At 41.3% G+C, this 288358-nt stretch overlaps 2 long non-coding RNA genes across 2 annotated transcripts; one reads left to right on the top strand and one right to left on the bottom strand.

Annotated features, from left to right (window-relative positions):
• Positions 1-74891: 74891 nt before the first annotated feature.
• On the bottom strand, positions 74892-283295 carry LOC142073180 (uncharacterized). The gene is made up of 6 exons (XR_012669891.1): positions 283107-283295; positions 241941-242025; positions 214161-214261; positions 169645-169757; positions 149260-149449; positions 74892-76662 (listed from the first exon to the last, which is right to left on the bottom strand). It is a non-coding gene; the product is annotated as an uncharacterized LOC142073180 (long non-coding RNA).
• On the top strand, positions 171570-225079 carry LOC125643069 (uncharacterized). Its single transcript, XR_007358570.2, has 4 exons — positions 171570-171692; positions 206885-207008; positions 207105-207159; positions 224721-225079. It is a non-coding gene; the product is annotated as an uncharacterized LOC125643069 (long non-coding RNA).
• Positions 283296-288358: the final 5063 nt, after the last annotated feature.

Raw genomic sequence — 288358 nt, 5'->3', positions numbered from 1 at the left:
CCCTCTTGCAACTGCTTCATATGCAGAAGTCCCATTGATTTTAATGAGATTCCACAGCATGGAGCTCTTACAAGACTGGGCCCTAAAGATGGAAGACCACGAGACAATATCGCAGTGCAAACGTTCAGATGTTTCCTAAAACTAAACTGAGCAAGGAGTTGGAAATATATTCTCTTCTCACACTTGAAGAGGGTATTCCTTGTACATATTTCACCTGGAAAAATTCTGGGCCTGATAGATGGTGTAAATTGGCATAGGTTCATTAACTTCCATGAGATTATATTGACTTACTCCATGGTAGGCTCTGGCCCACAGGCCTTCTTAACAAAACAAGGTGCTTTGCTTTTGAGCAACTCCATTTGGTAAAAGCCACAATGAGCTGAATTCAGTGCTTGCTTACACTCTGTGCTACTCCATTAGTTTCAGAGGAATTCATTGGGATTTTGGTGCTGGAATTGGCCAAATGCTTTTCTTTTTAAAATATTTTAAAGTGGTATTGTTAGTTATTATGATTATTTATTTAAGCAAGCCTCCAATCCTGTAAACTCTTATTCCCTTAAGAAGTCCTACTTGTGCATGTTGGAGTTTGCAGGATTAAGGCCATTAATATTAACATAATTTCAAATTTTTCACCCCTCTCTCTCTGTTGCATCATAATTGAACATACTAAAACATTCCAGTGAACAATGTGGCTACATTTATCACTAGAGAAAATCATTTTCAAAATCCAGTTTGACATTTTTAAGAGCCATGCCACTCAGAACTACATACTGCATGGAGTCTAAAAAGGTGATTATTGTTAATTGACCAAGTGCCTGATACGCTGCTGTCATTGTGAGGAAGCTCTGTGGAGTGAGTTTTCATTTACACTAGTGTGAGAGGAGAATCCGTTCCAAAGATGCTCATAATGGGCTTCAGTGGATCTAGCAACCAATGTCCATAGTGCTGTTATTCTGTTGTAAGACTGTAATATCATCCACAATCTTAAATCAGCTAGCTAGCTAGCTAGATAGATCTATTTCTGTACATGTTAGATTTTGTTTAAGCAACTGTATTCATTTTGTAGTTGCTGTGAATTTATTGTATGTTCTTGCCCAATCAACATCGTAAAAGATATTTAGTCTAAACACTTAATGAAAGTTTATAATCTGTACAGCAAACTTAAAACAAAAGCAGATTTATGGTTTTAATAACATGACACACTTGTGAAGGTGTCAAGGGGACAAAGACAGGATTAGTGTCAAAACAAGAGTAGAGCTCTAAGGCTCTTTTACTGATGTGAAAACTGCTTATGCATAGCACTGGAGGATTATGGAACTGTAGACTTCAGATAGTATCCATATTGGGGGCGGGGGCTGTTTGTATACATAGAATTTAGTGTTCACAAGAGTGAGGCATTGATAACTAGCTAATTTTCCCCATAAAATGGGATTGCTTTATAACTGTACACTTTTTTTCAGAAATACCAAGGTGGGAGCTTCTCTTTAAAAAACTCTGCTCTTTTATATCCCTCCTGAAATTCTAAAGCTTGGCTACTATTTTGAGACGGGACTGCTAGTTGTGTCAAATGGTGATGTAGATCAATAAGGACTAAAGCTGTTGTTAATAAACTCATTTCAAGTGGGATCTAAGGTCTGAATTGAACTGAGATCGCCACAGGTGAAAGGCAAGTGCCCTAATCCACTGCCATCTATTCTACCTTTTTACTATTCTCCTCTTAGAATTTTCACATTGAACAGTAGTCGTTTTGCACCAAAAAAAAAAAAAAAAGGTTTGGAGCCTGTCTTTATATTGAGAATGGACAGAATACATCAGGAAATAAGTTCAATGTTAGCTTTTTCATGTGAATAAGAATAGTGTAAAGCATACAGTTATAAAACAAATTAATTCTTCCAAGAAAAATTACAAGAGTGATAGGACATAACCTACTCTCTAGAACATCACAGGAAAAGAAAGTTACTGTTTCTTAACAGTAAGATCATGAAGTATAACAGTGCCAGTTTCAAAAGAATTTTATGATTATTGACACATTATTGTAACTTATAAGCTACAGCACTTATGATCACTTTTATTTTCTTCATAGTGTGATGATCTAGAGATTTAATGACATTGGTACACAACCATGCTATATGTTTTTTCAATCCCACCTCAGCTGAGTCTGCTCAACTGAAGCTAGCCTTGCAAGTTTCGATTTGGCAAGGTCTGTATTCTTGAAGCTAATCCCCAGAGTATCCCCAGGGCTGGCCATTTTCCCATAGATGGTCAAGAGAAATGTGAACTCCAGAATCTCACTCCTAGAGCAAAATGGCAGGAAGGAGGATGGAATGGCCCAGCTGTAGGGCACCATTCCTGGAGCACAGATAAAAATAGGAGGCCATGGTTGGACTTTTTCAAGTTTGTATTGGCACTGGGTATGTCACCAGAACCTACTGGGCTCAGATATGTTAAAAATGGAATTTGTCAAACAATTACAACTAATGAATGACGAACCGATGAGAGCCAAAAAGTATTCTTAGTATCAGCTGCACCATAATAAGTGGCAGGAGAAGATCAGAAATAAGGATGTTTGAAGCTGAACCCAGCAATTGCCTCTATCGCCACTGGTTCAACTTCAGCAGCTTCCTTGGGATGGACATAGAATGGAAGGTCAACAAATTCCAACGCGTGTTTCCCAGGAAATGCCACGGCCTGGCCAGCAATCACATGGGCTCCAAAAGATTTGGTGGCACAATAAGATGGTTAGAGATGGACACAGACTGAATATCCAGCCAGATCACCTGAAGGACCTACCCAGAGACCAAGCCAGGTGGTGCTTGATCTTCAAAAGTCCTTTGGCGATTTGCCATCATCCTTATGATGGTGATTAACTAACACATTCAAAAACTTTGATCAGTTCCTGGGCAACTTGTGAACAGAAAAAAAGGACAGAATCAGACCTTTTTTATTGGGAAGATTCCTCCCACCTCTGGGCATTCCCAGAAACTTGTAAATATTCTTCCCTAATAGTTTGAACAGTCTGATGGCTGTGTGGCTTTTTCTTTAAAAAAAAGCCTTAAAATTTCCCAAGGGATTTCTTCTTGGGGGTTGATAATGCTCCCATGGGAGTGCTGTGTCCATCACAACTTCCATTGAAATGGAGGACAATGGGATTTTGGGTGCTCAGCACCTTATGGTATCTGGCCCTCAGTGAAGGCTGAAAGTCAAAGAATCTATAAATAGATCTTGTATGTGTTTGAAATATTAGCATAATGGTTAACTCCAAGAATAGCACATAATAGATTATTAAAATGTGGTTTCTTCTCTTAACTAACAGTCTTAAGAGATTCCCCTCACACTGGTGTAAATCATGAGCAATGCCATTGAAGCCAATGGAGTTAAGAGATTGTAAAATTGGTGTAGGGGGAAATCAGCCCTCGGTAGTTAGCTATCATAGGAACCGACTCCATGGGTGCTCCAGGGCTGGAGCACCCATGAGGGAAAAATGCTGCAGCCTCCCTCAGCTCCCACCGATCCCCCCGGCTCCTCCCGCACTCCGGCAGCCCCGTGGATCAGCGCCTCCCCTTCGCTCCCCATGTTCCTGCCCGCCGCGAACAGCTGTTTGGCAGCATTCAGGGGGGCTGGGAGGGAGGGGGCAGGAGTGGGATGCGGCGCGGTCAGGGGAGGAACTGGTGGGGGGAAGAGGTGGGGGAGTGGAGCCTTGGAGGAAGGGGTGGAGTGGGGGCGGGGCCTGGGGCAGAGCCGGGGGCCAAGCACCCCCCAGTAGTGGGCGCCAGTGCTAGCTGTGACGACATTCAAAAATGGGTCCAGCTGTGCAGTGTCATTAAATCAACAGGATCCCTGCCACTAAACCCCTGGCTCTCAAGCTGTGCCTGTGGGCCACCGGCGGCCCGAGCAGCACAGAGCTGCGGCCCAGGTGACATCCTCAGGGCCATACAGATAGTATTGGATGCGTCTCACATAACACACTGTGGGCCACATATGGTAAATAGGTTGAAAACCACTGTACTAAACTGTAAGCAGTGGCATGCCGTGAGAGTTCTATTAAGGCACGCATCAACTCGCTTGCATGCCTTGATCATGCAAAATGACATCCTCCCTGTGGTGTGACCTCACACGTAGTGTGTGCAAGGCCACTCACGCTGTGCACAAAATAGCAGCATCCTTCCTGGGGGCCGGATGAATCCAGCTTGCAGGCTACCAGCTGAACAACACACAGCCAGTGAGGCATGCAAGGCATGAAACTCATACCTTGCATAAATAGATGGCATGCTACTGACTGTAAAATTATACCAATTATATTACAAGTATTTGAAATTTAAGATTATGACATTCTGATGTAAACCTCTATGACTCAAAGAATAAATTTAGTTTTTTTCTATTGCAAACCATTACTAGCCTTATGGTGAATTACGAAAATATCATCAGCCAGGCCCTGATTAAGAAAAGCAAAACTATTCTACATGCTTAAATGCTTTTCTGAATTGTTGCCCAAAGGAATTGCAGATATTTTTCCAGTGTCTCCCCAAAATGTCTAGTTGATATCTTATAATTTTAAATACATTTTTGTAAATTTTAAAACTATTATCTAATTTTTCAAAATAAAGATTTAAAGATCTATTGGTTCATTACTCAACAACCCACAGAAACAATCTGTATATCAGAGGTTATGTGATAGCGTCACAGAAGCCACTGACTAACACTTGCTCATGAATCCCAGCTACCCGCTGCCCAGAGAAAGAGAACTATGGTAAATTTGTGAAACTCTTCTAAAGTTTGCATCAGGCTCATCTAGATGGAGAGGTAGTATGTGCCAAGCTGGGGCATAAATCTACAGCTCACTAGCGTTCTGTATGCAGTCAGGCCATATGGACCCTGTTGTACTAAAAATTTCCATTTCAAATGGGAGGAGGTCAAAGCCCACTAAGGAGCTTTCAGTGTGTGGCAGCAGGGTTAGTGCATGGCACTCTAGTGCACTGTAGCTTTACATCTCAGCTTGCCGTCCACTGACTCCCTGTCTAGCTAATTGTTAAATATGATGGGGTAGATTCTTCTGCTGGTACCTGATCAGCGGAATTACTCCAGCCATATAGGGGAGGAGAATTTTAATCTGTTTCTGTCAATTAAATCAATGTTGACAAATGGCATCATTACCCTGGGGCAGGGAGGAATGATTTTTGTCTGAAATCAGAAGAGCAAAAGCTTTTCTTTGCTGGAGATGTGCTGACATGATTACTTCTTTTCAAAAACCTGTCAGGGTAAATAAAACATTTGAAAGGAGGTAGTGGTAATGTGTTAATTTTCTAAAGAAGATGTAGGATATAAAATTTTTGCACAAAATCAATATTCATCTCTTATTGGTCAGTAGTAAAACTGCTAATTCTTTGAAGACAGTTGTAATTTATCATTCCCTAGGTCATGACTTCTAATCTGTAAGTGAAATTTTTGAGGTTATACTTATATGCTATCAGTTTAAGTGACTAATTTACATGCAAATTCAGGAAGCTGCTTTTTATTTTTACTGGTGTAAATTCAAAGTAGCACCAATGAATTCATCAGCCTCCAAGCAGAAGCTCCAGGAAGTATAGAGATCATGGCCATTGTGCAGTGTAGGAACAGGAAGCTGTCTGCTCCTTTCTGTGCCTGGAGATGAGCTGTCTATGCTGCAATTAAAAACAAGTGGCCAGCCTGTGCCCACTGAATTGGGCTCGCGGGGTTGGGCTAAGGGGCTGTTTAATTGTGATATAGACACTTGGGCTCGGGATGGAGCTCAGGCTCTAGGACACTGCGAGATGGGAGGGTCCCAGAGCTTGGGCTGCAGTCCAAGCCCGAATGTTGAAACTGCAATTAAACAGCCCTTAGCTTGAGCCCCACAACCCTGAGCCAGCTGCCATGGGCCAGCCTCGGGTGTCTAATTGCAGTGTAGACATATTCTCAGCGTACCTTATCCTGAAGCAGTCCATGTGTAATCCACATTAGGAAAGTGAATCTGTCTCTTTAAAATATTTGAGTCTGCTACTGCTTCTAGGTAGAATACAGGCTCAGGTGCACAAAGGATTGATTTCAATGGAAGTTTGGAGCCTAAATACCTTTGTGAATCTGGGCCGTAGTCTTTTAGCAGCATAGATGGACTCATGCTTTTAGCTCTGAAGGTTCTGGGTTCAGACTCCACACTTGGCCCAGGGAGTGCTGATTGTATATGCACTCCTTGAATGCAAGGATTGACATTGTGTCCAGCCTCTGTCTGGAGGACCACTTGTGCACTAGCATTGTGCGCAACTGGGTTCATCGTTTTTGGTTTCTTTTCTTCACATTCCTATTTTGGAAAAATGGATTAGAGAAAGACAAATATTTCAAGTCCTCAGAATGGAGAGGAAGAAAAGCATTAACTAGTTACTCTGATTTCAATAGCAGGTAGAATCTTGCAGTGAATAATAAGGAAACCTACAGTTCATAAGGAATAGTGGGAAAAGATACTGAGAGAAGACATTTGCATTCATGAAACAGATCATATAATATAAACATGGTAGAAGTCTTCTGAAGAAATTTCAGATTTGAAAGCTAAAGAAAATATAACAAGTGTAATTTTTATTGGACTTGAGTAGGCCAGAGGGTGGTGGATTCCTTGAGAGCACTGTGTGGGACGCAGAAGACTTACAAGCAGTTTGCATGTTTAGCATCATTGGCAGAGACTGAAATTGCTATGTTTTCGTTCTGGAGGGAGAAGCCTTTCCAACTAGATAGCTACTGGTCATCTGTATTTCTTTAGCAGTTAAGTTGTCTTTAAAAGTTAGATGGGTTTGTCAGTAATTGATAGCCCCTGGGGATAACTAGTGCCTTTGGCTCACTGCCAGAGTAACCATGTCATTAAACTTTAATCAGCCCACAATAATTTAGTGACAGTAAAAGAGCACATTGAGGTCAGGAATAAGCTTTCAGTCTGGACAGCTGGAGTCCAGCTCTGCTAGCAGAACTAGAGATAATTCAGAGATTATTTTAAAGAAGTATCTTGTTACATCCTGGTGTATTAGTTTCTAAAAGTATGTAGTTTTGTGTAGTTTGGACCTGACATAAAGTATTGCTTAATTGTATTGACATTAGCTTCTTAAACAGATTATATTTCAAAGTGGCTATAACAGGATATTATTTATTTTTACTAAATTCAGTGAGGTTTTGTCTTTTTTTCCCAAATAGGTGAAACAAATTATTTATTCTTGATTATTGTGGAATAAGAACAATAGCAATAGCTCTGTCATGTTGCTAATAAACCGTGAAGTGTAACTGTTCACCTTTTTGTTCTTGAAATGATAATAGTATTGTATGTGGACAGGACTCTAGTTCAAGAACTGGAATCAAGATTGTAAATATTATTCTATTTGCATGTATTAACTCTGTCAATAAAATATATGTATTTTAAAATATCCGAAAGTGGAGAGGTTTTTTGATGCTTCTATACAAATTAGTTTTAAATGACAGTTGGCAACTCTTATTCTCTTACAACTGTCAAATTACATTAATGATGTGTGTTTTCTCTGCACTGGCATATTGAAGCTGAGACAAGTTATTCTCATAACTTTTGAGAAAATAACAGTTTGAAATTTGAGAGCAGTCCAAGCCTGTTTTTTTAATGTTGTCTTTGGGCACAGATCCATGAAATAGACATTACTGGCCTTTCCTTTGGCAATTTATTTAATTTATACCTCTGTTTGACAGACATGCTCCCAATGTCCTTTTTCTTACATTTCCAGTATATGCTTGTCTTTGGACTGGATGGGTAGGCCTTCTAAAGTGGGATTTTCAAAACGGATCAGCCTGTTGACTTCCATAGGGGCATAATTGAGCCAATGCTGAACAACTTTCTAAACTTTGCTCTATCTGTCTTGTGTTTTCCTTGTAACCAACCAGCCACATTTCTGCCCAGAGAATTCAATAAAAGTTTTTTTTATGTTTAATTTTTCCCCATGGGAATTTTTTTCTTTGTGATTTCCTGTACCACTTCTTCCACTACTTGCTTACTGAATGACTTGCATTTTTCTTTAGCTCAGTCGCCATGCCAGTTGCGAATTGCCTGTTCCAAAGTGAGCTCAGACAGTAATTGTAACTCTTCTGAAAGGTACTTGTTTAAAATGTCAACTACTGGATGATCCCTTATGTGTTCATTCTTACTGATGGCAAAGTCACAATACATTGAATGATAATTGGGGATTGTTTAAGAATGCTTTACTAGATGCCCAAAAAGCCATACTTGAGGAAGGAGTCTGTATTGATAAAAACACCAAGCTGGTTTAGAGGGGAAGCGAAGGCAGCCATTACATATATAACAAATGGAATATATAACACCCAGTGTAGACACAGCTAGGTGGATGTAAGAAAGCTTCTGTCCACCTAGCTACTGTCACTCAGGTGGAGTTCCTACAGTGATGGAAAAACCCCTTCCATCACAGTGGTATGTGTCTACTCTATGGGGTTACAGTACCATAGCTATGCCACTGTAGCACCCATAGTGCAGACATGGCTTCAGTTCTATGTCTGCAAAATTAGCACCTGTGCAATCAAATGCTTGCGTTTAAATGGCGTTTGAAAGTGACAAAGGAATAGCTGGAAGATGGCCCAATTTACACTCATAAATATGGGGTTTGACCTTTTCAACAGGACAATAAATTAATTTCTTTGTTAGCAGCAAGACTTTCTGTTGCACATTATTAGAAAAATCTGACTTTTCCTAATGAAGTGTGGTATAGTAACATATGGACTCCCCTGGTAATGAAAAAGCTGTCACACCAAGTATGTACACAAAAGGAGAGCCAAAAAGAGGATAGGTACTTATAAAATTGGTTACCCTTTTTAGCATTCTCAGAGGAGGAGGGCTCTCTAGCAGCCAAGTCAGAATCTTTAGCCAGGTTCTTTGAATATTAATCTGTTTCTGAATAAGTAATATATGATGTCATACGTTAAGGTAAAGTTGCAATAAAATGTTAATAAAGTTTTTTTTAAACGTGGATTTTGTGCATGTAAATTATTCATAAAAAGACAATTATGGAACTTCATTTTGAAACTGTAAATCCCAAGAGACCTTCTGAAGCAAAATGTGATTTACAGTCATTGATGGTCTTGCATAGGTTGATATGGGCTGTGTCATATGAAGCCTTCTGTTATTCACCTTTATCCTGGAAAAGCCTATCTGGAATTCTTTCAGAATTATTGACAAAGTACTGAAGATTACAATAACGTTCTTAAATCTTGTAGCACATGCACCTTTGCAGTAATTCTGGGCCAGATTTTCCAAAGTGCTTAGCTCCCAGAATTGAGGCCAGATTTTCAGAAGAACTCAACTCCCTTTCATTCACTTAAATTAATTGGTCACATTGATGTAAAAAAGTTAACAGATTTTCATAACTGCTGCTGGTGGGGACCTTTGAAAATCTGCCTGCTTCATTTTAGCTGCCTACCTGGGAGCTGTTAACAGAAACCTTTCCAGGAATTAAGACCCCAATTCAGTAAATTACTTAATCATGTGTTTAATTTTAATCATATGTTTGTATCCCATTGACTTCAATGGGACCTAAGCACACGCTTAAGTGTTCAGCTGAATATGGAAGGATTTAAGCACATACTTAAAATTAAACCGGTAATTCTAAATTATTAAAACAGACATGTGGGCCTGATTCAGATTTCACTTACCCTTGCAAACTAAAATAACTCCACTGCATGGTAGCAACAGGGTTTGGAGAGGACTGACCAATGTCCACATGGCAGAATAGCCAGCTTACCTGAATGATATATAAAAGTGATCTTAGCTGGGCACAAGCCATGGATTAGTGACTTGCACGATTGGGACCTCTAATCCATTTAGAGGGGGAAATAGGTTTGGGATTGGCTTCAAGCATTGGGGTGCAGAAGACTAGCTGCAGTGGCTTGCTTCTGCACCCACTGAAGTCAGTGGGAGTATTGCTGCTGAGTTCAACAAGAGGAGGATCAGGCCCCTTGTCCTTAAGACCAAGTGACATTTAGGTCCAATCCTGCAACACTCATACAAATAGCAACGTTGCTGTCTTTCTTTGGGTTTGTGCATTTTGTGTGTTGATACCATCTCTTACTGGTAAAACAAATGTTATGTAAGTCCTCATATGAATCATTGTTTTAGCAGCTCTCCCACCACCATGTTTTCTTCTTCCAACTGTTCACAAGAAGTCTTACAGGTGAATGGAATCTATCCATTTAAACTGAAGGATTTCATTCCAGAGCCAAGTGGGATCAAGATCCTACTCCTCTTGATGATTCTCTTTACTCTGCTAAAATACAAACACTACAGAAGCTAATTTCTGAAGTCATTTCAGCTGACAAGCAGATTAAGCAAAGACTGGCACATCCTTTTATCTTCTGGCAAGTAATGGGTGGAGGGATGGGACTTTATTACTTTCCAGCATGGACTCCTGTCCTCAACATTTGCCGTGATTTCTTAGTTGCTTAATCTCATACATATGGTAACCCTTTCACAATTTGTTCAGCTAATTTGATTAGGCCAGGAGAGACAGACAGACTGTGGCCATGGTGATCTCAACTCAAAACACGCTGGCATTAAGCAATAAATCTGATTTTTTAAAAGCAAACAGAGGCTACAATGGAATGGAATTCTGTGGAGCCTGGATTTACGTGTCCTGACTCTGGTTTATGTTGACAACATTATTACTCTGCCTTAAATACAGAGCAATTTGAAAATATTTACATTGATTTTTTTTGTTTATTTTCCTGCAAATCCAATCACAGCTGCTTCTACAAGTGATGAGATGCTGATTACACCAGTGTCTTACTTTCCCTGAGCAGCAGGATAATTTTAATTCTAGTACTTCTTTCCAGTACTCAGCAGGTTAACCCAGCTGCACCTCTGCTTTCTGATGATGGGAGGTTATATTCTTGATTTTATATGTTTCTAGGACTATCTTTAAAGAAAGAAATTTTCATTAAAACAGCTCTCTCAACTTTGCTATTTCCCAGGGTTTTGCAGAACCTATGCTGTTAGCTGCCTTTGTTCCTCAGGCAAACAATTCAGTAATAGGGTCTAGAGTTAAGAGAGACGTTTCCATTTGGCAATACTGACATATCAGAGTGAAAATGAGCATTTTATTTTATTTTCTATTAGTTAATTTTATGCAGATGGTGACTGATATAAAAACTGGCATAAACTGGTATAAACTGGCACAACTCCACTCATTTCAGTGTAGTTACAAACGTACAACAGCTGAGCATCTGATCCATCAGTTCTAAATCCAAGAGATTCTCTTTGGGAAATTTTTGTTTTCTTTATAATTGTTTGGGGTTTTTTTTGTTTTTTTTGGTATTTTTTTGCTACAGTGATCTTGACAGTAAACTTTAGTTGCAACACAAGAGTTTCTGATTCTCTCTTTTTTTTAAAAGCAAAAACAGCCCATTCTTCCAACTAGAACCACAATTTTTAATATCGTTATTTATTATTGGTTTAGTACCACGAGCATGCTTGATTATGTACAATATGCAAAAACAGAGAATTCTTTCGCCAAAGACCATTTCATCTCATTCTGAAATGACTGTCCTGTATGCTGTAGTCTGATACTACGAAATGTAGAAGAAGAAATCTCTCAAAGCAGTTACAGTGGATGAAGGTGGAAGGACTAGGTCATGGGTTATAAAAAAAAAAAATCACACACCATTACCTTTCAAAATGGCAAGGTACAATTTTCTTGTAATTATAGAATCATCCACCAGCTCTGCTGTAGTTAAGGAACAGCCAGTGTTTCAAGTCCATTTTTAGTGCTCTATAATTACTCATCTATAATACGTAAATCTGAACTGATCAAAGTTTCAGAAGACTTTTCCCCAGTGTGGCTAATTTTGTTTGTAAGTAATAGTGAGAGAGAAAGATCTCCTAGAGATTGTATGGCTCTAGAATGCCATTTTAGGCTCTTCTAGCTTCCCAAACTGCTTCACATGTACAACGTAGTTGTCATATATTTGTAAAGGCTACTTGTTCACAAATTTAAAACTACCCCTTCCCGATTTTTTTGGTAATAAAGAGTAAAAAAAAAAACACAAAAAGATTGGTTTGTTTAGAAAAGCAAGTTACGCACTCATGGCTTTCACTTAACCAGTCAAACAAGCTCAGCACCCAAGAGCTCCCAGGTAGGTAGCTAAAATGAAGCAGGCAGGTTTTCAAAGGTCCCCACCAGCAGCAATTATGAAAATCTGTTAACTTTTTTCCATCAATGTCATTTTAGATGAATTTGGTACTTCTCAAAACAAAAATAGATATTCAGAATACTTACATTTTTAAAGAAAAAGCCAAGATGGAACACCAATTCAGCCATATAAAAACAGCCTTGTTAAAACAGTCAGCTGTTTAAATGGTCAAATTAAACAAAGTTAAAATTAGATTCAGCTGATCCTCTCTCCCCATTTCAGAGCTCCCATGGGTAATTTAATGAAAGTAAGGAAGGGGCCAAGTTAGCTGTACTTATGTCTTATTTAGGTTATTTGAATGTCTAAACTTTTAGTACTACCACAGCTAATTGAATCATTTTTTTAACGTATGAAATATACATTTATACACAAACCTCTATGGAGATACATACACACAGTTCAAATACCTGTTAAAGGAACTCTCTCCCCAGCAAACCTGCATGCAATCATTCCTATTATTCCTCTATACTGCTGTCTACTAGGTAACATTATAAGGACAGAACTCCGCTTGTGGATAATTGCAAATCTTGCAGGGATTATTTTCCTGTTGTTGGATGTAAGGGCCCAGTTCTGTTCTGATCGAAGTCATAGTTGAACTCCCATTAGCTTCAATGGAAGAAGGACCAGACCCTTTGAAAGAAGACACTACATTCAAGAACTAGTAAGCAACAGCTTTATTAATTGACAAGGACATGCACACCATTTTTACTTCAGAGGCTGCAAGCAAGTACATTGAACTAGGAAGGGGAAAATGGTTTGCATAAGAACAAATTTGAATCTGCAACCCAAATTAGAACCGGAAACCAAATATTTTTAATACTGTAGTTATCTTTCACTTTGTGAATTTCTACACTTCTTGGTTCGTAATGAGATTGGAAGCAGAAGTGTCAAATATGTCACACACAAAAGCATATTTCACATTCTTTCCAGCACAATTTTGTAGGTTCAAGATGCTCAGCTAAGCAATGAGGCATCTAATTTCTGGGTTCTTAAAAAAATAAAATAAAGTGTGTTTCCATCTATGCACAGACATGTGTGAACACACATCCCGCATATATGGAGGTAATAGCGCTTTGATTATTTGCAGGCTTCTGGTAGGGGAGATATTGGATCTGATTTCTGTCCAGTAATCCATTTAACTGGGACTCAGTTTAGCACTTTCAAACAGCTGCTCTTAATTGATTATTTTTAATCAGCCACAGAAGTGTTTGCTACTTTCTCCAATATTTTTTTAAACTCTAAGACTTTCTGTCAATAGCTTTTATATATATCATATGTTGTATACACAATATATGTGTGGCATTTTTTTTAATTTTACATGATTTTGTTCCTCAAGGAATTAAAATGTATTTTACTCCAGGCATCCTATGCTCTTCTATGGCATATGATTCAGAACTAGGTATATTGCTAGGCATAGAATCATTTCTTAGAATTGTGGGAAACTGAAATGTCCATTTGAAAGGCGTCTGATACTCTGGGGTGTGTTTCGGTTTTTGAGTTTCACTTCTGAGTTTGGGAGGCTGGGAAAAAGAGAGATTACCATAAAACCCACAGAAGCTACCAAGTTTCACATGATTTTGAATGAACCCTTGTTTTCCTCCCTAGACTCCATGAAGACAGGTCAGGTTCACTCAAAACTCTCTGAACCTATTGTTGAACTTAGGCCAATTTTGGGTTGGCAACAAAGCTCAAAGCCAGCTGGGATTTTTAGGGTTTGCACAGCCCTAATCACTTCCCATGTCAGCCTAATTTCTTTAGTATTTCCAAATCCCATCCACCCATAAGGAGCTAAAAAGGAAAAATAATAGAAAGGAGCAGAAATGAAGCATGCAACTGCCTTCCTCCAACTTTTGTCTCTGGAAATATCATATAGCTTATCCCAGACTTTTAAGAAAATTGGACCAGAATTACAGTTTCAATAGGATTCTTAGCATAATTGTCATTTTGTCTGTCACCAGAAGCAAACTCTAAATGTTCAGCTTCTTATGACATCATGAACGCTGTTATTCTCATTAGAAAACATTTACTAAGAGGCACATTCTACAACAAGAAAAAAATTACACTGTGTGGGCTTATAACATACCATAAGTATATGTAAATTACACCATTTATCAAACACTCCTTTATACCAGTCAGATTAGAACATTTGTTTTACTAAAAAGAAAAGGAGTACTTGTGGCACCTTAGAGACTAACCAATTTATTTGAGCATAAGCTTTCGTGAGCTACAGCTCACTTCATCGGATGCATAAAGTGGAAAATACAGTGAGGAGATTTATATACACACAGACCATGAAAAAATACGTAAGGAGAGTGATCACTTAAGATGAGCTATTACCGGTAGGAGAGTGGGGTGGGGGGAGAGAAAACCTTTTGAAGTGATAATCAAGGTGGGCCATTTCCAGCACATTTCCAGGAGTTAACAAGAAAGTCTGAGGAACAGTGGTGGGGGGGAGGTGGGGTGGGAAGGGGGGAGGAATAAACAAGGGGAAATAGTTTTACTTAGTATAATGACTCAACCACTCCCAGTCTCTATTCAAGCCTAAGTTAATTGTATCCAATTTTCAAATTAATTCCAATTCAGCAGTCTCTCGTTGGAGTCTGTTTTCGAAGTTTTTTGTTGAAGAATAGTCACTCTGAGATCAGAAATCGCGTGACCAGAGAGATTGAAGTGTTCTCCGACTGGTTTATGAATGTTATAATTCTTGACATCTGATTTGTGTCCATTTATTCTTTTACGTAGAGACTGTCCAGTTTGCCCAAGGTACATGGCAGAGGGGCATTGCTGGCACATGATGGCATATATCACATTGGTAGATATGCAGGTGAACGACCGTCTGATAGTGTGCTGATGTGATTAGGCCCAATGATGGTGTCCCCTGAATAGATATGTAGACACAGTTGGCAACGGGCTTTGTTGCAAGGATAGGTTCCTGGGCTAGTGGTTCTGTTGTGTGGTGTGTGGTTGCTGGTGAGTATTTGCTTCAGGTTGGGGGGCTGTCTGTAGGCAATGACTGGCCTGTCTCCCAAGATTTGTGAGAGTGATGGGTCGTCCTTCAGGGTAGGTTGTAGATCCTTGATAATGCATTGGAGAGGTTTTCGTTGAGGGCTGAAGGTGATGGCTAGTGGCGTTCTGTTATTTTCTTTGTTGGGCCTGTCCTGTAGTAGGTGAGTTCTGCGTACTCTTCTGGCTCTGTCAATCTGTTTCTTCACTTCAGCGGGTGAGTATTGTAGTTGTAAGAACGCTTGATAGAGATCTTGTAGGTGTTTGTCTCTGTCTGAGAGGTTGGAGCAAATGCGGTTGTATCATAGAGCTTGGCTGTAGACAATGGATTGTATGGTGTGGTCTGGGTGAAAGCTGGAGGCATGTAGGTAGGAATAGCGGTCAGCAGGTTTCCGGTATAGGGTGGTGTTTATGTGACCATCGCTTATTAGCACTGTAGTGTCCAGGAAGTGGATCTCTTGTGTGGACTGGTCCAGGCTGAGGTTGATGGTGGGATGGAAATTGTTGAAACCATGGTGGCATTCCTCAAGGGCTTCTTTTCCATGGGTCCAGATGATGAAGATGTCATCAATATAGTGCAAGTAGAGTAGGGGCATTAGGGGACGAGAGCTGAGGAAGCGTTGTTTTAAGTCAGCCATAAAAATGTTGGCATACTGTGGGACCATGCGGGTACCCATAGCAGTGTCGCTGATTTGAAGGTATACATTGTCCCCAAATGTGAAATAGTTATGGGTGAGGACAAAGTCACAAAGTTTGGCCACCAGGTTTGCCGTGACATTATCAGGGATAGTGTTCCTGACGGCTTGTAGTCCATCTTTGTGTGGAATGTTGGTGTAGAGGGCTTCTACATCCATAGTGGCCAGGACGGTGTTTTCAGGAAGGTCACCAATGGATTGTAGTTTCCTCAGGAAGTCAGTGGTGTCTCGAAGATAGCTGGGAGTGCTGGGAGTGTAGGGCCTGAGGAGGGAGTCTACATAGCCAGACAATCCTGCTGTCAGGGTGCCAATGCCTGAGATGATGGGGCGCCGAGGATTTCCAGGTTTATGGATCTTGGGTAGCAGATAGAATACCCCAGGTTGGGGTTTCAGGGGTGTGTCTGTGTGGATTTGTTCTTGTGCTTTTTCAGGGAGTTTCTTGAGCAAATGCTGTAGTTTCTTTTGGTAACTCTCAGTGGGATCAGAGGGTAATGGCTCGTAGAAAGTGGTGTTGGAGAGCTGCCGAGCAGCCTCTTGTTCATATTCCGACCTATTCATGATGACAACAGCACCTCCTTTGTCAGCCTTTTTGATTATGATGTCAGAGTTGTTTCTGAGGCTGTGGATGGCATTGTGTTCTGCATGGTTGAGGTTATGGGGCAAGTGATGCTGCTTTTCCACAATTTCAGCCTGTGCACGTCGGCAGAAGCACTCTATGTAGAAGTCCAGTCTGTTGTTTCGACCTTCAGGAGGAGTCCACCTAGAATCCTTCCTTTTGTAGTGTTGGTAGGAAGGTCTCTGTGGATTAGTGTTATTCAGAGGTGTGTTGGAAATATTCCTTGAGTCGGAGACGTTGAAAATAGGACTCTAGGTCACCACAGAACTGTATCATGTTCGTGGGAGTGGAGGGGCAGAAGGAGAGGCCCCGAGATAGGACAGATTTTTCTGCTGGGTTAAGAATATAGTTGGATAGATTAACAATATTGCTGGGTGGGTTAAGGGAACCATTGCTGTGGCTCTTTGTGGCATGTAGTAGTTTAGATAATTTAGTGTCCTTTTTCTTTTGTAGAGAAGCAAAGTGTGTGTTGTAAATGGCTTGTCTAGTTTTAGTAAATTCCAGCCATGAGGAAGTTTGTGTTGAAGGTTGGTTTTTTATGAGAGTATCCAGTTTTGAGAGCTCATTCTTAATCTTTCCCCGTTTGCTGATCAGGTGATCAACTACAGTATCCTCTAGTTGGTCCTTGGAAAGCCATCATGATCACAAAGGCTATGATCCTACAACCCCTTACATTTATGCAGGTAGCTGTTACTTCTACAGGACAAGTAATTTCAGTAGTCTTTTTAAGAGTCCTTAGTACAACTTCAGTAGTCCTTTTCTTTAATAGGACTACTTACATGACAAGTACTATTTGTGTGACTAAATGTATGCCTATCTTTTTGTAGCCATAGGCTAAATCAGTGTTTAGAATCCTAACAGACCTTTGCATAGTCACCTTCCATAGAGAATATAGGAACAAAAAGTCACTCTGACCCAACATGTCTTTCCTTTTTGGTTTATTTATATGAAATTCAATATTATGTCTTGAGAAAGAAATCGTCTGCTGATTCATTTGAAGTCATTTGTACTCTTTGATTTTCCTTGGTGATTAATTGATAACACAAAAAATTGATAATGACTACACTCATAGAACATCCAAACAGACCAAAGCACTGTATAAAGTGTGTGTGTGTGTATGCTGAGTGTGGAGAGCAAGAGATCACTTCACCTGCCACTGAAAAGCTGTTACCCTTGGGTAAAAGGCATTGGCAGTTTAATAATACAAAGGGGCACTACTCAATAGTTCAAGACTAAGTGAAGAATACTTTTACCCAGTTGCAACTACAGGGGAGATTTAGGTAGGCAGAACGTAATTATCCTTAACAGCTTTTATTATCAGGTACAAGAAATAATCCTGTTTGTGTTCCCTAAAAACCTTAAGGTAGGTTTTGTTGTTTATACTTTTGTTGGAACTATTTTCATTATACTGTATATGAGTCATGATCTGGTATTTAGATGGTGGAATGTTTCAACTGGAATTGTCTAAATCAAGTTTTATTGATGGATAATGAAAAACATAGACAAGGCTTGAGTGATAAACAACTACATGAATTCTCTTTCTCTAATTGTCTAAGTATACATCAAAGCAAGTGCTTTAGGAAAGGGAATTGTGTAGAGTTGCATGGACTGTTTGCATCCACCCTAATGCCCAGTCTTGGGTTCAAGCTGTGTGGTGTTCAAATCTCAGTCCATTCTTGTGACAGTTACGTAACCATGAGCTAAGATAGTTATACAACTGAGAATCCAGCAAACTCCACACAGACATGCATCTAACTTAAGATAAGAAGATGACTATTCTGTGGGTTGCTAGACTGAAGGAAAGCTGGGAGAATATTCCTGTGGAGGTTTGAATTTGTCTAGCTTAAATTTGCAAGTGAACCAGCTAAGAGATGGTTTGATTCCAACCATCACAAATAAAACTGCAGGGTTCAGAACATTAACCTCCTCTACAAACAAGCTTTGCAAAGTCCTAGAAATGTGTGCCTTTATTTACACTCTGTGCTAAGTCCTGCATGTTCTATAAGAGGATAGCATTTTTCATCATAATGAATCAAACTTTCTCATTTCCACAGTGGAGTGAAATCCTGTTAGGTGGGCAGTGCACAAAACACTGTATGAGAAGCACTCCTCTTCGGTCTGAAGATTATTTGTGTAATGACCTTGATACAGGCATGAGACTCTTGGCAAAATACACACACTGCTATGTTTCTTACAGCACTGCTGGGTTATGTTGTTTCCCTCAAGTCCCACCTATTTTCCTGGGTTTTCTTATTCCCCATCCACCAAGACCCTATTTGCACCTGTTGAGGTTGTACCTGTATAAAAGGAATAACAATTGCTCATCTTGTACCGCGACTTGTAACTCAATTGTTGTCCCTTTATTGTAAGAAGAGACATGGTCAAATGGTGTCATTCCTGGAAAATCTCGAAGCAAGTGCTAATAATTTGCTGCACGAAATCCTATTTAGGTCAGATCATTTCTCCTGATCCACACAAAGGAGATGTGGGGGGAGGGATCACTCAGTGGTTTGAGCATTGGCCTGCTAAACCCAAGGTTGTGAGTTCAATCCTTGAGGGGGCCGTTTAGGGATCTGGGGCAAAAATTGGGGATTAGTCCTGCTTTGAGCAGGGGGTTGGACTAGATGGCCTCCTGAGGTCCCTTCCAACCCTGATATTCTATGATTCTATGTCCTCTGCACACAGATATCACCCCTCCTGCCTTAAAGTGAGGGGTCAGCTAAGTCCATGGCACTATTGCCCTTTCTTCCCCTAACCTCATGAGAGCTCTCCACAGGAGTGGGATCTGTGCATGGGGAGGGCGACAAGGTGTGGGCAGACCAGTACTGGGTGGCAGAAGGCTTGGAGCAGGAACAAGGGGTTGTACATCAATTCCTTCTCCCAGCCCTAGCTGTTCTCTCAAAGAAAGATAATACAGATTGGGGCTGTATTATCTTTTCTGTAGGGCTCCCATGCAAGCACTGAGGCTTGGGGACCTGTCCTATAGCTCGTTCTGCAGAGGTCACACCCAGCCCCCATTCCTGACAATGTGGACAAAACTCCATCATGGGATCCTTGTGGAGTTTTCCTCTTTTAACCCACTCCGGTAAGTTTCAGTGCTGGAAGAAATTATCTATATGAGATTTTTCAGCTGTTTATAACTTAGCAAAATTTGGGTGGATTTTCACAGTAACAGAAAAAGGTACATCCCTGACATGAAGGCCACCCTCAGACCTTGCCCCAGAGCATGGTGACAGTAGAACTCAAAGAAAATTCTTAATAGAATACTTTTAATATTGGCAAAATAATGTATTTTCCCCACACCTCCTTCTCAGAAATGACAGAACTGTTTTGCCTAAAATTTTCTTACACACACACACACCCCATGGAAAATTTCAGTCCAAACAGTTTAAAGTTTGGCAAAGTTATAAGCAACTAAGAACAGAGTCCTGTAATGGGAAGTGTTGGGCAACCTTAATAATAGGTGGAGCTATTTGCTGTGCCTATACCTTATCATACTGGATTCTCTAATCTTTAAATTCTGAGCAGCCATTAAGGAGAAACAATCTGTTGCATTTTTCTTCTAATCAGCTCCTTACCCTTATGTCAAGGTCCCTTCCCCACTCTGAACTCTAGGGTACAGATGTGGGGACCTGCATGAAAAACCCCCTAAGCTTATTTTTACCAGCTTAGGTTAAAACTTCCCCAAGGTACAAACTATTTTCCCTTTTTCCCTGGGACTTTATTCCTGCCATCACCAAGCATCTAACAAATATATAACAGGGAAAGAGCCCGCTTAGAAACGTCTTTCCCCCCCAAAAATCCTCCCAAACCCTACACCCCTTTCCTGGGGAAGGCTTGATAAAAATCCTCACCAATTTGCATAGGTGAACACAGACCCAAACCCTTGGATCTTAAGAACCATGAAAAAGCAATCAGGTTCTTAAAAGAAGAATTTTAATTGAAGGAAAAGTAAAAGGATCACCTCTGTAAAATCAGGATGGTAAATATTTTACAGGGTAATCAGATTCAAAACATAGAGAATCCCTCTAGGCAAAACCTTAAGTTACAAAAAGACACAAAAACAGGAATATACATTCCATTCAGCACAACTTATTTTATCAGCCATTGAAACAAAACAGAATCTAACGCATATCTAACTAGATTGCTTATTAACTCTTTACAGGAGTTCTGACCTGCATTCCTGCTCTGGTCCCAGAAAAAGCAACACACAGACAGAGAGAGCCTTTGTTTCTCCCCCCCTCCAGCTTTGAAAGTATCTTGTCTCCTCATTGGTCATTTTGGTCAGGTGCCAGCAAGGTTATCCTAGCTTCTTAACCCTTTACAGGTGAAAGGGTTTTTCCTCTAGCCCAGATGGATTTAAAGGTGTTTACCCTTCCCTTTATATTTATGACATCTTATCACCCCGTTTATTTTTAGAGTACAGGATAAACAGAGGGCAAAATCCTTTCCATACTAGCAAGAGCCATACGTGAGTGTGGGAACCAGAACAGCACTGTTGGCTAGGTGTATGGCCCAAGAGGCTTCCTACTGGCTCACAGCCAACAACAGGATGAGACACAGTGCCAGGAGCACCTTACTGCTACCTTGAAAGAGAGCAGCTTGCTCTGCAGGTTGTGATGTGTGCCATCAAATGCAGTCTTTGTGTGCTAGCAGTCACAGAATCACAGAAGATTAGGGTTGGAAGAGATCTCAGAAGGTCATCTAGTCCAACCCCCTGCTCAAAGCAGGACCAATCCCCAACTACATCATCCCAGCCAGGGCTTTGTCAAGCTGGGCCTTAAAAACCTCTAAGGATGGAGATTCCACCACCTCCCTAGGTAACCCATTCCAGTCCTTCAGCACCCACCTAGTGAAATACTGTTTCCTAATATCTAACCTAGACCTCCCAAAATGCAACTTGAGACCATTGCTTCTTGTTCTGTCATCTGCAACCACTGAGACCAGCCAAGCTCCATCCTCTTTGGAACCCCCCTTCAGGTAGTTGAAGGCTGCTATCAAATCCCCCTTCACTCTTCTGTTCTGCAGACTAAACAAGCCCAGTTCCCTCAGCCTCTCCTCATAAGTCATGTGTTCCAGTCCCCTAATCATTTTTGTTGCCCTCTGCTGGACTCTCTCCAATTTGTCCACATCCTTTCTGTAGTGGGGGGACCAAAACTGGATGCAGTACTCCAGATGTGGCCTCACCAATGCCGAATAGAGGGGAATAATCACTTCCCTCAATCTGTTGGCAATGCACCTACTAATGCAGCCCAATATTCCATTAGCCTTCTTGGCAACAAGAGCACACTGTTGACTCATATCCAGCTTCTCATCCACTGTAACCCCAGGTCCTTTTCTGCAGAACTGCTGCTTAGCCAGTCGGTCTCCAGCCTGCAGCGGTGCATGGGATTCTTTCATCCTATGTGCAGGATGCTGCACTTGTCGTTGTTGAACCTCACTAGATTTCTTTTGGCCCAATCCTCCAATTTTTCTAGGTCATTCTGGACCCTATCCCTACCTTCCAGTGTATCTACCTGTCCCCCCAGCTTAGTGTCATCTGCAAACTTACTGAGGGTGCAATCCACCCCATCCTCCAGATCATTAATAAAGATGTTGAACAAAACTGGCCCCAGGACCGACCCCTGGGATACTCCGCTTAATACAGGCTGCCAACTAGACATTGAGTCGTTGATCTCTACCCGTTGAGCCCAACAACCTAGCCAACTTTCTGTCCACCTTATAGTCCATTCATCCAATCCATACTTTTCTAATTTGCTGGCAAGAATACTGTGGGAGACCATATCAAAAGCTTTGCTAAAGTCAAGATATATCACGTCCTGTACTATCCCCATATCACAGAGCCAGTTATCTCATCATAGAAGGCAATCAGGTTGGTTAGGCATGACTTGCCCTTGGTGAATCCATGTTGACTGATCCTGATCACCTTCCTCTCCTCCAAGTGCTTCAAAATGGTTTTCTTGAGGATCTGCTCAACGATTTTTCCATGGGGCCATGCTTGCATGGTTGTGCCACTCTGCTCCTGGCTTGTTTGGTGGGCGGGGAGTGGAAAGTTCTCTTCAGCAAATGCATGCCTCACAGGTCAGGATTTGATTCCACACTTGTATTTTAATATTAAATGATATATCAGACTCATCTGACCTAATGCAAATTAGAGCTGAACCTGGATTCTTTTGATACATTTGAAATTTGCTGCAGTGGGGCCTATCCATACGGAGGGTTCCCATGTAACCTGTGGGGCTCAGGGACCAGCCCATTCTTCATGGGAAACCCCTTGCCCCCATTCCCTGGGGGAATCCTTAGGGAGTTTTCTTCTCTCTCTTAACCCACTGCAGTAGGTTTCATTTCTGGAGGAGGCAATCTACCTACATGAGCTTACTTTGCTGTAGAAAAGTCCACTGGCCTGCGTTTACACGTGTCCTATAGAAACAGCTGTAGAGCAGTAAATCCTATTATGGGCTTTTAAAAGCCAGAGCAGGGAACTGACAAAAAGATGGCTCTGTTCAACTAATTGGCTTTTTATAGCAAGTATTAACATCTCATCCAGCTAAGATGACCTAGAATGATAAGCTGTCTAACAGTGTTCCACAGAAAATGAAGAGACGTGCCTGCAGGAGAGTGGAGTTCTTTCAGTGGAACAATGTTCCCATCCGCATCTCAGAATGCAATGATTGTACAACTCATGTACATGGATACACTCACATCTTACTACATATTGTGATTGAAATGTACATGCTTCCCGCACAGGGTTTTGCCCAGAAATCTTCCTGCAGAGGTTGTGTATGCAAAATGACCAATAGAAATATCAGTTGTTGACAGCTGAATAGCTGCTGCTTTAACTGTGATAAGTACAGCAAAAGTATTTAGCTGCTATTATGCTCTCTGGGCTGGTTTTAATATAAGCTAATAGCTATTGGTACTTTAACCACTGTGTCATCTAGACCTGCTCTTAGCAAGGTGGGGTGACATAGTCGCTGATCCCACAAAGATTTACGCGTGCTTAATTTTACGCATGATGAGTAATCCCATTGAAGTCACAGTGTGTAAAGTTCGTGTGTGCATAAGTCTTTGAAGTATTGGGGCTTTTGTGGTTAAAGAACAGGTGACCTGATTCCCAGTCTCCCACTTTAATATCTGGAGCACACCGCCTACCCAAGTTGCTGCCCTCAAATTAAAACGTTGATTTATTGGGTCAGCTGGGCCAAAAATAAAATGAAAACACCAATGTAAACTAAAGAAGGTAAATATGTCCTCTGTCCTTAGGTAAAGAGGAGAAGTAAGGGTTAATGAAAAAAGGCTGTTTCTTAAAAGCAGTAGGTGTTTTGTAGCTGTACCATGCTAGTCATTAGAGAGAGAAATTTCCCAGGGGCTTAAATTGGCCTGCTGCGGGGGGGATGATTTACTAGTTCAGAGAAAGCAAGAGGTACTGCTGTTAATGTAAACAGAGAGCTTCCAAAGGAATTCTGAGTGCATAGTGAAGTGGTTGCATATTATTTGTATATTGCCAAGAAAGTACTCGGGTTTTACATCCATGGTCTTTGTCCCATTATCGAAAGCAATTCAAAAACCTGACAAAACCACAAGGCAAAGTTGAATGGGAGAAGGTGACAAGCAGTGACCAAGTAAAGCTGAGAATGAATCATGTGAGTCACACAATTTTTTAAAAGAAGTTTCATGCTGCTTTTTTCCTTGGTGGATGAGGTGATTACACTTTACTTAGGTATTTTTAATTTGTCATGCTTTGTATTTTGGACTTCAAACAGTTGATGCCTCCCACTGCAGTAGGTCTCTGTTTAATAAGTATTTTGGAAGAGGGATGCCTTAAAGGTGGCCTGGGTAGAGAGGCACAGTACACAAGACCAGGTAGGGAATTCCAAAGCCATGTTGGGAAAAGGCATTGGGCTAGGTTCACAAAAGGATTTGGTGTTCACCTTCCAGAGTCAGACCCCACTGGGATTCACAAAACCCCTGCTCAGCTGCAATCTCTAGGTGCCGAAGCTCGCTTGGTGCATAAATGTTTGCAATAAAAATTCCATAGGCCCCTGTGTTTCTGCCTCTGAGCATGCATGCTCCGGTGCCCCACATCAGGCATCCGGATTGATGCCAGCCCCAGAATGATGCATGAACCAGGGGAAGGTAGGCATTCATCCTCCAAACTCACCTGCAGGTAAGCATGCTCAGAACTGAGCGAGTGTGATCTGGTAAGCATGTTCAGAGGTCTCCCGCTGGATCAACCCTCTATAGGTGAGCTTATGCAAAACTGCTGGGGGGGAGGAGGATGCCCCTTATAACTTTTAGCTCAGAGGGTAGGCTGCTCAGGAAGGATTTGGGAGACCCCTCCTTCAAGACATTCCATGCACCCCCCTCCATAAAGGGGAGAAGGGATTTGAACAGGGCTGTGTCTTCTCTCAGATGAGGGCCATAACCACTGGGCTCTAGGATATTCTAATGTGAGGCTCCCTCAGTTTCTGCTGTTGAATTAAAAAAAAAGAAGGAATCGTTGGATGAGAGAGAGTGCACACAAGCATGAGAATGACTCTGTATCTTGGTGGTTAGAGCACTCACCTGGGAGGTGAGAGACTAAGGAAATGAATTCTTAAAATTATTCATTCACAGTGGAACAGCTTCAAAAGGAGAAACTGAAGGAGTCTTGTGTCAGAATATTCCATAGGCAAGTGGTTAGGGCTCTCACTTGACAGCTAGTAGATACCTGTTCAAATCGCTTCTCCCCCTTTGGCAGAGGGGGGACCTGAATTGGGGTTTGTCCCACATCCAGGGTGAGTACCTAATCCCCTAGGCTAAAAGTTATAACCCACCCCATCTTGCCAAAATGGCACAGGCACCCTGATGCTAAGAGAGAATTTTGCAGGTGAGAATTGCAAACAGAGGGAGGCACCTCTCTCCTGCCTAGACTTAGGTATCTATCTCAAAGAGAGGTAGGGATGAGCACACACCCCTGGGCTTGGCATTTCCTATTGGCTAGTTTAGGTGGGGCATGGCTAGTGAGTCCCATTCTGAAGCAGCTATCTTTCCCTATTCATTGTATAGAGATCTTAGGCACTAAACTCAGGCTTTATGAATCCCAGTGATTTTCTAGGCAAAGTTAGGTGTGGCAATGCTCAGTGTCACCGCACCTGAGTTCCTTTGTGAATCTAGCCCACTGAGATGAGTGAAGGGCATAAATGGAGTGATTCCAGGTATGGTGCTCTGTAATAGCTGGTTTCTGTGCTGCTTGGACAGGGGACTGAAAGGGGGCTAAAGCAGAGAAGAAAGGGAAGCTACTAATTATGCAGGGCTTTGTAGATTAGCAAAGAACAAGGTTAGGCACTCCACCAAACCCATTTTAAGATCAATAATTACAGAGCTCTGTGTTTGGGGAAAACCTGCTGAAGGATTGATATTTCTATGGTCAGTAGGAAAAAGTTTCCTTCTGTAGGAGAAGCTTGGTTATAGTTGGAATGGGTAATGTGCTCACTGAAGAGAATGAATGGCAGCCGTATTTGACAAGGTGAATACTAGCAGGAAAATATGAACCTACTGGAAAAAAAAGGGGGATGCATATAGGTCAAAATGAGATTACAGGCAGAGCAACATATTTTTCCTCTAATCTCATTTCCAGAAATGGCTGAACTGTTTTTGCTTGAACTTGCTAAATGGAAAAAAAAATCCGCCTGAAGCAGTCGCCTAGCATGGAATATTGTAGCCCAAATGGTTTAAGTGTAACAAAGTTATAAGCAACTGAAACTGGGTCTCATAATGGGAAGTATCAGGCAACCTTAACTGCAAGTGGCACTAACAGCTCTGCCTATAGAGTGTGTGTGTGCGTTTTTACCACCAATCTATTTCTGTTACAAGTTTGCCTGAATATTTCTCAAGTAACCCACCCTGTGAATATACATAATTTCATCCTTTACTTGGCAGCATTGTTCCTTATTGACAAGGCTACTTGTACTGGAGTGGAAAGACTAGCAGTCAGCATTTACATACAGCATATGAGATGGGCTGAACACTGCTGGAACATAAATGTTGCAGGGCAGTACTTCATCATGGCTTGGTAAGATCTATTTAAATATATGATTCTATTTAGATACGTGCTCGTTAGGAACTGTTTGCTTACTGTCAATAGGGGTCTCAAGAGACTATTTCTAAGAGGACTGTTCCTGATTTACATGTTTAGAATCACAAACTTTGGTAACAGTGAATACCGTCATGTTCCATCTTAGATTTCTGTGGAATTAAATTTCTTTGTGTATATTACTGTATGGCAGCTTATTTGGTGAAGGGAAAATTAGATTTGTTTAATGTTCCCATGAACATTAGGGTAAAAATAACCAATATGTGACTGTGTGTGGAGTCTTGTTTTGTTTGTCTTTTATGACAAGCTGTTGTTTTTGGCAAGTTAAGGAAATTGCCTCATGAACTCACTTTGGGGGAACTGCTGACGTCTGTCTGACATCTGCAATGATCAAAAGTATTAGAACGTCTGAAACTGAATGAAACTCTGAATCTTCTAAGGCATGGTCATCAGCTATACCAAGCATGTGTAACTGTATTATTTTCAGTTTTGTTGGAACAGGTCTGCATTAGAATTCTTAGGTGCATAGTTCATTATTGTCCCAAACGTTTAAAAAGCCTGATTTCAGCCCACAAAACTCATGAGGCTGTCTTAAAAATCATGAGACTTTTAAAATTTGGAGTTCTCTTTATATTTGCCCTCTGATTTTAGAGTCTTTCGGGTTCACACACTCAAGCTTTCTCCACTACTATGGGGGCTAGAAACTTCTTTTTCTATTTTATTTTATTTTTAAATGATGGCTGAGATTTTCAGATAGACACCTGACTTCAGGAGCTGCAGCTTCAGAAAAATGTCCAATATCATGAGACTTGTGATTCAAATCATGAGAGTTGATAACACTTTAATGATTCAAGAAAAAGTCTGGAAAATGTTGTATTATCCTTTCCTCATTATTTATTACTAGGAACATTTGGATGGAAACAGGATATTTGTTTCTTAAGAGTTCATCTGCTCATAATATTTCTCCCCAAGTCACAAAAATCTTATTTGCCTCAAACAATTCTGCCACAAACACAGTATTACAAAATGAGATGGGGAAGGAACAGCAGAAATAGAGAAACTTTTAAGAAACAAAGATGCTGCTTTCATGTACCGGCTCTCTTTAATAAGAAGAATGAGATGACGAGGCATGCATACACACAGGCAGAATTATTATTAAATAGAATATGGTTTTTCTAGGCTTGAAAATTGGCATCCCTTTAAGACTGTATATTATTCAGTAGCTGTACTTGGTATTTTCTCAGCTACTTAATCTTGGTTTTATGTCATTCCCACCTACGTAGAGACTGTGTAGTGCAAACCTGGGTACTCCTGCTTTTCAGGGGCTTGCAGAGCATTTTCAATCTGTGTGAGTATTTGTCTTCTAGTTTCATGCTGAATTTGAGCGTCCTCCAACGTCATGAAAAATCTTATTTGATGCTCAGTGGAAACCATCAAGTTTTATGTCTGTATCATGAACCCAGAAACATCATGTGATTTCAACACATGACCATAAATATTTCTAGTTAATCTTTCTAGGATCCTGGTCTGAGTCTTGAGCTTTCAGCTGAGCCTGATCCTACCTAACTTTTCACCTGGTCTTACGCTTATTGCAAATATTTCTGAGAATTGTAAGGATTAATATCGGTACTCATTGAAGCTAATGGCAAAGGTTTCACTGGCCAGCCTCAGTTCTGCAAAATCAGGCCCTAGAAGTGTCCATATGTGCAAAAGCTTTAACTTTCCTGAAAACCACATGGGGCTGAGAATGGGATAAAACAGCCCTTAGCTGAATGCGAGAAACTGTCATTTGTCTGTTAACTAAGCAATTCTATTTACCTAGGGCCAAATGTGACTCTCCCAAACCCTCTGGATGGGCGAGACGTGAAACCAGCATGGGTCTGCCCTGGGAGGGGCAGGATGTGCTGGGGAAACTTGTATCCTGGTGGCAAGTTGCCTGAATGCTTCAAGAGGCTGCCTGGGTTTCTTCTTCTTTGTCTTCCCCAGGGCCCATTTTAAGGTCTGTGTGACCATAGCCAATACATGCACCTGGGAAATTGGTGTCTGTTACCAAGGGCTACTAATGCCTGGGAACTAAGCAAGTTTCAGCTGCAACAATTTAACCTAGTCATTCAACAGACACCTATATAAGGAGGAAAACAGAAGTCTTGGGGATTTAGCCCCTGAGGACTGTCCTAGACAAGGCTGTACAGACTGTTGTTGACAATGAGGCATATGTCTTTGTATTGCTTATCTGCTCACTGGAGCATTTGTATAACTACATATGAAACAGTCTACTTGTTTCCCTTTGTACCATGGTCATACAGAGTGATCAAGATGTGGTCAATGAAGTCTGTGAAATGTATATGGATTATCAGTCCAAAGCTCCACATGTGTGCCAGGACCATAGCTGTAGATGTCTGAACCTCTATCACTGGTCTGGAAGATTCTTCCTTTCCCACTCCGCCACTACAAGCCACGCTTTCCCCCTAAATTAGGCCTGTTTACTTGTGCTTTGCAGGGGGGACCAGTCTTTAGGATTAGATAGAAATTAGAAGCGAAAAAGGGGTTGGAAACATTTTACTGCTGCAGCTGTGTGCATCATGCATACTCTTTTTAAAAAAAGAAAAAAAATACAGCTTTGTCCCATTATCAGTGAGGTGTCTTTGAAGCATTCTGCCCACATAGTGCTCAAGCCAGCACTCTGACAGTTCACATGCTGAGATGTGCTTCTTAGCAAGTATGGACTGTGAAATGTATTTTCAAAGAGATTTCAATTAAAATGATCATTTCAGGGCCTACTGCTGGTTGGACCCCTCTGGTGCTGAAGACAAAATAATTACTACAACAATTTCCAGATCTGATGCAGGGAACGTATCATATGTTCCTACTTATAGTCTGGACCTGTAAAGAGTAGTACTGTATTACAATATGATAAAGATAATATTTGCTAAAATAAATGAATATACTGGTTCACTAATGGATAAACCTAATGCTCCCAGCAGTCGTGTTCTGGGTGTTCTACATAAAGCATGTTCCTTTTTCCATACTCTTTCCTCAGAAGTTTCTTAAAGCAGGAACAGGTATTCCCCATCAGCATCCTAAAGCAATGGAGGGAGCTGGTCCTGCTCTCACTGATGTCAATGGGGGTTATTAATCACTTATTTCACTGGAAGCAAAACTGGGCCCTAAAGTAGAATTTATTTATTTATTTAAAAATTAGACTTAAAAAGATATTTCAAGAATAAAGTACACGTGGGACATAAATATACTATTCTTGGATTAAGTGAAGAGATGTAAAAAATCACACATCTATGTAGACTACTCTTTATCTTTTGCAAGACAATCAGATACCATGGTGATGGGCATGGTGCAAAGCCCCAGACTGGCAGCGGGCAGCAGAAAACGTCTGAAGTTACACAGTAGTTCCCATGATTCTGTTGTGTTATTGCTGCACATGGCTACCTTCCAATACTTCAGTGCATAAAGTTCTAGTACTCTATTTAGCCATAAATTCTATTCCCATTTACATTGGCTTTACCCAGTGTATCTTTACTGACTTGAAAGGAATTAGCCCAAGGTAGGTGAGAGGAGAATCTAGCCTAATTTTTTTTTTAACTTATACATATCTGGGCATCTCCATAACTGCATCTGCTCTTGAATTCTAATTTTCACTGAAGAAGACAGATCCAAGCTTCATCATTTAATTAGTGGTGTCACAGAAATGGAGATGCTATTTTTTGTGACCTCTAGAATTTCATATGTACTGGTAAGATTAAGAAATCTTAAAAGGAGAAATACCAATGCTGTTCTTCCATATAGTCAATAGGATTTAAGTATGCTGCTACACAGTATGATATGGTTTATGGGTATGTCTCTGTCTAGTATATCACAGAGTAGAGGTACCCTGGCATATGGAGCACAGTACCTTACTACAATATTTTTGGAGCAAAATCATGCAATACCTCTAATCATAATCAAATTATTTGGACAAAAATTGCTGAGGTAATATAGGAAGTATGAATACCAGTAAAAACCAAGTCTTAAACAACTGCAAGAGGTGATTATAATCTAGGCAGCAGCCTCCTATGGAGAATTCACAGTACAAGGGAAGACAAATAAATAGCCTTTTCTGTTCATTATCAAGGTAAACAGAGCACGTCAACTGGAGATTTAGAAATGTGTCAAGCAGTGGACTGAGAAATTTGGAACAGAATTAGGCTAAAAATGACAGCATTGACCTGTACCTCTTACAGACTGTCATATATGTTCTCTTCTTTAACAACCATGAAGGCACTAATGGCAAAAGCAATTTAAAATTTGGGTAGAGAAGATTATTTGGAGATTTTGTTTTTACAGTGGCTGAATTGTGTAGTGTGGTACACGCCAAAAGTTCCCAATTCTCCACCCCAGTGCCACTTTCATTTGCACTTCCTACCCTGACTGCGACCACTTATTTTGCTTGTTGGCCTTACCTCATTGAGGTCTCCAACCTCTGTATTGGATTACTGTGGTGTGCTCTGCAGTCAGCTACCCGTAGAGAGTACATGGAAACCTCAGCTGGAGCCTGGCTGCTTGGGGAGATTGGCTGTTGAAACCCACATCACACAGGGGCCCCATAGTCTGTAGTGATGCTCCCATGTGAAACTAAAGGCTGTCTTATTATTCTTTAGAAGCTGGATCTGACTCGTATTGAACTCAGTGGGAGTTTTGCCAATGAGCAGCATGGGATCTTGCATATAGCTGATTGAGAGTCAGATGAAGAAAATCTTTTTACAAAAACAAAATAAAACCTTTTTTTCTACATTTTTTTGGTAAAATGTTGTAGTTTTTCCTCCTTTCTTTTATGTTTGCCCAACCCCCACCCCCCAACCTCCTCCATGGAAAAGGAGGTTCTATTTGAGCCTTGCAACCAGCTGGGATGCAACTACAAATGTTGGTTTTGGGTCAGGTCTGAAAATAACCTGACCCTCTTGGGTTTGGGCCATCTCTGATCACCTTCTCCTGCTGTGGGGTTGGCTCGGTGGCGGCTGCGTGGCCTGCCATCATTGGCTGCCGCCATCTCAAGACGCTGTGTGTTTAATGAGGAGTGAGTGTGCAAATGAGTCATGGCACTTCATAGTGCACACAGCAGAATGAGGAGGTGGCAGCCAGCAGGAGGGCGGCATGTAGCTGCTGCCATGCCAACCCCACAGGCAGGAGGTGGCTGGAGATGGTTCACAGGCATGGAGGAATGAGAAGCCCCCACCAAGCTGAGACTCAAGGGTGAGGTGGAGACAGCTGAGTTGTGGGGGGGAGAGGAGGGGAGGAGAGGAGTCGAGTATTAGGTCAGGTCTGAAAACAAGTTGACTCAGGTCAGGTTCAGGTCAGCTGTGCTGGAGTCAGGCTTGTGTCCCACTGGGCTTTAAGATTAGCCCTCTAGGTTCTATTACCCATGTATTTGTCATTGGTGCAACTGCTACTGGAATACAGTGTCTGGAGGGGGAAGGGGTTTGAGGGAAGAGCGAAAAACAGAGAAAACAGGGAGGGAAAAACCCCTGAATTTCAAAACAAAACAAATCTTAATTTTATCATGAATGTTTTCAATGACAAAATTACTGAAGTTTCAAATAAAACAAAATTTCACTTTCAAAAGTTTTCACGTAGATGATGATAATCTTTGACCAGCTATATTCTTGTCTATATATGTAACTTGAATTGTGCCTATGGGAACAACTACCTCTCCCACCGAGAGCCACAGAGTGTGAAGTCAGCTAGTGACCTCTTCTTAGCAGGGCCTGGTACTGAAATTCTTGGGGCTGATCGCAGGGCATTCTTGGTGGAGGGTCCTTCACTCTGGAGCTCACTTCCTTCACGAGAACAGTGATAGTGTTTGTGGTATGATGCAAAGCCCATCTGCTTAAGCTCGGGCTTGTCTTGAGGATGGAGAAGGGTTTATTTGCATTTCTTTATGGTTTTGTAGGTGAGCCTACCATTTAACTTTTATATTATCCTATGTATCTGCACCCAGGGACTCCGTGGTCATGGGTGCATTTTAAAAGTTAAGAATTGATTGTCCTCCTACATGTGGGTCTTGCAGTTGCTTTGAGATAGTTCAGGAGACAAAAGTGGATTGGTAGGACAGTGAGCAGTTCTGTACTCTCTGATTTCACAAAAATGAGATCAGACACTTATAAATACATAACAAAAGGGATATATTCTTTCTTTATCTTTAAAAAATGTATTGTTTATACTAGTCTGGGCTATATTTATAAAGTATCTTACTATTCATAGCTTTTGATTCTGAGAATATCTACAAACTCTTCTTTTATTTCAAGAGTGTCCTTGCTTTGTTTCTTTGAAAATGTCTGTGTTTGGTTTTAAAGTCACCTGTTTCAGAGTAACAGCCGTGTTAGTCTGTATTCGCAAAAAGAAAAGGAGTACTTGTGGCACCTTAGAGACTAACCAATTTATTTGAGCATGAGCTTTCGTGAGCTACAGCTCACTTCATCGGATGCATACCGTGGAAACTGCAGCAGACTTTATATACACACAGGGAATATGAAACAATACCTCCTCCCAGCCCACTGTCCTGCTGGTAATAGCTTATCTAAAGTGATCATCAGGTTGGGCCATTTCCAGCACAAATCCAGGTTTTCTCACCCTCCACCCCCCCACACAAATTCACTCTCCTGCTGGTGATAGCCCATCCAAAGTGACAACTCTTTACACAATGTGCATGATAATCAAGTTGGGCCATTTCCTGTCAGGAAATTTCAGGAATTCCTGTCAGGAAATGGCCCAACTTGATTATCATGCACATTGTGTAAAGAGTTGTCACTTTGGATGGGCTATCACCAGCAGGAGAGTGAATTTGTGTGGGGGGGTGGAGGGTGAGAAAACCTGGATTTGTGCTGGAAATGGCCCAACCTGATGATCACTTTAGATAAGCTATTACCAGCAGGACAGTGGGCTGGGAGGAGGTATTGTTTCATATTCCCTGTGTGTATATAAAGTCTGCTGCAGTTTCCACGGTATGCATCCGATGAAGTGAGCTGTAGCTCACGAAAGCTCATGCTCAAATAAATTGGTTAGTCTCTAAGGTGCCACAAAGTCACCTGTGTGACTTGCCTACCAATTTCCCTTAGAAACTTGGAATGAAATCTGCTCACACTCTAGTGGGTCACAAATGTGTTCGGTGTGTAGGTAAAAGCCTTCCTTTACAGAAGAGCTTTTAGAAATAATGATTAGCTCTGTTAATTACAAGGCTAAAAGCCATGTGGGTGTTTTGTAAATAGTCTTTGCTTATGTGTAACGCTGCATTATAAGGACTGGTTTAAAGTCTGTAGGGCTTTACCATCTTAAGGAACATAGATGAAAATAAATGCATTAAAATGGATGTCAATAAGCAGATTTTAATATGCTACTCTTCTCTGGTACAATGAACTTGAAAATAGCAGTGTAATTAAGTAATAGCAAGAAAACAACTATGGTAGGTTACTCAGCAGCTGATAATACACAGTAGGAAAAATGAAGACATTCATTTAGCAATTAGCTATGGCCCAGCATATCCCGTATCACAGGAATACCTATCTGAGAGTGCCTATGGGAAGGAAATCTCTGCAGATCAGTGTGGAATTTCTCTCAAACCATTGCTAGGAGTTGGGGGCTGGATCTCCATCTCCCAAAATGAGCCATAGTTGTGCCCTTATAATCACAGGTAGGAAGAGCTGTCCACATTGAATCTTATGCCTTTCAACTGCCTCTGGGGGCCCTTGACTATCCACCCAGCTTTACAGCAGGGCAGCACATGTCCAGAAACACAGGAACAATTGAGTTGGCTGATAAATCAGCCTCAGAGACTAAGGATATGATCCTGCCAAGTCACTTGCATCCTTAAGTCCCATGGGAATTGTGGGTGCATGGTGCATTGTAGGAAGCACTTCTCACCTTGAAGATTAGGCCCTATGGAGTTGTATTTACAGGTTCAGTGACCTGCAGAATCATCAGTAAACTGGTCAGCTACTCATAACGTATGGTTATATTTGCAGGTGTGGAATGTTGACTACATTTCAAGCTTACACACTTTTGTAAATTATTATTAGCATGAGGACCGCATTTCTGAAGGCAGGAGAGGCCTATACAAGAGTAACGTTAAAGATAAAATCGTTTTCTGTTATTGGAGGCTTTGCTGATACCATGCAGTAGAAGGTGCTGTTATTTAGTAGAGTATAGAAGCAGGATCACTTCCCCTAATGACAAGTAGGAACTCCTAGAGCTTCATTTTCCAGTTTGGTTTCTGCATTCGAGCAAGGGTCACTTGCACCAGCTCCTTGGTTCTGCGTGTGCTCCATGCAAGCTGTTCAAGTAAACCTTGGTGCTGATCAGGAGCCTGGAGCCTGCTTATCACTGCCATGCTTATGTAGCCATTCTGTAAACATCAATCTATCACAGATATTCACCATCTGTTCTCAATTCTCACAAAGTAACCATTTTAATAACTTTGTTATCGTGGCTTTTCATACTTTTTTTTCTTAAGTCACTTAATTCCTTGGCCTAACGTCTCATTTATTAGCAACCCAGATCTCTTAGTAATCTCTCCTTCCTCTTCTGACAAATTCATACCTAGTTCTTTTCTACCCCCATTTGCTCACTACTCTTTAAATTCCTTTAATATTTTAAACCAAATTCTTTATGGGGCGAAAAAACAATGAACAGAGAAGCATTATTCTTTCAGGGTAGTGCACTTGCTCTTTTTTTTTTTTTAAAAATGCTGAAGGTTTTTTCCTGTCTTTTAAGAATACAGTTGTAATAACAATGCCACCTGTTGAATGGCCTCTTGAGCACTCAATTAATTGTAGGTGGATTTACTCCATAGACCTTCCTTACTTTACAGGAGGGGAGTAGCTCATTAAAATGTTACCTTCCCTACAACCCCTTTAAAACAGAAATGTTACAATTTTATTCTGACTGTATTTTGTATGTGATTTAAAATAAAATATAAAACTTGTTTTTTCTTCTTCTTCTGATAGTTGTGTTCTGTTTTGCAAACAACTTTTTGGAAATACTGCACTCAGATGCGGCTGGACATATTATATTAAATGTTTTATTAAGGCTTTTTATGGGATGTAAAATTAAGGATTTTTATGGGATACCCTTACTCACAGTGAGTAATAACTTATTCTATAAAAAGTAGGTGTATTGGAGACCAGTTGACCAGGACACATCTTAGTCTTATTCTGGAGCACTAGCATAAGGTAGCAGGTTGCATCTGAAATCCCTATTTAGTTTCTGTTATGCTGCATAACTCAAAACATATTGTTCACTACTATTATTCTGTTCAGCTAGAAAGTCCAGTGAGCCCCTCTGCCTGCAGAAGGGATCCCTCTTTAGTAGTAACATTCATGACTTACCTTACTGTAAACTGTAGATCGGTCTCTGTACTATTGCACTCTAGCTAGAATGCTTCCAGCCCGTTGCTGAGATGAAAATCTCTTTCCTTGCCACAGATAGACACTGTATCTGTATTACTGAGGGAGCCCCCACTGCGAATGAAACAAGCTAATTGTATTCCAGAATGCTTAAATGAAATAATCAAACTGCATGTTGGAAGAAATTGTATTAAGGATATATCTCAGAAAATATTATTGGACTCGTGTGTGCAGTTCTGGTCACCTTTCTAGAAAATAGACTTGCTAGGTAAGGAGAGACAGCAGCAACCTAATGCAACCAAAACAAGAGGGATTGAACATATTTGCAAAGGCTGGCCAAGCCATGGGTCATCTATATTTATTTAGAAAGGAGGTGGCTTAGAGGGACTTTTACTGGTATCCAAAATGCTGAAGTGCTGTTGTGAGGCTCTTTCAGGAGGTGGAGCAACTACTGTGAATGCTTCTTAAACTAGAAGTTTAACAACAATTGATACGTGAAGGGAAGATGATGAAACTACTAATTCAGAGGAGGAAGAGGCTAGACCTCAGTAAAAACTAATAATTTTCACTCTTTATGAAATGCATGGTAAGATCATAATGTATTTCCCAGCAATTTCATTTCTTTATCCTGTATGAATGAACAGACTGAAATATTCAGGTTGAAGAATGCACTGTAGAGGTACATTGTTAAATTATCTGTCCCAAAAAGAAAACTGAGTAGGGCAAAAGGTTTCAGCATGAACTTTTAGTGAGTGGTGTGATCAGGTCTCTGGTTATCCAACAGGAATAATTCATGTGAGAATGGCACCCCCTCAAAAATGTCTGTCACTCCCTGAATTTTCGCATGAGTTTGGACTGTAGACTCTCTGGCAGCAACGGGAGGACTGCTGGGGAGGTAATTTTCCCAAGCACATAAAGCAGCTTTTGATGCTAAATCAGCATGGTATTTTAAAGAGATTTGACAGGCGGTCTTGTAAGGGGTACACTCAGACTTGCACTCTTTGCTTGGAAAGAACTTGCAAACAGAGGAAACCATAAAGAAGTCCTTGGTGCCTCTCACTAGAGGAAGAAGCATGTAAACTCCTCAGGTGGAAATCAGGCTATGGTTTAAGGATGAATGACTATTTTTATTAAGCTTCTCTCCATCTTTCTTCTCCAATAATATAGCATGGAGCGTTAAGCTTTGCGTACCTGTTATTTAGTTATTTTTGAGAATCCGTTTCTCAAGTGAAGCTGTGAAAATCATGGATCAGGACTGAACTACTGATTTCACTTCAGTATTATCTGATTTACAGCCCAGAGCTGCTGTTAGGTGAATCATAAGGAAAACAAATTTTCCTTAATGTCTCAAATTGTTTTGTTCTGGTTTTGCAAATAAAAATTAGAATGGGCCAAATTAGGCCCTGTTGTCACTCCCCTGGCTTCAGCATAGTTATGCCAGGCAAGAATCTTCCTTAGTTTTATTTTTTTTTAAACACAGATAAACTCTCTTAGCTAATCAGCACACCCAATAATTCTCAGATTATAATACTTGGCTTTCAATATGAATCATGTTTCTTCTGATTATTACTTGGAAATTAGTCTGTATGTGACTTTGTGTGTCAGCTTTAGATATTTCCTTGTAAAGCAACAAGTCCACAGAGTGTTTAATTTTTGCCAGAGTGCAACAAGTAATGTAACTTGTGACACCTTTAATATCAAATCACTACTCTGGCATTTTAATATTATCAAATTTTACTGAATGGCACAATACAATTTCTAACAAGAATAATTAGAATAATTGGCTTATGTTAGGCCAAAAGGCAACACACATTATGTCTACCTCTGTCAGCTGTAGGGGGACTTAGGTACAGCTCCATAAGGTCAACTCAAAGATTACATATTCCCTCCATTTCAAGAAGGCTCTTCCTCAACTGTTTAAAGTCCCTTTTCTATCGAATGTTAAGACCCAAGTTCTCATCTTGTTTAGATGCATCAAACTCCTCCTGACTGAGTTCAAACAACACAGTTTGCTGCAAGTTGAAGCTAGTTGAATCCAGGCTAGAAAGAAGGTGTACATTTTCAGTAGTGGGAGTAATTAACTGTGGAACAATTTACCAACGGTTGTAGTGGATTCTCCATCCCTGACAATTTTTAAGTCAAGATTGGATGCTTTTCTGAGATATGCTGTAGGAATATTTTGGGGAAGTTCTGTGGCCTATGTTCTAGGGGGGAGGAGGGGGCAGTCAAACTAAATGACCACGGGAGGTCCCTTCTGGCCTTAGAATCTGTGAAATACTGTTATTGAACCTCAAATGTGCAGTAGGGAGGAGATATTCCGAAGTGACTCTGTTCACACATTATCTGTCTCTCACGGATGTCTCTTGTACTGTTCAAAAAAAACTTGTAGCAATGCATCAGAAAGATTAAGTCTGCAATTTTTAAACATAAGTGTTTAAATGTACTCACCCAAATCTGTATTTAGATTGTTGTTAGAGGCCTTTCCCTTCACCCTCTCCCCTGGTTCTTGTTATGCAGACAGAAAGCAGAAGACCAGAAGTCTGAAGTGCAGGCAAAGCAATGTTTATTGGGGTTAGTTTTCAGCAAACATGTATACCGTAACTAAGATGCCGCAGCCCCTTGTTTCCCAATGTCCTATCCCCTCCCCCCACCCCTTCAGCAGGCCTAATTGTACCTGCAATGCACACTCACAGGCCCACGCCTTAACTTATGGTCATGTTCTGTTTTTGGGTGTCGTGGATCTGGGGTCTTCGTCCCACCTCTTTTGTACTCCATGGGAGGGGTGAGAAGTGAGGTTGTGTTATGGTCAGGGGCAAGCATTTCTCTGGCCTTTTAGTGTTTTGCCTTTCGTCCCTGCCCCCAAGTCCTCCTTGCCTTTCCTGACTGGTTGCTTGACCTTGCCTTGAGATAGGACTTCAGGCAGCCTTTCAGTGTATGCTCATATATTACACTCCCGTAATGCTTTAACTGCTTTATTCCTTATCTCTTCCCATTATACTAACAAACCCATCTTGCCGGGCAGAAGCAACACACAGTGTCTTTGACCTTTGTTCATACTCTTATATCTTATACTAATATGTATCAAAAAGTCAAACCCAAAATTCTCTCTCAGGCTGACAAACAAGACTATATACTAACAATTTTAAGCTCTGCAGAGTCATCTTTTATATGTGGGAAACATCTAGCAAGGGGTGGGTGATGCTGGAAATAAATAATAAATTACCTGATTTTTTCCACAGTTGGGGAGAAACCACTGCTTTCCACTGACTTCACTTAAACACCCAGGTGTAGAGTTAGGCACCCAGGCTTGAAAACTTTGTTCAAATTCATACCAGAAGCCAGTGGAGGAGTCAGTCATAGAAAAACAATGGCTCTAGTCCTATGCCTTAACCATTAGACTAGGTACAAGCCAATGGTTCTATTGCTCTGGTCTAATTACAGAATATAACACAGAGCTTTAGGAGTAACTTGTGTATGCCCCACCTGAGCAGAGGGAGGCTGAGAATGTGCTAAATGCCTTGGAATGCAGGGGCCTACAGGTGGGCAAGGGTAGCCTATGGGAGGGGCATACAGGCATGTTTCATAGGAAAGGAGAGGTAGAAGTACTGCACATTGTGTTTTTTACAGTGGAAACATTTGTACATTTAAAAGCCTGCCAAAAGGACTTTGCATATGCAGATTATTTTTTATTTAAATGCATCAAGTAGTGTTTGTTACTATAGGGGGAGGACACGTCTGCCTTTTCTGTTGATAACAACTGGTCATCTTACATTTTTTTTTTAGGCAAGCCTGTTGACCCCCCCCCCTGCCATGAATCCCAAAGCCTTCGCAATGAATTTGTGTTTCTTGGGAACTTGGCTCAGCCCATTTCTGTCCCCACAGCTCCATGCTGGAGAGGCTCTATTTTGTCCATCTCTAGAGCAATAATCACCCCTTTCCCTCCAGCTGGAGCAGAAAGTGTGTGGGAAGTTATCTTGTTCTTATCTTGTAGAGTAGGTGGTGTTCCCTCCATCCCTATTCCAAGCAGTAGGCTGTCTGTCTCTTAGCTTAGCCAGTTTACGTGGCCAATTGGGGTTAGTGTATCCCAACCAGCTGTGCAAATTGGGCTCAGGATCTGGTCCTTAATAACTAAATGCTAGGTAAAGTTGGTTTGGTTCCCTGAGTCTCTGATCATTATTGAATACAGATTTGTTCTGAACTTGCATCTAAATTGCCCTGCTCATTAAATTCCTGATGTATTTTTATGTTTGGGAGCTTGTCTCCTTTACACATTGCCAGTGGTACTATTCCAAAGGTTGGGCATAAAGGGGCACATGCAGCTGTTAACTTCCTGCTGATTGAGTTTTCTATTTGAAATAGAATTTTATTTCATAACCTACTTTCCATCTCTGCTAATTGAAAGCACCATTATACCAAGAGAGAGACAAACTGGCCAGAAATGTAAGTGGGTACTAGTATCAAATGATAAAAAGGAAAAAATAACTTACCAGCTAATGAACTTTATCTAGCAAGTCTTTGAAAACTTCTCTCACTTTTGCCTTTCATTCTGACATCGTGTGATGTTGCTTAGCCAGATGACTTGAACACAGACTAGTCATGTCTATGGGAATCCAGAAAATAGCATCACACTGAAGTTGATGTTGTTAGTCTAAATTAAATCAAGAGAGAAAACTGTAATACTGCATTGCGATACATATTTTGGACCAGAAGTCAGTGGAGTTACAGATTCACATCAGCTGAAGTTCTGGTTCTTTGTTTCTGGTAAACCAGAGGATCTTTGGAAACTGCAAGATCTCTAAATTATTCTTACAAATGATTGGGTAAGCTATGTCAGCTGTAAAACTCCAGTTTTACATTACTGGGGCAGAGACTCCTGGCTGACTCTAGTTTTAAAAATAACTTTCAGTTGAATAAAGAAGCCACAACAGTGTGTGTTAGTTTCTCAGCTTCTAGTCCTTTAGGATTTTACAGTATGTGCTATACTGCAGTATAACCCTAGTCAAATCACTTAAAATGCTTTGCCCTCATTCCTCCCTTGCTCCACCACTGAAGAAAGGTGGGGGAAGGGGTGTTTTTACATAAAGTTCAATCTGAGCAGATTTTCTCCTGTTAATTTATTTAAAAAAAAATCACTGAAAGATGACCTGCCTCTGCCACTGAAACATCTCACTTGCCTGCACTGCAACCTATGACTTCAGTGACGTTTAAAGGAAGGCTGGGGAAAGAATCATAGAATCATAGAATATCAGGGTTGGAAGGGACCCCAGAAGGTCATCTAGTCCAACCCCCTGCTCAAAGCAGGACCAAAAAGAAGGAAAATTCTGTTCATTTACACTGGCATAAATCCAGATTTAGTCAATAGAGAGAATGAATGTAAAGAGTTAAACAAAGATCTGATGAAACACTGATAGAAAACGTGATAGAGGAATCATGGCCCAATGGGTAGGGCACTAAGTGGGACTTGAGACCTGGGTTCTGTACCTTACTCTGCTGCTGATCTGTGACCTTGGGGACGTCACTTCATCTTTGTGCCCCTGTTTCCCTGCCCTCTCTTTTCTATTTAGAAGGCAGGCCCTTTAGAAGGGACTGTCTCTCACTATGCATTTCTCTAGTGCCTAGTGCAATGGAGCTCCTCCATTGTTACAGTCCTAAAGAAAAACTGATCAGAGCTCTGCATTACTTCAGACTTACTCCAATTTTACACTGGTTTGGAGTAACACAGTGGTGAATCAGGCCTAATGAACAGCTACTGCAGCTACACCCAAACCCATATTGTTGAGTGCTGATCTCATGTGGGCTATGCTTTGCATCAGAGACGAGAAGGATAAATAGTCCCCTCTTTCTCCCTCCCCTCCTACACAGATCTTGTAGTTTCTTCATTTGGCATTCTTTGGAAGTCTCAGCTGAAAGACTTGTGAATGATGGAGATTATCCACAGAAAGTTTGCTGGATGGGCAAATAGGATGCTCTCTAGTAGAGCCGTTTTTTTCAGTTTAGTGGCCTAACCAAAAGTCTACAAAATTTCAAATTTGAGTCAAACAAAATATCTTGTTTAACCCAAAGTGTTGGTTTTTTTGCCTGCTTAAAATTTAATAAAACTGAAGTAAAATTTGAATGAGTCATTTCAAATCAGTCAAAATATTTTGTTTCAGCTTCTACAAATTTGGGCGGGGGTGGGCGAAAATGCTTAGGCAAATTTGTAATATGTTTTGGTTGACCTGCATCTGCATTTTTCAGCAAACCCTCCTCCCCAACCCAACCCCCCCCCATCTTTGTGTGAAGAATCTTGCCCGGCTCTGTTATCAAGTGCTGTCAGTACAGCAGCTTTCACCAGCATTTGTGAAGTAAGGATTGCATCTGCACAAGGCTATTTAAGTTATCTTGGTGCTTTGTCTCTGTAACTAAGCTGAAAAGGCCTTATCTAGTTTAGCTTACATGAAGTGTAACTCTAGATCTGCAGAGCCTTCTAGTTCTTTTTTAAATTCCATTTGCTCTTTTTAATATTTGTTGCTGATTACTATTTTCTTGGCAGAAAGCCCAAAGAAAGCAGAATCACAACTTCTAAAGAGACGTGCTGAAGGGTAAAGTTTCTCCAATCCACATCCCCCTCCCCCCAACTCAGTCCCCATCAAAGGGCCTTGGACAAAAATGTCCCCGCACAGTGAGGAGGAGTCATTTGGAGGAGGTGGGGGAGCCAAAAGATCAAGGAGGAGATGAGTGGGTATGCCACTGTATTCCTTAACCCTTTTCCTACTTAATATGGCTAATCTGATTCTTATCATTTGCCAGAGATCCTCCCAGTCTGGGCTGAACCCTTATATAAAACTTCCATCCATTCCTGCACAATGGAATTACAATGGAAACTCTGCTGCCCTCTTATAGCATCGCAGGTAGGTTTCTCTCTCAGAAATCCTTTAAAAAATTCTTTTACTTAATGTAATAAATAACCTTTTGAAGGACTGTTAAGCAAGGTGGTCACAATTTTCTTAATTTCTTTCTTATAAAGATTTGTTTATTGTTCAGCAGTTCTGAGCTTCTGCAGTGTTTTGTACCTTGGGTTGACAAGGAGCACTCTTATGGCTTTGCACTGACCCTGCCACCAGTGTTAGGAATGACAGTGGAAGAATGTGTTTCTCCAAGTCGGCAATTAGCTAGTAGTGAAGATGATGGCAGTGAAACATCACTACAGATATACCTCTTACTAGCCTGTTCTGAAATATTCCCTTGGGAGAAATCCAGTGACAGCCATTTCAATAATAATACCACGTGTAAGCATCCATTGTGGATTTTTCCCCTCCCTGGGGTCTCTGTATTTAAAAGAAGTGGGTTGCTTTGAAAATATTCATTGTGCCAGATACTCTCCTGCATTTTGGCCCCTCTGCACTGCTCTGATGGCACTAACAAAGCTGGCAAATGGTTGGGTCCTTCTCCAGATTTTCCTTGGCAAGAGGGGGGCCCCTCAGCTGGTGCAGAGCCAACATAGCTGCATCATGTATCGCTTTCCCCTTTTCTACCCAGCCCTAAGGGAGAAAGGGGTCATGGCTGAATAAGCAAATGGTCCCTTTAGGTCTGTTGCCAACTTGTGTAGATTAGTGTCACTCCCAGACTGCTCTAACCTATGCTGGGGCTGCGAGTGGTTAAGATCTACTATGTGAATGGTGATCCATAGCAGGCTCTTATGTTCTCCCATCCTCTGCTGCACCAATATGGGCTACAGTGGTGGTGGCCTTTCTGTCACCACTTAGTGTATGTAAGAATGGGTCGTGTCTGAATCAGAGGGGTAGCCGTGTTAGTCTGTAACCACAATAACAGTAAGGAGTCCAGTGGCATCTTGAAGACTAACAGATTTATTTGGGCATAAGGTTCTTCAGAAGCATGGAGATGCTAGAGTAGATATGGGGACAGAGTAGCAACAGGGTTTGTTACAGGGATTGGTTCCTGGGTAAGTGTTTCTGTGGTATGGTGTGTAGTTGCTGGTGAGTATTTGCTTCAGGTTGGGGAGCCGTCTGTAAGTGAAGACTAGCCTGCCTCCCAAGGTCTGGGAGAGTGAGGGATTGTTTTCCAGGATAGTTTGTAGATCATTGATAATGTGCTGGAGAGGTTTTAGTTGGGGGCTGTACGTGATGGCCAGTAGTGTTCTGTTATTTTCCTCCTTGGGCCTGTCCTGGAGTAGGTGACTTCTGGGTACCCATCTTGCTCTGTCAATCTGTTTCCTCACTTCCCCAGGTGGGCATTGTAGTTTTAAGAATGCTTGATAAAGATCTTGTAGGTGCCTAGATCTTGTAGGTAAGATCTTATAGGTGCTCAGACTGTGGTGTGGTGTGTAGTTGCTGGTGAGTATTTGCTTCAGGTTGGGGGGCTGTCTGTAAGGGACCACTGTCCTGTAGTAGGTGACTTCTGGGTACCTACAAGATCCTACCTACAAGCCAGATCAAACCCCGTTGCCTACTCTGTCCCCATATCTATTCAAGCAACACCATCAAAGGACCCAACCACATGAGCCACACCATCAGGGGCTCATTCACCTGCACATCTACTAATGACAGGTTTCAGAGTAACAGCCATGTTAGTCTGTCTTTGCAAAAAGAAAAGGAGTACTTGTGGCACCTTAGAGACTAACCAATTTATTTGAGCATGAGCTTTCGTGAGCTACAGCTCACTTCATCGGATGCATACCGTGGAAACTGCAGAAGACATTATATACACACAGAGACCATGAAACAATACCCCCTCCCACTCCACTGTCCTGCTGGTAATAGCTTATCTAAAGTGATCATCAAGTTGGGCCATTTCCAGCACAAATCCAGGTTTTCTCACCCTCCGCCCCCCCCCCCCCCCACACACACAAACTCACTCTCCTGCTGGTAATAGCCCATCCAAAGTGACCACTCTCTTCACAATGTGTATGATAATCAAGGTGGGTCATTTCCAGCACAAATCCAGGTTCTCTCACTCCCTCACCCCCCTCCAAAAACCACACACACAAACTCACTCTCCTGCTTGTAATAGTTTATCAAAAGTGACCACTCTCCCTACAATGTGCATGATAATCAAGGTGGGCCATTTCCAGCACAAATCCAGGTTTTCTCGCCCCCCCACCCCCATACACACACAAACTCACTCTCCTGCTGGTAATAGCCCATCCAAAGTGACCACTCTCTTCACAATGTGTATGATAATCAAGGTGGGCCATTTCCTGCACAAATCCAGGTTCTCTCACCCCCTCACCCCCCTCCAAAGACCACACACACAAACTCAATCTCCTGCTGGTAATAGCTTATCCAAAGTGACCACTCTCCCTACAATGTGCATGGTAATCAAGGTGGGTCATTTCCAGCACAGATCCAGGCTTTCTCAACCCCCCCCCCGCCGGGGGGAACACACACACACACAAACTCGCTCTCCTGCTGGCAATAGCTCATCCAAACTGACCACTCTCCAAGTTTAAATCCAAGTTTAACCAGAACGTCTGGGTGGGGGAGTAGGAAAAAGCAAGGGGAAATAGGCTACCTTGCATAATGACTTAGCCACTCCCAGTCTCTATTTAAGCCTAAATTAATAGTATCCAATTTGCAAATGAATTCCAATTCAGCAGTTTCTCGCTGGAGTCTGGATTTGAAGTTTTTTTGTTGTAAGATAGTGACCTTCATGTCGGTGATTGCGTGACCAGAGAGATTGAAGTGTTCTCCGACTGGTTTATGAATGTTATAATTCTTGACATCTGATTTGTGTCCATTTATTCTTTTACGTAGAGACTGTCCAGTTTGACCAATGTAAATGGCAGAGGGGCATTGCTGGCACATGATGGCATATATCACATTGGTGGATGTGCAGGTGAACGAGCCTCTGATAGTGTGGCTGATGTTATTAGGCCCTGTGATGGTGTCCCCTGAATAGATATGTGGGCACAGTTGGCAACGGGCTTTGTTGCAAGGATAGGTTCCTGGGCTAGTGGTTCTGTTGTGTGGTATGTGGTTGTTGGTGAGTATTTGCTTCAGGTTGCGGGGCTGTCTATAGGCAAGGACTGGCCTGTCTCCCAAGATTTGTGAGAGTGTTGGGTCATCCTTCAGGATAGGTTGTAGATCCTTAATAATGCGTTGGAGGGGTTTTAGTTGGGGGCTGAAGGTGACGGCTAGTGGCGTTCTGTTATTTTCTTTGTTAGGCCTGTCCTGTAGTAGGTGACTTCTGGGAACTCTTCTGGCTCTATCAATCTGTTTCTTCACTTCCGCAGGTGGGTATTGTAGTTGTAAGAAAGCTTGATAGAGATCTTGTAGGTGTTTGTCTCTGGCTGAGAGGTTGGAGCAAATGCGGTTGTATCGCAGAGCTTGGCTGTAGACGATGGATCGTGTGGTGTGGTCAGGGTGAAAGCTGGAGGCATGTAGGTAGGAATAGCGGTCAGTAGGTTTCCGGTATAGGGTGGTGTTTATGTGACCATCGCTTATTAGCACTCTAGTGTCCAGGAAGTGGATCTCTTGTGTGGACTGGACCAGGCTGAGGTTGATGGTGGGATGGAAATTGTTGAAGTCATGGTGGAATTCCTCAAGGGCTTCTTTTCCATGGGTCCAGATGATGAAGATGTCATCAATATAGCGCAAGTAGAGTAGGGGCTTTAGGGGACGAGAGCTGAGGAAGCGTTGTTCTAAATCAGCCATAAAAATGTTGGCATACTGTGGGGCATGCGGGTACCCATAGCAGTGCCGCTGATCTGAAGGTATACATTGTCCCCAAATGTAAAATAGTTACGGGTAAGGACAAAGTCACAAAGTTCAGCCACCAGGTTAGCTGTGACATTATCGGGGATAGTGTTCCTGACGGCTTGTAGTCCATCTTTATGTGGAATGTTGGTGTAGAGGGCTTCTACATCCATAGTGGCTAGGATGGTGTTATCAGGAAGATCGCCAATGGATTGAAGTTTCCTCAGGAAGTCAGTGGTGTCTCGAAGGTAGCTGGGAGTGCTGGTAGCATAGGGCCTGAGGAGGGAGTCTACATAGCCAGACAATCCTGCTGTCAGGGTGCCAATGCCTGAGATGATGGGGCGCCCAGGATTTCCAGGTTTATGGATCTGGGGTAGTAGATAGAATATCCCAGGTCGGGGTTCCAGGGGTGTGTCTGTGCGGATTTGATCTTGTGCTGGAAATGGCCCAACTTGATGATCACTTTAGATCAGACATCAGGAATGGTAACATACTGGCTTTTGGTAGGAGAACACTTCAGTCTCCCTGGACATTCTATAACAAAAAAAACTTCAAAAACAGATTTCAAAGAGAAACTGTAGCACTTCAATTCATTTGCAAACTTAACACCGTTAATTTGGACTTGAATAGGGACTGGGAGTGGCTGGCTCACTACAAAAGCAATTTTCCCTCTCTTGGTATTGAGACCTCCTCATCAATTATTGGGAGTGGACCACATCCACCCTAACTGAATTGGTCCTGTCAATGCTGGTTCTCTCTTACCTCTTGTAAGGTAACTCCCTTCTCTTCATGTGTCAGTATATTTATGCCTGCGTCTGTAATTTTCACTCCACGCATCTGAAATGGATTTTTTACCCACAAAAGCTTATGCCCAAATAAATCTGTTAGTTTTTAAGGTGGCACCAGACTCCTTGTTGTTTTCATGTCTGAATGTCTTCCATACTTCTTTCCCCCCCCCCCCCTTAAATTTGTAAACTCCTGGCTTTTTAGTCAGAGCTAAGAACCAGACACGTACTGGTAGGTTTGATCATAACAAAGATGAGACCTTGGAGAGACTGCATAGTGTGAGTGGAACTAAGTCATTGCTCAACATTGGAAGCAATAAAGAGTGTATGTCTGTAATAGGGAATAGCTACAGAGCACTTCATTAGCAGGAAAAAAAGAAAGAGACGAGCATAAATGGAAAGACTTTGGGAAAGGGCAAACTAATGTGACAGTTTTCAACAGCATAGATTTACATTGAGAGACACTAGGCAGGAGAAATAAATCAAGCAAATCCATCTTTAGATATAGTACAGTACTGCTTTCTTACACTGTACCAAAATGGGTAGTAGAATGGGGGCAGATCTTGATTTAGGACCAAATGCTGCCCTCAGATATTCCCATCATACTGTTAAGAAATGGATTCCACTTGCACCACTGGCTTTTAATATCCAATAAATAAGACTGCTTCATAAATATCGTAATTGAATTTAAATCCCTGTAACCGGGTGCAGACTCATCTGCTGGCACCTCCTGCTGGTCGTCCTTGGGAATTAGCCCACCAGCCTCCAGAGCGCCCTCTGCCTTCTGGTGATCCGCCTGTCACTGGCCCCCATGTCCCTCCCGGACCCGGTGCCCCTTTGTCTGGGGTGCTGCCCCTCTGGCAGTAACCCCTCAGTCTCAGGGTCTCCCCACCCAGGGGAACCCCCCACCCACTATCCCCACTTCATCTCAATCTTGGCTACTGTCAGTCCTTGCTTAGCCCCGCTCCCTGGGCAGACTGCAGTGTATCAGCCACTCATCACAGGCAAAGGGGTTTGGACCTGCTGCCTCTGCCTACCCGTGGGCTGCCCCCTGCAACCCCAGGACCTATTTGGCCTTACTCTAGGCTTGCAGCCTGGGGGGTTTCTAGGCCAGAGCTCCCCAGCCCCTCTGGCCTTCCCCCAGCCCTGCTCCACCTCAGGTACTCTCTCAAGCTCCCCAGCAGCCAGGCCGTTCTCCCTCTAAAGGCAGAGAGAGAGTGTACTCCTGGCTGCCCTGGCCTTCTTATACAGGCCAGCTGGGCCCTGACTGGGGCATGGCCCAGATGTGGCTACTTCCCCAATCAGCCCAGCAGAGTGCAGCAGACAGCAGAATTTGGACCCTAAAGCAGGGGGCCCCCCAAAATGCAGGACAAAGATCTGACAACCTGCCCCTGAGTCCCGGCCGGTGGCGCAGCAGGGCTCAGGCAGGCAGGCTACCTGCATGCCATGGCCAGTGGACCCACGCCGCTCCCGGAAGCAGCTGGCTGCTGGCACATCTCTGTGGGGGGCAGGCAGCTCTGCGCTCTGCCCCCACGGTGAACAGAGACCCACTGCCCCCCTCTCCCCAAGGGGTGTGCAGAGATGTGCCTGCAGCAGGGCTAAGGCACTCCCTGCCTGTTCTGCCTCCCTTGCTTCGCTCCCGGAAGCAGCTGGCATGTCCCTGCTGCCCCTGGGTGTGTGTGTGTGTGTCTCTGCACACTGTTCCTGCCCCAAGTGCTGATTCTGCAGCTCCCATTGGCTGGAAACTGTGGCCAATGGGAGCAGAGGTGCACAGAGATGCCTTCCCCCCGCCCCGCCTAGGAGCCGCTGCCGGAGGGGTGTGTGTGCTTTGGGAGCTGCGCTGCCTGAGGTAAGCCCCGCCCCCCTATTCCCCTCCTGCACCCCAACCTCTTGCCTCAGCCCAGAGCCTGCACCCTGCACCCAAACTTCCTCCCAGAGCCCGCACACCTCCCACACCCCAACCCCCTGCCCCAGTCCAGAGCCCGCACCCAAACTCCCTCCCAGAGCCCTCACCCCTCCTCCCACACCCCAACCCCCTGCCCCAGCCCAGAGCCCACACCCAGCACCCAAACTTCCTCCAAGAGTCCACCCTGCACACTCCCTCTTGCACCCCTGCCCGAATCAAGGTACCTCACTTTATTTTCACTTACTTCCCATTACTTATAAGAGGAGGATGAAGAAAAAAAAGAATAAAAAATGGGGAGGAGATAAGAAAGAATGTTCTTTTTCTTGTCTGGGTCAAGAGGAGGGGGCTCAAAAATGAAGCTGTGCACAGGGCCCCACTAACTCTAAATCCACCACTGTCCTAAGGTCTATCTCTTTTTCTTGTAGGGAAAATAAGGCTTTTGAAAGAAATTCTGTTGGAGTCCAAATTTTGTTTGAAAGAAATTCTGTTGGGAGTATGTTAAGTTGCCATTATAGAATATATGTGAGTCTAGTTTTAGACCACAACTCAGGTCCTGGGATGGTGGAGGAAACACAGAGGATGAAACATTCTGTCCCCAGAGAGAACGACTTACACTATTGTGCCACAGTGTGTTCTAACATTTTAACAAGAACATAAAATTAACATTTTAATTTAACATTAAATTTTCCAACTTGGAAAATTCCAATTTTGCAACATTTCTTTGGTAAAGTGCTATTCCTTTCTTCCCCCCCAAACCCAAATTCCCTGCTTTCCCTCTCTTCCAAAAAACTATTAATGTCCTTCAAAAATGTATTGGTTCCAAACCACTCCCTTCAAGACTTATCCCAGCTGGTGTGGGGAGTTGTGGGTAAGACGGTATCCCTTGGTTGGTGGAGGGTTGATGTGAAATAGCTGCCCCATGGCTGTTGGGTACTGGATGAACAAAGTGAGTGTGGGAAGTGATCCTAGGTTATTCCTCAGCCTCCTGCTGCACAAGTGGAGCCCTGCTGCTTATTCTTTTCAACCCTACCCACGTGTTTGTTTTCAAGCTGATCTTCACAATGAAAAGCACCAGAAACTTCATTTTAAAACAAATGAAAGCTGAGATTCTCCTCTGTGGGGCCTGGCCACCTCTGTTAATAAGGGGTTTATGCAACGTCCCTTTGGCTCATCAGTGCATTCTTCAGTGTTGCCTTTTTTGGGTGGCACTCTTCTTCACCGTGTTTGAGTCTTGTTTTTTATATTGATTTTCACAGGTAACTGAGCTGGTAGTAAGATTTTTGTTATTGCACTCTAAATTGTATAGCATGTAGAGTGGATTAGGTTAACTGGAGCAACAAGAAGACAGACAAAACCTATTCTATAACTTTTTATGTGAAAGCATAATTTAAAACTAGGTTTTCCCATTTCAGTGACTTGTGATAACTGCCATCAAGATACCCTTTGTGAGCATACAATTTAAAATGTGCCAGCACCTACACGCATAGACACTTGCAGGCTTGTAAAATCTATGACTCTAGACTTACCCCATCTTTCTGAATTGAGTGGTACTATACAACCAATTTTAAGTATCCTTTACTTATGAATGATTCATATCAACGTAATAAAAATGCAAAGAGAATACCGCATTGACATCTCCATAAGGAATACTCCATGTTCTTAATACTCAGACTTTCAACACTGGCCTTGGCAACCCACCTCATCTCTGTAGTTATGTGTTTCTACTGTGAGTAATCCAACCATGCTAAACTTGTTATAATGAATGATTTATCGCAGGTGTGACGTGATTGCTGTGATTTTTTTTCTAAATAAATTTTGGTTACTGACCTGTGAACATTCATCTTAAGCTGGAAGAAATGTTGCACTTGTTGCATTGGGGAAGTAGGTGCATTTTTTAAAAAAGGAGACAAATTAATGAAGTATTTGAGGTGAGGGAGGAGGGAAGAGAGAGTTACCTGAGCCTTGTTCAAATGAAATCTCTTTTCCATGCTATTAATTGACCTACACTCTATGTGGAACAGCAGGATACGTTGTCAAGGAAATAATTTTCACTATCAAGATTTTATGAATAAAGTGCATGTGGATGTTGGCATTTAAATACATTTCAGAACCTGTAAGAGGAGGGTATTTTTTCCACCAGTAAAGAAACAAATTGGTGGATTAAAACATATTCAAGGGCACATTTGACAATCCGTTCTGATAGAATGCTGTTATAATGTTTTGTATAAATAAAGTGGCTTAGAGGTCCCTGGCTGAGCTGGCTTTCAGTGTTTAAGTGGACAAAAGTTCACTTTGAACCAAAGAATATTAGACTATTTAATGAATGCAAATCAAAATTCATGTTTCCGGAGAGTGGACATCAAAGTGATTGCTAACAGTTTTGTTCAATGAACCCAGTCTGAAGAGAATGAACATGTCACACAGCCATTATTTTAAAATAACGAAATAAATGTTAGTCTTTGTTCATATGTTTATATTCTGCCAAAATTTACTTAACTTATTTAGATGTGGCAGTATAAATCCCCTAGTAGAATTTTCTATCTACTTTGTTCAAAATATGCCGTTTGCTTATTTGCAAATTTGCAGCCTGGTCCTGAAGCGTCTGTTCAGGAAAACTCCCATTAATGATTTTCCTGGAATATAGTTAAGCACCTAGATAAATTTAAGTGCATGAGTAGTTGCTTTGATTGCAATGGGCCTATTCATCTGCTGAAGTGTCTTCCTGAAAAGGGAACTGTTAGACTTTAGTTCCTGGGTGTATGGAGGTGGTGTCTATGCTGTTTGGAGTTATTTATCTATTTATACTACATATAGTGCCTTTTACCTTCAAAGCACAGACATTATCTACTTCCCATTGTAGATTGAACTATGATATAAGAGTATATACATAAAGGATCCAAACCTGTGGGGGTATAGTTAGGGATATTCCTTGGGTATCTTCTGTAACACTTTGCTTGTGCACAACTTCCTGTGCACCAGCTGGCTACCCATGGGCAGCCATAGCTATGGACTGTCATAGATGTAGTCAAGCTTCCCCTGTCAGACTCTCATCAGACTACTATGAGGAAGATCTGAATGCTGAATCCCACATGCCCTTAGCTTTCTGGAGCTGCAAAGAGTTTAGGCACCTTCCTAAGCCTAAGCCTCTAGGCATGCATTTCAGATGCAGACCTCATGTCTGCTGCACTGGTGATTTAGATAAGATATTATGAGGAACTTTCTAAAGATAAGGATACTTTAAGCCCTGGAATAGGCTTCTGAGGGTGGTAGTCGAATCACCATCACTGGAGGTTTTTTAGAACATGTTGGACAAACATCTATCAGGGATGGTCTAGATTTACTTGGTCCTGCCTCAGAGTTGATGAGCTCTCGATCACATCCAGCCCTACGTGTCTATGATTCTATGACACACACCTTCCCCCTCCTCACCCCGGTCCTGAGACTATTACAAACTCCCCCAAGACTCTCTAGCAGCTCTTACACATTCCCAGAATCCCACTGAAAGCGAGTGTCTCCTGGCTTAGATTGACCTCTTTGGGGCACATGATAGTGAGAGCCAAAAGAGACACAGACTACACAGGATTTTAAAATATTATGCTTTACTTAGTATCATGAAAAATGCACAGATTGATACAAAATAATAAATGCACCTATATGCATTTTGCTGCCTCAGTTCCTAAAGCCTCTGGAGAGTTCTCTGGGCTTGGGAAGAGCCCGTAGGAGGGTATCAAGGATCCTTCCCCTTTCAGCTCATGATTACGCTTCAGAATCATGGAGCCTTTCTAGCTGAGCTATCTTGCTTTGACCTTGGATGACCCTACAATCAAACCAGGCACACACCTCTGGGCTATGGAAGCATACCTGTTTATTTCACTCTCTTGTCCAAAGCTTCCTGTCCTTCCATAACCCTTCCCCTTTCTTTCTCCTGTGAGTCCTTTTAAAACCCCTGCTTTGTCACCTCTGTCTCCTGGTTCTGTTTCCTGTCTGGGAATTTTCTATTCTCCGCTTCCCCCTCCCAGCAGACAAGCTGGAGAAAGTAGGTTTTCCCAGCTGCAGCCAACCTCCTTATTATATCCATTTTTCAGGCAGATTACAGTTGTTAAGCTTAATTCTTCTCTGTCTTTTACATGGTATATATATGCTTCAGGCCCTGACAGCAAATAGTGGATTCCACAGGCACATAGAGGCATTTCTTGATATAAGAATTTCATAACATGGGCCAGAATTCATTATTTGTATATAGATTCCCCAAATCATCATCTACCCATTCTGCACTGAGTTGCACAAGGAGTAAAAAAGAGCAGAAAAAAGAGACCACACACAGGTTTTGATAGCTATTATTTCTATAAATATATTTTTAATTATAGCTCAGCAAATAATTCATTAGTTTAAAGCCCCTTTTTCTCTCAGATATTTGCAAGTAGATTGTATTTTCTACATAAGAACATAACATAAGAATGGCCCTACTGGGTCAGACCAAAGGTCCATCTAGCCCAGTATCCTGTGTTCCAACAGTGGTCAGTGCCAGGTGCCCCAGAGGGAATAAGCAGAAAAGGTAATCATCAAGAGATCCACCCCCTGTCGCTCATTCCCAGCTTCTGACAAACAGAGGCTAGGGACACTATCTCTGCCCATCCTGGCTAATAGCCATTCATGGACCTATCCTCCATCTGTGAACTTATCTAGTTCTTTTTTGAACCCTGCTATAGTCTTGGCCTTCACAACATCCTCTGGCAAGGAATTCCACAGGTCGACTGTGCGTTGTGTGAAGAAATACGTCCTTTCATTTCTTTTAAACCTGCTGCCTATTAATTTCATTTGGTGACCCCTACTTCTTGTGTTATGAGAAGTAATAAATAACACTTCCTTATCTACTTTCTCTACACCAGTCATGATTTTATAGACCTCAATCATATCTCCCCTTAGCCATCTCTTTTCCAAGCTGAAAAGTCCCAGTCTTATTAATCTCTCCTCATGCAGAAGCCGTTCCATACCCCTAATAATTTTTGTTGCCCTTTTCTGAACCTTTTCCAATTCCAGTATATCTTTTTTGAGATGGGGTGACCACCTGTGCACACAGTATTCAAGATGTGGGCGTACCATGGATTTATATAGAGGCAACATGATATTTTCTGTCCTATTATCTATCCCTTTCTTAATTATTCCCAGCATTTTGTTAGCTTTTTTGACTGTCACTGCACATTGAGTGGGTGTTTTCAGAGAACTGTTCACAATGACTCCAAGATCTCTTTCTTGAGTGGTAACAGCTAATTTAGACCCTATCATTTTATATGCATTGTTGGGATCATACTTTCCAATGTGCATTATTTTGCATTTATCAACATTAAGTTTCATTTGCCATTTTGTTGCCCAGTCACCCAGTTCTGAGAGATCCGTTTGTAGCTCTTTGCAGTCTGCCTGGGTCTTAACTATCTTTAGTAAGGGATATTCCTTGGGTATCTTCTGTAACACTTTGCTTGTGCACAACTTCCTGTGCACCAGCTGGCTACCCATGGGCAGCCATAGCTATGGACTGTCATAGATGTAGTCAAGCTTCCCCTGTCAGACTCTCATCAGACTACTATGAGGAAGATCTGAATGCTGAATCCCACATGCCCTTAGCTTTCTGGAGCTGCAAAGAGTTTAGGCACCTTCCTAAGCCTAAGCCTCTAGGCATGCATTTCAGATGCAGACCTCATGTCTGCTGCACTGGTGATTTAGATAAGATATTATGAGGAACTTTCTAAAGATAAGGATACTTTAAGCCCTGGAATAGGCTTCTGAGGGTGGTAGTCGAATCACCATCACTGGAGGTTTTTTAGAACATGTTGGACAAACATCTATCAGGGATGGTCTAGATTTACTTGGTCCTGCCTCAGAGTTGATGAGCTCTCGATCACATCCAGCCCTACGTGTCTATGATTCTATGACACACACCTTCCCCCTCCTCACCCCGGTCCTGAGACTATTACAAACTCCCCCAAGACTCTCTAGCAGCTCTTACACATTCCCAGAATCCCACTGAAAGCGAGTGTCTCCTGGCTTAGATTGACCTCTTTGGGGCACATGATAGTGAGAGCCAAAAGAGACACAGACTACACAGGATTTTAAAATATTATGCTTTACTTAGTATCATGAAAAATGCACAGATTGATACAAAATAATAAATGCACCTATATGCATTTTGCTGCCTCAGTTCCTAAAGCCTCTGGAGAGTTCTCTGGGCTTGGGAAGAGCCCGTAGGAGGGTATCAAGGATCCTTCCCCTTTCAGCTCATGATTACGCTTCAGAATCATGGAGCCTTTCTAGCTGAGCTATCTTGCTTTGACCTTGGATGACCCTACAATCAAACCAGGCACACACCTCTGGGCTATGGAAGCATACCTGTTTATTTCACTCTCTTGTCCAAAGCTTCCTGTCCTTCCATAACCCTTCCCCTTTCTTTCTCCTGTGAGTCCTTTTAAAACCCCTGCTTTGTCACCTCTGTCTCCTGGTTCTGTTTCCTGTCTGGGAATTTTCTATTCTCCGCTTCCCCCTCCCAGCAGACAAGCTGGAGAAAGTAGGTTTTCCCAGCTGCAGCCAACCTCCTTATTATATCCATTTTTCAGGCAGATTACAGTTGTTAAGCTTAATTCTTCTCTGTCTTTTACATGGTATATATATGCTTCAGGCCCTGACAGCAAATAGTGGATTCCACAGGCACATAGAGGCATTTCTTGATATAAGAATTTCATAACATGGGCCAGAATTCATTATTTGTATATAGATTCCCCAAATCATCATCTACCCATTCTGCACTGAGTTGCACAAGGAGTAAAAAAGAGCAGAAAAAAGAGACCACACACAGGTTTTGATAGCTATTATTTCTATAAATATATTTTTAATTATAGCTCAGCAAATAATTCATTAGTTTAAAGCCCCTTTTTCTCTCAGATATTTGCAAGTAGATTGTATTTTCTACATAAGAACATAACATAAGAATGGCCCTACTGGGTCAGACCAAAGGTCCATCTAGCCCAGTATCCTGTGTTCCAACAGTGGTCAGTGCCAGGTGCCCCAGAGGGAATAAGCAGAAAAGGTAATCATCAAGAGATCCACCCCCTGTCGCTCATTCCCAGCTTCTGACAAACAGAGGCTAGGGACACTATCTCTGCCCATCCTGGCTAATAGCCATTCATGGACCTATCCTCCATCTGTGAACTTATCTAGTTCTTTTTTGAACCCTGCTATAGTCTTGGCCTTCACAACATCCTCTGGCAAGGAATTCCACAGGTCGACTGTGCGTTGTGTGAAGAAATACGTCCTTTCATTTCTTTTAAACCTGCTGCCTATTAATTTCATTTGGTGACCCCTACTTCTTGTGTTATGAGAAGTAATAAATAACACTTCCTTATCTACTTTCTCTACACCAGTCATGATTTTATAGACCTCAATCATATCTCCCCTTAGCCATCTCTTTTCCAAGCTGAAAAGTCCCAGTCTTATTAATCTCTCCTCATGCAGAAGCCGTTCCATACCCCTAATAATTTTTGTTGCCCTTTTCTGAACCTTTTCCAATTCCAGTATATCTTTTTTGAGATGGGGTGACCACCTGTGCACACAGTATTCAAGATGTGGGCGTACCATGGATTTATATAGAGGCAACATGATATTTTCTGTCCTATTATCTATCCCTTTCTTAATTATTCCCAGCATTTTGTTAGCTTTTTTGACTGTCACTGCACATTGAGTGGGTGTTTTCAGAGAACTGTTCACAATGACTCCAAGATCTCTTTCTTGAGTGGTAACAGCTAATTTAGACCCTATCATTTTATATGCATTGTTGGGATCATACTTTCCAATGTGCATTATTTTGCATTTATCAACATTAAGTTTCATTTGCCATTTTGTTGCCCAGTCACCCAGTTCTGAGAGATCCGTTTGTAGCTCTTTGCAGTCTGCCTGGGTCTTAACTATCTTTAGTAATTTTGTATCATCTGCAGATTTTGCCACCTCACTGTTTACCCCTTTTTCCAGATCATTTATGAATATGTTGAAAAGGACTGGTCATTATTCAAATTTAGTCAATTAACAGTTCTTCCCCCCCCCCACTCCCTTTTACTCTAGGAACTAACTAATATTTGACTGGTCAGACAAGTCACATGGTATTGTTTCTCCTCTCTCATTAAACACTTCTGGTGCAGATACTTGTGAATGCACATTTTTTAAAATGGATTTCCACAGTCTCTTGCATGCAACTTTGAAATGTACTTCCCATCAATTTTTTTTGCCAATAACACCTGAAGTACCAGAATATTAGTGGGACTTAAACATGCAAGGTGTGAGCACACAAAGCAAATACTCCTAGAAATGTGTATAAACACTTATGAAATATTTTACAGTGTTCGTTTAGGTCTCATTTTCATTGAGATTTTCTGTTAGCAATTATTCTAATGTAGGAAATAAGATCTACTGGAGAAGAATTAGTCGGGTCAGAAATAAGGAGCTGTCTGCAAATCAGTGCTGAAACTGACTTTTCCTCCAATTAAATATTCTATACGACCACAAGAGAACCTTTTAGCGGAACTCTATTGTCTATTCACTTGCTAACCTACACAACTAGGTTTTGATGACTGACTTTAGTGGTACTAGATATGTGCTTTAAATGTTGAACACATGCTTATATGCTTTACTGGATCAGGAGCAAAATATTCAAAACCTTCCAGCACTGAAATGATTAAGAAATGGGACAAAATGTATCCATTTCTTTTATTGAAATTAAAAATGTTGTCAACATTTTTTAACCAGCTCTCCCCTAGAGAAAGCTTCATAAAAATCCCCATTCAGTCATGACATACAGTGTATGCATCTTCAGTGTTCTTACACCTGAGGCTTGAACCTGAAATACGATCAGATATAAAAGGAAGTTTTATGTTCTGCTATTGTCTCAGCTGTGTGTCACTTTTCTCATATCACAGGGAGCACAATAAATAAATGCTCTTGTAGAATGAGAAGTTATATCTCCAGTGGAAGCCTCTATCCTACACACGTCTGCTGCTCATAGCAAATGTAATGTGATCTATAGCTTATGAATAAGAATTCCCAGTTAACCCTTTGAGGGTAGACAGGTTCTTGTCCCAAAATCAGGCCCAGTTTTATGAAAATTATTGTATAGTTGGGAACCCCGATGTGCACAGGTGCCCACATTCACACTATGGGAACTCTTTTATATTTACAAATAAATAATTTATTAATACATTTATCAATGTCGCACACACTCTAACACAGTAAGGTAGATAGAAATCATATAGAAAGTATATCTGAACATCCATACTTTCACCATCCCTTGCAGAACAACCTGAAATGTTAGCCATTATCTTCCTCATCACCGTCACCTGCCTCATCATTCTAGTCCCTGCCAAGGGCTACATCTCTCTCTCCTACTGCCCACAGGCTGGGATGCCACTTTTATAATATGTTACGCTGATGTTACCATGTCTAATGCATATTCAGTAAGGGTTTCTCCACTCTTCCTTATTTGTATTTCCTCCCCTTACTAATGTTAAGATATCCTTTTTCGATAGGTTAGTATATTTATGATTTTACCTCATTATCATATATATCAATTCATTGCCATGGTACTCTTGTGGTTGGATGTTCCATCCAAAACCTTCCAGAAGCTGGCATGTGTTCATGTTTCTGTGGTTGGCGGATGTCATTATGGACAAAATTCCCCCTTACATTCTACTTTCAGTTCCTCAAAACTTATGGGTTACCTAAGTTTATCTATGCCAAAATTTGTAGGCCTCAAGCCTCATGCTAACTGCTGAAGCCAGTGTTTTACAGGATACAAGCCGGTAGGTTCCTTGCATTACTGCTGAATACAATAAGGCAGAATATAATGCAAAGCACAGACTGCAATGGAGGTAAGTTAGCCCACTGGGCTACGCAAAAGTTTGATATACAATCCACCTGTAATAAGAGTATCTAAAATATAAGTTGGGGGATGGATTTTTCCCTGGCACCTTCTTACCTCCCCCCCCCAGAAAGCCTGGTTATGCACACTTTGTGCAGGTGAAGTGACTTGCACTCTGTGTGAACTTTGGGGATGGGCCCAGGAAATTGATAACATTTGTCTTCCTTCTGAGGTCATAATACAGGTCTTAAATTGTGAACAACAATTCTTACTTGCTGATAAGCTATCAAAAACAGATATCAAATATCAAATCTCTAGTTCCTGAGAAAGGTCAAGTTGGTCAGCGTTCTGAGTTAGAGACTTTTAAAAAAACTAGTTAGAATGAGATTCTTTGATTAAGGACTTTCTAGCTATAGATTTTGGGCTATTCAAATAAACAGTGTTTTGAAGTAGATTTACTCTCTAAATAGCATCAGAACCTTAACATTGACCCTCCTCTGAATGGCACTTTCTATGCCAATACTCGACTCACTCAGAAAGCAATGTGTCTTACCTAGTTTAAGATAGCTTGGGTTAGCAAATGTATCTGTGGGCCTCTAAATTGAGCAACCCAGTCTCAGCCTTGGGTAACTTACATGGTACCATAGCTTGGGCAAATTCCACAATAAAACCAGGACATCATAATAGAGAACATAGTCCCTTTTGCCATGGCAGAGTCTTTTCAAGTGTTATCAATCTCTTTTGTTTTTCCATACATAAAGAGCAACTATATATTTCCAGTCAGAATGACCTTTACTTTAAGTAAACAACAAAACAAGAAAGAACCAAAGTAAAATCTCCATGAGGGAGTACACAGTATGCGTCTCACCTCTGTTAGGCTGCAGTGCACATAAAATAGCGGCTGCCTGCAGCCAAGAGGGAGGTGGACTTCTCTGCATTTAATCGTGAAGTACGTAGAAAAAGTCAGGACAAACACAAGATATGGGTATCATGTCACATGCTTAGATTGTAATTTTGTTGGTGTTTTCATGATGCATGCCTCACACAATAATGCCCCAAGCCCTGACTGAGGCCTCTAAACACTACTGCAATATAAATAGCTTAAGTAACCTCTACTGCAGAGGACTGTGCTGACTTCAGATACATCAATGGATATGTGTTCCTTTAAAAAAAAAATCAGACAAAAATTAATTTAAAATTCTTGTGTTCTGAAAGGTTCTGAGTTGCTATGAGAAATCTGTTGTGATCAGAGCAGTTTCCAGCAGTGTCAATAACATAGACTTTTCAAAGCTATTTGTAATTCAGTAAAAAAGTAATTCAGTTTGACATCTGATGAAAAGACCTACTAAGCGTTTCTTTCGAGTGTAAAGATGCTTCCTATTTTGAAGAGCACAGATGATGAAATGCCTTTTCAATTGTTTGCTTCCCCCTTGTTGACTTGGAGCCAGTCTGCTCAGTCAGCACAGAGCCTGTTTGGGAGACCTGGACCTGCAATTATAAAGCAGTGGTGTACACTGCTGTCCCTTTAAACCAGGGTCAGGTGGTGCTTTTCTTACGCAATGACCTGTCACAGTCTGTTCTCCAACCTCCTTGCAGAGCACAAACTGGAATGACAAATTCACCTCCACACTTACATCAGAGCTGTCCTCCATTGTCATATTTGATTCCATCATTTTAAGGCCCTGAAATAGGAGGGGCGCTTTATGTATTCTAAGGCTTGAAGGGCGAAATGCTGCACAGATGCTGAAATAATTGGGAGGGTAACAGATTTGCTAGGCCAGAATGACAAAAATAGGTATTCCATTCATTCCGCTTTTAATCTTGGATTATCCTATGCTGTGTAGTTATTTGTAAATTTGAAATTAACATAACTGCCAATCTGTGTTTTTAAAAATACTTTTACCAATGAAAGGTGGTATAACAGGCAAAAAATATTAAAGGGACATGGGAACTCTAAGTGCAAAAAATAAAAGCTTCCGTGGTACTATTAATATCTGCTCAGGCCACATTTTGATCTCATTTGAGCTGGTATAGGCAAGATTAGAAAATGAACTCTGAGACTACTACTGATAAAAAGATTGTCATACCAGATAGACCATTAGTTAATCTAGTTAAGTGTCCTGTCTCTGACAGTGGCCATTACCAGATACTAAAACCCCACAAGATGGGAAATTAGGTGAGTTTCTTACTAATGGCAGGCAAATAGTGATTGTCTCTGATCTGATGAGGGTTGATGTGCTTCATACAGCTTTCTCTTAGCTAGTATAACTGCAAACATTCTTATTCAGATACATTTCTAAATATTTTTTGAATCCTACTGTTGTCTGTGAATCATCACATGGCAGTGAGTTTCCTAGGTTGATTGTGTGTGTCAATGCCTCACGGGAAAGAATCTCTCCTGGTTTGCTTTCATAGAACCTGACCCTATGAGATGCTAAGCAATGGAAGATCAATAGGAGTTGGAAGCACTCCCACCTTGTGGGATCCCTTGGGTTGTGTTTTCACATGGATGGCGAAAGAGGATTACTATTTTGGATTTTTTTTTTTTTTGATGAATTTCAAGGGTTTTAGTTAATTGAAGCAAGATGCTCAACTAAGTTTTTCTTTATAGCTTTAATGGTACGATTACAACATCCTCTATTTTAGTGCTGTAGAATCAGGGCTCAGCTCGCTCCTTACTGTTTTACCAGGTGTGTGTTTTGTGTGTGTGTTTGCTAGACTCTGACAGCTGGATGTGAGTAGTAATGTGTTGGATAACACCCACAAAAATATTCTAAATGCCGAGGGAGCTGGAGCCTGTTGTAAGGGAGTGGGATTATTTGGGAAGAGGAGGAATGTTATGAAATCTGAGGTGTCTGTTTCATGTGGGGGGGGGGTGGTGGTGGTATATAAGGTTTGGATAACATGAATGAGCTTCAGGAAGCTTCTGTGAATGGAACACCAACAAACATAGCTGTACTCCGCAAGCTGTGCATTACATTGTCCTCTCTTACCTGTATGATGTATTTTTATGTGGTGTACGCACTTCTCATGCAACCTTTATTTTAAGGTGCTGCTTTCTGACACTGACACACGTCTGACAAGGCGGTTGCAGCAACCATTTTTGGCTCCATGTACCAGTGGTTCATTGATATCTACGTTGTTTCCATCAAAGGTTGGCCTTTGTCCCCCTGCAGGATGATGATTCTTCGCTGTTTCTGTTCGATAATGTACAAAACCAAGAGGATAACTAAGCACTTTAATATTTGTATTACCATGGTGCCTAGAGTCCCCGACCGAGATTGGAGACCGACTGTGCTAGGAGCAGTACTTCTATCTAATAAGAAATAATTCAAGCCCTGACAGACTTACAAAATAAATAAACAAGACAAAATGTGGAGAAGAGGAAGTACTACTAGTCCCATTTTACAGATAGGAGAATGTAAACACAACGGTTAAGCAATTTTCCTGATGTCATGCAGGAAATGTGGAACAGAGCTGGGAAAGGAATCCACATCTTTGAATCTCAGGCCTGTGTTTTAACCAAGGACCATCTTCCCCTCAATTTAACTTCTCAGGTATTGTGGTTCCTGCTGCAAGATACTGTAAGAGCACAACTGCGGCTGCATACCAATATCGGAGTGAAAACGTTGTCCTGTGAAGCAGATTTTTTTTGTTAGCGTTTGCAGAACAGCAATTTTTAAAACCTCCCTTTTCACAGGTTCACTTTCACACAACCCTCCCTCCTTCCCCCCAGTCTGTGACATGTACTGCAGTTTTTGCCAATGAAAACTGTGTTTCAAAACGATAAAATATTGGGAAAATGACTGTGGATCGTGACAAACTATTCTAACTAGATGTGTTCAACAGAAATAGGTTAGGCTGGCTAGTGTAATTATTCTCATATGAAAATATTTGGATACTCCAGAGAAATATATGAAGGAATTAATGTTCAGTTTCTGTTTTTATAAAGCAGCATATTTTAACTATATGAACTTGAAGTGGAGATGTCACACCAGATGGAAACTTTACAGGGAGAAACTATCATACAAATACTTCTATCAGCACCACCAGCTGTCATTATAATTGTGATGCTCGTTTTGGATCAATTTCCAGAATTTACAGTCCCAATGAAGAGTAAAATAAAATATAGCCCACTACAAACTTTGCCTGTATTTAAAAAAAGAAACCACAAACAAAAACCCCAAGGCTCAAAATTTCTTTTTACATCAGTAGAACTACTGATGTCAGTGGCTTTGCCTGGATGTAACTGAGTGTAGGATTTGACCTCTCTGGCCTTGTCTATGCTAAAGAGACTTATTTTAGTAGGACCCATTTGTTTCCCTTAGAAGGGTTATAAAACACCACACGTTTCCACACAAGTAATTCATACAGTCTTTATGAATTCTGAGAATTGCTTTCTATAGGTCTAAAAAACATTTGGTTCTCAATTGGTTTAACATCCGCATCTATTCCTCAGCATAGCCTACCTCTATTGCTACGGACACCCTAACTTTTCTTTGCTTTGCACAACGCCACGGAGCATACTATCAGCGCTCAATAAATTCTAATAATGAATCCTAAGAATGTCCAGTGCCTCAATCCATTACTACTATGAGAGGGGATTAAATATATATTCCATGGACAACACAAAATCTAACTATTGTAAAGCAATGGGTCTTAAACAACCCTGGCTCTTTTCATGTCATTTTGTGTATATTTTGTATTTGGTGAGACAAGAACTCCTTGGCTTCCTTTCATGCTCTTTTATTTTGCCCCAAATGCACCCAGCTAACCATCAACAATCTAATATGGAAAAAAGCCAGTATTTTGGAACAGTTACTAACAGAGATGGAAAATAAAAGAGCAATAAACACAAACAGACAACAGGTTCAACAACACTTTCCCCCCCCCCCAAATACGGAGGAAGGGTGCGAGTGAGGGGGTGGGAGAGAGCGTGCAAAGGAATATTTTTGTTTTCTTACTAATTCAGACATCTAGAGCAACTCTTCCACAGCTGTCAATATTTGGCCAGAGTATAGACCTTGGGGACTGATGCTTTATTCAGATGCACTCTCTTGAATTTAGCCTGTATAAGAGTGCCTGGGTCTTCATAGGTCTGTCCCTGGGGGAAATTGAGGGTCAGAACTACCAGCGTTTCCTTAAACCAGGGTTTCCTGTATGGTAATGTCTAATGCTGCTGCTGCTTCACTAGAAGATGGATTCTCCTGTGGATTCCTTGCAACTTTTGTGCTCACCTGATGGTTCCCATGAGTACATTTGGGGCTGAATGGGACACTAAAATCCAATTCAGAACACGTTACCTGTTGAAAGCAACAAAACTCATTTCAGTAAAAAAAAAAAACAACAACAATAAATATTCTGTTAAACAGTGGTACAGAGGGAATCTGTCATAGTCTAGTGATGACTGAGGTAAGATTCAGAGTAATCTATTTTAAGTTACAAATAAATAATTTATTAAGTAAACACAGTGCTGCTGCTGTCTAGACTGGCTTAGATAGTCTGTCTTTCTCTGCCTCTGCAGATGGTCTCTCGCTTTCTCTGTGAGGCAATAGGAAGCATGGCAACTTTAAACTTGAGTCCTAACCTTCTATTGCACAGGATACAGTAGCCCTTATTTTCCTGAATCCTTACCTTGTGCTATTTGTTCCATTCTTAATCGGTCGCTCCCTGTCCTGTGCCCCTATAGTATGTTTTATATCCCTCAGCAGTGCTTCCCCAGATCATGCGATACATTTTAGGTACTGCTGAGTAAGAAAGGCACATTCTGTTCCCAGTGAAATCAATGGGATTTTTGCCAGTGATTTCAGTGGGCACAGGACCCAGCTCCAGAGTGTGGATAGCAATGCAGAGGACAAAGGCAGATACTATAGTGACAGCCTGGAGCTGAAATCTAACCATATCATAGTATTGATACTTTTTCTTTCCAGAACACCTCAAAAATTTCTACTGGAAAAGAATCATAAGACATGGCTGTTGGACTCTCCAAGTATGGGGGAGGAAAGATCTTAGAGTGGAGTAGTGCAGCAACGGGGTGGCAAGAAGATTAACTAGGTAACTATTACTAGAAAGATTTAAATTTGGGCATGACAGCTCGGTGGGTTTTCAAGAACTGACCTAAGGGTTTAGGAATTGAGGAAAGAGAGTCAGAGTAAAGACAATAAAACTCATCTACTTCTGATATTATACTTGAAGTGATCCCCCTGATCTAAGGGTTGTTGAATTTCGGTGTTCCGGAAATCCAAACAGACTCAGCACTTATGGTTTTAACCCACAAGACGAGAGAAAAGTTACAAGGGTGGGAGGATATGTGAATCTGAGGATCTTCTGATGTTAATCCATTTCTAATTGCCACATCAGCTTAAGCTACAACATGTGGGAAACTTTCCAACAATTTCCACACCCCCATTAGATAACATGCAGCAAATACTTTGGGCGAGTTCTTTTTTCTGATGAGAAGCATTAAAGACTAGTATCCTCTATTGTAACAGAATCATCATGATTGATTAGATTGAGTACCAGGAACCTCCCTGTCAATGACTTTCTGTGTGACCTTGGGACAATCCCTTTCCCAGTTGACGAATGGCAATAATGTATATTGTAAGACCACACAGAAATGTTGTGGGGATTAATGTTTGTAACACACTCTGAAGATATAAAGTGCTAAATATTACTGTGCTGCATATTGACACTGTCAGCTATTCTCAACTTTCCTTTTTGCATAAGAAGTCCTTTCTCAATAGTCAAGTCAAGGGTTGTGTTAACATTGTGGAGTGTGATTTACAAAGTAGCATTAAAGCTGTTGAATTTAAGGTGCTGTTGGTATTGTCATAATCACTTCACTTCAGTATTCAGCTTCCTGTATTTCTGCACTAGAGATGATCCCTCATTTTTCTAGATTATATTGGGTATCCTGGTTTGTGGAAAAAACAAACTCCAAACAGAGACTGGTTTCAGAGTAACAGCCGTGTTAGTCTGTATTCGCAAAAAGAAAAGGAGTACTTGTGGCACCTTAGAGACTAACCAATTTATTTGAGCATGAGCTTTCGTGAGCTACAGCTCACTTCATCGGATGCATACTGTTTTTGCGTCCGATGAAGTGAGCTGTAGCTCACGAAAGCTCATGCTCAAATAAATTGGTTAGTCTCTAAGGTGCCACAAGTACTCCTTTTCTTTTTGCAAACAGAGACTGTAGCCTTGTAATAAGCTAAAGCCACCAACCTGCAAAGACTTGCGCACTTGCTTAAATCTAAGCATGTGAGCATTCCTACTGAAGAGGATATTTTCCACCATCATAGCTGTTTGGGCAGTCAGGAACAATGAGGAATCCAGAAGAACCCTGGCTTCATGGTCTGAGGGCATCTGTCCTCAATGGGTGGTGTTATAGAGAAGGTGAATGAGTTAAAATTACAGCTGGTCAGAATGTTTTACATGAAATTTAAATTTTGTCAAAAGTATTGTTAGTGCTGGGATGATAAACTTGGCTCTGATTAGGTAGAGCAGGGACTAGAACCTGGGTCTCCCACATCCTAGGTGAGTTTGCTAACCACTAAACATGGATGTATTTCCACTCACTCTCAAAGCTCAGTTTTTGATCTGAAAAAGGATATTTTGACAACTCTGTTTCAATAAAAACATTTGAAAGGTTTTGTTTTTGCTCTCATGAAAAATGAAAACAAATTTAGAAACCTCACAAGTTGCTGTGAAATTGAATTGTTGTCCTCCAATCAGCTCTAATTAAAATTTTAAGGCCTGTGATATACAGGAGGTCAGATCAGATGATGATAAAATGGTTCATTCTGGCCTTAAAAAAATCTACAGGAGTAGGTATAAATCCATGAAAAGATGGGAGTATTCATGTATTTATACCTGCTCCTGTATTTTCCACTCCATGCATCTGATGAAGTGGGTTCTAGCCCACAAAAGCTTTTGCCCAAATAAATTTGTTAGTCTCTAAGGTGCCACAAGGACTCCTAGTTGTTTTTGCTGATACAGACTTACACAACTACCACTCTGAAACCTGTCACCAAAGGTACATAGTAATCAGGCAGGTGTTTAAGACAATAAAGGCCTATATGCCTGTGTTCTGTTTTGTTCTTTCCTTGCCAGTGTTGGGTAAGTCCACTGAGCCCTGATGTCCCTTCTCTGGGCTAAGAATGACAGACTCCTACAATATCTTTTGTGTTTCTTGGTCAGAGATTCCTCTCTAGCCACTACTGCCCTCACAAACCTTTCCTGCCTTAGCCAGTCTCTCAAAAGTTTTCCCTTTTGATCCTAGGATTTGGGCCTGGGAAGAATAAACACTGCCAGCCTACCTGGAGCTAGGCAGGGGCTAGGGGACATTCCCCAATGTAATAGCTTCCCTGTTTCCTTACGGGACCCTTGACTTTCTTATCTTTACCATTGTTTTGTTTCCTGTTGGTTTCTCCCAAAAGCCTCCTTTCACTTAACTCTGGGCAGTCAGGCTGGGTAACATCAAGTAGGAAAACTGAAGTACACATATTTATTGGAGGGTGGGGTGGGGGAGATTGTCCTCATCTCTACATCTGTTATGCACCTATAGCCATACCAAATGGCAAAATATTCTTGTCGAAACTAGTGACTCCCAAAACGACCAGGTTGTTTTAAAATGTCCAAAAGATAAACTTATATTAAAAATCCATACACCCCTTTCATCAGGAGATCTGTTATTTAAAAGGAAAGGTAATATCTGCATATACTCAGAAACATTCTAGCTATTATGCAGCCTCAACGACTTCAGTGTGGGAAATATCTTAGAATATAATTTTGTTTACATGTTTGTCTTAAGCTCTGAATGTTAAGGTAGAGAGTATTGCAGAACTACATAATTTATGCCCCCCATCACTGCAATACCTGAGTCTTCTCAGAGCCTTAATGTTACTGTGGATTGTTATCAGCAAAGAGGAAGAGTTGTAAGAGGCACATGGTCAGGGGGCTTTGGGCTGAAAGTCATTGTAAACCCCTTTATTATTGGAGTAAGGAGCCATTTGGGCAGGCATGATTGTAATGAAAATGCAGTTATCTTTCAAGCCAACATGAATTAATATGCTCCTAGGGCATCCACCTGTTTCTGTTTTTCAATTCAATTTTTTTAGTGAACTGTCTGCTATTTCTAACTAAGCAGCAAATGTCCAGTTCTCCTGATTCTCTTCCAATGTTCTGTCTCGTGTTCCAGTCCCAGCAGGTCATCTTATCTGTCACAGTGCTTTAATCCCTCACCATGCTAAAGTGGTTTTGTTAGAAGCATGACTTCTTGTTAGTTACTGAAAAGAATAGCTGCCCCCAGAAGGTTATGGTACATGGTCGTGCAGGAGAGGTAAAAGAACTGGGAGTAGGACAGCTCAGTTCTGGAAGGTGCACTTTAAAATGCACTTTAAAAATAGACTGAGTCAAGGAGAGGAGAAGAGAGGGGAGAGTGTGGTGTAAGATGGGAAGCAGCCCCTTCTTCCCTGATGTAAATCTCATACCAGGTCAAGATGAAAAATTTAAAAACAGGCACTCCTTTATGTTCTATTTTGTAATTTACTTACAATACACACTACCTTTTCTATTAATTCCTAGGATCAGTAGTGCAAATTACACACTCTGGAGTCTGTTTCAGGTATTTATAAACTGAAATATTCAGAGAAGTCTTGGGGCCTCTGTTCCCACCTCCTGAAATGTCTAACACACTTATTTTCCTCTTCGCTAAATCTTGTACACATGAATTTGAGCTTCAGGCTTCAGTGATGGGCTCTGCTGGAAGAGGGCTAGGCTGTTTACTTGGTTGGTGGGTCAAGTTACCTTAACTGTGCATGTCTTAATGGAAGTTGACTGGTGTACACAGGCTCTTCCTAGGACTGCAGGTTTTGTAATGTGAGCTTCCAAGTCCAATACTGAGCATCTGTCTTCTCTAAAGCTACCAGACTTCAGCAGAGGCAGAATTTGTGTTTGGGACACTGCTACTGTGTGGTACTGCAGACAAATATGTCAACAAACTCACCTAGTTTCCAAATATTCTCTGATCTTCCCCACTTCTAGTTTGACAGTTATTCCATACTCACTACCTAACAATCCACAACTTTACATTGCAGCTGCCCCATCCTCTTGAAACTATCCCCAAGTAAACAGCCCCCTCCCCTCTTACCAGCTCTAAGGCAGACAACTTGTGGGGCTGTTCCCTCGTCATAGAGAGCCAAATCCTGCTGGTGATTATTTTTTTCATGCAAACTCTCATGCTGTTTGTCCCAAGTAATGTTTATGTGGCTGATTTTCACTTTTAACCTAATTTTGGAACTCTGGTTGTTTGTGCATTGAAACAAGGGAAAATGTAACAAGCCACTTCAACTCATTGCACATGGGAGTGATTTCTGTTGTTCAGTGGAATTTCTGATGAGGTAAGAGTGACTGAGTTCACTGCAGTACAAAACTGAGTACGCTGCAGGGCTGGATTCAGGTATAGATACAGCAGGCCCATGCTCATGGCCCAGCTGCTGGAGCCATTTTGGTTACATCCTAATAACTGCTTACTCATCCCATCCCCCCAACATCCCAAGGACTTGTCTAAACAGGCTGTAACTATAACTGTTTAAATTCACACTCAGCTGATATCAGTATGACTTTTCCATGTAGACAAGCCCTAAATGAAAATTCCTAGACCTTGGGCTTGCAGAAAAAGCTTGAGACCAGAGTGTTCCCAGTGCAGTGGTGTCTGCCTAAGTCTAAAGAGAGCCTGAAACGATAGATTTTGAGGGTGTAAACTCCTCTGCATCTCAATGGGAGTTAACTCCAAGATCCCTTTGCCCTGTGAATACCATTCCAACAGACGTCTGTGGCAGACAGGGAAGAGCACAGTGGGTCTGCCAAGTATTGCACCCTGCCTCTCTATAGGCAAGGGGAAGAGGGCCCCGCTACCACTCCTGAGATGGAGGAGGAGGCCTGTTTCATTACCCTGCTGCTTGGGGAGTGGAGGGTGGACCTCACTGTAAATGGAAGCAGGGTCACAGTGTAGGGTGGTGATAGGGAGTCACAGTGTGCCGAGGCCCCCAGGCTGCCTTTATTTAGCTGTGCTACAGAAAGCTAGTGGTATATGTTACATTGGCCATTAACCTGGGACCAGGGGGAAGCTGGTCACCTACTCATCTATTGACTGTCCTCTCTTAGTATGTGTAAAAATATATATGTATTTTTGAGACTACCCAGGTAGAATGTGGCATCCGCCTGCAGGCTGCTTCTGCAGCTTGGTGCCACCTCCCCTATTCCTGACAAACATTTGCCATCAACATGAGCCTGCTGGGTGGGCACGCACGTAATGTCAGCGGTCTAACTAGTCCTTGTGTCTGCCATGACTACAAGAAATCCCCACCCAAACCTCCCAAAAGTCAAAAGGGACCATTGTATGCCACCATTCTTGCCAGCGTGGCATTAACCAAGAGGGTTGTGAGCTTAGATACGCTGGAATTCATGGCAGGCAGGCAGGACACAGATCAACAGCACAGTCTGCAGCTGTGCCCAAAGAGCAGGCAGAGTTTAGAAGAGAATGTCTATGCGCAATTGCGCACACAGACTCCAGCCTTTGTTCCCACACAAAATCATACTGTATCAGTCTGAATCTGACCTGTCCCTGCCAATGCCCTGTCATCGTACAATGGGGTATAGCGGGTTCCCCTCGCGCACACAAACAACTCCTGGCCACACTGTGTTATCACACCTTACCTTTACTCTCCCACTCCTTGTCTCACCATTATCACTCAAGCTCCATGGTAGCCTGTCAGCTATACCTCCACTTGAATTGACACATCATAAGATTCCTTCTCTCCAAATTTACTGACATCAGCAGCAATCTGTCTGCCTCCCTGGCCCTAATTTTGATAAGTACCTTGTCAGTTGCTTGCATCTCCCAGATATATCAGACTTAAATGTTGTAGTTAGCCAGTTGCTAAGAATTGTCTGGGGAGGTAGGTCAAAAATGAGAGAGCTATTCTGTTACTCAAAGGCCTGCTTCCCACACGCCTCTTCCTAATGACTAGTTAGGGCCACTTGATAATGGGGCCTCTTTAAGAGCAATACGCTTTTCTTTTGGGAATGTAGAACAGCATCTCCTGCTCCCAGTGCCCGTAAATTCTTCTTGTGAGGAATACCTTTCGGGCTGCAACATTGAAGTACTCTGAAGTTTCTCCCGAGTTAAATGGTGTTTACTGATAAGTGTGAAGTTTATTTAGTATCTCTAATATGGAGAAAATAACATGCTAGAATCCCAAATGTGCCCACATTTATGAAGGTGCAAGTGGCATGGGAATCACAATCCCCAAGTAAATAAGGGCAGCAAATGAATTCCATGTTTTTTCTCTGAATACTGCAAAGGCAGAATGTTCTCCCGCTGAGAGAAGGAGTCCCCAAAGGTTTCTGTTGAGCCTCCTGAGCACATTCATTGATTCAAGGCCAGAATGGACCATAGTGATCATCTAGTCTGACCCCCTGTATGTCACACTTCAGGATTGATGGAAGCTTCCTAAAAGTGGGGGGGCCACCAGCGCTGGAGCCATGGCCCCATCCCTCATGCTGCCCCTTCTTCCCGAGGCCCCGCCCTTGCACTGCCTCTTCCCCCTAAGACTCTGCCCCCTGCTTGCTCCTCTCTGCCACCTCCCTGCCTTCACTTACCCTTATGGCTGGTAAAAAGTGCGGCCATGGCCTCCTGGCTCCCCCCATTCCAGCATCCTGACACAGGCCATAGCATTTCCCCCCAAAATAATCCCTAGATTATACTTTTTAGAAAGTAGAGCTACTACTTCAGAATGCCTCTTCCCGTCCCCACCCCCAACATGCAAATTGAATCTCATTTGTACATCAGAAACTCTACTTTTGTGATGTTATAAGCATGAAAAATGGATTATGGTTTCAGAACAATGTTTAAAAAAAGAGATAGAGGGGGAAACTTCTGCTTTGTCCATAGTCCTTTTTGAAAAATAAATTCTCTCAAGAGGAAAATTCTAAACAGGAGAATATGATCTGACAAGTTTTTTTCAGTTCATGTATGACTTTCTGATGAGTGCCTGGTGGGAATAAACAGATACATAGATAGGAATGCCTATTTTATGACTTAACAAATGAAAGTACTGTATTTCTTATATTGCAATCACCAGAAGAATGGCAATATGCTTTATTAGGCAGATCACAGGACTAGGAGTGAGTGAGAAATTCCTGGGTTCTTTGTCGTGTAATCTGTCTCAGTTTCCCATCGGTAACAGGATAAGAGTAATACTAACCTACCTCTCACGGGAACTATATGGTTTCATTAAGCTGCATTGAGTCAGCATACTGCAAGTCACTCAAACTGTTTGGATTTGCAAAGCTACCTGCAGTGTGAATGTGCAATGCTTTAATCACTTGTCATTCAACATAAAAACAGACATGTTTTTCTAGCTAAAAGGAATCCTCTGCTTGAGTTAAAAAAATGCCAGTGATGGAGAATCCACCAATACTCTTCATAAATTGTTCCAATGGCTAATTATAATGGTTAACATTGGTTAGGCTCAACCAATGAGAGGTCAAGACTTAAGTGTATGATAAATCTGAAGTAAGTTTGCTTGATATTTGAGTGCTGACCTCTAGCTAGTCCAAATAAATTTCATGCACAACCTTCAATTTTTTGAAACCCAAAATTTGCTGGAAAGAAACACTGTTTTCATTAAGCACCACAGACTTTAAAAGGGGGCATATTTTTAGTATGTTCAGCTTGGAGACAAATATTTTGCATAGCTCTAATCATCCTTCTTTGAGTTCCTTTTCATTTAATTCACATCTCTTTTAATAAAATAAGGACTACAAAACTACACAGTACTATATTCTGGATCCTTGTCTGTACCATTTCTCCTTAATATGCAGTTCCAAGGTGAGTAGGGAATTGAATGGGTAAACTGTAAATAAAGTATAGAGTTGCCAGACTCTTTCCTTCTTTTTTCCTGTGCAAGACTTGAGAGTTCAAAAATGCTGGAGACTGCTCTCCTTGCTCTACAGTAGCAGAATTTTAATTATATTTATTTCTACCACTCATTGACTGTTATGCAATCTTTTATCTTCACTCCTACTTCTAGTGTTAGTTGCAGCTTTTACAAGTAGATTAGAATAAATTTCAGAAAGTTTGAATTGCTTTGAACTCTGTGAGGCTAAAGCTAAGGTATCACATTTTTTGAGGATTTCCCCATCATGCTATTAAATGTTCTTGTGTTGAGAAGAGATGAAAGAGCTCTCTTACTGAAACTCACTAACAGGCTGCAATTGTTGAGTAACAGCACAGTTGATAACGAGAGGAGCTTTCTGCAAAAGGGATGGATTGACTCAAGTTTGCAGCTCAGGAGTTTGTAACATTTTAAATAAATTAGTTCCGTGCAGAGCTAAATTGCAAATCAGTAGTATTGCCTCAATAGTTATGTCACTATTTGCAAGTAAAATAAGTAAATAAATAACCTGGGTCCAAAACTAGCTTTTTATCCCAATTCTCTGGGAGAGGTTAAATTGGTGGGACTGGATTCTCATCTGCTTTATGCTGGTGTAAATCAGGAATAACTTCATTGGCTTCAGTGGAGTTACTTCAGCATAAAACTGGTGTTAGACCAGAATCAGGCCCAGAGGATTTTATTTTCAATTTCTTGCATAAGGGGAGCTTCTGCTTTGATAACAGGCAACATAAAGATTGTAATGCTTCTAGTAGAATATAAGCATGGGAGAATTCTGATTCCTAGGGGTTAAGACAGCAAGTAAAAGCATGGCAATACAAATCGAAATTAATGGCCCAATCCTACTGTCCCTGAAATCAATGGGAATTTTGCCATTTTGTTCATCAGGTGCAGTATTAAGCCCTAAGTTCAATGCAATTAACTTTAAAATTACCTGTTCATTTTTTGTCTATTTCAATAAAATATGAGGTAGCATTTAAAACATTTTTATGCTTTGTTAAGAATAATAGTGCAATAATCTTGACAAAAGCTAACACCAGAAGCCAAGCTCAGGAAAGCATGAAATTGAATAGGATGGAAAATAATGGCATTCCATATGTGGAGTTATTAGTCTTTTAGCAGCCTGGATCATGTATACAGTAAACCTGTCTAGCTGATTTATCAACCCTTCTATATATCTCTAGTAGCAGGGGAGGGACAAAAAACACAGAGCAGATTCCACCAGAAAAGCCCTGCTTTATGTTAGGATGTGTGATAGGTTGGATCACAGAAACCCCCTGGGGGTTGCCAACTGATTTGCCAAGACTACTTCTGCCCCTGCTTTCCCTGCCAGCTTGGGACTCCAGCACCCTGTCTTGCTGAGCCAGACATGCCAGTCTGCTCCACACAGACCCAGGGTCTGAACCATGTGCCCCAAAGCTGCAGACTTAACTGAAAGCAACTTAAGAAGTGTTCCTGTCTTTAACACTGAGATGCCCAACTCCCAATGGGGTCCAAACCCCAAATAAATCTGTTTTACCCTGTATAAAGCTTACATAAATTGTTCGCCCTCTATAACACTGAGAGAGAGAGATATGCACAGCTACTTGTCCCCACCCCCAGGTATTAATACATACTCTGGGTTAATTAATAAGTAAAAAGTGATTTTATTAAATACAGAAAGTAGGATTTAAGTGGTTCCAAGTAATAGCAGACAGAACAAAGTGAATTACCAAACAAAATAAAATAGAACATGCAAGTCTATGTCTAAGAAAACTGAATACAGATAAAAACCTCACCCTTAGAGGAATTCCAGTAAGCTTTCTTTTCAGACTAGTTTCCTTCTAGTCTGGGTCCTGCAATCATTCACACCCCCTGTAGTTACTGTCCTTTGTTCCAGTTTCTTTCAGGTATCCCTTGGGGGTGGAGAGGCTCTATCTTTAGCCAGCTGAAGACAAAATGGAGGGGGTCTCCCACGGGCTTACATAGACTTTCTCCTGTGGGTGGAGACCCCCTCCTCTCTCCTATGCAACGTCCAGCTAAAGGATGAGGTTTTGGAGTTACATGGGCAAGTCACATGTCTATGCATGACTCAGAACTTACAAGTAGCATCCATTGCTTACATGGTATCTTGAATGTCTCCAGGAAGACTTCTTATGTGGATTGGAGTCTTCCAACATCCATTGTTCCTTAAGTGCTTCTTGATTGGGCACTTAATTTGCACATTCCTTTCTCAAGAAGCTGACCAAATGCTTTACAAAGGCTACTTAAAAATCAAGCTAGTACACAGCCAATATTCATAACTTCAAATACAAAAATGATACATGCATACAAATAGGATTAATAGATTCAGTAGATCATAACCTTTACAGAGATATGTTACATGGCATAAGTAGCATAAAATATTCTAGTTATGTCATATATACGTTCATAAGCATATTTCCATAAAGCCTTATGGGGGGCACCGTCACAGGATGCTTTTTCAGAAGAGACATATATAATCAAGTAAATATATACAGTAGAAGTATCCTGGATGCAAAATACTTATCTAGAAAAATAGGCTTTTATCCTACAATCCTTACTCACACTAGTAGTCTCATTGTAGCTTATGCTTAAATAAATTGGTTAGTCTCTAAGGTGCCACAAGCACTCCTTTTCTTTTTGCGAATACAGACTGACACGGCTGCTACTCTGCAACCATTGTAGAGAATGTGACTGATCACGAACCACTTGCCTGAGTAAGGTTTGCAGTGTTTAATTTGCCACCATCTTACCTATTATATTTCATATATAATGTATCAAAACTCAGACCAAGCTTGTTCAGACAGGACCATGTTATTTTCTGCAAAAACTGAAATAGGAAAAATGTCCTGAAAAGTACAGTTTTTGACACTTTGCAGAATAGCATGTCTGGATTTTTACAGTTTTTTATCTTTGATTGAAGGGTAACTGTAGTGCTCAAGACAGCTAGTGGATTGACATCCTGGCGATGGGGTCTTCAATCTACCCACAAAGCCCATCCTCCATTTTATGCATTTCCCAGACTTGGGTACAGAGAAACTGACATTGTATAGAAAGAGACTAGATTCTCTCTAGGCAGAATGCAAAGATGATTGTTCTTGAAATCCTGAGCTGTACTGTTGTGTGACTTGACCTGAAGCAGGATATATTATTTTCTGGTGAAAAGAGAAATTAAAATCTGATGTGTTTTTTCCCACATAAGAGGTGATTGGAAGATAGCATAGAGGATTTCAGTTTCCCATTGGACGTAGGCTTGCCTCCATTTCAAGACAGACCAGTGTTCAGAGGCTTGTGTTATCGCTGCCTGTGCTGAATGTGTTCTGTATATAATAGAGTAAGATTTGCTAGTGAAATGAACGCAGTCTCTCTCTTCTTGTTGGATATTATTTAGAGTGATATTCAATATGGGTTTCTTCTTTTCATGCGGTGCTGGTGGATGCTTTTTTAAAAAACAAACACAAATTAATAGTCCTATATTTATCAGACAACACAAGGAGAGATTATAATTGTAATTCCGTCTAGACAGCAGAGATATATCTCATACAGGCACATTAGTTTGTATATAATGTAGCTGTAGTAAACCCAGTAGTTACTCCTTAAGAAATTAATAGAAAAGTGGAACACAGTAAACAAAGAAAATCATCATGCTGAATTCTGTGCCCTGGTAGTTTATTTCTGAGCAATATTTGTTCATTAGCTGGAAGGTATGCATTCAGCTTTCATCAAAGTCAGGCCGTTGCTACAAGGATGTTTGCAAATGCGTGAAAAGCTGATGTGTAAAGAGGTCAACTTCTGCATTGCCTTTAAGCTATAGCCTCCGTCGTTGGGTAAAGCAGATGCCTTTTAATACTTATCTGCAATGATGATTTGTTCATTACAATGTAATTATGCTTGCACTGTATATTTATACTGTATGTGTGAATGATAGTACAATATGTATGTATGTACTGCCAGCTCACCTCCCATCTGCTCTGATTTTTATAGTAAAGCTTCCACTGCTCTGTACTCAAGGTTCAGAATAGATTCCTTCCCTACTGGGTGATTGGTATTAAAAAACCAAACCAAACAAAAGCCAACCAAACAAGACCAAAAGAACACTTCAGTAAGGTGGATTAGCACTTGCTGGTCTACGGACATTTGTCTGTCTTAAGTTAAATTTAGTTCCCTTTTCTAGTCAAATAGAAAGATGGGTGTGTGTGAACATCAGAGGCTGTGCTAGCCCATTTGGGGCCCTAAGCAGGAATATTTCCCTGCCCCCCTCGCAATTAGGGGCCCCGTTGAGCTGTTCAGGACCCTAAGCAATTGCTTATGCCTAGCACTGGCTCTGGTGAACATCTTCCAACAGCTCATAGCATTTCTCAAAAGAATGTATATCTTCTATTTTAGTAGATGTTTCAAGGAGTTTACAGCATTCTCTATTGAAATCTCAGGCAGCCATCTTTGACCTTGTGCAGAGGTTTTTGAAGGAGATCCTGGCAAAGGCAACATACTAAGGTAAGGTTTCAGAGAAGCAGCCGCGTTAGTCTGTATTCACAAAAAGAAAAGGAGTACTTGTGGCACCTTAGAGACTAACACATTTATTTGAGCATAAGCTTTCATGAGCTACAGCTCACTTCATCGGATGCATAAAGTGGAAAATACAGTGGGGAGATTTATATACATAGAGAACATGGAACAATGGGTGTTACCATACGCACTGTAACCAGAGTGATCACTTAAGGTGAGGTATTACCAGCAGGAGAGCGGGGGGGGGGGAAGAGGGGGCGTTTGTAGTGATAATCAGGGTGGGCCATTTCCAGCAGTTGACAGTAAAACTTCCTGCTATAGATTCTAGCACCAAAGTTTTCAGAATGATTTTTGCTTGCCTTTTTTGTGTGTTGGGTGGTGGTGGTTTTTGTTTTTCCAGTGTCCAGTTCAAGACCATTTAAAAGGGCCTGATTTTTAAACCATGGCTGCTCACTGTTTTCTGAATACCAGGCTGCTTTAATGTGCACCTAAAAATTGAGGAACCTCAAATCACTAGTCACTTTTGAAAATCTTGCCCTAATCCTATGTGATCTGCATCAGTTCCTTCCCTGGCTCCTTTTTTGTCTTCCACTGAGTTAAACTCTGCTCTAGAAATTCAGCAGAACTTGAATTTCAATCTCACTGAGTTCCTATTCTGTTTAGGAGAGACTGTGGGAAGAAAAAGAGCAGAGAGAACAGAGGATTGAATTTGTTTTCAGTTTTCTCTCTCTCTACTTCTTTTTTCTCATTCTAAGAGACTGAGAAACAGGCCTAATAAAAATAAATAAAAAGTATACACCATGTATCATATACAGTGCTGTAGCAGACAGGAGTTGGGTGTAGTTTCTTCAGATAATTTGTGAGCCTTCCCGTAGTATTCACTGTGTTCTATGTTTTCAAAACCAGCTAGAAAAGCGGTGGATATATTAGCACTGGTTGGGAATTTTCCATTTGAATGATTTTCTGATGGAAAATGCCCTGTTTGCAAAATTGAAATTTTTCCCCATGGAAAATTTTAGTTTTGCCAGAAAACTTGGAAAAAAAAAATGGAGAAAATTGAAATGGCAGCTCCCTGGCTGTCCACCTGAACAACTCTTGTCAATTTACCTGCAGGCAGGAAGTAAAACTGACAGGTGCCCAGTCCTGAAGAAAGAGCTCTGTGTAAGCTTGAAAGCTTGTCTCTCTGACTGACAGAAGCTGGTCCAATAAAAGATATTACCTCACCCACCTTGTCTTTCTAAGTGACTTCCAGGTGGGCATACAGCAATCTAAAACATTCTGTTTTGGTTCTCTTGAAATGGAATTCTTCTGAAAAAAATTAGCATTCTTGCCTTTTTATCCTGAGTTGAGATGATTTTTTTTCTTCAAAAAAATTAAAATTATTTCTGCAGGAAGGGACTTCCATTTTCTGGCTAGCTAGTCTATTTGTAAGTAAGTTATGCATGTAATATACACTGTTGTTTGGATCCCACTGTGCCCCTGTCATTTCTTCATAATACTATTGTTGTATATAAGGCAAAAGATACAACAGATGCCCCCTTGTTCTATTGTATGGTGGATTATTCTTTCCTTTTTTACCTAGCAGAGGATTCCTTTTAGCTAGAAAAATATGTCTGGTTTCAGAGTAGCAGCCGTGTTAGTCTGTATTTGCAAAAAGAAAAAGGAGGACTTGTGGCACCTTAGAAATGAACAAATTTATCTGAGCATACACTTTCATGAGCTACAGCTCACTTCATCGGTAGTCTCTAAGGTACCACAAGTACTCCTTTTCTTTTTTAAAAACATGTCTGTTTTTGTGTTGAATGACAAGTGATGAAAGCATTGCACATTCACACTGCAGGTAGCTTTGCAAATCCAAACAGTTTGAGTGACTTGCAGTATGCTGACTCAATACAGCTTAATGAAATCATATAGTTCCCGTGAGAGGTATTACTCTTATCCTATTACTGATGGGGAAACTGAGACAGATTACATGACAAAGAACCCAGAAATTTCTCACTCACTCCTAGTCCTGTGATCTGCCTAACAGAGCATACTGCCATTCTGGTGGTGATAGTAATATAAGAAACACTTTCATTTGTTAAGTCATGAAAATAATCATTCCTATCTATGTATCTGTTTATCCGCACTCATCAGAAAGTCACCGATGAACTGAAAAAAACTTGTCAGTTCATATTCCCCAGATTAGAATATTCCTCTTGAGAATTTACTTTTCAAAAAGGAGTCTGGACAAAAGTAGAAGTTTCCCCCTCTATCTCCCTTTTATAAACATTGTTTTGAAACCATAATCCATTTTTCATGCTCATAACATCACGAAAGTACAGTTTCTGATGTACAAATCAGATTCAGTGTATGCATGTGGGGGCGGGGAAGAAAAGAGGCATTCTGAAGTAGTAGCTCTAATCAGTGCTTAGCATTCCAACTCTATATGATGCTGCACTTGCATAGAGCAAAAGCTTCATTAAACATTTTAAGTATATGCTTCAGTGGGCTTATCCGAGGAGAGAGAAGAATGATCTCCCACAGTGACTTGCACTGTAACAGAGGAGTGTGTGAAGCATTGCTTTTGGACAAGGTATACATAGCTCACATATCTCAGGGTGTCGTCGTCTTTTTCAGACTGCTGACAGCAGGCGCAGAACTGTAGTTAAACTGGTCTCACTGCTTTTACAAAATGAAAGTGATAATTTCCCAAACTGATTTCTGTACCCACCTTCCTGAAGAGAATTGACAAAAAATTTACCTCGTAGTTAGAGATCCAAGTAGGAGGCTGAAACATTAAGAAGTCAGATGACTCCCCCCAATCCTCCATCACCAGATAGAAACAACACACAAGCAAGTGAAAGTGTTTCCAGCCTGTTTCCCTAGTTAACTCATGGTTCATTCAGCCTGATGCATCTCAAGCCACAAACTGCAATCCAGGAGTTGCAGCCTTTCTTATTCAGTTGTTGAGAATGGAAAGGATGATTGTCACTATGAATTTAAGGGATGGGAAGCACAGGGGGCCTCACTGAGAGACCTCTGAAGACTCCAGATAGTAAGAATGGGACATTCTGCTCCCCTCCATTTACTTCAGGTTGTCAGATGAAGGCACTGGGCATTCCCAGGTGGATTTGGTGTAAGGGTACAGTCTCTACTAAGTAATGTGTTTTCTGAAAAACTTCAGTGTGCACCTGTATATTCGCCAACTGCAGCCAGCACATACCGAGAGCTCCTATACAAAACAGAGTCTGGTTAAATTCCAGTCCAACTGTCCAAGTTGAAATACCATTCCAGCTTGCTCAGAGTTTAACTATTTTCCAACACACAAAAAGAATCCCCACTTGTGCTATATGTCTATGTGCTCTCGACATAGATCAAAGTTGGTGAATACTGTTCCACTATACCTTAAATCATCTTAATGCATAAAACTGATTCTCCCAAATCTCTAAGTACCTGCTGATAGCCCCCTTTCAGCTTGGATCTTTTTGCAAAACAGTTTCAATCTTAATTATCCTAATTGCTTACTCTTGAGTTCACTTGGATAGTGAATAGGCACTTGAATGGCACTCAGGAGACCTGGGTTCTATTCCCACCTCTGTCGCTGGCCTGTTTGATGATCTTAAAAGCAAATCAAGTCCCCTGCCTGTGCCTCAGTTTCCCCATCCATAAAATGAGGATAATGTTACTGAGCTCCTATTGTAAAGTATTTTGAGATGTGTGGATGGAAAGTGCCTTGTAAGAGCTGGGTATTTTTATTTACTTTATTTTTAGTTGGCTGTTTGCAATGCTAGGGAAGCTTCTTCCTATGATAGGTGCAATTTTATTTAAAGCCGATATTTCTTATGACTTCTAACAACTCTTCATTTGAATGATGTTTGCAAACTTGTTGAACTAGATATTCAGTGTAACTTGTGCACTGCATTTTTAAAAGTGACGTCTGCTTTATTATGGAGCCTGGAAATGTTTAGAATGTGTAAATGGAAATGCTCTGAGAATAACTTTCAGGATGTTTGTGGAAATTATTCACTTGGCCCTCTGCCAGTTCTGTAGAAAGGTGTGAGTTCTACAAGCTGGAAGGGGATGTTTTAATTTCTAATTTAGTGTGTGCATCCCAAGGGGTTCCAGCAATGTCCTAAGCTCAAAAATCAATTCACAATTTTTGTGTGTAGTTATTTCACAGCATGTGTTGCTGTAGCTGTCCATATTTAACTATTAATGGCACCTCAGTCTGTGTGACATGCATTACTGCTAGAGGATACATAGTGCAAAGAAACAAAGCAGGAAAGTTGTTCTAAGCTTGTCCTGGTAGGTCTCAGGACAAAGAGTGATTTAAAAACAAGCCCTGAGAGAGAGAGAAAGAGAGAGAGTGTAACAGGAGCCCAAAATTCAGCTGAAGACATCATGGAAACAAGCCCCCTCCAATTTATTTGGAACTGCCTCGGGAAGCTTTTAAATCATGCAGGTTTTTTTGTTAAATGTTGTTGGGATATGTCTGAAAGGCAGCATGCCCTCTGTGTGGCAACATGACAAAGTTTGTGAGTTTCCTCAGTTTGGTTTTCTACCAGGTTAGACCACAAAGACTTGTTAAGGAAACAGATTTTACATATTAGCTTCCTCCAGAGAGAAAGCATGTGGGTGTCGCTTTTCTTTTTTAAGGAAGTGTTCTGCCCATTCTGAAGCAATATGGTTTGGCTTTGAGCTCCTAAGGGGAGTGGAGGTGTTTGTGGGCATTTGCAAGCCTTTCTAGGAGCAAGAGGACTTGCTGTCAGAAGTGGCATGTCCCCAGGCTGAGCTGAATCTAATATTGTTGATGAATGCAAACTGTTCTAAGCCAATGGAGATCAGACTCAGAACAAAGTACAAAGAGAATGGATTATGTCATTCACTCTTATTACCTTAACTGATTATACATGGGGACCATTCCTGCCTTATGTCTAACAGGTAGAGTTTCTCCTTTTTGCTACTAAGGTAAAGTAAGTGTTATTTTTGCTCCTCTTGCACCCACTACTTCTTTCTTTTCTTACATTTTATGTATGTTTTATTAAAAAAATCCAGTAGAAGAAATACTTTCCTTACAATTGGTAATAGACAGTGATCAATGCCAATAGTAATAATAATCCCAGGAAGTGCAATTCTTAGTTACAATTGTGTCTTCCTTTCACAGAAGTTGTAATCACTTTCCATTCTCTCTGTGAGGCGTGGGGGTGCTCTTTGTAACTGCTCTGCCTCCTTTTCTGGATGAGCAAAACACGAATCATGATACTTAACTTTTTTAAAGCGCTGTAGGATCTCTGTAGAATATGCCGTATGTACGTTAATTCCAAGGTTTGCTGACATAGCCTTGCAGTAAGATACGGAAATGGATGTACTGCAATGTGAGATCCATACTGTATACTAGAAAAGCTGGCTGAAAAGTGATAGTCTTGTAATTCTAGACTGGATACTGCATTGCAAAACTCATATGACTCGCATATTATGTATAGTTACTATAATATTAGTAAACCAAAACAGCCTTCCTGTATCTCTCTGCTTCACCAACTCCATTTCTTTTCATATCACTCCCGGATACCTATCTTGTTTCCCTTGGGCATGTCTCTAAATTCCTTTCTTCCTTTGCTACTTGGTAACTGTACTGTACACAGATGTTTATTTTACATAGAACCATAGAAATGCGAGGCTAGAAGGGATCTCAAGAGGTTATCTAGTCCATCCATTTGCACTGAGGCAAGAGCAAGTAAACCTAGACAATCCCTGACTGGCTTTGTCTAACCTGTCTTAAAAATCTCCAGTGACATGGATTGTTCAATCTCTTTAGGCAACCTTTTCCACTAAAGTATCCTCATAGTGTGAGGGGCTTTTTCCTAATATCTCACCTGAATATCTAACCTGAATCTGCCTTGTATTTCCATTTATTTCTTAATGCTGTGACAAATTGTATAGAATAAAAGGTACTACTTGAATATATATTATTTATGGTAATTGGATGGATGGAAGCTTCAGGTTTGAAAGGTCTATGGCTTAATCCTCCCCTGCTCCTGAGCTTTGCTTTATGGAAGAGCCATGGAGCCAGGCCGGATTCAGACAGCTGTGGCTCCTTGGTTCTGTGCTAGCCTAAGGATTGTTTTAACTAGCAACATTTTTTATGGGTCCTATAGGAGCTTTGTAGGAATAAATAATAGACTCATAGACTTTAAGGTCAGAAGGGACCATTATGATCATCTAGTCTGACCTCCTGCATCATGCAGGCCACAGAATCTCACCCACTCCTATAACAAACCCCTGACCTATATCTGAACTACTGAAGTCCTCAACTTGTGGTTTAAAACCTTCAAGGTGCAGAGAATCCTCCAGCAAGTGACCCATGCCCCACGCTGCAGAGGAAGACGAAAAAACCCCCAGGGCCTCTGCCAATCTGCCCTGGAGGAAAATTCCTTCCCGACCCCAAATATGGAAATCGGCTAACCCCTGAGCATGTGGGCAAGACTCACCAGGCAGACGCCCAGGAAAGAATTCTCTGTAGTAACTCAGATCTCACCCTATCTAGTGTCCCATCACAGGCCATTGAGCATATTTACCGCTAATAGTCAAAGATCAATTATTTGCCAGAATTAGGCTATCCCATCATACCATCCCCTCCATAAACTTATCAAGCTTAGTCTTGAAGCCAGATATGTCTTTTGGCTCCACTGCTCCCCTTTGAGGGCTATTCCAGAACTTCACTCCTCTGATAGTAAGAAACCTTCATCTAATTTCAAGTCTAAACTTCCTGATGGCCAGTTTATATCCATTTGTTCTTGTGTCCACATTGGTACTGAGCTTAAATAATTCCTCTCCCTCTCCGGTATTTATCCCTCTGATATATTTATAGAGAGCAATCATATCTCCCGTCAGCCTTCTTTTGGTTAGGCTAAAGAAGCCAAGCTCATTGAGTCTCCTTTCATAAGACCGGTTTTCCATTCCTTGGATCATCCTAGTAGCCCTTCTCTGTACCTGTTCCAGTTTGAATTCATCCTTCTTAAACATGGGAGACCAGAATTGCACCCAATATTCCAGATGAGGTCTCACCAGTGCCTTGTATAATGGTACTAACACCTCCTATCTCTACTGGAAATACCTCGCCTGATGCATCCCAAGACTGCATTAGCTGTTTTCACATCCATATCACATTGGCAGTTCACAGTCATACTGTGGTCAACCAATACTCCAAGGTCCTTCTCCTCCTCTGTTACTTCCAAGTGATGCGTCCCCAGTTTATAACAAAAATTCTTATTATTAATCCCTAAATCCATGACTGTGCATTTTTCACTATTAAATTTCATCCTATTACTATTACTCCAGTTTACAAGGTCATCCAGATCTTCCTGTATGATATCCCGGTCCCTCTATATATTGGCAATACCTCCCAGCTTTGTGTCATCTGCAGACTTTATTAGCACATTCCCACTTTTTGTGCCAAGGTCAGTAATAAAAAGATTAAATAAGATTGGTCCCAAAACCGATCCCCGAGGAACTCCACTAGTAACCTCCTTCCAGCTTGACAGTTCACCTTTCAGTGTGACCCGTTGTAGTCTCCCCTTTAACCAGTTCCTTATCCACCTTTCAATTTTCATATTGATCCCCATCTTTTCCAATTTAACTAATAATTCCCCATGTGGAACTGTATCAAATGCCTTACTGAAATCGAGGTAAATTAGATCCACTGCGTTTCCTTTGTCTAAAAAATCTGTTACCTTCTCAAAGAAGGAGATCAGGTTGGTTTGGCATGATCTACCTTTTGTAAAACCATGTTGTATTTTGTCCCAATTACCATTGACCTCAAAGTCCTTTACTACTTTCTCCTTCAATATTTTTTCCAAGACCTTGCATACTACAGATGTCAAACTAACAGGCCTGTAGTTACCCAGATCACATTTTTTTCCTTTCTTAAAAATAGGAACTATGTTAGCAATTCTCCAGTCATACAGTACAACCCCTGAGTTTACAGATTCATTGAAAATTCTTGCTAATGGGCTTGCAATTTCATGTGCCAGTTCCTTTAATATGCTTGGATAAAGATTATCTGGAGCCCCTGATTTAGTCCCATTAAGCTGTTCAAGTTTGGCTTCTACCTCGGATGTGGTAATAGCTACCTCCATATCCCCATTCTCATTTGTCATCCTACAAATGGACAACACTGATGGGAGCCTGTCCCTTCCTCTTCCTGCACTGAATATACTGTTAAAAAACCAAGAACAGCTGCTGTAGAGGCAAGATCTTAACAAAACATTCATGGTAGCTGTAATAATAACCACTTCATAACATGGAGCCCACTTAGAACTATTGGCAAAAATGCCTAAAATGGAATCTGCATCTAATAATATGTAGAATATCTTATACTTTCTCCTACATCCCAGGGTATCTATTTTATTTGAAATGTTTATAGTATGGATTTCTAGTATCTTTTGATGATCATTTCCCTCCTTTATCTCTGACTCTTATAATACAGCTTTTCTGTGTCATCAAAATTCCCTTTTGTTTTTCCTATTCTTTCTTTTAGTAATTTATTATATTCATTTCTGTGCAGAATGGTCATGTACACACATGCGTGCGCGCACACACTCTAATTGTTACATTATAGAAAAGTCAGAAGTGACTGTGTGATTTAAATTGGTTTCCATTGTCTCCATTTTATTGTGCTTTTGTTCCGATTTAAACCAGCTCACTCTACTTTTGAAAATCAACCAATTACTAACAGTGTTCTGTTTACCCAAAGTAGAGTAGGTGATGTAAAGCTACTACATAAAGATATGATATAATATGTGCTCAATCCTTCCCCTATTTAGATCTTGTTTTTTGAGCTTCCACAAACAAAAAGGAAATATGCAGTTGTTCGATCAACATTCTCTGTCCCATATTGTTCACTCACCCCCTCCATCATCCAAAAAAAAGTGACTAGGGGATTTTAGATTTGCAATGCTGAAGTCTTGTTGAATGTTACTATCTCTTCTCCAGTGGAGATCACCCCTTATTTGAACTGGAGGCATCATGCTTCCATGTAACTGTGGTCTATTTCTTTGCATCTGGTTTTCTTTTAATTAGCCTTTGAGTACCCTAGTTTATCGATCAACCAGGGCAAAAGGAAATGAATCTCTCTGTAGATATCCTTGAGTTCTGCAGTGTGAATGTGGGTTTTGTAAATATTTTTCTTTTTTTCCTGAGTTATTCTGACCTTAGCTAGGACACATCCATTTCCAATTACAAAGTGTTCCTTTCCATGCTGTGGTGACCTGAAAGCACACTTCCCCCAGGATTCTGCACTAGCATAAGCAGGAATTATAGTGATGTCATCCTGAACAATTAGGGAAGAAAATTAGACTTGAAATTTATTTTTTATTAACCAATCAAAATAAATATAACCATGCAAATCCTGGCTGTTCTGCCAAAGCCACAGGGGAAGGTTCTATTTTAAGAACCTGAACAAATTTAGCAGATTCATTGGAAGTACTGCAACTGGAAGTGACTCAAGTGAACTTTTATAGGAAAAGTAATTTCAGCTGCCTGAAATCGACACACACACTTTCTTGTTAGTTTCCATTGCAAATCAAGGGATGGTGAAAAATGAAACTGAAGTTGGGAAGTGACTGAGGGTCACAGTGATTCCCCTTTCTGTGCTAAACAGTAAGCTCTGCTGATATTAATCCTACTCTGTAGCTTCAGTAAACAGGTATGCCGGGTTCATTCTATACTAGCATCTAACAGAAAACAGAAGCGAGCTGCAGAAGTCAGCCTGCTAGCAAACTGACACTCATTAATGCCAGTTCTTCCAGCCATTCATGTGCTTCTATGCAGCTTTAGTATCATTATTGTGCATACACTTCAGTGATTATAGTTATCAATGCATACTCTTTTGTTTAAAAAAGTGTCCCGCTTCCCCCAGGAGACTGGACATGTCTGTGTTTTGCAAATTTTACAATACACTTCCCAAGATCCTAAACAAAGAGACTAAGTTTGCTGATGGAGGCACACAGAGGGCCAAATGTTTAATTTGGCATTAATCAGGCCTCTGCTTTCCCTCATGCTAATTGCAGGGGCAATTTGGCTCTCTCAAGTATCCAGGTACCTGACTTGCAGAGGTAATGAGGACTGGGTGACAATAACTGCTCCTGCAGTAACTCAGGGCCCATAGGTGGAGGAAACTGTTTAAAAAACAACCCAATAACAAAAGAAAAAGACAACGTGCCTCATAGTCAATTTGGAAGTACATCCCCCAAAATAAATGGAACAATACTGATGGCAGCTTTATAAAAGGATATCCCACTTTAGAAAATATCAGCTGTTGCTGTGAAGCAATGGAAAAATCGATAATGGATCCAAGCAGCATGGAAAATTAACTTTTCTATTTAGATTGTAACCTGTCTTCATTCTGCAGTATAAACAGGAGAGGAGTCTAGCCAGATGTTCTTTGTCAAGGCCCCACAGCTTTATTATTTGCTTCCCCCTATGGTGCACCAGAGCCTCGTCTGTTAACCTTCTAGAAACCTTGCAAAAGGCCATCTTGTCCCCCACACAACACATTCTGAGGCAGAGGCTTGGAAGGGTTGTATTAATTTGCCTGCTGTGTAGGCAGATACTGTTAATATCAAGTCTGCTGGGGGGAATCTGTGTGTTTTCTGACATTATGAAACTTTCAAATTCTTAAAAGCAGCCAGAGCATGGGGGAAGATGTCTCAATGACTCTAAGCATCCAAAATAATAAATCCATATCTGTCTGCCAAGCAGATGGCTGGCTTTTAATAAAAACAAGGTCCTGACAGCCAGCTAGCTATTCAAAACATATTAACTTTGAAGATAGCTGTCCATACTGTTGAAAGCTATGGCCTAGATTCTGAGTAGGGCTGTGTCCCCATGCACTGTTGTACGGGACTCAACTCTCCCCATGCACCAGTACGGCCTTCCCAGACCTTGAGTCTTCAGGGAGAATTGTGTACTGCACACCTGCTACTTTCCCATGGAGCGAGTGAGCAGAAGCATGGCTCTTCCTTCCCCACAATGTGCCATGTTCAGCAGAGCCAGCACAGGGATCAGGGGATAGTGATTTTGCTGCTGGTAGTAGGCTAGTAGCAAAATTATATCCCCTAGACTCTACTTTAAGCTAAATGGGTATTTCAAGGATCACCATAAGCTTATTACTGAGATTGCAATATACAGTGATCAATTAAACATCATATGGGAAGCAGAGGTGAAACTGGGACCTGCATAAGGTAAGTGATCTTTTTTTTGCAGATGTCTGAGAAGTTGCAGAAACCTAGCCCAGTGTTGACCCCAGTGTTTATAAATCATCTCTATTAAATAACCAGTTATTAAATTAATGTTACTGGCTTTCTGTGTGTCTTTCTCATTTGAGATTTGAAATAAAACCTTGTCATCTTTTTTTCCCTCATGCTCTTAGAACATTTCAAGATGGGAGGATTGTTAAACAAAAATAGACTAATATGCAACAAAATTTAGCCACTCAAGCATTGCGCTGTGATGTGATTTCATCCTTCAGTTTTTTTTGCTTTAGTAGACTGAACTTGAGAGGAAAATGTGTTCGAAGGCTCTGAACCTGTAAAGACGTAAATACATGTTTAACTTTAACTATGTGAGTAGCTCTGTTAAATGAGGACTCGTCCTGTGATTAAAGTTTAGCACTTTGTAGGCTCTGGCCCCAAATGACTGAAATGCAAGTTTTGATCATATTTTCCTTTTGGCTAAATGGACATCTGAAATGGCAGGTCAGGATAATTTGTGGAAGGATGTCTGGCTAAATCAAGCTCTCTGCAGGGTATTCCAAATACGTTTTCAGGTGACAAGAAGCACTTCTGTAGTATTAACATGAAATGTGTTAGCACCTCACCAAAGCTTTTGACTTCCTACAGAGTTGAGTACTGAATTAACAGAGCCAATGTTGTATTATTTAACTGAAGCTGACTTGTGCTTGTGATTTATGAGGATCTCATTTCCATCTGTGACACAATCAAAATAAATGGATCAATTAAAGTAATCTTGAGGTGTATAAAGAGCAATTTGTGTTATCGATGCAGAATTTTATTTATTTATTTTTTACTATTTGTGTCATGCTTAGTATGAACTAAAAGGTAAAATAAATCAGGGTAATAATAAATAGTCTAAATATTTTTTAAGACAGCCCATTACGGCTGTTGTTTGGTTTCTCTTTGTTTCTGTTTCTTTATACCTACTTTACTGTAAGAGCTTTAAATGTCTTAAAGGTACAAATCACTGGAAATGATCAACAGCAAGATGTGAGATTAGTTCCAGTTATGATTGGTTTAATAGTTTTAGCTGGGGGTTTGTTATACCTGGAGTCACTGAGGGATGAAATTGTTCTTACCTCAGTAGTTTCAAAAGATTAAACCAGAATTTCCTTTACTTTAAGATAGTCTCTGGATCTCTCTGGTAACTGTGTACAGCAAAAGATGGGTATAAACACAAGTCCCAGATCTGAACTTTGAGAAAGTTTTGTTCCAGATCCAGATTTTGTGTGTTTGTCCCATTTCTATGGAATCAATAAAAACTATAATGGCTGTCCACTATATAGCTCTATGGCAGAAGAGATGTAAAAACTAGTACCGTAACTGTAAGACATGCAAGGAAGTGATACACAAATAACTCACTTTTTTAGTTTGGTGGCTGAAGAGAAATCTCTAAATAAAAATTTTGTTTAGTGGCTTCAAATGATGTTTTTAAAAACACTTTTAAATAAAATTCAGGGAAATTCCAAAACAAAATGTCTTTCTGAAACGTAAAACTGAAATGTTCCATTTTAGAAATGCTGAAATGAACAGTTCTGACAGTTCTGAAAATATTTTGAGACATAACCATTTGCCCAAAACAATCCAAATTCAGATTATTTTGGTAGATCCAGATCTGGATTTTTCAGTGAAGAAAGGTTTTGCACCAAATGTTTGTTCCAGGTCTATTGAAAACTGACTATCAGCCGAGTCAAGTTTAGCTTAGCAGCTAAACTGTTCCATAGATTTCCTGTGTGAAAGGCAGGAAAATAACTTAATTTTAGAGTATCACCTTTTCTTTGTCAAATAGGGAGAATAATGCTTATTTCACATTAGGGCTTTGAGGGCAAATTAATTAATGTAAAGAATGTTGAGATCTTCCAATTAGAGTTTCAATAGCAAAGTACCATGCTATTCTAATAACAATTTTTTATTTCCATTTTGCAACCACATATTGGTTTAATGCAAATATGTATCCACATTAAAATGATCCTTTATATTTTTGCAGTTGTATAATGGCAACTTCATAATCGCAGCAAGAGACAGTATTAGATATGTATCCCGCTCCTACAGTATGTTGCCACTTCATAGTTTTGGCCCTCTCCCTAAGAATCCACAGAGGTATGGTGCTAATTCCAGCAAAACATGCTGTCCACCTTGTTATCTTTTATTGCTTAAATAATCTTGCAACTTTCTAGGGTGGCCCTCTGGATTTCATGACTGATGAATTTTTTTTATAATCCTGAATTTCAAATTTGTATGGCATTGATTTGGAGTAAGACTTTCAAAAATGTCCAAGGCACTGGGGGTCAGATTTTGAAAGTATTTAAGCACCTGAAGATGCAGATTGGTGCCTAACCTGCTTAATTGTTTTAGAGAAAAACAATAGGTATCTAATTCTCGCTGAAATCAGGAATGTCAGCATGACTAAATGTAGAATACCCGTGTTCCACTACTTTCCACCTACAGCAACCCCTGGCACTGAAGTGAATCTCAGTTTGAGGTATCCTGGAGTGAAAATTAGAATAAAGATCCAAACAAATATTAGTGTTATCTTTTATTGAAGCCCTTCATGGTGTAGAGTAATGAGATGTACTAAAGAAAGTGAATCTGCCCGTGAGATTCCTATAGAAATCCCCAGCCGATTGTTTGATTTTTCTTTTTATACTCAAGCGTATTAATGTATATGTGGGAGCCACATAATACTCATTGCTGTGTCATCTTCTTTATTCATATTCCAACAACTACCTCCGAAGAAACATGTCTTTGGAAAAAGATCTTTCTTCCCATGAATCTCTAGGCTTATAGTCACTAAATGACAGTCCAAACATATTTGCTGCTGTTTAAGATTTTAACCTGTTAACTGTGTGACAGTACATACTGATCAGCAACCTTCTTTTAGCTTAAATACATATGAAAGATTGGGAATGATGCGAGTAATTCTTTGCACTCCCTGATTTTTAGACCCCTTGAATAATTTAGACCAAATCCTAATAGTAGTTCAAAATAGAAATATAATCCCCATACTTAATTGGACTGGAGACAGAAGTATGAAAAACTATTTAATTGTGAAATGCATACTGCACACAATTAAATTTTATATTATAAAAATGCATGTTTTGAACAATGTTCAATTTTAGAGAGGGAGCTGCCTGGACAAATGACTAGAGCATGATTTTAGAGAGAGAAGGTGGGTGAGAAAAAATCTTTTATTGGACCAACTTCTCACAAGCTTACACAGAGCTTACAACAAGCTTACACAGAGCTCTCACCACCATAACAGAAGTTGGTCCAATAAAAGATTTTGTCTCACCACCGTGTCTCTCTAATATGCTGGGGACAACATGGCTACAACTACACTGCATACAGCATGATTTGTCATACAATGAAATGTGTCTAAAGAGCTCAGTCACTAGATGATCACCTTCCATATCTGAGCCAAACATATCCCTAGGTTGCTGCACATTTACTGGGTAATCATCTGCCCAGCAACTCCCTTAGGAAACCATCTCCTCACTGAATGCTGTTTGCCATGCAATGGTCCTGGCACCTGCACTCTCCTCTCAGTGATTAGCTGGCTACAGAAACCATAGCCCCTACAAGGACGCAAATAGATTAGCAATGTTGGAGATTAGCACAGTAATGAACTGTGTTGGAGATGGCTGTATGAGACACACAATTGATTTTATGGACTCTCGGTAAAGAAAAAGATCTTGAGGAGGACCTGAAAATGGATGAGTTTCAAAGGATGGAAATACGCACATGTTCACTCACTATGCGGTCTTTGTACCTTATTCTGGTGAAAGTTTTACACTTACCCTAGATATAAATGACTGAGGTCTGACAACTTTCAGGGTTGTGTTGGTTATAAACCATGTGACACTTTTCCCCAGTGTGGATGAGACTAGTCTTTTCAGAAGCTGGATCAGAACAAATGTTTCATTTCATGGGAAAGAATCAAAGGAATGAATTGCACCAAGGGGAGGAGAAAAAGAAAAGCCACTTGACAAGGGCAAGGCACTTCTCCCTCCCCACTGTTTTAGAAGCCACACCACCTGCAATCTACAAAACTAATCAGAAGGCATAGTGACATCATGACTATTTTAATTCACATAGCAAGTTCTCAATCAAGGAACAAGTAGGCAAAAGCAGAAGGTTGTGCTGTTTTTAGACAATGCACCTGCACGCCCACAGATCCCTTTGAAAGACATTTATCTGTAGTTCTTCCCATCTAATACAATCTCCATACTGCAGCCAGTGGCTCAAGGTTTCTTTCAAACAACATACTTACAGCAGCGGAAAAGATAGCTGTGGTATCTAATGACATGCAGAGATGCTGACAAGAATGTTTTAACGGCTTATTTTAAAAAATGAAGCAATCTATTGGATTAATGGGTTTGGGAGAGGAGTGCAAGAAGAAACCATAAAAAATCCTTTGCTCATGCTGTTTTATCTTTAAATTTAATTTTTCAGGCCTAGTGGTACATGATGTACTGAATGGCTTTTATATTGGTGTGTCTGCATGTTCAGCAAGCAGCAGAGAATATTTCAGTCCATCTTTCAAGATGTCGTATCTACTGATTTAAAAAAATGCACGAAACACAAATGGACGGAAGAACCTGCTTCAAATGGTTGGAACTCCCAGCCCTCCTCCCCCCGTCCACTCTCCAGTGATGGCAAAATGATAATGAAGAGGAAAAATCATGCATACTTTGTAAAATATCTCTAAAGAAAACAATGGCCTTCTAAGGACCTCTATTTTCTGTACAAAAAGAATATTTGCTGGGATAAGTGACTGAAAATAAGACACCTTGTCAGAAACACTAGATTACAAAACTGATTATATTGATGGGCCATTGTAGCCCCACTGACTTTTCAAACAATTTCCACCATCATTTTCACTAGTAATTACTATTTTCACTACATTTTAACAAAACATTCTAGTTCTAAAACCATTGCTACACGTTTATAACAAAAGACAACTAAAAACCTGGCACTCTTGTTCAATTTTCTGGTCACCATGGGCCTGATCGAAAGCACACTGACATCAGTGGCAGTCTTTCAATTCACTAGGTTTTGGACCAGACCCAAGGTGCATCTTGGCTTCAGTTGGAATGGTTTATTTAAGCTCTGAACTCCTTGGGGTAGGCACTGTCTTTCCTCTGTGTGTGTGTGTGTGTGTGTGTGTGTGTGTGTGTATCTATATTTTACAGTGCCAAACAAGCCTTTGACACAGAACAAATAACTGTTTGCTGTTCACCCCCATTCTAGTGGATACAAATTGTGAGGCAGAAGAAGGTAAAAAATTAATTATAGCTCAAGGCACACTGCATGTTTGACTCAGAATTACCATATGATTATGAACAATTGTATGAATCAACCTGTCACTCTTGGGAAATATTGTGTATTCAGAAATTCATTTGAAATTACAATGTTTTATATAAAGTAGCATTGAAACTGGCTGAAGAGATTCAGTCTGCAAGGAGTTATGTTCACACAGATGTTTGGAGCTCCAGTTACTCACTTTGACCAGGTTCTGAGCTGGTGAATTTCCTAATCTTGAATGACAAAGTTGGGTGAGGCAATATCTTTTACTGGACCAACTTCTGTTGATGAGAGGGAGAGAGAGAGAGAGAAGTTGGTCCAATAAGAGATATTGCCTCCCCCACTTTGTCTCTTCAATATCCTGGGAATAACACGGCTACCACAACACTGAGTACAACTAAGCTTGGATGGACAGCCTGAGAAGTGGTTACCCCATGACTTCTCAAAAATAGCTTCATTGGAGACCTGGTCAAATAATACAAGAATAGATTGGTCAGTATTTTTGTGGCTAAACTTAGTGGCTTCACTGTTTTTATTCCTCTATTATTTTCCATATTAAAGGCAGTGGGGGTAATGCTGCCTATAGTTAGGTTTGCCCAACATTTTCCAGTGAAGACCATGTTTTCAGTTGGCTATAACTCTGCCAAAATTGAATAATTTCGGCTGAAATTTTCCATGCCAGGAGTCTGCCTCAGGCATTTTTTTGAGTTTCATTTTAATGGCTCAGCTGTTTCAGAATGATATTATGGACAAATGTTGTTTAAAAAGTCTTCCCACTGTTGATAGGTACACTAGAAATTTGGCAGGGATGTTGACCTGATGTCAGGGGTGTGCCTTTTGCTATCCCTGGGAAAATCTACCCAAATTTGGCCAAGTTGTAAGCTTCCAAAATTCACTGTTTGCACCTGTCTGGTAGAGACTTAGAATTTGGCAGCTAAATTCTCTGAAGATTCTGCCCGCACTGAGCGTGCTCCAGCCCCGGGTAGCAAGGGCTCAACAGGATTTTTCTTGTAATTGCTCATCCGGGCAGCCACGGGCTGCTTTAGCACTGGGCACCAAAACTGAGAACAAGGAAACTATCTCCTGTGCACAGGGTGCTCCTCTTACTAGCACTCACTATGTGATCATAATCCATGAACACAAGGGGGATGAATTATGATTGGTGGGGGCAACCTAAATGCTGGTACAGTATTTCCTTTTTCTCCTAGCTTTTCAGTGATTTACAATGCAACCTTAATGCTCTATTTTGTGTGTGGACATAATATGTGTTACATTAACCTAGGAAACTCAATTGAGGATCAGGACCCCATTGTGGTAGAAGCTGTACAGACAAATAAGAGGACAATCCCTGACCCATAGCGCTTATGACTGTAAGGTGTCAGGCAGGATGAGATGGGGGATGAAACAGAAAACTGATTAGGGAACATGGAAAGATGAGATAAGGATTATTAATCTGCAGAATTTCCAAACTGGAAGTACACTATTTGCTGTTTGGCATTTGTTGTTTTCTCATTTTATAAAACATTGTTATTCAGTCACTGAGCAAAAAGAATACCAAGTTACTTAACTGATCAGGGTTCCTTGCCTCTCCCATCTCTTGAGCTGCTACCTTCCAGGACTTTAAGTCCATCAGAACAATTTCTTCTCTTTCACTCTGAGACACCACCTCCACTGCTTGTTTTTGAATCTCTCCATGACTGTGCCCCTTCTCCATTCAGTCTGCTGCACTGAGTTCCTCTCCTCCAACTATGGCCTCCATCCTCTTTAATCTGGTTCTGCCTTTTTCCGAAACTGCTGAAATCACTCTTATTGAAGTCTCCAGTGACAATGACCTGACTAAATCCTCACACCTCTATATTCATCCTCCCCAGCTTCTCTGCAACCTTCGACCTGGTTGATTACCTCCATACATCATGTCATCCAGTGGCGTTCATGATTCCTCATCTTTTTCCAACCTCTCTGATCACTTCAGTATCTAATTTGATGGGTCTTCTTCACATTTCTGCTTTCTACTCCCTCTGTACACCCTGTTTTTAGGTGATCTTATCCACACTCATAACTTTTAATGTTGTTTTTATACCAGTGTCTCTCTCAAATCTACCTTCAGATATTTTTATGGTTCTTATCCCTTTAGTATCTGACAAGGGAGTTGTGAACGACAATTTTTCTTTCTTTCTTTCTTTCTTTCTTTCTTTCTTTCTTTCTTTCTTTCTTTCTTTCTTTCAACAGATGGGGAATTAAGACACAGAGATACTAAGTGACTTGCCCCAGGTCCCATTCATGGTAGAATGAGAAATTGAACCCAGCCCTCCAGGGTCCTACGCCAGTGCTGTAACAGCAAGGCTTGCCTATTCCTGATCTGTCGCCTCCATTCAGCACAACATCTTGGTCTTTCTGATATCACCTTGCAGTTGTCCTATCAAGAGCTCAGACTAAACATGACCAAAACTTTGTTCCTTGCAAGTTTTCCTCCGTTCTTCCAATTTCAGCCACAACTGGTAATACCAGTATCCTTCCCCTTGCTCAGGCCTATCATCTGGGCATAAATTTTGACTCTGCTCTCTTCCTGTTCAGGATGTAGCCGAATCTTGCGACTTTCTCCATCATAACATCTCCAAAATCATGACTCCTCTCTTTGCCCAGATCGCCAAAGCTCTAAACTGAGCCTTTATTATTTCACAGCTTGACTACGCTAATCTTTTCCTCTCCTGCCTTAACTACTGCAACTTTGCCCATTCAGGTCCATTTCAAATGCTGCTGCCAGTGACATCTTCCTAGCTTCCTGCTTTGATCATGTCACTCCCCCCCCCACCACTCCGTGTCTTACCATCTCCCTGTTCTCCGCCCCACCCCCAGGCAATGGAGCATTACTGGTATGGCCTCTCTACAGCCAGCTTGTCAACTAAACCACTGCCTTCCCACTTTGGGAATTATTTGCTTGAGTCAGTCAGTAGAATTTAGTCATGTATGTCTGTGAACATCTATACTGTTATGTTAAGAAAATATTAATAAAAAAATCCAGGCACTGTAAGGAGGTAAACTTGAGTCACTTGTTTATATGAACAGATTTGATCATTATCAGATCATTTAAGAATCTAATAATAGGTCACTGAGAAACTTAGAAAATCCCTTAGCTATAAATGATCTAATCTGTATTAGATTTCTTGATGTTTGTTTGTTTACAATCTTTTCCTTGCATGGTATATGGAAAACCCAAAGACCTATTTATGAAACTCAGAAAAGGCTTTGGTTTCTTTCTTCTAGTTTCTTACATTGTTCTCAGGGATTTCCTGCTTTTGTGCTATTTTTTCCTCTCTGGAAAATTCATAACTTATTATCTGTCCCTTCTCTTTATAGCTTTGGGAGGATTCCAAGCTATATTAAAAAAAAAGAGTAGAATTATGAATTATTTCTGCAAAGTTGGCATTCTTTCCTTTAAAATGATTATAAATCTCCACCTATGGGATTTAATAGTCTTCCAGGATGGCTTGGTGTCTAAAATTATTAAAAGTAATTTGGATGATAGCAAAATGAGATCAAAGTTAGGCTGGTAATTTATCCTCATGTCTCAGAAGTCTGCTGCCAAACAACCTGAACAATAGATGTGGAAAATATATTTCTAACTTAATATTCCATAACACCTAACTTATTTTCCCCTGGACAGTGACCCCTGCCATAATTAACATGCAACATTTGTTTTGATGCTGTGGTTAAGGGCCATGAAAACTCCCATGATCCAGATCCAATCCTGCCCTTTCTATCCTCCTACCTTTAGCGGGATTGTCTTTCCCATTTTGTGACTGGGTGGAACTCACCACTTTGGCGCCTCCTGCTGGCTGTCATGGGAATTAGCTGTTCCCGCCAGTGTACCCTCTTTTGGTGGTGCCTCGCCGCTGTCACTTCTGCTTTGGGACCCATGTCACTCCCAGGACTGCAGTGTCCTCTTCAGTGACACAGCCCTCTGGCTGTGCCGCACTCTGTGCTCCCCCCTTCCTGGGGAATGTCGCAGTCCCTTAGTCCAGCCACTTCCTCAGTGGTGAGTGGGGGCAGGGTGGGACCCTGGCCCACCCACTACTCTGGATCCCGACCCAGGGATGCTGTAGATGGCCACTGCTTGTGGTGCCCCCATAGAATCCTCAGTAGATTTCCCTGGGCCACTTCCCTGTGGCCCCAGCACCTTCTCTGTCATTGCCTCAGGGCCTCAGCCTGCAAATACTTGCAGCCCACCAGGTTGCCGTGAGCTCCCCAGGTCGCTGCCTGCTGTACTGTTCTGTCCTGGGTGCTTGCTGCCTGTGACTGTACCAACCTGGCTAAGACAAGAGTGGTTCCCTTACTTTCTTTGCTTCTCCTCCTGGCCAGCCTTAAACTTCCACAGGTGCCCAGTCTTCTCACTCAGGACTCAGGGCTAACGGTCTATATCCCAGCCTGAACACACTGCAGCTCAAGGCTTGGTACCTAGATGGTTCTCGGGGTTAGAACTCTCCTGTTCAGCAGGACTTCTTGAACTTCTCCGGAAGAGTAGGAAAGATTCCACCAGAAACACCTACCTTCAGATATGGAAGAAGAGACTTGCGAGGCTACTACACTGGCTTCAGTCCATACCCTCTCAACACACTATTCCAGAGTTGACACTTTTCAGGCAGATGCTGCCTTTGTCTCTGCAGTTTTACAGTTAGTTCTAGACCAAGTTCCAAAGCTCCAATCCTTCAGAAGATCCTGCTCGGGAGCCACTTCAAGTGGACCAACTTGCAGGGACACTACTTGAAGAAGAGATGATTTATCTTGAACTCCAGTTACTGTACAAAATGTATGTCACTCAGGGTGCTCCAGTACCTGCCCTTCTTCCCCTCTGCTTCAGAGACTCATCTCCTTGGTGTTTGTCATGGAGAAGGAACTGAGGGTAGTCCATTCGTCACAGCCCTATACATCCTTGTACCCCACACTGAGGAGAGCTAGGGCACATGTGCAAATCAAATGAGCACTACTGACAAAAAAAATCTCTGATTGAAGGTGTATGCGCACCTCAAGTGGAGCACCCAGAGGGGGACACATCTCAAACTCCTGTTTACTGTACAGAGCAAGTAACCTCAGCTTTCATTCAGTGACCTGTTCTACTTGAGCCTCTAACAACTATTGGCAATTATATTTTTGATTGAATTTCAAATCAAAGTTAAGCACAAGCAGAGCAAACTTCAGATAAATCTCTGGTTTGAGAGCTGAGCTGAAGGAAACTACAGAACCAATCAGCCAGCATGAAATGCTTTTTATTTAGAAACTCCTGGCTACAAAATAAAAAGGAAAGTGAAGGGAAAGTTGGGCTTTTGCTGTTTAAAAATTGGTGCAGTTCTTTCTATATGTTTGTAATGTCCAGCATTCTGAATGTTGAAAAAAGGAGTTAAAAATTCCTGTCAGTCAATCACTCAGTCTCTTTATTTATATTTATAAATATCTTTAGGTAATTGTAGGGAGTCAGGGTGGCTCCCCTCCGAACCAGAGGGTAAAGAGTCACCACTCTCACCCCACCTGAGTGGGCGGGGCCAGGCCAAGCTTCCACCAATCCCCGGAAGGGGAGGGGTGGGACAGGAAGTACAAAGGGCGGGGCCCTTTGCCCAGTGAAGAGAGCACCAGGGAGGGAGATCCTGCTGCTGACCCAGGTGAGGCCCTGGGCAAGGAGAAACCTGACTGGGAGGAAGGCCTGTGGCAACCAGGACTGCCAGCCGCTGAGTACCCGGAGGACCTGGAGGGGCCCGGCTGCAGCCCGGGCCAGCGTGAGTCCGACACAGAGCGGGAGCTGCCAGCAGCGGAATACCCGGACGAGCTGGAGGGACTGGAGAGACCGGCCGGAGAGACCGGGTAGGAAGTAGCCCAGGGGCAGAATGGCACCGTGGGGTGGGTGTGTTTGGTCAGCGGGCACGGACGGCCCTGCTGACCCAGCGACAGGACCTTCGCCTCCCGCCACTGACCGGGCCCTGGGCTGGAACGCAGTGGAGTCGGTGCCTTGGGTAGCAGAACTGTGCGCCGCAGACTCGGGCCGGCGCTCCCCCCGCCTGAGGGGCGCGCCGCAGACTCGGGCCGGCGCTCCCCCCGCCTGAGGGGCGCGCCGCAGACTCGGGCCGGCGCTCCCCCCGCTAATTCCCCAGCACCTGAGAGGTGTGACTGAGGCCGGCCAGTGGGATCATAGCTCTCCATCGCCCCTAGGGGCTCGGAGGACCGAATGAAACCTGTCACAGTAATATATTAATTACAGAAGGAAGAAAAACATGAATCATTTCCCCTGATCTCTCTAGTACATGGAGATCCATATTAAAGACTTGAAGTAAAGGATAGATACCTAAATACCTAGATAGAGGCCCAAATCAAAACCCCTGATCTGAAATTTGGATCTGGGTCTGGTGCAGTATTTAGTGTGAAGCCCACCTTTTAGATATTACATTTTCCAGGGTGTATGTTTCACAGGTAACAAAGTGGTTGCTTCCTCTTGTTTTAAGCATAATTCCTCTTGGTTTTAAGCTTTTAAAGTGCAGTTGCAACTTGTTTGTTCTACCAAGGCTTTCAAGTTGCTCACTAAAGTATGAAATGAATAAAAGTAATAATGAAGAAACAAGCCTTTTGGCTTTTACTGTGTCCTACTGACATAAAAGAAACTTCAGTTCCTCTTTAATTGCTGTGCATAATCATAAAAATGAGGTTTCACTGCTTGCTTTAGTTACCCCCGCTTCAATTTTTTAAAAACTATTGTGTGTTAATTTGATGTAAATGTACTGTGGGCGAGATTCTCTGGCACTCGGTGCTGCACTGTGCGGTTAGGGAGGGCAAAGGTGACTTTTAGCCATCTTTGCAGCTCCCCAGTCCTCCAGGTGCTGCAAGAGACAGGACCCGGATAGTTTCTGGCATAAGTCTGGTCCTTAGGTTCTGCTCCATGTTAGCACATTCTAACAGATGACGATCCACCAGGCGAAGGCGACTGTGGGGGGAGGGGGGAAGTGTAGAGTAGGAGCTACTGTGCTGGCTATATGTCATCCAGGGATTCCTATGTAAGAGAATCCTTAGATGGATGGTTAAGCCAGCTTTCTGTCTACTTGGTGCCACCATAACAGCACAAAGCAACCAGAATGGAACAGAGGGTCAGGCTTTTTAATTTTGTAATACACCTAGGAGAAGTAAAAGCTATTGTTAGTAATATTCTTTTCCGTTCCCTTTCTTATACAACAAGGAACAACTGAAGTACCTCATAGCAGCTAATATCCAAGGCATGCTAAAGTTTAAGCCTCATAACATACTCTTGTGAGGGTCATATTACTGTTTTCATTTTGCAGATGGAAAAAAATGGGGCATGGAGATGTTAAGTGATTTGCTCGAGATCATACAGAGAAAGTACAAGATCCAGGAGTAGAACGCAGAATTCCTAACGCCTATTCTGTGCTCAGATCCCTCAAAAATGTTCCCTTATTCTGCAGACTGTTGACTAGGAGAGTCATGCAATTATTTCATTTTACTGCATTAAATCTTTCAGTGTCTCAAGGGACCCAGTTCATCTTGGTGTAGTGACTGCAAAGGAATTAAACCATTAGGAATCAATTAGGCCACAAAGTATGTGAATAGCTTCATTTATTTCACATTAGTATTCTTGTTTCCATTAGTTGCTCAGTTCTTGTTTTATTTAAACTATTCTAGAACATGATCCATAATAATCTGTGTGCATCATATTTCTCTCAGATTGCACGGTGGGTTTACTGCATAGTAAATTCTGTAATCATTTTTTTAAAAGAGTGCACTAAAGAGAAATTGTTTTTTTCCTGAAACATACAAAATGATCAGTAAAAGGGGCTGAAATATAAAGTGCAGTTGGCTTTTGGGTCCATTCATTCATTTGTGTGTGTTTGTGTGCACATGTGTACATGCGCTCTCTCTCTCGCTCGCACATACACACACATGCACACACATATATATAATGAGGAAATGCTGGGACAGAGAGATTAAATGGTTTGCCCAAAGTCACACTGTGATCAGTGGCAGGGCTAGGAATTGAAACTGGGTCTCCTGCCTGTCTGGTGTTATTGTCACTTCATCATGCTGCCTCCCAGATATTTGGTCAGAGGATCTATGATTGAGCAACATGAGGCTCTACATGAGCTGAATATTCCATCTCTTCCAAACTTCCAGCCTCTCTTAGGCCCGGGAACTAAGAGACCATAACTAAAGAACAAACCAAGTACTGGTGCACACATTTGTTCTGTAAGCGTTTCACCACCTATGAAAATCAGCCCCATGTATCTCAAGTAGAGCATCCAAAAATTGAGGTGTACAAGGAAGGTGTACTTAGGCTGAGGCGTGTTTGATTAATCTCTCTCTCTATGTGTGTGTCCACATGTACACACAATATAGACACACAGAATATAAACGAATGATAAATTGTAGGATGCTGTTGATAATATACCTTATATTTTCCCCAGGATTGTTCATTTTTTTTAGTGCTCCAGTATCGCGTTTAAAATCCACCCTAAACAGTGTGGTATGCTAGTGTGCCACCACCTTCACCATTCATATATGTTACACACAGTGGCATGAGTCCATGGTGCATTGTTAGCACTAATCCAATCTTTTCTTCTGCTAGTTTTTCATACCATTTGTTTGTGATGTAGTATGGATTCATGTACGTGGAAAGAGTCCAGCGAAGGGCAACAAAAATGATTAGGGGTCTGGAACACATGACTTATGAGGAGAGGCTGAGGGAACTGGGATTGGTTAGTCTGCAGAAGAGAAGAATGAGGGGGGATTTGATAGCTGCTTTCAACTACCTGAGAGGTGGTTCCAGAGAGGATGGTTCTAGACTATTCTCAGTGGTAGAAGAGGACAGGACAAGGAGTAATGGTCTCAAGTTGCAGTGGGGGAGGTTTAGGTTGGATATTAGGAAAAGCTTTTTCACTAGGAGGGTGGTGAAACACTGGAATGGGTTACCTAGGGAGGTGGTAGAATCTCCTTCCTTAGAAGTTTTTAAGGTCAGGCTTGACAAAGCCCTGGCTGGGATGATTTAATTGGGGATTGGTCCTGCTTTTGAGCAGGGGGTTGGACTAGATGACCTCCTGAGGTCCCTTCCAACCCTGATATTCTATGATTCTGTGACATGCATGTATGTACACACTGACATGCTGTGATAAATTGGTGTTTGATTCTTTTCCCTCCTACAATTTCATTATTCATATGTATATACAGGAAGGGCACTGCAATAATCTTGCAATCGTTTTGGAAAACAAACTTTTGTGGGCCTGTCTACACATACAGCACTGATGCAGCTGTGCCATTGTACCACTTAGTGAAGACACTACCTATGCCGATGGGAGAAGGTAGGTACTCCACTTCCCGTCAACATAGCGCTTTCTTCACCAGGAGTTTGGTCAGTATAACTGTGTAGCTTAGGGGTTGTTAAATCCTGAGTGACATAGTTATACCAACATAAGACTGTAATGTAGATCAAGCTTGTGCCAAAATTCTGACAAAATCAGGTAGCTGACCTAAGTTAGCAAAAGCCTTTAGTTACTTTGTAAATTGCAGTAAACTTTGTGCTGGGTACTGGAAAATAAGATTGGACACCCCTCTTGGCTATGTGATTTGAAATTGGTTCTGCTTGGATGGCAGGGAATTTGAAAATGAACAAAGGAATTCAGCAAAATTAATCTTTCAATTATTAAACTATAACTGAAATATTGACTAAATCTAGGTTCTTGTAACATGAATAAAATGTCGTCTCTCTCAGAACTATTTTTCTAAAATCACATTTAAAACAAAGTTCTTTTAAATATTCTTTGGTTGTAGCAGTTTCCTCTTGAAAAGTTAGTTTCTTTGTGGTTGAGTGAAGTTCTAGCAACAGCAGTGAGGTTCAGTTACTGATATTGCCTAACAATACTTTGCACTTGTCCATATAGAAGGCTCCGTACATCTCAAACATTTTGCAGACATTAAGCCTCACAAAACTCCTGTGAAAGAATTAGGGAGGGATTATTGTCCCCATGTTACCAGTGAGGAAACTGAAGCTGAGGTAAGAACACAGAGACAAAACAAAGTGTGACAGCTGTTAGTCACATCACTTAACGAGCTGCACTACACTCACTCAGCTGCAAGGGGGTGCAAGAATCTATGTAGGCTAGACTACATGAGAGTTGTTGAGTGACTTGCTATAGGTTCCATAACAAGACAGAACTAGAACCCAGAACTTCTGACTCTAGGCGTGTATTTTAAACACCAGACAATATTACTTCAGCAGTCCTGGTCTCTACTCAGATTGGCTAGACCAATCCAGGCATGGAGCTCTGAAGTCACTCCCAAGGTTTGCAATTTAGTTTCTGGTTTTTATTACATTGTATTAGGGAGGGCAGTCATGAGGAGTCCATAGACAATCAGGATGTCAGTTAGTCTTGATAGTCTTGACCTTCTTTACATAAAAAGCCTGGAAAGTAAAACTTCCCAGGCAATATGTGAAATGTTTGGATCCCTGTCTTAACTGTTGTGGACACATTTTACTGTCATTAATTCACATCAGTACTGTGTACAGCAATGACCCTGACATCCTCCTATGTTATGCACTTAAACTCTGGATGCATTCGGCACAGTATTGTCATACATGTAACAGAGAGGGGATTTCTTTTAACAGAGCAAGCGAGCAAGTCTCTGTGGTAAGATATCCCATTTATGTTAAGTTATTCAAGCTATTAATGCACAATGTGTCACATATTGTGGAAGACTTCAATTCTGCTTATGCATGTGGTTAGTGGAGCAGAACTATCCTATCTCACTAATTCACATTTAACGAGTAGAAGGAGCACAATGATAAGCCATGCTCTTAAACACTTTTTTTCCCTTTGACTTTCATGAAGGTCTTTATTTTTTGAGACCAAACAGATTTATTTTATTAATTTAGATATCTTAAAAATATTTCCATTCCTTGTTCCGGGTGCATGTATAAGAATTACAAAATACATTCAAAGTCCTCATTCTCAACTGACATAAAATGATATAGTGACACTGGGCTACACCAGCTAAATATCTGGTCCAAAATGTATGATCTGGAATGCAGATTTACACACCAGATTAGCCCAACCTTATTTGACCTTAATTGATATTTCCCTGCATAATGTTTTCAGCAGAAAACTCCTGCACTGAAATGTTTAGAGGGCATTTTTTCCCCATCCAAAACATATGAGTGGGTCACTTGCAATGGTTGCAGTTTTAAGTACTGTATTATGAGACTTTTAACATGGTGCTGCACACTGAAGACTCATCTTTCAGCTGTATTTGGCACTGCTGTGCTCCATAGGCCAAATTACTGTCTGTTTATTGTAAAAGATGATGCACAATACATTTCAGCAAAGTAGGCCCTTCTGATCTGAAATGCACATGCTGGTGCTCAATATAAAGCGAAATTCATTCCTGGTATAACTTCACTGACACCCTGGAGTTAAATCAGAGATGAATATGGCTCAAAGCCCTTAAAGCCAACTCTATGCCAAGCCCAAATAGCCAAGCTTGGTGCAGAGAGGTTTGGGGGATTGAGGGTAAGGAATTCTGCCCCCACAGGCACTCCATGGTAGTTATTACAATAACAACCTCTGCTCTTGTTCTCCAGTCCACCAATCCACTAATTTTGCCCGCTCTGCTCCTGCCTTATCCTTATCTCACCCACCAATCTTCCCTGTGTAGTGATGTGCAGACAGCCCCTATGTTTTTTGTTCTATAGGATGCAGGGAGTTCAGCACTCTTGGACAGGCCCCCGAAATTCTCATATTACCCTTCTAGCAGAACCACACTGTGTCCAGGAGACTCTGCAGTTGCCAAAGAGGAGGCAGGATCTGCTCTATAAAGAGATTCAAAGCTTCCTCAGTTATAAGTTCAACACAATAGCTCAAACAGAGGTTCAGGGTTCTGAAATAGAGGCCTAGAAACTAGAGCTGGGTGAATAACTGATTTTTTTGGTTTGGTTTGGTGATTGAACCAAAAACTGAAAGGGGAAAAGAAAGTTTTGTGTCGAACTGAAATGACCATTTTTCAGTTTTTCTCACAGAAACAGAAATCCAAAAAATTCAGGTGGAACTAAATGTTTTTGTTATGTTTTCAGGTGTTTTTACCCTTATGGGGGCTTCTTAGTTTAATCTAGCCAAGTTTCTGAACAAAACGTTTAATATTTTTAGGATTTTTCCCACATTTGTTTTCAGATCAATTTGTTGAATTCAACCGAGATTCACAAATGGTTTCAGTCAACACAAAATTGCATTTTTTAATGAATAATTTTAGTTGAAAAAAGTTTGCCTGAATTAAGTGCCTAACTCAGGCACTTTTGAAAATCCCACTAGGTGCCTATCTGCATCTTCAGGCACCTAAATACCTTTAAAAATCTGTGCCTCCATTCCCCATCTGTAAAATGGGGATAATAGGACTTTCCTACCTCACACTGTTGTTATAAGGATAAATAGATTAAAGATTGCGTTCAGATACCACAGTGATAAGAGTCATAAGCAGATAGATAATGTCTTACAATTATTTGGGTTGCAAAGGGTATTCTCAGAGCATAGCATTTACTTATTGCACTTGAGTTTTTCACAGATTAGCTTTATAAATAATATGTACCATTTCATAATAGCGTGTATCGATGTGATGGGGTATACAAACACTACATTGGAGAAGAAAGGATTAAGAAGCTGCTCTGGGCCTAGGCTGCCCTGCCCCACCACACGTACAAAGCCTTCACTAACTGGAAGTGCAGCTTGAAAAGGGAAGGAGAATAGCTCTGTGGCTCGCAGATGGCATTTTGGGCTGTATAAGTAGGAGCTTTGCCAGCAGATTGGGGGACGTGATCATTCACCTCTATTCGGCATTGGTGAGGCCTCATCTGGAGTACTGTGTCCAGTTTTGGGCCCCACACTACAAGAAGGATGTGGAAAAATTGAAGAGAGTCCAGCGGAGGGCAACAAAAATGATTAGGGGGCTGGACCACATGACTTATGAGGAGAAGCTGAGGGAACTGGGATTATTTAGTCTGCAGCAGAGAATAATGAGGAGAGATTTGATAACCGCTTTCAACTACCTGAAAGGGGGTTCCAAAGAGAATGGATCTAGACTGTTCTCAGTGGTGGTAGATGACAGAACAAGGAGTAATGGTCTCAAGCTGGAGTGTGGGAGGTTTAGGTTGGATATTAGGAAAACCTTTTCACTAGGAGGGTGGTGAAGCACCAGAATGGGTTACCTAGGGAGGTGGTGGAATCTCCTTCCTTAGAGGTTTTTAAGGTCAGGCTTGATGAAGCCCTGGCTGGGATGATTTAGTTGGGAATTGGCCCTGCTTTGAGCAGGGGGTTGGACTAGATGACCTCCAGAGGTCCATTCCAACCCTATGATTCTAAGATTCTACAGGGGAAGTGAACTGAGCTCTGAACTCCTGGGAAGGAGTACCACAGATGCTCTTGCTGCCTGAGGTCTGGTGATATTGACCTGACCCAGCCTGCAAAGGAGGGACTGGTGACATTTTGAAGGTCATAAACTTTATTTCTGTGTTCAGTTATTTACTTTATGTTGGGAGAAGAGAGGGCACTGATAGGAAGTGATCCAGAGAGTCAGCTACGTAGCACCCCAAGGTGCAGGGCTTAGCTGCCAACCATTGGGTCCTGGATCAGAGTCTGGTGGACAGCATGGGCCCAGGCTTCCCTGCCAGTCCCTAAAGAGGGGACAACAATAGCAGTCTATCCCATGGTGGGGAACCTAGTTGGGGAAGATTCTGAAGGTATAATGGTCCATATCCCACTACTCCCACCCATCAGGGAAACTCTGAAACCCTTGCTGATTTCTGAAGACCTCCTCATCATTGAACTCATTGTGTACCCCAAAGAGTACACAGAGCAGAGCTACAGTGGATCAGGGAGGACCTGGGAGTTATAGTGAGACAGGCATCACCTGGGAGGAGGACAACATCCCACACCCCTGCCTGACACAAGGCAGCACCGGTGATGAGTGTTCCCATTCACAATTGAACATATGCTCCCATGTTTTTTAAAAGACAAAACAGCCCAGGGTTCTGTTTCATTACCATGACTAGTATGGAGTTCTTATTGCCGATCTTGGTTGATGTACTAATGTTAGATGCCCCTTCAATATTAATGGTTTTGCACAACCTTCTGAAGGTGCACTCTCTTACTGCAATTTTGATTGTTTAGCTCTTCATGGCCGAACACATTTTGCCCTAGTATCTACAGTATAATATGTATGCAAATATTGTCTCTTGCTTATGGACGACAAGCAATAATAGAGCTCAGCAAAAGCAGTGCAATTGATTTTGATTTTGGTGAGCTGCTTAATGAAACTCAATGGAATCTGGAGGCTATGAACATGAAAATGTCATCTTTGACAGCGATTTGTTTTGTCAGCAGACATATATAAAACACCTCTTGTTCAAGGAAGTAGGATTAAAGTGTGCAATAAAATAACAAGTATAATGGAAGATATTTTTAAAGGACAGATCAGCAGAAAGGAGAGAGATAAATTTGAGTGTTGCCCTAACCCATCTCCATGAGCTCCTGCTATTTAAAAGAGAAAAAAAAGTCATTATCATGACAAAGATGAATCATGAATACTGAACTTGATTTGTTGCATTGATAGTTCAGTATATTAGGGTATATTATATAGCTTTCCTCATTACTTGTTCAATAACTTTTGTGAAGGTTGTAATGCAACCTTTCCAAACTACAAAAATAATACAGCTGTTGAAGGAAATGTTGTGCATAGCATTTTCTTGTCCTTGGTACTTAAAATGATTTCTCATGTGTATGTGTGGGCAGTGCCTGGCACAATGTGGGTGCCAGCAGAAATATAAATACTGATTAAATTCACTGATGACACTATTAACATTCCATGCATCCACTCTCTCAGGTCATGACTCAAGTGGTCATGAGTGAAGTTCCTTCACTTCAACAACTGGTCCCAGGGCTTTTGAATAGGGATAGCTGAAAATTTTTTGTCAAAACTGTTTTCAACAGAAAATTTGGATTTTTGTACAAAAGAATTTTTTAGTGGAAAAGTATCTGCTTCCACTGGAAACTGGTTTTGTTTTTGTCTTTTTGACAAAAAATAAAGAACCCCATAAAACTGAAACAGTTCAGCTGAAAATGAAAATATTTTGATTCAGATGTGCCACCACAGTGCCTCATAGGATTTGTAGTTCAGGGGCCTCATGCTCCCATTTTTTATGAACTTGGCTCCTCAGCTGGACTTCATCTCCCATGAGGATGTACTGCAGCCACATGAGAACCAAGAGGGAAAACTGCAGTGCATCCTCATGAGACATGTAGTCCAGCCAGGAAGCCCAGTCTCCAAAGAATGAGAGCATGAGGCACCATGGTGGCATTTCCAAATCAAATCATTTTTGGCTGAAAACTTTTTAGCTTTTGATATTTTTTGAATTGAAAACTTAATTTTTCTTGGAGGGTGTGCATGGGCAGGCATGCAAATTCCCATTTTCTGACTATTTTTCTACTTTTGAAGCCATCTAAAGGAAGGGGGAGGTGTTTTATGAATGGACTTCTCATTGCACAAGAAACTCTTTACATGCACTACCGCAGGCTGGGAACTTGGTGCTTTATTCAACTACATAACAAAACAGAGAGGGAAAACACCTACTACCTACATGGGAAGTAAGAGAGGGGTGGAGAATGACACCCCCTTAATACTCTGAGTAATCGAGTTAACCCTTGATGATCACTTTACTGAGTGTGTGTTTGGTTCCTGATCATCTTGTGGGGAAGGAAAGGGAAATGGGAGACTAGGGGCTCTCTCTGTGGGAGGCAGTGCTCACTTCAAATTCATCAAAATAAAATCTTTGTTAGTGATACTCAAACCGTTGGAGCTGGATCATCAGTGGACTGAGGAGCCCTTCTTTACAGTCTGCAGAATGAAACATTTCAAAAACTAAGCAGTGGAAGTGTTTAGGGAACTGGGATGGGAGCTTGATGTGGAGATAGGCTGCAGTTTTGTTGTAGCCATGCTGGTTCCAGGATGTTAGAAACAAGGTTGGTGAGTTAATATCTTTTATTGGACCAACTTCTGTTGGTGAGAAAGACAAGACGTATCATCAAACAATTACAACCCATACTTGATGGGGATCACATCCTGAAACACATCTTTCCTCAACCCTCTCTTCTGGCCTTTAGACAATTACCCCCTAAGATCATCATCAGAGGCAAGCTCCTCACAGACCAGGACACATCAACTCAAAGCTGCATCAGATCCTGCCAGAACAACAGATACAAAACCTGTTGACATCTCCACTGTTATTATGATGCTCAATACCCGAATGACTTACCTTTCATGATCCATGGGTCCTACACATGCCTATCACAACCTGTGGTGTGCCTCATCCAGTGCACTAAATGCCCCAATAACATTTGGGTGAAATGAGGGTGAACATGTGGGTGAAATGAGACAATCACTATACTCTTGAATGAATCCACATAGAAAAATGATAAAAGACAAAACCACCATATCACCTGTGGGCGAACACTTTTCACAAAGTGATCACCGCATATTTAACCTCTCAGTCCTCATCCTCAAAGAGAAACCTGCACAACAGCATTAAAAAATGAGCCAAGGAGCTTAAATCCATAATTTTGCTAGATTCTAAAAATCATGGGCTAAAGAGAGACACTGGGTGTATGGTTTATTATAACAATCTAAAACCCACTAACCAGCTTCCCCTCTGTGACTGGAGAGATCTTAACAGATCACTTCACCTTGATTGGTCTCTTGTAATACGTTAACTACTCATGCTAAACAATCTGTTTGACCTCGTATTTAGCTGTGACACTGAATACCGGTTGCAGACCAGAAGAGCTGTGTGTACATTTGAAATCTCTCTCCAACAGAAGTTGGTCCAATAAATGATATTACCTCACCCACCTTGTTTCTTATAAGGTGGTCTGTCTTTCATGGCATGATCTACAGTGTGACAAGGCTGGAGAATGCCTGTTGTGAGTCAACCTGCAGGAGTTGGGTCATTTCCATCCCCTGTGAACATAACTGCAGGGTTCAGTTTACTTATTCACATATCAAACCCAGCCGGGTTCTCAAATAAGATTTCTTCCAAATGATGGTATAGACGACTCTCCTTTTGCAACTCTTATCAGAGCACTTGTGGTATTGATTCCCTATATTTAGGATTGGGAATACTATGATAATATTAATTAGGCAAATGACAATCATGAACATCAGTATCATTTGGCTACCTTAATAGGAGGCCATTTTTCCAAAACTTCCCATCACAATACCCTGAGAATTGACAACATGCTTTAGAAGTGAAAGCCAGTTTTTAAAAATTTGATAATTTGATGAATGTTTGGCCTTTTTAATGATCATTAAGACTGCTTCTTACTTCAGAAATTAAGCCCACCCACCTTTTTCCCTCTTCAAGCCACATAGCTCCCACCTTGCAGCTTCTAAAATTGGGAACTATTTTATACATCAGTGAAACAGTCACTCTTCTGGAACACAGTGTTAATTGAATAGGAAACAATTAACTGCAATGTTCAGTGTTCTTAATCATCTTGCATGAAGCATGGCAGAGTAAATGGGAGATATCTTCAGTCACTGAAAAATGAAATAATTACTTAGGTATGCAAAAACTGAACTATTTTCAAAAAGGATGAGTCTGAATTCATACTACTAATTACACCTCAGAGCTCCCCATAATTACAGTACAATGTTCTCCATATCAGATTGCTCCAGAAAGTAATGTAGTGTCTGAGACAGTAATGACTTTCTTCCTGAATAAAATGGAATTATCTACAGTCTGTGTAATTCATTCAATAAATATGAAATCTGAGGGTGCTAAAACAACGCTGAAAGGCACAAGGTCAACATTAAAGAACTTATTTCAGGAAACCCACTCTTCAAACTCCTTGTATTTGGATAGGCTTCCTGGCTTAAAACACATACAAAATTATATAAAGCTGATTTTCTATGAATTAGAATTTGACTCTTCTAACGTATTAAGAGTGAGTGGGCTCCAAGACTACTATTAATTACTCTCTTGCATGATGAGATCTCAAAGCACTTTACAAACATAAAATAATTTATAGAATTGGATGAAAAATGCAGAAATGCCCCAGAAATATTATTTTGAATTTCTTATTGAATTCACTTTGGCCATGTGCTTACTTTTTTTTTTTTTAAATGAGCATAGGGTAAAATGTACAGATGCCCATGCGATTGTTTGAGGAAATCATAGTTTAAATTCATTTATGCAAGTGTTTGCATCAGAAGTTGTGTCCATCCAGTCAGGGAACAGAAATAACACCTTGTTGAGTATCCAAACAGCCTATCTAAGCAATTTAAATGTTTGTGATCAAACCATAAACCAAGTAAACAATGTAAAAAGGTTTATTATGATGTATTCAATAAATTTGTATAATGAATGTTTGAGGAGATCATGATCTGTTCACAGATACTGCAGAAAGATACTAACTTGATTAACTGCTTTGAATTATTCAATTTAATGAGCTCAGTTAATCACTTAAACCTTAGAACACTCATACAGGGTAAATAAGCATGATAGCCATTTCATAGATAGAGAGGATCTATGTTTACTCATCTTTGATAAGATGATGTAATGTAAGAAATTGGTTAATAGCATTTTCCTTGTCTATCTGGTCTTTAACAAAGCATTTGATATAGAACCACATAAAATGGGGGATTAGTTCAGGAATTGTAAGGTGAGTAAGAAACTGGCTAAGGGGAGACAATGGGTTGTGCTTAAAGGAGAATTATCAGGCTGTAGGAAGGTTACTAGAAGAATTGCTCAGGGATAGGTCTTGGGAATGATCTATTAAATATTTTCATTAATGACTAGCACAAAAAGTAAGAATGTGCTAATGAAATATGCTCATGACACAAAGTTGGGAGGTATTGTCAAGATAGAGGAGGGGTTAGAGTCTTATGTAGGAAGAATTGGATGGCCTCTAGATGATTGTAGTTGTAGGAACAGGGATGAAATTTAATAGCACAAAGTGCAAGGTCTTGCACTTAGAAGGTCTTATTAGTCCCTGCTATAAGATGGGAGCTGATCAGTTGGAAACACCAGAGGAGGACAAAGATCTGGGTGTATTAGTTAATTTCAGGATGACTATGAGCTCCTATGTAACCTGGCTGCTTGTTTTATTTTTTGTTTTTTAAAAAGGGCAGAAAATGTGATCCTAAGATGTATCAGGTGACATATTTCCAGTAGAGAGAGGGAAGCACTAAATGTCCCTGATAACACTTCATCTAAAATACTGAGGTCAACTCTGGTCACTCATGTTCAAAGTGGAACAGAGGCAGAAAAGGGCTACTAGGATGATCAGGGGAATGGAGAAACTATCTTCCAAGAGGAGACTAAAAGAACTTGGCTTGTTTAGCCTAGAAAAGGGGATAAGAGAGAGGATATGATTGCTCTCTATAAAATACATGAGGGGCTAAACACCATTGAAGGAGAAAAACTAAAGGACAATGTTGGCACAAGAACAAATGGGTATAAACTGGCCTGAATAAATATAGTCTGGAAATCAGAAGAATGTTCCTAACCATAAGAGGGCTGAGGCTATGGAACAGCCTCCCAATAGGTATAGTGGGGGCAAACAACCTGACTAGTTTTAAGATGCAACTTGATAAATTGATGAATAGGATTATATGTCAGAGATGCCTGTGATAGCAGGGACTATACTTTATGACCCAAGAGGTCGCTTCCAATCCTGTGTCCTGTTTTCGTAAAGGACTCCCAAAGTCACCCAGTGCGTTCATGGCAGAGCCGGGAATAGTATTCACATGTCTTGGCTCCCTGTGGCTTTCTCTAACCATTAACACAACTGCTTCCTGAAGTACAGTGATGCCTCGATTCTTGCAAACATGTAGCTCAGGTCTTGTTACTTGTATGATCTGTGCTCTCTTTTTTTCTATTATTCAAGGACGTTCTGATGCTCAGCAGCTGACTGCTGAAGAGGGCTTTGAAGCAGTGACTGGATTAAGCTTGAAAATAGGGCTGGGTGAAATATTTTGCCCCAAACCCTTTTTTGACAAAAATGCAGATTCAAATTCACCAAAACAGTTTGAGTTCATGTAGCTTTTAGTGAACAGGTTTAGTTAGAAAAACTCTTAATAAAACCCACAAAGTCAAAACATTCAGTTGTGACCCTTTCAAAATGAAAAGCTTTGATATTTTTTGGGTTGAAACAAATTGGTTCAGAATTTCCTTTAATTTCATTAAAAATGCAAAAACATAAAACGGTTTTGTTTGACCTGAAATAACTTTTTACTTTTTTGATTTGCCAGATATTCTGAAAAAATATGTTTCAAAGTTGACCCAAAATGAATTTTGCCCCCCAACCTTTTTAACAGCCAACAACCCAAGAAATCCATTATTCACAGAGCTCTATCTGTAGTATCAATACTAGAAACACCTTAGGCCTGAATCCTGAAACTATATATACCCATGCTTAACTTTAAGCATTTGAATAGCTCCATTGACTTCAGTGGAAATACTCACATGTTTAAAGTTAGCCACATGCATAAGTGTTGGTAGGATCAAGGCTTTGTAGAAGTACATTAAAAATCAAGATGGGGCTTTTCTCAGTAGAGCTAGTCAGATATTTTGGGAATATTGCCATAGACAATTGCAGATACTGGTTATTTTGTATGTATGTCAGTTTCCTAGATATTAGAAATGATGTTTTCCATTTCATTTTATGGCTAAATCTGTCCCAGATGGGATCTTTGACAAATGCAAATTTATATACAGTGAAGATTTTAGACACTAGAAAAATAACATCTTGATTAAAATCTACTTATTCTCTCTCACACATTCAAAGACATGATTTGAATCATTCTTGGCACCCTCTCTGTTCTAATATTGAAGTCTAGCTTTTGGACTAGACATAAATCCAATAAGATTTATAACCAATAAGATTATAACATTATAACATAACCAATAAGATTGCGAACTGTAGTTGTTTAATTTGACAAGGTAAGTTCAAACAAAAACTGTAGGGTGCAATCTCAGAAAATCTGTAATGAAACAATAACAATGGGTCCTGAGGAGTAATCTAATTCTTCAAAATTGTCAAAAAAGCCCATCCTTCTGTAGCCTTAGAGGTGTGGATATGTGTGTCTTTGTCTTGGCCAGCAGGATCAAGGAATACCATGGACCTCTTTAAGGACTGCACCCTCCCTCCTCCCCACCCCCCACATTCTTTGTGTACTGGAGCAGTTCTGTGACTCACTGCTTGAACAGAAGTATGCCCACTGCTTCCTGCACACCCAGTGGGAGGCCTTAAAGCTCTTCCCCTTGCCCGAGGTCACTATGTTGTAATGGGAAGAAAAGCACCACACTTTTCACCTTTGGGATTAGAATGGGGCCTAGTTTGGGGGTCTTGCTGTGGGACATAATGCTAGTTATCTTTTTGGGGCCAGAAAGGAATTTTTCCATTATTGACTGGTTGGCTTGGGCAGGGTGAGTTTTTTCACCTTTCTCTCAGCAGCCCAGGGACCCAGTGGATAGGTTAGGTTGTAAAACTCATTTTGTAACAACTTGGCAGGTGGCCGGGGGTCTGGTTCCCTGATAAAGTAGAATTGCAAGGTGGGTTAGGAGAAAGCATCTCCTATAGAAGGTGCGGAATGGGGTTGGGGCTCCTAACATCTGGTAGAGCAAGCAAACAACCTCTCTTCCTCATCCCTTTAACCCACAACCTACAAGGGGTGGATGGTGGATTCCCAGCATTGGCCTGGGACCAAATTAACAGGGTTGGGGCTGACAGCAGCCCTCCACTGGGGGAGTGGATTACAAAGGATAGGTGACCTGCACTGGGTGAGTTACTGCTGGATAGTTCCCAGATATTAATTAATAAAGTTGGAGCCTAGTTGAACCACCTTCCCAGGGCCATGTGTGTCTTCCTGCACAGTTCAGGACAGTAGGAATTTACAGAGTGCTGTTCTTTCAAGAGTAAAATGATATTGCTTACTGTACACGTAATTGTATAGCATAAATATTGGGGACGGTACTTCACCTGGATATAGCTTTAAAGATATGGCAGTAGCTGCCATCCATTTTTAGTAGCTTGATATTGCCTGACACAGACGCTTTTCTGACCAGATAGCAATCATGAGGTATCTCCTCTTCTGAGAGCTCTGGCATAAGCCCTAACAGGGCAAGGGATAATGTGGATCTAAGCAACACAATGAAAAATGTAGCATTTCTGGTCATTCCTCCTTGAGCAGCATGTTTGGCGGTAACTAGCTTCACATTTTTATTTTAAGTTTCTTGAGGTCAGAAATCATCCTCTCCTCCCCTTCCCCGTGACTCGCACTGAAACCTGAATGACGTGAAGTCATTGCCACTGTTAGCCAGAAGATCTTGAAAATACTCCAAAATAATGGACCAAATGCTCCCTACCCAATTAACAGGAGAACTTAATCATCCACTGAACCAGAGGACCAGCAGATGTGCCACATCATGCCATGGTTCTGTGTACCAACCAAAAAGGCAACAGTCATTCACAGGCCCCACTACAGTAATGAGGTTAGAATGGCAAAATCTAATGCAACACTATCTTCCATGCTTAGCCACAGCACTGTACACCTCTGCCCAGCACACTTGCTCCCTGGCAATGCCACCATAAGTTCCCCCAATAGCAGCTGCCCAGACTGGTGCTCCCTCCCGAGACGTTCATAGATTGCTTAGAGTCAAAGGGTGTATGTTGCAAGAACCTGACTCTGCTCATGACTGTATACTTGTTTAGGTAACGTGCTTTGCTCCCACAGTGCTTTAGGCTCTCTGCTGATGGTAGAAAATAAACTGCAGAGGAGATTTGTTTTCACTTGCTACAAAAATAGGCTGCAAAGTGTTGCCCTTCGCACCACATAATGGTGGGGAGAGTACGAGCCAGTATTATTGATGCTGTATTGACACAGTGAGTGAGCACACAAGGTTGGTTTTGGTCTTTTTTTTGGTACTTTCTGACAAATTCTACATGTTAGTGAGAGATTCCTTATACACATAACGGGAAAACTGCTGGAACTGATAGAAAGTATTGAGAAAGAGAGTATAAGTTTGCACATCATATTAGAAGTGGACTGTGTGAAACGTTTGCTGATACTTTTCTTCTTGCCTTGCATTTTTGGGGTTATTCTAATTTACAAAAGTGAATACAATGAAAATTAAAAATGGGATGATAAAATATCTCTGTTCATCAACTGCTTTACTCGGGAAGAAAGAAGTATTCATCTTCGTTATGCTTATGTTAGGACTGTTGTGTTAAACATGCAAATTATAGTTCAAGTCCTTGTCAGAGTTCCTGAGTCAAAAGTTTAACAGATTTGTGGAAGAAAATATTAAAGATCTGATCTTTCAGTTGTCAACTCATACTGCTAGCAAGGTCACAGAATCCTCAGCAAGTATTATTGTTCTCCTCCAAATCCTGATTTTAAATTAGAATGTGAGCTATTCATATACATACACGATGTCTTCTAGCTACTTGCAGTGAAGCTGAGAACAACAGGGTTTAATGAAATATAAGGAACTAAATTCAGAAGTAGTGTAAATGGAACTTCAGAGGATTTGCCCTCACTAGCAGCATGGGTGAATTTGGCCAGAGGAGTTTAGCTCTCAAAATATTGGATGGTACTATCTTCCTCATATAATATTTTATATATATATATATATATATATGAGGAAGATAGTACCATCCAAAATATATATATCTAGAAAGGTATATTAGAATTACACCTAATAGAGGTATATGAGAGTTATATATCTATATATCTAGACAGGTATATTAGAGTTACACTGCTTGATTCAGAAACAGGTTCATGAAACTGAAGTTTTGAACAAGAATTTTTTTTTAAAATAGTCCATAATTGAGACATCACAAAATAGAAAGATCGGGAATTCTTTGTGTTCTGCCTATACCTGAAAATCGGTAAATTCCATTTGGAAATTCAGTATTTGGTAATACATACCATAGAATGGTATGTTTAGAATAGGGAAATACTCTGGTATCCTAGTTACTATTCTATGGCACTTGTGGCCAAATGTTAACTTTTTAATGACAAATCAAGGTATATTTTCAAATAAATTATGTTTCCTAAGGATATAAAGCCAATAATATGTTTTTCTTCCAACAAACAATATACTGTATTATGATACCCATATGGGGAGGGAGGAAAATTGCTCTCACCTTGTTAGGAAATCATGCACATATTACACCTCTACTACTCCTGTAACTCTACCTCATGTGAGAAGTGCCACTGAAATCAACTGAATTATTTACAGGAGTAAATGTTTAGAATTTGAGCCTATAGCAGCACTGAAAAGTAAACACTTTTTTTTCCCCTAAAGAAGATAAATGAGACTGTATAGTTCCTGTACTTACTTTCTTTGGTAGTAGCATTATGTAGACAAGTAGCTATCTTTGACAGCAGGTGAAAGAGACTGGTGAATGTAGACACATAGCAAGCATAATTGTAAAGCCAAATTTAAATAACATTATAGAAAAACTTTTAATATGGAAAGTAGCGTACATCTTGACATTACTTAAAGCATTTTCCCTAAAGAAACTAAATAAGCTCTGCACTTTATATGTGCTGCTGTCAGTTCATTTCAGGTGTCATTTAGGAAATATTGGCAGATAATTGGTCCTTTAAAATCATCCTTTTGGGAAGCATTCACTTTACTACACATTTGCAGCAATGTGAAACAAAGATGTCATCCTGGTATTTTCCCCCCTTTTACCTCACTGAAACACATACACATCAACCTGCAAAAAGGATAAATTAGTAATTCAAGAAAATGAAAGTGATTCCTTTAATAATCTGTTAATGTACAAATGTGTGATATATCAAATGTCATTTAGTGCTGGCTCTGGCCTGGCAGTGGTCTGAGGCCCGTGTCAAATGCTTTATACAAATCTGCGAGCTGTTGCAGAGGCAGATTGTCGAATGGCTCAGGGGATGAGACCCCATAAATCAAAGTTGTGGAGAAGGAGTGGACTCTCCAAACCTTGCAGCAGCCAAGATGTTGAGGAGTCGAGTAGCTGAAAACCTAAGCAGGGTCTACTCTAGGGACAGTACTCTCCCCTTATACAAGGCCTCTTGACTTGAATTTTGTGATCCTGAATCAAAGTCCACTGAAAGACTCCTGTAGATTTCAGTTGACTTTGGATCAGGGCCTGTGTCAGGATCAAGATTTGGACCCCAACAAATTGGGTATATATTATTGATTCAGCATTAACCTAGATTAAGTAACAAGCCTTTGTAATTCACGTTAATTTCTTGACTTCCTCATAACTGTATTGAATGAACAATGTATCACTTTTTATAGTATTCTTTTACAGTTTATTGATGTATCTAATTTGTGCAGTGTTTTTGGTTTTTTTTGGTAACTTCTGTAAAATATCCCCAGTACTTTCATGCTGGATTTGTGGGGAAGAAATAAACCATGTGAATTTGATCTTTCAGAAGACAATATAATTCGGATAACCTACTTAGAACCTATTTTGAAACAAAGCCTAGAAAATATTCAACCTTCTCTCATCTTAATTGTGCTAGTTTTAATGATGGATTGTCAAGAAAGACACCTGGAAGAAGAAAAATTATTGCTTGGTCGAAGCACATTGGCTGAAGCTATGTCATGTCCCTAGACAGACTGTGAGAGTTTTTGCTCCTGGGGAACAAAAACCATGAGCCCTATCAGGGATTGAAGAATTCACCAGAAACCTAGTCATATGACAGCCAGTCAGCCAAGGGCCATATGAAAGGTCAGAAAAGCCAATCAGTGATGTCCAGGGACAGCATTCTGATAAGAAACTGAGCCTCAAAACTTTAGGTAGGGGGAGAGTACTGTCCCTAGAGTAGACCCTGCTTAGGTTTTCAGCTACTCGACTCCTCAACATTTTGGCTGCTGCAAGGTTTGGAGAGTCCACTCCTTCTCCACAACTTTGATTTATGGGGTCTCATCCCCTGAGCCATTCGACAATCTGCCTCTGCAACAGCTCACAGATTTCTCAAGCGGCAGCAGGTTAAAATTGACATGATTCTTGTTGGTACTGCTGCTTCTCCCAAAGAAAGCATTGAACAGCAGCAAAGACACTGAAGCTGTCTGCCTGTGCTCAGGAAGATAACACTGCATCCGTTCGCATTCAGAAGCTTAACTGTGAAACCACGAGGCTTAGAAACTATTTTAAAAAACAAGATATTACATTCTGCACTGACTGTTCACTCTTCTTCCCAGCCCATCAGGGAAAGCTACTTATTTACCACAGATGAGTGGGAAAGTGCATTTTTCTAGCTTTCAACCCAATCCTTCATTCTTCACTCAAGCAAAATGCACATTGAAGTATGCATGGAATGCAGAACTTGGCCTGGTCATTGGCCAATGATTTCACTGTATATAATATTCACACCTTTATGACTTCATCTTTATCCTAACTCACTCTTCTGAGGCTATTGTATGATATGATAGAATGAAAATTATGAAAATATATTATACATATACAGGGCCAGATTTGCAGCTGCTGTAAATCAACACCGACTTCAATGGAGTTATGCCAATTTGCAGTGGCTGAGGATCTGGCCAATTGCTCCTGTTGTTGAATACTTTATTGAATATGTTTTTATCAATTGCTGTGTAAATATTCATGGATAACTGATGTCATTATTCAACTACTCTAGTTGTGGGTAGTAAAAGTACCTTGAAGGTCAAAGAAAATTAGACTATTATTTGTCTGGGCAACTTGACAGGTAAATAAAGTTATAGATAGAGCCTTCTTAGAAACCGCGTGTACGATTTAGTTTCTGCTATAAATACTATCCTGCTGGTGGATGTAAACACATACAGTGGGCTAAATTGTTCTCTAATTTACACCATTGTAAACCCAGAGTAGCTCCATTGACTTCAGAAAACTCCTCTGCAGGCTCACTTGTGTCACAACAAGCAGAGCTTCATCCAGTAGTGTAACTTGAGGGTAGAAAAATCTCTTTATGTGACTAGTTAATGAATGGCTCTGCAAGAGATTGGTGAGAAAAATAAGTCATTATCCAGATGTAGCTGCTGACAGATGCCAAGTTCTAATTAATTTTCATGCTCCATTAGGGCTCTTTTGTTTCTTTAAATGCAATAGATACTATGGGGATGGGAGGGGGGCTAGAGAATCTCCAAACCAGCAGCAGGTCTTAGAGGCATTCTGGTTGCCTCCGTGCTGAAAGAGGCAGAGGGCTATATACACAAAAGGGACTTGGGCATTGCAATACTGAGCACCACAACATTTAATTTGTAAGTGCCTAGGTAACAACACTGTGATCCACAAAGCTGAGTTAAGCACCTAGGCTCCTGTACAATGCAATGGTGGCGGGGGGTGGTGGTGGTGGGGGGAGATTGAGATATACAATGCCAGCATGCTGGTGTGGGTGGGGGACTGCCTAAGCTAGCCAATGGATGATGCTGGTGAGTGGGATGTGTGTTTCTCCCTGCTCCTCTCTGAGTTTGGTGCCTCTGCTTGTGTTCACAGAGTGGGTGAAGACAGACATTCAGAACCCTAAGTCACATGCAGGACCCAATCAGAGGGCACTTAACGCCACACAAAATGGCTGGGGGAAGGCGACATGTGAGGAAGAGGAGGAAGACTTCCTGTTCAACCTTGAGCCTAGTGGTGAGGGTACTCACCTGGGATTTGAGAGATCCCTCCGTTCAAGTCCCTCCTCTACCCAATGAGAAGGGATTTGAACAGGGAGCTGCCTCCTCTCCAGTGAGTGCCCCAACCACTAGACTGTAAAGTCGTTCAAACTCTTCCTCTGGACCAATTAATATTTAATTAAAGTGGAATAACTTCAACAGGAGAGATTGAGGAACCACCCACATCACAATATCCCGTAGCCCAGTGGTTAGAGTACTCACCTGAGAGGTGGCAGATCCCTGTTCACATTCCCTCTCTTCGGGCAGAGGGGGGACTTGAACTGGACATCTCCCACATTATAGGTGAGTACCCTAACCCTAGGGTAAAGGTTATAAGAGAGAGCTTCTTTCCCTCCCCAAGTTGCTTTGTGTGGCGTTAGGCAGCCTCTGATCATGCCTACAGGATTGTGCCCCACGCACCTCTCTCTTTTTCCTGATTCCTGAATCACTCAGGGGCTAAGGTGGGAGATAGACAGACAGCTGGGCCCCAAGAGTGAGGCAGCACAGTCAGAAGTGGATTCCACCCAGAATGCCACCGACAGCGCTAAGGGAATGCACTGCCACTGCTATGGCTGTTGTCTTAAAAAGTCAACCTTTGCCAATAGGTACCACAGTTACTCCCCACTAGCAGTTACTAGCCTCGGAAGAAATTGTGGTGTTTCAAATACTACTGCGTGGAACTGGGGGAAATTCTGACATTTTAATGGGGATTGCGGTACACTTTTAATGACAATAATGTCCTGGGTTCTGCCTCCCCCTGACCACAGTGCTAGCTTCATGGCAACAGCCACTGCACAAGTGGTTGGGGCCACAGCCCCATCTTCACCCTACCTCCTTCACTAGTTTGGCTAGCTGCTAGTTTGCTAGTTCTGCTAGTGAGGTTGTCATTTCCTGCCGTCCCTCCCTCCTGCTTGCACTCTAGGATGGCACATTCTCCTTGCACACTTGAGAAGGACAGGAGCGGCTCCTTGTACCTTTCACCCTCTTGTTCTCCTGTGCAGGGCCAGCCACAATCAGTAGCACAGCTACTGTGTCTGAGCTCTAATAATACTAAATAATAGCAGCAAAATATGGTATAATTGAACAGTAAGGCAGAAATTGTGATAATGATTCAAACTAATCTCATGGCAAGAAACTAAAGTTATCACAATAACAGCAGTTTGTGGGATCCTAAAACATAAATTTAATTTCTAGTCAGGATAATGATATAAACACCAGTAAGTGGTATGAGAAGTCACATGATACCTCAGTACAAAAATTCAATTTATCTAAGAAACTCCCAGAACTTACTGTGTTGTACTTCATAATCGGTTATTAAAAGTCCAATTAACTAAAATACATTGATGCTGACTCTGCAGTGGCTTTAACAAGCTAAATGCAAATGGATAGCAAATATCTAAAGGATATGGGCCAGATCCCTAGCTGGTGTATATCAGGGATTCTGAATGGAAGTTGATGGGGCTACACTGATTTATAAAAGCTGAGGATGTAGCCTACTACCTATGTTTAGATGGAATCTTCAGCTAACGTGTGGCTGCAAATAAGCATTTGGAACCCTTGGCTTAAGAAATTGAAAGACTGTACCCAGTGAACTGAAGGAGTAACTCCATTAGCTCAGCTACAAAAGGGCCCCTATATGCACTTGAGCAAGTCTGGGCAAATACCTCACGTTTTTTCAGTTACTAGTCTTTATATTCCTTTGAATTTTTACACTAATTCACTTTGGCAGAGTTTATATCCCTTTTTATATTCCCTTCCTCCAAACATTTGTATGATTGTGGAGACCAAATGATAAGCATACCAAACTTTTGCCTCAGGGAAGGAATGGGGAGTCAGGCAAATGACTGGAAGCAGTTAAATCAAGACCCTGATCACACCCTGAGAACTGTGTGGGCAGACCACTGTGCCTATGTGATTCTCAGTGCATGATCAGGACTTAATATGGCAGCACAGGGCCTGATCCAAAGCCAGTTGAAGTCAGCGGAAGGACTCTCATTGAAATAGACTCATAATTTCACCCCTGTAACAGATGAGCCAGGGAAAAGTCAGGCTGACAATAGGGAAAGTTTCAGGATAGTAGGGAAAAAATCAAGGACCAGAGAAATCAAAGGCCATGTCTGGTAGGGTAGAAAACCTCTGTGCCCAGTCATGGATTTGGGACAAGTTTTCAGGGTTGACTTTATATGTAGGTTGTATGATATGTGTAAAAGTCTGATTCCACTGAAGTCAAGGGCAAATCTCGCATTGAATTTAGTAGGGCTAGGATTTTACCCTATATATTTGGAAGTTTATAGTGTGTGTGTGTGTGTGTGTGTACTATAAGTATGTATATTATGACTTGCATTTTACCATACTGAAATAAGGAGGGTATATGCACTTATGGTAACTCATTGAACTAACAGTCTAAAGGTCAATATATAATCAAAATATGTCAAGCTTTTAGATCAAAATTCTTCCTATTCAGATTTATAGTATCATTGACTGTGTAGGTCTCTATAGAACACTTGCTTTAAAAGATTTTCTATTTTCAGATCCTGTTTTGTTAGAAATCTAGGTCAGCTTGCTTGGCATACTGCTAGGAGAGTTTTGCTCGAAGACTAGAAAGTGTCTCTTACAACTGATAAAGACATTCACATTCTCAAAGGGGAACTAACACTTTGATTTTTGCACGGAGAGAATTCTGAACGCTATGGGGACCTATACATTATTGTTAGACAGCCTTTAGAATTTGGTGATGTTCTGTGAAAGTTCTAAAGATTTATCTTAAAATTAGGCAAAAGCCCATAGTTAGCTTCCTAAATTGCTCTGTTGGCCAACTTAACATTCAATTAAAGTTATCTTTCTGGAAAAGTTATTTTCAAAAACATTTAAGGTGTCAAATTAGATATATTTCAGAGGAACAGCCGTGTTAGTCTGTATTCGCAAAAAGAAAAGGAGTACTTGTGGCACCTTAGAGACTAACCAATTTATTTGAGCATGAGCTTTCGTGAGCCACAGCTCACTTGAGCTGTAGCTCACGAAAGCTTATGCTCAAATAAATTGGTTAGTCTCTAAGGTGCCACAAGTACTCCTTTTCTTTTTGCAAACACAGACTAACACGGCTGTTACTCTGAAACAAGGCATATGAGTTTGCAAGGAGATGTGAACATGGGGAAAACTGGGTTAATTTTCCAATGACAAGGCTTGTGAAGCTCTGTAAATTGCTTCTGACACATAATATTCCCAAACCAGATTTGAATGGAACTTGGAGGGCTCTCCAATAATTCTAGTTTAGACATTCCAAACAGATAATATTGATTGTTTTGCACAGGTTTGGCCACCTTCCAATTATTTCCTTTCAGCTACTGCTTTTCTTCACTTCCTATCCAGAATTCAGTCTGCCTCTGTCATACTTTCCTTTGTTTTTCCTGCTTTGGGGTTTTTATGGGTTGGCAAATGTTCATGAAAACAGGATATTTTCTTTTGAAGTGTTTTCTGTGCTCCTGCTATTCCCCACTTGAAGTCAACATCTTCCTTTTATAGCGTCACAGTAATCTCCAGAAACCAACTGTGACTTCAAATAAGGCATAAACAGGAAGAACAGATGAGCACTTAAGAAGCATAGATCACATTTTCATGCAAATATCACAGTAATAAAACTGAAGGTACAGAAGATATTGAGTAGGCAGAATAAGTGTCTATATAAAACATTTCTCTTAAGTTTTCTGGAAGATATCAGTGTATCTTCAATTCTACCCAGCTTTGCACAGTTAAACTTGTTTCAGCTCCTGTTACCAGCATGACGGATCTACAGTTTTTCCAACATTATAATCTTAAAATATATCTGCCAACATAATTACTGCTAACTACAATTGCTATTTTATACACAGTGTGGACTCTGGAGTCCCTCTTCCATCACTTATCAAACATTTATCCCCATGTGTAACTTAAACTTCAACTAGCTCAAAACTAATTTCACAGTCATTAGATACGGGAGTTCTTTTATATCACATTCTTTAAATTATGTGAAAGTCATAATCCTGCAGGGTACCAATTTGGAGAGCAGGTCCAATCCTGCACTCATAATGCACACACAAAACCCCCAATGACCTTTACTTTGGTAAGAAGAATAGGATCAGGGCACAAAATAGGGTCCAGAAAAAAGCTAGGACATGACCAACCCTATGTGATCATAAAACTGGTCACAAACTGGTTCAGTGATTCCTTGTTCAGTGATTCCTTCAAGAAAATGTATGACTAGGGGCCTGGTCCAAATTCTTTTGAAATCAGTGGAAAGATTTCCACTGATTTCATGGGCTTTGAATCAGACCTCAAATCATCTATCTATTTATTTATCTTGTGAGTTAATTGTACAATTATGTGGAAGGAAGGCATTTGAATGCTGGGATGGTGGTGGTGAGGGGCATAAGAAAATAAAAGAGAGATGGTAGAGAGAGGCTGGGGCAAAGGGCAAATCTCGCATTGAATTTAGTAGGGCTAGGATTTTACCCTATATATTTGGAAGTTTATAGTGTGTGTGTGTGTGTGTGTGTACTATAAGTATGTATATTATGACTTGCATTTTACCATACTGAAATAAGGAGGGTATATGCACTTATGGTAACTCATTGAACTAACAGTCTAAAGGTCAATATATAATCAAAATATGTCAAGCTTTTAGATCAAAATTCTTCCTATTCAGATTTATAGTATCATTGACTGTGTAGGTCTCTATAGAACACTTGCTTTAAAAGATTTTCTATTTTCAGATCCTGTTTTGTTAGAAATCTAGGTCAGCTTGCTTGGCATACTGCTAGGAGAGTTTTGCTCGAAGACTAGAAAGTGTCTCTTACAACTGATAAAGACATTCACATTCTCAAAGGGGAACTAACACTTTGATTTTTGCACGGAGAGAATTCTGAACGCTATGGGGACCTATACATTATTGTTAGACAGCCTTTAGAATTTGGTGATGTTCTGTGAAAGTTCTAAAGATTTATCTTAAAATTAGGCAAAAGCCCATAGTTAGCTTCCTAAATTGCTCTGTTGGCCAACTTAACATTCAATTAAAGTTATCTTTCTGGAAAAGTTATTTTCAAAAACATTTAAGGTGTCAAATTAGATATATTTCAGAGGAACAGCCGTGTTAGTCTGTATTCGCAAAAAGAAAAGGAGTACTTGTGGCACCTTAGAGACTAACCAATTTATTTGAGCATGAGCTTTCGTGAGCCACAGCTCACTTGAGCTGTAGCTCACGAAAGCTTATGCTCAAATAAATTGGTTAGTCTCTAAGGTGCCACAAGTACTCCTTTTCTTTTTGCAAACACAGACTAACACGGCTGTTACTCTGAAACAAGGCATATGAGTTTGCAAGGAGATGTGAACATGGGGAAAACTGGGTTAATTTTCCAATGACAAGGCTTGTGAAGCTCTGTAAATTGCTTCTGACACATAATATTCCCAAACCAGATTTGAATGGAACTTGGAGGGCTCTCCAATAATTCTAGTTTAGACATTCCAAACAGATAATATTGATTGTTTTGCACAGGTTTGGCCACCTTCCAATTATTTCCTTTCAGCTACTGCTTTTCTTCACTTCCTATCCAGAATTCAGTCTGCCTCTGTCATACTTTCCTTTGTTTTTCCTGCTTTGGGGTTTTTATGGGTTGGCAAATGTTCATGAAAACAGGATATTTTCTTTTGAAGTGTTTTCTGTGCTCCTGCTATTCCCCACTTGAAGTCAACATCTTCCTTTTATAGCGTCACAGTAATCTCCAGAAACCAACTGTGACTTCAAATAAGGCATAAACAGGAAGAACAGATGAGCACTTAAGAAGCATAGATCACATTTTCATGCAAATATCACAGTAATAAAACTGAAGGTACAGAAGATATTGAGTAGGCAGAATAAGTGTCTATATAAAACATTTCTCTTAAGTTTTCTGGAAGATATCAGTGTATCTTCAATTCTACCCAGCTTTGCACAGTTAAACTTGTTTCAGCTCCTGTTACCAGCATGACGGATCTACAGTTTTTCCAACATTATAATCTTAAAATATATCTGCCAACATAATTACTGCTAACTACAATTGCTATTTTATACACAGTGTGGACTCTGGAGTCCCTCTTCCATCACTTATCAAACATTTATCCCCATGTGTAACTTAAACTTCAACTAGCTCAAAACTAATTTCACAGTCATTAGATACGGGAGTTCTTTTATATCACATTCTTTAAATTATGTGAAAGTCATAATCCTGCAGGGTACCAATTTGGAGAGCAGGTCCAATCCTGCACTCATAATGCACACACAAAACCCCCAATGACCTTTACTTTGGTAAGAAGAATAGGATCAGGGCACAAAATAGGGTCCAGAAAAAAGCTAGGACATGACCAACCCTATGTGATCATAAAACTGGTCATGTGATTCCTTGTTCAGTGATTCCTTCAAGAAAATGTATGACTAGGGGCCTGGTCCAAATTCTTTTGAACTCAGTGGAAAGATTTCCACTGATTTAATGGGCTTTGAATCAGACCTCAAATCATCTATCTATTTATTTATCTTGTGAGTTAATTGTACAATTATGTGGAAGGAAGGCATTTGAATGCTGGGATGGTGGTGGTGAGGGGCATAAGAAAATAAAAGAGAGATGGTAGAGAGAGGATGGGGAACTTATGTGTTTAATTTAAATGCCACCACCAACAGCAGCCAAACTTAACTAGTAAGTTGTGTGCCAGTCATCACCTCATCCCCACCCTGCTTACCTTGACTAAAATTTACATGGTGAGTAGTGCTGTTAATTTCAGTGGAATTATTTAAGGATTTAGGCATTCTTATTCACCTTGGGTAGTATCAGAAACAGGCCTTTTTCTTATATTCTCCATCCCAATTCTCCACTCCTCCTTTCTTTGTCTTTTTAGATCTTGCAGTCCCTCCCCCAAAGAATGTATCTTCTTCTGCATTAGGAAAGCATCTAGCACCTTTAGGAAGTGAGTATCACAATCTAATAATTAAGAAGGAACCGGTTATTTTATTTGAGACAGCAATTTTTTCAGTCTCTACAGAAAAAAAAAGTAAGAAGTGGAACAGGGATTTGAATGTCTGCCCTCGTTAAAAAGACCAATGAAACTCACAGGAGGAAAGGCAAGTGAGGATGCACACTTGCAGACTTGGCTAGTGAGCTCATGCTAGCACTCTAAAAATAACCATACAGTGCTTTGAAGTTGCAGCTTTGGGCTGGAGCTCAGGCTCTGAAGACTATTCCCCTCCCCAGGGGGAGCCTGACCTACAAGCCTGAGCCACAGCTTCAAAGCGCTGTCTGTACAGCTATTTTTAAAGCAGTAGCATGAGGCCTGCGAGCCCAAGTCTGGCGACTTGGCCAGCCTGGGAGGCTCACTCCAGCTTGCTCCAAATGCGGTGCAGATGCACCCCTCACTGACACCTGCCTAAGGTGTCATGTTCCACCTTTACCAATCAAATATACATGAAAGTCCCTCTGAATAGTCTTTGAAGATAGAACTCAAGCAATTGATATATTCATCTCACCCCCATGAGAGTGACCTTTAGAGGAGCTGAGATATTTCCATCACTGGATATTGGGATATGAAAGTAATTTTTTTTTTAAAAGCAGCTTCTCATGTTATGTGCTTTGAAGTTCAGGTTAGAAATTAAAATGAGTTTTCTTTCAACATGAGCTTTCTGAAAATGGGCTCAAAATCCTGTGTGTAGCTAATGCACAGTGCCTGCCGTGCACCATTGCTAACAAACGGTCTGCATTTCTTGGAACTCCCCTGTGGTGCCCAAAGGATCTGACTTCAGCCCCTGAATATGCTATTTTAAATATTCTTTTTCTGAGAAGTTATAAGGTGGTGATACAAGATTTATATGTGAGCTATTTCACTGTTTCCTTGTATCATGGGCATTGGGGGGGGGCTGCAAAAGTGGGGGGCCAAGCAACCAAAATGTCTCAAGCCCCCACCCCACCGCCACCAGCTGGTCCCTCCCCGCTTTTTAATTCACCCTCCCTTCTGGTGAGGCCCTAGCCCTCAGGTGATGAGTCCATCCCACTTCACAGACCCGGCCGGTCCCCAGTACCAAAAGGAGCCACTGCCAGAGTTTTGCCAGCTGACAGGTAAGGGCCCAGCAAGTGGCACAATGCAGCGCAGGACCCGGCTGGCACATGGAATGGTGCAGAGTGGGACCTGGCTGGCACGCTGCATATGGCATAATGCAGAGCAGGTCCTGGGTGCCAGCTGGGCTGTGGTGCATGCCCTCCCTGCTGTGAACAGGGACGCCATTTCAGATTTCAATAGGAGAGGGCAAATTTTAGTGGGGTCTAGGGGCTGAAGCTCTTGGATTTTTTTTAAGGTTAAAATGTAAATGTCAGTCTATCTGGGAGTATTTCTTGTGATTATTTTCTACACCACCCAGCAGTGGCACTCATCCCGATGATGCCCCCAAATCACCTGGCAGCATTCCCAACCCCCCATAGTCACCCCGAACCCCAGCTGGCAGCACCCTCCCAACCCACTGTACTGCCCCCAGATCAGCTGACAGCACTCTACTCGGCAGCTTCCACTCTTAATTACACATCCATGGCCCCCACCTGCAGAAAGAGGAATTGGGGGGGAGGGCACATGGCGGGAATTCCCCTGGGGGGGGGGGCTTCCCTATTCTTCAGCGTGGCCCCTGCGCCAGGCATTGCCCTCTCCATTCACCTGGGTCAGCACTCCCTGATGCATGCACACAGGGTTCAAAGGGAGGAGTCCCCTCCTACCTAGAGCTGCACTGACTGACAGTGCCATGGGCCAGTCATGGTTCTCTGGTGAGAGCTGGGCTCTGAAGCAACAGTGGTGTCGGTTGGGCCGGCTCACAGTTTATTTGCAACCCAGGAAAGTGGAACTGCAGCTTGGCCTTCAGCTCAGCCAGTGCTCCCTGGGGTCATGGTGTTGCTCTCCTCCAGGAGCCCGGAACAAAAAGCCACTCTGTTATCTCGCTGTTAGCAGTAAAGAGACTGTGAAGCAATGTTGAACAGATTTTAATTTTACCAAGTAGTGGACATATACTGACTAGTTCATTCAAATACAATTACACAGCTGTATAAAAATGTATGTGCCCCTATATATATAATGTATAAACAGCAAGCTTCTCATTGTGGAAAACTAGTTGTTTTTCAAGGTGTTGAGCAGGATGGACTCCTCTAGACCACAGTTTATGGAGCTGCAGTGTATCCTCTTCGCAGCTTGGAATAGTAGCCACAGCCCCTCAACTCCTTCTGTTGGGGTTTAGAGCAACTGGATCAATATATGTGTGTATAAATCCATTAGGCTTTTTACTCCAGCCACATCCCCAGTGACTCAATTCTGAATGCTTTTAGGCAGTCTAGAGGACACCATGTCCCTCCCCATCTCCTCAGCTGATTTCTCTGGTTATTGGACTTTGTTGTTGAATTTGTATTTCAATTATGTACATTCTGAAGTTTTTATACCCAGAGGTGAGTGGCTTATCAATCAATCCAATAATCAATGAATAAACCAATTATTTGTGACAACTCTTGTAAGCTGCAAATACTAAGTTTTTTGTTGATGATGAAGTATTTTTATAATATAGTCCTAAATGAGTTAGGTCTGATCCAAACTCCATTGAAGTTAATAAGAGTCTTTCTATTGACTTCTGTGAACCTTGGATCAGGCTGTCAGCAAAACAACATTTCTTGCATCTGGTAGGTCAGAATCAGCTCTTGGATACCTCTCTGCAATATCTGAGAGAAGAAACTGACCTGGTAACTTTAATTTTCTTACAGCCTTAATTCTTTTCTACTATTAATTCATCTCTTAATTTCAATATTGTATAGCATTCAAGGCTCAAGGTATTTTTCTTTTTTTATCAGGAATCTTATGTATGAATAGAGAATGGCAGGATCTGGAATTCATATAATGTAAATGAGGGTGGTTTTAATGCAAATCATAATATTTAGCTCAAATATATCCCAATATTCATCCATAACTCTCAAAGATGAATAGGCATTATCCTTGTTTTACACATGGGAACACTGAGGCACAGAAAAGTAATGGATGAGCTTTTTCAAAAACTCCTAAGTCACTTAGAAGCAAAAGTCTCACTGAAATAGGATTTATAAGTCTAAACAACTTAGGTGCTTTAAAAAAAATCCCACCCCCATTGACTTAGGGTATGTCTATACTACCTGCCGTATCGGCGGGTAGTGATCAATCTAGAGGGGGTCGATTTATTGTGTCTGGTCTAGATGCGATAAGTCGATCCCTAAGTGCTCTCCCGTCGGCTCCTGTACTCCACTGCCGCGAGAGGCGCAGGCAGAGTTGACTCACTGTACTGAAGACACCGCGATGAGTAGGTCTAAGTACATTGACTTCAGCTACGTTATTCACGTAGCTGAAGTGGTGTGACTTAGATCAATCCCCCCACCTAGTTAAGACCACGGCTTGGTGTATGTCACTCAGCAAGTCACTGGCAGAGTGGGGACCAGAATCTAAGATTGTTGATCTGCAGACCAGTACTCTTATCAACTGCTCTATACTGTTTCCTGATTGCTTGATGCATATCCAGGGGCAGACGCAGCTCCAGACAACCTGCTTTTTCACTCATGAGTTCACTCATATAAGCAGAGCTGGGTGAATAACTGATTTTTCAGATCACTGGCAATTTTAAAAAATTGAAAAATCCTTTGTTTTGGGTAGAACTGAAATGAAAATGTCCACAATTTTTGGTGAATCAAAAAGTTGGGGGGAAAATAATTCTGAATCAACCAAAAGATTTAATTAAACCAAAAATGAAACATTTCATTTTGATTTTAAGCATTTTTATCTTAATTTTAAATAAAATTAAATGATATCTCAAAACAAAAAAATCATATTAAATCAAAACATTTTGTTTTGAAAATTTAGAAACTAAATGTTTAATCTTTTTCAGAATTTTTAAAAATGTTTTGGTTTTTTTGGACCAGAACAATCTGGCATAATTGCAGGAATTTGCCAACTGTTTCAGTCTTGCCAAAAACAGTTTTGATAATTTTTTTTTGCTTAGCTCTATCAGTGAGGGAGTCCTCTAATTTAATGTTAAAAAGTGAACTCTGGGAGGTAGCATTCATTATAATAATTCCTGAAGTTTTATATCAAAATTTTGTATGTACCCTTCTAGGTACTGTTTCTCATCTACCTTACAGCACCCAGATTCTTCAGTGTTCAAGGTCTTTCACGGGCAGACATGGCCTATAGGATACTCTGCCAGGAGAATCTTGTGTGCTAAAAATGAGTTTATTTTCATTAGTCCGAGGATAAGTTTGATCAGTGTACTTTAAGAAAGTTAGCATAGATATTCAATTGGTTCAGAACCAAAAAAAAAAAAGGAAAAAAAAAAAGAGACAACTACCTAAAAAGCCAGCATTGTTTCTTGTAGCTTTTTGGACACACCTTCCCCCCCCCCCTCCTCGTAACCTTGAAATTCCTTTTGGATGATGACCCTGATTTCTCTGTTTAAGAGCCGAGATGTTAATTTCTTTGGGAGGTGAATTCTTTTGCTATAAAAACTTAATGGGCTTTGTGCAAAATTGCTTGAATAAATGTTCTCACAAAGAAATAGACTTTGATCTTTATCTTCACATTTAGGTTTGTAGCGCCCTTAGCAATACACAGATACAAGCAATTTTCATTTGTTGCTTTAAAATTGTTAATTTCAATGGTAATTCTTTGAGTCTACAATGCATTCCTTGAACAACACCTTGCAAAGCTCAATTCTCCTGCTGTCTTATGACTCCCAGAGCTTAGTCAGTCCTTATGCTAACCTGAAACAAAGTTTAAAAAAAAAACCGCTCAGATTCTATTTTTAACAATGAATTGACAGTAGCTACTTAGTAGTAGACTGCCAATTGCATAGACTCAGCTCAAGGACATCTACTGTACTATATCAGGTCTGTATGCAAATAAAATATAAAGTTGTTAGGTACATTTGGAGTCTTAAAAAAGATGAACTGCGCCCCTGAATTTCAGTGAGAGCAGAGTTAGGTCAATGCTGAGCAGGATTGAAAATCCCACCCAGAGTATTGTGATGGGGGTTTACTCCATACAGGCAGAGAAAGAGTTAACTAGAGCCAGACAGCAATGAGTACCCCTGATTTCACCTAGAGGGTGAGCTAGGCCCACCCTAGGATTTGACTTAAAGTTGGGGGAGAGCTGGGTGACTGAAATGAGGATGAGTCCCTGTTGAGAGGAGTGGGGTGACTAATAAAGGAAGGACTTTGGGGCTGTAGAAGGGAGGCCGGAGACTCACGAGGGAAGAGTAGGCCTTTGGATCTTCTCCAGAGAAGGGAGCTCTGGCAAAGGGCCAGGAGTGCAGTGAGCTTCTGTGGTGAGCTCTGACAAACGGACCAGACACCAGGGAGACAGCCCTGGTTTGGAGATTCTGAGAGATTGAGAGAGAGATGGACACAGAGAGGCAAACAGGAGCCAGACCTCCAGGGAAAAAGCCCTAGGAAGCATTATTTCATACAGGAGCTGAGGAGAACTCTGCAGTGCCCTGGAAGGGGCAGAGTCTGGTGGAGTGAGCCCAGGAAGAGCTGAGGCAGGAAGTAGTCCAGAGAAGAAGTGAGGAGGCCGATCTTAGCTAAAATAGGGCTTGGGTTCCTCTACTGACCACCAAGAAAGGTGGAGTGAAAACCCCTGATGTAAAGGATGTAATGACCACTGAGTCCAGAGTTGGGCAGAATATCTGGCATAAAGCCATTGGACTGCTGTTTTGTGGGACTCTTTCTTACCCCCAAATGGGCGGAAGTGAATGTAATCTGGCTGAGTTATGAAAAGTAGATCACGCCTGGGATAGGATGGCAGTCAGCTAAGGGTGCCAGATTGATATGCCAGAGCTGGGTATGACAGCAGGTGAGTCACTCTTCTATAGTATATATTCTAGTGAGCAATTGGATGAGAAATATTTTCACCCATAAGGATGACTTGTCTCTCTGTAGGTTTCTGATGTATATATCTGTCACTCTCTGGCTTTAGATTATCAGTGTAATGCCAGAGCCTCTCACACCTCAGCACTTGCGTAGAATGAAGTCCCATGCAACTATTTCTCCCTCTTCCGCTGCTGGCATCAGTAACTGTTTGGGTTTGGATTTTTTATTTTAGGGTGGAGGATTGCACACAACTCTCCCTCTTCTTCCTGCTCCTGTTTTGTTTGTTTCTTGTGGGAAACCTAGGCTAAGAATAGAGTTATACACGACGTTGTGAGAGGCAGCGAGATGGAAAAGGGAGTCACATTGTCTGGGTCCAGTTGCTGACAAAGATCTCCCCATCCTCCATCATCCCCAGCATTCTCTCAGATTTAACCCTTGAGACTGACAATTTCTTAGTTGTTGTGGAACAGCTGTTGATGGACGTTAGGGCTTTTGTATCTTGCATGCCTTGAGTCGATGCCATGGAGTAATTATATATTTAAAATTAAAAAAAGGAGGGAGAGGGGAAACAAAGATCTTGAATTTAACCCCATAATCTCCAGGGAACCAGTGTAGTGAGTGGAGCACTAGGATTGTGTGTTTTGAATTATTAACTGCTGTGAAGGTGCTGCTGAATTCTTGATTGGTTGAAGCTTTTACGACATTTTCTTTTATTTCATTGTTTTATTATTGAAATTCTCTGGCCTGTGACACAGAGGAGACTAGACTAGATCATCTAATGGCCCCTTCTGGCCTGAACATCTGTGAAACATAGCTCACAAAGATACTGTTCATATCACACCATCCACACATAGTTACCCCTATATTGTAAACATCTCCTTTATTTATTTATATACATAAATTCTCTCTTGTATTTGTATTCCATTTTCAGGTTCATTATTACTGTCATTATGATCACAGCTCAGACACTGCTGTGTGGTGAGAGTGGATTAGTAATGACTGTGCAGTGGTGGCTATTGTAAATTTACTGAATTTCAACATACATATTTTTAAAAATGCATAGTGGAGTTACAGCTTTCCTACCACATCTTTGCCCTACAGGAAGCTGAGAATGCTCACTGCTGTTACTACTCAGCCTTAGTCTTAGCAAAGTCAGAAAAAGCAATCAATAAAGAGACATTTAAAGAGCGTCTATAAAATCCCCAGTGCAACTGACATAAGTTGAAAGTCCCACATCACATGTTTATATAGGTCACTACTCTTCCGGTGTCATGTTTTTCATAAAGAACTGCAGTGTATATTTTTTTCCCCATGAGAACACAGTCCTCCTGCAATTTATTTCCCCCCCCTTACTTTGTTCATGCACAAAGCTAGCACCCCTTGACTATCCTACCAGGGCCAAATCTCGCCATTTCTCAAGGAAACCAGAGAAGGGGCTAGTAGAAAACAGTTGGCTGCACTTCTGGCACAGGAGGCATGCTGCTTCATAGGGTGGGCGACTGCAGTGCAGTCATGGATGATATTCACTGCCCCCGCTGGATTGAAGGATTGACACACAGTTTCCTTTGTTGGTTTCTATTGGCAGGGGTGCTGGAGCAATTTGTATAGTGGGGGTGTTGAGAGCCACTGAATCAAACTTTAAACCCTATATATGTTGGAAACCACTTCAAGCCAGGTAGTGCAGCAGCACCCATAGTTCCAGTCGTTATAGCTATTGGCAAGATATGTATTTGTCAGTTAAGGGGCTCAACGCCCCTTAGGATATGATCTGCACTCGAGCAGGTTAGCCAGTGTGTGCTTCTAGTGTTGAGGGATTCTGCCAGACTGCATGCATGCAGAGAAAAAGTCCCTCTTCTTTTAGGGTCAATCAAAATGTTTCATTCCAATAAAATTTAAACTTGGTTTCAGTTTGGACTTTTTAAATATTTCTTTCTAATTTAAAATTAAAGTTTAGTACATATTTTAAAACTACAAAATATGTAATGTGATTGCTATTCTAACTGGTACTTGGCAATTACTGCTGAAACTGGAAAAGTAACTGGTAGCATTGATGACTGGTTTGGCAATTGGTATTGAAATTAGTATAATATAAAAATGAAATGAAATATAATTTTTTGAAACTTCAGGTCACTTTGAAACAAAAAATCAAAATGTTTACTTTTGAGAAGGTCAATAAAGATGTTCAAACTTATCAAAGCTCTTTGTTTCAATTTTTTTCACAATAACATTTTGTTGAAATCATCACCTTCCTGCAGAACATGTTGATTTTGACAAATTGGCATTTTCCACGACAAATTCTTCTGTCAGAAAATTTTCAACCAGCTGTATTCTCAGTTTCCTAGGCCTAAACACTAGATTGTCAAGATTTTTTCAGCAGCTGCAATACTCTGTCGTCCGTTATGTAGGTGTTAAACAAGAAACACAGTCTAACAGCCATCTTTTACATGTGGATAAGAAGTACGAGGTTGGGGGAGGGAAATGAGTACTTAGTACCCTCCCCAAAAATCATTTTCTTCCCCAGCGCTATGGTTGGCCTGGGTAACTCCAAAACAGGCGTAAAGTAACTCTGGGACGTCACACATTAATAATGTAGTTAATTGATCTTGCATGAGTCCACATTTACTTCAGACTCCTGTGCAAATTCTACATTAATGGAGCACTGTCCATTTAGAATGAAGCGTTGGTTCAGAGCAGCAGCAGCAGTCTAGCATATTCTGATACTCTACATGGCACATATAATTATAATGTTGGGTCAGGCAACCTAAGCATTTGACTTCTGTGTGAAGAAATAGTCCTAGCATGTTTGGTAAGTATAGTGGAAAACATTCCCTTTTATTGTACTCTGCCAAAGATGTGCCAGAATAGTTTCAGACATTTCCAAACATAAGAGCAGGTCCACTATGAGGAAATAATTTTCCTACCTAAATTGACCTTACTTCTGAAAGTGATGCAAACACATGGCAGCCGCATGTATGGCTGGTGTTCTGGCAGTGGAGGGTGTACTCAGGCAGTGGTGAAATCTTGTTTCACAGTGCCATACCTGTCTGTGGCATTTTACAAATAAATAAAAATAAATGATCCACACCTTGATCACAGTTACACCATGTAAATCTAGAATAACTTCATTGACTTCACTGGAGTACAGTGGAGTAGAAGGCTGAAGTGACAAAATTTAAGCTTTCTTGAAGACTAGTTTGCCAGACACCTGCTGTTTACTTTCTGTTTCATGAAAATAGGTCATGAAGCAGCTAATGGACGTGTCAGTGTGCTTGTGATTTGTTATTTTTAGTCATTTTTGTCCCCTTTACTGACAGGTTTTACAAACGAATGGTGTTGAAAACTGTCCTCAAGATATCTGCATTTGAATCAATCAAAATGCCTCATCTCTGCTACTCCTGAGGAGGCTAGGTCATATAAAAGTCAAGACATCTGCTCACTTCCACTTCTGACTGCTTAAAAATAACTCATTTAGTTGACAGATTAAAATGACAGATAAAATACTCAAGGCACAGTCATATTGCACGAGTTCAACATGTTGCAGAAATAAACAGTCCTTCTGTCTACCTAGGTATACCCTCAGGATGCGTTGGTTCTTTCAAGCTATTAAGGCTGAGGGAACAGTCCTTTATGCACCATTAATTCCAAAGCAGAGGTGAAGACTCTCATGAAGGAGTTTGCACATGCAGCACTAACACTGCAAAGATGATGGCTGACCTGTTCAGGTATGAATCTTACAAAATGACTGAACAAACATGACATGTGAGCCAATGCAGGGAAAAGGGACTGAAAGAGAGAATCAAGCGATTGTAGTATATTAGCTGCCCCATGAGACGGAGCATAATTGATACGAGATTAGACAATGGATTGTTTCATAAGAATGTCCAAACATTTTGGTTTAGGTTTGTGCTGTAGTACTGCTCTGAAATAGATGTGAGGTGGATGTGCATTCTGGGTACTGTCAAAAAAATGAGCAACTATGCATGCAACTTTGAGCCAGAATTTTTGGGTGAAATGCTGACCCCATTAACTTAAATGGGGTTTCACCAGGATTTCACCCTTTATGTTTAGTTCATCCCCAAAGAGTACTTATTGTTGTCTTAGTATATATGAGAATGGGATAACAACCTATTCTGGTATAGATTAAACTGAGTATCCAATATATCCCACATTCAATGGTTGAAATGCTAAGATTGGGGCACATCTTTTATAATTTGGCTTGAAAAGCACAAAGGGAAGAATTCAGTGTATCTAAAAGCCCAGCTAAGGTTTTCAGTTCATGCTTGCAGCTTTGACACCAGCACTTTTGTGCAGATATATTGCTCTCTGGGGAATTACATATGTAACTTCCATAAGAGTTAGTACAAGTGATAAAATGTTGGGTATGCCAGGTGTTTTTGCTGTACCCATGCTCCCTCCCTCTGACCCTGAATAAGCTGCCCCTCGCCTGGAGGCACAGACAATATCATCCATTCCACTCACTGTCATTTCCATGAAAATGTATTTGTAAAACAAAAACATAGCTGAAATTAAAGATGGGACCCTAGAGAGAGAGTTATTTTGAACCTCTTCTTTGTTCAGGAGTTGTTCACATTCTGGACCTGAACCTTGATCCAAATGTTGTTGGCCAATCTCTAGCTGAAATCACGTTTAGGTCTTTTGTTTTGTATTCAAACTTAGAATCTCAGAAAAAATTAGGCAGTGTTGAGCATTGAGACAATGGTAACAATCCTGTCAGGATTTGCACTGGCTTCAACAACTTTGGAACCCAGAAGGGTCACACAGAATCAGTGATCCAGAAGCAGTCAACCCAGGCTTATAGCAACATAACTGGATAGCACAGTATGAAGTGAGCTGTAGCTCACGAAGGCTTATGCTCAAATAAATTGGTTAGTCTCTAAGGTGCCACAAGTACTCCTTTTCTTTTCACAGTATCTATATATGTGATAAAAATATAGGAAGAATACTCTTTAAATATAAGGAGGGAACATGGTGTTGTGTGTCAGGCACTGGACTGGGACTCAGGAGATCATGGTTCAATACGTAGTTCTGCCACAAACTTCCTGTGTGGCTTTGGGCAAGTCACTTAACCTCTCCATGCTTTGGTAAAATGAAGACAATACTGCTTCCCAAGCTCCCATGCATGTAATGAAGAAAAATCCATAAATATCTAGGACATGGCCAAGGAATATGGTTATTTGGCAGGGGTCGTGGGGAACAAGTGCAGCTAAGTATCTATACATAGAATATTCATCATATTTCTGGTTTGAGAGAGAGGCTACAAGTGTCTATCAGTGAAAACTGATTGGTTGTTCATGGTTGTTTGTTTCACATAAGGTAGATACATTTATGTATCTTATTCATACTCTGATATGTTAAGAAAATGTTTGATTTTACCCAAATAATCCAACTGAAGCAACACTGGTTGATGGTAACCCCAGGAGATGTTCAATCATCTTCAATCTTTCTGAAAACAATTACTTACATTCTGCTGGAGGGGAAAAAACAGACCATTATAGGAAATTTCTGGCTATTCTCAAGCAAAGAACATTTCTTCGGCCATTTTTAATAGCACTACTATGTATTCCACAGTGTATATCATCTCCTTTTGTTATGGAAAGGAGGTTGCTACAGAAATGCTTTCTGAAAAATGATTTTAATATTAGAGTGGAAAAAGAACCTAGCTTCTCTAGAGGAGGCTAAAGTTTGATTATACATTTAAATTATTATTTTAAAAGTGTTTTGACCTTTATTGAAATTAAAAGGATGGGACATTTTGGTAGCTGAGAGTAATGAAGCAAATTCATATTACGAGTCTGATCTTGCAAAGTCCTGAGTTCCCTCAATTTCCATTGATGTCATTTTGTACAACATTAATATCATTAATGGACTTGTGGGCCTTCTGCACTTCAAAGAGGGCACTCAGCACCTGGCAGGATTAGGCCTTTAAATTTTGAAGCCATATATTTATTTGGCATTGGAGTAGTTTTGAGAAGCCTTTGGCCAATCCCATGAAGAATCATTGGATAGTTACATGGATGAGTGTCTGAATTTCTTGAATGTTCTCTCCATGGGTAGTTTGTAGAAAAAATAAGAGAAATAAAGTCTGGGAGATCATAAAATCCTTCCTTTAAAATCCAGTTATTTGGGGGAAACAAGAAATAACTGAGCAATAATTCAATGTGGCTGTACAGAAAATCTGTGTTTGTACACCATTGAGGTCAGGGGATATTTCAGCTGCCTGGCTCTTATGTGAGCATTATTACTTATCTGTTAATAACTTCATACTGAAATGATCACCATTTGTTACCACAGCCTATTGTCAGTCATTTATCTTTTGAGGACACAGCATCACTCCTACCTCAATTGTTTTACTCCAAGATTGTAAAAACAACCATAAACAACCATAAACTGTCCTATAAAGATTCTGTGTTCCCAGAATTTAAAATATATTTGAAGAAGGAATCTTTTTTACTTTCCATCTCAGAACTTCCCTCTCAGATTGGTAAAATCAGACCTTTGAATGTCAGCTTCTTTTAGAACCGCAAGGTATTAAGTGAGTATAAAAATATGTGCTAGCCAGACAAAATGTCAGGGCCTGCTCCTGTGTGGGAGGTCTGGGAGAGGAGAGAGCTCAAGGAGACAGTGCACTCAGTGCAGCCACAAGTGCGTGAGTGCAAACAGTAGGATCAGCTAGCATGGTGGACAGTGCTCAACGTCGCAAAGTGGACATGTCACACTGGTCTGAAGGCATGGCCAACCTTTATTCTCCCCAACACCCCTTTGTAATTTGTAGTGTCTGGTGCTCAGGGGAGCACCTTTTGTGTAGTTGTGCCTCCTCTTTTCAGCATGGCCCCCTTAGGGTCCTCAAAGCCCTGATTCTGTGACTCGGTGAACACCATCTTGTTGGACCAGGCTTTTCCGTAGGAAAAGTCTTCCAGTGAATTTAATAGTGTCAGTTTGGGGAATAATCCACTTGTTTATCTGGACTATAAGAGGAATGCTTTTCCAGCCACAAATGTGTATAGCAAATTCTAAGCAAATACATGCGAGACATACAGGTTTGGAATGACTTTTGCAGCTCTTGACAACAATTCTGATACAATGGAACTCTTTATAGTGAGCTCGTTCTTTGCAAAGAGCAGCTTAATGATGGGTAATATTCAATACATGACTTAGCCCAGTTGTGGAGCTGAAGGTAGACCAGCCATGCAATTTCATCTCCACATGTCCTTTGTGCTGAGTGGGTGTTTGTGGTGCCTCTGAATATATCGGTTGCAAAGCGGAGAAGCTAGATAATACGAATCCAGGGAATCTAAATCCTGCACAGGGGCTGCAGGGTGTCAGCGGCTGCTATACTAGCCATTCACTCAGTTGTGAGCTGGCGCCCCACATCCACCCCCCCACCTCCCCTCCTCTGAGTGAGCTACCTCTGCCTGCATTATAGATCAGATCACAGAAAGAAGAGAACTCCCTTCTGTGCATGTGGGTGGGGAGTGGATGGGATTCTGACCCCACCCCAGTGTACCAGCCATTGTAGCTAAGTCCGTGCAGAGGACGGAGTAGCAAGTACCTAGTATCGATGCACATTATGTCTACCTGGAACAAAGTGTGAACAGGGATGAAAATGTGTTACAACCTTGTCCAAAGTCTGCTTTTGGAACAGCGCAACTACATGCTGCCCCTCACTCAGAATAGTCTTCACAGTGTAAAGCTAGCTGTAAAAATGGGTTTCCTTATGTTTTGCAAAACCTATTGCAGAGTATATTCTACAAAGCAGTACAAATACTCTCACTGTAGATTTGAAATATTCAGCTGTTTTTATAGATTATATATGTAAGGTAAAGTATTGCTGTGTGCTAATGGTTGGCAAAGGATGACTTTTCAATAGCAACCACTGTATATGTTATCCTGTATTACCATGCCACTTGTTAGGGCTGGATGGAAAAATCGAGGTGCGGGAGATCATGAATATTTTCAGCATAATTATTTTTTTATTGAAATGTTCTAACTGGCCTGACCAGTGCTGCTACTTACATATGAGTACATGTGACAGAGTGCAGGGGATGAACAGGTGAGCCTGCATGCTGATCACTAGGACACCAGTTAGCTTCCCCCCAGAGAAAGCTGATTGAGGTAATTAGATAATCAGGCTGGTGGGCCCAGTGACACAGCTTCAACACTTCAAAGTAGGCACTTCCAGGCGGTTGGGAGGGGTTCTCCTGTCAGTGGTGGGGAAACCACCTCCACAACACACAGTAACGAGGTCAATGGAAGAATTCTGTCTACCTAGCACTGTCTATGCTGAGCATTAGGTCGGCTTAACTATGTCACTCATGGCATGGATTTTTCACACCCCTGAGCGACATAGCCAATGATCTTACAGGAATCAGTAAAGCTTATAGAAGTGTTTATGGACATGGAGTCTCCCAGGAAAGTATTCCAACTGTTTCAGGGACTGGACTTGGGGAAGTAGCAGGGAGGGCATTTTGCCACACCTAGGACAATTGAAAAGAGAAAAGAGGAGATGAGGAGAACTCGTTCAGGGAGCCAGGGAGTGTTTTGCTACCTGTGTGAGACCAAAACAAGGCCTATAAAGTAGGACTGCCCACTTGTGGAATGAGGGTTGACAGAACTCTCTGGGTGGACTACGACTATCAGAGACAGGCAGAAAAGGCATCAGTAGGGACTGGTGAACACTGCCTCAAGATGCTCAGGAGTCCAGGGTGATTTGGTAAAGCCCCTTGGATACTGCCTGGCAAGAGCTTAGAACTGGAATGCATCCACAGTGAGAGAAGACTCTGCCTAATAGGGGAGATAAACTTCCACTTAATCTCTGGGGTAAGTGGAAGCAGGTAGGGGTTGTGGAGGGACTGCCTCATCCAGTTGTTTTAGGAACAGACTGGAGCTCCTTCCCTTTATAAGAGAAAAATGGGGGTCTGGAGTCCTCCACAGCAGGAAACAGGGCTAACAAGAAATAGGGCAAAAGGGCTTGATGTAAAAAAATCAGAGTACCCTAGACACAAGCCAGGAGGAAAGGGAAGGAGGAAAAAGACAGTTTAGAACAAGAAGTAGGTGAAAATCAGACAGTTCCAGGGAACCTCACCATCAGAACAGTGGGAGGAGGAATCCTGGGACCAGTGTATGAGGTTGGAGGAACCAGAGTGCCCTGTGGAGGAGGAAAAGAAGGGACTGCCACGGACCCTACCCCAACTGAAGGAGAGGGCAAAGAGTGGGGGAACAAGTCCTCACACCGTGGGTAGCCTAACAGGGGGGAAAGAGTTGTGGGGGTGACCTCCACCCATGAAGTGCAACTTCTGAGGGTGGAAGATGGATAACCCCCCTGGGGGCAAGTATAAGCAGAGGAGTCCAGTGCCTCCTCTAAAGAAGGGAGGACATGGAGGAAAAACCTGGCTAGCAGACAACTGGGGGGAGGTGTGTAAAACAGTAGAGGGGTGAACACCTATTGAGTTCCCCCCACATCTGAAGGCCCCTCGCTCAATCTAAGAGGGACAACAAATAATAAAAGAGGGAGAAGAGTGAGGTCATAGAGGCAAAGTCAGAGATCCAGAAGTGGACACTGTGCAGACAACCCTGGACAGCACCCACTGTTCCTCAAAGGTATCTAGGAAGCCAGCAGACGCAGCCCAGAGGAACTCTGCCCGGATATGTGAACCAAGGGAAGAACAAAAATAGGCCCCACAGTCGCAGAACACGGTCCCCGTCCAGCATCCTCCTCCTGGTGCAATGGATGGCCAGCAGCAGGAGGAGGTTGATGAGGAGGACTTTTGACTTTGTGGGGCCACGGATGTGGAGGGGTGAACATGTGAGCTCTGATCACTCAGACACCAATAGGTTCCCACCCTCCCTTCCCTGGAGAAAGCTGATTCAGGTAATTAGATAATGAGGCTAGGTGAGATAGCCAAGTAGTCTGTCAGCCAAGAAGGATAAAGAGACTGAGGAAAGACGGAAGTGTGGGAGAGAGGATTAGGGCAGCTGAGCCTAATCTCCCAGAGATGCTGGCGAAGGGAGAACTCTCAGGAGAGGGCCAAAAGCACAGAGGATATTGTAAGTAGACTGTTGCAGGGGAACTGCGGTGGTGTTGGTGGAGGAAACTCAAATAAATAGCACTGTGAATGCATAACCAGTAGAGTCCAAGCCAGTTTCTAAGGGGCAAGAAGACAGGAGCTAAGGTGCTTCCTGTTACAGTGTTGCAAAAATCTAAATGGAAGAAGGAAAAATAGAATGGGAGGGGAGTACATACCTGTAGATACATTTTGTTTCTATCTGCAGTAATGTTTCAGAAAAAGATTGATTTTTGCTTAATTCTGTATCATCAATCTGAGAACTGATTTGGCATAAATAATAAAATAAGAAAATCTTTGCTTCAGGAGCAGCTTATTACATTTTTGAAAATGTATTGGTTCAAAAAGAAACTGTCTGCTTACTTCCAGTAGCTTCAGTGATGCATAGGCTTCCTATTTACCTATCAATTTAGTTAAATAGATCTGACTGAGGAAAAATGGCATTGATTTGAAAAATGCTATAAAAAGAAATCTAGTGAAGAGTGAAGCTAGTACAAAGTGTGCTGCTCTGAATACAAACCATCCCTTTCTTAAACATGTATTGACTTTTGTCAGCATCAGGCAGGTTATAAGAGATTCCTCTGCTCCAAGCTTTAAATCATATCAAGTATCCATTATGTAGCCAAAGTGGTGTAGTAGATGGGTATGATGTTAGGGTTAGAAGCAACTAAGACTGTCCGGTTACTTGGAGATAGGTCTGTTTATTCTAATGGCCACACCCTGGTTTTGTGGCTTGAAGAGTGAGGAGAACATTTTATTGCTGAACAATCTGGATGATTAAAGAGTAACAACAGGCTCTGCTTCAATTCATTAGAACCTTCTGTGTGACGCTATTCTAGTCCTATGTGACCAGAAGGATGGTAGCTTGGGCCTTAAAAGAGACCTGTGTATGGCCTAGGGAAAAAATGGGGAATCCTCAGTGTTCTACTACACCAGAAAAAATGGAATTAACATTTTTCCTTCACTATAGCCAGGCAATCTCTTAATGATTTCTGTGCTTTCAGCCACTTTGCTTTATATGTAGTGGCTTTGAATTGATTAAAACTGATGCAGTCATGGAGAGGTAGGTAGGTCTCTCTTCTTTTCCTTTAAAAATGTAAGGAATAATCAAAACAGTTCCTAGGAGGCTGTGGGGCCCAGGGCAGAGGTGATGAATCCATCACTTCCAGGACCAACCTGTCACTTCTGGGACTGACCATGCTGGCCAATCACACCAGTCTGCGGGGCCCCGCAAAGCACTGGGCCTGGAGCGGTCGCCCTGATTCGCCATACCCTAGGGATGGCTCTGGGAATAATTTTCTAATGTGAAGGCAAGTTGTGCATATTCATTAACTATTAGTGTTTAATAAAATCAGGTCCTGATCTGTCAAACCCAACTCTCACAAGTAATCCTGCTGACATGGGACTATGTGCACAAATGAGAAGTCCTCATATGAACAAGTGTTTGCAGGATCAGGCCCTTAATTTTCATTCAGGACAAATCAAAATATCGTCAAATGTAAAATGATTTTTAAAAGAATAAGATTTCTGGCGGGGTTTGCTCGTGTATCTTTCTTAATCATGAACATAAATTGTCCTGAAGGATGAGCTCAGCCGGTTCTTGATGGACCTGCCAATGTGGAGCTCCTGTCAAGCAAGGCAGCAGCTGACTCATCTGACCCCAGCAGAGAACGTGCTTAGGAACTCAAAAGCAAACTGAGGATTAGTTTACTTCTAATGCTCAGTCAGGGATTGCATCTTTGCCAGTAACAGCATGGAGAATTGGCAGGAAGGTTTATTTTGGTAGGCTTTTTTTCTTTTCCTTTTATAAGTCACTATAAAGATCCCAAGATCACACAGAGAGAAGCAATAGGGCCACTGCAAAAAAAGAAAGTGAGGGAGGATGCGAAATTGGCTTATGATGCACATGCACATATGGTTTCTAATACATTTATCAGGAGAGTCAAAAATGAAGAAAATTAAAGAATCTGAATCATGCAGCAAGCTGGGGATATTTTTAGGAAAACAGCCATAGGGGGTAAAAGCTCAGTGTTAAACAGAAAAGAAGGTGAAGTATTTTGAGGTAATTTAGAATAAATAATAATACTTTCATTGTCTGGTCAGTGCCATTACAGAGGATTCCGTATAATTTTAAGAAAGTGGTTGTTCGAGTTCAGAAATATTCTGGGATGTCTAATGCAAATGTGTGGCAACACAGGAAAATGGTGAAGTTGTAATAAATACAAATAGTTGTAATAAAATTCCAGCATCATGAATACATAAATCTGCAACAGAAATCCTGCAATCTCTCTCTCTCTCTCTCTTAATCATAAGATGAATCACTGAGTAGTGGAACAGAGCACCCAGGAAGGTGTCCCAGTTACCATCACAACCATCAAGCCCAGGTCAGAAAGGAAGTCGGTGGGAATAAGGAAGTGCGTGTTAGTGTACCATACACCAGGAGAGCTCATTCTATTTACACTAGAAGCATTAAATTACAGATTTTAAAGGATCTATGGGATCATAAAAATGGACAATGACTTCGTGTTTTTTTTTCTTTTTTTTCTCAATACTTACACTTTTCTGTAGCTAGGTATCACTTGCCCCAGCTGCACTAATTTGAGATGCACTGATATTCACCTTGGAGGCCCAGTCTGGGGTCCTAACATGATGTCTTGTGATTCAGTTGGCTTTATTCATTGCAAACAAGTTATTGGGGAGGGGATACAGCCCCCCTTTCTATTTGCAAACTATTCAGGAGTGGATCTGTTCATTAATCAGAATGCACTGGCACCTAAATCACCTGCATTGTGCCCATTGAGCATGATTGGAAATTTAAACCAGGAGAATAGAGAATAGCCAGTTTCTTGTCTGAATTTTCAGACAATTAATCACTCATACTAAAATCTGAACACTGAGTATTCGGATGAATCCCAGAATCAACAAATATGACCCTATGAGCAACAGCAGAGAAATCTTACCACTCTACCCATGCAAAAACACCCCCCCCCCCCAAAACAAACACGAAAACTTGCAACTTTCCTTTTGTACTAGTCAGTCAACTCATGGACTGCAGTTATAGGAGATTTCTGGGCAATCTGACCATCTGTTCATTTAGTACAAGGAAAACCAAACTTTAAAAAGATAATTATACGTTGTTTCCCTGTGACTTCTCCTTTTGAACAGTCTTTCACAGAAAGCATTCTGCCTGACAGTACTGGTTGTAGCCTAGCTTGTTGGGGGTGCTGATGCCTTGAATGTTCAGGATAATGATAAACATTAAGACTTTTCCTTTTTGACTTTGGTATAAACGCCTTAGTGAGCTTCAGTCTCCTAAGCTATTGCATAAGAAGTTGGTCAGTTTAAACTTTCAACAATTGCTTTTTTAGAATCACCGTACCACTATGCTTTTTGGCAAACAGACACAATGTTTTTTCTTTTTGCAGAATTAAAATCAGGGCACTCCAGATGTAAAGTGTTCTTCTGTGGCATGTACCTCATTGTAGAACAGCTCTGAAGTAACCATTTGGATAATCTGTCTACCTTAGAGTTTTATACTGCAGCACATCACCAAAGCATCTAAGCAGGTGAAATCAATCAATAATGAGTCTCTGCCTCTTCTCACTCTTCAGGATATAAGAACTCTGCTTGGGGTAGCATTTTTCTTTGCCTGTTTTTTAGTTTCAGAATTGCATTGGGCTTGGTTTGAAACCTTTTTATTTTTTGGTGGGAGCAGGTATGGGAGGGGTCACTACTGTGAATATCATTCTTGTTATGATAATAAGATATTGTCAAAGAGGAAGACTTAGAGGGGTAAGCTTTACAATGGGCATGCTGTGTATAGAGGTTGAGTGCTCATAAGAAATACTTTTGGCCCAAGGGGGACTAAAGTCAAACTTCTTAGGAGTTGAAAAGTATTTTGGTATCAATGGCTTTATTTCTCCTAGCCACAACTTTATTACCTAAATAATTTATTTTGTAAGCCTCAAGTCCAGGGCAGTGGTTTTCCCTGTGTAATGAATCTATGCAATTGTTGGCCCTGATGAGTATCAATCTGTATCATTCTTCGGGAATTTCATGTAGCACTAGCCCGGATTGCCCTTGTTAATCTTATGAAATTATGTCCTTGCCTAACTTGTCAAGAGACAGGTAGCATGAAAATACTCCTCCTGCTGGAATGACTCTAAAGGCAAAGTTCAGCTGAGCAATTAGTGATTGCATCTGTTTTTTGTTATTTTCCCAGCTTGTGATAGCTGAGTTACTAACCTTTTAAAATGTTGATGTGTGGCCCAGGGCAGATGTAATTTCACTTTCTCTCCAGATCTACTGCAATGCTCAAAAGTGATCACTTTGTTGGAACCATCTGTTTCCTCTCTCCAAAGACACGCCACAAACTCCTTGGCAGCTTCCTTGAATGAATTCAGGGCTTCTTAACATGTAAGAATATTCAGTGAACCTGGAAATAAAAAAATATCCTAAGAGTCCAACAGTGATATTAAGTCTGATAGTTGCATTGCAGGAATGAACTAAATGCCTCAAAGCACATAAGCAAAGAATTGCAGAAGTCTGTCAAGTGTGCATTCCCTTAATTATCAAACATAGATTTTACCCACTATCTAGAAAAGCCAGAAAACACCTTAAAATAGACTTTCTATATCTGGCTTGGTATTATGGAGGTCCTTTCATAATCCTATTTGTACAATTTTCTGTACCTGTACAAGCATGTAATACCCAAAACAGCACCAGGCTGATACAATCATTAAACTATTCTCTTCTGGATCTAATGAATCATTTAAGTGTAAGCCTCCTTCCACTCAGACATCACTATTTCTAAATATGCAATCATCAGAGTGCATACAATCCATCTTCATGTGAGAGCTTTCTCCAGATATTAGTTTAACAGATAACACTCTAATCGCTGGACATAGCTTTCTATGCCCCCCATGATGTGGGTTTTGGTTTTGGTTTGGTGTCTTAACGGTAATATAAAGCACAGGTAAGATTTTTATTTGTGTGACATTTTCTTGGTGCGTCCAGAATCAAAAGCCACAGTTACCCCTCTGCCTGAGCAAGAGAACACTTTGCCGGAGCTTAAACTGTGTGTGTGTCTTCTCTCTGCCACACCAGTCTGTGCACCTCACTAGCAGACTCCCTGAGACTCTGCCAATCTTAACCTTGCCTGTCAGGTAACATTTTGTGGGTGTCCAATGATAGGGGCTGGGTACATACTGGGTACATACTGCAGAGGAACTTTCTTCCAGGGGGTTCAGGATCTGGGGTACACTGAAATTACAAAGTCTGCTGTCTGCAAAGAGACAGAATAAACACCAGTCTGTTGGCTCAACTGAGAATGTATACCTCCCTTCAGTGTAACAGCAGTGAGATGAATTTATAGTAAAACAAGAATGAGTTTAAGTGATAGTAAGCAGAGATTAAAAAAAACAGAAAATGGTTAACAATGAAATATGCTTTCTAGTGTCTAAAATTTAAGCGTTTACAATCCTGGTCTCAAGCGACTTCTCACCTCCAGTCAATTCTCCACATCCTCAACCTACATGGTTGGGGGAGCCACCTTTCACAGAAGCCAAGAGCATTGGTCCCTTTTGTTCCTTAAGGGTTGGATAATAAAGGAGTCCCTTTTCTTCCCTCTTACAGTCCAGAAAGCCTTTGAAATGTATTATTTGAAAAGTAACCCCAGACAAAGTTTCTCTCCTTTGCTTCTTGTTCTTTTGAGTGCAGGTACCAAGTCTCTTCATCATCTGGTCAATTTGCTTTTTTTGATTGGCTTGATCACTTTGTTTACCTTAGATGCAAATGTATTTTCATTGTCCTTTACTTGTAATCAAGCCATGCTGTTTTCTCATCTGCCTATTAGCTTGGTCCGTGTGGACAGGTAAATCCACATTACTTTGTCGAGGGCAGGCTTGTTTATCAACTGCCTCCAGAACACATTTAAAGAACATATTTCAACACACTTACATAACTCTTTGTACACAACCCATACATCCATCACACAAGGATATTTATGACCAGCATGTCATCAGTTTTCATACAGAACCTTACAAGACACTCTTTGGATAAATATTCTGACAACAGTGTGTTGAGTGTAGTGAGTTTGTCACAGTGCTGGGATTTACTGCTGCATACAGCGGCTCTTAGGGTCACTAGCTGGTCAAAATATTCTCCAATTCTGATGAAACTTTTCATTGACACTTCGATGGAAAAAACTGAGAGAGAAATTCAGTGACATGTTAAACTGGATTCCAGTTTTCACCCTGCTCTAGTTATTTGTTTGCTGAGATGCATAGATTTCTTCTCTTCTGTCTTCAGTACTTATCCTTACTGAACCTTATCTGACATTCTTATGAGCACAATCAACTCCTCCTGTTTCCTGGCCCTTATGATTTTCTGCTTGTTGAGTGTATTCAGATGGAAAAGTTTGAGTACACCATGAACTCAGACATGAGGGTGAGCCAGAGGAGTGTTTTCATGCTGACTCTCACTTTACAACTCCTTTGCCAATTATGGTGACCATTATTTCATTGCCAGCATGTTTTTATATGTTAACTTTTTCGGGCTTACAGCACAAATGCAGTATGGTGAAAGGTCACAGACCTCTTGGATTCTACTAACACTGTAGGAATAGACCTAGGCTTAGGTACACTTTTTCAGTTTTAATAGAGCACAGGAGACTTATAGCTGATTTGATTAAGTTCCAGTCACCCAAGGCCTCAAACTTGCAAACCTTAACTCTGTCAGATACTCCAAAGGGACTACTCATATCGGTCAAGATTAGTTGTGTGGATGAGCTTTCAGACTCAGTTCCCTATTTCTCCATGTGTTTCCAAAGCTTTTAATGTACCATTTTCCTTCTTAGAATTTGCAATAATTACCAAACATTCCTGCCACCAACTCACTTTCTCCTACTAGTATGCAAAAGCCCTACCTTCAACTGGGCACAAGTATGCCTTTGATTGGTAGCATTTGGCTGTGACTCTGTGCACCCTGCCATTTTGTACTTCCTATTCCTCTGCATGTCTGTACTCAGTTGTGCATTCGTAGCCTATTTCTCATTCATTCATATAGTTAAATAACTACCTACCTTTCCTAATCAGTGCACTCTATATCTGGAATAACTCACTGATTGTCTCTCCACTGGACAGCAGACCCTTTCACTCACTCTGCTGCAGCTTGCTGATAAATCAGTGGCTTCAATTAAAGAACAAGCTGCTGTAAGCAGGGACAACATCAAGCGTGCTCCCAGTTATCTTCAGCCCCAATCTATTCTTCTGTTGCAGTGATACTGAGACTGCAGTGGTTCAAGAGCCAAATTTTTTATTTTGTTGGCAGCATGACCCCATGTTAGGACTTGCTTTCAGCATTTGGAATTGCCTGAGATCTGCAGCATAATGTGTATTCTCTAACGATACACCCCTCACCTTCCTCCCCAGCCCAGCCACTGGAACTGAAAGGTGAAGAGGACCTTACACACGACCCTGTGTGCTTGGGTTTGCCATATCTGGAAAGTATATTGTAAGAGTTACTGTCCTGGCTGGGTGGATGAGGGTTACTTGATGTGCACAGACAGCCCCTAATGGGTATGACACCTCCCATATGGGGTGGGAAGCAATCCCAAGAGGAAGTACAGGGGGTACTATTGAGCTGGAGGGGGGTGTCCTTTCTGCCTTTGGGGAAAGAAGGAACCCGAATAGAATAGCAGCATGGGGTGAGCTCCTTGTGCAATATCAGACCATTTCTTTTGTTTAATGAATGAGTGCCAGCTCATTAGACCTGGTCAAAACTTGGGATTTCTGTTTCATAGGAAATTCTGGTATTTCTAAACTTTTGTTCCAAATTGGAACGAAAACACATCTCTTCAAAATGCACATTCTCAAACTTTGTTTCAAAACTTTGTTTGGTGGAAAATTTTCCTCTAAATCAGTATCAATGTGCAAAAGTGGGGGGGAGGGAGTTGTTGGACAACCTTTTTCCTACTAAAGTGTTTCAACAAAAGTTTTCTGACTAGCACGACTGCTGTCATTATAAATGGGATTTTTGCCTGCTTGTGCTATCCCACTATTAAGGAGATTGCAAGGTGACAGAACAATAGCTAAGTTTATTTTGTTCTCCTCATTCCCCCCCAAACATACTGTGTGAACTGATAACCTGCTAAGAGACATATGTTTGCCATCTTAGAGCCCAATTGCAATCAGATCCACACAAAGGGACCTTTGTACTCCCATTTAGAGTCACTGAAGTCAACTTTGACTTAGGTTTCGGGTCTCATAATGTATATTCTTTATCCTCAGATAGGAGAATACTTGAGAAAGTATTATTTAGAACATTACAGGTCTTATACTCTTACTGATGATTATGAATGCATTTAAAGAGGGGCTTAATCTCTAAATTTAAATTATCTTTTGCCATCTACACTCCAAACCTTGATTGCAGTTCCATATTGTGCACTTCCACAGGTGCTAAATTTATGGGCCTAGTATCTGCATCTCATTTTCTCATTAAATACTTTTTGCATTGGTCTTCTGTAATACTTTCAAGAGACACAATTAATCTTTCATGGGTGAATTCAACAGCAGCTTAAAAACGTAGCTCCTGTGGTTTTTAGAATGTTACTGATTAGTAACATGTTCTTTGAAAAGATAGTCCTGTAATTGAAAGGCAATATGGGACTAATCCATAGATCCATAATCAAAGATTCCCATCGTCTTCAATTGGCTTTGGATCAAGTTCTTATATACACACCTCCCACAGGTGCAATTGAAAGAGTCAAGCATGTGTTAAGCTATACCAGGTGGTTCTGCCTGCAAAGTGTAATTACATGTACATGCAGTTGTGTGTTGTACAGTGCACATGAGGTTAAGTCCCTTGCAATATATATATGTGATGATTTTACATTGATACAGGGAGCAAATGAAAGGCTCCAGATATAGTCGTCTTCCCTTCAAACCTCACTAAAATCCATGAGAATGAATATGTGATAAGCACCTATAATCTTATTATGTAACATCTTCACAGAAAGAGCATTGCCTGAACTGTCACATGAATTTCTGAGGGCAAAATGTGGGCTAGAATATTTAATCATGGATATTTTCCATTTTTCCCTTAGCGTGGCTTGTGTACAATAATGATTGGAATGAAACAAGACAGAATTTAAAAGTAGCATTACTCAGGGGTACTATGAGAGAGGCCTTATGTCTAGTGGAAATAATGAGATGGCCTGCACTTATAACGCCTTTGAGCACACTCAAATCTCATGAACTAAACTGGACTGGGTCTGGCCAATAGATGGGTGAGAAATCTAAGGATAAGATGTGTCTTTGTGTCTGTATATCTGATTTACCTTGGCCACACTTTAAAACTGGAATGAACATTGATTATGAGATGTTACCAATTCCAGTCATCCCTTATATTTAAAATGGAGAATGCTATTAGAAATCAAATAGACTTTCTGTCCCTGTAGAGAAGAACTTCGGGGTGTTTTTTTAAGCTGATGCCTCGCCACTATGAAAACTAGCCCCAACAGAGCATATTTAGGGCTCAGTCCTGCAAATGGATTTATGCAGGTGAATTCTGAACCTGTATGGACCCCTACTGATTTCAGTGCATTGACATGACTTGCAGACTTGGGACCTTGAAGATGATAAATGATAGGAATTTCTTCAGATTTTCTCTGATTCTTCTGCTGCTTTTCAGCCAAAAGTCTCCCTGGCTTGAGCAATGCAGACTGTGCTGCCAAAGGATTTGAAACCAAAGAAGCTTAAAAATTTTTGAACACCTCAAGAAAAAGGAACAGCATTTGAAAACAAAAACAACTTTTTTTCCCCTCATAGGTTAGAGCCACATTTTCAAGTCCTCCAAACTTGGCTGTAGTTACAAAAAATCCAAGTTTTCAGAAAAACTGGTTTTCTGAATAGATTGGCTTCTCTCCAGGGCTCATCAGATCCAAAAGGACTACACAGCACAGCTCAGGTGGAAATGATCAGTATTCTGGAAGCTAACATGGGTTTAAGCTTTTGGAAATTCATGAAATATAAAGTACTCTGTCTTCTAAAATGAAATTATGCTAGAAATAAAACAGATGAAATAGAAAGCAGAAAAAATTGTGAGGCTTAGAGGTGTGCTGCAGCATCTGAGTGCTAGGCCAATGAATTCTGCCCAGGGCATTGTAACAGTGATAACTCAAGTGAGTGGATAATGAATCTGTCATTATTAGCTGTGTCACCCAGATGGAGATCATGTGACTGAAGCCAGGACTAAAGGGTGAGACTTGCTTGGCCACCATGCTCCTTATGTGTATCTTAGCCTGCACAAGAGTAGCGACTGCCTCTAAATCCCCTTCTGGGGAAATGCCAAAGCGTTGACCAATCTTGTGCCAGGCCACGACCAACCACGGCTTATGTCCCCTGCCTGCCGGCTCAGTTGTGATGACCGTATTGTGGAGCAAGAAGTCTCAGCCCCCCATCTGTACAGAGGTAGGGGAGTAGTGACTCTGTGGAGACTGTTCTGTTCTGGGCACTGTGTGCTGCAATGTGGGTAGCCCCTTTGCCCCGTGTGTGGACACTTAGGAAAAGCCACAATGTAGCACAAATCTACACACAGAGATTGCACATTGCTGCCAATATTCAAGAGCATTTACAATGATGATTTTCAAAGCTTGGTGCCTGAAGAAGAGCTCCCAGAGCTGTATTTAAACATGTAAATAGAAGTGGCCTGATTTCCAAAAGACGCTGACATTGATTTCAGTGGGATTTTGGGCATTTCAGCAAGCCTGAAAATCAGCCCACTTCTAGTTAGGTGTCTAAATATGGATTTAGGAACCTAATTTTGGTACTCAGTTCTGAAACTGTTGTCCCTTGTTTTTAGGGATTTGCCACACTGACTGCCATATTTCTGCTGCTACTTTTGTCTGAATAGGTTGCACCAGGATTTAGGGTAGAATAAGTTCCCCAATATTTTGTTCTGTAAGCAGCATTGGCCATCCGCTTAGCTTTCTAGCAGTTCCATGATATATCAGCTAATGTGTCTCTAAGGCCAAAGGACAATCTCTTTGGGGGGCGCAACTGTGGATGGTGGGATGATCATTACAGGAGTGATTATAACTTTTGCATATTGCTGTCATTAAAAAAAATCTTCTGTCACATTTCCACCTGATAAGTTTGACTTGCATCACAGTTCTGTTGTTTGAGCAATCTTTAGAGCAGTGGCTCTCAACCTTTCCAAACTACTGTACCCCTTTCAGAAGCTGATTTGTCTTGCATACCCCCAAGTTTCACCTCACTTAAACTATTTGCTTACAAAATCAGACATAGAAATAGAAAAGTGTCACAGCGTACTATCACTGAAAAATTGCTTACTTTCTCATTGTTACCATATAATTATAAAATAAATCAATTGGAATATAAATATTGTACTTACATTTCAGTGTATAGTATATAGAGCAGTAAAATTTTAGTTTGTATTGACTTTGCTAGTGCTTTTTATGTAGCCTGTTGTAAAACTAGGCAAATATCTAGATACCTGCTGGAAGACATCTGCGTATCCCCAGGGGTACACGTACCCCTGGTTGAGAACTACTGCCTTAGAGCTTCTCCTTATCCATTGTATCCTGCTGATAAAGGTCTTTGATAATACCCACAGGCTCACTCAGTGCGAACTTCCCATTCAGTGACACATGGGGGAGTATGGAGGGGCAGATCCCCATTGCAGTCAGGAAGCAGTTAAAGAGCTCTTCTGGGCACAATCAGCTTCCACCCAGTGCACCTGTGAGGCTTGTAAAACCTGGAGTTGGGCAGCTCCTCAAAAGGTAGTATCCCTGCTCAGTGCAGGGTGGTACTTTGAAGGAGCAGGACTGCAACTCCGCTCACTGGCCCCTGGAAACAGGGGTTGGTGACCAGATAAACATCTTGAGAGCCCTCTCAAAGGGGAAGGACTGTCACTTTTCTTTTTTTCCTCTTTTGGCTTCCTTAAGGCCTTGGACTCTGCTTTTAGAGGGCTGTGGAAGCATACTGCACTGCTTTAACTCTCCTCCCCCCACAAGGGGGCATATGCCCTGAACAATGCAACCAAAGCACTGTGCCCCAGATTCTAAGGCAGGAACAGTGCCCACCCTCTCCCAAGGGGGCACTAGAGAGACCTAACTTAATCCAGGGAGGTAGTCTTTCAAATAATCTTCATGGAAGCTAAACTTATGCTCAAAGTCAGTTCCTTTATTTTAAGGGAAAGGGTTATTGCCTGACTTCATCTGGGTGCAGTTACCTTGCAACTGTGTTCCAACCTTCTTTCTCCCCTCCCCCACGGTCATTGTGGTGGCAGTTTTATGATTCATTAAACTCAACAACATATGGAAATCACACAGCACCGAACAAAACCAAGACTTTTTTTTTTCAACTCAAATGTAATCTGTGCTAAAGCATACAGCTGTGAGACTGAAACATTAGTCAGAAAACAAAACACATTGGAAAAATAAGTGCCTATGAAAGACCCTGGGCATTGGGTGGGAAGACTTCATTACCAATGAGGAGATCAGAGAAGTCACCAACCACCCAGCTCACCTTTTGTAGAATCAGAAGGCAGCACTGGATATATTTGGGGCATGTATTCCAGATGACAACACACAGGCTCCCACATGAAGTAATGAAGTGGGAAACAACTGGTGTGAGGAAACAAGGGCACCGAAGAGAAACTTTAAGAACACCCTTAATAAGGAGGGAAGGATAGTTGATCTCAGCACCACAGAGCTGATGGAAGCCGTAGCAAATGATGGAGGAATGGAAGAGACTTGATTCCCTGTACCCTGGTACAGGAAGAATGTAATGTAATTATTATGGTAGTGCAGGATTGCCTAGGGTCCCCAGTCAGGGATCGCTGCCCCATTGTGATAAGAAGTGTAGGCTCCCATAACAAAAGATGGCCCCAGCCCTGAAGAACAATCTATTAAATACCTACAGCAGATACATGATTCCTAGTGTTCCTGTGGTTACCAAATAAATCTTTCCTATTTCACTAAATATTCACTGAAGTCTATAAGAATTCTCACTATGTGAGAGTCAGATCAGAATGAGGGCCCATACTCTCTCTGCATCAGTTTTCAGAAAACTATATCCAGATCAGTCTTGGTGACTCATCCTTTTCTTGTGACAAGAAATAGAACTTGGAAGACTCAGTGGTAGAAAGTTTTATTATACCATCAAATTGTCTAAACTAAGCTCTGGAGAACATCAAGGTGTGTGTGTGTGTTAGACTGGAGCCAAACTTTTAAGGCAAACTTTTAAGCCGCAACCTGCAATAGGTACAACAACCTAATTCTAGAGACACCTTGCTTGAGGGCAGACCCCATAGCACTCAACACATGGCACAGCATGTGCTCCCAATGCACTGATTCAGCTCCACTGGCCTAAGGGCATAAACCAAACTGTGACTGATGTGCCTAAGAAGAAACTTCCCAAATTGACAATTACTCCATAATTGTCCATTTGGGGGTTTCGGGCACCTTTCTCCGAAGCTACTGGTACTCGTCACTGTGGGAATCAATGTGCTGGACTGATCAGGAATGACAATTCCCTTGTTTACTTGGTTGGTTTTTTTAGGTTTAAAAAAAAATTAAAGAAATATTTTGTTATATCGTAGAAGGCTAATGATCAGCTCCTTTTTTTGTGCAAGGAAGCTGTATTTCTAAATTTGTATTTAAAACACAATTTATAATCTTGCATGAATTTTATACTACATTCCTATCAAGTCCCTCCCTGGTAGGTGTGTTACATGTTAGGAAGTTTTTATTTTCATGGGTAGTGGAGAGTGTGCACTCTGAGCATGAACCAATTATTAACTGCATCAGTGTCTTTGTGGGGCTTCCATTGTGCTGGTTTTTCCTCTGGGTCTGTCTTATACCATGGCTGTGTGCATGTCATTTGTTTCTGGGAAAGTTTACTGCACTCCTCCAAAGCCTTCCAAGTAGGGATAGTTCATTGGCTGTTGCTCACTATTCCCCTTCACTTTGTATATTCCTTGCTAGGAACTCCATCCCACTGGAAAATACCTACAAGACTTTATTTAATGCAATCAAGTGTCAAAATCACTAATTGGATGCTTTCTCTCCATGACTAATGAAAAGTTGAAGCTACTGCAGAAACACATCAAGAGACTTCACAAATTGTAGTTAAAAATAACACACTTATATTTAGAGATGATAGATTTGAGAGCAGAAAGTACAGAGAACGGAGGGTAAAAACACAGCTATATATAGGTTTGGGAGCTGAATGTTTGGACTACAGCTGGGTGAACCCTGCAGAGTCTGGTTCATGCAGGGTCTGTTTGCTAGCATTAGCAATGGACTAATACCTGCAAGCAAGAAAGTTCAGGTTCTACAGACAGTCTGTTTATGCTTCGGAGAATTTACAGGGAGGACAGGCAGTGGCATCACCTACAACAGAAGTAGCTTGAATTTCCACTGCAATATACTGCAATGTCCTCCATGTCCTGCTGGTAGATGATGTTCATAAATTCACTATTTCAGCATATTCTTCTGCTACCATGCCCACACTGCTCCCTGGCTATTTCTTCAGGATTTGGGCCATGTTGACTCCCTTCAGGGCCTGGCAGAAGGAAAGTTGTGGCCACTTCAAGCCTTCTCTTGGTGGCCTTTCCAGTAGCTAGGGCCTTGTGCTTGGTGTTGAAGTGGCGTAAGTCTCCAGCCCACCCAAGATGCTGTAGATAAAAATCATCTCTTGCCCACTCCTTTGGCCCACCCATCCAACTTCATTGGTTCCTCACTGCTCTAGATATCAAGATCATCATCCTTGCCTTCTTATTCCACTCAACCACAACCTGTTACTGTGATCTTGTCTCTATCTGTGTTCCCCTTTGTCCTCTCCATTCTCTGCCATCCTTGATGCCCCCTTTTTTCTCTTCTTTCACTCCCATTTCTGACCCTGCATTTCATGCATAGGGGCAGCATGTAAACTACCCTCAAACTTATAGACCAACCTATTTTCCTCATCACATTCAAATCCTTTCTTAAAGAATAGCTTCTCCTCTTTTGCCTTCAGGAAATATAATCAGGTGAAGTTAATGTAACCAACAAAATGTGTTACTTAACTACCCCATGATCATGTTACTGTTATCCTTGTCCTTCTTTTAAAATTACTAATGAGCAGGGGGTCTACTTAAATCATGGAGGAATCACACAATTTTCACAGGTTGGTCATGGCACAAAGAGCAAATTTCACAGATGTGTTACACAAAACTCTCAAAAATGTGTTATTTCTCCACAGCATTTCTCAGATGAGGGGCCTGGACCCAAAAGGGTGGTCAGAAGACAATTAGCGGGGTCACAGTGTTGCCACCCTTACATCTGTGCTGCTGCTAGCCATGGTGCTACTTTCAGATCTGGGCACCCAGCCAGCAACCACCGCTCTTTGCTCTGCCTTTAGAGCTGGGCGGCTGGAGACCATACTTCATGGACGAGACCAGATTTCACAGTCAGTGATGCAACTTTAACAGCCATGGATTTAGTTCACCCCTACTAATGAGTCTCACGTCATGTTGAAATCCCATGATACACTATTCATGGAAAGGACTGTTTGAGACATGTAGCATATTTTTGTTTGGAAACAGCTACTGACCATGTGGAAAGGACACAGATTTCATATGTCTGCTAGTATGTCATATATCTTCTACAATGTTGTGTGTGTAACATTTAGAAAGTGTTTAGCACTTTCATTAGCAGAGTCATAGATGTCCACTGTTAATTTTATAATATTCACATGTTATATAAAGTTGTTTTTTTTTTGCCTGGCTATACCTCAAGTGACAATTTTTGTACAGCCCTATCTATTCCTAAGCCCATGCTCTCTATAGACAGGCATGAACAATTGTCTCTCTCCCAGAGCCACCAACCTATCTTAGACAGTCTAGATTCAGCCAAAATAAATAATTTTTGAGTATACAAAAACATGTTATGTCTCAAACGGTTAAAGACCCAGTCCTTTCCGCGAAAAGCGTATCCTGATTTACAAAGAGGAGAGGAAAAATTAGAATAACTTCTTTAATGAAACATTAGCTTCATAATTATAGTTCCCTATTATAATTATGAGTGTAATGTATTTGCATTTCAGAGTGTCATGTTTACTGTAGCATATATGAACTTAAAACCGTCCTGTGAAATCTTATTGAGAAAAATATTAACAGCATCTTATTTTCAAAAGCCACTTTTTTCTAAAGAAGGGGGGGAAATATGTATGTCAAGTCGGTCTTATTTGTCAAGCTGAAGTGTTAAATAACTGCAGTGTGAAAATCAGAAGATAATTTCATGACTAATTTCTCTTTAAAACTACGACTGTCAATCTTTGTAAACAGATTGATAGAAAGCCCTTGAGAGTAGCGTTTTAATTTCTGGGTACTAATTAGAGATAGAATATCTGAAAAGTATCAGACTATTTGCTGAATTTAACTAAGCTTTGGGTTTGATTATGTTTGGGTTTAAAGATTTAATAGATCAAAGCACTCGCAGTTTACTGTAGGTAAATAATAATATTTAGGTCACAGAAGAGCTGGAGTTTTTTGAGGCTAACCAGAATATAGCTGTTAAACTGTTATGTGAGTCAAAAGATTTCTATATTACAGTTACAGCAGATCTGCAGAGACTGAATTTGAGATTTCTCTCTCTGTAATAGCTGTATGACAGGAAAGCCTTATAATGAAGAAGTATTCTGCACTCCCATTCTGTTTACATCCTTTGATTTGTGTACTTGTGTTTATTTTGGGCTTAGAAATGACTCCATGGAAAATTGATTAATCATGATTAATTTTCATGAGATGAAAAAAATGCATGCAAGAACAAGGTGACGCTGGGCCAAACTCTGCACTGATTTAACTGGGTTGCAGAGCATCACACAATTCGGTTTATAATTTACAGTAGCTGATGATAAATTTTGCCCTAGTAACGTGGCATGAACCCTCTGAAGTCAATGTGTTTGATTCTCTTACCCCAGATTTTGAATGGTGAACAGAGGTTAGAACTTCTCCCTTTGTCTTTCCAGTTTTTATTTTGCTACAAAATGTAATGCCTTTTTATTTGAAGCCTTAATCTGCGTGCCAGATGGGAATGAAACCTGATGTGCTGAAATACTGTAAGAAAGGATGTGTTCCATGGCGTTTCCTGCCCAACCAGAAACAGGAAGTGGGAAGTATCCGATATCTCTCAAAAGACAGTTCCAACATTGTTTCAGAGCAGGGAAGAGTTAAATTCAGGAGGAAGATGGTGCTGTGGTTAAGACATTGCACTCCCAAAACCACCACAGATTTTCTGTGTTACCTTGGGAAAGTCACTTAATTTTGTGTCTCCTTTCCTCTTGTAAAATGAGATCTGTACATTTTTCTCCCACTTTTTATCCATTTACATTTTCTTACTGTGTATTTGTACAGTGCCTAGAACAGTTATTATATATTGTTTGTATTGCACCTAGTTGGCTCCGTCATGGACAAAGGCTAGGCATTGTAGAAACCCAACAAGATGATGATCCCTGTCACAGCGAGTTTACAATAAGACCAATGGGGTCCCGATCTCAGTTGATGCCTAAGTGCTACCATCAAACAAACAATAGTAACAATGATCAATAAGTTTTGCATAAGCAGCTGTGCTTTGAGTGCTCATCTGAACCAAATGCCTGAGATTTGTCAACCAGTAACATTAAGGGTATTTTTGTGTTACTTTAAATGGAGACAGGGTCTAATCCTACACACCTGGCCAAGTCCAATGGGCATGGAGCATCCAAACTTAATTCTAGTGAAACTTTTAGGTGTGCAATTTAAGCTCATGAGTGTGCCAAGAATACAAGGGGTCTGAAGCAACTAAATCAATGGATAACGGCAAAGCATCAATTTGAAGTCAACAATTTTTCCAGGGATGGAGGGAGGGGAGATTATATTTTTATTTACTCTCTGTATTTTCTTGTACTACATGTAGTAACTCAATTATTTTATTCCCTGTATGGGGCCTTTCCTGTGGGAGATAAATCTCCCTGGAGTTTTGTAAACACTTAAGACTAAATATTTCTGTCACTGTCTGTTAACCAGTTTCATGGGAAGTAGTTAAAAATGAGAGTTGAATTTAGGCCTCAGATCTCTGAACCTGGTTCCTAGGAACTTCAATGAGTGCAGCACAAATGCATCTGCAGCTAGAATTTGATTTGTAGTGTTCATTTTTGTTTTATAAGTGACTGTCTTTTTTTTTAACTTCATATCCAAGCCCTGGCCAACTGTCACTTCAAACTCAAGCCCAAATCAACAACATCACGGTGTCTCTGATGGATTATTTGTGCATATTTGTGCAAATATTGTTTGTGCATTTTGTCACTGTGCTTGAAAGCTTTAACTTTTCTGAATTTTTCCTCCCTCCGTCCCCCAGTCTGTCTCTTTGATCTTCTTTGCAGGAGATACAGTTGCATTTAAGTGTAATTTAAATCGAACCACCTCTCCCCCTTCACCATAATTTGTTCCTGCAATTTAGATAACTATTGTGCACATTTTTGAGTAATGCATTCAAATTTTTTTCCTGGTTTTCTACCTTTGATTTCTTCCCCCCTTGCAAAACTTCTTTGTTCAGTTTCCTTTAACTATTCTAAAAGAAGTTGGTTGTCATTCTTGTTATGCTGAATTTAATAGTATGACAGGTACAGATAGCATACAGTAGAAGTACAGTAGAATTCACCTAATTTACCATATTGCAGTTAAAATCAATGCATCCCAATCCATACATCAACCTAGTTACAAGAAGCCCATAGAGATATTTGCTGTGAAATGATCCTTTTCTGATGTGCTTTTAAAAAAAACGACGACGACAACAAACAAAAAACCCCCTGAAGGTTTGTAATAATATATAAGTATGGTCAGAATTTATACAGTCATCCTAGCTCTGGTGACCAGCATAAAGGATAATATGGTGGAAGGGTTACACTAACGAACACCAGTTCACACCTATAAACAACTGACTAGTCTCTGAGACAACACCAGACTTGTTATTTGACCAGATTAGGTGTGCCATTTATCCAATGTTTAGAGTAAATGAAATGGACTGCACTGGATTTTTTTTTTTTGTTCCTGGGAAAAGTCCCAGCCTAGTGTTTATGTTATTCATCGTGATGTCTATTAGAAGAGCTCTCCTATGTTTTCTAAACAGTGGCACCTTTTTACTTGAAACACTTTGGGTGAGGTACTCTGGTAAGAGTAAAGGTTGTTCATTATTTTGGTTCTAGTAATGCCAGTGATACTATAGTTAGTCTGTTACAGTAAGAGTGTGTAATTTTGTGCAAGACTATAAAACCAGTGACATTTATCTTTTTAAATGACTTTGCAAAGCGCATATCACCCAGCGTTGTTGTATGTCTTGCACTTAGGCTAACAAGCATGTCTCAACACGTATGGCACTATGAATTCACATAATATTATCAAGGAGGACACCCAAGGTTTCTCAGATTTTTTCTGTCCTTCACATTGATTATGAAGCTCTTGGGTTTGGCTCTGCCACTCTAAATTCTGATCCCTGCTACATATATCAGAAACATGGCAAAAATGTTTGATTCTGTCATTAAAGTTGATATGAAGCAAAATCTGCAATCTCTTCCCCTCCACTAAGGGTAGCAGTGAACCTACTTCCTTAATAATTTTTACTAATCATACCGAGGCAGCCTCGGGATTGTTCAGAAAAAGAAATGACATTGCTTAGGCAATGATTTTTCCCACATCTAAAAATAACAATTGTCCACAATAATGTAAACCAAATACTTGCTCCAGTCACAGATGCTGGACGAAATCCTGTTCCCAGTTACACCAGTGTAAATCCAGATTAAGTTAATCATCTTCAGTGCAGTTAGTCTGTTTTTACTCCAGTGTTGCTTAAGCCCTTTTTGTGCATTTGTAATACCAACAGGTGACATGATTAATATTTGTTTTCTTGGGTGCTCGCTCTTAGTACATCAGCTCAGTCTGTTTGAAGAATGTATGGTCTGATTAGAAACTTTTTATTACGGCAAGGTTACAATAAAACATTAACAAACTAAATCTTACGTTACTTATCACTTGTTCAGAATCAGATGAATATTCAAAGAACCTGGCTAAAGATTCTGGTTCATTCTGCTAAAAAGGGTGACCAAATTTCCAAATACCTAGCCCCTTTTTGGCATGTCTCTTGTCTATGTACTTGTTGTGAAAGCTTTTCCATTACAAGGATAAGTCCATATTTTACTATACCACAATTCCACAGGAGGAGTTGCATTTTTCCAATAATGTGCAGTAAAAGTCTAGCTGATAACTATAAAGAAAGTAATTTGTCATTCTGTTTAAAATGCAGATCCTTTACTGGAGCATTAAGTAAGCATGTCAGAGGATCTGTAGGAAGCCGGCATTTTGTGATATGATGAATCTCTTTAATAATTTCCTCCCCAGACCATCTAATTCCTGAATACAACCATCACATGTGCAAGTACGTTCTCCACAACCCCTCCAACAATTAAATAATTTATTCCACCTTGCTCCTGGGTCAACTTCTCAAATGCAGTTAAAGGTCTAGACAGAGCTGCCTTGTATCCAAAGCTCACATATAAAATGTTTGTTTATCCTGTAAATCCTGAAAATATGGGATCTTTATATTACATATCTCTTGGTATGATTTCAAACCAGGACCCAAGAACAGCTGTCTGAATTCAGTAATCTCAGTTCTTACTCACAACAGTAGTCACTTGGAATTTATTTATTCCTAGGAATAAATTCCTTATTAATGAAAGTACCTAAGGGAGATCATGTTGGTGACAGGAACTTTAAAAAAAAAATTGTCCAAAGCTGCTGAAGTGACCTAAATGAATGGGTGACTTACTTTTCTTTAACCCAACAGTTACTATGAATAGCTATATTTTGTGCTACAGTTTTTTCAAGTTTTACCCCAGTGTTTGGAAGGACTGTGAACCCAAGTGATCATATCTTTTAATTGTGCTGCATAAGAAGAATAATTAGGCAGAGCTAATCCACCCCATGTTGTAGGTTTATACAGAATTTTAGAACTCCCCCTTTTGTCTTTTGTTTCCATCTGAATTTTAATAGCACATCCTACCATGGTTTTTAATGTCATGTTGGGGATATCAACAGGGATGCACTGAAACAAAAATGATCATTTTGGGAGGCCATTCATCTTTACTGAGGCTACCCTGCCTAGCCAAGATACTTCATATTTGTTCCATTCCTCCTAGTCTCTTATTTTATTCCACACTGTAGGGAATTGGCTTTAAGATTTTTTTTTCTGTTTCTCTGCAATACTTATTCCTAAACATTTTAAAAATTCCTTTACCCATTTAAATGTATGTAGCTGATAAGTTTGTTTTGACCCTTTTGGGAATATTAATTCCTAATATTTCAGAATGATCATAGCTTATTTTGAAGCCTGATACTAATGTCTGTTGCATAATTTCTAATGAGGCTTCTGGATCCCGCAGATGTAACAAGACATCATTGATACACAAGCTATTGTGTGTTCTAATTCAGAAGGCATTTTGATGCCCTTAACCAAGTGACAGTTTTTTACATATATAGCAAATGGCTCCATTGGCAAACTAACAGTCTCATATACCCCCAGACAAATTAAAAGGAGTGGATTAATGACCATTAGCCAAAGCAGATACTTGAGCATGCGTATATTGAGCCATTATGCCCCTCTAAAATTGATTTCCCAAATCAAAGTTCACCAAAATCTGTCAGAGGTATTCCCAGTGCTTAATCTGTAATGAAAGAGATGCTGGGGCTCAAAGAATTAGGTGCCGGGGATTAAGCAATATTTTTACTTTCATAACTGATGCGGCAAGCCCAGAGGTGCCAGGGCTATGAACTGCCATTCCTACAGGTCCTGGGGCTCAGGCAAGCCCTGGCACAAATTAAGCACTAAGGTTTGCCATTCCAGCCAGTCAAAGGCTTTTTCAGCATTCAAAGAAAGCAGCCTATAGGAAGAATTCAGAGTTTATCAGATTGGTGAGGGTGAACATATTGGGCAAGAAGACACTCAGTCTGTTTGCTAGCACATTGGCATACATTTTTGCATCCACATTAATTAAATAGGTCTGTATGATTCACAATTGGTAAGATCTTTTCCTTCTTTAGGAACGACCACAGTTATTGTGTCTTTCCCTGAATCTGGAATCTCATTCCTCTACAATGTATCATTAAACAGACCAAAGCTTGTTTAGAACTCTGTAAAACTCCCTGGAAAACCCATTGGGTCCTGGAGCTTTATTGACTTTTAAATTCTTAATTACAACTGGAACTTCCTCTGCAGCAATTTCTCCATCAAGAGCTTCTGCGTCATCCTCTGACAGCTCAGGTACTTTTATGCTTCTAAATATCTATACATTTAGGATTTGGGTGTTCTGTAAGTATTTCAGAGATCTGTTTGATCCCATAATGAAATTTTGCTTTTTATTTCTTATCAGAAAAATTATCAGGCTGAATTATCCTGTTTCTTTTTTTAGCATTCTGGCTAAAAGCCTCTCAGTTTTATTTTTGTCTTCATAATATTTTTGTTTGTTTAATACATCTAAGTGTTTGTTTGCTCAGCCTTTCCTTTGCTTTCTCAGGGTTGAGGTTACTAGATCAGGGAAAATTTGTATGTACTGACTGGGAATCAACAGTGGTTCAGCTCTCTCTCTCTCAGTATTTTATCCTCATCTTGATAGTAGTGTAGACAGACAATCCAAGCTTTTGGAATTGGGGCCTTGGGAAAAGGACCTGTGATCCCTCTCAAACTTTATTGCCAAGTTTTAATGTCATGGCAAATATCACACAATCTGTCCAGCAGATTTCTCTTCTCGGTCTCCTGCGGAATATCTATAATACTTATGTTAATTCTACATTCTCTATTAGTCCTGCAGTTTTAATTTTACTTTTTCCCTTTTTTTAAATGTAATGATTAGTAATGTTAATTGCTCATTTAATCCTGTTTCCACATCTGATCTTTTCCCATCAATCTTCTACATCAAAAATATATATTAAAAAATTTAATTTAAAGTCTGGAACTCTTCCTTATCTCCTTATTCATCTTTGTGATTTCTAACACCAGCTCCTTCAGGTCAGCCTTAGTGATTGGTGGTTCTCCACTCATAATTTGTTTACAGGACGGGGAGTTACACGGCCATGAGAGAGAGTCTTTGTTTTGGGGAGAGAGGGAGTGCAACAGATTTTTGTATTGGAGGATTTTTCCTTTATTTCTCAGACATATAAATCTTCCTCTTCTTTCCTGTTTGCTCATTGTGCCGTTCTCAAAATGGCAGCTGCCACACTTCCTCTCCCAGCCACAATAGTTACAAGATTGTATTTTTTTTATCCTGTTGCACTTACCCACCCTGCTGCGTTATCTCATTACAGGATAATGAGGATCCAGTTCAACATCTGAGCTTGCAGATTCATTGTTAATGTTCTGCTGGCTGATGGTGCTGGATTTTCTCCCCCAGTGGCTACTCACTGGGACTGGGATCAGCCATCTCTCCAGCCTTCTCATTTTCTTTTCAAAACTGGCTCCAAAGTAGCTATTCACATTTACAGCACAAACCTATGGATTCAGGCTGGCTTTTTTTTTTAATCTTGTTACATTTCTTTTATTCCCCATTTATTACAGAGAGCTGGATTGAGCCACCATTTTATCTGTTGGGTTAGTCACTCTCCATATGGCCTGACTTTTTTACACTTGCATAGCTCCAGTAACTTACATGGAGTTACTGCTGATTCTCACTGGTGTGAGAGCAGAATTGAGTCCTAAGTCCATAATATTCAAACATGGGTACCTGATTTTTGGTAGTGCTGAGAATCCACAGCTCCTGTTAAATGCAGGAGAGCAATGCTGCTCAGCAGCTTTCAAAATTGCATCCTGCGTTAAAGTGCATAGGCATCCAAATTTGAATAATGTGCCTTAAAAGACGAGTCAGAAAGGGTGAGGCGTTGTACTTCGAGAAGCTTCTTTTCTCCAATTTTCACATTAAAATGGATTATGTTGGTTCTAGAAATAATCTCCAATATGCGGCCTTCTGAGCTAAGCACGACCAATGAAAAAACACTACAGGAATGTCAAACTAAGGAGTAAAAAGAACAGGAGGACTTGTGGCACCTTAGAGACTAACAAATTTATTTGAGCATAAGCTTTCGTGAAGTGAGCTGTAGCACATGAAACAAGTCAGCACAACAAAATGTAGGAATAAAGATTACTTGATTATAATGCCTATATCTCCTTATTCACTGTGTTGTCATGTCCCACAGCTCAAGGATTTGGCCCAAATTAAAGATGGGTGGCTTTACACAGCTTTATTTTGTTTATGCAAAGTAGTGGTTGTTTATGATAAGCTATTTCTTATTTATGCTGAACTCTTCCTTTTGCTCTGAGAATGATTCAGAACTTCCCTTATGTTAGAATCAAATATTTATCTGCACTGGAAACCCCTCCATTCCCTCCCTTTTCTAAATGAGGAAGTAGCACATATACATGGCAACGCTGATTTCTGTAACATGCTTCATTTACTCTTTAATTTGCCAGAGAGTAATGTGGTCTCATGTCAGTGTCTAGTCCTAGAAGCTAGAAAAAAGGGTTTTCCTCCCATCTCTGATACTGACCTTCCTCTGTGTCCATAGGTAAGTCCTTTAACTTGTGTGCCTCAGTCTTCTTATCTAGATAACAAAAGGTACCTCACAGGGGTGTTGAGGATTACTTAATGTCTGAAAGCACTCTGAAAAAGAGAAGTACACCATAAGCCAAAGACTATAAATCATTCTCAGCTCTAAAAATGAGACAATGTAGAGATTCAAGGCTGCCATGTGAACAAAGCCTGCAACACTGATCTCATCTGACTGCAAATCTTTGGTCAGAGCAATATTATTTACTTTCACAGGCCTGGCTGTAAGTGTGACACAGACAAATTTAGCTCTGAATTTAGTCTTTGTTTTCCTCCTGGTTTTGTGGTGATAGAGATTTGCACCTAGTCCTGAAGCGGTGTATTTATAGCTTTCAGACTGACGTGACCAATGTTAGCTTTGACAGCTTTCCCATCTTCTGAATGTAACAGCATAATAAGTAAGCTCCTTTCCAGTTTGCATACTGCTCTTGGAGTGGAAAAGGTACTCTATAGGGTTGTGGTTGTTTTTTTAAATTGGTACAGTGAAATGCATGTAGTGCTATTTAACAGAATGTAGTCTTGCACTCCAGTGACAGATGTGTTGCTCGCTGAGAAAATAATGAACATCACAGGAAAGAATGAGTAATTTTCCTTGTATTCTCTTTTCATTGTCATTTGTCTATAAATATAACTGCAGATTCTATGTCTGGTCATGGTTGACTCTGTTGGCTGGAAACCATTTTTAAACCCAAATATCTCAAGATACCAAATCCCTTTATTGCAAGCCAAAACTGAGTTCACGAGAGAGTCTACTACTTCCCCTCCAAGTAATGGGAAACATACAAATCAAAGTATCTGTAAAGATATCTTACCCTCCGGGAGGACAGAGTGGTTCAAGTAATAGATAATGGGCTGGAAAACATTTACATCTGGCTTAAAGCAAGGCTATGGACAAGTTCTCTTGGCAGCTGGTGAGAAAACAGCCAGAGACCTAATCATCATCCCGAGTGACTAACAGGTAAGCTTATGGCATTTCTTCTTCATTTAAAAACAGAGTAAGATAAAGACAGAAGTAGTTACACATCCAGTTTGGGTGCTCATTCTAGGTGCCATTTCCAAAGTATAAACAGAAGAAGGAAACACTTCAAGAGGGAGAATAGGGGGTTAAAGAAGCACCAAACAGAAATAGCTTGGGGCCTGATCCTCACCCCATAATTCCCAGCAAAGAGTGGCTCTTGATGTATATCTTCTCTTCCCATGCAGAGGCACTGAAGGCATGGTCCATTCTCCATTGCCCCATACCTGGTGGAGAACTCTCCATTTAGTTGGGATCCGTTGGTGGGAAGGGTGCAGACTAAGGGATGGGCTGGGAGGAGAAAATGCAAATGGCCCTGGATCTTAGAGAGACAGGAGGGCAAATACTATCCTCCTGAAGGAGCAGTCAGAAAACTTAGTGGCTGAAATGGATAACTTTTTTGTATATTCATAGCAAATGTTTAGCACATGCTCACTCCTCAAACTTCCATGTTGCTGTCGTCAACAGGCCACACCTTGACACATTCAATGTACGACGGGCATTTTAGCATTTTAACCCCACATTTTAAAGTGTTTATTGAAGGGTTAGTCTCCTGTCTTGGAGATGTGGGAAATGCTATTTTACATGCTAGGGAGAAGTAGGATGGTCGTGTGTGTGTGTGTGTGTGTGTAAAAGACACTAGACCGGGACTCAGGAGATCTAGAGACAATTTCTGGCTCTGCTACAGACTTCCTTTGTGATCTGGGGCAATTTGCTTAATGTGGGATTTTCAAAAGGTGGCCAGCTCCTGTAAAATTTGATGCGGATTTGCATGCCTACTTCTGTTAGGCTACTTTTGAAAATCTCATCCTTTGTTTCTCTGCCTCCTTTCAACACAGGTAAAATGGGAAATTATTTCCTTTGTCCGTCCTATCTATTTCGATTGTAAAATCTTCAGGCCGAGGATGCTCTCTTACTAGTTACATATACAGTGCCTAACACAATGGTGCTCGATCTCAGCTGGGACTTCGAAGGTACTGCAATACCATTTTTCTTTTTTTCCATACATATGCTTTTTCATGAACATGTTAGTTATTAATCAAAGGTTGTTGATATCTGATTTCTGTTTGGTCCATTTGTAAAGAGAATGGTGGCATTCTAATTCCTAGTGAAGAGTTGTCTACATCACTGAACCATGGAGCCACAACTGGTGCTAATTGTTACCCTTCTTGATTAGCTCACCAGAGAGGCCAATAATTGAATGGGTGATATCCTTTAGGTCAGGCTTGCAACATATTGGTGGGAATGGAGAAGATATGCATAGCTCATAGGGTGACCAGATGTCCCAGTTTTATAGGGACAGGCCCGATATTTGGGGCTTTGTTTTATATAGGTACCTATTACACTCCACCCCCATTTTTCAGACTTGCTGTCTGGTCACCCTAATAGCTCATGCTCTAATCATTCTGTGGATAAAATAGAGGGATTCATATTTGTTCATCTGGTACCTTGCCTACCTCTAAATTTACTCCCTTTTTAAAATTCAAGTTTAACAGCCATGAGTTTTATTAATGGGCTGCATCCTGATCTCAATGAAAAAAAGATGCTATTTGATGGTGCAGAATCAAGTAAAATAACTGTTTTTCTTTAGTCTTGTCTTATTTGTAGGACTTATGAAGGTCTCTGGGTAATATGTTACAAGTGACAGGTGATGTACCTTTCATTAGCTTCCTGCATTCTTTTCCTGCTGCCAAGTATTCATAAAAAGAAAAGGAGTACTTGTGGCACCTTAGAGACTAACCAATTTATTTGAGCATAAGCTTTCGTGAGCTACAGCTCACTTCATCATGAGCTGTAGCTCACGAAAGCTTATGCTCAAATAAATTGGTTAGTCTCTAAGGTGCCACAAGTACTCCTTTTCTTTTTGCGAATACAGACTAACACGGCTGTTACTCTGAAACCTGTCAAGTATTCATAGGTTTCAGAGGAACAGCCGTGTTAGTCTGTATTCGCAAAAAGAAAAGGAGTACTTGTGGCACCTTAGAGACTAACCAATTTATTTGAGCATGAGCTTTCGTGAGCTACAGCTCACTTCATCAGATGTATACCGTGGAAACTGCAGCAGACTTTATATACACACAGAGAAATATTTCTCTGTGTGTATATAAAGTCTGCTGCAGTTTCCACGGTATACATCTGATGAAGTGAGCTGTAGCTCACGAAAGCTCATGCTCAAATAAATTGGTTAGTCTCTAAGGTGCCACAAGTACTCCTTTTCTTTTTGCAAGTATTCATAGTAACAGCTTTTGAAGTGAGGTAAAGTAAAGGGAAAAACTAGGCACAACCACAAGCTTGATGTTTCTGTCTTCTGGTTCCTTAATACTTGGCTTTTGAACTCCTCATGAAATAAATAGAAAATGTCTTGTCTAGGCAACATTTTTGCGATTAATCATTCATTAGAAACTCTTCAGTGAATTTCACTCAGAATTTTAAGTGTGTGTTAATACACCAGACTATAAAAATGTGTTCCCAGAGGTAGGAAAGTAAGCAAACAAAACCCAATAAAGATTAGATTATGACCTGATTTTCCTAGATGTGTTTTCTCTGATATTAAGACCTGTCATACAGACTTTATTCCATACGTATATAGTGTCATATGAAATACTGTAAAATGCATACATAAACAAGCACCTGGTCAGTAGTAATGACTGAGAGGACAAGATACTTATAACAGACTATGTATTATTATCTATATAGTTTACTGTGATATACATACTTACAACTGTTGCCTTAAGCATATTGTTTCTATGGCTATGATTCTGTAATGTATCTAAGGGTGCTGTAGGAGTACGAACCATGAAATTGCATATACACCATTTAACAAAATCTTAACCCCCCTCTCCCACTCCAGAGCTTATTTTTGGGGAAGTGTGTATGTTGTCATGTTCAACAGCATCCTCTTCAGAAGGTAACTTCTTGCGTTCTTTCACACTACAGAAGGCACCATGCTATAGCAGGATTATTTCCTATAGACTATCCCAAGGCACCTTCTTTCAGAGATAGAGGCTGTCATTTTTCTTACCAGTGTAATTCCTTGTTTGTTACAAACCCTGGGACAAATCCAAGGGACATGCACTGAAATTTGTTAGCCTCTTTCTAGACATCAAGGTGATTCAATGTGGAAATGGAGTAAAGCTTTTCTTAGGAGAATTTTGAACAATGGGAACATATTTGGGGAGTAAGGTCCAATAGAGAGCAACTCCGGGCCCTCTGTAAGTTGTTAACACAGAGCAAAATCCAGCAGGGGTGGTGGACTTCTTCTCTCTCCAAATCAACTGAGTTTGAACTATTTTTAAAAATAGGATCGGTTTGGTTAAGATAGGGAGTCATCTCCCACTTCCTTGAAATACTCCCAGGAGCCTATATCTCCTGCCTAACATCCCGCCCCCCACATCCACTTCATGGCCCCTCCCCTCATCAGCTGCTTTTTCCTTCATCCCCACTTAGGCCTTCAGCTGATCCTTTGAATCTGGGACTCACCTTAGTAGGAGGCATTTTGAAGACTCACTTTGTTTGCATCCCAGAATGTCAGATGTCACTGTGGGCCATATCACACAGGAACTGAAAACTAAAACATCAATGACCCATGCAGAGGTAGCAGTTCCCCAATGATCAACTTAAAAGATAGGAGGTGTTACAAGAAGCTAAGGAAGCTCCCAAGCCAGGGCAGACATGAGGATATTGTCAGAGGCCATGAAAGGTGGCAAGCAGGTGGAAACCAGCAGGAGTAGGGAAAGGAGGGTGGCTGGCCCCTGTAAATGAAGCAGGTCCAGCACTTCTGTGCCAGATCAGGTGCACCCAGTTGACCCAATTCAGGGAACAGGGACTGCACCTGGGGATATAAAGGGCCAGAGGAGACCCAGTGAGTCAGACCTGGTGAGAGGGGCCTGGGAAGCTGCAGGGAACATGACTGCCAGAGTCTTCCGAGAGCCTAAAATAGAAAGGGTGAGTTGAGAAACTGGTTTATTTGTTTAGGTTTGGACAACAAAGCTGTTTAAAATATACTGTGGACATGACAATGAGTCCTTTGCAAGCTGGGAGAAGCCTTGTCTTGTGACACATGGTGGAGAATGCAGGTACTGCAACGGTCCTTGATACAAGGGGGAGAGGATGATCGTTAGTGCCAAGAAAAAAAGAGGGAATTGAAGCATCAGATATTGACTTAGCTTGGGTGATTGGGGTGTGTGTGATGGGCCTGTTATTAATGGCGCAGTAGCATCAGACAGTCACATTACAGTGGCAGCAACAACAGACCTGTCACACACTCCTACAGCTGAGGAGCTCGTGGGAGCGACAAGCAGCACAACTGGTTGCTCAGCAGCAGTGGTAAGAGGCCGACTTCTAGCAACAAGCGGAATTGTTTGGGCTTGGGGACTGGAAGGGTGGGGATGTGGGGATGTGCTTGGTGATGGAGATGGAAAGCTCAGGCCAGCTGATCCCCGGCCTAGTGAAGATGGTGCTATAGGATGACTCAGAGGCCTCCTTTCATACTTTCAAGAGAGTAGCAAGTGCAGTAGGCTTGCAGGAGTTGACTTGGGCAACCTGCATAGCACTCTTCCTGCTGGGTGAGGCACAGTGGTAAGTAATGAGCAGATGGGCTTCTATCCTGTGGCGAAGGCTGCCCACCTTAGACTGGAGGTGTGTGGGCACTAGTTTTGGGTTGAACCGCTTCAACAGAGGGCAATACCATGAGTAGTAACTCAAAGACTACAGGACCTCACAACCTGGTGGCTATGCCCCCAGACCAGTGCAATAGAGAATCATTGACTAAGTCATCCTCACATAGTTGTTAAAGGCCCTTCCATTGGCAGCCCAGAGCTGGGCAAGGCAATTTCAGCCTGCCTTACTTGAGGAGGCAGTTGAACAGGCAAATGCTGCCTTTGAGGCCAAAAGAGACGAGTGGCCTGAACAGCATGGCAGAGTAAGAGTGGCTCAACAGTGGGGGAGTTGCAGAGAAGCTCTCAGTGTGTGAGGATCCCAAACAGCCCAAAACAGGGCCCTGGGCAGTCCCCCAGTCCAGCAGAAGTACTTCTGGGGATGGCTGGGGGAGTCTAGTAGTGTGCTTTAATTGCAGCAAGCCTAGGCATATTAGATGAGACTGCCCAATAATGGAATGTGATTACCCTGGGATATCACAGCTAGACCTGTGGCCTGGGGTCCATTCCAAATGACACTGGGGCTCACCATATGTGGTATCAGTCAGACTGGGAGGAATGGTGGTAGAAGGGCTTGGTGGACTCAGGTTGAGGGCATATCCTTGTCCAAGAAGATGGTGTGATGGTAAAAGAAGGTGGACTAGCATCTCTATGTGCATGTCTTGTCTATATGGTGAGGCACATGTCTATCCACAATGGAACTGGGGGTCCAAGGCTAGAGAGTTTGGCTATGTATCTGCCAGGGCCTGTGATCTTAGGGAGAGATTGGCTGAGTTTCCCAGCCCTGATGCCATGGAGAGTGGTAGCGAAGACTCACAGCTGATGGGGAAAGGAGTGGAGGGAGCTTGAGTAGAGAGGGCAGAGTGTGGCCAAGAGAAAGTCCTTGACTGTCTTCAGTGCTTATAAGATCAGCTAAAAAGGTATTGAAAAGAGCTACAGGGTGTAAGCACCTGTTGTCAGAATATCATCAATCAGTTGATGGGACTGGGACAAGAATTAGCATGCATTAGGGTAGAGGCAGAGAGTGGGAATGTCTCTGGGTAGAGAAGGGGGCCAGGGAACAGAATCTGGTGGCAGACACAGATGAAGGTACAGTGAGGACCCAGATAGTACCTCATCTCAGCCCCAGCATGCTGATAAAAGCCAGGGTATAAACAGTGGACCTTGGCAGGGGGAAGGACAGAGGGCATCTGTTCTCTGGGTTCTGGTATAAGAACTGGGGAACTGCCAGAGCAACCTCAAGAGAGAACACAAGCTACAGATGATTAAGCAAGAAAAAGAGCAGCTGGCTGTGGAACATCAGGCCACTTAAGAAGAGAGAGGTCACCTGATCCTCATGGTCAGTGAACTTGAGGGAGAATTAGACCTTGAAGCCCTGGAGAAGAAGATAAAGTTATGTGGACAGAGCCCTGCCGGATTGTAAGGCTTTAAGGACTGTGGCGAATTTGATGTGTACAAATGTGTGTATATATATGAATTTTTCTGTTTTGGGTTGCGGGTGAGAGTAGTCCAGAAGTAGCCTCCCAGGTCAGAAAAAATCTGCCTTTGAAAGAGGCAGGGTTTTTTGTTTGTTTGTTTTTTGGTTGGTGGTTTGTTTTTTTTTAAATCCATGTCCCAGGATGGCTGTCCCCTGTAAATGAAGCAGGTCTCACTACCCTATGCCAGATTGTATGCTCCCAGGGGGGAAGTTCTGTACTTGGGGGTATAAAGGGTCAAAAGAGATCTGGTGAATCAGAACTGGTGGAGAGGGGGTTAAGAAGCAGGAGCAGCAGGACTCCCAAAGTCCCCTGGGAGGGGAGGCAGTGAGACCCTAAAATGTAATGGGTGAGCTGAGGATCTGATTTTTTTTGTTTAGGGGTGGACAGTAAAACTGCCTACAAGATACTGGGTGTGGCAGTGAGTCTTTAACAAGCTGGGGTGAAGCCTTGCCTCATGACAAAAGAAAAGACGGATAGGTCTGCAAAGTGTTGTGGTATTTTGTTTGTTTGCAGGGTCTGTTAGTATTTGTATGTATTCACATACTTCTATATACCACGCTGAACATCTGGGGGCTCTCACATAATTTGTCTGACTTATATGATGTGAGTTATATTTGAAGTATGAAAATAAGCTCCCATTCTGACATCCATGAACCATGGCTGAATTTAGCTTGTTGCTTAAAACACTTCCTTTTCTTCACTGTAACGTCATTAGGAGAATTGTATGAAACTACTCCTGCTATTCATACTAAGACCTAACATATTCTCACAAGTAGCCACAGTCTTGAGCTAGGGAGAATTCTTCCCATTTTGATGTTCAACACAGTTTCTTGGTGACCCATGGACAAACAAGTGACTTCTCAGGAATTTGCTGTATGGACATTCAACCTATGTACATTCCAGTTTTTTCCAATAAAGAGATTCATCAAACAATTCTCACCATCAATCTGTAAACTCTTAGAGGAGATAGTAGGGTTATAAATAATAGCCAGCGTGGATTTGTCAAGAACAATTCATGCCAAACCAACTTAATTTCATTCTTTGGCAAGCGAACTGGCCTAGCAGATACCAGGGAAGCTATAGATCTGATACATGTTGATTTTAGTTAGACTTTTGACATAGTACCACAACATTCTCAAATGAAGCTAAGGAAATGTGGTCTAGATTAATTTACTGTAAAGCAAATGCAAAATTGGTTGAAAGACTGTACTCGGAGTGTAGTTATTGATTGTTTGCTGTTCAAATTGCGGGGACAGGGATATAGTCTAGTTCCGATACTAGTAAATATTTTCAATAATGACTTTGATAATACAGTGGGTAGTATGTTTATAAAATTTGCATACAACACCATGCTGGGCGGGGTTACTAGCACTTTGGAGGACAGGATTAGAATTCAGAATGAACTTGACAAATTGGAGAATTGGTCTGAAATCAGTAAGATGAAATTCAATAAAGATAAGCGCAAAGTGCTATATTTAGAAAGAAAAAATCAAATGCACAACTACAAATGGGGAATAACTGGCTAGGCAGTATTACTGCTCAAAAGGATTTGGGGGTTATAGTGGATCACAAATTGAATGAGTCAACAGTGTGATGCAGTTGCTAAAAGGCCAATATCATTCTGAGATGAATTTAGAGGAATGCTGTAAGTAAGACATGGGAGGTAATTGTCCTGATCTACTCGACACTGGTGAGGCCTTAGTTGGAGTATTTATGTTCAGTTGTATATGCCAGACTTTAGTAAAAATGTGGACAAATTAGAGTCCAGAGGACACCACCAAAAATGATAAAAGGTCTAGAAAACATGACCTATGAGGAAAGGTTGAAAGAAACTTATTTTAGTCTTGAGAAAAGAAGACTGAGTGGAGATCTGATAAATCTTCAAATATGTTAAGGGCTGTTATAAAGAAGATTGGTGGTTCTCCATGTTCACTGAAGGTAGGACAAGAAGTAATGGGCTTAATCTGTAGCAAGGGAGATTTAGGTTAGATATTAGGAAAACCTTTTAAACTATTACGATATTGAAGAACTGGATTAGGCTTCTAAGGGAGATTGTGGAATCCCAGTCATAGATAGTTGTTAAGGGATAGTCTAAGTTTATTTGGTTCTGCTGCAGCGCACAGGGCTGGATTTGATGACTTCTCAAGATCCCTTCTAGCTGTACATTTCTATGCTTCTGTAATGGATTCATATTTTTAGTTTATTACAATACAATATAAGACCACTGATACAAGGTTCCTTTTCCATGGTAGTTAATTTGTCAGCTTTTCATTTGCAAGCCATGGAAAATTTATAAGATGACATTTTATATCTAAATGAAATTGGCTTTATTAGTTTTGATTATACTTGGTACACTAGAAGTTAAGGAATGCAGAAGACATATAATAATATAGGAGCTACTGCTCTATCAAATTAGGGCAATCTCTGATTTCCTGAAGCAAGAGATGATCTCCAATTTAGTGTGACAAAATACTGCATTACCCAATAGATCTTACTGAACTGAAATATCAAAAAGAATTGTTGAGATGAGTAACTCATAAATTGAGGACCATTTATCTGTTATTAGCTCATCTGGAATTCCAGGTGAACAAACCTTGACTTATGTAAGGGGACTGTTGCCCCCTTACTAACATTCAGTGGGGATTTAGTTGCTGGCTCCCAGTACTAAAAGGGGGAAAGGTCAATGGGGAATCAGGACCTTGAGACTGCCAGTCCCTAGGAGCAATGGGGAGAGGCCAATTCTCCAGGTCCGCCTGAATGACGGTGGGCAGGCTAATCAGGGTGGGCAGGCTAATCAGGGAGTCAGGAGGTCCCGTCCTCCGTGTGAGCTGGAATTGCCTGGGTCAGACAGTGCAGGGCCGAGCTAAAGAGAAAGCAGGGGCCCAAGCTGAGCTGGGGAGCAGAGCTGTGCCAGATCCAGAGGGACCAGAAAAGCAGCCCAGAGAGAGCAGGCCCTGTCCTGGGAGCAGAGCTGCAGCCCCAAAGCCAGAGGCACATCCCAGAGAGAGCAGACTTGCCCTGGGAGGAGAGCTGCAGCCACCAGAGCCAGAGGGGCCAGAAAAGCAGCCCACGAAGCAGGTCAGTGCTGGGAGTGGAGTCACAGAAGCAGCCTGCAGAACAGACCTGTCCTGGGAGCCAGAGCCAGAGGGGCCAGAGAAGCAGCCCAGGGAGCTAGAGGCAGAGCAGCAGCCGTGCTGAGGCAGAGTGGAGCTGGAGCTGGGGCTGGGGCTGTAGCAGTCTGGGGCCCAGTGTCGTGAGCAGCTGGAGAGAGCGAGGGGGGACCCTGGGCAGTGGGACCAGCACAGGGAGACACCTCAGCCAGGAGGCTCTGCAGGCCAGACTCAGAGGGGGATTGGTAACCCCGACAGGGCGGGGGCAATGCTGGGAAGAAGGGCCCTGCCTCCTAGAGCCTGAGAGCCTGTGGCCACTACCAGAGCGAGTGTCCAACCCACAGCATCCCTGCAGCACAGCCAGGGTCTGAGAAGAAGGCCTCAGACTTACAAGGAACAGACTGTGAACTGTCCTGACATTCCAGAGACACTGTTTGTGATGTTCCCTGCCACAGAGCGGGGTGATGTGTTTCCTTTAATCTTTCCCATTTTTCCTCACTCTTTTTTAAATTAATTGCTGATTAAATAGCTTGCATTTGCTTTAAATTGTATGTAATGATCAGTGGGTCAGAGAAGTGCCCAGTGCAGAGAGAGTACCCTGGAGTGGGGACACCCTAGCCCCTGTCCTAGGTGACCACAGCAGGGTTGGGGGTCGAGCCCCCCAGGAATCCTGGGCCCAGCCTTGTTGGGGTTATGAGGACTCTGCCAGACAGGGGAGTGGAAGGGGAGCCCTCAAGGGCAGGGAGGCCTCTGGGTAAAGGAAGTGGGAGCGAGGACTCAGATCCTTTCGCTAGCCCACTTCACCGGGGTAGTGCAGAAGCCAGGAAAGTTCCCCACATAGATTCATAGATACTAAGGTCAGAAAGGACCATTATGATCATCTAGTCCGACCTCCTTACAATCTTTTCTTACATTGATAGAGTGGTGTGCGGCAATTCATTTTCTTTTTAAAATTGAGCAGTAGAGCAACAATGAAAAGTCATCTTTCCCTTTTTATTCAAACAGATCTGTCCAGAGCCTGGAGCAAGGGCAATCAGGACTCCCATGTGGTTTCCAGTGTTTTTATATTCAGTTTTGTGTATTTATTTCAGATTTCACACTTAGATCTTACCTTTGACAGCATTCATGGCTGGCTGGATCAGGGTTTCGTGATATCTGTGGATTTTTCTTAGTTTCTGAACTCATACAATGTGTGTTTTTTATGATATGATGTCCTTAGCACTGACTCATTTAGGATACGACAGTTCACACATCCATCATCAGGCCCTTACTATGCACCATCAAATGAGCTAGCAGAAAAGTCAGTGCAAACAATGAAGAACTTGATTTAAAAAATCACTCTGCTAATATAAGACTATTAGACTGTAACGAAACACTTCACAATTATTATGAAATTCAAAGAAAGAAAACAAAAAAGTTTTTTTGAACCAAGAGCAATTAAAGCTGAAGTAGTTACAAAACAACCATCTGCCAGGAAACTAGAACAGAAGAAATATTACATCGGGAATTCCTGTGGTAAGTGGGAGAAACTTGACCTTTAAATAGGTTGTCAGGTTACCAGATGCTTTCTAACAGCTATGCTACCTGCACCACGGTCATCCGAGGGAGAGCCCCTTCTGAGGGTCAGCCCTACTAGAAGAACTGAATACATGGAAACAAAATCAAGGAGGCCATTGGCTCTCTGTGTCTTGGACATCTAGAATGCTCATAAGAGTGTTTATGTGCTGGCAGAAATAACACATGCTGACCCAATCAGTTTGTTTCTGAATTCACTTAACATCAATTTCACCATTAACTAGACACACTTCAGTTGTTTAACTGCTTGCTAACATTTTCTTTTGGGAAGTGCAGTTTTTAATTAGCCTTGTCAGTACTCACTGATCTTTTCAACATTGAGTCCATTTCCTACAATAATCTTGATTTGACTTAGTTATTAGATATACCACCAATAATTCATTTTCTTATTAGTCCCATCAGATAACTGTTCAAAATCACATGACTTAGCTTTATTACACAGGTCTACAACATCAGTCAGTGGTCTCACCTGGTAGCAGTTTCTTGTATAGCGTACCTTTCCCAAGTGACATTCTTGCACGGATCAAATTATCCTTCACATTTGGGAAAGACTTTATCTAGCAGTATTCAGTCTCCCTCATGCTTCCACTGGCACGTATGGTCCATGATCTCCAGTGTGCCTCTGTGCCTGCCTACAGCAACACTGTGGAGAATTTCACTCGCTCCAATTTTTTCTTCAATATCACTTAACTCTAGGAAAATTTTTGGAAGTGCTGCACCTATCTTTTCCAGTTTCATGCCAGGTTTTTAGACAGGATAAGTTTACCAAAGATTTAGTTTACATGTGGTACCATGTAGTAAGCATGTGCTTACTGCTAAGCGTGCTGGTAAGAGCGTGATTTTTATTTTCTGGACCCAGTAACATGGAATAGGTCAGGCTACTGCTACACTTCACTCTCCACTCCCCCTGCCTCTTACCAGGATGGAATGCCTGGTCCAATGGCCTTCTCTGGGAGGTGATTTTCCAGCTATGTCCCATCCCCTCTCTACCAAGCATGACTTCATGGATGCACAATTCCTCAGCAGTCCTTTTCACCTCACCTACAAACAGTATTCTTATGCCTCCAGAAAGTGTGTTTTTAAAGTGGTTTTTTCCCCCTCACTCCACCCTTTCCAATTTAAGGTCTTTTCCCTGATCCCCGAAGAGTAACAAGAGCTCTTTTTCTTTAAACTCTTTTATGAGAAGCTGAATAAGTATCTCTGTCAAACCACAAGATTCAAACTAAAGTTCCATACTTTTGTAACACATGCTGAGTTGTAAAGAGAGCTGCCTCACAAGGGAATATTGAATCAATCAGCATTTTCTTTGCTTCAGTACATAAAATTCAGGGAATGCTTCTTATCCTTTCCCCCATGTCTGCCAAGTAATTCAGTACATCATATTTTAATACAATTGTCCTTTAAAAATGTTTGCTGAGTTAATAGGATGGCTCAACAAGTGAATATTCCAGACTATTATTTGGCCTTTTTGAGTCAGGTCTGCTCTGATTTGTGGATTTTGACATGCCTGATATTTATCTGGGGGAGGCCAAGAATACTGAATTATAGTTCATAATGTACCCAGCACACACAAGCCTTATAACAGAACCCTTTACCATAGCCAGGGAAGTTAAGAAAGCTTATTTCCATGGTTTAAAAACTTTCATTTATCAAAATGATAATGAATCTGTTTGCAGTTGACCTTTTCCACTGTCCTAAACAGAACTCGCTCCTCACATAATGGAAGCACATAGAATGTCACTACACACATAGGCAAAGAAAATGTAACCCAATTGTCAATAACACAATAGACAAGGTGGTCATGAGCAAAGCCACTGACCGATGTTCCCTCTAATTTTTAACAGGCCATGTGCGCAGAAAATTTCTTCTGTGCAAATTTTTGACAGTCCGTGTGTGCAAAAAACTTCTGTGCAAATTGTTGTGCTTCTGTGCAAATTTTTGTGTGCATGGTGTTTCACCGTGTGTGCGGGGTTTAGAATCTGTGTGCGCACGCACACGGCTTAGAGAGAACTGTGCCCACTGACCCTATGTATCTAGTACTGCTGTTCTGCAAGTCATTTAAAAGTATATTAGGTAACAAAGAGAGTAGAAGGAGGGAAAAGAGAAGGAGCAGAGGTGGTAAAACTGAAGAAAGTAGATAAGTAGACATGTACATGTCTGGATAAAGAGGTGATGTAGATGCACCTTGTAGATGAGATTAGGGGATATAGAGTCCTAGACTTTAAGGTCAGAAGGGACCATTATGGTCATCTAGTCTGACCTGCTGCACAACGCAGGCCACAGAATCTCACCCAGAATCCCACCCCATCTAACATCCCATCACAGACCATTGGGCATATTTACTGCTAATAGTCAAAGATCAATTAATTGCCAAAATTAAGCTATCCCATCATACCATCCCCTCCATAAACTTATCAAGCTTAGTCTTGAAGCCAGATATGTCTTTTGCCCACACTGCTCCCCTTAGAAGGCTGTTCCAGAACTTCACATCTCTAATGGTGAGAAACCTTTGTCTAATTTCAAGTCTAAACTTCCTGATGGCCAGTTTATATCCATTTTGTTCTTGCGTCCACATTGGTACTGAGCTTAAATAATTCCTCTCCCTCCCTGCTATTTATTCCTCTGATATATTTATAGAGAGCAATCATCTCTCCCATCAGCCTTCTTTTGGTTAGGCTAAACAAGCCAAGCTCTTTGAATCTCCTTTCATAAGACAGGTTTTCCATTTCTCATATCATTCTAGTAACCCTTCTCTGTACCTGTTCCAGTTTGAATTCATCCTTCTAAAACAGGGGAGACCAGAGCTGCACACAGTATTCCAGATGAGGTCTCACCAGTGCCTTGTATAACAGTACTAACACCTCCTTATCTCTACTGGCAGTACCTCACCTGATGCATCCCAAGACCGCATTAGCTTTTTTCACGGCCATTTCACATTGGTGGCTCATAGTCATCCTGTGATCAACCAATACTCCGAGGTCCTTCTCCCGCTCTGTTACTTCCAACTGATGAGTCTCCAGTTTATAACAAAAATTCTTATTATTAATCCCTAAATGCATGACCTTTCACTTTTCACTATTAAATTTCATCCTGTTACTATTACTCCAGTTTACAAGGTTATCCAGATCTTCCTGTATGTTATCCCGATCCTTCTCTGTATTGGCAATACCTCCCAGCTTTGTGTCATCCGCAGACTTTATTAGCACACTCCCACCTTTTGTGCCAAGGTCAGTAATAAAAAGATTAAATAAGATTGGTCCCAAAACCGATCCCCGAGGAACTCCACTAGTAACCTCCTTCCAGCTTGACAGTTCACCTTTCATTGTGACCCGTTGTAGTCTCCCCTTTAACCAGTTCCTTATCCACCTTTCAATTTTCATATTGATCCCCATCTTTTCCAATTTAACTAATAATTCCCCATGTGGAACTGTATCAAATACCTTACTGAAATCAAGGTAAATTAGATCCACTGCGTTTCCTTTGTCTAAAAAAATCTGTTACCTTCTCAAAGAAGGAGATCAGGTTGGTTTGGCATGATCTACCTTTTGTAAAACCATGTTATATTTTGTCCCAATTACCATTGACCTCAATGTTCTTAACTACTTTCTCCTTCAAAACTTTTTCCAAGACCTTGCATACTACAGATGTCAAACTAACAGGCCTGTAGTTACCCGGACCACATTTTTTTCCTTTCTTAAAAATAAGAACTATGTTAGCAATCCTCCAGTCATATGGTACAACCCCTGAGTTTACAGATTCATTAAAAATTCTTGCTAATGGGCTTGCAATTTCATGTGCCAGTTCCTTTAATATTCTAGGATGAAGATTATCTGGGTGTCCCGATTTAGTCCCATTAAGCTGTTCGAGTTTGGCTTCTACCTCGGATGTGGTAATAGCTACCTCCATATCCTCATTCTCATTTGTCATCCTACCATTATCGCTAAACTCCTCATTAGCCATATTAAAGACTGAGGCAAAGTATTTGTTTAGATATTGGGCCATGCCTAGGTTATCCTTAACCTGTACTCCATCCTCAGTGTTTAGTGGTTCCACTTCTTCTTTCTTTTCGTCTTATTTTATGGCTATAGAACCTTTTACTATTGGTTTTAATTCCCTTTGCAAGGTCCAACTCTACATGGCTTTAGGCCTTTCTCACTTTATCCCTACATGTTCTGACCTCAGTAAGGTAGCTTTCCTTGCTGATCCCTCCCATCTTCCACTCCTTGTAGGCTTTCTGCTTTTTCTTAATCACCTCTCTGAGATGCTTGCTCATCCAGCTTGGTCTACAACTCCTGCCTATGAATTTTTTCCCCTTTCTTGGGATGCAGGCTTCTGATAGTTTCTGAAGTTTGGTAAAAGCTTCCTAGAGAAAGAGTTCATTCAGCTGATGTATGTGAATCAGGCAGCTTCCTCCTCCAAGCTGCCTGGTCTCAGCAGGGGGATCACTGGGAGCACAAGAGAGACAGGCTCTGTTGTGATAATTGGGGCCTTGCAGGCTTACTTTAATTGTAAGCCTCACCAGTAGAAGGTGAGTAAACATTCATGAATTGTCACAATGACTTGTTATATACAATTATTGAAGAAAAGGTGTAAGAAGGAGATAAACTGGATCAATTTAAACAGAGAGGGTCTACTGATACCACCCAAGGACTGTGTTAAGATTATGACTTATAAACAGGAGGAGTAGAGGATCAAAAATCAATGGACCAACATTGGTGCTTTGGAAATTAGGCCTAGTTAGTGGACAAAATAATGAGAGGATGGACTATTCCACCCATCCACTTTTGGGGGCCTTTAAAAAGTGGCTTGGGGGAGAATAAGCATTTCTACCCCTATTGCGGCCATGGTGAAAGGATTTTTATCATGACTCCCAGACGTTGATACACCAGTGGGGATGCTTGACTATCACCACTGCCCCAGCAAGGATCCCAGTCTAATACCTGTGAGAACCGGCTTTATTTTCCCCTCCCTCGTGTGTCCCTTTCTGGCCCCCACTATCTTCCTCCTGTCCAATCTCTCTCTGTTTTTCACCTAATCCTGAAATCAACTACACTGCACAGCACCAACGTGATGAAATGACACGGCCCAGATCTACTCAGTCTGAGAAGGAGTAGTGAAGGAGTTGGACTGGACCAAACCAACCAAATGATGTCCCTGACAGGGGAGGAAAGCTGGGGTCCAGACCAACCACTATTGTGGCTGACCTACCAGCCCAAAGCATCTCTGACTGACTATCCACCCTGGATCCTGAGAACATCAACAAAGACCACAGTTCCCTCATCTTTACTACCCTGTCTCTTTTCTCCTTTCTGTGTCTCTCTGTCTGTCAAAAGCAGGAAAGTGACTATCATTTTCGACTCAAAATTGAGCAATACAACTAACACCTTCCTTCCCACCCACCAAGGAGGACTGCTTGACAGAATAATAGGCTTTAACCGATATTCCCTCTCTTTTTAAAGAGATGTTGATAGATTTTGATTAAGTTTAAAATTGAGTGATTATATAAAACAGTTTCAATGTCTTTTGCCTTGTTTTGATTCTTCTTCTTTTGTCTTTCAATCAATAAATTTCTAACCTTTAGCATTAATTTCCTGATGTGTTTGCCATGGTACTAAGTAGTCTGAGGACTCTGTACTCGGAACCATGAACCTCATTTAAAACTGTTAAATTGTACAGTGGCTTGGTCACGTTAACACTTGACTCTATGTGCCAACTTATTCCATTGACATTAATTCAACAGCTCCCTGTTCTAAGTTCAGGGGCCAGTGCTGGCACGGCCCGTAGCAGCCTAGAGCTGCAATTGCAGAGAAAGTTCTGCTCAGCACCAGGCTGGAGAATGCCCAGTATGGATGGAATCTTCTGAGATTTTAGCAGCTAAGTAATTTAGCAAGTCTCTACTAAGTGGTTCAAACTGATTTTTTTTTCCAGAGGGGTATAATTTGGGCGGTTTTTCACAAGAAGGGCAAAAGGAGGGTAATTTTATAGCTTCTCAGTGCTCTCATAAAGCAAACCTCTCAGATAGTGTACCATGACTCAGAAGCAAGTGCTGATGGTAGTTCAGATGCTATGTGCTATCCATGGGGTCCCCAATAAGCACTCGGAAGATGGCTGAAGTTGGGGGTTTAGCAAGAAAGAGAAAGGTTGCAAATACCCTTTGCAATGCAGTGGGTTAGATAGTTACAACTCAAAGTAAAGCAATAGCAGTTTCTATTTGGGCCCCTGTGAAGCAATCCACAACTGGGTCAGGGGTCTGCAGGCCGAGTGCCTAGAGTGCATTCTCAGTAGCACCCATAAGTGTCTTTGGAGGGTAACAGGGATGCGAGGCTTTGGACAAAAGGAGAATAGAAGGACTGGGATAGAATCCAGTGGTGGTGGCTTCTTTCAGCTGGAGCTTCCTGAGAGGGTAGGAAGGAACCTCCCTTCACTTGCTGCATCAACAAAGGAAATCCAGGGAAGATGCTGTGGGAAAGGAATTGTGAACTTTTTAACTTGGGGAGGGAAAACTTCTGTTGGCATTGATCAGTCCTTCATGAACGTGGTTGAAAGCTGTAGCCGGAGGAAGGACAGGAATGTGTTTTTGTGTTTGGACTTTTGTTTACTCTGGAAGGGGAGTACATGGTTTGTCGGGAAGGCTATATCACATCAAATTTCCCAAAGAGGCAAACTGAGGCATGGTCATGCCCTGTTGGAAAAGCAAGAACCTGCTACACTAACAATTGCAGCACACACAATAATAGTTTGGGGAACTATAGAATCATAGAACTGGAAGGGACCTCGGAAGATCATCTAGTCCAGTCCCCTGCACTCAAGGCAGGACTAACTATTATCTAGACCATCCCTGACAGGTGTTTGTCCAACCTGCTCTTAAAAATCCCCAATGATGGAGATTCTACCACCTCCCTAAACAATTTATTCCAGTGCTTAACCACTCGGAAAGGAAGTTTTTCCTAATGTCCAACCTAAACCGCCCTTACTGCAATTTAAGCCCATTGCTTCTTGTCCTATCCTCAAAGGTTAAGAAGAACAATTGTTCTCACTCCTCCTTGTAACAACCTTTTATGTACTTGAAAACTGTTATCATGTCCCCTCTGTCTTCTCTTCTCCAGACTAAACAAACCCATTTTTTTCAATCTTCCCTCATAGGTCATGTTTTCTAGACCTTTAATCATTTCTCTTGCTCTTCTCTGGACTTTCTCCAATTTATCCACATCGTTCCTGAAATGTGATGCCCAGAACTGGACACAATACTCCAGTTGAGGCCTAATCAGCACAGAGTAGAGTGGAAGAATTACTTCTCGTGTCGTGCTTACAATACTCCTGTTAATACATCCCAGAATAATGTTTGCTTTTTTTTTTTTTTGCAACAGTGTTACGTTGTTAACTCCTGTTTAGCTGTGATCCATTATGACCCCCAGATCCCTTTCCGCAGTACTCCTTCCTAGGCAGTCAGTTTCCATTTTTTATGTGTGCAACTGATTGTTCCTTCCTAATTGGAAGGGACTTCAGGAGGTCATCTAGTCCAACCCCCTGCTCAAAGCAGGATCAATCCCCAACTAAATCATCCCAGCCAGGGCTTTGTCAAGCCTGACCTTAAAAACCTCTAAGGAAGGAGATTCCACCACCTCCCTAGGTAACCCATTCCAGTGCTTCACCACCCTCCTAGTGAAAAGGCTTTCCTAATATCCAACCTAAACCTCCCCCACTGCAACTTGAGACCATTACTCCTTGTTCTGTCATCTGCTACCATTGAGAACAGTCTAGATTCATCCTCTTTGGAATCCCCTTTCAGGTAGTTGAAAGCAGCTATCAAATCCCCCACCTCATTATTCTCTTCTGCAGACTAAACAATCCCAGTTCCCTCAGCCTCTCCTCGTAAGTCATGTGCTCCAGCCCCCTACTCGTTTTTTTTTGCCCTCCGCTGGACTCTTCCCAATTTTTCCACATCCTTCTTGTAGTGTGGGTCCCAAAACTGGACACAGTACTCCAGATCAGGCCTCACCAATGCCGAATAGAAGGGAATGATCACATCCCCCAATCTGCTGGCAGTGCTCCTACTTGTACAGCCCAAAATGCCGTTAGCCTTCTTGGAGCAAGGCACACTGTTGACTCATATCCAGCTTCTCATCCACTGTAACCCCTAGGTCCTTTTCTGCAGAACTGCTGCCTAGCCACTCAGTCCCTAGTCTGTAGCAGTAGCATTTACTTCAGACCATTTCTCCAGTTTGTCCAGATCATTTTGAATTTTAATCCTATTTTCCAAAGCACTTGCAACCCCTCCCAGCTTGGTATCATCCACAAACTTTATAAGTGTACTCTCTATGCCATTATCTAAATCATTGATGAAACTATTGAACAGAACCTGATCCAGAACCTATCCCTGCAGGACCCCACTCATTATGCCCTTACAGCATGACTGTGAACCACTGATAACTACTCTCTGGGAACAATTTTCCAACCAGTTATGCACCCATCTTATAGTAGCTCCATCTAAGTTGTATTTCCCTAGTTTGTTAATGAGAAGGTCATGCGAGACAGTATCAAAAGCCTTACTAAAGTCAAGATATACCACATCTACCGCTTTTAATTTTTGCAGTATGTATTCTTGGGGGCTTCTTTGAATGTGTCATGGCAACCTTGCATTTATATGATTAGATCTGCAGGTGTGTAAACTAGCAACCCCTGTTTTTATGTAACTTACATAGAATGGCTGTGCATGCAACATTACCTAATACTACTCACAAACAATATTTTAGGAGCTATGGAATAGAACCTGGTTTCAGAAACGTGCTCAGTCCTGTTGGCTTCAGTAGAATCGGGTCAATGACTACAGGACATGACCCTATGTATGAAATCCTGACACCACTGAAGTCAATGTCAAAGTTCCCAGTGAAGCATTGACTTAAATAAGAGCAGGATTTCATCGTATATTTTCAATAACTTTTATACTTAAATTGGGTTGTAAATGGAACTCTTTCATTGTATTTTCTAGAGCATCTAGGACAATTGCACCCCACTCCTGATTAGGGCCTTTGAGTGCTACTGCAATACAAATTAGAAACAACAAAAATGTCGGGGTTTTTTTTTTTTTGAAAAATGAAAAGCACAAATTAGAACACGTCTCTTGAAGAGACATTATTTTACCTTTTGTGAATTATTAAACTATTTTCAGCAGATTGAGGTAGAAGCTAAACATCTATAAGGTTTTACAGTGATGCAGGGACACACACAAGACCTTCAAGTCCTGAGCCTGAGTAGATTTTACTTACTAACAATACAAACCTTTCTTTACCACATTGGTACTCATTATTTGCCAATTCTAATTTTTTCCCCGGAGAACCTTGCTTTAATCTCTTAAGAGAAGACTATATAGAAAGGGCCTCTATCTTTAACACACATGTTCCAGATACTTGTATGGAGCCCAGTGGGAATAAAATTAAATGAAACAGAACAATGAAATCAAGTGTTGCTCTGTCTGTGATTCAGGGCTCTTAAACTACTAAAAAATCATCCCTTTCTGAAATGGCTGTCCCAACTGGACTGTCTGTAATTCCCATGTAATCATCCCAGTATGAATCCTATCCAGTCCTGAGACTGTGACGCAAGTGGTAGATTGCTTATAATTAGCATGTGCATACCAGGAATATCGTTTTCCAGATATGCTCTTAGCGTCTCTCAGAGAGCCATATTTACATTTAGGGTGACCAGATATCCTGATTTTATAGGGACAGTCCCATTTTTGGGGTCTTTTTCTTATATAGGCTCCTATTACCCCCCACCCCCTGTCCCGATTTTTCACACTTGCTGTCTGGTCACCCTATACACATTGTATTTTTATGTTTTAAGAATGGTTTGGTAGAGGATAGACCTGTTATATGATTCTTTTCCTGCTCTGAGTTTAAGGATTAGAGAAGTGCTGGTCTAACTCCATGATTAAGGTTGAAGTGAACAAAGACTTGAGCTGGCTTTAAACGTTTGATTTAGAGATTTCCAGCACCTTCATTCTCCTGCCTCTCCTCCCTCCGTTGTTTCCACACATTCATTTCCGGGTTCCAGCAGCAACCAAAAGCAGAAGTACTGAAATAGACAGAAAATAGCCATTCTCATCTGGCTGGAAGTGAGAAATATCTCACATCGCACAAGAAACTTTCTTCTTGGGAGGCTTCCAGCCCAGTTTGTCCAACTCAAAGTTCAGCTAGGACAGATAAGCTTTGATACTTATACAAATGTGGGTTTTTTAAAAATAATCCCATCAAAACTAAGGTCTCCATCCTATAGTTCCTTTACAGATGACAATCCTGTAGCCTGAGTAAGGATTATCAGATCCATCCCTGAGTGGTACAAAAGGTATTGTGGAGTCAATTTTGTTTAACTTCAGTCTGGCTCTAAAAGAGAAAATGTGCCAGGTGCCCACCAATGTGAATACAGGATTCATAATCAGGCCCTTAATGTTATCACTTTAAAACACAACTGAAAATCTACATTAAAAATAGACCGGCTAAATTTGTTGTAAATATAACACTGCTGTGAGCAGTGGGTCGGGTTTAAGAATGAGATTATCCCATGGTATTTTGTCTCTTTAGATTCTGTCACAAAGATACCAGCCAGTGTAAACTAGCATAGATCCATGTGCTCCAATAGAGCTATGCTGACTCACACCATCTGAGGATCTGGCCCTTTATTTTTATTCAGGCCTATTTTATTTCTTTGAACTATCTGAGTTAAATGTGCTGGCAAGCAATACCTGAAACCTAATCTAAGAAAAGGTTTCAGAGTAGCAGCCATGTTAGTCTGTATCCGTAAAAAGAAAAGGAGGACTTGTGGCACCTTAGAGACTAACCAATTTATTAGAGCTGTCGCTCACGAAAGCTTATGCTTAAAGAAATGTGTTAGTCTCTAAGGTGCCACAAGTCCTCCTTTTCTTTTTACTAATCTAAGAACACCATGATGATGATAAAATAATGCAAATGATGTTTTCTACACAGCTCTGTTTAATGATGGCACCTATCAATATCACAATAAATCCTCAGGAAATAAGCAGATTTCACTGATGAAAATAAAGTCTGGTTTGTTTGTTTTTTAATGGTCTCCATAAATAACAGGCATTAATTGCAGAGATTTTTTTCCTGCGCATTATTGTTTCTGATTCAGACCCTGCCATCCCAGTCACTCTGAAAACCTTTTAAGTCATCTGAAAGCTAGAGGAACACTTTACCTGTGCAAGACACTTGACAAATGAAAAGGGTCCATAGTGTAAAATCTCTCATCGCTTCCAAAACTACAGTGTATGTGGACACACTTTGATCTTATTCGCAAATACCAGTATGTAAAAGAACAACTTTTGCATGTACTTACTTTTTTTAATCTTAAATGTTTGTGTCCATTCATTTCAGCTATCTCAGTTTTTGGATGTGCTGTTTTGGACACCTAGAGGTCTTATATTCAGAGGCGCTGAGCACCCACTAGAGCAGTTGAACACAGTGAGAGCTGTGGGATGTCCAGTACCTCTAAAATCAGGCCATTATTGTCCAACTGGGCACCCAAAAATAGAGAACACTTCTGAAACTATAGGTCCTAACACACACACACACACACAAAGGGATTGGAAGTTGGTCCTCTGGGTACTAGTCTTAATTCTTCCTCTGACTTGCTGTGTGACCTTGGGAAAATCTCTTAATCTCTCAACTAAAATTAGTATTATATTTATACCCTACAGTGGTTACCTACACATGTGGTCTGTGATAGCTATCCGTAAATTTGGGATACGTATTTGCATATTTGGACTCTTTTCCAATCTGAACTCTGATACTTTTGAGGCTTCCTCAGCACTAGTTTGTTTGTGGTGGTGAGTGTGAATTTAAAATATGATTTAATGATTAATACAATGTAAAACCATATAAACCCAAGTTTATAGCACAAAGGTTCTCAGGTAGAATATTTCAATAAATACATCTGATTTTACATTTCAGTAATGGAACAAAAAGCTTTCCCTACATTATTTTTCTGCTTCATTTATGTTTTCTAGTCAATTTCAATGTAGTGCTATCAATCTGAGATTGGAGTATAATTTATTTTGTGCTTGTATAGGTATTTTCTTAACATTAATTGCAATGTATATTCAATTTTCCAGTGTTGAAATGAGTTTGATACATGCTTCTATGTAATGCATCCTCATTACATATGTTTTTAAAATAACTTTTTTCCTATAGTGATGGTAATAGTCTGGACACTATTTTCCTCTATATTTGCTTTATTGAGGCTGGTTTATTACATACTTTGGTTTTCCAATGATGTTTCATTTACTTGGTGTTCTCCTTTATGCAAAAGTTGCCTGTGCTACAAGCTGGGGTTAAGAGGGCTTTAAATTTTATTCAGCTTTCATTCCTAGAAGCAGAGCAAGAAAAGTGATTATTTAATTTGAGTCCATAACAAGTGACAAACAGAAAAATGTAAAATAAATGAATCCAAACCAAATATAAAACCAAAGGGTTCTATTAGGAACGGGAAGTCAAAATATGATTGTTGAGGTTTTACCAGAACAAAACAAGATCTCCTTGTTCTCCCATTTCTATTAATAAAATATAAAGTATTAATCTACTTTTGGATTCCTGTACACTGATGTATTCACATTAAACTCATTGCACAACTGTTAGTCATTGCATTGAGTTGGTATATTAACTTCTAACACGATAGATCTATTAAACAGACAGACAACTCACTTCATAAACTTACTACAAGAGAACCTTTAGACTGTGAAATCTTTTCTATTTCTGTGCTCCCATCATCCAAGATGACATTAATCATGATGCTGGGGATGAATGCAATAACGATTTCCCTTTTCTCAAAACATTCTGTGTTGTGGATAAGGAGACAGAATGTCTAGATGGCATAATGGATACAAAGGGAAAAGAGGTGGCGGGGAGGGAAAACATGGCTAAAGGCACAATTCTGTGATTTTACATTTCAGTACTGGAACAAAAAAGCTTTAATATCTAAAATTATATATTTCCCTGGTGTATTTCTCATTTCTAGTTCAATTTCACCATTTTTTCCCAATTAAACTCATGGAAAAGATTTGAAATTTTGATTTCAAGATAGTGTGAAACAGGTATGTTAGACAATGGGTCTGCTTCTGATCATAACCTGGTATAAATCTGGCATAAATCCACTGAAATCAGTTGGGTTACAATGATGTAAATGCAATGTAGGTGAGAGTAGATTCTGAACCAGCTGCCTGGTGTACTTTATGATGTATCAGCTACATGGATTTCTCAATAAATGTTTTAAATCATAAATAGTATCATAGTTGCAGGATCCTGTTTTCTTTGATGAAAAACTCCATCCTTGGTAGAGACTGAAATACTTATACACAGCTGTCTGCACAGCAGACATGGCCAGATCTAAACAAGACCTAGGCCCAGATAAAAGGGTGCGAAATGCAAAAAAGGATCCAGCCCTTAATTACTGCAGTCAGACACAAGCTAAAATCATGATTTCTCCAGAACCTTTCTGAAGCAATCTGCTTTTGTTTTGTTTTCAAGTAAGGAAAGAAAACATCAACAACAAACAGAGGACCAGATTTTCAGCTGCTGTAAATCAACATACCTCTGGCATCAACAGAGTTCCACTGATTTACATCAGCTTATCATTTGTCTCACTAACATTTGGAACTCCTGATGAGACTTTACTGGTTAAATGAACCAATCTTTCAAAACCTAAATATGTATTCTAAACATCCAGGCTGCAAGGTGAGAAGTGTATTGTAAAGTACGCTTTCTTTCTTGACTTTGCCTCTTGAGAAGTTTTTATGGCATCAGTTTATCACAATTAGTAGCACATCAAGTATTATTATGTGCAAATACTCACAGCTGTGCAAAATGCATGTTATCCACAGAAGCCAGCAGTATTACCTCCACCTCCAGATTGAGACCATGTTAGCTTATTAAAAGAATGAGGGAAATGTAAAACATTGGCTCTTCCAGTAATCCAGAAAGAAAAAACATTCTGTTGTTAAAGCTAAGGATCTAGTGATTATGTTGCATTCTCAATATAAGGGAGTAATGGAGAAGTATACAGACAGAGAAACACTCACTCGAAGCTGTACAGTTTCTCATTATGGTAATATGACACAGGCCTGTGCAGAAGGTCTGTGGTCCCAGGTCTCTATGGGTACGGCTACACTGCAATGTCAGCCCAGAGTTAGTAGAACTTGTTAGCAGATCCCAGGTTTGTTAACCTAAGGCTTGAGCATCTACATTCATTTGTGACTTGAGGTTAGGTATTGTTGAACCCTCAGTCCCAGATTGGGGCTCCAGCATCTACGCTGCATTATGTGGGCCAAAGTCCAACTACCCATATCCAAGCCTTCCTAGCGCCCTCCCAAAAGGTGGCTGTTTTAGCTCTTTGTTTGTGGTTCAGTGTGGAATAATCTCTCTGCCCACCAAACTTGACTGTCCAGAGGACAAAAAAAGCTGGCCTGTGAGATTGTTGGATACTTTTCACAGACTCCCAGAGCACGACTCCTGTGGGGCTGCATCTACACTGCAAAGGAATACGGATTGAATCCTGGGTTGACTCAGGCTCAGACCCTCCACCCCTATGGGGTCCTAAGAACCTGGGTCCAAGACCTGGGTTAGCACGATTTGTATGTAGTCTGAAGGGGGGGTAGGCTTGAGACTGAGTTTGAACCCTAGGTTTACATTTAAGTGTAGACATAACCTGAGTCCTTCACTCCTGACAACCAACCCTTAATGAGGAAGGTTACAGTTACATGAAATGACAAAAGTTGGTTTGCTGCATTTACCTACATGGCTACTTCAACAGCCTCAATTTTCAGTTCCAGTCAAGTGTCTGAACTATGTAATAAGTGTGAAGAGAAAGGGGGGAAATTTTACAGGTTGTTGAACAAAAAAACCCTATAGTATGCTGTGAAGTAAGCACTACAGCAGCAAGAGGCTATGGGACCTCTGAAAAGTGAGGCCAAAACAGCAAAGCATGTACACAACGGGAGATAACACGAAGAAATTAGTGGTGCTGGTGGCTTCCAAGTTTCCCTTTAGAGGTTAGTGTGTCTTGTAATATAGTTAGCACATTTACAGAGGTTGAATTAGACTCCTGTTTAATATAACTGGCAACAGCATATGGCTCCAGGCCTCTATTCTTTCCAAGTTGCAGGTCTCGGTCATTCATACTTCAGTCTTTATCTGATGGGGGCTGAGGATTTGTATCTGTTTGGCTGTGGGCTACAGCTTGGGTTTCAGATTCCAGGGTGAATGATAGCTAAGGAACAGACAGAGACACCAAAATCTCACCAGATGTTCTTGTGAGTTTTCAGTACACTGACTGAGCATCTGAGAGCTCTGCTATCTCAATGTTTACACCATCTTTAAAGTAGACGTATTTCATCGGAACAAGTCTTGTGAGACTTCAGCCCCATCCAAATTCAAACTCTAAAGCAGGTCCCTTCTAGGGTTAGATTAGACTAACTAAAACTACAGAGGATAGTTCAGGTACCACAAAACAGCTGGTAAATAAAACACTGGATTCAAGAAATGGAATGGTGGCTTCCTGACCTGGCCCAATTTAAAAGGACACTGATGAAAGGACTTCGTGGTCACTTCAAAATTGTTATCCACAATTATCTTGGCTAAAAAGGCTCACTCACGTAGTGATTAAAAAATTATAGTTGTAACTAGTTGTCATGATGATAGAGCGAGTTTATAAAGTGGATGTTTGGGGTAACCCTAAATTGTTTGTATGACAACACTGAAATAGCAAATGCAGTATCCTATTGAAGGCTTAATACTGCTTATATTATATTTTATCTATGTATCTGAAACTGATATGCTGTCTTGATCTGGCATCTTGAATACGCTCTGGACACCTACTTTTCCTTACTTTAGTTCAGAGAATTGGTCATAGTTTCATAGATTACAAGGCTACAAGAAACCACTGTGATAATCTAGTCTGACCTTATGTAACACAGGCCATAGAACTTCCCCATAATAATTCCTAGAGCACATCTTTCAGAAAAACATCCAATCTTGATTTAAAAATTGTCAGTGATGGAGAATCCCCCAGGGGTACTGGTTAATTATTCAAATGTTATTTGCTCTCTCTATTAAAAAATTATGCCTTATTCCCAGCCTGAATTTGTCTAGCTTCAACGTCCAGCCACTGGATTGTGTTATACCTTTCTTTGCTAGATTGAAGTGCCCATTATTAAATATTTGTTCCCCATGTAGGTCCTTGTAGACTGCAATCAAGCCCCCACTTAACCTGCTCTTGGCTAAGCTGAATTGTTCAGCTCCTGGAGTCTATCACTGTAAGGCAGGTTTTCTAATCCTTTAATCATTCTCATGGCTCTTCTCTGAACCCTCTCCAATTTGCCTACATCCTTCTTGAATTGTGGGTGCTGGAACTGGATATATATCCCAGCAGTGGTCGCAACAGTACCAAATACAGAGTTAAAATAACTTCTGTACTCCTACTGAAGATTCCCTTGTTTAAGCATCCAAGGATCACATTAGCCCTTTTGGCCACCGTGTTGCACCGGGAAATCTTGTTCAGCTGATTATCCACCATGACACCCAGTCTTTTTCAGAGTGATTGCACCCCAGGATAGAGTCCCCCATCCTGTAAGTATGGTCTACATTCTTTGTTCCTAGATGTATATGTTTACATTTAGCCTTATTAAAATGCATATTGTTTGCTTATTAACCAGCTTACTAAGTGATCCAGATCACTCTAAATCAGTAACCTGGCCTCTTCATTATTAACCACTCCCCTATTTTTGTCATCTGTAATTTTTATCATGATAATTTTGGTTTTCTTTGAGATTACTGATGAAAATGTTAAATAGTATAGGACTAAGAACCAGTCCCTGTGGGACCCCTGAGAAAAACACCTGCTTGATGAATCCCCATTTACAATTACATTTTGAGACCTATCGGTTAGCCATATTTTAATCCATTTATTGTGTGACATTTTAATTTTATATTGTTTTAGGTTTTTAATCAAATTGTCATGCAATACCAAGTCAAATACCTTACAGATGTCTAAGTATATCACATCAACACTATTACATTTATCAACCAAACTTGTAATTTCAAAAAGATATGTTTAATTTGACAGAATCTGTTTTCCATAAACCCATGTTGATTGGCATGAATTATATTAACTTCCTTTAATTCTTTACTTATAGAGTCCTGTATCAGCCACTCCATTATCTTGCCTGAGATCGATGTCAGACTAACTAACAGGCCTATAATTACCTGGGTCATCCCATTTACCCTTTTAACATTTTGGCACATTCGCTTTCTTCAGGTCTTCTGGAAAAAAGCTTCCAGTTAAAGCTCAGTTGTCACGTCCAACTTTTTAATGGTACAAGTATTTTTAAAGCTATTACTTGGTTACATGAAAATGTGTTTCTTGTTGATTCTTTATATATACATTATATATCTTCTAGAAGCATAATGTGGCTTCCCAGATGAAGTAGGGGGTGTTTAAGTGCAATGCTGGGCGACAGGGTTTGTCCTTGTATCACTTGGTGACTAGATAAAATCTCATTTTCACTGCATCAAGACCATTGAGAGGAAGGCTATGAACTAGGCTGAAATGTGGTGCAATCAATCAGCTGTTCAGCTGTAGGGTAATGTAATTTATCATCTCTCTGGTGGGATCTACACTGGACACTGCATGTCCTGCTGAATATAGTAGAGAATCAAGTGTGCATACTGTGCATTAAAAGCACTCTGTTTTAAATGTTCTGCTTTGGGGCATTGCCACCCAGCGCCCCAGGGCTGGGGGCACAGTGATTGCTCTGCCCGAAGCACCAGGGATTGGGCTTTGCCCACCCCGGCCTCCAGGTGCTGGGGCTGAGGGCTGCAGTGGGGGTGCTCTGGGCTCCTGCAGGGAAGAGGGAACAGGGGGAGGGATGGGTCCGGGGCAGAGGGGGAGGGGCCAGAGGCTAGCCTCCCGCAACGGCCAGATCACTGGCCACCTATGGCCGCTAGCGCCAGGCGTCAGCGCAGCCAGCCCCGGTGCTCCAGGAAGCCCACCCATCCTAAGCCCCGATGTTCCGGGCAGCCGGGCACCGTGTCCCCAGCCTCCATGCACGGGGCAGTGCAGCTGCAGCCCCCCCGGCCCCAGTGCGCCGGCCAGCACAGCTCGTGAACCAGCCTCCCTGAGTCCCAGTGGGAGGCAGACCAACCAGGGAAGAGCACTGGGAACTGCAGGAGGTGGCCTGGCTTGGGACGGAGCGTGGGTGGGGCCATGCTAGGCTGTTTGGGGAGGCACAGAGTATGATACCCACCACCCATGTTCTGCTCAAGAAAGTGCATCTATCGGAATCTCTTTAAATATGAAAAACCTTTATATTTCAAACCAGTATCTGAAGCTGCTCAGTCCCCTGGAGAGTAAAACACTAGACATACTGCATTTTAGCAGTATGGACTAGTCTTGAGTCAAAAAGCAGAAAGGCCAGTTCTGTGAATTGTGCAGAAATGGAATCATTTTAAGCGCTAGATCATGTCCTAGCTGAAAAAGATGACTTTTTTTTAAAAAAGCCGTTATGCACTGTTTCAAGGGATTTAGTGTCTAAATTCTAAGGTCAATAAAACAAGCAAATAAAAATTGTCTATCCCCAAAGACCATTAACACAAGCCCCATAATAACTACAAAATATAGTTGGTGTGTGACTCCATTGATGTCAATAGGGGGGAGTAACTGAGGGCACAATTTGGTACTCTCACTTGTGCATTGTGTCTACCAGTAAACTGCAAACTCTTCAGTGCAAGGAATGTGTTATGAGCCCTTAAAGAATTTCTAGGCTGACATACTACACTATGAATAAACAAGAAAAATTAGTAGCCCTATGGGGGAGAGGGGAGGTTAAAGGTGACCCTAAATTTAAAGGTTTCCAAGTAGCTAAATTTAAAGCACATCATCTGTGTTTAACATAGCTGGCAAAGGAGTCTCTTTAATTAGATTTCTAGCCTATTCTGCTAGGCATCTGCACAACAATAAACATAAACTAGAGCATCAGCCTCAGAAAACAAATACAAACACAAATACATCATCTGACCCAAATAAACAAATACCCCATCCAGTCTCTCAACTTCATTTTTTCTAGAACTCCAGTCCTTATGGAATACCTAGAAGGCAGCAAACTTGGGCTACTTCATGCTGAAGGTATGCGGTGAAGTCCAAAGTTCAGGGCCCCTCACAGAAAAAAAACATACCTTTCTCCCCTTTAAACCAATAATTATATAGCATGAGTCCTCTCGTCTCATTGCAGCTATAGCAAGTATTTTACAGGGGTTGAGAAGATTTCTCAAGTAGGCAGGTCCCAAGCTATTTGGGGCTCTGTAGGTCAAATCCAACACTTTAATTTCTGCCGAGAGACTAGTAAGTGCAGAGCATGGAGCATTGCTGAAATACTTAGATCAGTAGGGGCCTCAACCCTGCAAACATGCATGTAGTTAACTTCATTCTTGTGCATAGTCACAGTCTAATCTTCGGATTAGATTTAAATTGTGGCCTGATTTAGAGTGCACTACAGTGATCTAAACTTTTCAATTTGTGTTGCTCTATTCTGTATCTTTTTTTAACAAAGTGAATAACTTTGTCCAGAGTTTTTGAAATTTAAACTTTTTTTAGTCCACCTTCTGTATGTTTTGTAGCAGAAATTAATTTTTAGGAGAGATTTAAAAGAGGGGATGTTGATGGCTTGATACAAAGTGCTCCAGGCATGGGCGTGGCAAGGAAGAATGACATTTAATCAGGAAGGTATGCAAGTAAAAGAAACGGTCTCATAATTGAAGCACAGAATGAGGCAGCAGTGGGTTCTTTTCCTAGTTCTCCCATTAGCATCATTTTCTCTGTGACTGGAGACACATCTGTAACATGGAGATGACAATACTATACAGATATTTTGTGAGGATTAACTGCTGTTTAAGTGATTTTGAGATCCTCCTATAGAGAAGTGGTGATGATTTATTTGTGGCAACAGTGTGTGTGTGGGGGGAAATCGAAAATTATAATTTACTAGGGGAAAGGCATATCAAGTAATTGAAAATTCAATGCAAATAACAGAACTTTAAGATAATTACCTAAATAATGTTTCTAAATAGTGAAAAATCAAGCTTATTATAACCAAATAAAATATTTCACTCAATAAATTATAGTGCTTGACCTTGGTAAGCACTCCATAAAAGGCACAGTAAAACAAGCATTTTACATGTAAATTGGTCTACTCTTTCAGAACCAGTGAATTGAAAACAGAGCTAACAGATTTGAGTCATAAAAGATTGCAGCTTGTAAAAGGATTGGATGAATAATGAATTCTCTGTGGATCCCTTTTTTTCACACTTCACTATTTGACAGCATTAGGTTAAAGTTCGTAAATCACTGTCAAGTTTCATATAGTTCTTACAGTTCCATTTATCCATTCCTGTCTATTACATTTATACTGCATTTTGACTGGATTTATTCAATAAAACAATTATTAGACTTCTTAGGTCTTAAATTGGTAAAATGTTATATTGGCTGCTGTAACAAAAAAATATACTTTCCCTTGCTGGGGTTACTGAGAGTCATACAGTCAAAGTTATAGCAGAGATGTGGCCATAGAAAGAGAATCAGGTCTGTGTGATCATGCAGCTGTTGTTAATGCTCAATAAACATAAAGCAAGTCTGCAAATTAAAATGAACTACTGTTGAGTATATGGCCTGAACTATGTTACAAATCTGCTGTGGCTGAAAACTCTAATTCAGCATTTCCCAAAATTCAAGTGAAACCCCTGCCCATGAAATCAATAAGCACCCCCTTTCAAGTCTGCCATGGGTTGTTTTCCGTTGGTTGATAGGTTGGTTTTGCTTTTTTTAAAAGCCTATCCAAAATGAGCAGTCACCTACAGTAATTTGTATAGACCCTCATGGTATGATCCTTCTTCTACTTTCTTATATGCTTTGAGAAGCAGTGAAATAGTTAACTATGGCATTTAAGTTAGCACCTTTTGAAATGAAAGGACTAGTTAACATCTCCTAGGTATTGTCAGCCACTCTGCAAAATCAGGAAGATATCATGACACTTTAAAAAAAATTTCACAACCATAACAGCTGGAGACTTCTTTCTGTTTTCATTAAAAACAAATAAACAAACAAACAAACAAAAAACACTCGAGAACAAGTGAGATGTCTGTCTGCACCCAATTGCTAGCTATTCTTTCACTCTGCACTAGGGAGAAGTTTTCTGATCTAAACCTATCACTTGCCCTGTACCAGTCTCAGTGAATACCAAATAAAATGAGAACACCAAATCCAGAAGGGAAGTAAGAGAAGTAAATAGGGAAGGGGTGGGGGTATTGGCATTCTGAAAATATTGTAATGACCATGCAGGTACGCAGCTTTTAATTTTCTTTCACAGGTCAGATATAAATCCCATATCATTCCTGAAAAAAGCCCCATTCAAATCATCCTACCTAACTTTATTTTCTATTTCTAACATGCATTTAAAAAAAAAAAAACACCCCCCCTTTGGTTCATTTGCAGCCTCTGCTTTGCCCCTGTTTAATGTTATTTTCATATTTGGACAGTGTGGTTGTTTATGGCAGTGTTTTACCAACAATGTCAATCTACCTCACATAAAGAAGATCTATAACCAACCTGAGGTTATTTTTGACCATAAGGTAAAGAGATTTGACAAGGCTGTGATGATAAATAAGGATGTTCCAGTTATGAAAATTCTTGATCAAACTGTCGCCTCAAATTTAATATGAAATAATGAACAGCTCCTAGCGATATTACACTCCCATATGACAGCTGTGTTTATAGGAAGTTTGAGTGTATGCCAGTGATAAGACTTATTCTAGTTTCCTAGCAATTTGCATAGAATGTAAATAGTGACCCAGACTTAATACTAGCATAGTTAAAACGTCTTGGATATGCAAAGCAATTTGCCAACAAAGGCTAATAGCCTCATTAATATACTTGCGCTGTGTCATCTTCGTTCATGGACCCATCATGAACTGCAGTAGCATATTGCAAGTTTATTTTGTTAGGATAGAAAATTGCTCCAAGTACTCTTATTACAATATTTAGTAATATTTTTCAAAAACAAAGAAAATATTATTTCTGCATAAAAAGAACTTTTTTGCTGACAAATCTTGTTAAGTATTCTCTGGTTTAATAACAGCATTGATGCATTGGTTATGTCTTGCAGGGTCATTCATAGAACTGTGAAAAATGTTTAGTTAAATACATGAACTTCAGCTTAATTCATGACTCAGACCACTTTTAAAACTCTTGCCCTAATTTTGATTCTTAAATGGAAACTGAGTGCTATTGAAAATCAGGGCCCAATTGTCGGAGTTGAACACCCAAAAATCTGTCAGAGGAGAGAGAACTAACTATTCTTGCTTCTATCTCAGCCAGTAGCAAGCTCTCATTGACTTCAGTAGGAGTGGACTTGGCCTACAAGTCTGGCCATTTAGAAGGTATAAACTTTGAGGTCATTTCAGAGGAAAGTATGAAGTTGCATGAAGTACCAGGAAGTCTACTAGTCAAGGGTAAGGGCTTGTCTACACATGGAAGTATTCAGGAACAGCTATTCCTGGATAACTCGAGTGTGTGGACACACTTATTTTGGAACAAGAGTGTCTTGTTCCTGGTTAGCTTAGTCCACTTTGAAATTTCCGAGGACTTAAGCACGTGCCTATGGCCATTTTATTCAGGGCATGACTTACCCACATACTTAAGTGCTTTCCTAAATTATGGCCATAATAACTTCAGACAAGATGACGCAGAGAATTTCCATAATTCTTTCTCATGAGAATAAGCGTACAGTTGTAAAATTGTGATTCAGCCCAACTATAATTTTCTCTCAGAATGAATGAATGAAAAACCAGTGAAGTTTCATTCATCACTCCTTATCATGTTAACCTAAGCAATTTTTGAGACTTGCATGAGGACAATTAATTTTGCTAACTTGTGGCTTAATTAGAAAATGGTCTTAATCTTCTCTTCTTTTCCAGGATGGAAGTAATAGCTTAAAACTGTATCCACGTCCCGAGGCTGTTTTATATCTGGCTTTTATGAAGATGGAGGCCACAAAATATATATGTTAATGACCCAGCAGAAGGAAAGGCTGGGTCTTTCAGGGACTTTTTTCTGAGAGCCCTGTCCATACTAAAATCCTGTGCCACCAGAACACTGCAAAAGAGCCTTAAATCTGCCCTCTGTGGGCAGCTAAGGATGGGAGTATCCTCTGCTGGTATTAAATTGTTGTAGGCTGCTCTACAGCAGGCCCCTAAATCCTACAATGTAGGGTGAATGCTAGAAGGGGAGAGGAGGGAGCACACTGCATTGTGGTGAGCCTTGTCAGTGTGATTGGCACTATGAGGGCATTAGTCTGTTGCAAGTCAGAAAAGTTTTGTGCCTTTGGCTGCCGTAGTCCGAGTCAGCCTCAGAATCAGGCAAAGGTCTAACCTGGTGTAGTGGAGGGTTTAGCTTGATATATCTAAGTGGAGGTCTGAGATATTAGTACTCTGGGATGCATTCTTTTATATTTGAGTAGGTCAGTTTTTTCTAATACTGCTTATTCTTAAGTATAATTATTTAGGCATCTTGTTTGTTTAAGTACAGACAATGTGAAACATAACATATCAGATTGTTTGAAAAGCAGAAAACCAGCTTGGTTTGAATATGTTGCTGATGATGAATTGCTCCACTGGTCCAGTTGCTGCCATTCGAGTTCTGACAAGCTTCTGCACTGGGACTAGCTTGTCTATAAACATGTGCATCAGAGTGTACAACCATTGTCATGAGAGCCCTAAAGAAGTAGAATGATGACTGAAGGCTTCCTCGGGGGTTGTTCAAAGTAATTGAACAACTGAGGTTAAATCCCACATCTTGAGTGGGGGTGGGGGAATGAACAGGAGAATAAGTACCATGTAAGTTGTAGCATTAGAGGAGTAGATTATTTTAGGGAAACAGTATCCCTCCAGACTAATTCTTCATAGCATGTGGTGCTGTGCCAGCTTTCCTTGATATGAGAACTATTGAAATCTAATACTCTGAAAAACTTCTGTCAGATTTTATTTCCAAAACAGAGCTCCAACATGATTTTGTATCTTCTTTCCTGTTCAAGTAGGAAACATAGCATTGTTTCTAATATACTAGCTTTAGTAGTCATGTAGAAAGTCTTTCAAATATAATTTTCTAGATTGTGGTTTTTCTAATGTGTTTACACTGAGTTCTGTTAACTTACATATGCCACAATCTTCAGAACATTGTCAACAGCAGAGTAATAAAGCTTTCAGTCACCTGCTCCTACTACATTACAAACAGAAATAGATAAATTAGAGTGTGGAGGAAGAGTTAACTTCATACCAGCTGAGTATTAATGTTGTAGCATCAGGAGTTGCCGATTCAATTGTAAATGGAAATCTCACAGTAATGCCATTCCTCACTGTAGATTGGGCAAAATACATACTTAACTATCCCACTCTAGTGCCAATTTTGCTTGTTGAGATAACACAACTTCAGTATTTGGAAAGGTTTTTTTTTTTTCTTGCCTTTAAAAGTCAAAAGGCAATTTTTTTCTGAAAATAAAGTTGTTGGCAAAATTGGAAGTAAAGCAGAAGTGAACATCCTATATTGGCCATTCACCTTTTCCACACACCCCTCACTTGCTACTTAATCATGTACATTTGTAGTGTTTTAATTAGATCTTCATAACTTTTTATTTACTTTGAACTCATCTAAGACTCTCAAAACGCAAACCGTTCAAACTAAACAAAGACAAAAAGCAAAATAAAATCAGCCTTCCCCAAAACAGGAAACAGACTGATGCATGAATTCACAAAGAATGAAAGAAAGAATTTCCTAACTATAAAGCCTTCACCAGAAGAAAACACCCTCCCCACTACATGCAGGGTAAACCTACATGATGGCCCATGCTAGTTGGTATCACATTTAAGCCTTTCCTATAGATTCACCCCTACCATGCTGCCTACAGTGAATATAATTAGCTTGCAATTTTAAAACCCTTATTTGTTGTTCCCTTCCCCCTCACCTGTGTTTGTCCTTTAGGCTGTGAACTCCTCAAGGAAGGGTCCAGGTCCCTAGGAATGTCTGAAAAGCACTTAGCCCATTATGGGTACCACCACAAAACAATATGTGCTAATAATAACCATATTTGGGTGCTGGGGGAGATGACGGATCCTTGGAGTGCTGATGGAGTTGCGTTGATATTCCCAGGAACAGTTGTTAGGGCAGCTGGCTTTGACTAGTTTACATATTATTACTAGTAGTTCTAATCATCTTTGTTTATTGTTGTTGGAGCACTTAGGAACCTCAGTTGTGAACCAGGATTCCACTGTGCTTGGCACTGCACAACCCAGTACAAAAAGAGCTACCAATCTAAGTAGAAGACAAGAGACAACAGAAGGGTCAAACAGACAGTGGATTACAAGGTAACAATAAGACATATCTGAACCTCACATACTATGATTTTGTAATTGTCCACTGTGGTCTTATTCTGACGTCTTTTCTCTTTTACCCTCTTGTAGGTGGCTGGGGTCCAGAAGCTGCTCCTGAAGTACGTGTAAATACATTTGTACAAATGTAAGTACATTTTCACCTTTGGTCTTTTTTCATAGAAATGTCGGGTTGAAAGGGACCTTGAGAATTCAGCAAGTCCACCAAGTAAACCTAGACCATCCCTGACAGGGATTTGTCCAACCTGTTCTTAAAAACCTCCAGTGACGGGGATTCCACAACCTCTCTTGGAAACCAATTCCCTTATATTTTTAGTAAATTTTTTCCTAATCTCTAACCTAAATTGCCCTTGCTGCAGATTAAGCTCATTACCTCTTGTGCTACATGGAGATGGACATGGAAAACAATTGATCACAGTCCTCTTTGTAACAGACCTTAGGATATTAGAAGACTCTTTTCAGGTCCCCTCCTCCGTCTTCTTTTCTCACAATTAAACAGATTTGTTAATCTTCCTCATAGGTCAGGTTTTCTAACCTTTTATCATTTTTGTTATTCACCTCTGGACTCTCTCCAATTTGTCCACATCTTTCCTAAGTGTGACGCCCAGAATTGGACACAGTGCTTCAGCTCACCAGTGCCAAGTAGCATGGAACAGTTTTCTTCCACATCTCACATAACACTCCTGTTAATAAACCGAGTGCTATTAGCCTTTTTTGCAACTGCATCTCATCGGTGACTCATATTCAATTTGTGGTCCACTATAAGCCCCAGATCCTCTTCAGCAGTACTATCACCGACCCAGGTATTCCCCATTTTGTAGTTCTGCATTTGCTTTTTCCTTCCTAAGGGAAGTACTTTGCACTTATCTTTATTGACTTTCATCTCGTTGAATTCAGCCCAATTCTCCAGTTTTTCAAGGTGGTTTTGAATTCTAATCCTGTCCTCCAAAGTGCAAGCAACCCCTCCCGTCTTGGTGTCATCTGAAAATTTGATAAGCCTATCCTCCAGTCCATTATCCAAGCCATTAATAAAACCATTGACCAGTACCAGACCCAGGACGGACCCTCTACAACCCCACTAGACATTCCCAGTTTGACAGCAAACTATTGATAGTTTAAGTACAGTCTGTCAACCAGTTTTGCTCCCACCTAATAGTAATTTCATCTAGACCAGGCGTTCTCAACCTTTTTCTTTCTGAGGCCCTCCCAACATGCTATAAAAACTCCACGGCCCACCTGTGCCACAATAACTGTTTTTCTGCATACAAAAGCCAGGGCCGACGTTAGGGGGTAGCAAGCAGGGCAATTGCCTGGGGCCTTATGCCACAGGGGCCCCCGCGAAGCTACATTGCTCTGGCTTCAACTTCAGCCCCAAGTGGCGAGGCTCAGAGCCCTGGGCTTCAGACCTATGTGGTGGGGCTTTGGCTTTTTACCTTGGGCCCCAGCGAGTCTAATGCTAGCCCTGCTTGGCGGCCCCCATGAAACCTGCTTGCAGCCCCCTCAAGCGGACCCAGACCCCTGGTTGAGAACTACTGATCTAGACTGCATTTCCCTAATTCAGTTAAGAGAATGTCATGTGTGATTATATATCAAAGGCTTACTAAAATCAATAATTTCTATTCTCTGGACTAGAATGAAAAGAAATTGTCTCAAGTTTATGATAAAACTCAAATGTGTCAGCGAGCATGAGAAATGAGACTTTATAAATTGCTTTAGAATTTCTGCAAACTTTGACGCCAACCTGCCTTCAAAGTAAATCAACAGCAGACTGAAACTCATGCTCCTTAGTAGAGATTATACCCCTGGTATCAATGCACAGAATTCTCTTAAGACAATGTATAACCCCCAGATCATTTGTTTTGTTTCTTCTGCTGACCAAACTTAGAAACTCTTCTAATGCCAATTAGCACACTGTTGAGAACATGCTGAATATATACTTAGGATAAATAGCATCTTTAAATAACTTGTAAATTGTGGTTTATATCTGAAAAGCAACTCTCTGCAATTGGCAACTCGATATGTTTCTGCTTGTATTGTCTCAGTGATTCCACATCATATTGGCTCAGTTCAAAGTAAGTATTTCTTTATACAACACACAGTCAACCTGTGGAACTCTTTGCCAGAGGATGTTGTGAAGTCCAAGACTATAACAGGGTTAAAAAAGAACTACATTAGTTCATGGAGGATAGGTCCATCAATGGGTATTAGCCAAGATGAGCTGGGATGCAAAACCATGCTCTGAAGTGCCCCTAGCTGCTGTTTGCCAGAACCTAGGAATGGGTGACAGGGGATGGATCACTTGATTACCTGTTCTGTTCATTTCACCTGAAGCCGCTGGTATTGGCCACTGTTGGAAGACAGGACATTGGGCTAGATCGGGGAGGGGCAAACTATGGCCTGCCAGCTGTTTTAATCCGTCTCTCGACCTCCTGCTGGGGAGCGGGGTCTGGGGCTTGCCCCGCTCCAATGCTCCAGTTGGAGAGCAGGGTCGGGGGCCGCTCCACATGGCTCCCGGAAGAAGCAGCATGGCCCCCATCTGGCTCCTACATGTAGGGGCAGCCAGGGGGCTCCATTCCGGAAGCTGCCCCTGCCCCAAGCGCCACCCCCACAGCTCCCATTAGCCAGGAACAACAGCCAATGGGAGCTGCAGGGCGGTGCCTGTGGATGGGGCAGGTTGCAGAGCCGCCTGACCGCGCCTGTATAGGAGCCGGATAAGGGACATGCCGCTCCTTCCGGGAGCCGCTTGAGGTATGCACCGCCTGGAGCCTGCACTCCTGAGCCTCTCCCTGTGCCCCTACCCCCTGGCCCAGCCCTCATCCCCCTCTGCTCTCCGAACCCCTCAATCCCAGCCTGGAGCACCCTCCTACACCCCAAGCCCCTCATCCTCAGCCCCACCCCAGAGTCTACACCCCCCAGCCAGAGCCTGCACCCACACCCCAACCCCCTGCCCCAGCCCTGATCCCCCTCCCACCCTCCAATCCCCTTGGTCCCAGCCTGAAGCACCCTCCTACACCCCAAACTCCACAACCCCAGCTGAAGCCCTCACCCACCCCCCTGCACTGTTCCACCCCAGCCCAGAGCCTAATTCTGTACCCTGAACTCCTCATTTTGCGCCCCACTGCAGAGCCTGCACCCCCAACCAGAGCCCTCACCCCCTCCCATACCCGAGCCCCTATTTTGTGAGCATTCATGGCCCACCATACAATTTCTATTCCCAGATGTGGCCCTCGGGCCAAAAAGTTTGTCCCTGGGCTAGATGGACCATTGGTCTGACCCAGTATGGCCGTTCTTATGTTTACAATAATTTTTTTTCCTAATTGCTAACATTGAAAACTCAACCACTATCTGAAAAGCTCACTGATTTTTTTCTAGCTCACAGATCCCTATGTGCCAGGCCAGATTAACTCTCCTGTGGGCCAGGAGCTATTAAATTTTGTGAGGCCCGTGGGTGTTTGGCGTGCAGGAATGGGCTCAGAGCTGGGGCAGTGGATTGGGGTACAGGAGGGGGTGCAGCTCCAGCTGGGGGGGGTGGGCTCTGGGGTGGGGCCAGGGATGGGCCGGGCTTGGAGTGCAGCAGGAGGTTCAGGGTGAGGGCTCTGAGTGGGAGTTTGGGTGCAGGAGGGGGCTCAGGGCTGGGGTAGGGGGTTGGGGTACAGGAGGGGGTGTGGGGCACAGGCTCCAGGCAGGAGGCGCTTACCTCAGGCGGCTCTTGGTGGCAGCGCAGCGGGGCTAAGGCAGGATCCCCCAGAGTTGCCAAATCCGTGAAAACCAAGCAGAAATTGGGCTTGTTTTAGGCTGAGTTGGCTTGTGCATTGTGTGTTGGCTAGCTTTTTGGCTTTCAGGGCTTTTACAGTAGTTTGTAGCTTCTTGTGTTTTGATTGGCTCCTGGCCCTGGCCCACCCCTGGTCCCAACCAATCAGAATGAGAGCTTGAATCGGGTGATTTTGGCTCCAGTCCAGCTACAGTGTGTGTGTATGTGTCCCTGCGTGCCTGACTGTGCATGGCAGCATGCTGAGCTGTTGTGTTAAGATTCTGCCATCAGAATGTAGTTAATAAATCTGTTGAAGATGCATGAGCCAGAATCCAGTTCAGTCTCCAAGGTTAAATTAACTCCACCTGCATAAAGCCCAACTATTGTCTCCTAATGTAGGTAGTTTTGAAGGAGGCTGGGGAGATTAAATCAACCATCCTCATTCCCACACAAAGTTGGGGTGTGACTACCACATAGCACCTCCCACAGAGCTGCTACTCTCAATAATGGCCTGGCTTAGTAGCCACAGCCTTCTCCAGGTGTTTCGGTGATGGTCGAATGGAGTACTGGATCATCACACCCACACAGATTTGTATTAATTTCCTTTCCATTCCCTCTATGGTTACTAAGCAACTGCAGGGGGATACAGCCAGTGGGGAAATGGAGAGGGAGTGAAACAACAAAGCTATTCATGTGGACAGCTCCTATATCCACAGAGGTAGTGACTTCCTTCCTCATGGATCCGGAGAATCGGTGGGGTTTGACACTTCATCTGGTATGATCTCTTCCCTCCTCCCCTCTCCGTAGGATAGTCCCTGTGGGAAGGTGACTGAGATTATCTGTCCTGACATTTTCTTAAGCTATGAATATAGCCAACAACTCTGAATGAACATAAGAACGGCCATACTGGGTCAGACCATAGGTCCAACTAGCCCAGTATCCTGTCTTCTGACAGTGGCCAATGCCAGGTGCCCCAGAAGGAATGAACAGAACAGGTAATCATCAAGTGATCCCTTCCTTGTTGCCCATTCCCAGTTTATGGCAAACAGAGGCTAGGGACACCATCCCTGCCCAACCTGGCTAATAGCCATTGATGGACCTATCCTCCATGAATTTATTTAGTTCTTTTTTGAACCCTGTTATAGTCTTGGCCTTCACAACATCCTCTGGCAAAGAGTTCCACAGGTTGACTGTGCATGGTGTGAAAAAATACTTCCTTTGTTTGTTTTAAGTCTGCCTATTAATTTAATTGTGTGACCTCTAGTTCTTGTGTTATGAGAAGGAAGGGAGAAAGAAGGGAATTCTGCAGACTTTTTTTTAATGTGGGATGGATGCAAAGCAAAACTAGAAATGATTATGAAATTATGAAGTATGAAGTGCATTTATGTTATAGAGGGAGGCCCTTTGAGTGATACTATTCATGGAAGTTAACCAATTTAGATCACTCTATTATAGTTGCCTTGTTTGCATTATATTTTGTTCAGCCATAAACTATTTTTAAATGATCTGCGTGGGGAGAGGTGATGGAATTGTATGTACACGAACCTCTAACCGTAAACATCTCAAAATAAGAAGATGGTTTGAATAAGATAAGCAACTTCCCTTCATCTAAAACATGAAGCCAATCTAGTTTGAAGTTTGAACATTTTTGTAACAGTTTAGTTTTCTTTTTTGAATATCTCCGTTGAAGTGTCAGACAAGACTGGAAGTAGAAGTGCTGAAATACCACGTGGAAAGCTGATCTGGTGGCAGTTCTGGCACACCCAAACATAAGATATTCTAGAGACCTTATTATTATAAAGATTTGCCACCCAGTTTTCTAAGCTCAAGAGATCTGGATAAGCTTCTGAGACTTAGGGTTCTTGAGTGAATCATATTAAAACTTGCAACTTTTTAAGGTTCCCCACAATGTCTAGTATAAAGCTGCTTCTGAATAAGAAATTGCTAGTCTAGTAAATATTTCCCAATATCCACATGTAGAGATGTGAGTGTATGTGTAATATATTCACTGATCTTTGTAGGGGTATCCATTAACTTTTGTTAGGTCTGCTGCTATTCTTGCAAATATTCACAAAGCTATTCAAATTTTTGAAACTTTTGGGAAGTGCATCATATTAATTTTATTTTTCCTTTTAATGGTTTAGTCAATGGGAAATCTGAAAATCTCATGTGACCAACAATACCAGTGAATTAATAGCCCATAGTCTGACAATTATTCGTTTAACCTGTTTGTTTCTGAATAATTAATTCTTTGTATTAACACTGTGCCTAAGACCGCCAAGCATGGACCAGGATCCCATTGTGTTACACACTGCACAAACACAGAACAAAGATGGTACCTGCCCAGAGGGTTCATCATTTTCTTCATCCAAAGCAAACTGTTGTCATTTTCTGTGTAAGAAATTTTCTACAATATGACTTCCTTCCAAGCTGATGATTTTGGATACCAATATATTTAACCATCTTAGTTAATTTCTTTGAAATGAATTCCTTATTTAAGGTATTTTTATGCCCTTTACCATCTAATTTATACTATAAGATTGGAAAATGTTTTACAGTGGATAAAACAGAAGATAGCTCCATTGAAAGGACAGTTCAGAAAATGTAGAAGTTTATTACGGAGATGAAATAATTGCCTCCAGTGACTGCCAATGATAATGATGCTCTTTTGACCCAACGGTTCTAAAAGCTCATAACTGAAGTCTTCTTGGGCCTTGTAAAAGAATCGAATGCTGGCTTTTAATAGTATTTTGGGAATAATTGCTCTACCATGTTGTTGATCTGTGAAAATACACTTGTCTGCTAAAAATCTTTAACTCTTCCCAATCTATTTTTTCACTCTTAGGAACACTTCTTTACAACACAGAATGTGGATGCTGATAAGACAGAATTGACAAAATAGCGTTTTGTTTTTTAAATTGAAAACATTTATTTTGCGTGAGATTTTTTTCATACACTATTCTGAATTATCACCTTTTTTTTTGTACTACAACAAATCCATGCTATAAATAGACAGGACAACTTCTTATTGCTACTATTTTCTGTTTTGTCACCTTTTTTCATGTTCGTATAATCACGAGTATCCCCACTGAAATTGGCCAGTGAATTAAAGTGGAGCTCCTTGTAGGAAAAGGTGCTGCTGAGTTTGATAAGGCTGGCAGAATGGGGCTCTAAATCTGCACATGAAGTACATTGACAAATCTCTTTCTCACCTTAGCCTCTTAAAAAGAAAAAAGTACTCGTTCCCCACCAACAACATGAGGATGCGCTTGGCTTCAGGCGACCATGCGAACACACACTGCTATTGCTGCTGAGAAAGCAGGCTCTTTGAAAATCCGCATTTTCAGCCACTTAACATTTCTACAAACACTTCTTACCTGAAAATTGTCACGGTAGTCTCAGCCGAAACCTCTTCCAACTAGGCAATCATCTAGTCTGGCCACTTGTATATCACACTGCAAAGGACTCTGCTGAATTCCTGTATAAAGTAGATCATATCTTTTTTTAAAACTCTAATCTTGATTTTAAATTGCTAGTGGTGGAGAATCCACCCCAATCCCTGGTAATTTGTTTCAATAGCTAATTATATAAATAAAAATTAGGCCTTATTTTCCGTCTGAATTTGTCTAGCTTCAACTTCAGCCATTGTATCTTGCTATATTTTTGTCTGCTAGACTGGAGAATCCATTATCAAATTCTGTTTACTATGTGGGTACATATAAATTGTTATCAAGTCATCCTTAACAGGGTTTTTGTTAAGCTAAATAGATTCATCTCCTTGCGTCTATCACTGCACGGCATATTTTCCAATCATTTAATTATTCTCTGACTCTTCTCTGAATCCTCTCCAATGTATCTACATCCTTGTATTGTGCATGCCAGAACTGGACATAGTATTCCAGCAGTGGTCGTGTCAGTGCCAAATACAGATGTAATATAACTTCCCTATTCCTACTCGAGATTTCCCTATTTATGCATCCAAGGATCATAGCCCTTTTTGGACACAGTCTCACATTGGAAGCTTGGGGGTTATGGTGGATAATCAACTCAACACAAGTCTTTTTTGGTGTCACTGCTTCCCAGAATAGTAGGCCATACTTACAGGATGGGAAATGTTCTTTGTTTCTAGATGTGTAACTTTAAATTTGGCTTTACTCACCCACTCAATTAAGAGTCCCCATTTACGGTTACATTTTGAGACCTGTCAGTCATTTTTCAATTCATTCAACGTGTGCCATGTTGACATATTATTTTTGTTTTTAATCAAGGAGTGCAATACCAAGTCAAATGTTTTACAGAAGTCTATTACATCAACAGTATTATCTTTATCAATTAAACTTGTAGTCTCATGGAAAAAATATATCAAGTTAGTTTGACAGAATCTATTTTCCATTAAGCCATGTTGATTATCCTCCTTAATTCTTTATTAATCGAGTACTGTATCAGCCGCGCTTTTGTTGTTGTTCTTTTGCCTGGGATCAGTGTCAGGCTGACAGGCTTGCAATTATCCAGGTCTTCCTGTTAATGCTTTTTAAATATTGAAACAATGGTAGTTTTCTTCCAGTTTTCTAGAACTTCCCCACTGTTCTAAGATTTATTGATAATATACATTAATTTTGGCTTATCTGAGCAAAGTTTTTGATGGTTATGATGGAAGAGTTTCAGAACATTCAGAGGTTTGGCTCAGCTGCTTATCTAAACTTGCTAGAACCTGTTTGGGAAGGAGATGAGGCTATAAATCTGTCTGAGATTGGGACTGGGAGCCTGGAACTCCTGATTTCTCTATCAGTTTTGTCATTGTCTTGCTTTGAGGCCTTGAGCAATTCACATCTGTTATGGCTCCATTTCCCCATTTGTACAATGGGGATTTCCTGTTAAACAAGTGTTTCTGTACCGTGTGAAGATGCTTCATATCTTTCTATTTTAGGTATTCTTTTGGCAAAAATGTATCCATATACAAATTTGTGGGCATCTTAGAAACACGAGAATTGCTGTACTGCATCAAACCCAAGGTCTATTTAGTCCTATTTAATATCCAGTCTCTGAAGTGGCCCATACCAGATGAAGGTGAAAGAACCCTGCAGTAGGCAGATGTGGAAAAATGTCATCCTGGTATCTCTAGGTATGTCTACGCTGCAATAAGACACCCGTGGCTGGTCCATACCAGCTGACTCAGGCTCGTGGGGCTCAGGCTTCCAGGGTTGGGCTGCAGCCAGTTCTGGGACCCTCCCATGGTCCTAGAGCCCAGGCTCCAGCCAAGCCCGGAAGTCTACACTGCAATTAAACAGCCCCACAGTCTGACCCCCACAATCTCTTGGATTGTGACTCTGGCACTTTTTACAAGTATTAAAATTCCCTTATTCTTACCGCAATCCCTAATAGTTAATGAGCTAACAATCTCCTTCTTTTGGTGATCTATGATGAACTCATTTGACAGATCATCAGGCATAACTAGCTAAATACTGGTGGTGATAATCAGTATTCAAATGACATATTATGTTTGAAATGTTTTATAAACTATATTCCAAATACAACTGAAAAGGACGATTCAGTGCGTGACAGCTTTTCAAAAATAGCCGCTTTTGTAAAGTAGCTAATTTATGAGTTACAATAAGTGTTTTTTTCTTCCTGATGCAGAAGAAACTTAATTGCATTAAGTGGCTTTTCCTATCATATTTTTAGAAGCCTATCATGAGTAAGAGTTCTGTTTGTACTCTTAATTAAGTGATAATATTAATGGAATTGTATTTTGCTTCCAGATAATGAGATCTAGCCAAAAAAACCAATGAAGAAGCATTCACAAAGACATTTATCAAAATTAAACACTGAGACAAAGCAATTATGGTTATTTCAAATAATTTACTTTTAAAATAAATGTACATGAAACAAATCCAGCAGCCCTACAGAATGTTTCCACTGGGAGATTCAAAGAAAGCTGAAAGAAAAGGAGTACTTGTGGCACCTTAGAGACTAACCAATTTATTTGAGCATAAGCTTTCGTGAGCTACAGCTTACTTCATCGGATGCATACTGTGGAAAATACAGAAGATATTTTTATACACACAGACCATGAAAAAATGGGTGTTTATCACTACAAAAGGTTTTCTCTCCCCCCACCCCACTCTCCTGCTGGTAATAGCTTATCTAAAGTGATCACTCTCCTTACAATGTGTATGATAATCCAGGTGGGCCATTTCCAGCACAAATCCAGGTTTTCTCCCCCTCCCCCCCCCACCACCCCACTCTCCTGTTGGTAATAGCTTATCTAAAGTGATCACTCTCCTTACAATGTGTATGATAATCCAGGTGGGCCATTTCCAGCACAAATCCAGGGTTTAACAAGAACGTCTAAGTTAATTGTATCCAATTTGCAAATTAATTCCAATTCAGCAGTCTCTCGTTGGAGTCTGTTTTCGAAGTTTTTTGTTGAAGGATAGTCACTTTGAGATCAGAAATCGAGTGACCAGAGAGACTGAAGTGTTCTCCGACTGGTTTTTGCATGTTATAATTCTTGACATCTGATTTGTGTCCATTTATTCTTTTACGGAGAGACTGTCCAGTTTGACCAATGTACATGGCAGAGGGGCATTGCTGGCACATGATGGCATATATCACATTGGTAGATGTGCAGGTGAATGAGCCTCTGATAGTGTGGCTGATGTTATTAGGCCCTGTGATGGTGTCCCCTGAATAGATATGTGGGCACAGTTGACAACGGGCTTTGTTGCAAGGATAGGTTCCTGGGTTAGTGGTTCTGTTGTGTGGTATGTGGTTGCTGGTGAGTATTCGCTTCAGGTCGGGGGGCTGTCTGTAGGCAAGGACTGGCCTGGTCTCCCAAGATTTGTGAGAGTGTTGGGTCGTCCTTCAGGATAGGTTGTAGACCTATTTCTCCTTGTTTATTCCTTCCCATCCCCCCCACTGTTCCTCAGACATTCTTGTTAAACCCTGGATTTGTGCTGGAAATGGCCCACCTTGATTATCACACACATTGTAAGGAGAGTGATCACTTTAGATAAGCTATTACCAACAGGAGAGTGGGGTGGGGGGAGAGAAAACCTTTTGTAGTGATAAAACCCATTTTTTCGTGGTCTGTGTGTATAAAAACATCTTCTGTGTTTTCCACAGTATGCATCCGATGAAGTGTGCTGTAGATCACGAAAGCTTATGCTCAAATAAATTGGTTAGTCTCTAAGGTGCCACAAGTACTCCTTTTCTTTTTGCAAATACAGACTAACACGGCTTTACTCTGAAAGAAAGCTGAGTGAGTTTGTGATCTCCTGCCTGTAGCCCAATCCTGCACCAAAACTTCTTGTGAAATCAGCGCAAATTTGCAACATGCAAGGAAGGCAGAGTGAAATTGTGGGGGAGGGGGGGGACTTAGTCCAGCATCTTTCATTGCCTTTGATGCTTTGATGGGTTTTGGATCAGGGCACTGGTGAACAAGATACATTTATTTTAAGAAAAAAATCTCCATAGTTCCAGTCACACGATAACAGGGTGAATTTAAGGGCAGTTTTGCCCCTTCTCCAGGGGCAAAACAATTAGAAAAGGAAGATATGATCTAATTCTCAGTCCCAGAATACACAGGTAGGATCCAGGGCCAGAGTTCCACCTCTGTGGTCAAGACTGTAGTGAGGTGCTGAATGCCCCCTGTCAAGCACTGACCATTCTCTGTTTATAAAAGCGCTATTGTGAAGTTCCCTATTACAGCCCCTTTAGTGTGCACAGCAGGATCTATGTAGACCAATTAATGCACAACATGTTAGTGCTCTTCAGTTATCACACCCTGTGCTGTGCATCACCCCACCTTGTAGACCAGCCCTTATTTGTATTCGGAAAGAGCATAGGAGCTGATACTTGGATAGCTTTAAAAGGAACCGTTCATAGTCCTGGATCAACACATATATGACTACAGCTCTGACACAGCTGGCATTTGGAAATTCCTCATAGATCTAATGTTTCCTGGTGCATTATTTCTAGATTTTAGATAGCATATTAAATATGTAAACTAGTGTTCAGCAACCTTTAGCCATGATCTTTACATCTTATGTAACTCCAGGTGTTTAAGTTTCCTTAGTAGCATCGTTGTTGTTAGAATATTAATGTTATTTTGTGAACTAATGTCAGAAAGAAATGGTGGTTTATAGAGAACCATACACTCCTGTATTTAAGAGAACCATACAGATGTAAACCATACATTTAATCTCAAGAGAACCGTTCAGAATGCCCACAGAATGGAGTAGTTCTCCTTCCTTGTTTGTCTGTGAAAAGTTCTTCCCCTTTTCCACAGATTGCTTTACAGCCAGATAGTGAGCTGCAAATCCAGGAGGGAAAGGCTGCATGTGCATTCTGCACTGAAGAGCTCTTCAGGGTTTAGTTCCTGCCACAGCTGGTCTTGATCTATTTTATGTACATATTAAGATAATTCCTGTTTCCAGTTGTTTATCTGAGATGGAGCCAGGATCAGCTGACTGAACCAGTGTGCAGTACCAGCACACTGAGTATATGAAGTGCATATTCTAGTGCATATTGACTGCTGTGCAGCCCATGGGACTCTGCACAGGGCCCCACCTCTGTGGAGAAGACTGCAGCATTGGGTCCTGGTGCATGTAGCCTATGGCTGATATTTTCAAAGCTGATTAAGGGAATTAGCCATCCAATTCACATTAATTTCCGTGGGAGTCATGGGCTTAACTCCCTTACTCAGCTTTGAAGATAACAACCAAAAGGTGCTTTTTATATCAGAAAATAAAATTAACACAGTGTTTCTCCTTTTAAATGTAGAAGCAAAAATGTTAAGATAAAGTGGGATAAGCCTGGGTGCCCTCATTTTAGTCGGTAGAGCTTGGTAAATAAAATTATTACACTATTAGGTCCTGATTCTGCAAACTCCTATGCACTCTTCACATGGGTCGAGTTAAGCACATGCATACATTTTAGAGGCTAAGGGCTTTCATTATTATTTTATTTTAATATAACTGACTTCTTTCTGTAAATCACTTTTGAACTATGTTGCACTGGTGAATTCATCAACAGAATTCTCTTCTAAAACTGCACACCAAGGATCAGGTGCTTGCATTCCCAAGTTTTAATATGGTCTAAAAGAATCTTCCTGTTTTTTCAGATTTTGTTTCTATTTGGCATTTAAAATTCTAGAAAAATGTTTTTTAGAAGATCAGTAATTTGATTACATAAGGTCTGAGCGCATAGCTTTTGCCAGCAAAATACTTAACCTGCCTCCCACCACACTTTCTCAACATGCAGTGCATAGGAACTGGTTAGTATAATTGTTTACGTTTTGTTGCAGAGTTAACTTAGGGTATGTACACCCAAGTTACTCCTCTCAAGTCAGTAAGAGTGGCCAATCTGAAAAGTAACATTTGAACTGCTGTATCTGCACGGGTGCTACAATCACTGGTGTGTGTTGCTAAGACTTCCAGGGGCATATCCCAGGATACATTATGTTGCAGTAAGATGAACTCTAGGAATTCATTCCCAGTGATTTGTAGGAGAATATGGCTGTTCTTTTGCATGGGAGGAGGGCGGGGAATGATGGGAAGGCACTGGAGTGCAGTAGCCTGCATCCACGCTACAGAGTGATCATGTTAGCAGCTGTCGATTTGTATTAACTTGAGCTTCAGCCTACACCCCAGATGGGGCAGCCAACTCAAGTTAATGACACAGGTGCCCTCCAGTTAACACATTTTACATGTGAATGGGACTCAAGATAGGGGCAACACTAGAGATATAACTTAAGATACCCTTGCACTGGAGACAAGCATATAGGCCTGGATGGGGAGAGATAGGCACCTTAGACTGCAATCCACAGAAGCCAGCATGCTGGCTGGGGAGGCATCTAAGCTAGCCATTGAGAGATGCCAAGGACAGAGGTGTGTTCTAAGCCCTACCCCCTCACAGCTGGGAACCCTCACTGGAGCTAGGCTGGTGCCTGATATATAATATACACAAAATATTCAGTTTTATCTTCAATGGTTTGACATTATTTCCTTACATATATTTTGCTCACGTACATTTTAAAAATGAAGCAACACATTATACAGCTTTAGTTTGTTTTCTATTCCTGTAAATACAAAAAGTCATTGGCTGCTGGTGCCTGACCCAAGTCCTCCAGAATAGACGCATGCATCTGTGCATCTGATGATGACTCGCTGGCTGGCAGCGCAACCTCTGGGTTTAATTTTAATACCAACCAATATCATTTGAAAATCTGCTTACACGTCTCACATTACTAACAATGCTTTCAGCTTTGTGCGTCCTTGAGTTCCACAGTAGCCAAGTCTCTTCAGTATATTTGAGTAACTTGCATTAATATTAAAAGGAACCCTTTGAACAGTTCTCTTGAGATTAAATTGAGCCTTTTATTCATCTGCCACATGCCCATGGAAGGCCCATGCATATATTTCAGCCCTCTACCTGTCCTTGCAGTTCAAGGTTTCTGGGTCATGGAAGTGGATTTTCATTGTTCTGTGAAGTCTTCAAGAGTCGACTTGGTCAATGTTGTGAGGAAGATAGGGCACATTTGAGTTGGGCCTGGGAAAACTTTAACTACAGTGAATGGCTTTTATTCTGAAGGAAATGTAAAAGCAGTTCCTTGTTTCTAGGGCAAAAGTCCCATGTTTACACCTAGATTAGGCCCTCTCCACAGCTATTTCCTTACTTTATCGCAGGGAACCAGCCACTGTCATGAACTGGTAACAGCATACAAATGAGTTGTGTATGCACTGACTAGGTTATTCGCTATTTTAAAGAAACTGCCAAACAGCCGATGCTGCTAAACATGGCCCCCCACATCTGTTACCCCAAATGGAAGGCTGGTACCAGTTTTTCCAGCCTAGGCTGGGGTGGATCTGTCAATCTCTTCTGTTTTGAAGTTGTTCCACTATATATAAATATTAAAATAGTCATTGGGCCAGAGAGAGAGTTAGTTGATAGCCCAGTGATTATGGCACTCACCTAGGTTGTGGGAGACCCAATTTAAAATCTCTTCTCCACATCAGGCAAAGGGGGAATTGAACCAGGATCACCCACATCCCAGCTACTCACCACGGAGCTAAAACTTAAGGGAAGAAACCAACATAACCTCCTGCTCTTCTGGCCATTTTGGGTGGGATTAGTCATACTCTGAGAATGCCTATTGGATCGGACCCCATAGGTGAGATTAGAGGGGAATGTCTAGTTTGAGGATCGCATTGGAGTTTAGGCATGAAATAGGTGCCTAGCCAAAGGCAGATGTATGCACAGTCACTGGCAGAAATGTAGGCACTTAGGGGACTTTAACTGTGAAAAATTAGGGGCCCATGGATTTCTGGTGCCTATAGTTAGGTGGCAGTGGGGGATTTGACAATCTGAGTGGCACCTAAATGATACTCTTAACTGCCCCTTTAAGCACCTACATCCTTTTGTATATCTCATCCTTTGTATTTCTTCTGCTTCTTGATTGGACAGGTGAAAAGTTTTAAATAAAGGACAAGCGAATAGGGAGAAGTTAGTTTTATTTCTGTTCCTTCATATTTTCTGATGCCAGACATGGAGAGGGAAGGGAGAACATGCAAATGCACTGAGAATGCATAGGATAGGATGACTACTCACGCTCTATTTTCAGACACAGCCATACTTGGACCTAATAGCCAATGACTCATGTTCAGCAAGGAGGTACTAAGAAGCATTTGATAAGATTGAAAAGCATGTTTACAACCAGTAATTGTGTATGGCTTTGTCAGTTGTTATCCTTTAAAAAATAAACTATGCTGTCTTTTTTCCATATAGTTTTCCTTTTGGGGGGTGGGGGTGGCTTTTATTTATTTATTTTTTAAATAGAGACAGTCCTCCTGCATGGTTGAGGAATTTGGTGTGCATTGCAACAAAATTAGGGGTATAAGCAATGCAATGGTACACAGCATATTACTATCTCCTGCTTCTTCTGGGAACTGCGGTGACCCTTATTTGCATCAATTTAAAAAGGTTTTTTTAAATAAGGTATTTTTCATCTAGTAACTTTTACTTTGAAACACTCAAGTAAAAGTTACTAGATGAAAAATACCTTATTTAAAAAAACCTTTTTAAATCATGCTTACAATGCTTGCTTTTTCATACGGCATTTGAACCTTCTGATCGTTTGGATACCATAAATTTTTTTTTGCAAACACCAGGGATTGACTCATACTGTTAAACTTAGGTTTGCACAAATGCAGGCACTGGAAAACATAGAGCAAAAGAATCAGATTTAAACTATAATATAATCAGGTCTGGTAGGTGCACATCAGTTATTCCTGCTGTTGGCCAGAATGCAATTGATTGCATAGCAAATGTGCTCCATAGAGGATTCTAAATTTGGAAAGTGCCTCCTTCCCTTTGTTGATGCAGATGTCTTAAGTTTTAAAGTCTAAGATCTATTGTTCAGAGATAGTTACAGGTTACAAAGTAGAATGAAAGGTCGTGTAACTACTATGCACAATCCACGGCCATGTGGAAAACTTGCCTATCTGTTTTAGAAAACAGAGTTATTAAAATACTGCTGGTATTGGGAAGTTTTTTTCCATCTTTTTTTCATACACGAGAGAGAGGAAGACTTAACACCCCACGCCCCGTCTCCTCTTTTCCCAGACTCCCTACAGCTTGATTCTAAAAACATTTTATCCTCTGGACCCTGAAGAATGAAAATGAACAAAGGAAGATCCATAACTGCTTAGGTCTTGCAGAGGGCTCAGTCCCGCTCTCCTAACTCAGGCAATGCTCCCCTGAATTCTGTTCTCCACTCCTGCAACACTATATCCTCTTTTCCATGGATGGCTGTTTACCATGCAAACTATTGTGTATCAGTTGCAACATAGATACGGTTATTTCCTTTACCCAAAAGCTTATTTACTAGACAGCTCTAACTCCAGAGTGGTCTTATTCAATTTTGCACAGGTCTCTGTCCATTGTACTGAAAATGTCTAGGCATGGTTTGATGCTGAATATGCTCCGACACCAATGACACACTCTTACCATAATTAACAAGGATTCAGAAATTTTCTGATAACGAAAAGGACACATAAGTGCTGTGCTACAGAAAGGACACAAGTGAAGCAAAAACATTTTCATGGTCACAGACTAGGAATCATAATGTAAGCAATTTTCTAAGGATCCCCAAACTCACAATCTTACAACTCCACTGGATTAAAACCATACAACAAAGAAGCAGACAACTTAGTAGATGTTTACATGGCAGAATTATTCAAACACAAGGCTTCCTCAAAAAGAAAAGGAGGACTTGTGGCACCTTAGAGACTATCAAATTTATTTGAGCATAAGCTTCCGTGAGCTACAGCTGTAGCTCACAAAAGCTTATGCTCAAATAAATTGGATAGTCTCTGAGGTGCCACAAGTCCTCCTTTTCTTTTTGCGAATACAGACTAACACGGCTGCTACTCTGAAAGGCTTCCTCAGTGACACTGAAGGGCTAAAATCCGTATTCTGGTCATGTTACAAGCTGGTATATAGACTGTGTCAGCTCTTTTTACAGGCCCAAAATCCAGAGTTTGGTCAAGAAGACAGAGGCCTAGCAAATAGTGAACAATATTAGTTAAGAAACAGAACAAACAAAGGACAACCTTACTTTTTGCTAAGATAAGCTTGGTCAGCAAGAAGCCAGGTGGAAATTATAATTGGGGGCTTTATCTCAAAGTTGGGAACAGACCATGGGAATGAAAGGGGCCCTGTTTCTTCTGTAGAAGAGGTGCCTTCCTACATACCAGCCTTGAGTTTATGGAAGAGGTTCAAACATATCCGTATGAGATATGATATCCTCCCTCTCACAGATGTGCACCTCTCCTCCTAGCCATTGCCAGTACCTGCCTTACAAACACAAATGAATAATTAAAAGACAACCTTTATTGCTATATACTTTTCATTTGTCCTTTTGCTTTAACTCCTAGGTGTGTACCTGTTGAACAATCAAGGGAGCTACTTCATTATCTATGGATCCCAAATCAGAATTCAACATATATATATTTTATACTAACACACTTTATATATTGTTTAATGGAAAACATCTGTGTACTAATTGTCATGTGTTAACCTGAAACCATGGGCGGAGACATTATGTAGCCTTTTGACCATTGGCTACTGTGCTTATCTTGTCTTGCTGCTAGACCTATCCAGGGGTTTGGGACTGCCTACCCCGTCATTTCCCTCCACCCATGGAAAATCCATATAATCCATTGTAATCAATTGTTTGGCAGTGTCTCTGAGCCTAATAAGCGAGGTGACGCTCTGTCAGCGCTGTACGTAATAAACCCACTTGCTTGATTCTACACGGTGTCCGTATTTGTTCCTTCAAACACCACATTGACCGGCCTGTATAAGATCTGGTCAGACCTGCAGTTTCTGTGCACAATGGAGCATAGGGCCCTCTCCCTGTCTATTCCCTTAGATGACAAGCATCATAGCAAAGCCCATACATTAAAAAGCCTCTAAGTACAGGAATACGTTGATGGAGCCGAGGGTGAATCTTCATATTCCAAGAAAAAGACACTTTGTGCAGAGGGCCTCTGCTGTGGACCACTTTTGTGCCAGAAAGATGGATGAGTCCTCCTCCCCTTCCCCCATTTAGAGGAAAATGTGAGTTGTGCCTCTTTACCCAGGCCTGTCTCTATTAATAGAGGTTTCATCCAAACATGCACACAACCTGTTCCCTCTCCTTACTTCCATGAGATACTCTCCCAACTGCTATCTGGTTGACTGGCAAGCAATGTATGGGTCTCTTTCGTTATTGAACTAGGCAGCTAGATACTATGGTGATACGCATAATAAAAATACCTAAGAAAAAATAGTTATGTTTATAAAATTAAAGTTCGTGTGGAGCAAATGCTACAATGCCCAGAAATACACATCCCAACCAAAGTCCTGTGTTAATAAACCACCAGAAGACCCAAAGGAAACTGAAAATGTGAGAATGAGGAAAAATTTTCCAGGCCTAAAAGCAAAAAAAAATAACAAAACACCACACCCCCAGCTTCCTCCAATTTAAAATCAGGTTGGAATTAACCTTAATTAATAACCTGCGTCTTAGGCCCTGATATTTTTGTTGTTTTGCTGACTGCTTTTATTTTATGCTTTCACTGTTAAAAGAGAAAAATCAACTTTCCTGAACTGAGTCTACAGCATTTGTGCCCAAACGCCTCCACTCATGCTGTGTGTTTGTGCGCGCACAGTAAGAAACAAAGTGGAGGTAACAGATAAAGATTCTGAGTAACATGTTAAAAAATAAAATTAAACGACACTAGCCAAAGGATTTGCCATCCAATTCAAATTAAGGGTGAGAGCTTTGCCAGCACTTAAGCTTTAGAGGGTGCAGAATTTAGCTATGAGCTTATGAATTAATTTTTGATTATATAATTGCATTTACTTTTAACTTCTTGCTGTGCATATTTGAGGAGTTTTGCCTATACTTCTGGGAGGACAAGGTGGGTGAGGTAATATCTTTTATTGGATCACCTTCTGTTGATGAGAGAAGCTTTCGAACGTATAGAGTTCTTCTTCAGGTTCCTCAGCGACAAGCTGCCTGCAGTGACTCAAGAGCATGAGTGCCAACCTCAGGGCAGACTGCTAGGAATCAGGGCACAAACCCCAAATTGGGTGTGAGGTCTATACTTAGATTTATATACTATACTAACCAATCATCAAGCGTAAATTCCTCTGGCCTAACCATGGAGTCACAGACAGTTCCCTTTGGTACTCCAATCTATCTTGCCACATTGGTAAGCATACCTTTGGGATAGGTGGTCCATTATACTAGGAATCACAGAAGCATTCAGGTTACTCCCAATCCCAAAGGACTAGTCACTTACCCCGGTCAACTGCACCTTAGATCTCACACCAAAGACAGCACTTGTAACCAATCCTATAATACACTACATAAAGATTTATTAACTAGCTCAAGAAAATAAGAGTTATTTCCAAGGTTGAAGCAGGTGAACATATACTCGCACGAATGAATTATAATCTTAAGTTCCAAAAAGTAATAGAAGCTTTTCTAGTAAGCAAGTTGAATATGTCCTATAGGGCTAACCCAGGCTAAGCAGCTGGGGACCTGAAGAAGCACTCTGTGTAAGTCTGAAAGCTTGTCTCTGTCACCAGTAGAAGTTGGTTCATACAGATATTACTTTGCCCACCTTGTCTTGCTAATATTCTGGGATCACCATAGTTACAACAATGCCATATACTTATATGGTCAGACTGCTGCAGGTTCTTCTATGGATATGCAGAAGGGAGGGTCATAAGGAGTTTTCTCTCCCATTGCACTGTCCCTTTACGGTCATCAGCACAAAAGACTGCTCCACACCATGGCTCTCTACCTCTCTTTCTAGAAGGGGAAAAGAGGAAGTGGGCTCTGACCAGGCATCCCTCCAGACTACGAGCAAAGGCAAAGAAAGGGATGCCACAGGTACATCCACCCTGCACATCAGGACCCTTCAGTAGGCTATGGCCCTCATGTGGCGGAAGGCATTCTTGTGGGGGGGGGGGGCGAGTACCCTCAAATCCCATTGATTTGAGAGAACTCACCCTTTCAGAGCCTGTCCCCAAAACAACTGTTCTTGGGAAGAGTTAGGGCACGTGCACGTGTTGTCCTGCACCCTTTCTGTACGGTTATTAAATCTGCAAACTGCTTAACTGGCAGAAGAAGAACTGTAACTTGGTACAAGAACATAAATGTGCCCAGCTCAGAAACTGTCCAGCTAAACTGGCAGAAAGCGTTAAGAGACCGGTGACAAGTAGTTAGACACCTGGCAAGACTTCCGTGTGAAAAAAGACTGGGACTGTTCACTTTAGAGAGGGGATTTGACAGAGGTCTACAAGACTGAAAGGTCTTGAAAAAACGGCTATGCTCCTATTTGCCATTTTTATTATAAGACAATAACAAGGGGAGGTTAAATGAAATGCAAGGTGACAAACTGAAAAGGAAATACTATTTTGCACACCGTGCGTAGCCTGTGGAACATACTGCCACGGGATATTTTTGAGGCCAAGAGCTACTAAAATGTTAGATGTTTATATGGATAATGAAACATAAATATTTACATTAGATTACATGAGACAGATAATATAAATAGAGAAGGGATTCAAACCCTCATGTTCCAGGGCCTAAGACAACTGCTGACAGTGATTAGGAAGAAACTTCCTCTGTGGGCAGGGTATTCCCTAATTATGTACCATGAGATTACTTATGCCTTCCTCTGGAACACCTTCAATTGGCCCAGTTAGAGTCAGGCTATTGGATCAAAGGAAGGGCCGGCCTGATGAAATATAGCAATTTGTGTAGTCTGATGAGCAGATTTTAAACACTATTTTCTTGCAGGCTAAACTAGTATTTGAGGTTAAACAGGGTCCAAAATGTGGGCTAATATAAAACCCTGTGCAAGACTGTTGAATGGATTGTAAATCAGCAGAGAATTTGCCCCCAAACAATATACTGGTGTGATGCAATAATTGGACTGAGATCACCTCTGCTGGTGCAAGGAGGTGCAACTTGTATCTCCCTGTCCCAGCCAGGGCTGCTGCATCCCAAGGGGACTTTGCTCCCCAGAGAGGGCAGACAGTGTTCCTCCACAAGAAGGCTGCTTTAGTCTCTGCCAGGAGCACGCTTATAATCCTGCCAGGGGATCCTGCACTGGGGATGTGGTGAGCAGCTGCTTCTCCCCGCCATGCAGACTCTCCACTGTTAGGAGCACTCTGCCAGGTTTTGTTCGCTTCCACAATTGCAGACTAGTGTAAATCTGGCCCACTGAATAAAGCATTTGAAACATACTTTATTATCATAATGGTTTGTGTGGATCCCATTTCAGCCATCCTCAGCTCACCTACAGTAACTAAGCTCATGTAATGAGGTAGGTATATTGATGAAGCTTATACCTGGTTTTTTACAGTGTCTCCTTAGAGTTGATGTCTATCATTACTATCCTTGTTAGGAATAACCTTGAAGTGGCCGGGGATGTCATTTAAACAAAGGAGCCGTTACTGTTCTGATATGTAGGAGGTCTAGCTTTACATTTAAACAACTTGACACGAGGAAATGACTGTAAACCTGATGGCCCCTGTGGGCCATAAAGTTTGTGCTCTCAGACCATATAGTCAGAGACAATGCAGTTCAAGAATTCCCAGGTGAATTTTTGCAAGTTATAAAAGAAACTTGTATATACATGTAAATAAAAATGGTGTGGAAACAAGAGAACAATTCCAAGAAATAACCCAGAAAGTCTTTCGCAACACAATTTCTTTTATTGCAAAATGGACATCAAATGTTCTCTTTTGGTCACAGCTCACCGTCTGTCCAATAGTTTACCAGACTGCAAACTAAAACATGAGATGCCTTCAAGCTGTGGCAATTATATGGTCAAGATTTGTTATGCAGAGGTCAACTGAAGAGGACTTTATTCAACCACAGTAGCAATAAATTTCATAGCTAAATAAGCAGAGATAAATGTTAATAGATTTTTCTGCTTACGTAGGCAGTTGGTACAGAATAACAAAGCTGAGGCTGTTCTTATTATAGCTGCATAACCATGTAGCTTGAGGCCAAAATATGTCTGAAGAATGGCATTGTCAAAAACGGAAACATTTTCTGTTTTGTCACCTACTTCTAACTGGGTTGTCCCTCTTTCCTTACCTGTCTCTGGTGCAGGCTAAGGGCCCAATCCTGCAGAATCCCATAAGTGGTGAGTGTTGCTTACTCACATAAAGTATGATACACACTGAAGTCAATGGAAAGCCTCTGTAAAGCAGTGGACTCATTCAGGGGCACCCCCAGAAATGTTTAACATGATATGCATCCTCAATCCCTGTGGAGCCATCTCCTCCCCATAGCCAGGTGAGGCCAGGCAGGCCCCAGGGAGATGGGGAGTGCTGGTACTGGAGCCAGAGCAGTGGTAAGAAGAAATAGTACTGGCCACCTCATTGTTCACTCAGAATTGGCACCGTAGCCCCTCCATCATGGTACTGTTACCCCTGTGTACCAGGTTGCGATGCCAGGCACTCAGTTTTGACTCCATGCCCTCCCCACCCGCCGACCCTGCTTCATGACAGAGGACCAGCAGGGTCAAATCTGACTGAACAATGGGGTGGTCAGCACTGCTCCTTCTCACCACTGCCAGTGGTGCATTCCACATATACCGTGCATACAGCTGTGGGTGCCACTGAACTCACCACTGGAGTGCTTTCTCTTGGCCAGAAATAGCACCAGAGCTGCCTCTCCACCAGGTACTCCCCGAGATTGCTTGGGTATTTGCGGGGGAGGAGGGGGGTTGAATGGGTTTGTGTTTTGCTTTTTTCAAAACCAAGGGGGAACTGCACTGATCTAATGGTAAGAGTGAGCACCAAATTCTTCTGTGATGCCTGCTAGAGTCTTTAAATAAATGGAAAATCATAAGAGTTTATTTTCTAGGAAAGAAACACCATAACCATTATGCTGGAAATAGGGGGAAAATGGCTATGCCTTTGAATTATTCTAACAGGCAAATGGGGAAACAAATGCTGAGTATAGATTTGGGATCTGGCTACAGGGCTGTTTCATTTGCAAAGAGTGAAGCTGAATGCAGGTTGCGCTGACCAAGTGGAACTTTATTAAACCCCGCTCACTGCTCTGTCCATGTTGCTGAGTTGTTTCCAGCCCAACTCCTCTCCCTCCCTGCTTTCCTGGTGTCCCATCAGTAACAGTCGTTCTGGGCTCTCTGACTCCAGTTCCACTGATTGTGATACAATGGCTATTCCAGAATCTAGTACTTAGGGTCCTAGCCTGATGTTGAGGGGCAATTTTAGCCACTATTCCCCATAGTGTGATCCCTATGGACAAGAAAAGAGGGCCTGCTGCTACAGGATGAGCACTAAGCATGCCCTTATTCAGCCAGCCACCTTTGCATGAGAGAGGGCTGTGAAACCTCCTCACCATATTTTCAGGCAGTTAGTGCTTCTCGCAGTGCTACCCCTACAGGTTCCTAAAGCTCACCATGTCTGCACCAGGATCCCCAGTGCCCCTGCTCCCATGGTGCTGCCCAGGTCAGGGGACTCGGGGAAGTGGCGGGACATCATCTCCCAGACTGCAGCACCAGAAGTCTGGCAGGGGTTCCCCCAACTGGCGAGGCTGCAGGCACCCCTGCCTGTTCCCCCTGGTGCAGATGGTGAGTCCCTGGCTGTGGGATCATTGTCCATTCTGCTGTCTCAGATATGTCCAGGAGGGGAGGTGGCAGCTGCTGGGTCTTCCCTATGGCCAGTGCCTCTGGCACCCCCTTCTTCCCCTCAAGCCCGGGACGGGGGTGGGGGGGAGGGGAAAGGAGAAGCCCTTTACCGATGCACAGGCCAAAGGGTGTTGGCAGGAATAAAATGAACTCTCTCGACCCTATCTGCTGCTCCTGGGCGAGTGGACTAGACAGGTGTCCACAGAGTTCCAAGGGAGAAGTGAGTTCTGGCACTTCTTTTTTTAGGACTCAAGCACTGCATAGAAAGGAGCCTTATATTAGTGTAGTCCATTCCTCTTCCTTATGGGAATAAGCTGTGCTGGTATAAGCACATCTACATCAGTAAAACTGTGTCCACACTGGGGGTACTGGACAGCATTTATACCAGAATAGTTAAAATGGTGCAAACTTTGTGTGCAGACAAGCCTTGAAACATTTTTTGTTCATAAAGTACCTTTTAAGTTTTATTTCAGCTCAGGTTCCTATTTCTGCATAAGGTTTCAATTTATTCACAGTCTGCTTTTGTTAAACTGGTGATGAAACCAGAAAAGCAATGCATATTCTACTGCTGTGTAAGCTGTATTACACTTTTTTGTGATCAGCTCACCCCCCCCCCCCCCACCGCCAAAAGCCTCTCTGTGCCTGTCTTTCAGTTTTAGCCATGTGAATGGCTGTCAGTGACATGAACAGTTCAAGTGTTAAAGGCCTTTAAACATTAGGTAACAAAAACACAACTGAGCTGTCCATACGTGCCAGGCCTTTCTTCCACACCAATCTTCATCAGTGTTATTCTCTCACTGAGAAGCGCACACGTCACCTTGCAGAGTCAGAAAGTAATTATCTCTTGTCAATTTGACTCAGTCAGCTTCATAAACAAACAGCTGGTGGTGCTTACCAGTCATAATTACTAAAATCTGCAAGACTGGCTGAAGCATAGTGGCCCAGCGAGTGGCTATAAAGAGGACAGGCTGGGAGACAGAACCACGGAATATTTCTCTAGAAAAACAAGCTCTCTTTTTCATTAGTTTTCTTTAATGTAGGTACACCAAGGTTGAATGTATCCATTCTTATTTATGGATGACTCCTGTTTAGATGTACAAAAAATATGCAAAGAATATTAGAGTAACATGACTGTAGCTTTTTTTTTTTTAAATAGATATCGCTTACATTGTGCTCTCCCAAACAGGTTTTCTGGCCAACTCTAGCTCCTTTGCTCCATTCAGGCAGTGCATGGGAGCTAGAACTTGGCCCATGCTGGGAGTCTTTCAGCTGGTATAAAGCCTGGGTTACCAGCTGCTGCACCAACTGTCCCATTCTCTCTCACTCACACAGGATAGGGTGGCAGCAGACCCTATCAAGCTGGCATAAATTACAACAGCCCGTAGGCTGTTCTGACTCATGCCAGGGCCAGCTAACTGGCCCAGAGAATCAGGGAGCTGAAAGTCGCTCACTGACACACCACTGCTCAGTCTAAGTGGATCTCCAAGCATGAATATATCTGGCTGTCCACACTCAAAGCATTGTACAAACATAAAGTAATTTTCATCCAAGTTTTTCTGAGTGTCCCAAAACTGAGTCTTTCACCAAAGACCCACCTAAAAATACCTTTGCATGAAAATGCATAGTCCTGCCTTGAGAGCAGGGGTCTAGACTAGAAGCCCTCTTGAGGTCCCTTCCAGTCCTACAATTCTGTGATTCTATGCTGTGAATGACATTGCCCCTGATCCAATACCCATCAATGCCAATGTAAAGGCATTAGATCAGTTCATAGTGGCTAAAATAGCTTAGTCAAAATCAAAGCTATCCTGGGGAGAGAAAATAAAAATTGTTGCCCAGTCATCCCTCTCTCAAGCACTTGGATTTCATTTAACTTCTCTGTTTAATAATAAAAAAGAGAATCATAGCAAATAATTGAATTACTCGAGAGATGCTGTTGTCATCTGCTCATTAAAGTTATTCTTTTGGAAATAAAATACAATTTTCTTAATTTAAGACTTAATTGGAACAAAAAGTGATGGATAGACTATTATTGAACAATAGTGGAACTGAAAACTTCCTGTAGAAGAGCGGGGGATGATGAAAAGTAAGGAGGATTAATATTTATTGGCATGAATGAAAAAAAATCTTGCCTCAGTGCTCCTTAAAACAAATCAGTGGAAGGAATCACAGGCAATTCAAAAAAGTGAGGGATTATACTTTCTATTTTTCAGCAGGTGTATGTAATAATAAAATGAGACCCTCTTACTGTACAATATTTCCACAGAAGTTGCTTGTGTCCAAACATTTTATATAGGCAACGATGCAGTACAGTGTAGGCAAGCCCAAGATTGTGTTGAAAATTCAGTCCCAGGTTGGAGGGGAGAACGCTCCCCCCCCCACTTTTCTGATTGTGACCACAGTGTGTGTTGGTGATGGTCAAATCTTGAAAGGTTCAGAATTTCCATTTAACTGAGATAAGCATCTAATTGTAACAGCTCAAGTGGTCAGATTAATTTGCTAATTTTATCTTTCTGTTAAAATGCCATGTAGGTTTGGCTCATTATTTGACACATCAGATAACTAAATTTTATCTCAGTTCTCTGAGAAAAATCTGAATCTCTCAGTTCAAACAAACTTCTTTACCCCAACCACAGGTTGGCCTCCGATTCCAATTTTACGGTTTTGATTTTGAACACATTTGCAAAGGTTTCACACCAGTATTTCTCTATTGACTTCAATGAAACTAAATTTGATTTACACTGGAATAAGTGAGATCAGAACTGGGCTCTAAATTTCCAATTTATGAACCTTTTTTATGATTTTTCACTGAAGAACTCTAAGCACAAACTACTTAATCAGAGAAGTATTTAATTTTATTTATTTAAAGATACTAGAACATGTGCCTAATTTAAGCATGTCAATAGGCCCATTGACTTCAATTTAGCCATATGCTTTGGTGAATCAGGACCAAAACCAAGAATTATGTACTTTATGTAACAAGAGACTAGATATCTTCCACTCCTATTGATGATATAACCAAACCTGTAAAACATTTCTTATGTAACTTGTGACCAATTGAGATATGGCTGTATCAAATTGTGAACTCCACTTTGTATTGCAGCCTCAACCTTAGATTGTAACCTTCACTTCTAGCTTCATTTCACAGTGTAACCTCTCTTTTGCATTAGAACACCTATTTTGTAGTAGAGCCCTGGCACCTAATTGAATGACTATGGCTGAGAAGCCATCACAGAGCAATCTAGGGGCATCAGCATTGGTTGTATCTCAACTACTGGCCCATCCCCATGGGACAATGGGCTTTCAAGCACAATGGAGTGGGGGAAGGGGCTAAAATTTCCCAGTCTAGGCCATTGGTAAAACAGGGTCAGAGACTGTATTTAAGGGGGGCTTCTCTGAATAAGGGGGTCATCCACAGCTGCAAACCAGAAGACTAGGCTGGAGGGAAAGAGAAGGCAGAAGGGGCTCTGCCTGGCCTGAAATGATGATCAGACCTCAGGCTCACAAAAGGGGTGAGATCAGGCATCACAAGACTGTTTGTTCTTCTGTAAAGAATAATAACTCTGCAGGGTTAAAGGGCATCACAAGACTGTTTGTTCTTCTGTAAAGAATAATAACTCTGCAGTACTTTCTTAAGAGTAAAAGTGACTTTGGTTAAAAAATTCCTTTGCTAAGCCTATATTCCTTGTTCACCTGACACGTTGACCTTGAAGGGGTTAACTGAGAGGCTCAGAGCGCCCACAGCAAGATGGAACTCTAAGGGTATGACTATACAGCCTGCAGCAATGAGCTTCCCAGCCCAGATTACTGACTAAGGTTTATGGTGCTCACACAACAGTGCTAAAAGTAGCTGTGTAAACATTGTGACTCAAGCTCTGAAACCCATGCCCCTCCTTAGGCTTCAGAGCCCAAGCCACAAGTTCAAAGTGCTATCTACACTGCTATTTTTAGCACAGTAGTGTGAGATGTGCAAGCCCAAGTGTGTTGACCCAGACTGGGAGGCCCGCTACTGCAGGCTGTGTAGTCATGAACTAAGGGAACATGAATAACCAACTGGGTGATTCAGGAGGGCTGAGGCACTGGTTTTGGGGTCTAAAATAGCCAGACTGCAGAGTGCTATGTCCCAAGGACCGGTTACAGACTCTTGCTTGGGAGCATGCCTTCGCAATCCAGAACTAGGAACAGTTTCCTGGCTCTTCTCAGATCTGGTTGGCTTATGAGCACATGGAACCAGCAGTTGTGTCCACTCACAACAGACTGGTGTCCTTCCAGAGGGGACTTGGTCAGCCTGTGATATATATAATCTCGCTGACAGCAATTGGGCTACTAACATGAGTAGAGACTAATCCTGTGAGGAAAAATTGCAGAACCCCAAACACTTCAGTAGGAGTTAAAGGTACTCAGAACTACTGCAGCAGTTGTGCAACACCTTGCAGAATTGGGCTGTAAGTGTGCAATAGAGTCTCTAGAGCCAGACTTTTATAATACTTTAACTCATTTCCCAAAAATTTCTACCTTTGCAAGTCACTGTACTTAAGTTCCCTGGATTTCCTTAAAAGTATGGTTAATTATTTTTTCCCTCTCCCTTTTAAATCAATCTTAGTCTCTATATAGGATCTGGCCATTTTGATAATGATGGGCAAACTGCAGCTACTGGGAGCTGCGGGCGACCGTGCCTGCAGACAGTCAATGTAAAGAAAGTGTCTTGCAGCCCGCCAGCGGATTACCCTGACGGGGCTGCAGGTTGCCCACCACTACTTTGACGCCTTAAAAAAAGGTTTCTTTTTTCCTAATCAATAGATGATGTGTCTTCCTCCCAGTTAAGGGAGTCCTGGATATTTGCTATGATATGCAGTAAATCAGGCACTGAGAGGAGCCTATACCCATTTAGTAGCTACTTATAACAACTGGGGTTATTTTTGTGCAGTGAGATGAGCAGTAAAATTGATGCAAACACAATCATCTCTAAAAGGGCCCGATCCTGTTCCCTTTGAAGTAAGTGGTAATTTTATCATTGATGCTGCTGCTCACTGTAGTCAGTGGGAATTGGGAGTGCTCAGAATTTTTCAGATCTCAAAACTTCACAGGATCTGGCCCTAACACTCCAGCTACCATTTGAACTACTCTGTACCATGCTCTGATTGAATAATAGAGTGAATTTTTCCCATTTTTAAAATTATATCAAGTATTTGTTTAAAAAAATTAAATCAAAATGTAATTTCTGAAAAATAATTATCTAGAGATATCTCACCCTGAGGTCAGTTTTCACATTAGTTCTGCAGAAAATGCCATTACATAAGTCATCATCCACAGCATGATCCCTTTAGAAAATGAGTATGGAGAAGTAATAATTACAGTGAAGCACATGAACATACAGGAAGAGACAAATACAGGTATTTTCTTTGCACCAGCCATCTCTCCTGCTGGTTCTTCCCACCTCCTCCTGATCCCAGAAATATCCACCCACAAGACCCAAGCATGCTCCTTTCTCATCACTTACAGCCCTGCCTGCCTAGGACTGAACTCTGGACCTAAATTCAGACCTTCCTTCTTTAGAGCATGAGCCAACCTCCATGGAAGTCAATGGGAAGATGAGTTCAATAGGCTTTGGAAAAAGGCCTTTTGGGAATGTCCCATGCAACAGCAACAGGCCTGGCACTGACAAGTTCTGGACTGAATTGAGTTAGACTGCTTTGGTTTGAAGGAATGGCTTCCTTGAAGATTTGCAAAGAGCTCTGCACCCAAACTCATTTTTCTTTCTTTTTTTCTTGTCTTAAAATCAGTGGGCCAGGTCCTAAGGTCCAGATCCAAGACTGTCATCGACTGGACTAGGCTTAAATGTTACATTGGACCTGCGCCATGGTATAAATTGCCAGAGCTCCATTCAAAACCAAGCTATACTGATTTACACCAGCTAAAAATCTGGACCGTCTGTCTAAAGGGTTTTTGTATTGTAGACATATCCAAATGAAATGTACGGCTTTTCACATTAATGAAAAACCCAAACCCCAGGGGAACTCAAGATCAACCTCAAATTCTAACATAGATATAAACAAAATAATTACTGTTGGTATGTTAGGACATTGCAACAAGATAACATTTTAAAACAATCAGTCAAATATAATTAAAATATTCTTAGTGACAGTTCATCAGAACTCATTTTATCCAATGACGTAGGACTCTGAAATCTTTAACACCAGCCTCAATGAAAAGTTTACAGAAAATCAGATAAAATATGCATCACACATACTGATTAATGGTCTTCGGGGAAATGCTTCTTCCAAGATATTATCACATCTGCTGCTTAATTTAATTTCTGTTGCTACAGAAACACATTTGTATGTAGCTCTGAGTCATAAAGCATCATGTTTTACACATTTATTAGGATAAAACTCTCATTGACAGTGATTTAGATCAAATATTGCCACAAGAGATAAAAGTACAAGCCTTCATAGTTCTCTAATGCATAATGGAACTTGTTTAATATACACAGATTAAGGCCCCAATTCAGCAGGGCCTTAAGCATGTGCCTAATTTTAAGCATGAAAATAGTCTCACTGAAGCCAATGGGACTTCTCAGGTGCTTAAAGTTAGGTAAGTGCTTAAGTAACTCACTGAATCCAGGCCTAAACAAGGAAAGGGATCTGTGGTGTGGTCCCTTATGGTGTGATGTCCTATTTAAGTCCTTTTGCAGGACTGGAACCTAAAGTTGTTTGTTGCTGCACAGAGTTCTCCAGTAGCTTTCTTGTGGTGATTAGTATAATGGTCTATGCTATGTACAGTTTAAAACATAAATCATTGTCCTTCTCTAGAAGTTAAAAAGAGAGAGAGGAAATAACTCAAAAGACATTGCAAGCATCAGTTTCACATCAATAAATAAGTAAAGGCTAGATTGTGCTAGTTGGAAACAGCCCAGAATGAGGGGCAGTACAGAGCCAGAGGTGGCTGCAGGGATGGATTCTACCTGAAAAAGTACTCTGTGTTTTGGCCTTTTGCTGCAAATTTGAGACTTGTCCTTTCTTAAAGGCAAAAATTATCCCAATCAATTTTTAAATTTTTCATTCAAAACTGGGCCAGATATACAGTTAAAATAGATTTCGGAGTAGCAGCCGTGTTAGTCTGTATCCGCAAAAAGAAAAGGAGTACTTGTGGCACCTTAGAGACTAACAAATGTATATGAGCATAAGCTTTCATGAGCTACAGCTCACTTAGACCCATTCTCAAGTCCTAAAGGTTGATACTAGTACAGTCAAAAATGGGTGCATTTGCAAAGGCAGGGTTGCAATTGGTGCAGGAGTTGATTAGTTTCCAGATTTTTGATGCAAAAATAATTTAGCACATTTTTGGAGGGGAGGGAAGCAACATTTTGTGTGCACAAATTGCCTGAAACACAGCTGCACATTAGAAAAAAAAATCTGAAAGTTTTCACTTTTGCATACCGCTACTTCAGATACAATGTGTTCAGCTCCCATTGAAGGTAGTTGCATGCATATCGCTAAAGGCAAACTTCTCTCAAATGACAACAGGGAACTTTAATGAAAAATCCCTAGCACATCATATTTCAGCATATGATATAGAAATCTTAACTTAGTTCTACTTGTCTGACTTTCAGAAAGTGAGTCTGGTGAAATATGGTACTAACAATTCTAAAAATGGCCATGCCAGCAGCTAACATTTCTGAATCCCAGTGCTTTGCAGGGGTTCCAAGCTTGATACACCAGCTTAATAGTTCCTGTACTAAAAGGGACAGGGAACATTGGTTAGAAAATGTATCACTTGTTCTCTTTAACCGTTCCACCGAATTCACAAATGGTAATGATGAACTCCAAAAGGGAGGTGCATCCATTCATCCTCAGGTGCCTAGTCAGTTCACCCTGTTATTCTTATTGTACTGCAGTAATTCCTAAAGGCCCCAATCAAGGATTAGGGCCTACTCTGCTAGGTGCTTTTTGTGTGTGTGTTCACACACAGACCCACACACACTTGTGAGATTGAGGATAAATGAAATAAAAGGCAACAATATAAGCGATTAAGATGAAAGGGATTTAATGGAATATTTTCACCGCTACAAGGATAAAGTTTAGCTCTGATGGCTCTAACCCACGCTTCCGCCAGGATAAACCCATGGAACTCATGCATCAACATGCAATTTTTTAAAAAAAGAAAAGGAGTAGTCCTTTTCTTTTTGCGAATACAGACTAACATGGCTGTTACTCTGAAACGATGCAATTTTTTAAAGAACTTCTCCATCTTTGCAGTTCCTACTATAGTTACTCCTCTATCTATACATCTCACTACCTGCTGTAGCTTGATATAACTTGAGGCACTGATTTCAAAATTGTTACTTATTCTGTCAAGATGGTTATTTGTTTCTCGGCCATAAAATCACGTCTTAAAGACTATTATGTTGCATTGTCCAATACATTACATAAGATGCAATACACAGTATTGGTAGTTAGAGAAATACATTTTCTGAATTAAATACTGTTTGCTTAAATATGTAGGTCAAACAGAAATAAAAAGACCTCAGAGATATAGAGCAAACATTAAAAGGATTGGAGGCACCCATCCATAATTCTGGAAATACTGTGTGGTTCAGTGACATTTGTGAATTCCTTTCAGGTATCTCCGAATGTCTACAAGTTCAGTACAATTCAGTGGTCTCTGTATACATTTTATTCTGAATGGTTAGCCACAATCCTTGAGAGAGTCTTTTTTGCATATACCAAACTCAAAATAAAAAGAACACTGGATTCCAGATTCAAGCAGATGGGCCAGCGACTTCCTCAGTTTTTGGATACCAACAAGAGTTCAGTTTCAATTTTTTAAAAATTTTTGTTCAGGAAACTCATACTCTGTACTAATTTCTGTAGTTGGCTAAAATCACCAGGCTTCAGTACAGGGTTGAGCCCCAGCCTTGACCTACTAGCCATTTATTAGGCAGGCTACTGAGCCTGAACCAAATTCCCCAGATATATAAACTCCTGATGTCAGAGTCTGCAAAGTCTGATGTCTTTCTCCATTCTTCTACCCAAGCTGAAACTTCTCTCCCAACCAGCAAATGGAGATAGAGAACTTGAGCTTTTCACACCCTTCCCTTTCTGTCAGAATTTCTTTCCAGCCGGTGGGACAGCTTCTGGCGGGTAAAGAACCAGAGCACTGCCTGGCCTAACTGTACAACATTCTGCATAGAGCTGATCAAAAAATGGTAAGTATTTTCTGTGACATTTTTGAAAGAAAAAAATTGTTTTCTCAAACTTTTCTCAGAAATGTTCAGGCTTTTCTACTTAAAAGTGACAAAAGTTCTTAGGCTTGGGCTGATTTTGGTTTCTAAAACAAAAGCTCTGTGTTGGAAAATATTGGAAACTTTTGAAAGAAACCCAAACTTTTTGTGAAAAGAAAAGGAGGACGTGAGGCACCTTAGAGACTAACCAATTTATTTGAGCATGAGTTTTCGTGAGCTACAGCTCACTGCATCGGATTTTTCGTGAACTACAGCTCACTTCATCGGAATCCAATGAAGTGAGCTGTAGCTCACGAAAACTTATGCTCAAATAAATTGGTTAGTCTCTAAGGTGCCACAAGTACTCCGTTTCTTTTTGCGAATACAGACTAACACGGCTGCTACTCTGAAACTTTTTGTGAAATGTTTTGTTTCCTCCCTCCCCCAAACAAAGGCAGGGTTTTTGTTTACACTTTCCTTACTCACAGGGGTTGTCAAGGTTCCTCCCCCACTCTGAACTCTAGGGTACAGATGTGGGGACCTGCATGAAAAACCTCCTAAGCTTATCTTTACCAGCTTAGGTCAAAACTTCCCCAAGGTACAAAATATTCCATCCGTTGTCCTTGGACTGGCCGCTACCACCACCAAACTAGTACTGGTTACTGGGGAAGAGCTGTTTGGACGCGTCCTTCCCCCCAAAATACTTCCCAAAACCTTGCACCCCACTTCCTGGACAAGGTTTGGTAAAAAGCCTCACCAATTTGCCTAGGTGACTACAGACCCAGACCCTTGGATCTTAAGAACAATGAACAATCCTCCCAACACTTGCACTCCCCCTTTCCTGGGAAATGTTGGATAAAAAGCCTCACCAATTTGCTTAGGTGACCACAGACCCAAACCCTTGGATCTGAGAACAATGAAAAAAGCATTCAGTTTCTTACAAGAAGACTTTTAATAAAAATAGAAGTAAATAGAAATGAAGAAATCCCCCCTGTAAAATCAGGATGGTAGATATCTTACAGGGTAATTAGATTCAAAAACATAGAGAACCCCTCTAGGCAAAACCTTAAGTTACAAAAAGAATACACAGACAGAAATAGTTATTCTATTCAGCACAATTCTTTTCTCAGCCATTTAAAGAAATCATAATCTAACACATACCTAGCTAGATTACTTACTAAAAGTTCTAAGACTCCATTCCTGGTCTATCCCCAGCAAAGACCAGCATATAGACAGACCCAGACCCTTTGTTTCTCTCCCTCCTCCCAGCTTTTGAAAGTATCTTGTCTCCTCATTGGTCATTTTGGTCAGGTGCCAGCGAGGTACCTTTAGCTTCTTAACCCTTTACAGGTGAGAGGAGCTTTCCCCTGGCCAGGAGGGATTTCAAAGGGGTTTACCCTTCCCGTTATATTTATGACAGGGGTGCTGTGGTTAGCTGATAGTTGCAAAGTGTTAAATGAATGTTCAAATGCACAAAAATATGCATATGACCCAGATTTCCAGCTTATTTCTCCTTAATTCCCAACAATTACCCCTTGACAAACTGAACTGTGTATGGACTCCTGCCCAAGCAGTTAGGCTTTACTTGTCCAGGAAGAGGCTGCGGTGGGGAGTGAGAAATGGCTAAAGATCCACCCTTGGCCCAATATAGTCATTCTCTCCCTGTGCATATCTATATATAATGAGTTAGTTAAAATTGGACATACCTCAAAGGATCATCTCATTAACCCTCCCCAACATCGGCAGTCCTGTTCATTATGGTTTCATCAACGTGGATAGAGCTGATTATATCTGAGGAAGGCAAAAAAATTGTTATAGAGGCCCATTCAAAGATGCTAAGACTGCTTGTGGACATGACAGTTTTCATTGCTGATAATAGGACACAATAACTCTAGCAGCTGCATGGTATGTTGTGGTAAATGTTGATGTGTAATGGTCATCATTGTATACCAAGTAAAAATCTTCCTTTTGGATTTCCCTTTCCTCTTCAAGTTCAGGTGTAATCAAGCAAAAAAACCAGAAGGAAAACGAATGCTTTGTCATATATAACAACCATTTAAAATAGAGGCAAATAAGGAGAATGCATTTCCTAAGCTAGAGCTGTCAAAGCAGCTTTTATGTGCTTGAAAATGAAGGCTTTAGTCAACTACTTCTTTTTCAACAAAATAATTGAAGTCACCATAGCAACAGCCATTTTGTAAGATGCTTACACCTCAATACATTCCAGATAGGGAGCAGCTAACTTAAAAAAATATACATGCCTCAGACATCACATGGGAACTTTGTACTTATTATAAAGATTTATGGGGAAAAGATACAGTATCTGTTACAATGAAGTGACAATTTCCCAAGAATAATGCTTATTTATAACTTTCTGCAGATTATATTTTTCCTTTCTGAATCCATCATGTGAATAAGATGAGACATTTATTTTAAAAACAAAGTTTTTAAAGGGCCAGATTATTGGCAGGTGGAGGTCAGCATATATTTACTGAAGTCAGGGGAGATGTGCAGCTGAGGATCCAGCCTCAGGTGCCAATGGAGGGGTATGGTAGATGCTAGGATCAGCTGAAGACTGTCATGGTTTCCTCCACATCACAATTTGGCAGGTGCTGTGCAACTAACAGAACACAATGGCTTACCCAGATGGGCTTAAAGCTTTTATTTTATCTGTGGAGTTTTTGTTACCATGGGGTGTAAGAATTAAATACAATGGATCAAATCCTGCCTTTTTCTTGCATTGTGTGATTGACTAAATGAGGCATGAAATTGTGATCTGAAAATCACACATAAGCAGAGGTGGGCTTTAGCCACAACTTTTAGATCCAGGTCAGTGTTTAGAATTTAAACACCCTCAACATTTCCGAATGTAGCATGAGAATCTGAGATTTTTAGTTCAGGCAAATCACCATGGGAGTTTATGAAAACAAAAAGGAATGGAAAGTAAAAGTTCAACATCCATCTTTACTCCACTGCCTGTTGCTTAGAACTTTGCAGCTTGATACCTGACATTGCAGGGTCAGCTAGTGTACTTAATATAGCTCCATTGACTTTCAGTGTAGCTATGCCCATTTACCAGTTAAGGATCGGGCCCTGCAAGCATGAAAACGATGGGTTACATTTATCCCTGGTGGAAGTCCAGGGGGGCTAACAGCAGGCATAAATTTGGTCCAGAATTTCTGAAGACCGTTTGCAATACCAGACTTGCTTTTGGACATGGTAGAGTTCACAATTCATTTGTGCTGAGAAGTGCTGCTTATATTTCTGACTGCAAAAATTGTATGTGTTTTTCCTTTAAGTATTTCCAAACATGACCTGTAGGAGAACACAACTGAACAGAAATTGCCAATGTGAAATGTAAGAGGGTGGCTGTGCTTTGTGGCATGAGACGTTTGTCAAGTGACATGAACAACATGGTGACTTTTTGGTTGCAGAGTGGGCAGGCAGGGCTAGGCGGGCAGCATTATTCCCCACCACCATCTGCACAGAGCTTACGAATAGAAGATAATACAACCTTACTCTGTTATCTTTTTGTGTGCATTTCCACCCCCAGCCATCCTGTGGTAGGAATTCCCCTTTGAGGGTGGTCCTTGGACACAGGGCACCCTCGTGATGTGACGCTATCAGAGAACAGGTTGGGCCACTGGTGCACGAAGGTGTTGTGGAGGCATGGGGCCTCTATGCAGATGAGCCTTGTTGAGGCTCTTTGGAGTGTGGGGGTGGGTCAATGTTCTGTGGAGTGGTCAGACCCAGCCCCACTGCTGGAAACGTGGGAGAATTCATCTGCAAGGAGATCCTTGTGAAAATTTCTCTATCATGATCCCCCTTCCATTATTTTTTTTGTAACACCAGAGCAAGCAATCTGGTCCCATGTATGTTTGTTTTTCTAAGACTATTGATTTACTCATACACAATACACGTTCCAGTCCAAGTAATTGTGTGAGTTAGTTTAGTCAGAGTATCAGAGGGATAGCCATGTTAGTCTGGATCTGTAAAAGCGGCAAAGAGTCCTGTGGCACCTTATAGACTAACAGACGTATTGGAGCATAAGCTTTCGTGGGTGAATACCCACTTCGTCGGATGCATGTAGTGGAAATTTCCAGAGGCAGGTATAAATATGCAAGCAAGAATCAGGCTAGGGATAACGAGGTTAATTCAATCAGGGAGGATGAGGCCCTCTTCTAGCAGTTGAGGTGTGAACACCAACCTAGGAGAAACTGCTTTTGTAGTTGGCTAGCCATTCATAGTCTTTGTTTAATCCTGAGCTGATGATATCCAATTTGCAAATGAACTGAAGCTCAGCAGTTTCTCTTTGAAGTCTGGTCCTGAAGTTTTTTTGCTGCAGGATGGCTACCTTTAAATCTGCTATTGTGTGTCCAGCGAGGTTGATGGAGCCATGCATTTCTTTATGTGGTACATTATGTTCTCTATAGCAACATTATGTTATTCTCTTCTTATAGTATTCTCAGGATAACAGGCCAAGTTCATTCCTATTTTAACTCCACTGCCATCAGTATGTTTAAGATAATTGAGACTTTTTAATGTAATGAATTTGAACAACAACATACTTCTCTTTCCAGTGAGTTCTGTAATTTTTTTAATTTAAGCTGATTTGTAGGTTGTTTCTTTCTGATGTCTCAGCACGGACAGCTTGAGTGCTAATTTTGCTGCACATGTCCCATGAACTCCAACAATAATCCATAAATATAATGTGCACAAAAACAACAGGTAATAGGTACAATATTTCTGTAAGGCTTTAATGCAAAATGCATTTATGCTAATCATCAAGAACTCAGAGGATTACAATAAAGCTGAATACTACAGACTGTCTGTCAGGGGTCTCCACGGCAAATGATATTAAATAAAATATTAATCTACGTAAAATGCTTAATAGCCAGAACACAGTTGACATTCTCAAATACTTATATATGTTAGCCATTCCAAAGAAAGTGCAAACTAAGCCACCTAAGATCTTCATTGTGCGAAGAGGAGAAGAGCTAATGTGTGTTAATCCAGCTCACCTGGGGCTGAAAATTGAAGCAGGAGGGGAGCCTATTCCAAACTTCTGAGCAATTTCAGGCAGACACCAGTTCAAAAACCAAACAAACAGTTACTGAAATCTTTCCCTCTTTTCCCCAAAAATTGCACTGATGTCAGATGCAGGACAGGCAATATTCAGACCTAGGTCAGTGATTGCTTTTAAGTCTGATATCTCACATCCCATCAGGAATAAAAATTAGAGGTTTCCATGAGGGCTTTTTACCACCAAACAGTGGGAAATCCTCAGCTTTCCAGTAGGATATAGTATACTTGCTTCAGGCCCTAGAAGTTCAAGATGCTAGACCTTAATCTTATGACATTATTATATATAAAAAGAACAGGAGTACTTGTGGCACATTAGAGACTATCAACTTTATTTGAGCATAAACTTTAGTGAGCTACAGCTCACGTGTCCAATGAAGTGAGCTATAACTCATGAAAACTTATGCTCAAATAAAGTTGTTAGTCTTTAAGGTGCCACAAGTACTCTTGTTCTTTTTGCAGATACAGACTAACACAGCTGCTACTCTGAAACCTGTTATTATATATAAACAATTATTTTAGAATTTTTTACAAGCTTCTAACCATTTCTTAGCTTTATTTTTTCTTTCCCTCAGAGGCCTGTGGTGTTGGATGCCTTTGAGGGAATTAATATTCCCCTGATCATTTCCTCTCATTCTCTTGTTTTGACTACTTACTCCCCTTTTCTAATTTATATCACCTCTTTACTTCGGAAATTTAGCTTCTTTTTGCGCAATTGGAGAATTCCAAAGTGGCATAATTTAGAGTATTTAGACATTCACACCCACTTCTGACTCATTTACACCTGCTGTGTAATTTAGACCCTGTTTACATTGTCATCGTTTTTAAGAAGAGATCTGCTTATCAATGAGGCAAATGTCATTGCACAAGTGTATGATGCACCTTGAGCTTTACCTATTAGTGATGAAATTTAGAGAAAATATATCTCAAACTAATGGACTCTTAATCTCACAGCCATAGAACTACATTACTTTGACTAAGGATTACTTGGCAGTTCACATACCCAACCATTCAGCAGATATAGTAGATGTTTTGTTAGACAAGTAGAAACTGTTACTACATTTGCTGAAAGAAATTAAGGCAGGCTACTACCTTGTTGACTCAGTTATAGACTATGACTTTCTGAGTTTTGTAAAACATTGTAACTATGCTGATTTTTAATGAGGAAACTGGGTACTAGTCTTGTGGGTAAATGGAATCTGTGTGGTCTCATCTGCAACAGAATATGTTTAGCGCAGGGGTGGCAAACTTTTTGGCCCAAGGGCCATGTCGGGGTGCGAAACTGTATGGAGGGCCAGGTAGGGAAAGCTGTGCCCCCCAAACAGCCTGGCCCCTACCCCTTATTTGCCCCCTCCCACTTCCCATCCCCTGACTGCCTCCTCCTGGGACCCCCCAGCCCCAAACCGCCCCCCCCAGGATCTCACCCCCTATTCAACCCCCCTGCTCCCTGTATCCTGATTGCCCCAACCTATCCAAACCCCCACCCCCGACAGGCCCCCCGGGACTCCCATGCCCTATCCAACCCCCTCTGTTCCCTGACCGCCCCAGAACCTCCGCCCCCTGCTCCCTGTCCTATGCATATGTACACTGAATCATAATCTTGCTCTATATTATTGTTTTACCTATGCCTGTTATGCCATCTTTGTGCAGGCAAAATTGCCATTCAAAATGGCAAAGCCAGTAAGCAAAGTAGGATTTGGCCCTGGGAGTTGGCTTTCTTCCCCAGAAGTTGAATAGCATTGGAGTTGCTAGCTTCATTTGATTAAAACAATAGCTATTAACTCAGCCCAGTTGGTTTCTATGGCAGTGTCTCACCAGATTCTGTAAAGCACCTCCTCAAGTTATGATACACTTTCGTTGATGATGGTTAAAAATAAAAAGATTCTTCAGCATAAACCCCCTAAAGTTTGAACCATTTTATACACAATACAGTTACAAGGGAACAAGTGTTGAGTTTGGGCAGGGCTTCTTAGGTTTATACCTTTTAAGAACCATCAGGCAACTATGTCTTTGCTGGGTTTGTGCTTTTTAATATTGGGTAGGCAACTGTGTGCCTGTTTATTTAATGGCTATCTCATGCTTAATGAAATGAGAAGCAACTATACTTTGTCCTTTGGCTGCATCAACACTGAGCTAAACGGACACTGATAGCTCAAACAAATAAAAATCTCTTATTTTTTCAAAAACGATGAGGAGTCCTTGTGGCACCTTAGAGACTAACAAATTTATTTTTTAGGCTCTAAGGTGCCACAAGGACTCCTCGTTGTTTTTGCTGATACAGACTAATACGGCTACCCCTCCGAAACATATTTTTTCAGTATTTTTATGAAGAGGCCATGACTTGTGACCCTAATTTGTGAGCACTTACTCACACAAATAGTCCCAGTAATCTTCAATCTAGTCCTTAAACAGTATCCGGACAGATTTCTCAGACAGGGGTTAGCACATCCTTAATCAAAAAGAAGGTAATTGATGAATCCTCACGTGGATGATTGTCACTTTTTAAGATTAATTCTTACGGTACTTTGAATATCCTCAGAAAAGCCTTCACTGATACTGTCAAGGCTAAACCCCGACTCTGTCACTCCGAGTGCAGAAGTGGGGGCCCGCAAGGATTTTAAAAATTAATACTTTCTTGGGGGTTCAGCGTAAAGGTCACAAGCAAACAAAGCATCTGGGGTTAGCAAAGAGGAGATCTACAAGCTAAAATAAAAAATAAACCTGACTGTGTCTATTTAAACATTCCATATCCAAATAATTTCTTCTTGGTATGGAAGATTAATTTTTATACCTGGTTCAAGCCTTACACAGCATTGCTGCTCCGTCCCTGCAGCCCAGAGAACAACAGACAAAGGGAAAGTTTCTTTCCCAATTTTAAAAAGTTCTACCTTCCCACTGGCTCTTTTGGTCAAGTGCCCACTCCTTTTCTTTTACCTGTGGGCTTGTTAACCCTTTACAGGTAAAGCAAGCTGAGAACAGATCAAGAGGGATTTTACAGCTAACTGGCTGGCTGGGTGTCCATCAAAGGGAGCTACTCTCCCTACCCCCACCCCCGCTCATGTATCACAGATACAAAGGTACTGTTCTAGCCCTAGCCTTGCAACCCTATCCAGTTATTCAATAGGATTACTCATGAGTCAGAAATATACATATGAATAAGGCTTGCTGGATCAGGTTCCTTATCAGCAGGAGAAATCTTCCTCAGCACAGCAGTTTATCGCATTATTTGCTTCTTTTGGTTTTCAAAATGATGTTACAGTGACTGATATTCAGATCCTTTCCTATCATTTACAGTTTTTCTCTATGTAAAACACCAGGACTCCTAAAGTCAGGTTAAAGGTGCTTGCATTTATGGCAAGAGTAAGATAATGGAAAGGTTTTTACTTTCTCTATTCAAAATGGCATTTTCCATGCATATGGCAAATACTGTACATAATCGTTCCTATCTATACGCTTGCCTGCCAGGGCACTGTAGAGAAAAGCCAAGAAATGGCATCAAGCTGTGTTTTGAGAGCTCTCAATCTCCTGGTGATGAGCAGCCTGTCACCAAATCCATTAACATCTGCTCATGGAGATTTGACATTTTAAACCTAGGGAAGAGACTCCCAGCTGTGATGAGCAAAGAAAGAAGAGCAATGGAATTGTGACCTGTGAGTGTGAAGATGCTTTCTTTCCAAGTGGAGGGCACTTCAAGGGTGTGAATGGATGAAGAACAGCTAGGCAGCTGAGTATCAAATTTGACTGGCACAGAGGCCCTCAATAAATAAGACTTGAGGACAGGAAAAGAAGGAGAATTAAGCAGAGGAAATCCAGTATATTTTAAAATAGATGAAGAGGGAAGTTTAGAATTGTGAGCAAAAATATCAATGATTTTCAACAGTTCTGGTGTTTTCAAATATGCAACATACATCCTGGAGGTAGCAATGGCCTTTGGATCTACAGTCTATCCCATATTTTACCATTGTCTTTTTGGATTATTTATTATTTCTAGTAACGTATTGCTAGAAATAACCAAAAAATTGTAATAACCTAGAGCCCCAAGGATTGGTGTCTGCACCTGAGCAAAGATTTTTTTAACCTTCTCTTACATATTGGTTTGGGGCACGTTTTAATGATCATCTCAGTGTTCTTATTCCTTTCTGCTAGTCATGGAGAGAGAGAGAGTCATGCTTTGTTCTCTTGACACCTGGGAACAGTTTACTTCTCCCACACCTTTCCTCTTGTAAATAACGCCTAGAGAGCCCATTGGCTCCCTCACTGATACTGTGCAGAAGCATATTGAAAATACCACATCCTCTGCACTGCTTTCCTACCTGTCATCTTCCTGCTGCATTTCTGTATACCACGATTTCAGGTTATCAATTGAGACTCTAATCCTGTTATGGAATCCATTCAGGCAAATTCTTATCCCTAGTTGGAGTCCCAATGAACTCAGAACCAGAAATCTATTCCCATGGATCATGTTGCAGGACTCATTGGGGACAGGTTTCAGAGTAACAGCTGTGTTAGTCTGTATTCGCAAAAAGAAAAGGAGTATTTGTGGCACCTTAGAGTCTAACCAATTTATTTGAGCATAAGCTTTCGTGAGCTACAGCTCACTTCATCGGATGAATATTTCCACAGTATGCATCCGATGAAGTGAGGTGTAGCTCACGAAAGCTTATGCTCAAATAAATTGTTTAGTCTCTAAGGTGCCACAAGTACTCCTTTTCTTCATTGGGGACATAGACCCTTCATTCCAAATAACCAGCCGATTGTTTTTCTGCTGTAAGCGATGTTATTTAAATCCATTAGTTTTTACCTAATTTCTACACTTCCTGTGTGCTCATTGTGCACTATTTTAATCCAGAACCTAAAAAGATAATTATCTGTACGTGGTTAATTAAATACCAGTCACCTGCTGTTGTGCTCCTTTTGGCTAGTTGTGCTGGTAGCAGAGAAAAGGCTATGCATTGTTGCAACAATTTTTCTAGCTTGCATCTATGGATAATTACAGGTGAAAGTTGTAGCACGCTGAGATTTTGCTAGAGAGTGGCCCCAATTCAGCTTTCAGTCATACCCAGGCAATACAAAGGAAGTCAATGAAGCTAAAGGAGTGCAAACGAGGGCGGAGTTTGAGCTAATAAAGAAGCTGGCCAGGCTGCTGTATTTAGCTCTAACACTTTCCGTTGCCATTTATGTTGTTTGAACTGTGCCTAAATGTCTCCCGTCAGAGATCTGGACCTCATTCCACTTGGTGCTGTGCACATACATTAATGAAAAGATGGCTCCTGGCCCAAAGAGCTTACAGCTGCACTATATGATGAGAGACAGGCTACAACAAACAGACAGGGGTAGCACAAAGTAAGTGTGAGATAATTCTCATTCATGTAATAAGCAACAGTCACAGCATGGTCCGTGTTTTGTTAAGGAAAGCAAGGTGGTGCTGAGTGATTCTATACCCAGCATCAGCATCTTTGTATTATATTGTGAACATCATTTGCACTTTTGGGATGTAGAATTGGCAGGGCCAGATTCCTACGTCATGAGTCGGATGGCATCAGGGGGGAGACTTGTGTTGCTATCACATCACATTTGTTCTTTGCACAGATAGAAGATTTCAGTCCCCAGTAGAGCTGGGCCTTACCCTTGGGTTTCCCAAACTTCCAGTGCTGGGGAATCACTAAGAAATGACACCAAGAAATGTTTTCTAATGCTATCTCCCCTGCTTATCCAAGACCTGGATTTGGCTTTAAGATGGGAAAAGCAGAGAGAAAAGGATTGCACATACCATAATTTTGCATCATAGTGCATAAGCATGCTGCTGCTGGAAACTCCCCTTGTAATATGCATGGACCAAAATGAACAATACTAGGATACTGCCAAAACTATCTCAGTTTTCATAAATATAGCCCAATGGAGATGCAGCCAAAGTGGAGAGAGAGAGAAAGAGCGAGAGAGGGAGAGTTGATGTGTGTGTGTGTGTGTGTGTGTGTGTGTGTGTATTTACTTTCTGAAACAACACAAGTTTAGGTAAGAAAGGGAAAAAAACAAACCAAAAGCCAATGTTTTTTAAAAAACAGTTGTGGTTTACAGTATCCCTTAAAACAGGGATGGGCAAACATTTTGGCCCGAGGGCCACATGTGGGAATAGAAATTGTATGGCGGGCCATGACTGCTCACAAAATTGGGGTTGGGGTGCAGGAGGGGGTGAGAGCTCTGGTTGGGGGTGCGGGCTCCGGGGTGGGGCCAGAAATGAGGCGTTCAGGGTGCGGGGGCTCCAGGCTGGGGTGGGGGAGTAGAGTGCGGGGCGGGGGGTGAGGGCTCCAGCTGGGGTTGCAGCCTCTGGAGTGGGCCTGGGGATGAGGAGTTTGGGGTGGAGGAGCGTGCTCTGGGCTGGGACCAAGGGGTTCAGAGGGTGGGAGGGGGATCAGGGCTGGGGTAGGGGTGCAGGTTCCTGCTGGAGGTGCAGGCTCTGGGGTGGGGCTGGGGAGGAGAGGTTTGGGGTGTAGGAGGGTGCTCTGGGCTGCGATTGAGGGGTTTGGAAAGTAGGAGAGGGATCAGGGCTGGGGCAGGAGGTTGCGGTGCAGGGAGAGGTTCAGGGGTGCAGGCTCCAGGTGGAGCCTTACCTCAAAGAGCTCCTGGAAGCAGCAGCATGTCCCTTCTCCAGCTCCTACGTGGAGTTCCCGGCCAATGGGAGCTGCAGGGGTGGTGCTTGGGGTGGAGGCAGCATGCAGAACGAAGCTGCCCCTACGTGTAGGAGCTGGAGGAGGCCATGCTGCTGCTTCTGGGAGCTGCGTGGAGCGGCCCCCAACCCTGCTCCCCAGCTGGAGCGCCGGAGCAGGGCAAGTCCCAGACCCCACTCTCCAGCGGGAGCTCGAGGGCCAGATTAAAATAGCTGGTGGGCCAGATTCGGCCCGCAGGCCATAGTTTGCCCACCCTTGCCTTAAAAGCAAATCACTTTAGACACTTACATCTAGTGAAAAGTAGCACAGTGTAGGAGGATATTGACTTTTTTGGATGGTTTTGACCCTGCAGTTGTAACGTACTTGTGGGCAAGTTGTTGTGGAATTATTAGCCTTGCATTCATTAGCCCTCAGCTGTGTTGAGCCGGTAATATAGCCTATAATGCAGAATCATTTCTAGGGCTTCATTAATGCACTTAGGCATTCAGCATGGAATCTGGTATCATCATTTCCAAGTAGTATATGGAAGTGCATCAGCTGAGCAGCAAAAGTGGGACTTTGACCCTCTGTTCACTATGTCTACCAATACATTAGAACTCTGTTCCCAAGGCAGCAGAACTGCTCAGTTCTTTGGGCAATAGTTTTCTGAGGTTAGATTTCAAGCCATTCTTCCACATGTGAATCAATGCCATAATCTGTATACAGGCCTTTTTGGGCCATATCCTGAGCAAAGAGCAAAGCCTGTATATCTCAAACAGGTAACAGGTAGAAAGGGTGTCAGTGACCTTTTCTTATCTCCTATAATTGTATATCTCGTATAATTAAACCAATTAAAGTGGCAAAATACTTCAAACTTTATTTTCAATGTTCCCTTTTCTTTATATCCTGAAGAAGCTTATCAAAGGTTCTTTCCTATTTGGTTCATATGCAGCAGAAACCACATAATAGCATGGTGAGATTCCAGGGAGAGGCTGGCAATTCCATGGCTGTTGTACATATAATTAGTTGCATTTATTTGATGCTGCTGTTACATATTATATTGAGAACATTCTTCATCATTAATAAATATGACATTATTAAAACAAAAACAAAGAAGATACTTAAAATGAGGTAGTGCAAAGAGAACCTTTCATCCTGGTTTGAAATTTGTTCACTCTTGTCTAGGTTAAATATTGGAGAAGAAGCTTATAGAAGCCTGTAGGTATTTCCAAGCAGAATTGTTGAACCTGAAAAAGCCCTGGTGAAATTAAACCTAAGCTGATGTTATTGGCCAGATTCTGATACCCTAACTCCACAATGAGTAAGGGTTTCAAAAATTTTCCCTGATTCACTTTGTGAACCTAACTGACAGGTGTGTGTGGCTTCTAAAAGGTGACAAAATTCTGAATTCTCTTGTCCTACTTGTCATTATTTTACTTTCATAATTTTCCACCATTTTCATGCAAAGAACTGTGACACAATTTTCTCTACAAAGATTCTCTCAAACTTCGGTGTTAAATGCTAGAAGAGAAAGAAGGATTATATTCAACCAGCCACATTTTAGCCTCTTGTTCCTTTTCTGGGCTCAGACTTCCACCTTGTATTTGAGATCCATCATGTTGACTAAGTAATGGAAAGGTTCTGTAGCTGCTCTGAATTGTTTTTATGATTTTGTCTATTTGGAGCTCCAGTTCTTTGTTCATAAAATCAAGCCAGATTTCCACTCAGATTGCCACAGTAGTGTCACCAGCCTGTAATCTGTCAATTTCCTTCAAAATCTCTTTTGATTGCCTTTATAAAGTTAGTGCTTCTACGAAGTGTGCTATGTTGTGAAAAATGTGTGCTGTGTTTTGATCTAAAATTCTCCTTGTGTCCAGTGCAAGTTTCAACACACGGTGCATATGGCAGTTGGGTGCAGATGGAGACAGACCATCTCCTAAGAGTTTCAGAGAGTGACATTGGGAAGATCAGATGTCTACCCTGCATTATTCAGTCAAAAAATTCTGAGCTTGATGTGGGTAGTAGAAGATTACTGAAAGACCACCAGGTGCTTTAGGACTGCATATAGTATTTTCTAATACTGCATATAGTATTTTCTCAGCAATATCCTGCTGAACACATATCCATCAGAAGAGTAGGATTATTGTTATTCTTAATATGATAATCTGCTAATGTTCTAACAAGCCAAATTTAATTTTTGAACTACTGAACTCATTGTAATAAGCACCATGTACACTTCAATGGTTTTAAAAATATGCAAAGATAGTTAAGTGCTAAATACCATGAACCAAATTCTGCCTGCCATACTCTCAAACTCAAAGGCGGTACAATAGTATAAATAAGTGTACGATGTTGGCCCACTCAATATTTATTGTAGTAAAAGAACAGTCTTTGGTTATTGATATTTCAAATGGTAGATAAACCACCATGGGTCAGATTGTGTGCTCTTAGGTTGGGAACTGTCTCTTATATTTGTACAGGACCTTTGTTGAAGCCCCTAGGCGCTACTGTAATGTCACTAACAGCAACCGCAACTGATTAGCATTGATGAAGGTATCATAAAGTATCTACCTGTTGGATAAATGTGACAGTTACAGCGATAGAAGGTAATCAGTCAGTCTGGGGTGTGACTAGAGATAGATGAACCTCATTGGGTATGTCTACACAGCAATTAAACACCTGCAGCTGGCCTGTGTCAGCTGATTTAGGCTCACAGGACTTGGGATATGGGGCTGTAAAATTGTGATTTAGTCATTCGGGCTCAGGCTGGAGCCTGGGTTCTGGGACCCTCCCACCCTTACGGGGTTTCAGAGCTTGGGCTCCAGCCTGAGCCCAAATGTTTACACCACAATTTTATAGCCCTACAGCCCAAGCCCCATGAGCCCGAGTCAGCTGACATGGGCCAGCCGCAGGCGTTTAATTGCCATATAGACATACCCATTGGGGCCAGAAGTATAGACAAGCATCAAAAAATTCAGATGTTTATTGAAATGTTATCTGAACATCTCCACCTTTCTTGTTCATGAGCCTCATCCTGAGCTTATTGAAGTCAATGGAAAGGCTCACATTGACTTCAATGGCCTTTGGATTAGGGCTCATGAACCTACATTAGTCCTCTAGTGCCCATTTCACTCTGTGACATCAGGAAACACTTTCTAATCATGAGAGCGTTTGCAATAGCTTTTCAAAAGACTTAGTGGCTGATCCATCACATAAGCAATTTAAAACTAGACAGGACATTTAAAGTGTGGAAAATTCTGAAAAATAAGTGTAAAATATTACTGTGGTGTATCATGTTCATTCACTCTCCTTATCTGACATTAGAAGGGTGTGCAGTGGCAATATGCAACACAAAAGAGCAGCCTTTTTCTCAGGACCTTTTCTTTGGTGACTTATGGTGACCAGATGTCCAGCTTTCAACTGGAACACCCGGTCAAAAAGGGATCCTGGCAGCTCCAGTCAGCACTGCCGAACGGGCAGTTACAAGTCCGGTTGGTGGTGCTGCAGCGCTAAGTCAGGCTAGTCCCTACGTGTCCTGGCTGTCACTGCACTGTGCCCCAAAAGCAGCAAGCAGGTCCAGCTCCTAGGTGGAGGGGCCATGGGGCTCCAGACACACCCCCTGTCCCAAACACCGGCTTCTGGCCAATGGGAGCTGGGGGTGGTGGTGCCTGCAGGTGAGAGGGGCACGTAGAGCCTCCTGAGCCCCCACCTAGAACCTGGACCTGGTGTCTACTTCCGGGGCACGCACAGCACGATGCCAGGACAGGCATGCAGCCTGCCTTAGCTCCCCGCTGCACCGCTGACTGGAAGTCCCCCCAAGGTAAGTTCATGCCCCAACCCCCTGCCCCAGCCCTGAACCCCCCCAAACCCAGAGTACCCTCCTGCACCCCAAACCCTTCATCTCCAGCCCCACCTGAGCCCCCTCCCACACCCTGCACCCCTCATCCCTGACCCCACCAGAGTCTTCACCTCCTCCTGCACCCCAACCCCCTGCCTCAATCCGCAGCCCCTCCTGTACTCCTAATCCCTCAGCCCCACCCCCCAGCCTGGAGATCCCTTCTGCACCCCAAACCCCTCATCCCCAGCCCCACCCCACAGCCCGCATCTCCAGTTAGAACCCTCACCCTCTCCCACACCCCAACCCCCTGCCCCAGCCCACTGAGTGAGGGTGGAGGAGAGTGAGCAAAAATGGGAGGGGGGATGGAGTGAGTGGTGAGTGGGGCCTCTGAGAAGGGATGGGACAGGGGCGGGGCCTCGGGGAAGGGGCGGGGAAGGGGTGTTCAGTTTTGTGCAGTTAGAAAGTTGGCAACCATCTGCAGTTAGAAAGTTGGCAACTATCCAAGTGCAACCTATCCTCTTGCCGGAACATTAGTTGCCAGTATGCCTTTCAGGGAAGTGGCCCTTTAAGACTGTCAGAGACCAGAAGCTGCAGCCTAAAGTGGCCATTTTACCACTGACTGCAGAATTTCTCTCTTCCAGTTGATGAGTACTCTTAGCTCCGGTTTTGTTTTTTCCTTTGTATTCCTGAGGAGATGGTACAGTCACACAAAATGTAGTGTGCCGTGCAAAATGTAAATTAATTTGCACTGCAAGTTAAGTTAGAAGAAAATGCTGAAGCTTCATTTACAAACTAACAATTCATCGCCAACAACAGCCAGTAAAAACTAGAGATGGCACAAAGCCTAACATCCAAACCCACTTCTAAGCCATCTGCAAATCTGGTAGGGGCTGCCTTTACTGTCTGATTCAGAGGCAGTCAAAGATGGCTGACATGTCACAGGATGATGCTGGCAAGATTTCCACTAGTGGGAGCCAACATCTCATGAAAACAGGTTGTTAAAATTCAGCACTGCTTTTATGAACTGAAGGGGTTTGTGGATCCTCAATGCCTTGTTAACAGGGCTGGTAGTGGACCCCATATGGGAGAACCTCAGCTTCCACTAGACAAAGCAGTAAACCCCTAACCATTTTTCTGGTGGTGAGGGTAATCTTGAAATGCAAACTGATGGATGGTGCAAAAAGAAGCAAACATTTGGGTTTTACCTCTGCAGCAGGAGTCTGGTGGGACCAAAATATTTTGGGGGTGGGGAGGAAGGTGTAAAAAAGAATCATCTTGCTTAACCCTCTTCAAAATCTTCAGACCTGTTGAGTGCACAAAATTGTGGTCCTGATGGAATTATTCATGGTTTTCTGGCTCATCCTGCACTGCTAGACTCCAGCAAACTCCAACACCAGCCCAGAGAGTCTCACTCCAGTTTAAAGGTGGACTCCTACACCACTCACCTCCATGCCTCTGGAAAATGCCCAGCACAGTCCATAGCAGTGCAAATGTCCCCTGTGCTTCCCTGGTATATATATACTCATTCATGAGATGGCCAACTAGGTTAGCAATTAGTGCCAGTTGTGGTGATGGTGGTTATTGTGCTGTGGCCACTTTACTGAGAGCACCAAATACATTTCACATTGATCACAAAACAGCCATCACATGATAACTTGTGGTTGCTGCTGCTCAAATTAATGTAATTGTAAGTACAGTTATTAATCCACAGTGAATGTTGTTCACTCTTTTTAATGTGACAGTATAATGGATGCTGCTCAAACTAAAGGGGAATAGATATTATTGAAATTAATCTGATAACCGTCCAATGTACATTTCATGTGATTCAGCTTACAAAAATGAAAGATTGTGCATTAGGTTTTGTACTTGTATTTTTGAATATTTGAGTATGCAGGCCTCTGGGTATTGCTCGGGAACACTTCTAATCAACCAGAGACAATACATTACCGGATGCTTTTTGTGATGTGTGTTTTTTACATTGATATCCATAAATTATACAGGTTTCAGAGGAACAGCCGTGTTAGTCTGTATTCGCAAAAAGAAAAGGAGTACTTGTGGCACCTTAGAGACTAACCAATTTATTTGAGCATGAGCTTTCGTGAGCTACAGCTCACTTCATCAGATGTACAGTTGACCTAATATCTGTGGATATTGAAAGGCATGATTTCAGCTTGCATGTGTAAAATAAATCAGTGATTTTTTTCAATCTCAAGTGTATCACAGAGAGGAAAAGAAATGAGTTAATGTATAATTCACACATTATGAGCAAGAATGAAATTTCTAGGTTTAATATTATGAGTGGCTCTAAATCAAACCTACGCACTCTGATGATTGGTAATTTTTTTTGTCCATTGTTTTTGTCATTGGATGTATACACAATAATTAATGGGCAATGGTGAATTATGAGGTTATTAGTGGGTTATGTGATATAATAAATCATGGAAATTAAGTGATTTATTTCAGAGTAGCAGCTGTGTTAGTCTGTATCCACAAAAAGAAAAGGAGTACTTGTGGCACCTTAGAGACTAGCCAATTTATTTGAGCATAAGCTTTCGTGAGCTACAGGTAAATCTGTTAGTCTCTGAGGTGCCACAAGTACTCCTTTTCTTTCTTTAAGTGATTTATGTTACTGAAAACCTCAGACGTATAAGAACTTGTTCTAAATTTTCATATTTTCATTTTACTTAATATAAAGGTTTGGGCTACAAATTAAACCAGAGGGAAGGTTCCTTTTAGTCCTCTTCTCAGCTATCCATGAGTTGTTGGTGCTATATATTCATTTTTTTTTACCAACATCTGTGCAGATGATAAGAAGAGCAGCAATTTATTTATGTGATTTAATTTGAAGGTTATTTTGCATACAGCTTCTAACTGTGAGATATATGGAATATTGTGGAATTTTGTCCATGCCTCCTCCTTGGATTTCCTTCTTTTCCCTGTTCTTTTGAGTCCTTTTCCCCTATTCTTGAGCTCCTTCTTTTCTCCATGTATCTCCCAATTGTCCACTGCTTGGTCTGTGCATACGTATATAGCAGAATAACTAGGTTCACTGGGAATAAGGACTATCTACCACCTAATCTATTGTACCAATAGTTTAGATATTGTGTTCAAATCATTTTTAATCTAAGTGCATTTCCAGCCCTTAATAGGTCTAGTCTTCCTCCTCCTCATCATCTTATCATTTTTCTGCCTTTCTCCATTTTCCTGATAATCTGTATCAAAGAATAGGGCCATGTTTTCAATAGAACTTGTATTTTTGTGCACGTCTGACATCCAAGCCACACATCTTTATGGACCTATAAATCCAGGTTTATGTGCACACATTTCAAAAAATCTGGCCCAATTATTTACATGCCAATGATGTGTATTTTTTTTAGACTGATGGTCAAGTTCAAAGATGTGAAAAGCTGTAGACTATCCACCTGTCACTCAAGGTGGCACTGTTGTGTATCCCCATACACTCACACTCTTGGGGTTGAAGTGGTCAGCTAAATATGCTATTTTTTTTCTTTTACTGGGAAGGCCTTGTCACTTAGAATCCCTACAAATCCCCTTCTCTCATATCAGATAATGGAGTTTTATTTTAGCTACCTGACCACAACGTCACCTCTTACTTACCACGGTTACTCCTTACTCATTCAGAGAGAGGGGTGCCAACTACTAAGGCCCCAGTCCTGCAAACATTTAAGCACGCAAATAACTGTATTCCTGTGAGTAATCCCATTGATTTCACTGAGGTGACTGACGTGTAAAGTAAAACCCATACCGCTATATTATTTGTTCTGAATAATGAAGGAAGAAGTAAAGAACTTTAAAAGTAAATAGCTTTTGGGTTAGATTCTGCCACCCATATTCACATTGAGTAGTATCTTATTTCCATTGAAATGAGGGGAACTGCTTGAATAGTCTTACTCGGAGTGAATAAGAGTATCAGAATTTTGCCTCTAATATCTGCTCTGTAAAATGTGTCTTTAAGTACTACATATTCCTTTCAAAGCAGACCCTTTCAATGGGTCTATGCAAGGAGTGAACTCCTCGTCAACACAAGTATCAGAATCTGGCCTTCATTGAATAAAATAATGCCTTAGTTGTCCTTTTCCAGACTTACCTAAGATATTGATCCCTTGCTGGAAATGTGTTTTATCTTATTAATTTTGGCAAAAGCAATCCAGGTATCATATCTACAGTACCATCTTAACACTTAAAAGCAGTGCCTTAATAAAATGAAGACCATTGCTTTTTATAAAATGTGAGCAGCATTCACTTCCCCACCATGATTTTATGTCATTGAGACAGATGTATTGTTAATAAGAAAATGCCTGGAAGTCAGTCAGAAAACCAAAGCTCCTGGTCTTTTCAATAAAGCACAGGTTCTTGTACTATTAAACTTCAGATTGTTGGAAATCTCCCACACTGAGTCTTTGACTGTGTTCAGATAGAAACCAAAGAATACAGGATGCTCCCTCACCCATACATTTCACTGTATGACACCAGTGTGACTGGAGTTAAGCTTGACACTAGATACTGTATATGCCAAGCCAGGACCGGCTCTACAGTTTTTGCCACCCCAAGCAGTGAAAAAAAAACTGCCACCACGGATGGCAAAAGGAAGAAGCTGCTGCTGAATTGCCGCCACGGCGGGTGGGACAGAGAAGCTGCCGCCGAATTGCCGCCGCGGCCAGAGGAACTGCCGCCCCTTTCGAACTGCCGCTCCAAGCACCTTCTTGGAACGCTGAGGCGGCCCTGTGCCAAGCCACTTGAGAGAGAAAAAAATCAAATCTGGTAAAAGAGAAAGGGTTTATTAAGCAAGTCATATTATAGCTAAGGCCCTGGTCTCTCATGTGCCACTTCACCTCCTGACCAGTGGGGTCTGCTGATATCGGGATCATTGCAGTCATATAGATTTCCTGTTTTTCAAGGAGATGTTTACAAAGATTATTTTTGTGTGGCGCAGAAGAAACCGTACAATTGTATACAATGTAAACCCAGAAGTGAAGGCTTTATGTCACACTTTTTTCACCCAAGGATCTCAGAGCACGGTTACAAACATGACTTAAGCACTGTCGGACTACAGTACCTGATGAGAAGTATCCATATACCTACGCTGCAAATGGATAACCAAGCAACAGAGTAATAAAGTGATTTACCTAAATGGGTGGAGTTGTTAGGATAGTTGGGATTAGAACACAGAACCCTGTTCCCTGCTCTGAATACTAGATACATTTAGGCTAGAAGTCCACATAATTTTACTGCCTACATCTTTCTGTTGCCTCTTTGGCCCAAATGCTTAACCAGTATTCAGGAACTTGCAGGGTTGTTTCTGTTAGGATGAGAAATGTATCTTACAAATAAGTTATGTTCTTTGATGTAATCTTTTTTATTTACAAAAGTAATAGACAAAGTCCTGTTTCCCTGAACACAGTAGAAACAAATAACAGCAGGCAATTAGTTTCCTCGCTCAAAAATCTGAACATCTGCCACTCCAGCAAGCTCTGTGCCAAAAGCTCACTCTCTCTGCTTCTTCTCGGGGACTCACAGCTCACAACTCCTGCAAAGCTTTCTGCCTCTAAACACACACAGGCTTCAAAACCAATATCCTAGCACCCATGCTTGCAATCAGGGAGCCCCCTCAAGCCACTCAACATAGTTCTGACCTGCCATGAGCCTTGGGCAGTCCCTCCATTGTTTATGCTGTCTCTGCTATATAAACGGGTTTAATTGCTCCTTGAATTGGATCTGAAAGAATGATTGGTACACACACTGACTTTAACAAGATCTGTTATTGTTTTTGGATTAAAGACTCACCTGATCACAGCTATGAGCACCATTCAACATAGCATTTCATTCCCATGAATGAATCAGTGCCTTAGAAACTAGACTGAAACAACCACACTCATTTCACATAGTGGAACAAATTCTGCTTTAAGTTTCAATGGGAGTTATGTCTATGCAACTAAGAGCAGAATTTAGCCCTTTACTTTTCATTAATACAGTGAGGAGGACCATAGGTATACCTATGAATAAATAAATACTGAAAGGATACACAGCCTCTAGATTTGGAGCTTTAATTCACAAACACACTAATTGAAAACTTTCAGAGTAACAGCCATGTTAGTCTGTATTCGCAAAAAGAAAAGGAGTACTTGTGGCACCTTAGAAACTAACCAATTTATTTGAGCTTAAACTTTCGTGAGCTACAGCTTAAGTTCAAATAAATTGGTTAGTCTCTAAGGTGCCACAAGTACTCCTTTTCTTTTAATTGAAAGCTAAAATGATCCTTTTTCATTGTGCTTCTTCAAAGATAAAGTAGTGGATAATATGGATTTAGCTCCACCTTGAGGATTCACTTGTAATGTTTATTATTTAAAAATTATTTCAGGTGTGAAAAATAGAGATCTGTGAGAATGGCTTGCATGCAAGAAGGGTGTTTTGATGCTGGATGCATCGTTGGATGGTTCGTCTTTACAGAACCTTTGAGCAGATTGCAGTATGAGTGGGTTTTGTACACCCCGAATCTTGCTTTGGCTTTTGGGTCAGTGGGACTGAGCAGGATGCTACATTAGCATTAGGGGAGGGGATTCATTTTTTTCTACATTTTTCTGGTTGTTTGTTTTGTGAGTTTGGTTTTGCTTGTTTTTTCCAAAATAAAAATTGTGTAGAAAATTGGACCAGCTCCACTCAATATGAGTAAGGGCTTCAGAAAATGACCCCAGATAAAACCCAGTTGAACCATTATGTTTGTCTATTTTGAGCTGGGAAAAAATGGATAAATACATTATAATTAAGCCCTTTCATTTTCAGTTTAAACCGATTTTTACCAAAAAAAATATCCTGGGTTTTACAAAAAGTATTTGTTTTTTTCCAATTTTCACTCTACTTTTATATAATTCAAATATATAAAAATAACTTGTTTTATTAGGAAAATACAATACTTTGCGTGAGATATGTATTACGATAATACATTAGTCTGTGGGTATATGCAAAGCTGCCTGTTGAAGTAAGGCTATGTGTTAATTTAGAAAATACACCCAATAAACAAACAGGCACGAGTTCAAGCTCCAAAGGGCATGCACATTTGAATGTATTTATGAATCTCATGTCCACCACATACACATTTCAAGATGTTAGTAGATAACGGTTTAAAGATCTGACACACTAAAATGGGAAGAAAACAAAAATCTGTATCAAAATACATTTCAGAACACAAAGAAGTATTTGAAAGTTTAAAAAAAAAAAACAGGAGAAAAGGATGAAGTTGAATGTATGTGCTGCAAATGGTGTGGCCCAATTATTAAATGTAAATATTTATAGGCTAATAGTTCTTAGTCTACAACAGTAAACTGCTTATTCAAATGAAAAGTTTTCTTTGGGAATTTGAGATATATTGTTTTCGTAAACTCAGAGGTGACATTGTGTTTTGAGCTCTCTTTTAGCTCTGCAGTAAACCACATTGAATTCCATTCATCAAAACATTAATCTACTGAATACTTTTTTCCCCTGTCCTTCCGTCCACCAAAATAAACCCCGATATTTACCCAAAAAATTATGAATAATTTTTTCCAGATTGTCACCTGTATTTTGGTGTTGTAGTAATAAACACTGATAAATTCTCAGGAAAAATTAAATACAAACCAAAAATGAAGGGCCCTAATTATAATCATGAGGCCAAAAGTCTCTAAATGAACAATACTGGCACACCCGATCCCACCAGACAAACTACTCCCACAGCCTGCTGTAAGTTAAGAGATCTTATGCTTCACCTCCTACCTTCCCTCCTCCTACCTCAGAGTACCCCAGCAGCTCAGCCAGTCTCCTGGTCATCTCCCAATCATCCCTCTCCATCCAGGGCAAGCCTATGAAAACTGGTGGCTTGCAAAGCAGAGAATCATCAAATTTAGGCTTCAGTGAAGTGGAAGTGAGATAAATCTTAGTACAACAGCTAGGGAAACAAATGGAAAACCATCCCAACAGATCCAGCATACAATGTGGATTACAGTCTCTTTCCTAGTATGCAATTGTGAGAAATACACCATTGGCTTTATTCCTACCAGTCTAAGGAGAATGGCGCTTCACTGTCCCTGAGCTGCCCCATTAGAGAGAAAGTGGGTATATCCTGAATTCCAGGATCTTTAAAAGTCTGGGAGGGCTGTGGCCCTCCCTCTAAAGTATATCTACGGAACAGATCTCTTCACTGGTGCCCCTTGTGGAACTGGAGGGGAACAATGAGGATCACCCAGTCTCAGTAGGGGTCACCCAATAAGGAGCACCACTTGAAGACATCTAAGGTAAATATTGGGTGTTCTGTGGCATGTTTAGTAGAGGGGGTGCAAGAGAAGCTGTCTGCCTATAAAACCACAACAATGCATTCTGCAACATACACTGTGTTTTGATCAGGCTCCCACTGTAACATTCTATACCTTGGGGGAGCGTACTGTAACCCCCATATTCCTCATTTTCATATAATTATGATCTTATATACAAAGCATGCCTTGTAAGGTATCAGGGGAAAGGTTATGATCTGCTGAAAGTCATTTCTCTATCCATATATGTATATCATTAATGTATATGAAGTTATGAGAATTGTGTTGTATGGTGGTCACTAAAACATGCATTGAAGTTGGGGAATCAGCCAGATATTAGCTCCCCAGAGGCAACAGCAAGGAAAGTAACCAACGTCCGGGCAGGGTGTCAAACAACCCATCAACAGCTATTGTCCAGCAAGGGAGCTACAATGCAATGACTCACCTGCATGAGGCCACACCAAAGGATTTGCTCAACCTTGCTTGGAGAGACTCAGCAATGCCCCCCAGACATGCCTGGACTTGTGTTCCCCAAGCACATGGACTGAGGGTATAAAACAGACAAAGTGAACACATACTGGGCCCTTCTCCTGCCCCAACCTTCGCTGCAAGCAACTAAGACACTGAGAAGAAGACAAGACTCCAACAGAGGAGATTGGCCCAGGTTTAAGGTTTATCTATTCGACATTGGTGAGGCCTGGAGTACTGTGTCCAGTTTTGGGCCCCACACTTCAAGAAGGATGTGGATAAATTGGAGAGAGTCCAGCGAAGGGCAACAAAAATGATTAGGGGTCTGGAACACATGAGTTATGAGGAGAGGCTGAGGGAGCTGGGATTGTTTAGCCTGCAGAAGAGAAGAATGAGGGGGGATTTGATAGCTGCTTTCAACTACCTGAAAGGGGGTTCCAAAGAGGATGGCTCTAGACTGTTCTCAATGGTATCAGATGACAGAACGAGGAGTAATGGTCTCAAGCTGCAGTGGGGGAGGTTTAGATTGGATATTAGGAAAAACTTTTTCACTAAGAGGGTGGTGAAACACTGGAATGCGTTACCTAGGGAGGTGGTAGAATCTCCTTCCTTAGAGGTTTTTAAGGTCAGGCTTGACAAAGCCCTGGCTGGGATGATTTAACTGGGAATTGGTCCTGCTTCGAGCAGGGGGTTGGACTAGATGACCTTCTGGGGTCCCTTCCAACCCTTATATTCTATGATTCTATGATTCTATGATTCTAAGGAACAAGCCTGTATATTAAGGACTGCAATATCCAGTGAGAAAAACTGCTTAATCTAGGTGTTGCCCAGTTTAATAAGGTTGAGAGTTTAGACTGCATGCTTATATTTTATTTTACTTTAGTAACCACTCTGACCTTTTGCCTATCACTTAAAATCTCTTAAAATCTATCTTTGTAGTTAATAAATGTGTTTGTTTATTCTACCTGAAGCAGTGCATTTGGTTTGAAGAGTGTCAGAGAGTCCCTTTGGGATAACAAGCCTGTTAATATCAATTTCTTTGTTAAACTGACAAACTCATATAAGCTTGCAGTGTCCAGTGGGCATAACTGGACACTGCAAGACGGAGATTCCTAGGGTTGTGTCTGGGACCAGACATATTGGCTAGTGTCATTCAGTTGCACAATCCAAGGAGCAGCTTACATGCCAGGTGCTGTGTGTGAACAGCCAGGAGTGGGGGTTCTCACAGCGGAGCAGGGTAAGGCTGGCTCTCAGACTCAAGGATTGGAGTGACCTAGCAGATCACAGGTCCAGATAACACCAGAGCGGAACATCACACCCACTCATTTCAAATCCATGAAAGAAGCTGTTGCCATTTAACTGCAGAATGATTTCTTAATCTACTGTGCCACTATGTGGGCTGATGTATAAATACATGTCTTAGAGTAGGGCAGTAGCATAGCATAAAGCGTTCTGCTCATAGTTCCATTCCAGCTAGACCCATAGTTCAGTTACTGATGTCACACCAAACATGTCAACTCCATCCAGACCAGTGCATATATTTCTTTAACATAGTGCAATTATCTGTCCAAGAGGAGCCGCGGACATCTTAATTGATCTTAGCTTTTGTGTGTGACAAACGAGCAGCACTAAGTAAAGCCAGCTCTTTAACAGAAATTTCTCCATTTGATGCTCATGTATTGAAGATCTTTGTTTGAATATGCACGTTAGCTACTAGGTGTGATGCTGCGAGTTAACAAAGCTTGTGCTCTGCAGTGAAATAACAAAAAGGAGACATTTGAGGCTCTGGAAATTTGATTTCCTGACTGAGAGGGTTTCACACTTGGGTGCCTTTCCTGGGCTGTGAAAGATGATGGATTTTGATGTTTATCCTCATGATTATTTTTTAAGTGCGACCAAGTAGCAATTGTGGGACAAATGCAGCCATGGTGTAACTTCATTGACCTCAGTAGAGTTATCCAGGGAATACATCTGGCCCATTAGAATATATTAGTCTATTTAGGCAATCTGAAACACTCCCCCAAATACTTTAAACTCAGCAATTTATTTCAAAAACTCACTTTTGTGACTAACTGTAAATTAAGGTGCCACAAGTACTCCTTTTCTTTTTGCGAATACAGACTAACACGGCTGCTACTCTGAAACCTATACATTAATATGTTTTTCCCAGGTTGCATACATAATGAAAGACTGTGTGAATTTCTCTGGCATTGCTATAATTTTCTCATTATAGCTTCTCTGCCCCCAAATGAAAAATGAGCAGGCATATAGGAAAATCTAGTCCAAACCACGGAGAGTTTGCATTTCCAGGCACCAATCCTGCAATTGATATTGTGTGGGCAGATTGCTGCACCCATGTGGTCCCCTTCTGATTTTAAGGGGCTTTGCACCAATGCATTGGTTCAACCACATGCTATGTGACCATCGCTTATTAGCACCATAGTGAAACTACAGTCCATCGATGATCTTCCTGAAAACACCATCCTGGCCACTATGGATGTAGAAGCCCTCTACATCAACAGTCCACACAAAGATGGACTACAAGCTGTCAGGAACAGAATCCCTAATAATGTCACAGCAAACCTGGTAGCTGAACTTTGTGACTTTGTCCTCACGCATAACTATTTCACATTTGGGAACAATGTATACCTTCAAATCAGCGGTACTGCTATGGGTACCCGCGTGGCCCCACAGTATGCCAACATTTTTATGGCTGACTTAGAACAATGCTTCCTCAGCTCTCGTCCCCTAATGCCCCTACTCTACTTGCGCTACATTGATGACATCTTCATCATCTGGACCCATGGAAAAGAAGCCCTTGAGGAATTCCACCATGATTTCAACAATTTCCATCCCACCATCAACCTCAACCTGGACCAGTCCACACAAGAGATCCACTTCCTGGACACTACGGTGCTAATAAGCAATGGTCACATAAATACCACCCTATACCAGAAACCTACTGACTGCTATTCCTACCTGCATGCCTCCAGCTTTCATCCAGACCACATCACACGATCCATTGTCTACAGCCAAGCTCTACGATACAACTGCATTTGATCCAACCCCTCAGACAGAGACAAACACCTACAAGATCTCTATCAAGCATTCTTACAACAAAACCCACCTGCTGAAGTGAAGAAACAGATTGACAGAGCCAGAAGAGTACCCAGAAGTCATCTTCTACAGGACAGGCCCAACAAAGAAAATAACAGAACGCCACTAGCCATCACCTTCAGCCCCCAACTAAAACCCCTCCAACACATCATCAAGGATCTACAACCTATCCTGAAGGATGACCCATCTCTCTCACAGATCTTGGGAGACAGGCCAGTCCTTGCTTACAGACAGCCCCCAAACCTGAAGCAAATACTCACCAGCAACCACACACCACACAACAGAACCACTAACCCAGGAACCTATCCTTGCAACAACGCCCGTTGCCAACTGTGTCCACATATCTATTCAGGGGACACCATCATAGGGCCTAATCACATCAGCCACTCTATCAGAGGTTCATTCACCTGCACATCTACCAATGTGATATATGCCGTCATGTGCCAGCAATGCCCCTCTGCCATGTACATTCGTCAAACTGGACAGTCTCTACGTAAAAGAATAAATGGACACAAATCAGACATCAAGAATTATAACATTCAAAAACCAGTTGGAGAACACTTCAATCTCTCTGGTCACTCGATTACAGGCCTAAAAGTTGCAATTCTTCAACAAAAAAACTTCAAAAACAGACTCCAATGAGAGACTGCTGAATTGGAATTATTTTGCAAACTGGATATAATTAACTTAGGCTTGAATAGAGACTGGGAGTGGATGGGTCATTACACAAAGTAAAAATATTTCTCCGTGTTTATTCCCCCCCACCCCCCACTGTTCCTCAGTCATTCTTGTGAACTACTGGAAATGGCCAACCTTGATTATCACTACAAAAGGTTTCTCCCCCTGCTCTCCTGCTGGTAATAGCTCACCTTAAGGGATCACTCTCATTACAGTGTGTATGGTAACACCCATTGTTTCATGTTCTCTATGTATATAAATCTCCCCACTGTATTTTCCACTGAATGCATCCGATGAAGTGAGCTGTAGCTCACGAAAGCTTATGCTCAAATAAATTTGTTAGTCTCTAAGGTGCCACAAGTCCTCCTTTTCTTTTTGCGAATAGAGACTAACACGGCTGCTACTCTGAAACCAGGATTATGACTGGCACCCATCTTGTTAGTTCTAATTAGAGGAGGTTTTCTCTCATGTAAAAGTGTCCCTATCTGCTCTCCAGCCTCATCAGTTTTATTTTTTAATTATAAATGGAAGTTTTAAAAAAATTACTAATAAGCTACAAAAGAGATTTCTAGGAGTGATATGAATGATTGCGGTGATATCATCTTTTATGAGATTACAAGTTTGATTGATAAAGGTAATAGTGTTGATGTAATGTACATAGACTTCTGTGATCTATTCGACTGGGTTACTGCATGACATTTTGATTAAAAAATTAGAATGGTATAAAATTAACATGGCACACATTAAATGGATTAAAAGCTGACTAATTGATAGGTCTCAAAATGTAATTGTAAATGGGGAATCATCATCAAACAGGTGAGTTTCTAGTAGGGCCCCCAGGGATTGGCTCTTGGTCCTACGCTATTTAACATTTGAATTAATGATAATATAAAAGAAAAAAACAGAAAATGGTCACGAATAAAGTCTGCAGATGACACAAAAATTGGGGGTGTGGTAAATAACGAGGAGGACAGGTCACTGATTCAGACTTGTCTGGATCACTTGGTAAACTGGGCTCAAGCAAACAATATGTGTTTTAGTACTGCTAAATGTAAATCTATAGATCTAGGAACAAACAACGTAGGGTGTACTACAGAATTGGAGGCTCTATCCTGGGAAGGAGTGATTCTGAAAAAGATTTGGTGGTCCTGGTGAATAATCAGCTGACCATGAGCCGCAGAGTGATTCTGTGGCAAAAAGGGGTAATGTGATCCTTCAATGAATAAGCAGTCTTGGAGTCTCTTTTCTGCCCCTGTAGCCATTTCCCCTTAGCTTTGACTGGTCCTGCACTCAACAGGTCCCCTATTTGTCCCTTTTTATTTCCTCTGTTTGTGTTTTTAAACCCCTGCTCTGACACCTCTTTGTCCCCTTCTAGAGATTTTTCTACTTCTTAACACCCTAGCTCTCTGCAAACAAGTTGGAGAAAACTGGTTTCACCTAGGCTGCCGCCATGCCATTGCTGTGTTTAGGCACGATCTTTTCAGGTGTTGATGGTCTCTCACAGCCATCCTATTCAGAGACAGACAGGTGATCATCCCTGTCTCCTTAGCACAAACAGTATGAGCCAACAATACAGTATAGATAGTTGTAAGAGTTTAAACATACAGAGAGTTCATTGTCTCAAACATAATTCATAATCTGTATATAGACAGATTCCCCAAATCATGTCACCCCCCACAAGCTAAAATGTATTTGGTGAACAGCTGCCAAGAACTATGGAGCAGATTCTGATACCCCCTACCCATTTTGGGAAGCACCTTGCTCCACGAGTAGCTTCACTGACTTCAGTGACTGATACTGTTCAGAATGACTAAGGTTATTGGACTCCAGAGCAAAGGCCGCTGCAGAAATCAGGGTCAGTTTGTGAACAATTCACAAATATAAAATAGAGCTAAATTCATTGGACAGATTATTCACAATGAATAATTCAACAGCTCTAGCTACAAACTTACTACATGAGAATGGTGCAAGTGGAATTCCCAACAGGGGGATTCTATAAGAACTGAGAGAATTTCCTTTACAAAAGATTGGTTCTTGTAGTTATTTTCAGTTTGGGATCTCACTGATCTCTCAGCAGAATCTCGCAATGAGGAACAAAACCCTTCCCTTTGTAGCAGGCATCAGTATGATTCAAACTGTCTGCCAGAAATTAAATACACTACTTTAGTAACAGGTGGTGAAGCTTTATTTTTTAAGTCAGTTATGTCATGAGTCAGAAGGGCTGTTTGTACAGCACTGTGAAAGTCTCAGATCAGGAGAGATTCAGTTTGATGGCAGTTGGGCCCAGAAGAGAGGCTGTTAGATGTGTGAATCCTGTAATTCTCTTTAGACTAGTTAAGGGAGGACTCGGGGGACAAGGATGTGGGAAGGAATCACTAGGGGATTATGTGGGCGAGGAGAGATAAGAAGATCCTATTGGAGAGTATCAGGGAGGGATGAGTGGCTAATGTGATGCTGTTGAAAGGAAGGATAGTGCAGTGGTTAGGATGCTTGCCTGGGATTGGCATAGGTGCTGGAACTAGAGGTGCTGGGGGTTCTGCCGCATCCCATGGCTCAAAGTTGTAATAACCCAAATAACAGTAAAAGCTGTATTATCCAGCATTTTGGGGAGATGGGGGGTGCCAGTAAATGAAAAATGCCAGTTAACTAAGAGGGAGGGAGTTTGGGTGTGGGAGGGTGCTCAGGGCAGCAGGTTGGGGCATGGGAGAGGGTGTGGGGTACCTGATCTGGGGGATGCTCACCTTGCGTGGCTCCCCACAAGCAGAGGCCTGTCCCAGCTGCTCCTAACCCATACCCAAACTCCCTCCCAGAGCCTGCACGCCACACCCCCTCCCACGCCCCAACTCCCTGCCTGCCCTGCACCAACCAGACTGTAAACCGGAATTTCAATGAAGATCAGAAATGCTGGTTTATAGAGCTTTTCTGTTGGTGAAGTGCCAGATAAAACAGCTTTTACTGTACATGGTTTCTGCATTCAGCACCCCCAGTATAAGAATTGTTCCAGCACCACTGGACTTGGGAGACCTGGGTTCAATTTCCTGCTCTGTCACAGACTGCCTGTGTGACCTTGGGCAAGTGACTTAGTTTCTCTTTGCCTCAGTTGTCTATGTCTAAATAGGGATAACAACACTTACCTACCTCATAGGGGTCTTGTGAGGATAAATGCATTAAAAAGTCTGAGCCCTTGCATACTATGGCAAAGGGGGCCATATAAGTACTGAAGATAGATATTGGAGGGAAGGTTTCCCTTTGTAGCAAAAAGAGCTACAATCCATAAATATTTCACATGGACTGTTCCATGACAGTTTGATACAGACTGTATAGATCCACCCCACTGCAATGGAAAATCTAAAAGGAATTTATGCTGCCTGGACAAGCTATCATCCCTTCCCAACTCCCCCAGGTCCAATCTGGAGTGGGAGGAAAGGACTTCAAAGCTACCATCACTGTACTCAACAGATGAACTCTTCGTGATCACCCACCCCACCCCGACCCTGCATCTCTCATCTTCCATCCAGACCCCACTCCTCACCCATCTCTTAGGAGAAAGCACCTGTCACTTCCTCTCTTCCCAACTACTTTGTCCATAGTTGGATTAAGGAGTGTGAGGTTCTCCACACCCGATTTACTTCATTCTGGTCCTTTCCTGAAGGACCAACCTCTTCTCTTCAAGTAGATCCTTCTGCTATGGCAGGCCCCAACCTCAGGTGATGATGTGAGAACTAGGGCTGGCTAGAGAAAGAAAATTCCATTTCATGAAAAACATCAAGATTTCGCCATTTGGTTCCATTTCACATTGAGATGAAACTGAGACCCTTCCAAAAATTTTGTGAAAAAAAACAGACACCTCAGAATAGCTTAGGTTCATGAAACATCAGTTTTGATGAACTTCTCCCACATCCCAGGGAATGCCCAAACTACCAGGCTATTTGACTACTCTAGGATGCAGCTTTCTCAGAATCTCCTGTGGAGCTGTACCATTTTATATAAATAATTAAATATTCCTTGAGACAGAGAGAGAGAGACAATCAGACAGGCTTTATGAGCACTCACCTGGGATCGGGGAGATGTCGTCAAAACTGATACGTTTCGATAAAAATTTATGGTTTTGATTAAATGTTTTGTCAAAAAAATTCCAAGCCAACTCTAGCAAGAACCTGTGTTAGTTGGGGCTGGGGATTTTACCTACAAAAATAATATGGGGAGTTCAGTCAGAGACCCCCAGAAAGCTAAAAAATAACAACATAAATTATGGGCCTGACTTTGCCCCTTTTACACCAACACAAAGTATGGTTATAGATAACTTCATTGAAGTCAGTGAAAACATGTGTGTATGTCTGTCTGCTGTCACACATGCCAGAAGGTGTTGTTTCCTAGAAGGAGTTAAAATGCTATATGGAAAGCAAAGATACCTGACAGGCTGACTTACTAAGAGCCTGGATAAGTGAGTTCATTTTGTCCCAGCACTGTGGACATCAGCATAATTAGATCAGGCAATAGACAATGTTTACAGAATTGGTGTCACTGATCTTGGCTAAATGAAAAAGCTTTGTGGACCATGGCTACACATTTATCTTTCAGCAACCTCTGGTTAATTATCCTAAAATGTCTCACCTGTGTCAATTCTATGGTTACATAAAGGTAAAGATAATTATCTGTAATTCTTCACATCTTTATTTTTAACAGCCAGTTTCTGTTAATTAGCTCTGAGCATGAGCTAAAATGCATTTAAAAGGGTCTGGAAATGTACACATGAGATATTATTTAAACCTTTGCTACAGCAAAGTTCAGATCTAATTTGAAGCCTTACAAGATCTTAAACATCTCTTAGAAATTTAATAGTGAGCTGGTACAAAGCTTAAAATTCTCCTCAAAAAATTCTACTAGGATAGTCACTCTTTTGTTTATGCTATCACGATTAAATAGACTGTTTCATATACAGTATAGATTATGAGGGCTTTATATTTTCTAAACAATAAAATATCATGTGGAATGAAATGTATAGTCGTATGTGTGACATAGAGTATAAAATTTGACTTTATTAATTTGTCAACTTTGAGAGCTAATTCAAATTTATTCTGTGAGTGAGAAGTAATTTATTGACTATAGGACTGTAACTCATTGCAATAAAAAGGCATGCTCAATATTGCAATATTATGAATGTGTGTAAAGATATGATTACAACAGCATATTTGAAGTAGCAGCTACTGGTTTTGAAGTCATATCTTAAAAATCACTTTAAGCCCAAAAGTACATGATGAGTTATTTCTGAGAGGAAGTTCTTTAATTATCATCTCTTTACATGGCAATAAAGAGAATATCACTGGTAATTCTATTTTAGAGTTCTTTGCCATTTCAAAGGATCTTATTTCGTCAAAATTTGAACTATCAAAATTGTTAATTTTAGTGCTCAAGACTGTCATTTACCTTGAGGCTAACTGCCTGGAATTCTTCCAGTGAAGCACAGGTTCCTCCTCCTTCCCTCACCATTGAGCCAATCTTAGAAGTGCCACACACAGAGTTACCAACATGAGGGCCCTGTACTGCCACCTTGCTACCCATTCCCACCCCAGCTCCACTGGAGGTACACCACCAAGGACTCCCACACTGTGAGCCTCTCTCGCACCCCCTTTCAGGGGACATTCCATAGGGTGAAGGCATTGCCACAGAAAAGCTAATACACCTTGAGCTGTACTAATTTTTCAAAGTATTTTCCATGAGGCTTGGGGTAGAGCTGGTGATGGCTGCGGCTACAATCCACCCAAACCCACTCCCCATTCTTTATTCTCAGCCCCACCCCCCTTCCCACTCAGGGTTCCCTGGGTCTGTGGAGAGTCTGTCTAAGGCCAAGGGTGGTGCTGTGGAGACACAAAACATCCTCCTCCTTCTGAACATGCAGAATGAGTCCCCACTATGTAGGCAACTATTAGGACAATGTTGCCCCATGCCTCAGATGTGGATCAGATCTCAAGCAGTTTATCACATGACCTGACACACAAAGCAAAACAGGGAATGCTGAGCAAATGGATCAGAGCCTCCACCATCTCTTGCCATTATTCCAAGTGGGGAAAAAGGTTACCTGACTCCCTCCTTTTCAGCAGCCAGCAGGGAGGAGATAGTGTCTGATGGAACTGAAAAGACCTACAATATACTTGTCACACAATGTGTTGATGTTTCACTGGAATGTTTGCACCACAGTATTGCCCAAATGCATACTGATCTCATCTTAGGAGAACACAGTGCCATAACTCAGATACCATCATGAACTGTAATTCTGAAACTATAAAGCTTCCTGTGATGTCATCTGTTGATTCAGTTGCTCCTCAGCTCTGCAAGGGCCTGATCCAAAGCCCAACAAAGTCAATGGAAAGACTATCATTGATTTCAATGAGCTTTGGGTAAGGATTGCTAGATTGACTACCGTTAACTGAGTTTCTGAGTGCAAGGGCTGAAAGTAGCAGGAAAGATAACCTCCATGGGCAATGTGTTACGACTTGCCCAGTAATTCAATAGTTGTTACTTTGGATAGACTGTTTATCTGACCATTTTATAAAAGGGGAGGAAACTGAATTATTTGGGGGAAATTCTATGTTCTGTGTTATCCAGGTCAGACTAGATAGGCACAATGGTCCCTTCCGGCCTTAGAATCTATGAATCCATGACATTGGTGTTACAGCTGTTCTCTTCTTTGCCAGTTCATGTTGTTTATGTTCATTCGTGTTCAGGATGTTTCTTTAAGAATGGCTTCAGACAAAATGAATACACTGTGAGCAGATGAGCTGTCTTGGATTTATGTCACAATCCATCTGCCTGTTATAAACAAGCTGCCTGCTTCATGCAGTTTCCTCCTCATTAGGTAGGCAGTAATACTGACTGCATTGCATTTAGCTTCCTCATTGCATTTGACCTTCTATAGTTTTATTCCACACAAAATATTTTGGAACTTATTCCTCCCTCCACCCACTGCAACAACAAACCCTGACACTTTTATGCTCCTTCTGATAGCAGGATCCTGGGCTAGAGTACTGCATGTTTTAGCAGGATCTCTGCTCAAATCTGAAATAGGTTAGACCCACAAACTTCAAAATAGCATTGGCAGTGTGGTTCTGAACTACCTCAAGATTGGAAGGTGTTCAGGTATGACAATTGGACTTAAGCCATTTTTTAAAAAAGGGCCAACCATTACGTTTGGATTTGGATTAGGATCAAATCTTTCATGCAGTTCAGGTACATCGCTGGACTGGCTCTTCAAGCTGCAGATCTAGTTTTCTTTCTAGAGCAGGTACAGAAAATGGAAACATTTCCCCCATAGGCTACAGAGAGTTGTTTCATAGGATAGACTGGATACAGTATTCAGAGTAACAGCCGTGTTAGTCTGTATTCGCAAAAAAAGAAAAGGAGTACTTGTGGCACCTTAGAGACGAACAAATGTATTTGAGCATAAGCTTTCGTGAGCTACAGCTCACTTCATCGGATTTTTCGTGAACTACAGCTCACTTCATCGGAATCCAATGAAGTGAGCTGTAGCTCACGAAAGCTTATGCTCAAATAAATTGGTTAGTCTCTAAGGTGCCACAAGTACTCCGTTTCTTTTTACTGGATACAGTAGTTTCTTTCCTTTAAAAATATGCATTATGATGAACCTGCCACTAGATGCCAGTGTAGTATAGAAGATAATCACTAGTAAAGTAGAGGCTTGCGGCTGTAGAATTCTCATTACTGCAGTGATATAATTAAAAGCTCCCTTCTGGTGAGTCATAGGAATTGCTAATTGCCTGAAAAAATTCAGGTCAGGTCACCTGAATTATTTAATCAATGAAAGCTTCTCATGCCATGGAAAGGGGAAGCAGTAAATTGATATAAATGACTAAAAGAAAATTTTTGTTTGTAATAAGAAAAGGAGTACTGCTGTAGGAGGGAGTAGTTGGATAATAGGGAGAGGACATGGGAAAACCAGCAAAAAAGAAAAAGTTTTCTTCTTCTGAAATTATTGTACTTCTCCTAACCTGCTCAGTTGAGTGCAACAGTATGTATGGTAGCTGCATGAGCAGAATATATTCCAGTGCATTGAATGCTTATGTACGTGTTAAGGCCATATTGCATTTTGCACTAAATATAAGTCTTTGAGTACACTGGCTAGTGGACAATAGAGTAGAAAAGCTATTGGATTTATTTCTATAAAGGACAAGGGAAAGATGGAACCTATTTATTCAAAGAACTGGCTTGTTTAGATTCTAAACCAGCTGTGACACCATGCTGTTCTTTAGGAGAACGTTTACTGGGCGGCAGCTCAGTGTCAGAGGTCAACAGAGCAACAGCAAAAGATGCATCATGTTCCTGGGAGCTCAGTGGAGGCGGTTTGGGACAATAGTTAAAACTGTGGGAATAGGACTCATGTTGCTGCTATTCTTTGCTCTTTTGAGAGTTTTTTAGTATCACATTTTAATGAGCAGAGAGAAGGTACAGAGATATACAGACTGTAACAGCGGCATGAGAAGAAACTAGATGGTGGGTTTTAAGCTTGTCTGAATGTGAACGGGGTTGAGAAGGGAGGGGCAGACTGATAGTAGCTCCCAGAAGCAATAGGAGAGCAAACTCAGGACTGGTCTGCACTACAAAGTTAGGTCGATGTAAGCCGCCTTGCTCCGGCCGATTTATGAATGTATCTACACTCAAAATTTGTCTCCCACGAATATAAGTGCCCAGATACAGCAATGAAATAACACCACCTCCCTGAATGGCATTGAGTCAGGGTGGATGTACTGGTCAATGCAGAGTGAGTGTAGGCAGAAGGGGTTTTTCCATCTCTGTTGTAAATCCACCCCTTCAAGGGGCAGTAGCTAGCTCAGTGGAAGAATTCTTTCATCGCCCTAGAAGTGTCTACAATAGGGTTTAAGTCAGCTTAATTATGTCACATGGGGTGTGAAAATTTTCACAGCTCTGAGTGATGTGGCTAGGTCCACCTAAGTTTTAGGTGTAGACCAGGTCTTGGTCTCCACTGCCTTCCTCTTTCTGTAGCCATTGTCACTCATGCAAAGTGGATATGAAACACTACCATTTGGCAGCCCTCCTCAGCCATAGCAGCATGGGCGAAGAAGAGAAGATGGTCCAAGATGCTGCTGTATTGTGTCGTGGGGACCTGTAACCAATGCAGCCACCTTTCTCCCAGCTGGTCCCTGCCTGCTCCCAAGTGGAGTGGGGAGAAGGGTAGGAATGGGGAGTAGGAAGGAAGTGGAATGAAGAGTATTTCACTCACTAAATGTTGTGTTGATCCCTGTCTGAGGTATCTTTATGTTGATATTTTGGCAGCACATCACTGGCATTAATGTCTGGATTGGTGGGGAGGTCAGAGGGAACCATTTCTGCAAACTGTTTTGAAAACATGACTTTTTTCTTCATGAAGACAGAGGTTTATTGCAAGAATACATCACTCTTAGCCAAGTCTATTTCACCCCTGACCTTATGACTGCAGCTAAACTTGCTATTCCTGGAGGCATCATTCAGAATTAAGTGCCATACTCATCATTGGCCATGAGTCACAAATTTAATGCTAATGCAATTTTAAGATAACAATGAATATTCTCACATCCTGGTAAAGTCATTAATTTGCCACAATGTCCAGTATTGCATCCCAAACAAATATGAAATGAGAGACCTTTCCAAATTAGGCAAGTGACTAAGAACCCAAGATTCAGTTCAGTTTACCTACTAACCGTACACTGAAAGATTTTTTCATTAGCTCTTTTTGTAAGGAATGAAGTCATCAGCATTCTAGAATTTACAACTCCCCTTGGATCTCACCATGATTTCACTCAGAATCTGCCATATCTTTGTTTTAGAGGCACTTTTGAGCGGGTTAACTCAGTCTCAGACAGAAGGAGGAGAGGTGACCTTAGAGCTTTAACTTGACTGGCAAGGTGACTGCCATTGCTTGAGGCAAATTTCAGGAATAATTGTGTTTGTAGCTAAATGTTCTGAATAATGCAAATTACCTACCTCATCTGCTCTAAAAGGAATATTCAAAACTTGAAGAAAAGATGCATTGTACAGAGCAGATCCGTTACAGTATATTTTGTACTCAACTACTCTGAGTAGTAACTTACTCCTCAAGCAGTCCCACTGATTTCAATGGGAGTAATGTACAATACAGTGGGCAGAAGGGAAGCAGAATCTGGCTTCATATTCCTGAATGCTAGGGGGTTGAGAAGGGTATGGCACCCTGACAGTAGCTCCCAAAAACAACAGGAGAGCAGACTCAGGTCTGGTGTACAAAGTTAGGTTGATGTAAGCCGCCTTGCACCGACCTATGTATGCATGTGTCTCTCATTAATGTAAGTTATGGCAATGCAGTAGCACCACCTCCCTGAACGGCATTGAAATAGAACCAAAGTTTTCATTTCATTCCAGCTGGTACACTCCATGTTTTCTAACTACATTCAGTGTCTAATTATTTCAAAACAGAAAGTGTGGTCATAGCAAAATATTATAATAAGCATTAACAAGGAGAAAATAAAACTGATCGGCCACAGCAAATGGTCAACTCAGAAAGAGAGAATCAGGCAGAATTCAATTGAACTCTTACAGAAAAATCCCCCACCGGACTTGTCAAGGTTCCTTCCCCACTCTGAATGCTAGGGTATAGATGTGGGGACCTGCATGAAAAACCTCCTAAGCTTATCTTTACCAGCTTAGGTCAAAACTTCCCCAAGGTACAAAATATTCCACCTGTTGTCCTTGGATTGGCCGCTACCACCACCAAACAAATACTGGTTACTGGGGAAGAGCTGTTTGGAAATGTCTTTCCCCCCAAAATACTTCCCAAAACCTTGCACCCCACTTCCTGGACAAGGTTTGGTAAAAAGCCTCACCAATTTGCATAGGTGACCACAAACCCAAACCCTTGGATCTGAGAACAATGAAAAAGCATTCAATTTTCTTACAAGAAGACTTTTAATAGAAATAGAAGTAAATAGAAGTAAAGAAATCACCTCTGTAAAATCAGGATGGTAGATACCTTACAGGGTAATTAGATTCAAAACATAGAGAACCCCTCTAGGCAAAACCTTAAGTTACAAAAAAGATACACAGACAGAAATAGTTATTCTATTCAGCACAATTCTTTTCTCAGCCATTTAAAGAAATCATAATCTAACGCATACCTAGCTAGATTACTTACTAAAAGTTCTAAGACTCCATTCCTGGTCTATCCCCGGCAGAAACAGCATATAGACAGACGGAGACCCTTTGTTTCTCTCCCTCCTCCTAGCTTTTGAAAGTATCTTGTCTCCTCATTGGTCATTTTGGTCAGGTGCCAGCGAGGTTACCTTTAGCTTCTTAACCCTTTACAGGTGAGAGGAGTTTTTCCTCTGGCCAGGAGGGATTTCAAAGGGGTTTACCCTTCCCTTTATATTTATGACAGGACTATAAATGAAATAACAGGTACATAGCTGATATGTATATAATGTTGGCAGCTGCAAGCCTGTTAGCAGGTAAGTTATTTAGAAAGTGAATAAATTAAAAGAGATGATGGAACTGTTAGAAGAACTGGAGAAAGAGAGATTTCAGTGCAAGAGAGATGATTAACCACAAAGGGATGTGTAAGACCCTAAAGGAAAGGGGACCTCAGCAGATCTCAGAAAAGTTAATGTCAGTATTGAAAAGAACCTGAGGAAGAAGAAGAGAAACCCACTGATAATGAGCTCACATCAACTAAGGATTGCTCCAAGGAGCATACTGATATCAATATGTAATTACAGACAAAAATTTCATTCGAGAGACCAGAGTTTGTCTGGTATAGAGTAGATACACATGAGTAGGATACAGAATATTTTAGGAAGAATCAGTTAAAAAAGGGAGGTGAAGTTATCCCTTGTCCTGAATCAGATAACATCATTAACAAACAATGAAAGAAATCCTCTAAGGGTTCTATCCTAGTATTCCTGATAAAGGCAGTGTTTTCACTGAAGCCAATGGGAGTTTTGCCTACTTAAGAAGATGGGTTTGAAACTGTCCACATGTCATAGAGTAGAGGATCTAAGAGAAATAGATAATTGAAGCAATCATTTCCCTTCAGAGCAAAGAGAGCAAAAGCTGTATGTGGCTTACATTTTTTTGGCATTTAACCCTCAATTAATTCATTGAAATGTTGAATTATATACAACCAACAGAAAAAGAATCCTACCTAACAGACTTCAAATGAATGACTGGTGAAACCCAAGCATATTTAAACTACTTTCATGCAGTGCCAACAACTGATTTTTTCAGTTTTTTAACCCTGTGAAATATGAGGAACTCCACGGGGACTGGAGCTAGTTTCAAGTTCCAGTCATCTCAAGTTTTGTGGGCAATATACATGTATACAGTGCAAAGCGTTTTTCAACATACAGTACAAAAAGAAGGTCAAAAAAACAGAGAAAGCAGGGTGGGAGTACAACACGTTTGCATCTGATCTTGTAAATCTTATTGTTGCAAAAAATACATGTTGCAGGTTCAATCGAATGCTCAGTGACGTCAACAGCAGTCTCTTCATCGGTTTCAGAAGGTGTCAGATAACATCTACATATACTGGAAAATTTCTCCTAGATTTGTTTGTTTTTCCTTAGGAGTTTGTAACATTCCCATTTTTGGAGGATGGACCGATCCCTAACCCCGCTGAGTAGTGTGACAGACTACCCTGTCACAGTAATCAACAAGAAAAGAAAGCCGGGGAAATGGATATGACTGGATTTCAATGTTTCATACACTGTTTTTAGAGCCATCTGGCTGTCTTTTCAGGTTAGTAGCTAAATTTCACAATAGTCCAGGTATCCTGGTAGCTTACGTTAGTAAAGTATTTGGTTTTGTGTCTTCTTTGGTCATATATTTTATTCCAAAGAACCTATGGATACCAATTATAGCCCAGATTTTTTTTTGTATATGTAACTTGAAGTAGAAAAAACCCAGATTCACAATCAGCTAGTTCATCTGTTACACAAAACAAATAAACCAATTGTAGTAAGTAGAAATGTCTTTTAAGATACAGTATGACACTCCATTTCTCAATAGATTATAATAGGATGTGCTTGATGGCATAGGTGAATGAAACCACTCTGCTATGATTTATATGCACCAGGATTGTCAAACTTAATATTACCAGTGGTCAACTTTCACTTTCTCATTTAATTCAAGTGTAAAATATCAGTGTTGGAATTCACTGTAACCTGACAGTTTTAGATGTGTAGTAGATATAGTATCAAGAATATGTCTTAAGCATAGACATTTTTAACATTTTTCAGCTGGCTCACATCTCTAACAGTGTTTTGATCATATTATACCAGGACATAAAAAATGTACTCCCAAAAGATGCTTCATGTTCTAACGAGAGGTTTGCCTACTAGCAAAACATCTTAAATGCTTCACTCATTATCAGTCTGAATCAGTATAATAATGTGAATAATACTGTAAAGTTCCTCCAAAGCTGAGGAGTCTGAAAAATCCCTGGGACAAAAGTTTCAAGAGTCCATCAAACCTGATAGTTGCCTTAGTAGTAGTTACAGTCCTTCCCCTGTTCCCTTCTCCCATAATATTGTTTTCTGTTAAACACCTGGCTAGTTCTGATTTCTGGTTCATACTCTACTAGTTGTTTAGGATGGACTCAACTCAGTCCGGAGTTGTTTTATATCTCATATTGCTGCTCCTGTCGCCATACAGAATCATGTGACCATTTTGGGTCTCAAAGAACAAAGTGTTGAGTTCATTTAGTGCTTGGATGGGTTCATTTAGTGCTTTAAGGAGTATCCTGGCAGCTACAGGAATTGTTGTTGTTGAACCATTAGTAGGGCCCTACCAAATTCACGGTCCATTTTGGTCAAATTTCACCGTCATAGGATTTTAAAAATAGTAAATTTCATGATTTCAGCTATTTAAATCTGAAATTTCAGGGCATTATAATTGTAGGGGTCCTGACCCAAAAAGGAGTTGTGGGGGGGGTCACAAGGTTATTGTAGGGGGGTTTGCAGTATTGCTACCCTTACTTCCGCGTTGCTGTTGACGGCGGCACTGGCTTCAGAGCTGGGCAACTGGAGAGCGGTGGCTGGTGGCCAGGAGCCCAGCTCGGAAGGCAGAACCACTGCCAGTAGCAGCACAGAAGTAAGGATGGCATGGTATGGTATTGTCACCCTTGCTTCTGAGGTGCTGCCTTCAGAACTGGGCCCTCAGGCAGCAGCCGCCACTCTCTGGACGCCCAGCTCTAACGACAGCAGAGCAGAAGTAAGGCTGGCATGGCATGGTATGGTATTGCCATCCTTACTTCTGCGCTGCTGCTGGCGGGGCGCTGCCTTCAGAGCTGGGTGCCCAGCCAACAGCTGCCGCTCTCTGGCCAGCCAGCTTGAAGGCAGTGTAGGAGTAAGGGTGGCAATACCACAATCCCCCTAAAATAACCTTGCGACCACCCTGCACTCCCTTTTGGGTCAGGACCCCAAATTTGAGAAACACTGGTCTCTCCTGTGAAATCTGTATAGTATAGGGTAAAAGCACACAGAAGACCAGATCTCACGAGAGGAGACCAGATTTCATGGTCGTGATGTGTTTTTCATGGCCATTAATTTGGTAGGGCCCTAGTCATTAGGTAGCACTCTTCCCTTTGTGCCTCTTCAGAGAATGCAATGACATTGTCCAGACTTAGTGTAACTGGTGGTGATTAAAAGTTTAGTCCTTGCCCACATGATCATTAAAATCTCATGGTACTGTTATTTTCTGGATACTTACAATCTGGATCATAATGTCTTATCCATGATTTCCCACATAATTTAATGTAGTATGATATTCCTCTCTTCCTATTTTCGAGTGCTGTGGATGCTGTGCACTGTTAAAGAGTTGTTGCATTTCATTTCAGGGCCGGATGGCATGATCCTGGTGTCTAGTTTGTGTATCAATTTGTCAAGGGTTTTGGATCCTTCAGTATGCAAGCTGGAACAGAAATGTAAGATCTTTAATGATTAATATTATACTTTATTGTACAGCATGCAAGAAATATTCCATACTATACAGTGTTAGTAAAATGCAAAGAATCAGGGTTTTATTTTTTCGTTTGGTGCCTTTGTGCTCACTTCAATTTGGCCTATGAATATATTTATCTGTCACAACAAAGTCAATGTATTGGTCAGTCCATGTGGTTTAATATTTAGTATGAGCCAGTAAGTTATAAGGGAAGGTTTAGATCACATTAAAAGAAAACCAGGTACACTAGTTTGTAAGGACAAAATGAGGGGAAATTTCAAAATGGATAAATGATTTTGGTTGTAGGTACAGTCAAGTCTTTGTGGTTTATGAATGAGTGCCTGTGACAGCTACAGGGAGGAGCTCTCTACTGCCATGAACTGGTGAACCAGAGGAAAAGATTGAATGAGCAGACCTTATTTGCATGTTTACCTGCCTTCCCAATGTTTTGATTAAAACTCAATTAAATTTTAGGTGGAGGGGTAATGAAATGTTAGTAATCTTATAGTGTGAAAAAAAGGCAGAAGAACTGTACTTAATATGCTCTGAGTGAGGAGTTCCCCTCACCACAACACCTCTGTGTGACACCACAGGGAAATAAACCAGTCACAGAAGGGAAAGGACCCCCAGCTGAAAGGGGAGGGTGAATCCCTGGTACCAAGGACTTTGTTTGACGGTTTTCATATGCCATTGAACCTACGCTACAATATAACGATAGAGTTGAGTGCACTCTGGGTTTGGCACCTAGCCAGAGCTACTAGAGCTATGATCATGAGAGCTGGGTAGGAGCCTGAGGACCTAGATCTGGTATCTCGGGGAGGGGCAACATAGAGGCCACAGCAAGGCACCCTTACCCTACACCAACGGAGCTGTAATCTCTATAGCTGGGCTGGGTGGTGGAGTCTGAGGACCTGGGCTCAGCATTGCAGCTAAGGCAACAGCATGTGTGAAACAGTGAAAGATGGCACAGAGCCAGCAGCACCGCCTCACTTCATAGGAGCCAGGCAGCCCTTCTCCCTGGTGGTTTCATACGGGCCCTGCCTGAGTGCACGCTTGGGTCTGGGACATGACTACCCAGCCAGAGCGGGGAAAAGCGGGGAAGTGGGGTGTCAAGGGGACAGTTTTCCATCAGATGCTCATTCTGGTAGGTGGGGAAACTGAGGCAAAGGACTACTGCCAAAGATGTCATGGGTGGTCATTTTACTTACTATTCATATAAGCATACTGTTGATTTATTGGTGTGTTTTTCCAAATTAATGTTCTGTTCCTCTGCCCCATAATAAAGTTGTCTTTGTTTTAAACACAGACTGAGTGCTTGTGAGAAGGGACGTATTGCCTGTTCAAGGCACTTAGGACAGGTATTTTGTTTTTTCCAAGGTATTGGCGTGGGAGTTTGAGCCAGGGGTATTTGTTAATTTTAAGAGGAACCCCTAGATATTTGAACTCATCCCTTTTTACTGCTGACAACACCTAGCAGAAAGGTTACATTTGGCGGGTGGGAAGGCTTGTTCTGGGATTGTTCCTGGGTTAGTAGCCCTTGCAAGCACATCTTGAAAAAAAAAATTAATTTGGGAAAGCACGTTATTTTGGGGAAATATACTTTGCATCATGGCTGCATACATGTTGGAAGATCATGGCTGTATACATGTTGGAAGATCATGGCTGTATACATGTTGGGCGCATGTTTAGGAGGGAAGGAGGATGCCTGTGCAGCATTACGCGAGTTGCCGGCAGCGGTGGAACCTTCACAAGTTCCAAGTGGCGGATGATGTGTGGAAACTGGTAGCCTGTGGAACCCAGCTCCCCCACCCGACCCTGCTTCAGATGTAGAGTTGTTAAAGAAAATGACAGCTTTCTTGGAAAAGGAGGCTAAGATGGTGGGTGATATGCTGGGGCTGTTGGGCCAGCAGCCCCAATCCTGGGTGCCACTGTATCTCCTGATGTATGAGCAAAGGCTGTGGGGCAAGCAGTGGAAAAGCCCCATCCTGAGTCAGCCCTCTGTTGTAAGTCCAAGGTTATTTTCGGGTGCAGGGAGTCAAAACACCTGGTGAAGAAGGGGTGGACTGTCAGTTAGGAGACAACACCAAATTGGTGCAAGAGTGGCAGATACCAGATACAGAAAAGTGAAGGTGTCTAGTAGAGCATCTCAGGGGCCCAGCTTAGGACAGGGTCAGCACCTTGAAAATCAGTGACCTGGACAAGAAGGTTTCAGCCTATATACAGAGGTTGGAGAAGCTATTACAGAGAGCTGTGGAATATCAGTTAAAAGTAAAATGACTTTGTCCAATGATGCTTTGACTTCTAGATTATTTCTGAAGATCAAGAAAAGTCTTACAGCAATAGAGTTCTTATATAGAGCCTATGTAGTCACCCTAAAATACTTTCCAGTTTTGCCTTAGATAAATAATGTGGCAGCAGTATTTCCACTGAATTATTATACACATTTTTCAGACAGGGGAACTAAGGCAGAAGGGGTAAAGTGACTTGACATAGGTCACCCAACAAGCTAGTGCCCTGTTCTTACCTCCTCTCAACTGTTGATCCTAGTAAATCAATGCTAAATTTAATCAGGTTAAGGCTCAGATTCAGAGAAGTACTTTAATATGGGGCTGTGATGGGGTGTTCGCCCCACACCAGAGTGGAAGGGGTTAATGGAGGCCTCATGGGCCTGCCACACCCTGTCCCAGAAAGGAGCAGTGGAGGTTAGTCCTCCAAGCATCCTAGGGAGGCTGCGCAGGAAGCAGCCAATTGGAGGAAGACTGTATGAATCAGCCAGTCAGGGCCCAGCAGGCTCACATGAAAGCAGCTGCAGAGCTACAGATAGTCAGTTGCTGCAGGGAGTCCAAGAAATAGAGACTGTGTTTCTAGTCAGCTGCAGGAAGGTAACCCTTGGATGGAGCAGTTGCTGGCAGGGACCAGGGAAGCAAGAGGGAGCTCCTGGCTGGCTGCTAGGACCTGCTGACTGGAGGCCCTGAGAAGAGGGTGAATAAGGTGCCTGGGGCCATGGGAAAGCGGTTCAGGGAATTGAAGCAGTATTGGCAGAGAAGTTAAGGAGAAGCAGCAGGAGGCTGCCATCTACAGGGTTGGGACCTGGAGTAGTGGGTGGGCCCAGGTCCCCCCATGTGCCATTGAGGAAGTGGCTGGACTATTGAACTCCAAGATACTTCCACCAACAGGGGAAAACATAGATGGAGACACAGCTGGAGGGCCAAGTCATGAAAAGGATACTGCGGTTCTGGTGCTGAGATGGGTCTGCATGCGGAGAAGGCAGTGGGAGAGGCACAACCAGGAGAGGGCAAGATAGCTAATCTGCGAGATGGCCAGCAGGAGGCATCGCTCTGGTGAGTGAACTCCATCACAGAGGCCTACATGACTAAGACACAGTGGTTACAGAAGAGAAGGAATTAACACTAAGATCACGGTGACTTATACAATACCATCTTTTCACCAAGTGAATGATTTTCTAACTTCTAAGAAAAAATATCATTTCTTTTTTCATATAATCAAGCCCCCTATTTTCTCCTTATAATCTCCCTAGATTTATAGTGCTCAGAATGGGCCACCACTATTTGCAAGGATTTTTGTTTTGTTTTTCCTGAGAATTAATTATCCATGTTCCTACAAAAATGTTTCCCTGAACATTCGTTTGAAAAATGTTCTCAGTATATCAACAGGGTCCTTAGGCCAGCAGATTTCTCCTGCAGTAGCCAGTGAAGTCGTTCTGAGTCATGTTGCTGCATAGAACAGCAACCCATGTTACACATTACCACAGCTGAGCATAGATATGTGAACCAGACTAAAATGTTTATTGCATTTTTCAGCTTTAATATATTCCCTTCTTCTGTGCTGTTGCCAGCCCGTCTGCTTTCTCAATCATTATGGTACTCTGGGAACTTCTAATGATAAAGCAATTTAATACTGTCTGTGTTTATTCCCCCAGGAGTTTGTACTTTAGCAGAACCACATTTACACTGTGCATGGCCTCTGCTCATCCTACTAACACTTCTGACAAAATGGAAAGCCTCTTTATAGCTTCGGATGGCATCTACAGAAACAGTTGCATCTTTCCTGACTTAGGAATTGGTAAAAACTTCACAGATAAGATATATTTGATTACGGTGACCATATTTCCCAAAAAGAAAACTGGACACCCCCAGTTGCTCGCCCAAGGGCACCCCAGTGCTGTTGCTAGTCGCTGTAATCCTGTCTCTCCCCCCACTCCCTCCACCACGTGCCAGGCTGTTGCCCGGTCACTGGAACCTGAGGGGCCACCCTGCACAATGGGGGTTCCCCCACACATGCTGGAACACTGCTTCTCCCACACCCCTGTCTCCCCCCGTGGGGGTCTGGCATCTCTGCTCACCCCCTCCATACCACACTCCACTTTTTTGACAGAAGTGGGCATTTGTCCTGTTTGCTCTTCTGATCAAGTCAGCAAGAGCAAACGGGACAAATGCTTCCTTTTGGGGCAAAAAAAGGGCCAGGACAGGGCTTAAAAAAGGGACCGTCCTGGCCAAAACAGTATATATGATCACCCTATATTTGATCCAATTTGAAATATTTCTTTACAGACCATTAAATTAACATGCAAACTAATATCACAGATGGAAATGAAGGGTTTGACTCTGCTGTGCTGAGCGCCCATCACGGCAGTTGATTTCAATGGGAGCTGTGGATCTCAGCACTCTCAGAATCAGACCCAAAATACTAATGGGAAAGATAAGAATTAGTGCAGTTTATATTTCTACAAGTATTGAGCCAATTCCTAGATCCTCCATATCTGTGCTGGGCACAGGGGAACAAACATAGCTTTAGGTACCTTTGCATCTCCCAAATTCTGGAGCTGAACCAGTCGTGGGTGTAACTCAGAGCAGCCACAGGGCAGCTCTAACATATGCTCTGACTGTCCATAGTCCCCTAAAATATGTCCACACAGTAAGGAAAAACCTACGGCTGGCCTGTGCCAGCCAACTCCAGGCTCAGGCTGTAGGACTGTAAAATTGCTGTATAGATTTCTGGAC

Source organism: Caretta caretta, chromosome 9, assembly GCF_965140235.1.
Source record: "Caretta caretta isolate rCarCar2 chromosome 9, rCarCar1.hap1, whole genome shotgun sequence".
NCBI classification, from domain to species: Eukaryota; Metazoa; Chordata; order Testudines; family Cheloniidae; genus Caretta; species Caretta caretta.
This window is presented reverse-complemented; position numbering and strand designations above follow the sequence as displayed.